Source organism: Oncorhynchus masou, chromosome 24, assembly GCF_036934945.1.
Source record: "Oncorhynchus masou masou isolate Uvic2021 chromosome 24, UVic_Omas_1.1, whole genome shotgun sequence".
NCBI lineage: Eukaryota > Metazoa > Chordata > Actinopteri > Salmoniformes > Salmonidae > Oncorhynchus > Oncorhynchus masou.
In genome coordinates this window covers 64,727,781-65,016,138 of record NC_088235.1, presented here as the reverse complement: position 1 = coordinate 65,016,138, position 288,358 = coordinate 64,727,781, and the positions used below count along the sequence as shown (strand labels likewise).

The 288,358-nt window shown below is 40.8% G+C and overlaps 9 protein-coding genes and 1 long non-coding RNA gene across 21 annotated transcripts; 6 read left to right on the top strand and 4 right to left on the bottom strand.

Annotated features, from left to right (window-relative positions):
• Positions 1-4,438: 4,438 nt before the first annotated feature.
• LOC135512489 (NAD-dependent protein deacetylase sirtuin-1-like) lies at positions 4,439-12,238 on the top strand. Of its 3 annotated transcripts, none has more exons than XM_064934568.1 (9): positions 4,439-4,857; positions 5,655-5,726; positions 8,487-8,725; positions 8,817-8,969; positions 9,085-9,232; positions 9,325-9,404; positions 9,572-9,755; positions 9,883-10,536; positions 10,719-12,238. In XM_064934568.1, the coding sequence occupies exons 1-9, from the start codon at positions 4,533-4,535 to the stop codon at positions 10,997-10,999; spliced, it is 2,136 nt and encodes a 711-aa protein (XP_064790640.1). In that variant the 5' UTR covers positions 4,439-4,532; the 3' UTR covers positions 11,000-12,238. The 3 variants fall into 3 exon arrangements, with proteins under 3 accessions (XP_064790640.1, XP_064790639.1, XP_064790641.1); XM_064934567.1 differs by having other exon boundaries at positions 5,604-5,726; XM_064934569.1 differs by lacking the exon at positions 5,655-5,726.
• A 27,732-nt stretch (positions 12,239-39,970) lies between these two features.
• LOC135512488 (CDK2-associated and cullin domain-containing protein 1-like) lies at positions 39,971-57,378 on the top strand. The gene is made up of 9 exons (XM_064934566.1): positions 39,971-40,438; positions 48,676-48,802; positions 50,677-50,779; positions 50,942-51,037; positions 54,712-54,814; positions 54,934-55,023; positions 55,281-55,419; positions 55,616-55,659; positions 55,791-57,378. The coding sequence occupies exons 1-8, from the start codon at positions 40,117-40,119 to the stop codon at positions 55,656-55,658; spliced, it is 1,023 nt and encodes a 340-aa protein (XP_064790638.1). The 5' UTR covers positions 39,971-40,116; the 3' UTR covers position 55,659; positions 55,791-57,378.
• A 2,441-nt stretch (positions 57,379-59,819) lies between these two features.
• Positions 59,820-103,047, top strand: LOC135512487 (myopalladin-like). The gene is made up of 22 exons (XM_064934564.1): positions 59,820-60,349; positions 60,488-61,126; positions 73,438-73,613; positions 73,832-73,880; positions 75,309-75,474; positions 75,553-75,771; positions 80,089-80,181; positions 80,380-80,521; positions 80,784-80,807; positions 85,308-85,424; positions 86,883-87,660; positions 88,739-89,995; positions 90,184-90,331; positions 90,961-91,041; positions 100,051-100,272; positions 100,602-100,751; positions 100,846-100,928; positions 101,271-101,400; positions 101,557-101,764; positions 102,047-102,212; positions 102,458-102,591; positions 102,756-103,047. The coding sequence occupies exons 1-22, from the start codon at positions 59,820-59,822 to the stop codon at positions 102,803-102,805; spliced, it is 5,562 nt and encodes a 1,853-aa protein (XP_064790636.1). The 3' UTR covers positions 102,806-103,047.
• Positions 103,048-122,175: 19,128 nt separating this feature from the next.
• On the bottom strand, positions 122,176-144,809 carry LOC135512486 (nucleolysin TIAR-like). 3 transcript variants are annotated; one of them, XM_064934561.1, is made up of 13 exons: positions 144,630-144,809; positions 139,015-139,111; positions 136,516-136,665; positions 129,961-130,015; positions 129,370-129,457; positions 125,832-125,907; positions 125,389-125,497; positions 125,193-125,288; positions 124,962-125,046; positions 124,331-124,454; positions 124,046-124,203; positions 123,603-123,641; positions 122,176-123,505 (listed from the first exon to the last, which is right to left on the bottom strand). In XM_064934561.1, the coding sequence occupies exons 1-13, from the start codon at positions 144,656-144,658 to the stop codon at positions 123,385-123,387; spliced, it is 1,227 nt and encodes a 408-aa protein (XP_064790633.1). In that variant the 5' UTR covers positions 144,659-144,809; the 3' UTR covers positions 122,176-123,384. The 3 variants fall into 3 exon arrangements, with proteins under 3 accessions (XP_064790633.1, XP_064790634.1, XP_064790635.1); XM_064934562.1 differs by lacking the exon at positions 123,603-123,641; XM_064934563.1 differs by lacking the exons at positions 122,176-123,505; positions 123,603-123,641; positions 124,046-124,203; ... (1 more) ...; positions 124,962-125,046; positions 125,193-125,288 and having other exon boundaries at positions 125,409-125,497; positions 125,800-125,907.
• Positions 144,810-151,290: 6,481 nt separating this feature from the next.
• LOC135512484 (BAG family molecular chaperone regulator 3-like) lies at positions 151,291-157,790 on the top strand. The gene is made up of 4 exons (XM_064934560.1): positions 151,291-151,541; positions 154,395-154,733; positions 154,953-155,303; positions 155,703-157,790. The coding sequence occupies exons 1-4, from the start codon at positions 151,347-151,349 to the stop codon at positions 156,549-156,551; spliced, it is 1,734 nt and encodes a 577-aa protein (XP_064790632.1). The 5' UTR covers positions 151,291-151,346; the 3' UTR covers positions 156,552-157,790.
• Positions 157,791-160,222: 2,432 nt separating this feature from the next.
• Positions 160,223-196,089, top strand: LOC135512483 (phosphatidylinositide phosphatase SAC2-like). Of its 3 annotated transcripts, none has more exons than XM_064934557.1 (20): positions 160,223-161,487; positions 164,082-164,162; positions 179,056-179,192; positions 180,659-180,787; positions 180,978-181,163; positions 181,382-181,438; positions 184,521-184,719; positions 184,853-185,032; positions 186,256-186,323; positions 186,464-186,588; positions 187,534-187,611; positions 187,778-187,898; positions 188,112-188,240; positions 189,992-190,109; positions 191,041-191,239; positions 191,777-191,848; positions 191,939-192,012; positions 192,258-192,386; positions 192,516-192,603; positions 192,820-196,089. In XM_064934557.1, the coding sequence occupies exons 1-20, from the start codon at positions 161,391-161,393 to the stop codon at positions 193,928-193,930; spliced, it is 3,378 nt and encodes a 1,125-aa protein (XP_064790629.1). In that variant the 5' UTR covers positions 160,223-161,390; the 3' UTR covers positions 193,931-196,089. The 3 variants fall into 3 exon arrangements, with proteins under 3 accessions (XP_064790629.1, XP_064790630.1, XP_064790631.1); XM_064934558.1 differs by having other exon boundaries at positions 160,224-161,487; positions 180,996-181,163; XM_064934559.1 differs by lacking the exon at positions 160,223-161,487 and adding an exon at positions 178,527-178,589 and having other exon boundaries at positions 164,081-164,162.
• A 5,509-nt stretch (positions 196,090-201,598) lies between these two features.
• On the bottom strand, positions 201,599-208,234 carry LOC135511678 (uncharacterized). 2 transcript variants are annotated; one of them, XR_010451293.1, is made up of 3 exons: positions 208,103-208,234; positions 203,473-203,636; positions 201,599-202,141 (listed from the first exon to the last, which is right to left on the bottom strand). It is a non-coding gene; the product is annotated as an uncharacterized LOC135511678 (long non-coding RNA). The 2 variants fall into 2 exon arrangements; XR_010451294.1 differs by lacking the exon at positions 208,103-208,234 and adding an exon at positions 204,704-204,928.
• A 279-nt stretch (positions 208,235-208,513) lies between these two features.
• LOC135512481 (SEC23-interacting protein-like) lies at positions 208,514-223,532 on the top strand. 3 transcript variants are annotated; one of them, XM_064934552.1, is made up of 17 exons: positions 208,515-208,859; positions 214,480-214,997; positions 215,104-215,314; positions 215,703-215,896; positions 216,170-216,259; positions 216,528-216,738; positions 216,972-217,113; positions 217,435-217,643; positions 218,107-218,207; positions 218,317-218,475; positions 218,949-219,044; positions 219,277-219,444; positions 221,362-221,517; positions 221,812-221,914; positions 222,057-222,245; positions 222,350-222,518; positions 222,913-223,532. In XM_064934552.1, the coding sequence occupies exons 1-17, from the start codon at positions 208,727-208,729 to the stop codon at positions 222,992-222,994; spliced, it is 2,931 nt and encodes a 976-aa protein (XP_064790624.1). In that variant the 5' UTR covers positions 208,515-208,726; the 3' UTR covers positions 222,995-223,532. The 3 variants fall into 3 exon arrangements, with proteins under 3 accessions (XP_064790625.1, XP_064790624.1, XP_064790622.1); XM_064934550.1 differs by having other exon boundaries at positions 208,516-208,859; positions 218,314-218,475; XM_064934553.1 differs by lacking the exon at positions 222,913-223,532 and having other exon boundaries at positions 208,514-208,859; positions 218,314-218,475; positions 222,057-222,275; positions 222,350-222,435.
• A 2,552-nt stretch (positions 223,533-226,084) lies between these two features.
• On the bottom strand, positions 226,085-242,575 carry LOC135512482 (chondroitin sulfate N-acetylgalactosaminyltransferase 2-like). Of its 3 annotated transcripts, none has more exons than XM_064934555.1 (9): positions 242,456-242,575; positions 236,930-237,008; positions 236,049-236,762; positions 235,122-235,338; positions 234,930-235,031; positions 234,520-234,698; positions 234,244-234,338; positions 228,371-228,452; positions 226,085-228,277 (listed from the first exon to the last, which is right to left on the bottom strand). In XM_064934555.1, exons 3-9 carry the CDS (start codon positions 236,698-236,700, stop codon positions 227,985-227,987), a joined length of 1,620 nt encoding a protein of 539 aa, XP_064790627.1. In that variant the 5' UTR covers positions 236,701-236,762; positions 236,930-237,008; positions 242,456-242,575; the 3' UTR covers positions 226,085-227,984. The 3 variants fall into 3 exon arrangements, with proteins under 3 accessions (XP_064790627.1, XP_064790628.1, XP_064790626.1); XM_064934556.1 differs by having other exon boundaries at positions 236,049-236,759; XM_064934554.1 differs by having other exon boundaries at positions 236,049-237,008.
• A 1,994-nt stretch (positions 242,576-244,569) lies between these two features.
• On the bottom strand, positions 244,570-273,328 carry LOC135512480 (proto-oncogene tyrosine-protein kinase receptor Ret-like). Its single transcript, XM_064934549.1, has 20 exons — positions 273,029-273,328; positions 254,288-254,533; positions 253,614-253,895; positions 253,114-253,352; positions 252,819-253,014; positions 252,430-252,629; positions 251,997-252,288; positions 251,482-251,613; positions 251,239-251,349; positions 250,954-251,067; positions 250,509-250,765; positions 250,261-250,408; positions 249,968-250,075; positions 249,298-249,515; positions 248,928-249,050; positions 248,126-248,196; positions 247,793-247,930; positions 247,424-247,523; positions 246,697-246,844; positions 244,570-245,533 (listed from the first exon to the last, which is right to left on the bottom strand). Exons 1-20 carry the CDS (start codon positions 273,090-273,092, stop codon positions 245,376-245,378), a joined length of 3,345 nt encoding a protein of 1,114 aa, XP_064790621.1. The 5' UTR covers positions 273,093-273,328; the 3' UTR covers positions 244,570-245,375.
• Positions 273,329-288,358: the final 15,030 nt, after the last annotated feature.

Genomic DNA, 288,358 nt, shown 5'->3' with positions numbered 1-288,358 from the left:
TGAGTTCCCGATTTACAATTCCGAGTTGGATGACCGCTCAAAGCGTATTTTCCCAGTCGGAGTTCCCAGTCGTCTTGAACTCACTGAAGTCAGATTTCCTAGTTCTGAGTTAACAGTTGTTTTGAGCGTGACATAAATCACGCTGGATTGACAGCATGGCTTATGTTGACTGTTTATAATTTTAAACTTGGAAAAAATAACCTTAAACTGAGAAATGGGACCACACACCCACCCCACTGAATAGCAGGCTAGTGGATGCTTTGTAATGCTTGCAGTTAGCCATTGATTCCTTCCAAACCACTCATTGTTGAATTTGCGATTTCCAACTTTTTGTGTAATGTTCAAGTCCAATTGCCGATGAGCACCGATATGTTTAATCTATAATCTTTAATCTATTTATCTTCATTATTTATCTTCTTATGACAAGGATTGAACAAGATTTGCCAGTAGATTGTTGACTTAATTCATGATGATGACTGCTAGCTAAGTTTTTGAAAGTATGATGTTGACATGATCAATCCAATCAAAGCTACTGTAGATATAACTTCATTTGACATTCTATCTATGGCCAATAACCTTGAGCCTTCTTGGATGGGCACTTCTAATGTAACTCTATGGTAGCACCCAAGGGGCTTGAATTTTCGAGTGCTACCCTTAGATTTGGCAGTGATGTAGTGTCCCCATGAGTGACAGAACACTGATCCAATCACGGCGCAACTAGAGAACATTACCGACCCCTTTGCTCTGTATTTTCCGCTGGCTGCCCCACCATAGAAAGCACTGAGCTAGGCTGAAACCCCTTCATTTTGGAGCTGCCTTACTTAAGAAAGCAAAAAAGAGACCATGTTTGTATGGAGGCTTTATTAACTCAATTATTATATATATATTTTTTATTGGATCTTCTTATCCAAGATGGCGTAGCAGTCAGGCGTCTTTGTCTTCATCTTGTCGTGTCCCTTGGATATATCTTTTTTCTTCACATTTTCTTCGCATATATTTCGTATATATTTTTTAAATATTTTTTAAACCTCAACTCCAACATACTCTTTTCCTTGCAACAGATTTGTACCTTGTCAGCTCTGGGATTAGATCTTGCAACCTTTCAGTCACAAGTCCAACGCTCTAACCACTAGGCTACTGTTATGGGATTTTTATGAATAATGATTAAATTATGTATACATTTAACTTAGACCTATAACTAAACAGAATACTACTATGTTACTGTATGAATGTATGAATATTATTATGATCATAATACTGAATATAATGTGTGTAGTTTTAGTCAAGAATTAGAACAAGGACTTTCTGTTCCTTGTTAGAAACTAATGGAGCTATCGTCAGACCGGCTGGAATACTGTGTTCCTTACAGGACATTCTGTCCCTACCCAGGGAGGGGAGAGACCTTGGGCTTGAAGTAGATTTTTTAACAGGTGGCAGACAATGTGGGAAGGCTTGTGAACTATATTGCCATTGTATCTGAGAGGAGGAGAGACATTTATGATGAAATGTGAGGTATATAAACCAATGTACATTGTATTATGACCAGCGCACTCGAGAATAAATGCTATTGGCTAATTTTGGTAGACTGGTCTCTGTCTATTTTATGGAAATAAGGATCTTACAAATTTTTAGAAACAGACATAGAGTGATTTAAATTGAATTGGTTAATGAACACATATAGGAACTGTTCAATTCCTTTAACAGCTACGCTGCCGCCCCACGCTCTAACCACTATGCTACGCTGCCGCCCCACAAGTTCTTCAAAGCCAAGTTAACAAACACATCACCGACCATTTCGAATCCCACCGTACCTTCTCTGCTATGAAATCTAGTTTCCGAGCTGGTCATGGGTGCACCTCAGCCACGCTCAAGGTCCTAAACGATATCATAACCGCCATCGATAAAAGACAATACTGTGCAGCTGTATTCATCGACCTGGCCACGACTCTGTCAATCACCACATTCTTATTGGCAGGTTCAACAGCCTTGGTTTCTCAAATGACTGCCTCGGCTGGTTCACCAACTACTTCTCAGTGAGTTTAGTGTGTCACATCGGAGGGCCTGTTGTCCGGACCTCTGGCAGTCTCTATGGGGGTGCCACAGGGTTTAATTCTCAGGCCGACACTTTTCTCTGTATACATCAATGATGTTGCTCTTGCTGCTGGTGATTTTCTGATCCACCTCTACGCAGATGACACCATTCTGTATAGTTCTGGCCTTTCTTTGGACACTGTGTTAACTAACCTCCAGATGAGCTTCAATGCCATACAACTCTCCTTCCGTGGCCTCCAACTGCTCTTAAATGCATTTAAAACTAAATGCATGCTCTTCAACCGATTGCTGCCCGCACCTTCCCGCCGGTCTAGCATCACTACTCTGGACGGTTCTGACTTAGAATATGTGGACAACTACAAATACCTAGGTGTCTGGTTAGATTGTCAACTCTCCTTCCAGACTCACATAAGCATCTCCAATCCAAAATTACATCTTGAACCGGCTTCCTATTTCTTAACCAAGTATCCTTCACTCATGCTGCCAAACATACCCTCGTAAAACTGACTATCCTACCGATCCTTGACTTCCGCGATGTCATTTACAAAATAGCCTCCAACACTCTACTCAGCAAATTGGATGCAGTCTATCACAGTGCCACCCATTTGTCACCAAAGCCCCATATACTACCCACCACTGCGACCTATATGCTCTCGTTGGCTGGCCCTCGCTTCATATTCGTCGCCAAACCCACTGGCTCCAGGTCATCTATAAGTCTTTGCTAGGTAAAGCCCCACCTTACCTCAGCTCACTGGTCACCATAGCAGCACCCAACCGTAGCACGCGCTCCAGCAGTTATATTTAACTTGTCACCCCCAATGCCAATTCCTCCTTTGGCCGCCTTCTCTTCCAGTTTTCTGCTACCAATGACTGGAACGAATTGCAAAAATCGCTGAAGCTGGAGACTCATATCTTCCTCTCTAACTTTAAGCACCAACTGTCAGAGCAGCTCATAGATCACTGCAAATAGACTATCAAACTACCTCATCCCCATACTGTTATTTATTTTTTGCTCCTTTGCACCCCAGTATATTTACTTGCACATTCATCTTCTGCACATCTATCACTCCAGTGTTTAATTGCTAAATTGTAATTATTTCGCCACTATGGCCTATTTATTGCCTTACCTCCCTTATCTAACCTAATTTGCACACACTGTATATAGACGTTTCTATCGTGTGAATGGCTGTATGTTTGTTAATTCCATGTGTAACTCTGTGTTGCTGTTTGTGTCGCACTGCTTTGCTTTATCTTGGCCAGGTTGCAGTTGTAAATGAGAACTTGTTCTCAACTGGCCTACCTGGTTAAATAAAGGTAAAATAAAAAAATATATAAAAAAATTTTTGCAAACTGATATGTGAAACGTATTAATGCCAAAATAACATTCAAAACAGGCAACCCAATTTTGTTAGTTGTTTTATTTTTTGCTAAAAATGTGGCACTGCCCTACCTGCCCGAGTGATATGTCGCCATTTTAGTAGACAATGTTCAACAACAGTATGGGCACCGTTGGCACATCAAGGTCTCCGTAGGACCTTTAATCTGAGCCTATGCTCAAAACAATTGAGTGACCCCCAGTCTTAATGTGTTAAATTACTAGTTGAACTTCAGTGTAGTTTAAACGTTACATGGCCCTGTAATAAGTCTACACCAGGCAGTCACAGTTGTATGGTTGCAGGATGCAAATGGTTTTAGTTGTTTGTTTTTAAGTCACACTTGCAATGCAATACTTCATAAATGTTTTGTCATACACGTGGTATTCGGTCTGAAGTTTAAATCTGAGTTTAAATTATAAACTCAGTGGTTAGAGACCTGAATGCTGATTGGCTGAGAGCCGTGATATCAGACCGTATACAGGGTATAACAAAACACTTGTTTTTACAGCTCTAATTACGTTGATAGCATTTATAATAGCAATAAGGCAACTCTGGGATTTGTGGTATATGGCCAAAATATCACGGCTAAGCGCTGTGTCCAGGCGCTCCGAGATGCGTCGTGCATAAGAACAGCCCTTAGCCGTGGTATATTGGTCATATACCACACCCTTTCGTTCCTTATTGCTTAAGTATAATCCATTCTGATCAATATTATGCAAGCTTTGAAAATAATTGATTTAGCTCGCCTGGCTCCTCTGAAGGCTTCAGTGGTGTTGCGCGTTCCACGTCGACTTTATTTTAGGTCGCTCTGTGCAACTGGCAGTCTCAAGAACCAGAATGACAATGTGCCATTGAATATTGCAATATTATCCAGCTAACGCTAGTAGCTTTAGTTGATTTGAAATGTGACATTTGCTCAAATAATATCAATCAATGTTCATAGCTAAACATGAATCATGATACGTGTTCTTATGGTTGACGTCATTGACGTGGCGCTCGGGTCGCAACTACTGGTGGAGTGGAGAGCGAGTCACATGCGCCATTTAAATACCCAGCTGTCGACAGAGAAATATTTTTTCACCACAGCGGCTTTTTCTGCTGAAGATGGCGGACGGGGAGAATATCCTTGTTAGAGCCACTTCCAGCGCTTCAAGTATGGAAGAACCCGTTTCAAAAAAGTCCAAAATGAGCATGGCCATAGAATGTGGGCTCAAAATTGTTCAGACTGAGCAAGCTACATACGGGCTAGAGGCTTGTGAGAGTTGGGCTGCGGCGATTTCTGCGCGGCCAGATGAGGAGATTGAGCCGGTGATGGCGTTAGGACAGGCCCCAGCAGCAGCACTAGGCGGAGACAATGGGCTGCTGGTGTTGGAGCCTCAGGAAAGCATAACAAACTTAAACGCGTCTGGACCCGCTGCGGAGCTTGCAGGTAGGCTAATTTAGCTAGCTGCTATAGCTAGTATGCAAAGTTTTTTTTTTTTTTTTTTTTGTGTGGACTCGAGCGTTGCATGTCTGGTTCGATTACTCCACCTTGGATAGCCAATTCAATTGGGCTCGCTAGCGTTGTAGCTAACTTGCTGCACGCTAGTTCAACAGTAAGTCAGCCTGAAGGTTGAAACTAGCAAACTTTAGCCGACTCATTTAAAAAAAGGTAGCCGATATCAACATTAGCTTTTTGGCTAGTAACGTTATACAATTCAGGTTTTTGGGTTGCATGTTTTGTACATTTCAGGGAATGCAAAAACACAGTAACATTTAAGTCCTTTGCAGAATAGTTAGTTATGTAAATTACTGTTCAACACATTGCCTGAGTGATCTGTTATGAAGAGACAGCTAGTCCACATTAAAGATGCAGAAATCCCTCCGCCATTTCTTGGTTGCTAAAATTCTAAAAGTTAGCTTAATTTCAAGTAGATAATAATGTACCATTTAAACCGCTATGAAATATATTTTTACATAACCAAAAATATTGTATTTTCAGCTGTTTGAGACGCGAAACTTAAGAACGAGAAGAAAAGAAAAAACACACAGAACAGATATACTGCTTGCTTTCAATGAGTGACAGCCATCTACCACATTTCTATATGAATTTGTTCGGGTACATATTGCAGCTTTAAATGAATTGACAAAACTGTATCAATTCCCACAATCATGTCCTCTTTATTGCTTGTCCAGAGTGTCGTGGCACTGATGAGGAGTTTTACCAAAATGGCTTTGCCTTCCCAGATGGTATCAATGAGGATGATGACAGATCCTCACATGCAAGTTCCAGTGACTGGACCCCTCAACCACAGATAGGTACAAGATGTCTGATAATCAATGTTATTTTTACCAGGTGTATTGAAAATGAATTTTTCAAACCATGCAAAGGACAACGTGCACAACAAAGCACTACCATCAATGACATCACACCTGTCCAGAGACATATATCCAGTGCCGGTTAAGAGAATGCCAAGAGTGTGCAAAGCTGTCATCAAGGGAAAGGGTGGCTACTTTGAACAAACTCAAATATAAAATATATTTTGATTTAACAATATTTTGGGTTACAACATGGTTCCCTATATGTTATGTCATAGTTGTCTTCACTATTCTTCTACAATGTAGAACATAGTGAAAATATAGAAAAACCCTTGAATGAGTAGGTGTCCAAACTTTTGATTGGTACTGTACATTTTTCAAGATAATTGACGAGAAGCGTATCGTCCAGTCCATCGGGTATCTCACTGCACTCTCATGATGATTCTTGGAATATGCAGACAAACAAATTTACATTGCAACACTTCTGACAACCAACTTTCTATCTCCATTCATAACATTTTGACTTTATAGCATTTCCAGGGGGCATGGATTATTTAGTCATTATTAGGTTTACACTTTAGACATTACTCTGTTCTGTAAATTGTCTCTTGTATTATACATTATGCTTAATCCAGTATAAACTAAAGGTTCATTAAGAATTTATTCGTTATGTTCAAACATTCCCTCCATCTTGTGCCAATATCAGTTTTTATGTCTTGGTACCAATAGTTTATAAACTCAGCAAAAAAAGAAACGTCCCTTTTTCAGGACCCTAGTTTTCCAAAGATAATTAGTAAAAATCCAAATAACTTCACAGATCTTAATTGTAAAGGGTTTTAACACTGTTTCCCATGCTCGTTCAATGTACCATAAACAATTAATGAACATGCACATGTGACTAACCACTTACAGATGGTAGGCAATTAAGGTCGCAGTTATGAAAACTTAGGACACTAAAGAGGCCTTTCTACTGACTCTAAATTGCAATGTCTGTATTGTGAGATGCCTAAGACAGCGCTACAGGGAGACAGAACGGACAGCTGATCGTCCTCGCAGTGGCAGACCACGTGTAACCACACAGGATAGCTAAATCGGAACATCACACCTGCGGGACAGGAACAGGATGGCAACAAATGCCCGAGTTACACCAGGAACGTACAATCCCTCCATCAGTGCTCAGACTGTCCGCAATAGGTTGAGAGAGGCTGGACTGAGGGCTTGTAGGCCTGTTGTAAGGCAGGTCTTCATCAGACATCACCGGCAACAACTTTGCCTATGGGCACAAACCCACCATCGCTGGACCAGACAGGACTGGCAAAATGTGCTCTTCACTGACGAGTTGCGTTTTTGTCTCACCAGGGGTGATGGTTGGTTTTGCGTTTTATCGTCGAAGGAATGAGCATTACACCGAGGCCTGTACTTTGAAGTGGGATCGAGGTGGAGGGTCTGTCATGGTCTGGGGCGGTGTGTCACAGCATCATCAGACTGAGCTTGTTGTCATTGCAGGCAATCTCCACGCTGTGCCTTACAGGGAAGACATCCTCCTCCCTCATGTGGTACCTTTCCAGCAGGCTCATCCTGACATGACCCTCCAGCATGAAAATGCCACCAGCAATAGTGCTTGTTCTGTGCGTGATTTCCTGCAAGACAGGAATGTCAGTGTTCTGCCATGGCCAGCGAAGAGCCCAGATCTCAATCCCATTGCACGTCTGGGACCTGTTGGATCGGAAGGTGAAGGCTCGGGCCATTCCCCCCCCCCCACAGAAATGTCCGTTGCCTTGGTGGAAGTGTGGGGTAACCTCTCACAGCAATAACTGGCAAATCTGGTGCAGTCCAAGAGGAGGAGATGCACTGCAGTACTTAATGCATCTGGTGGCCACACCAGATACTGACTGTTACTTTTGATTTTGACCCCCCCCCCCCTGCAAGGTTTTGAATGTCATACCTAACATATGAAGATCCTTTTCTAACTCAAATAGAATTACCTTAAGATTGCTCTAATGTCCCAAAAGATTTCAAATCAACATTGTGTGATATTAAACTTAAATTGCATGTATTTGAAAATATCGACATTGGTCAATCCAAAATTGCTATATATTTCTGTCATGGAAATAAATATTTCCTATTACCAAGTAATTTGTTTTTTTTACGCCTTTGTTTCCATGTGAACCAATTTATCAGTGCATTCTGAATAGCTATCCAAGGATTTTTACCTAGGCTTGTGTTTTTAGAGAAAAATATTATTTTTTTGTTGAATCTGTTTTAATTTTCTTCCATATTGTTAGTGTTAACTATGAAGTTGTTAATGTTCTTAGTTTATTGTTTGAAAATAGCCAAGTGAAACGATTGAGGGTGAATGCGCATCTTCTATAATTACACATTGCTCCTCTTTAGTGCATTTAACGATATGTCTCAAGTAAAAGCCTTGGGTGGCGAGTTGATGCAATTCCAATCAGAGGTTAAAAAGATTAGGGAGCTGTAACTTTCCTTTTTGTGTTTTATTTGCCCGTATAAAGTCTAATGGCTGAGGTATACTTTTTTAAATAATGTCTTTGGTGGGATTTTTGGTATTACTGAGAATAAATATAAGAACTTTGGGAACCATGCCGTTCTGAAGAGGTTTATTCTACCTTAACGATTTATGGGAAGATTGTTGCGTTTAATACATCTGCACAATTGCATGCTACCCAGGTAATGTTCAAGATACAATAACATGTTTTTAAAGCAATTTGAATGTGCAGTATATATTTTTTTTAATAGGTTCCTACAGTTTTATTCAGCAACACATTATGAGAGAGACCAATCCGAGAACAATACTAAAAGACTTGCTTCCTGAGACTGTGCTTCCGCCCGACTTGGATGACATGACACTGTGGCAGATCATCATCAACATCTCGGAGCCTCCTAAAAGAAAGAAGCGCAAAGACATAAACACCCTGGAGGATGTGGTTCGGCTACTCCAGGAAAGCAAAAAGATCCTTGTGCTGACCGGCGCTGGGGTATGTATTGCAGGGAACAATTAAGTTTTGCTGTGTCTTTGTATAGCTTTCACAGTTGCCTTATTAGGACTGATGGTTTATTTTTCCGCAGGTGTCTGTTTCTTGTGGAATACCAGACTTTCGATCCAGAGATGGCATTTATGCAAGGCTGGCAATAGATTTCCCAGATCTTCCAGACCCTCAGGCAATGTTTGATATCGAGTACTTCAGAAGAGACCCAAGGCCATTTTTCAAGTTTGCTAAGGTTTGTGGACTGAAAGCATATCTATATAGTATTTGTTTTAAGCGATGATGATTATCTGTAAATGACCACTTGTTGTATATGTGAGACGGTTTTGATTTGCTCTGATCTCTTGCAGGAGATCTATCCAGGACAGTTCCAACCTTCGCCTTGTCACAAATTCATATCTATGCTGGACAAGCAGGGGAAGCTACTACGCAACTACACCCAGAATATTGACACTCTTGAACAAGTGGCTGGGGTTAAGAGGATCATCCAATGTCACGGTACATACTGTAATACATGTTAACTTTAATCAAGTGTTTGTGGTCCCGGGTCTAATATTCGTTCTTATGACCAACACTCTTCTGTATTTCAGGGTCTTTTGCAACAGCTTCCTGTCTCGTCTGTAAACACAAGGTTGATTGTGAGGCCGTAAGGGAAGACATTTTTTATCAGGTATTGGCAAGAATGGTTCCTATTAATATTCACCAGTGTCAAATCTGTGAATTGATGTGTACTCCTGGACAGACTTGTGGCTTTTTTCAGTCATTCACGGCATATCTTGTACAGTAGCGTCCATTGTCTGATTTTGTTTCCATAATGAATTCAAATCTCTGTTCAAGGTTGTCCCTCACTGTCCACGGTGTACAGATATCCCCCTGGCAATCATGAAGCCAGATATTGTTTTCTTTGGAGAGAATCTTCCAGAAATATTCCACAGAGCAATGAGGCAGGATAAGGATGAAGTGGACCTCCTTATTGTCATTGGGTCCTCACTGAAAGTGCGACCGGTGGCTCTCATCCCAAGTATGTTGAAAATGTTTTTGTTTTTTTAGATGCCCAAGATAAGCAATGCTATTACCAGTGTTATTACCAGTATTATGCTCTATCTCGAGCCATGCATATATAACAGGTGACGTATTTTTCCATCCAGCCTCTATTCCTCATGACGTACCTCAAGTCTTGATAAATCGGGAGCAGCTGCCTCACCTCAACTTTGATGTGGAGCTACTTGGGGACTGTGATGTCATTGTTAACGAGCTCTGCCATCGGTTGGGCGGAGACTTTGAGCAACTGTGCTACAACTCCTTAAGACTCAATGAGATCACAGAAAACCCCCCGCGGCTAGCGACTTCCGCAGAGCAGCCATCTTGCAAGGCCTTGTCTACTCACAGTAAGCCAACAGAAAAAGAACAGAAGCACCGTCACACAGATTCATCAGTCAGTGCTTCAGAGGAAACAAACACTCATATGGTCTCAGACACTCCAGAACGCGACAGAGTACCAACAGAACCTTGTCCGACGGCTCAGAATGTCACCGACACACCTAAAGTTGATGGAGTACCACCGGAGCCCTGTCCAAAAGGGCAGATTGTCCAAGACACTCCAGAAGTAGTAGCACAACTAGAGCCCTGTCCAAAGGCTCCAAGCCCCAATGAGGAGAGAATGGAGTATTCCGTCTCTCCATCAGCAGACACGCGGAGTGAAGAAGGCTCTGGATTAAATGATCAACACATCAACCTTGAGGTTCGCAGACTATGCTGGATGAGTCGAATCTGTCGAAGTCCTATCAGCAAGCGCCTTGAGAGTAAGATTTCAAGTGTTCGTTTACTTCCGATTTTGTGCAAAATGTCTTTACATTTTTTTTTTATGCAATACCTTCTGCTGGTAATAACTTTTCCATGTCGTTTCATTAAATCATGTCCTGTAATTTCCATGTTATGACAACTTGTTGTGAAATTCACCCAAAATGTGATATCTTTTACCCAGCTTCTCAATACCTTTTCCGAGCACCAAATCACTACATCTTTCATGGGGCAGAAGTGTACTCCAACTCGGAGGGTGAGACGTCCAGCTCCTGCGAGAGCGATGACTCAAGCCTGGAGATGGAGGAAGACACTGACGCAGAGGACGAGCAGAGCACACCAACAGAGGTGGTCGAGGGCTGCCCCATAGACACAGTGACACACAAGAAAGCCTGCGAGGGCACGTTGAGTGTGAAGCAGACAGACAATACAGACACAAATGTTCAGAACACCACAGACCTGTAAAAAAGACAGAATTACCCTGTCTTGACAAGGCACTTTTCTTTTTTGTTTTTATTATCATGTTTAGTATTTTTATTTACTAGATTGCGTTGACACTTGCGTGCTTGTGCAGAAAATTAATTCTGTCTTTCTGCGTCCGACCACATTACTGAGCTGCAGGGTAGTTGAGTACATGTTTTGTGTACTACCATTAGCAGCTTAACCAAGAAAGGAGCAGCAAACTTAGACCAAAGAACCCCCCCCCCCCCAATACTCCAAATGTTTTTCAAGTATTCCATAAAGTCCTAAAAGGTTTGTTTTTGACTTACCCACCACTGAAGTGTAAAGATTATATTTAATGGTGGCATTGTTTTCCTTACGATATTTGGCAGCTACTTTTTACTGTCACGGTCAAGCTTTTATTATTTTTGTATTTTGTAAGACATACTCAACGAGTAGGTGACGGTTTTCTAAAACATATTGAAGTTATACATTGTGCAAACATAAAGCCTTATAACCATGTTCAATATGCTTTCTTTTGAGCAAATGGCACTTTTTTTCGTCTTCCATTTTGAGCAGTTTGATGCATTTGTACTTATGTCCTTGGTTGCATGAGCTATTTGGAGGATGTGACTGGTTGTGGAAGTGCGAATCTATAGAGCTCGTACATTTCTGGAGAAATGTCCAGCCGTAACACAGACTTCGTGTTCTCTGATCAGTTTAACATGAGCCGAATTTAGTGTTTTAAGAACCTTATTTGTATGTTTAAATTGTTTTTGTTTTGATATTGATCTTGGTAGTAAAATAGCAAGCATTTTCAACATTTTGTGGTAGGCATTTTTTTTGTTTTCATGACACAACATAAATAGCCTTTATTAATCACAAGGTGTAACAACACATTTGTGTAAGAAATGGATAGCGATATGAGAGTTGCATGCTATTTGATGGCCAACTTTAGTTTGAGAAAGACCACTTTACAGGTAAGTGCATGCAATTCAGATCCTGCAGCAGTGCCATGGGGGTGTTTTACACATGAAGGGACAACATTTACATGAATGAAATGGAGATGATTAAAATTAAATTTGAGTTTAGAAATAGTATGTCATCCCTTGTGATGTTGGTGTGTCAGCTTTTATGCTCTGCATTATTTTTTACATCATTAAAAACGTACTAACCGTTTTCTTTAAAAACATTACATTTTATTTGCTGGATTTATTTTAGGCTTAATGACACCATGCACCAATAAAAAGCCCATACATAGCAGATCTCATTTGAGGTTACCATTTATGTAAATATGGCATTATTTACCCATATTTATACTGTATAGTATAGCACTATACCTATGTTTTTAAAGTTCTTATGCCTGCAAAAGTCACAAAGAGCTCTTTTTGTCTAAAATTGTACTAAGATTATTTTCAACGAACGTAATTCCAATCCAGCATCAGTGATAAAAACGAACCTGTAGTCATTGCATGATACCCCAGTCGCAGTTCTTTTCACGCCATTTCGTGCGATAGGTCATGTGGATGTACATTTCAGTGCGTATATAGGTGCACACAGTGTCGAGAACGAGCCAACCACTCTCAAATCCAGTGTGGTGATACTGATTTGTTGCTACAGATGGTTTGTTTACATAGTAGGTTAGGATAATTAACGTACATTATGAAGTTAATGTTAGGCAAAGGATTCATGTTTAGCTATAACGCAAATTGTCAACAACTGTTGTTCCAGACGCAACCACTAGATTAACCTGTAACTTCATCCAGCCACAATGGTAGAAGCTTAAACAAACCAACTGTGGCAGAACAATAATCAGTATCATAACACCGGATCGTGGAATCTATTCAACACATCGCTAAGCCATTATAGAGTACAGGTTGGCTAAGCCTAACTACAGTAATGGTGTTGCTGTTTCATCAGGGAGCCACAAAAATGAAGTAAACAAATGTAATCGCTGAATTCCCGTCATGTTTAAATTTCATGAAGCCACAAAATGGAAAGAAGCAAAACAAATTATTTTATATTTGAATTTCGCATTGTTTAAAATTGAGAGATATCATTCAGCAAAGTAATGAGACTGGGTGTGTAAGTATGCCTCCAGGGTAATATGGTAAAGTTGGCCTCAAGTAAAGGCCTTTGAACAAAAAAGACAGGAGAGAGCGAGCACTTCATCAGCTTTTAAATTGCTTAGAATACGAGAAAAATTAAATATGCTAAGAGTGAAACACTTGCAATATAATCAGCAGAGATTAACTAGAGATGGGGCTTTAACCGACCATTACATGTACCTGCCATGGTAGAGAAAGAGAGAGAGAGAATGAGATAGTCCCCTTGTCCAGTAGAAGTCAATAATCAAACAACACACCAAAAACTTGATCAGTCATAACATGTTGCATCATCATCATGTGTTATGATCCTATAGGCAGCAAGGACTGTAACATTATATTAAATAAGACTACAATGCTGGATTGTTAGTAAACATTTGGGGGAGAGAGGCTAATCTTCACAGTATCAGCCAAAAGATACCTGCCAAACTTGAGAGACAGTGTGTGTGAGACGCTTACCTGGCTTTTTGTAGAGCACAACTTTTTGTGGAAGGTACTACAGACCTTCTCGTGTACATAATGTCGTTGAGATACACCACATGACCAACATTTTTTGTGGACACCTGCTCGTCGAACATCTCATTCCAAAATCATGGGCATTCATATGAAGTTGGTCCCCCCTTTTTCTGCTCCAATCTTCTGGGAAGGCTTTCCACCAGATGTTGGAACATTGCTGTGGGGACTTGCTTCTATTCAGCCATAGAGCATTAGTGAGGCCGGCGCTGATATTGGGTGATTAGGCCTAGCTCGCAGTCGGCGTTCCCAAATCATCCCAAAGGTGTTCGATGAGGTTGAGGTCAGGGCTCTGTGCAGGCCAGTCAAGTTCTTCCACACCTATCTCAACAAACCATAATTATTTATTTTTTACCCCTTTTTCTCCCCAATTTCATGGCATCCAATATGTAGTAGTTACTGTCTTGTCTCATCGCTGCAACTCCCATACGGACTCAGGAGAGGCGAAGGTCAAGAGCCAACCAAGCCGCGCTGCTTCTTGACACAATGCACATCCAACCCGGAAGCCAGCCACACCAATGTGTCGGAGGAAACACCGTACACCCGGCAACCTGGTCAGCGTGCACTGCGCCCGGCCCGCCACAGGAGTCGCTAGTGCGCAATGAGACAAGGATATCCCTGCCGACCAAACCTTCCCTAACCCGGACAACGCTGGGCCAATTGTGCGCCGCCCCATGGGCCTCCCGGTCGCGGCCGGCTGCGACAGCCTGGGCGCAAAACCAGGATCTCTGGTGGCACAGCTAGCACTGCGAAGCCTTAGACCACTGCACCATTTCTGTATGGACCTCGCTTTGTGCACGATGGGATTGTCATGCTGAAACAGGAAAGGGCCTTCCCCAAACTGTTGCCACAAAGTTGGAAGCACAGAATTGTCTATAATGTCATTGTATGCTGTAGCGTTAAGATTTCCCTTCACTGGAACTAAAGGGCCTAGCCCGAACCATGAAAACCAGCCCCAGACCATTATTCCTCCTCCACCAAACTTTACAGTTGTCAGTATGCATTGGGGCAGGTAGAGTTCTCCTGGCAACCTCCAAACACAGAATTGTTTGTCGGAATGCCAGATGTTGAAGCGTGATGCATCACTCCAAAGAACGCATTTCCACTGCTCCAGAGGCCAATGTTGGCGAGTTTTACATCACTCCAGCCGACGCATTGCATATGGTGATCTTAGGCTTGTGCTCTGCCATGGAAACCTATTTCATTAATGAATAGTTCTCGTGCTGATGTTGCTTCCAGAGGCAGTCTGTAACTCGGTAGTGAGTGTTGCAACCCAGACGATTTTTTACGGTACTAGGCGCTTCAGGACCACCACTTGGTGGTTCCGTTCTGTGAGGCCTACCACTTCACAGGCTATAAGAATATGTTGAAGGCTAGCTGTATTGGGTGTAGATGACTGAACTGCTCACTTTTTTGTCTGTGTCTGCAGTTACACATAGGAGGAGGTATACAAAGGTATGTCAATTGGTATTGGTATGTTATTATGCAGATCACATTTACCATCCTCCTCCCTTCCCTCTTCAATGAATATCCCATAGACCTCTACATTATGGACAAGGTATGTCAATGAAATATTTACCACAAAAACCAAGGTATGAATACTGTTGTGTGCATGTTTTGTTAACCATCGGTATAATTATTATTTTACTATATTTTGGATTCACAGACTTCAGCCTCCCTACACCTCTGATGAATACAACAGGGAACGTGTTTGATCATCATGCACTGCAAAATCATTCTGGCTAAGGAGATGGAGAACGTTAACACATTAACATCAACAGACCAGAGGATATATCCATTTGACTTGGAGCTCTGCTGGGAGTTTACCTCATATTTAGATATTTTTATTCTGCTTTGCCACTAAAATCATAATAAACACTGACAACTAAAATATAGTGTTTCTGTTGTTATTGTTATGCTTGTTATTATTAATAATAAATAATAATAGGGGAGGGGGGGTAGTTAAAAAATGAACCCCAAAAGGTTATTCAAATAACCCCTTTATAGGGTTCTTCGAAGAACTTATAGGGCTTCCTCCACAGTTTCAATTTGAAGAACTCCTGAAGGATACTCCAGGAACCATTTATTTTTAGAATGTAGACGAATCCCCTAATTTGAAGTGGCGTACACATACTTTTGTATATATGGTGTTTGTCGAGTTTCCTTGTAGGCCTATTTGGCGAGGAAACTGTGAAGCCAGCTCTATAGCCTATTGCCTGTTTCTGTGTCTTTTATTAAAGAATATGAAACAATGTGTATTTTTGCTGCTTTTAATCAAATCATGCAGAGCTGTTCTTTATATGGCCTAAAATAAATGGGTTCATATAGGGAGAATATTATATATAGGCAGTAGCATAGCGAATTTTGAGTCAGTTATAAAAATGGTACATGCAATGAATGTTGTAATTGTTTCATGTGGTAGGCCTAAAAGGCAAACATTTGGAAGTTTCAATAAAAAAATACTTTGTAACATGACTATAGAAATGCAACATTGTGATTTTAGAGACACATTTACAGTAGCCTATGATTAAAGGGTTAGGCTATATTGGGCTCTCACCATCATCATCCTTAGCATTATTCACATAATTCCAATTCAACCCATCACAATTATCGGCTTGGGTATTGACATCAATGAGCAGGCTTTCCAAGTGGGCTCCCTAGTGGCACAGCGGTCTAAGGCACTGCATCTCAGTGCAAGAGGTGTCACTTCAGTCCCTGGTCTGAATCCAGGCTGTATCATATCTGGCTGTGATTGGGAGTCACATAAGGTGGTGCACAATTGGCCCAGCGCTGTCCAGGTTTGGCCAGAGTAGGCCGTCATTGTAAACAAGAATTAGTTCTTAACTGACTTGTCGAGTTAAATAAAGGTTAAATAAAACAACATTAAAAGTGAGGAGAGACACATTGGTAGGCATACCAAAAGAAAAAGTCTTAAAATGATTATGACATTTGGACCACAAAAATCCAATGTTTATATAAAATGTATGCCTTTTCCCCTACATTGTAACAGTCTAATAAGTCAATGTAAAATAGAACAACATCACAAAATCCATTTGGCCTGTCGTTTAATTTAGTCTCAATATGATACAAAAAAATGTTGGCTATTTCAAAAGATCAGAATACCATATTTTGAGTTGACTGTATAAGGTATTATATTAAAGATCTATTCGAGGTTCAACTTAAGGCAAGGACATATTTTAAAACTATTTTCATACTCACCTCCTCTCTTGATAATATGAATGAGAATGTAGTCCATTTCATTTTGAAATCAGTATCAGTCCATCTCTCCCATAGATCCCAGTTGTCGGCATGAGAGATTCACAAGACTAAGTAAAATATTATCAGAATATTAAAATTGTACATTCCCAAGACGCCTAATGGTTCTAGTTTTAGGAGGTCATACTTAAATGTAAAATAATAACATGCAAACAAACTAAAGAATACTATTTTATTCATTTAAGATTATCACCAAGACAGGCAGACAGTCCAGACAGACAAACAGTACATTAGGCTATACATTGCACAAGAAGAGTATAGTCTATTTTATGAGATTTAAGAGAATGAATGCAAATATATCCTGCTAATGAACAATCCATTTGATTACTTTTAAAACTATCGTCTGAACTGCCGGCTCTGAACAAATGGCTGGATGGATGGCTTCAATAGTCCAGCAATCGAATTGCAAGTCGTTCATATACTTATAATCCAAATATTCTGCTTAAAAAGTTCCTGTATTGCTACCCTCAGCATTCATTATTCTTAGAAAAAAATTCCAGGCGCATGAATGCTACATCTACAGACGGGAACGACCGACCGCAAATAAGACCTTCAGGAAGTGCCCCGAATATGATGCTTTCGAATGCCAATGTCGCATAACCCTCAGCGCCCGGAACATCAACTGGAGGAGCTCCTGACACTTTCAGGCAACATGGGTTGCAGAAAAGGTTGGACGCCTTGGAGAAAGCCAATGTTTTCCATAGGTAGGCCATTGTGTTGTTTAACATTATCATGGATTTATTATTTGCATTCTTATTGTTGATGACAGCATGCTCAATGCCAATAACATGGATGCTAATCTGCTTCTATCTCCTTTTTTTATGTTCAGAATGGAACTGCCACTATGCTGTCCTGCAAGACTTGTCGAAGACTGACAACAGGGGCGGAGGGATGTCATTGACTTTTTTCCGCGAATCTTGGCGCTACCCATCCCACCATTTGGAAGATCATCGAGGCATTGCAATGATAGCAGCAAAGAAGTGAAATGAGAATGGAGCAGCAACTTCTGGGGTACCACCGCCATGGCAAAGACCCCATTACCACAAGAAACAGAAGGATCTGAAGTCACTGGCATGTAAATACTCCAACATCCATCTATTCAAGTCAACTAAATGTGCAAAATGTGTTAATTTGACAAATAATGTTGAGTTAAGTTGACTTCAACTCAATAAAAGCTGTAAACATAAGACATCAAGTTCAGTTAGCAAAGAGCAATTTGCTCAGTCAACTTTAAAATCAGAACTAATAAGTAAAATAAACTTAAACAAGATCCCAGTTGTGTTGACAAAAAAAATCAGCTATAAATGATGTGTTCCCTCAACTTCCAAATTAGATCCAATAAGTCAAATGAACTAAATGAATACAACAGTTGTCTTGACTTTAAAAGTCAAGTCAGGATAACTACAAATCTGTACATTAACTTAACTTACAAAATTAAGTTAAATCGGCTAAGACCTTTATGTTCATTTAACTTTTAAGTCAGAACCAAGATGTCAAATCAGTGCAACTGCCTCCGGTGCACATGTACTGTTGTGTGAGTTTGAGTCTGGGTTTGAACTTCTTAATTATTGACCTAATAGTGCACCTATTGTTTAATAGTGGAAACCATTTTTTTATTTTGGAATTTGTGAGTGTTTTTGCCTTTCCACATTGTGATAGATGAAAAATGCATATTCTATGCGTGTTAGCTTATTTTTATATCCCAGTTAAAGGGAGCCATGTAAGGCCACAATACAGCTCATTTTTCCATAAGTAAGAATCCATATGGGGTACCAACAATTGTCACAATTGTAATTTTGTTGATTTGTTTGTTTTAAAAGGAATTTGATTGGTGCAACTTTTCTGCAGTGACTTCCCCATATTCCTTGCAGCCAATAAATTCAGGTTTTGTCTGTGAGGGCAAAGGTCACGTGCAATATCTCATGTTCTCATTTCTGACACCAATGGAGCAAATGTTAATGAATATGGGGCCACATAGCAGAGCAAGGGGAACAACTACTTTAGGTCTCAAAGCGAGTAACATCACCTGATTGAAACGCGTTTAACTCGGTTACACATGCACATGTATTAGTGATCCTAATATTGGGCCTAAGCTTTCATGGCTAACCATCTAACAATTCGTGTTTGGTGAGGCCAATGTAGTGAAAGTAATATGTGTAACGTTACCATTGGTTATAAAAGAGATTAACTACAAAAAAACACTCGGAATGCATCAGATCACCTATCCCGTTGTTTGATATTTGTGTAGAGTTTGCTCCTTGTTTGCACATTGATAGGGGACATAAGTCAAACTTAATTTGGTTTAGCACTTACAAGCACTCCTTGTAATTATAGTAATCAATTAACTATTAAACAAAAGTGTACAATGTTTAGAATCAAACATGTTTTTGATTTACTTAAGCCTTGTTGTACTAGCACAATGTATTTTAGAACACAAGTGTTAATTTATAGGCGGCGGCATCATTTCAGGAAGTGGTTTGATCAAGACTGTGCTTCGGAAACTACTTCATTCAAGCTGGAGTGAGTAGCTTGGCAAAATGTGAGTATCTCCTTAAAAAATACAACCACTAGCATATTATTTACCTACTTTTCAGCACATGAATAGCAAGGACATTAGCCACTATTGTGGGCTATACTCAGCTTTGTCTCAGGATGGTAAATTGGTGGTTGAAGATATCCCTCTAGTGGTGTGGGGGCTGTGCTTTGGCAAAGTGGGTGGGGTTATATCCTTCCTGTTCGGCCCTGTCCGGGGGATGTCCTCGGATGGGGCCACAGTGTCTCCTGACCCCTCCTGTCTCAGCCTCCAGTATTTATGCTGCAGTAGTTTATGTGTCGGGGGGCTGGGGTCAGTTTGTTATATCTGGAGTACTTCTCCTGTCCAATTCGGTGTCCTGTGTGAATCTAAGTGTGCGTTCTCTAATTCTCTCCTTTCTCTCTCTCGGAGGACCTGAGCCTTAGGACCATGCCCCAGGACTACTTGACATGATGACTCCTTGCTGTCCACAGTCCACCTGGCCGTGCTGCTGCTCCAGTTTCAACTGTTCTGCCTTATTATTATTCAACCATGCTGGTCATTTATGAACATTTGAACATCTTGGCCATGTTCTGTTATAATCTCCACCTGGCACAGCCGGAAGAGGACTGGCCACCCCACATATGCTCTCTCTAATTCTCTTTCTTTCTCTCTCTCGGAGGACCTGAGCCCTAGGACCATGCCCCAGGACTACCTGACATGATGACTCCTTGCTGTCCCCAGTCCACCTGGCCGTGATGCTGCTCCAGTTTCAACTGTTCTGCCTTATTATTATTCGACCATGCTGGTCATTTATGAACATTTGAACATCTTGGCCATGTTCTGTTATAATCTCTACCCGGCACAGCCAGAAGAGGACTGGCCACCCCACATAGCCTGGTTCCTCTCTAGGTTTCTTCCTAGGTTTTGGCCTTTCTAGGGAGTTTTTCCTAACCACCGTGCTTCTACACCTGCATTGCTTGCTGTTTGGGGTTTTAGGCTGGGTTTCTGTACAGCACTTTGAGATATCAGCTGATGTACGAAGGGCTATATAAATAAATTTGATTTGATTTGATTTTGATTTAACTATGTTACATGCTAACTGGTTAGCACCACACACACTCCATGTTAAAATGGTCATTTGGTTAAATTAAGCAAGAAAAAACATATTTGGCTACGTTTAGCAAATATTATTTTACTATATCAATTTGAATGGGATTACTTCTGCTATGTGTACTGTATAATTGTAACTAAGCTTGCTGTTATCATGCTTTTAAATAGTACCGCTCGAGCTAGCAGCACACATGGCTCCAAATTGCAGACATGCTGACTAACTTTGTTTGATAACCTCTATAACAGTAGCTAGCAACAAAAGGCAACTGTAGCTATGCTTGTAGTTTATAATTACTATTATAATGGGTGGTAATGAGCAGTTATCAGTTTATTTTACTATTTGTGGTTGTATTCAGTGACTTGCTAGCCAAACATCAGATATAGGCATGTGTAGCTAAGTAAATTCTCCAGGGTATGTTGTGGCATTTAGCTAGGATGCTGTTAGCTAGCATCGCACTATCTAGCATGGTGTTAGCTAGCATAGTGTTAGTTAGGACTGTTAAGACATGTGCGTGATAAGAGTTGCTTGTTGGCTAGCTTGGAAATAGTTTGATAACCTGCATAATGGTACAAAGGAAAGCTGTTTGCTAGCCATGCTTCTCGTTAGTATTGGGTTTTAAACCCTAATTTTTTCCAAAAATATATTATTTAAAACCTAAGAATATTCCAATGATTTAAATGATTTAGCCTAATCTTGCAAGTATTAATGTTGGCATATTTTGTTAGTTTACAATTGTTAGTTTGGGTGTATTTACAGGATTTGTCCAGGATATTATAGTTTACACAGGGTCATCAAACATTATGAGGGGATTGGGGTGTCAGGGTCCGTGGTCATGACCATGCTGGCTCTTCATCTCGGCAAGGGACACACTTTGTACGTGGACAATTGGTACAGCAGTCCCACACTCTTCCAGCATCTGCTCTCCAACAGCACAGGGGTCTGTGGCACAGTCGGGTCGAACAGGAAGGGGATGCCGGCATTCGGATACAGGAAGATACAGAGAGGGGAGGTGGAGTTCAAGAAGAACGGTCAACAGCTGGCAGTAAAGTGGCATGACAAACGAGACGTCCATGTCCTCTCCACTGTCCATACAGCAACCATGTCAGCCACAGGGAAGATGGACCACCTGACGGGAGAGAGAAAGATCAAACCAGATTGTGTGCTTGATTATAACCTCAAAATGGGGGCCATGGATAAGCGGGACATGATAAACAGCTTTGGAATGCACTCGGAAAACGACCAAGTGGTATACAAAGATATTTTTCCATCTGATCGACACTGCTGTCCTCAACGGCAGCATAGTTCACCGCCAACTAACAGGTGAGATGATTACTGAACAAGGTATTTTTGTAATTGGATGTACAGTTCACATACATCCATTATGCAATTATAGTGACTATCTCACCCACCTACCCACTGCCTCATCATCCTCTAACTTTCCTCATCCTCCCCACTCCCTCATAGGTAAAGTAATTACCTACCAAAAATACAGAGAGAACCTCATGAGAGCTGCTGGAGGAACACCACACCCCTCGGCGCCCATCCACTGGGGGTCGTCCTGCTGTAGACAATCCCCTACGCCTCACTGCACGGCATTTTCCCTGCAAAGTCCCTCAAACTGATTCTCAAGGTAGTCGCACACGGAGGCATTGCAAAGTCTGCCTGTCTGGCGCCAGGAGAAGTAAGCAGAGGAAGATGACAAAATACATGTGTTTAGCTTGTGATACATCTCTATGTATTTCACCATGCTTTGAGGAATATCACATTCTCAAGCATTATTGAGCACATCTGCAGCATTAAGTGACTGACTGACCTGACAGGTGACTTGACAGGTGACCAGCCATGGTACTATGCCTTTAGAGATGGGGGTGGAAATGCAGTTGTTGTTCAGTCACTGCATGGATATTAAATATGGGTTATGCATATTCAGTTTTTTGTCCTCTCGTAAAACAAGTTGTTGAACCAACTACCAATACTGCAATAAAATATGACTATTACATATTGGCATATGTGTTTTCATCCAGTAAAACTGTTAAGGAGTGTACGCTAGCATACAAAAGCTGTCCTCATTCTTCAGCTCCAAAGTTGTCCAGCTCCAGTTATGATATTGGCAAATAATGTTTGTGGTTTCTGAAAGTACAGAATAAAGAGGAATTACTAATTAGAATACAATATAAGGATATAGCAATAAAACAATACTACAAAGTAACATAATAAACACTGCTATAAAAAATAGTTTATTGCATTGACAAAATAACAGATTTGAGTTGTAACAGTAAGAAACTAACTTTTGAGCTCCACAGGGGGGCGGGGCAGGGCAGAACAGAGCTATGCTGAATAGACCAAATAAATAAACCATGGTCACAAATTTTTATTTTAACTAGGCAAGTAATTTAAGAACAAATTATTTACAATGATGGCCTACACCGGCCAAACTCGGACAACGCTGGGCCAATTGTGCGCTGCACTATGGGACTCCCAATCACAGCCAGTTGTGATACAGCCTGGATTTGAACCAGGGTGTCTGTAGTGACGCCTCTAGCACTGAGATGCAGTACCAGAGACTGCTGCGCCACTTGGGAGTCATAAAGCCAGGGTAGCTTCAAAATACAACACAAGCTAATAGTTCTCTGACGCAACTAGCATTGTTTTACAGAGCTAATAGAATAACGTAGCTACGTAAGAATGATTGACTATAACACCATAAAGGTTATAAAATGTGTAACATTGCCTCGTGTCCGCACAGCCCTCCATGTGCTCGCCAGAGGTAGCCTGACTGCCATTAGGTACCGAGATGAGATCCTCAGACCCCTTGTGAGACCATATGCTGGTGCGGTTGGCCCTGGGTTCCTCCTAATGCAAGACAATGCTAGACCTCATGTGGTTGGAGTGTGTCAGCAGTTCCTGCAAGAGGAAGGCATTGATGCTATGGACTGGCCCGCCCGTTCCCCAGACATGAATCCAATTGAGCACATCTGGGACATCATGTCTCGCTCCATCCAGCAACGCCACGTTGCACCACAAACTGTCCAGGAGTTGGTGGATGCTTTAGTCCAGGTCTGGGAGGAGATCCCTCAGGAGACCATCCGCCACCTCATCAGGAGCATGCCCAGGCGTTGCCTCATTTTGACTTGTTTTAAGGACATTACATCAAAGTTGGATCAGCCTGTAGTGTGGTTTTCCACTTTAATTTTGAGTGTGACTCCAAATCCAGACCTCCATGGGTTGATACATTTGATTTCCATTGATCATTTTTGTGTGACTTTGTTGTCAGCACATTCAACTATGTAAAGAAAAAAGTTTTAAAAAATAATATTTCATTCATTCAGATCTAGGATGTGTTATTTTAGTGTTCTCTTTATTTTTTTGAGCAGTGTATAATGAATGTTGTAGAAAGAGCTGATTGCCAAAACAGCACTGAATGATAGATGAGGCTTTACATTGTTTCCCCCCTTATTTTCAGTGTTGGATGACCATGGGCCTTTGTGGAGCTATAGCGGACAATCAATAGTTTTTTGCAAATAGGAAAAGTACAGACCATGTTATATCTCAACTAAGAACGCATTCTATCTAGACCTGGGAGCAATCATGGTTGACTGATGTGCTTAAGGACCATGCTTGTTTCCTGATGCAACGCTCTTGCTCACTAGGCTACCTGCCACCCCACCTGCCTGCATCAATATGCAACAGTACATTTGCAGACAGTGTCACAGAAAAATTGTTTTTGAGGATGGTTTGTAGGGCAATGCCTTTAATCTTTGCCTATTTTTGTTCTGTTTCAGAAGACAACTGATTCTGAGGAAGGCACCCGCGGAGTGAAAATCGGTGTCATTGTGGATGGAGCTGAAGCAGGTGACCCAATGCCAGCTTACAATGTGGATATTGCCCTTGTGATGGAAGAGCAGGTGATCGTACATGAGCTTCACAATGTCCCAAATGCCTTTGCCACTTTGATTGGACTTCTTTATTGTCTGAATATGGATTACTCAAAATGTTTGAGGTCCACTTTTGAGGTAGTTCAGAAAATATTCTTGAAGATTGGTGCAGAAAACTACAGCAAAGGTCCATAGGCTGAACCGTCTTCTTCGTTAAGACAACTAATTAGTGTGTTTTTGTTTTACTTGCAGTAGTTGAGTTCATTCCTCGGACAACGATGCTGTTATTTGCCTAAATCTTACAAATCTCAGTTTTGGGAAGACTTAAGTTACCCTATTTTCATGTGTGACCGTCAGTCTACAAACTGAAGGTCAAAAAAGTGCATTCTGAAAATGTTTGCAGCATGTTACAATTTTTCACACTCAACACCAACTTGTCATATATACCGTTCTGAAGGTTGTCATTTCTCAGAGTTTTAATTTTTATTTACCGTGCCATAACCATGTTTCAATGGTTCCATTTACAAGTGTATGGGTTTCTTGGACAGTGAAAAAAAAAGTTTGACAAAACATTTATCTTTATTTAAAAAAAAATCTTAACTGATATTGGTTAAGACCAATTAGTGACAGCAGAATTTGGATTCCTGTTTAAATGCACCCAAAGGCATGCACCTAAAAACATGCATTATTTGATTTTTTTTCTCATGACAATCAAAATGCCTTCTAGGGAACAATACATTGTTGCAAATGTATTTGTTTGTTAATACATAGTGTAATAAATGTTCTGAAATACACGATAGGACTATTTTGTCATTACAAGCTAGATGGAATTCATTGATTTCGATGTAAGTTGTTGAATCGGTCAAACTCTTGATAGTAAATCAATCATTGTAAATATAAAGCCATTTTAAAATGGAGATCAGCTTTACTAAATCTAATCTTTGTTCAACTGTACATACTGGGTTATTTTAAGTTTACATATTTTATTAAAGCAATTTTGTTGAGTTAGAACAGTGGTTCTCTACTTGCAGCCTGTGGCAAGCTTGTCTGTTATGTCATTAATAGTATAGTTATTTATTTGCGGCCTGCTTGACTTGCTCGTAGTTACAGTGTAGCACCACCAGCCAAACAGGTTGAGAACTGTTATAATAACTCAATTAAGTAGGCTTGACTTGAATTGTTAAGTGCTCTGAGCTTGATAAAGGCCACGCAACTAGAAATAACAAGCTGAAACATTAAAAGTATGAGTTATCTGATCTAAAGGCACATTTAAAAGACTTAATATGTCACATGTCTAGCTCAGACAATTTTATGTCAACTTTAAATCTAGTTATCATAACTGTTACTAGTTATGATAACTTTATTAAAAGTTGACATAACAAAATTGAAAAAAGTTTCAACTCAGAATAGTAACTCAGAATAGAATAGTTATAATGGCAAATGGTTAACTATTTTATAAATTAAAGTAAATGGCTTTAGTTCAGATAACTAGCTTTAAGGTTGTTTCAACTTGTTATTTCCAGTCATCTAGTTGCGTGGCCTTTTTCATTAAATGTAGTTATGAAAACTGTATTACTAGTTACAATAACTTAATTGAAAGTTGACTTTAAAAAATGTGAAATTAATTCAACTAAAAATGGTCGGTTATACTGACATGATGATGTGGACTTAAATGTTTTTTATTTGTCAACAGTAATGTAGCTTTAGTTATTAGAACTCCACATTTGTTAACATAAAGGTTTGTTTTTCAAATAATGTTAAATTTAACAATTAACAAATGTCAAATTAACCGTCTATTATTAGTCAAAATAAATGTAATAAAAGCTAGGGTAACGTGAAATGTGAAGTACTCTGAGCTTGAAAAGGGCAATGCAACCAGATCACTGGAAATAATAAGTTGAAACAACAAATCATTTTTATAGTCTACTTGGTCCCTTCGTGACAATTTCAACCCTTTCACTGACTCCAACATCCTTAAGAAGCTAGAACACTAAGCACATTCTGGACGATTTGTTCCTGAACTTGTTTTTGTGTAGCCTACTCTTGTATTTTTTGGGTTATTTGAAAATGTTTTAGGCATTTACTTATTTTTGCCCTCTTTCTATTTGGTTAAGTTTTTTTTGTTGACAAATGTTTTATAGTGATTGGTTAGTGTAAAATTTAAATACAAGGCAAATACATTCGTTAAAACAAATAGATAGTAGAAATGACAGGTCTAGGTATAGTATAGGCTGTTTTTCATCCTTCATCCTTTATGACCATATGAACAAAATTATATACAATATTCTCCCCATATTAACAAATTTATGTAGGCCTAGGCTACAATATTTTGCACATATAAACACGTTTATTTTAGGCCATAACTGAACCAATTCTTGTAGGCTCTATATACAATATTCTGCCCATATGAACAATATAATATTTGTAGCTAAATACTTTTTAATGAAAAGCAGACTCATGAACACAATCATGCAATAGTAAACATACAACATTTCACATTCTTTAATATCAGACTCATAAACACAATCACGCAATAGGCCACAGCTTGCTTCACAGCATCCCCAGGAAACTCGACATATTGTACCCTCATGTGGATGAAAGGGTAGCGGAGGAGGGAGTTCACTTCTGCTGCAGTGTTTGCTTCGTTGTGAGAGAGAGATCGTCAAGGACTCCAGTCACCCGAGCCACAGACTTAACTCCGTTACCATCTGGCAAGCGGTATCGGAGTATCGGGTCTCGTACCAACAGGATCCGAGAGAGATTCCACCACCAGGCCATCATTCAGACCGCTTATAAGCTAAACCTAGTTGTCTCCCTGCACAGACCTGCACCTTAGAGACTATTTGTGCCTTAGAAATTAATTCCACAAAGAGGCAGGCACATGCGCATACCGCAGTGGGAGTGAGTAGCACAGTTTTGTACCGACAACGTTCATTAACGTGTTCACGCTACACGTTCCCCAAGGGCACCCCCCCCTGCTCAACTCAAAAGGTGGCGCACAGAATGCAAAAATATTCTTAGAAATATTTAACCTCCACACATTAACAAGTCCAATAGCTCAAATGAAAGATAAACACCTTGTTCATCTACCCAGCGAGTCAGATTTCTAAAATGTTTTACGGCGAAAACATAGCACATATGTTTTAAACCACCACAAAGACACAGACGATATGTAGCCATTTTGTCGAACAAAAGATGCAATCACAAACGCAGGATTAAAATTGAAATAATTCACTAACCTTTTGAAAATCTTCATCAGATGACAGTAATAGGACATGTTACACAGTACATTTATGTTTTTTTTTCAATAATATGCAATTTATATCCATTAATCTCCGTTTACATTGACACCATGTTCAGAAAATCCTCAAATGTCCGGAGAAATTATAGATAGCTCCGCCAGATAACAGCAATACACATCATAAACCTTGACTAAATATACATGTTCTACATATAGTTAGAAAGATACACTAGCAACCGCTTTGTCACATTTCTTTTTAACGTTACAGAAATCGTTCACTATTCAATAATCTGAGGCGGCGCTCAGATGTAAGCAATATTTCTCCGCTATGTTGGAGTCAACAGAAATACAAAATTCCAACATAAATATTCCCTTACCTTTGATGGTCTTCGATCAGAATGTAGTGGAAAGAGTCATACTTACCCAATACATAGTTTTGTTTCAGTTTGTGTGTAGTTATAGTAGCGTAGGCTACCCGTGTCAGCTGAAATGCATCCAAAATGACCTCTGGTCCCGAACAGTTGCACATTAAAACTTCAAAATTACATATTATATGTCGACTAAACTGGTCAAACTAAGTGCAGAATCAAGCTTTAGGATGTTATAAACGTACAAAACAATTGGCGATTCAACCAGACAAAAGGAATTCTTCTAAGACCTTCTGGAACAGAGGGATGACTGTGTACAATTCGCGCTCGAACGCGCATGTATTTTCTCGCGACACCCACTATTTTGCTTGCAGGGTCAAAGCTCGTGGGATTTGCGCAATTAAACGCTCTACTGATAGAGGACATCTCGCGGAAGACATAGAAAGTGTTTCCAGATCCATAGCTGGTTGGGAAGGGTGGGGGCGATGACGTCAAAGTTGCCCCAACTTTCTGGATGCCAAAACTAGTTTGGGAGATTGCCTGCCCTGTGAGTTCTGCTATGCTTACAGAAATATTTCAAACGGTTTTAGAAGCTTTAGAGTGTTTTCTATCCAATAATAATTATTATGTGCATATATTAGCAATTTTGGACTGATTTCTTTTCAGTTTACTATGCAATTCATCCAAAGGGGGCAGTATTGTCCCGAGCCTTAACAGGATTTATTAAGCCTCTAAAATGGATAGATCAATAAATCCATGGGCACAATTTTCACTGGGACGGGGACCCCCACCATTCCAAAATGGCAACTGTAATCCCCAGTTTTATCATTGCAGTGTGATATAGGGTTGTGCGATATTACGATCTAATCGGAAATCCACAATGTTTCAAATCAAATTTTATTGGTCGCATATACGTTTAGCAGATGTTATTGCGGGTGTAATGTATAACGCTCGAAGAGTGATGAGGGTGGAGTCAGGCGCAGAGAGCAGAAGATTCGAGGGAAAAACGCTTTAATGTCCAAAAACAGGAACACGTACAATGGGTGACGCCGAACACAGGCGTAAAACACAACCCGAGTACCACTGGTATATACCGGACAGCGAAAACCCAACAATAATCAAATGCACCTCTGACATAAACAGCAACAAGCACGCACAAACAAAGGCGGGCTCATCGAACTTAAATGACCCCAACAAGGAACAGGTGAAAACAATTAGACAAAACCAAAGGGAAAAAGAGATCGGTGGAAGCTAGTAGACCGGTGACGACGACCGCCCGGCAGATTTTTTATGGAATATCTACATAGGCATACAGAGGCCCATTATCAGCAACCATCACTCCTGTGTTCCAATGGCACGTTGTGTTAGCTAATCCAAGTTTACCATTCTAAAGGGCTAATTGATCATTAGAAAACCCTTTTGCAATTATGTTAGCACAGCTAAATACTGTTGTTCTGATTTAAAGAAGCAATACGACTGGCCTTCTTTAGACGAGTTGAGTATCTGGGGCATCAGCATTTGTGGGTTCAATTACAGGCTCAAAATGGCCAGAAAAAAATTACTTTCTTCTGAAACTTATCAGTCTATTCTTGTTCTGAGAAATGAAGGCTATTCCATGTGAGAAATTACCAAGAAACTGAAGATTTCATACAACGCTGTGTACTACTCGCTTCACAGAACAGCGCAAACAGGCTCTAACCAGAATAGAAAGAGTGGGAGGCCCCAGTGCACAACTGAGCAAGAGGAAAAATACATTAGTGTGTCTTGTTTGAGAAACAGACACCTCCACAAGTCCTCAACTGGCAGCTTCATTAAATCATTCCACAAAAACACCAGTCTCAACGTCAACAGTGAAGAGGTGAATGTCAACGGTGGGTGTAGCTGGAAGTCAGGCACAGGAGAGCAGAGATGAGTGAACACAAAGTACTTTCCTGAGGCAAATAGTAAGACCAGAACGCAACAGCGTCACCAACACCAAATGCCCAAAACAAGTAAGGCAGCACAAAGTACCACAAGCAAAGTACAAAGTACCGGCTGCCACAAAACACAGGTACATACATAAAACCTGGCGCTAACCAGCCGGAAGCGTGCCAACCTCGACAATAAACAATACCCGACACAGACATGGAGGGAACAGAAGGCTAAATACACATAGTAATTATGAGGAGATGCAAACCAGGTGTGCAGGAAAACGAGACAAAACCAATGGAAAATGAAAGGTGGAGCGGCGATGGCTAGAAGACCAGTGACGTTGACCGCCGAATGCCGCCCGAACAAGGAGAGGGACCGACTTCGGTGGAAGTGGTGACAGCGACTCTTGGATGCTGGCCTTCTGGGCAGAGTTGCAAAGAAAAAGCCATATCTGTCCAGTGTCTGTGTTCTTAATGTTTTATTTTTATTTTACCAGTCTGAGATATGGCTTTTTCTTTGCAACTCTGCCTTAGAAGGCCAGTATCCCAGGGGTTGCCTGTTCTCTATTGATGTTGAGACTGGTGTCAAGAAGACTGCCAAGTGATGGAGAACATGCGCACTCGATCTCAGTTGAAATTGTCTGAAATCACCATTGAAAGGGTCTCATATCAAATCAAATCAAATTTGATTTGTCACATGCACCGAATACAACAGGTGTAGTAGACCTTAAAATCAAATGCTTACTTACAGTGCCTTAACCAATAATGCAGTTTTAAGAAAACATTTAAAATATTATAAATAATTAAGGAGCAGCAATAAAATGGGGAGGGAGGCTATATAAAGGGGGTTCCGGGACAAAGTCAATGTGCCGGGGCAACAGTTAGTCAAGGTAATTGAGGTAATATGTACATGTAGGTAGAGGTAAAGTGACTATGCATGGATAATAAACAGAGTAGCAAGCTGCGGGGGTGGAGTGGGGACAATGCAAATAGTCCGGGTGGTCATTTGATGAACTGTTCAAGAGTTTTATGGCTTGAGGGTAGAAGCTGATAAGAAGCCTTTTGCGGAGGCAAGTTATTGGATAAGAAATGACCAATTAGGTATTTTCTTGATTTCGGCCCACATAATTCTATTTTAATCAGTTATCTGTATTACTTTATCATATTGTATAATGGAAGTGATTTCTTTTGCTCTGGCCAACATTGTTGTTGTATACTAACATTAACCTTAGCTTGTTGGTTCCTGTGAGAGTGTAGGCCTTTTAGCGAGCTGTTTAAAAATATACTCGCTGTTGTCATCATTTATGTAAAAAGACAATTCATAATATCAATTGTGTAAGCACATGGAAATACTTTTCAGCAATTTATTGCTTTATTTAAGATTCATAACTTAAATGGCAGGCTGTGAATGATGGACTGTTAAATTCAATCTCCCATGATTCCGTAGTACCGGAACTGACCTTGTTGTCATTTGTAATTAATCAACTTAATTATGTTGAATTCTGCACCAACCTTAAGAAAAACAATTACTACTACTCTGCATATAATGTATAATAATATAAGAAACAATTGTATTTTGCATTTGAATTAGATCTGTAATAGTGTAGCTAGTTTATTTATTGGCCTGTCTGTGTCCAATAGAAAAATTACTGTCTGCACAACATTTTCAAATTATCAGAAAGAAAAAATTAGTAGTAGTTGCTCAGTGAAACATTGTTGACAGTATATTGAGATGATATTCACAGTGCACTCAGAAAAAAAAGTTATTTGGGGCACCATTTGTGCCTGTAGGGGAACCCTCTAAAAACAAAAGGTTCTACATCGAACCATTTTAAATCAGATAAAGCTCTTCCTTTCTGAGAATGTAGATTATTCATTGTCCCACAGCTCACTGTCTTTATTGATGATCAGGTAAAACACAGAGAGACTGATGTAGCCTAAGTTTGTGCGCTGGGACAGCATCAGGGGACTAGACTGGGAAGGCTTCGTGTCCAAGGCAACAGGGATGTGACCCGGCAATAGTGCAACCAATAACACTATATAACTTTGGCAAGACTGCCCTATAAAAGCAAAACCATTAACTGAATTTTGTAAAACATATTTGATCTGTTGTAATGGTTTCCTGACACAAGAACAAGCCAGTTGATCAGAATATATCATGGATTATCAGAAATTGCTGTCTGTCTAGACAGAAAAACAACGTGAAGTCAGATTTTGCAGTAAAAAAAAGGCATAGTTCCTGCATTTTGCCATTGTAAGGCAGAAGTGAGCCTAATATTAATATCTTACTATCAATATATAGCAACTATACAATAAAATATAGGTCTACAACATTTTACAATCATGGAGGTACCCAGTAGGCTACCCCTCATGTATGGTCATACATTTAATGTTTTTAAACTATTGCATCAGTTGAGTACTTTAGCATTACAAGCCAGTTGCTAAAAGTACTCCTAGGGTCATTGGGAGTACTATACAGATATCCAGTTTCTGTCTGGTTCTCTGCTCTGTCATGACCACTAGAGAGTCTGGAGTCAGGCCATAAACTAACTCCAATAATTGAATCTGCTTTCTTAATCCGTTTATTGATCTTGTTCCTGATGTGGACAATTTAATATCCAAAGTAACCATCTACTTCATTCTGGAATTATAATTCACATAATATGACATAATGGTATGAATATGATATTAAACAATTAACCTAGGTTTGTATTCATATTGAAAGATTATATAGATGCACATTGTCCTCAATTTCAGAAATACTGGGATCAACAAAACAAGTGTCCAAGCTGTACCCAAACCCTTGAGAGGGGCCCCATGGCCTTACAAAGAATGAAAAAAATGGAGGCTTGAAAAAAATCAAACAAGGGGGACCAGGACTGATGCTGAATTAGTCAGACTAGATAATGTTGCGGGGCAGTAGGTAGCCTAGTGGTTAGAGTCAGTTTACCTACTGTTCCTAGGCTGTCATTGAAAACAAGAAATTGTTCTTAACTGACTTTCCTAGTTAAATAAATAAATGTAAAAATAATGCATACCTCCATCTGAGTGAAAATATCATAGTCACAAGCATATCTGTTAATATTTTGTTTGTTGAGGCAGTCTGGAAAAACCTTTTATATCACCTTTTATATCCATGAGCAAGGAGACTTGAGTGACTTTCCTTGGAAATTGTACAGAAATATGACAATAATATTTAGTGGTTTTTAGCTTCTTAGTCTAAAAGGCAGCAGGGTCCCCATCCTGCTTCTTGGGGAAAAAGGAGGGTGTATTTAAAGCCCAGGTCCTCACTACCCCTAGGAACCTGTCAGAGGAGGAGACGGGGGCTCACACTGCCCTTTTATTTGTGTTTGAGAAGTTACACTACTTTTAAGTATACTTGATTGATATACACTGAGTGTACCAAAACATTATGAACACCTGCTCTTTCCATGACATAGACTGATCAGGTGAATGCTATGATCCCTTATTGATGTATTTGTAACGGTTCCGTAACTGCAGACCCCAGGGAGACGTGAAGCAAGTACCGGGTGAGGATTTAATAATAAATAGACATGAAACTGGACAAGAACAGCGTATGGACAAGAGAAACAAAACATGAATGCAGAGACAGGAATGAAACTGAGGAAGTGACATATATAGGAGAGGCAATCAAATGACGTGATGAATTCCAGGTAAGTCCGATGAAGTGCATAATGATGGTGACAGGTGCGTGTAATAATGAGCAGCCTGGCAACCTCAGAAGGGGAAGCGGGAGCAGACGTGACAGTACCCCCTGCTCTAAGGGCGCCACCTGGCGGCCTACCTGGGCAAGTCTGACGAGGTGCGGGAGCCCGACGAGCCGGCCGAGGCGCGGGAGCCCAACGGGCCGGCTGAGGCATGGTGTGGGAGCCAACCGAGGCTTGTGAGCCAGCTGAGGCGGTTGAGGTGCGGGAGCCTGACAAGCCGGCCAAGGGAAGCCGACGTGCCCGGCCGAGGCGCGGGAACTCGACGGGCCAGCTGAGACATGGCGTGGGAGCCTGCCGAGCCAACCGAGGCTTGTGAGCCTCTTGAGCCAGCTGAGGCATGGGAGATTGACGAGCTCGCTGAGGCATGCCCGGTTGCGTCGGCAGCGGCCGACGTCACCAACAAGAACAAAGAACACTCACAAAAAAACACTCCTTGATGCTTTCAATTGTGGTGTCTGCATTCTGTAACGGTTCCATAACCACAGACGCCACAGAAGCAAGTACTGGGTAAGGATTTAATAATTAATAGACATGAAACAATACAATGCAGACACGGGAATGAAACTGAGGAAGTGACGTGATGAAGTCCAGGTTAGTCCGATGAAGCGCTGGTGCTCGTAACGATGGTGACAGGTGTGCGTAATGATGAGCAGCCTGGTGACCTCGAGCACCAGAGAGGGTGAGCAGGAGTTACAGTATTTGTTATGGATCCCCATTAGTTCCTACCAAGGCAGCATCTCCTCTTCGTGGGGTCCAGCAAAAATTAAGGCAGTAATATACATTTGAATAAACATTTTTATAATTAAAATACATTTTACAACAGATTTCACAATACATTTAGTATGTGCCCCCTGGCCACTATACTACAACACAATCCAGGTGTACATATGTATAGTGTGTATGCTGTGTGTTTGTATGTCCAAGACCAAATTAGTCAAATTATTCTCTCTCTCCCTTTACCCCCCCCCCCCCCCCCCCCACACACACACACACACTTATCTCCATGTTATAAATCCTCTTAATTTTCAAATGTATGGTTTGCGCTTTATGAAGACATTGTGAAGAATGATTAGGATCTAATATAATCTTATATGATTGTTTAATGACATTAACATAAACATCTACATGCAGTAGGACAGATCTACAATTTGTACAATGAATCAGGAAAGCAGCAGATACGGCAGTCGGCAGAGCCAGGAGGACACAATGGTATATTATATTTTGTAGTTCATTTTTCTAACCCTAATCAGATTCTTATCACCAATATCATTCTAATATGCATGTAAATTCAAATGTACCTCCTGTGGTATCCCAGGAGGTCTACCCCGGGGGATGGTAATAGAGGGTATGTACGTGAGGCGACGTTGGCTCCCTCTGCTGGGAATACGGGAGCTGGGCACCCCGACACGGACAGCTCTCAGTGGAGGTAATTAGAGGAAAGTGCCAAACAGCTGTGGAGGCCAAATAAAAGGAGCACGGTGGCACACAGCGAGAGAGAACGGGGGGAGACCGACACCAAGCAAAAGTAGAGAAGGACCGAGCCAAACCTAAGTGATTTTCTTTGTTATATTTATTTTCTGTCTTAGTAAAGTTGTTTTTGCCGAATAAAGCCTCCATGTCCTTGTGTCAATCTCAGCACACCCCGCGGTTTACCACACTCCATTAAAACCGACATAGCATGTGCTGATGCAGCACAAAGTTAACTCAATGTTTGTTCAGTCTTTAATATTTAAGCTTGAAATTGTGGGAGCATCATTATTTAATTTAGGTCCCTTAGTAAATCTTCATGTTAAATAATTTTTGGCTATGTATGTTCTTGACTTTACAAATCATTCAAGTTTGGAGACATTGTACCTTTGGGGTGCGCTATTGAGCACCCCCATGGCTAGCAGGAGTATAGGGTTGAACAAATATGTCTGATTCATCCAAGATATATTTTGTGCCAATCCACAAATCTGAGCTTTAAAAAAAATATATATTATTTGGATTCAATGACCAGACATGGCTTGTTAAAATATATGGTTTCCTAGGGGTGTATAGAGTTTCATGGCAGAACACATTGTATTGGTCACATACACATATTCAGCAGATGTTATTGCGGGTGTAGCAACTTGCTTGTGTTCCTAGATCCAACAGTGCAGTAGTACCTAACATTTCACAACAATACACACATCTGTTGCGCCTTCTTCACCACATTGCCAGTGTAGGTGGATATTTTCAGATTGTCAGAGATGTGTATGCAGAGGAACTTGAAGCATTTCACCTTCTCCACTGCAGTCCCATCGATATGGACAGGGGCATGCTCCCACTGCTGTGTCCTGAAGTCCATGATCAGCTCCTTTGTTTTGTTGACTTAAGGGAGAAGTTATTTTCCTGGTACCACTCCGCCAGCGTCCTCACCTCCCTGGAGGCTGTCTCATCATTGTTGGTAATCAGGCCGACTACTGTTATGCCTGTCAGGAAGTCCAGGACCCAGTTGCAGAGGAAGGGATTCAGACCAAGTGCCCCAAACTTAATGATGAGCTTGGAGTGACTATAGTGTTGAAAGCTGAATATAGTCAATGAACACCATTCTTACATAGGTATTCCTCTTGTCCAGATGGGATAGGGCAGTGTGCAGTGTGATGACGATTGCATCGTTTGTGCCTCTATTGGGGCAGTAAGCAAATTGAGGTGGGTCTAGGGTGTTTGGTAAGGGAAAGGTGATCCTTAATGGCAGGGTAGCCTAGTGGTTAGAGCGTTGGACCAGTAACTAGAAGGTTGCAAGTACAAACCCCCGAACTATGGATTTATGCCATAGGCTGAAAATAAGACTTTTGTGCCTAGGCTGAAAATAAGAATTTGTTCTGACTGACTTGCCTCGTTAAAGAAAGGTAAAATATATATTTCTTTAAACTCGCCTCTCAAAGCATTTCATGATGACAGAAGAGAGTGCTATGGGGCGATAGGCATTTGGTTCAGTTACCTTTGCTTTCTTGGGTACAGAACCAATCGTGGACATCTTGAAGCAATTGGGGACAGCAGACTGGAATGAGTAGAGATTGATTATGTCCATAAACACTCCAGACGGCTAGTCTGCACATGCTCTGAAAATGCAGCTCGGGATGCTGTCTGGGCCGGCAGCCTTAAGAGGGTTAACATGCTTAAACGTCTTACGTTGGCCACGGAGAACGAGAGCCCACAGTTCTTGGGAGCGGGCCGTGTAAGTGGAACTGTATTATCCTCAAAGCTGATGAAGAAGGTGTTTAGCTTGTCCGGGAATAAGACATTGGTGTCCGCGACGTGATTGGTTTTCTCTTTGTGATCTGTGATTGTCTGTTGACCCTGCCACATACGTCTCGTGTCTGAGCTGTTGAATTGCGATTCCACTCTGTACTGACGTATTGCCTGTTTGATTGCCTTACGGTGGGAATATCTACACTGTTTGTATTCAATCATATTCCCAGTCATCTTCCAATGCTGAAATGCAATGGTTCGCCCTTTCAGTTTTGTGCGAATGCTGCCATCTATCCACGGTTTTAATAGGCACAGTGGGAACAACATCCCCTATACACTTCCTGATGAACTCAGTCACTGTGTCTGTGTTTAAATCAATGTTATTCTCAGAGTCTACGTGGAACATATCCCAGTCTGCGTAATCGAAACAATCTTGAAGCATGGATTCTGATTTGTCAGACCAGTGTTGAATAGACCTTAGCATGGGTACTTCCTGTTTGAGTTTCTGCCTATAGGAAGGGAGGAGCAAAATGGCCTTGTAGGCATCCTAGAAGGGGGAGTAGCGGTGGTTGAGTGTTTGTTTGTATGTAAATGCTTGTAAATTGTGACGTATGTACAGCAGTCCCTAACGCTTATACAAACAGTGTTATATCAATATTGGAGCCTTGGGAACCTCGAAAATATACTATTTAAACATTCTACACCCTTTATATGTCCATTCCACTCCTGTACCCATTATGGCCATAATGACCATAACCGCCCCTCTATTGTCATGGTCTTCGGCACAGCATATTCCTGACAAGAAAGGCAATTAGGCAATGAATTCTCACCGCCTATCCAAATAGAGCAGATGTGCCATGATTTGGCTTTCACCTTCAGAAAATACATCCCTCTGTTCCAGTGGTGACATTATAGCATGTAAATCTTGGTGGTGAAAACTAAAACATCTTTTTTTTAGATGCATGCCAGCAAAGCCACTATACAACACAATACTAAACAATATATTCATTGCACTATAATGGTGACAAACAGTGCCCGCAAACTGTTCGGGCCTACATAAAGCTGTCCCAACAGCAGAGTCCCAACACTTTACCACTGCTACACCTGGCTCAGTGGAGACTTGTCTGGAAGCAAAACATACAAATAAATAAATATAAACCAATCATATGGTGATATTTCGTACCACTAACTTTGAATGGTGATTTGGAACCAAACTTTGTAGGCCTACAGTGTGATAGGAGCAGTGGTGACCCGTCATTCAGGGAAGGTGAGCCCCACTTGCATGTTATTTTGGCATTATTACACATATTAGTTTGCAAACAATATAAAATAAAGAATACAAATCACTTGGTCTCTTTTTTTATTTCTTGAGTAAGGCAGCTCCAAAATGCAGATGTTTCACCCTAGCTCAGTGCTTTCTGTGGTTCACAATATCCCTCGGCACCAGCCACGGAGACGGTAGCTTCCCATCTAGCTTCTGCAAACCGACCTGCTGCTAAGCCTCTCTGCACTGTCACTTTGACTTGTGAGCCCTCACTGGGGTCCCTTCCCCGTCTATCTCACTCACTATCACTGTAAGAAAATTCATCCCACCACTGCCACCAAATGTCACAGACAGGCCGTTGCCTGGACTGTAATTGAATGAAACTCAGGACCACGTGGTATCATGCGAAAAGTAAAGGGTTGAAAATAGGCTGAAAATAATAAACTAATTATGGTACTGATGGCAATACAGAAGTGCTCCTCACGGAGACACCCTTACACATATTTTCCCAGGCCCAGAACCCAGGAGACTTCAAGGCCCACCCCATAGTACCCAACTAAATACACTTCCCCTCTGGCACGGGTGCAACTCAGGCACAAAAAGAGAACAAAATGATAATACAACAAAATGACATCACATACTGTCATTCACACAACTACTTAAGAATAACGATCATGTATGCATATAACTGTAAATTGATGAAATATGGATTATGATACTGGCCAGTATATCATAGGATAAATACAAACACATCAATACTTCCACTCTCTCATACTTAGCTCTCCAATCTAGGCAGTGATGGCAGGCACCCATTGACGGCCTCTCTTCACAGATATTGGAGTAAACCTATTTTGGGTAACTTTGAGTAAGGGCAAATATATATATATATAAATATTTCATTGAACCTTTATTCAACTAGACAACTCAGTTAAGAACAAATTCTTATTTATGCCCTACCCCAGCCAAACCCTAATGACGCTGGGCCAATTGTGCGCTGCCTTATGGGACTCCCAATCACGGCCGGTTGTGATACAGCCAAGAAACCAGAGTCTGTAGTGACACCTCTAGCACTGAGATGCAGTACCTGAGACCGCTGCGCCACTTTGGAGCCCAACATCATGGCAAGCTGTTTGAATAAGACATCTGATTAACACTTTGCATTTATAACGGTTGGTTTAACCTTATCTAACAAATAACCAAATAATTGATGGATCAATAAATAATATAAAAGCATGTTTCTCATCCACCCAAAGACAGTACAGTTTCTAAACTCTGTGACTAGGCCCTTGCAAGTCAGTCGGCATAGGAGTTGTGGTTCATACACATCATTGGTTGTTTCTTTTTTTTATTTAGAAAAACCAGTATACATACAATAAGTATACAGATAGACAATGATAACATATGCTAGGGGGTGCAACAAATTATATATTATACAAAGACCTTTAAAAGAAACACACATATTGATGGTTTTCACAGCTTTCTTATTGGAAGAATGTTGAATGGTCTTAATGGTGTCGAATTCCTTATAGAAAACACGGAAGAGTGTTTTTTTCTTAGTGAATTTACATTTATGAATATGAAAGTTTACCATTAGTACAGTTAGATTTATGAGGTAAAATATTTTTTCTTTACCCTTATTATGGTTAAGGAAACCGAGCAGCACATTCTCCCACAAAAAAAAAAAAAAAAGTCATCAAGAATGATAACAATTATAAAACTGTGTCATTGGTCGTTTCCAACGAACCGGAAACCGGCCTACGCGTCACCACATTCGCTCATCTGATTGGTTTATGTAGGTGAGCCTTCTGACTTTGTGGCTGTGGTAACTAGTGACGATCGCCAGTTAAGGCTCTGCCTAAAAGCAAATGCTGCAAAGTGTCGTAAAACATTTAATTTACTTCCCCATACAGCAGCTAGCGTATACAAGGTGCAAAAGCGATGGTGCTCTAAAAACATAATTCTTCTTACCAAACTTCAAATTCATGAAGATTTTCATTAGACAACTTGAAAGGCTAAAGCATGGAGGACATGGAAGAAGAAAGTTCTGGTCTAAATGACGACCACAACCATAACTACTGTGAAAACCGTGCCAGTGGACAAGTTCACTATCTCAGGACCGAACTGTCAAATGAATCCCAGACCCTACCAATTTTTCCGGTTCTGGGCACGCGAGATGTAGCGGCGCAGGAGAACCACGCAAAGATTTGTTCCAGTTCCAACAGTGGTTCAAAGTTCGTGGATTCAGACTCTAACAGCGTGAACAGTGACACCAGCGAGACTGACAGTGCATCGCCAGCTTCCATCGCAGGGAAACTGACCCTGAACTCCGCCTCAAAGTTTCGTAAGTTGAACGCATCGTGTTTAATGTTTATCATGTTTTTGACTTACTGATATGGGATGGGAATGTAGTTGGTCATGCAAATATTCCATGGCATTGCCTTTGGCCTAAACGTCAGTGGAGTAAGTTGGCTACTTACTATATGACCTTTTTAGCTGAGGAATGCTCAACTACGTTCTCTTATATCGAGGCGAAGTTTTGATATTAGGTGAAGAGATTTGTTAGCAACAACACTAGGTATGTTTCCATTAACTTATCGAGTGATTATTATTTGTTTATTTGGCGACATTTTGAAAACAGATGGGCCAATTGCTTGCTACGGTGCGTTTCTATTGAACTACATTGTCGATAAAAACAGCTAGACGTAATGACGTCACACCAAAAACAACCCCCCCCGCAAAAATCAGGTATTAAATATAAATGTAGTGTTTGAAGTGTTTCCATTATCCGTTTAGTCAAATTGTGCACTAATAAATTGGCGACCTCCTGTATGTCCTGTCTCGGGTATCCCGCGAAAGCGAGCATGGATAGAATGCATTAATTGACTAATATTTCCCATGTTCTAAATTCTCATACGCTAACATATCGGCACGGTTCGTGCCATGGTGAAACTTGCACTCCTGTAGATTTTAAATAATTGGATGTTGAAACTTGCCAACCAACCATAAAAGCAATTTAGGCCTCAGGATAATCGTTGTACAACAAAGAAACATTATTTGTATAGTTGAAAAAGTAGATTTTGCATGTAGTAGGCATTTAGAATTCAACTTGCAATATGTAATGTTTTGGGGATTTGACAAAAATTCTCAGAAATGTGTGTTATAGATCTGTTAATCTCATTGAAAGCATGTCTAAGAAGCAGTAGATATATTCTATGTTGGATATTAATATGCTTCCCCTTAAGTTTAGTTTTTGTTCTTTTATTTTCAGTTTTGTACACTAGCTGAAGGTACAATATCATTGGTTAGGGGAAAATATTTCAGTGGTTTAGATGGTGCAATGATTATCTACACTGTACTTGCTTGTTTTGTCACAAACTGAAAATAGGGGAACTTTTAGCAACCAGGAAATGACGGAGCGATTTCTTCATAGTGAATCTTTTTATTTTAATTTTTATTAACAACAAATCAATACAGAGAGTACATGAGGGAACACAAGTATATATATATAGATTATAAACAATGGACCATTTGAGCTTGAGAGTACAATATCACAAGGACCTTAAGGGACATACATACACTTATAATTCTAACAGCTTTTTTGTTAGAGTTTAATTGTCTTTTAAAATACAGTTCAATTTCTTTTTGTAGGGTAAGAATTTTTTTGTTGTTGTAAATTTACATTTGTGAATATGAAATTTGGCCAAAAGAATAATAAAATTAAGTACATAATGTTTCAGCTTATTCCTATCGTAGGTAAAGAATCCAAGCAGTACATCTCTCCACAATAGTGTAAGACCTTCATAAAAGTGTTCATTTATAAATCTATGGATTTCTTGCCACGGTTTTCATACATGAATACAATGCCAAAAAATATGCAAACTGTTTCTGGGTGGTCATTACAAAAGGAGCCATTTGAGTTGTTTTCCTTAAACTTCTTCATATAATGGTTGGCAGGATAACATTTATTAATTTTGTTAACAAGTAGGTATATGTGTGGCAACATTGAAACTTTTTTCCAACAGATAATAAACAGTCAATAAATCCATTCCAATAAGGCATGACATAAGGTATAGATACAACATCCTGCTGAACCAAGGTTCGTATCGCTCTGTTGTTGAATGGACCAAAAGAGAAACAAATCTTTCCTACTGATGAGTCAGCAGGGTCAATAGAAGGTAGGCTCTGAGAGTCAGGTCTTGACATGTTCCTGAATAATAGAGCAACACCTGAGGGAATGGCATCTAAAACAATTGCAAAATCTTTAGGTGTTACAGGGACCTTGTAAAGTGATAAGAATTCCTTAAAACTGAGTAAAAGACCCTCTGCATTTAACCGGTTGGCTCACCAATAGGATATTATTTCGGAACCAATATTCTTAAAACAAAGAAGTATTTTTATACAATATATCCTGATTATTCCATATATAATATCTGTGTGGAGAAATAATTGTGTTTATAAATTAATGACCATGACAAGAAAACCTGCCGATGAAAAGTAGAAAGTTTCACTGGAACTCTGCCAATATTATAATTGCAAAACAAGTTCAGGCCACCAAAAGTAAAGACATGATGAGGAATAAAATTCCAGATAGAAGTGGGTCTTCTTAGAAATGGTTTTATCCAATTGACCTTAAAAGTATTATTTAAGGTAGTAAAGTCCAGAAACTTCAGCCCACCATTCTCATAAGTGTTCATTACAACAGTTTTCCTAATGTAATGGGTACGGTTTCTCCACAGAAAGTTGAAAAGCATCTCCTTGCTTATTTTACTGTCAAGATATAAAGATACCTTCAGCCTTTGTTATTAGGACTCTACCTTTTAAAGATAAGTACCTCTATAGCCATTGATTTAGCTTCTTCTGTTTTTTTAATAAGAGGGTTAAAATTTAGTAAGCCTCTCGACTTCTGATCCTTTGTAATGGTTATGCCTAAATATGGAAGTTCTTCTTTTACTGGAATACCATAATATGAAGGTGTCACAATTTTTGACAGCCATGAGTACACATTTATTAATGTTAAGATATAGACCAGACGCTTTGGAAAAGGATTGTATCACGTTGATCGATTAGCGTCTTACTTTTTTGGGGGTTAGCGTCTTTCAGAAAAAGTGTAGTATCGTCAGCCAGCTGGCTTATAATAATTTCTTTACCAGCTATGGAAATACCTTGTACAGGACTGTTATTTAAAGAATTTGAAGAAGAAGTTGGGTGATTAATAAAAATAGGTACGGAGAGAGAGGACAACCTTGCCTAATTCCTCTCTTTAACTCAAATCTAGGTGAAATCATATTTCAATTTGATAGAGCTGTTAATATTTGCATAAAGAGCCTTTGCATAAATAGTGTTACAGAAAAAAATCCCCAAAGCCAAGTCTCTCAAGGGAGTGGAAGAGGAACTGATGCTCTACTGTGTCAAATGCTTTATATAAAAATCTAAAAATAATATGAAGCTATCCTCGGTTATTAGGTCTGAGTAGTCAAGTATGTCTAATACTAGTCTGACATTGTTAGAAATAGGTCTGTTCCTCATGAAGCCAGACTGTGTTTCATGAATGATTGCATCCAAGACTTCTTTAATTATTTTTGCAAGTAATAAGGCTAATATCTTATAGTCATTATTAAGAAGACAAATTGGATGCCAGTTATCGATGAGCAGCACTTCTTTTTTAGGCTTAGGTATCAGTGTTATTAACCCCTGACTCATTGTAGGAGGGAGAACATTGTTTTTAATACTCTCTAAAAAGACTTCAAATAGGAAGGGAGCTACTTGTTCAGAAAATAATTAGTAAAATTCTGATGTAATTCCATCAACACCTGGTGATTAATTGTTCTTTAGATGTTTGATAGACTCTATAATCTCTTCAACTTTGATGGGTTCATCACACTGTTTAGATTCTATATCACTGATAGAGTGAATATTATTCAGTGAGTTAAAAAACACATCTGTGGATTCCTGAAAGTATGTAGAGCTATACAATTTTATGTAAAAATTGCTACAGTATTTAGCGATTCATTTTTGGTCATCTGTAATAACACCATCAATGTTTAACTCATGGATAGTGTTATTTTTTGAGTGAAATTTCTCACGTCTAAAGAAATAGGATGAATTATATTGTCCCTCCTCAATCCATTTTTTCCTAGATCTAATAAAGGCTCATTCTGCTTTTAATCTATATATATTATCCAGTTTATTTTGTAACTCAATTAGTTCTATCTTCTCCTCCCCTGAGAGGCTGGCTGGAGACCTCTGAGAAAGGGGTTCTTAATGATCACTGTTTCCTCCTCAGCTCTTCTGGTCTTAACAAGATTACTACTATATTTTCTAAGGTATTTGGACACCTCAAATTTAAAGAGCTCCCAGTTCTTGCAATAAGATTTTTCTTCACAAGCCCTTTCCCAAAATTGTGAGAGCAGATCTTTAACCTCAAATTGAACCATATCATTATTTAATAATGAGCTATTTAGCTTCCAGTAGGATGCTCTACCAAGGTTAGTATCAGGGGTAAATATTTTATCAATGTAAATGGCCCTATGGTCTGTGAGGGGAGTAGTACAAATATTTGTAGTAACACACTCACGATCAATACATTTGGATATAAGCCAAAAATCAATTCTGGATTGTCTGGAACCTGCTTTGTTACTCCAAGTGAATGATCTGTCGGCCGGAAACCTCTCTCTCCATATATCAGAAAGATCAAACTTTCCCATAAAAAGTATTAAACCCAAATTCTGATTGGTTGGCCTACCTGGGGGCCATCTATGAGTTGAATTATCTATAGTAATGTTAAAGTCCCCTCCTATCAATAATAAGGAATTGGGAAATGTAGATACCCAATGAAGTATATCTATAGATTCAAGCAATTCATCATTCTCATGTTTGGTGTTGTACCAGTAGAAGTTTACAGTAATGAGCGTAATGTCATTGTAACCGATCACAAGACAAATAAAGTGACCAAAGGGGTCACATTCCGAGTGTAGAATATTACCACCAAAGGTATTTTTCATTGTAGTGACACCAGCGGAACGTTCAGATCCATGGGAAAGCCAAATATTGTTGCCCACTGCGACCTTCAGAAGTTGGCATCAGCCGAAATTGAGTGAGAATCTTGAAAAAAGCAAAAATCTGTTCGATATTGTTTAGCAAATAAAAATAAGGCCTTGCGCTTCACATTGTTTCGTAACCCCTAGCATTAAGAGAAACTATAGACCAAGACAAAACAACAAAGATTATATAAAAGTATAAACTGTAGTAGGATGAATCAAAGACATAGGAGCAGTAAACGATAAGGAACCGAGATCTGCACCATTTAAGTCAACTTAAAGTGAAAATAGCTTAAACCATAAACTTTGAGCTCGATGTTGTCCGGCTTTGAAATTCAACTCAACTGAAAATTATGTTCAAGACCAAACCAAGGGTTCTTGTAGTAAGAGATACTAAAAACCCTCTTTAGTGTAATCAGAAACTATTCTGAGAAATAAAACACAAAATAATAATTTAAATTAAAGGGTGCATATAAAAACGGATCATAAAACATTTGAATAAAAAATGTTTTACATATACATGTTCCTAAGACATTTTTCACTTGGAATTAAGTATTAATAACTCAATAGAACAATAACCGTGTAAAGTCAGAGTAGACCTGTATGCCCTTTAAAACAGTATCCTAGTTAAAAAATAAATACAGCTTTCAGTCTTCTTTATAAAGTTTGTAAACAAAATAGGTCTTGTGGTCATACAAGAACATACTAATAAATTGAAGTACCTGAGTATTCCGAAAAATAGTCACCTGATGCTTGTTAGGTAAGCAATATAAAGAAAATGAGAATACCATGGATGAAACCATCAATCTGTACCATCTGGTGAGATTTTAGAGAGGAATATGGATTTCTGAACCATTGATGAAGCCTCGTTCTCTGACGAAGTAAGCAGCCTTTCCCTCACTTTGTGCTATGTTGATCGTTGGCCACAACTTGTTCCTTCTTTCTATGTCCTCCGGGCTGAGATGCTCGGCGAAACGCACACCATGGCTCTGAAGGAAGGCGTTCTTCCTAGCAGCTTTCCAGACAACATCCCTGTATAATCTGTCTGTGAAGAGGATGATGATGATACCCCTTGGTCTTGAATCATTTTGCTGTTGCTTCTTGCCGAGGCGATGCACGACGTCGATGGTATCACCAACTTTGTTCTTCTCTGCAGGCATAACTTCTTGGCAGATGCAGATAGCCTCTCCACACACATCTTCATTCTCCACCTCTTGCAAGCCGTAGAGTCTCAGGTTCCATCTTCTTGTGTATTGTTCCAGATCATTGAGACGTCTATGGTAGACATTGTTATTCTTTTCCACCTTTTCCACACTTTTTTCAACTTTTGCCACTTTCATTTTCACATCCTTGATGTGAAACTCCAGTCTTTTTCAAGCCTTCGATAACCATGCTGTTCTCGCCTACCATTTTTCTCAATGGCGTCAGACCTGGAGTTGATGAGTAAAGGAGAGGGTAGCCACGATGTCAGAGTGCATGTTGGGTTTTTTGGAGGGTGGAGGTTTGCACGGAGTAACCGGTAAAGAGGGGAATTCGTAATCTTCAACAGCATTCGAAAGCATGATATTATCCATAGGCCAAGTGTAGTTATGGCAGTTGTCTATAAGCACGTTTCTCTCTTGTTGATTAGCAATAGAACGGCTAACTTCTTCCTTTCTTTTTTTGTCACAACTTTGCTTGGACATGCTGAAATAAATGATCAAATTATTTTTCCAGTCACAGGAAAGGTCTTATATCTTGAACAAATAAAAACAGTAATAGTAATGACTGTAAACATGTTTTTTTCACAATCTTTCTGAAGTTTGGTATGGAGCTCGGTAAAAAAGCGCCTGTTCAAGCTGCCATCTTGGCACCTCTTCATAGTGCATCTTTAAATGTGGAGTAGAGCTTGTAGTTACGTCATGTGCCCCGTGTACCTTGAAAAGTATTCGGCAATCATCATTTATTAGAAAAACAGTTTCCATCATTTTTTCACAATAAAGTAAGTTAGACAAAATAAAAAACACCCCTGTCCCATGGATAAAATGTTGTTTGTCTTTAGAAAATGTCTCCTATATCTGCCGTTTCAATTACACATGTTGCATATACATTTTTTGCCACATTGCTTTTGTTGAATAAACCTGGGGCAATAGAAACCTTCAGTCAGTACTTGTAAATTCTGATAATGCTTACCTATGATTGACCTGAAGAACTGTGGTCGTACTGGGAGCTGAAAATCATACTTTAATAAACTTTTGTTGAATACAACCATTGACTTTTTCCTAATTTGTGTTGCTCGTTCTACGTACGATGAGATTCAATTGGCACTAGCTGAGGAACCACTCAGTGGACAATGGACCTGATCGGACAACTCAGAGCTTCTGCTCTTTTCTGTCCATAAGAAACAATTGGATTGGTGGAAGAGGCAGGCCAGGAGCAAGGAAGGAGGGTGTTTTCAAGCAAGGCATCCCCCGAGGCTAGATGCCCTAAGGTTTTTATCAGAACGGGCGTAGATTAGTTTCGCCTTTTTCTTTTCCCGACATGAGTTTGTGGTATTTACTTTAAAAAATAGGAACCCTCAACTCCGTTCTCTTATATAGAGGCTTAGTTGAGTTTCAATAACTGGTCGTAGGATTTGCTAGCAACAACATTGAGTCACCATCAGTAAATTCTTACCTTACCTTACCTATATTTGACCTGTACAACTGTGGTCCTTCCTCATGGTGCAGAAATCCCAAGTTTTAATAAAAACGTTTAGCAAATACAACCACCAACTTTTTCCTTGTTGAGATTCAATTGGGTCTGTGCTATCCGGGATCCTTGATGTCCCTACCCCATTGAAGTTTAAATGTTTAAGTGGTTACGGTAAGGGTTATGGTTAAGGTACGGGTTAAAGTTAGGTTTTGGGTAGAGACGTCCCAAGGATACCGGATTGCACAGACCCAATTGAATCTCGGCTTACGTAGTACGAGCAACGAGGAAACATTGTATTCGATAAAAGTTTATTAGAAGTTTGAATTTCACCACACTGTGGAAGCACTGCAGTTATACAGGACAAAGATAGGTACAGCGAAGTGTGTTCAGAATTGACATTTTTACAAGAATCAACTGATGACTCAAAGTTGTTGCGAGCAAAATCCTGTGACCAGTAATTAAAACTCATCTCCGCCTAAATATAAGACAAAGGAGTTAAGGATTCCTTAGCTAAATTGGCACATGCGCTGAGCAACACAAATGAAGAAACATTTGGTGGTTGTATTAAATATGTTTTTATTAGAAGTATGAATTTCAGCACCTGCTGAAGCGTTTTCAGATTTAACATTTTTAGAGGAATTGGCTGAATTTGACTAAATGTTGTTGCTATCAAATCCCACAACCAGTTATTAAAGCTCAACTCCGCCTCGATATATGGAGAGCAGAGTTGAGCATTCCTTAGCTAATGACCCTTGTACTGTTCAGTCGGACAGTCCTTGTTTGGAATTCATTTTATTGTCATGTCAGGGCAGAGCTCGGGCCCGTGTTGTCATGAAAATAACCTAATATTTATCGTTTTGTGGTTCAGTAATGAATGCAATGACCGAAGAGGACTATAGAACCACATACTGGCCGAACCTGGAGAAAGCCATTGACCACCTGCTGATACAAAACCCCATGGACCACATCTCCATTTCATATGAGCAGATATACAGGTGAGACACAAACTGTCTGACTGTATTGATATCTTATGTAGCTTTGAAAGAAATTAAGACATGGAACTGCTGTACTACTTATGTGTGAGCATTCTGAGGGGAGATATTGCCATTTGTGACTCATTTCAGGAAACTAGGCATATGTCGCGCATCACTACTTCACAGGAAAGTAATTTGAATGTAAATGTACTTTAAAAAAAATCTAAATACATTTTTGGGCAGAAATGCCTTGTAGAACATGTGAACTTTCATGTGCCTTAATAACAAACATGTATGCCATCTGTAAATACAAATACAATTGTTAAATTACAGGCCTAGTTAGATTAGCCACAGAAAAAGACGGAAACCCTCCCACTAGCCATGACTGGCTGAGATAATGAGTGGGCTGGACATGCCGAGAGATGAGTTTTGGACTGTTCTGCCATGTAGCATGCTTCTGTCTATAACATGAGCTGGTCAGTATATGTAGGTAATTCTTTCTAACGCAGCTTTAAAATAAAATAAAATATCACGTAGCAGAACTGCATAAGTGTTGCTTTCTACTTTCTGGAGGACCATGTTTTGGAATTAGAGTGATAGCTAAGAAGATGGAGAAAATTCTGGCATTTGATTTCAAATATGCAGATATATAAAATGTCTGTCCCCGGATTCAAACTAAGGGCAACCATAGCATCCGTGACAGAGAGGGAGAAGCGTCCATCCATGTATGCCGGTAAAATAGTCTTGCTAGCTACATTTTCAGATATGACACATTTCTAATTTTGTCAAAGTCTTTTAATTTCAAGTTTGTGTACTGTTAGCTAGCTAGCTAATGTTAGCTGGCTGGCTCACTACCTAATATTGTGTATGTTCTGTGTAGTTATTGTTATTATTTGTATCGCAGAGCCATTTACATTGCTAGTTATAGCCTAATGTTAGCTAGCTAACATTGAACCTGGTTGGTTAGCTACATGCAGATTCATACAGGGTAGTGACATTAGGAGTTGGGATTATGGTTCATTGTTTAGCTAGCAAGCTAAATGTCTAAACAAAAGACTCCACTATGCAAGTAACCATTTCAATAGAATGTTAATGATGTCACTGCGTCAACTGTCGATAGACACAGCTGGTAAATTCGCTCTGTCTATCTACTCCGATTTCAGAGCACTCTCGTCTGAGTGTGCCAGAGCGCAGAATAACTGACAGATTTACGTACACTCAACACCCGTTGAATATGTCCGGTGTCATTAAACATTGGCAAAAAAAAGCCTGATTTTTAAATTGTCAGCAGTACAGTTGCAGTAATCAATGCTCTGGATAACATAAAAACAGGCTAACCAGCTCTGCTATGGTGAGTAAAATGGTCAGAGTAGCTGTTCTCTCATTTGTGTTTGGAAGTAGCTAGCCAACGTTAGCCAATTAGCTTGGGTGCTTGAATGCTGCTGTTAGGTCAGAACGCTCAGATCAACCCTACTCCTCGGCCAGAACATCCAGTGTGCTCTCTGAACGCTCTGAATTTACGAACTGACAATCTGACAACGCTCTGCGTTTACGACTGTCTTGAAATATTTGTTTGTTTAGAGATGGGTGGAGCTAAGGCTTTAGAGGGTGTGAATGATGCTTGAATGGGTGTAGACAAAAAAGAGCTCTCCAGTAGGTGTACCAAAACATTCAAGACAATTTTCTCAAAAGTGAGGTTACAAGTTTATCAACTTTGAAAGCAGAATTACTTTCCCATTGTTCCTCAACTGTATTGTATGATATACCAATTTCTAGCTCTGAGTTGCTACTTTTATCCAATGTAAAAAACACCATTTCAAATTTTGCTCATAAGATCGAGCCGGCCGGTCACATTTGTTAAAGTTTTAATTCTAATTTTCTTTTCCCTTTTTCAGTTATGTGTACAAGTGTGTTTGTCAACAGCACTCAGAGCTATTGTACAAAGACTTGATGCTGAAGATTACTACCCATCTTCAACAAGTCTCATCTGATTTACAAGTAAGTGAAAACAGAACCTGTGTCTTGTTCAAAGATTTACAATGGAAAACAAAAACGAGTGTTTCTTACTGTACAGATAGTATGCCCCTTTCACTGCATTTTTTTGTTGTGTAAATACCTGAAAAGTACATTAACACGGATCATTTATTCTTTTTTTTTCAGATTGTTCCACCAGGGAATTTCATTGAGCATTTTAACATTGCTCAGACTCAGTACACAGATGCTCTTCAATGCATAGTTCCTGTATTCATCTACATGGTATGTATCCTGATGAAGTGCTCATCCTTTGAATATTCCTTCCATTAAATCTTTTTGGGCCTGTTTCCCAGATACAGATAAAGCCTACTCCGTCAATACTCAGGGCAGACCTTAATCATATACTCCTTTCAAACAAGTAGGGTTGCAAAGGGTCAGAAACTTTCCAGGTAAATTTGCTGAAGTTTTCTGGACATTTTCCATGAAGTTAAGCCCGGGAATTTAGCTTAAATTCATCAAAAAAGTTAGCTTATAACAGTGAAACTTTTTTTGTGGGATACACAAGGCAATTCTAGGTCTTGTGGCATATTTTGATTAAACTATCCCCAATTCAATGGAATTGCAACCCTCTTCCATCACATCACATGGATCTTGATTGTCAAGATCTTGCACACTAATTAAATTATATTGAGCCCACACTACTACACTGTCTGAGCCAAGGACTACATGCTTTCTGGTAAGTTTTGATTACAATACTGGGTGGGGTGATTATATTTTATATGACATGATTTCTTTGTTAACTTGTAAATAGTAGCCTACTGCAAAGTGTGTATAAATCATTTCTAACTTAACAATTTCTGCTAGTTAGTTTTTGCTGCCATGTGGGTTTTTAGCTTGCTTCAGCCTGCTAACTGGGGAGTGTTAATTCACCTGTTTCCAAACGTTTCATTTTAAAATGGGTATCTTACAAAGGAGTTGTTTAGTCTAACTGCTTAACTATTTACCTGTACATGGAATTGTAGTCGTTTTTTAAATGTATTTTTACTCAATTTTTTTCTAATATTTACAGGAAAATGCCACGGGCACTATCTGATGTGTAGAGACATTTCACTGCAGCTAATGTAGAAGGAAAGCTATGTACATTTGCAAATACTGTGCCAAATCAAATGTGAAGAATGCAACAAAGGTGCAGAATCATCTGGCCAAGTGCATAAAGTTCCCTCATGGCTCACAACAAGCAACCTCTGACAAAAGTCCCTCTACTTCTATTCAAGGTGAAAATGATGAATCTGACACCTTATCGATAGCAACAGCTCATGGTCCTCCTGGAATCAGAAGTTTTTTTGACTCAATGGAGGAACGTAGTCAGATAAAGAGAGCTGTGTATGCAACTGGTTCACCTATGATGCTCACAGGCAATGTCTATTGGAAAAGATTTATGAATGTTCTTTGCCCAGCATACACCCCTCCAACCAGACATGCTTTATCTACACATTTGCTGGATGCAGAGTTCAACAGAGTTCAAGTGAAGGTCAAGCAAATCATAGAGAAAGCAGACTGTGTTGCAATCATCTCTGATGGGTGGTCGATTGTTTGTGGGCAAGGAATAATTAACTACATAATCTCGTCCCCTCAACCAGTATTCTACAAGAGCACAGACACAAGGGAAACAGACACATCGGCCCCTACATTGCAGATGAGCTGAAGGCAGTCATCAATGACCTTGGACTACAGAAGGTATTTGCACTAGTGACAGACAATGCTGCGAACATGAAGGCTGCTTGGTCTAAAATGGAGGAGTCCTACCCTCACATCACACCCATTGGCTGTGCTGCTCATGCATTGAATCTGCTCCTCCAGGATACCATGGCACTGAAAACAATGGATACACTCTACGAGAGAGCCAAGGAAAGGGTTAGGTATATGAAGGGTTATCAAGTTATAGCAGCAATCTACCTCACCAAGCAAAGTGAGATGAATAAGAGCACCACATTGAAGCTGCCCAGCATCACCCATTGGGGTGGTGTTGTCATCATGTTTGAAAGTCTCCTGGAGGAGAAGGAGTCTCTCCAAGAAATGGCCATATCAGTCTGCCGAGGATCCTCCTGGATTATGTATTTTGGGAGGGAGTGGTAAGTAGCTTGAAACCTATAGCACTAGCCATTGCACGGATTGAGGGAGACAATGCCATCCTGTCTGATGTTCAGACTCTGCTTGCAGATGTAAGAGAAGAAAACCGTACTGCCCTGCCCACTTCACTGTTGCTCCAAGCAGAGGAAACTGCAATTCTGAAATACATTTAAAAATGCGTGAAGACTTCTACCTGAAGCCCATACACGCCGCGGTGTACATGTTGGACCCCAAGTATGCTTGCAAGAACATCCTGTCTGGTGCTGAGATCAACCAGGCCTATGGTGTCCTCACTACCGTGTCTCGCCACCTTGGCCTGGATAAGGGCATGGTTCTTGGCAGTCTGGCGAAGTACAGTACACTTCCAAGCAAGGGCATTGGGATGGAGATGCAATATGGCAGTCATGCCAACATATCTCATCAGCCACCTGGTGGAAGGGACTTTGTGGATCTGAGGCTCTTTCCCCTGTTGCCGAAATCAACCTCCAAATTCTACCAACATCAGCCGCAATCAGAGCGCAATTGGTCCCTGTTAGGGAACACACACACCAAAGCATGCAACAGGCTGACCAATAAAAGGGTTGAAACATTGGTGGCCATCCGGGCAAATATGAGGCTTTTTGAGCTTGACAATGAGCTGTCCTTAACAAGGTTGGAAAGTGACAGAGTAGATGAGCCCTCAGTCTGATTTTCAAGAGGTGGACATTGAGGAGGTCCAGGGAGAAGACATGGAAGCCTGAGAGGAAGACAACCAATGCTTTAGTTTCTGGACTATCATTTTACAGATGTATGTTATTATTATTTTTATGTAACCTTTATTTAACCAGGTAGGCTAGTTGAGAACAAGTTCTCATTTGCAACTGCGACCTGGCCAAGATAAAGCATAGCAGTGTGAACAGACAACAACACAGAATTACACATGGAGTAAACAATTAACAAGTCAATAACACAGTAGAAAAAAAGTCTATATACATTGTGTGCAAAAGGCATGAGGAGGTAGGCGAATAATTACAATTTTGCAGATTAACACTGGAGTGATAAATGATCAGATGGTCATGTACAGGTAGAGATATTGGTGTGCAAAAGAGCAGAAAAGTAAATAAATAAAAACAGTATGGGGATGAGGTAGGTAAAATTGGGTGGGCTATTTACCGATACACTATGTACAGCTGCAGCGATCGGTTAGCTGCTCAGATAGCAGATGTTTGAAATTGGTGAGGGAGATAAAAGTCTCCAACTTCAGCGATTTTTGCAATTCGTTCCAGTCACAGGCAGCAGAGAACTGGAACGAAGGTGGCCAAATTTGGTGTTGGCTTTAGGGATGATCAGTGAGATACACCTGCTGGAGCGCGTGCTACGGGTGGGTGTTGCCATCGTGAACTGAGATAAGGCGGAGCTTTACCTAGCATGGACTTGTAGATGACCTGAAGCCAGTGGGTCTGAGAATGTTTTTGGGAGATGCAGTGGATCATTCAGTATTCTCTTTCTTTTGTTGTTCAGTGAAATCATCCCATGTGAAGAGTCAACTCATTTAATTAAAGTTCAATTCGTAACTAAGTTTTTTTTTTTTCTATTGGAATGATTGAATCATTTGCCATTGTCTACTTATGATAAAGGTAAAAGGTTTATGTTTGTCTCCCATATGATATGGTAAATATATCCAATGCAAAAAACATCTACATTTAAACGGCATTAATTTTCATTCCCATATTTTCCCGTTAATTCCCATTTATTTCTGTTAATTCCCACGGAAAGTTTCTACCTCCACTTCCCCAAAATGTGCAACCCTACCTACATACGAGCATTTTTTCTTCTTTATTTCTAAGAATAAGTTCTACATTGAAACGAAGCTAAACCGACACCTGCGAGAAGATCTCATGAAGCTTTTTACTGATCATGTTGCAGAAAAACACGTGAACACGCTGATACGTGAGTACAGTGGACTGGTCAACTGTGCAGGCCAAACCCAAAATATCTAGCTTATTACTCATCTTGTAAAATTGTGTTGATGCTTAATTATTATTTTATTTTCTTCTGTTTTCCTTTAGCTCTTCTCCTCGAAGCCCATTCCATGCCTTTTCAAGTCAGACCTTCAACAATGGCCAGTGTCGTGAAAGGCCTGTATACTCTTCGGCCAGGTGCCCTTTCCTTTCTGTCAATTTTTTTAAATTCCACAAGACATGCTGCTACCTAAATAGTTACATCCACTAGTGAAATGTTTAACTAATGTAACTGTCAAACACGAGTGTAGCACTAATCAAAACTGTGAGAAATATAGGTTACTCTGATTTGCACTACTTCGACTTGAAGTTGGAGAGGTAAACATTCACTATAAAACACCTGCCCTGTATGTGTTATGACATCCATTATAATGACTATTAGCTACCTGTTTCAGATTGGGCACATTTAGCCCCAGCTCTCTTCTCTGGATTCATTCCTCAAATCAACCCGCCGACAGTGGAATCCCAGCTCTCTGACTATGCTGCTCATGACCAGAAACTACAAATGGAGCTCTCTCTGAATGGCTTTCCCAGGTTAGTGTTATAAGGCAGAGTTTAGCAAAAATAATAATAATACTTCTCCCAGGGTAGTGTCCTTTAGGAAAACGTTAGTGAGCGTTTCTTATTAGACAAGTTCAGATTGTACATCCCCGTTTTGGACCGTTTTCTTGTGTTTTGTGCCTAATGAACACAACCCTGTTTTTTGACGATGCTTCCTTTTATTTTGCAGAGGTGACCAGTCTCGCAAGAGAGCTAGCGAGGAGTCTGCATAGAGTAAGGATGATGCATACATACATTGCTTGCTTTTGAATAGCAAAATGTCACTTCATTTGCATATGACTTATAATTGGACAATTGAAAAATATGTACAAAAATGTGAATAACTGTTTTGTTGTTTTTTGTAGGTGCTCAGACAGTCATCGACCTGGTTCAACCCAAATTCACAAAACACTGAACGATTAAGATTCTCTGATGCTGAGTGCAGTGGGTGAGCATAAGCATGGGCTCGTTTTTGACCCGCAAGAGTCGTAGTGGACACTGCTTTCTTTGCCTCTTTTTTGAAAAGCACAGTGAATTCATAATGGTGCATAATGATTCTGTCAGCTTTTGGTGATGAATCCATCTTCTTTATTGTTAAGGTATTATGTAGTTTAATGTATTTGTTCTTATTTTCTCCATTAAAGTGTGCCTTCTGCTCTGCTTTGTTGGGATATTCAAGTTGCCATTAACCAGGTGGATGGGGCATGATTCCCAGTTTGACCACATACTGTGTCAATTATGGGTCATGTTCATTAGGGTATGCCGTGGAAAACATGAATTACAGTGGAAAACAAAAGGAGTGTTTCTGATTGGACAAATACAGGTGGTTCCTCTGTTTGTCTGTTTTCTTCCACTTTGTGCCTAATGAACATAACTCTAACCTGGACCTCCCTGATCTGTTATTGGTCTGATTGATCTGATTCATTAACTATGACAGTCTGCTGCTATTCCTCATCTGTTGTTGTGTAGAACACTTGATTTTTGTCTGTCTGGTCTGTGTAATTAATATTGACAGTTGTTTGGATAGGAACAAATTGTGTCACTTTATCAGTCAGATATGTTAACGTCTGTAATGAAAGACTAGGGTCTGGGAAGAGGGAACATTTCCTCTTGAATTTAAGAAAGTTCTACAGTGGCACATACCCAATTAGGTATGCATTTCATTCTATTTTTGATGTTTAGGCAACTTTAAGCAATGGTTTATCTGGAACTTACAGGATAAAATATGTCCTGTATAACAATTTCTTTCTCAATGGGAATGAAACGGCAACAAAGCTTGTTAGCATACAAAATAGGAGTATTTTTAATTTAATTTAACTAGGCAAGTCAGTTAACACATTCTTATTTACAATGACGGCCTAAAGTTTTGGTTATAACTGAATAGGTTATGTCGGTAATTGTTTAAAGGTCTATTTTCCACAACATTTATATTTTATTTCCTTTGTTTTTGAACCAGATCGTATTTACCAAGCATGCCAAAGATGATTCACAATGTTCTTATTCCCTGTTCTAAAAAAATAAAATAAATAATTGCATTGTGACTCCAGAAATGGTGTCAGTCTCCCCATGTTGCTGCTGTATCTGCATTAGCTTACCCATTGTACCAAGTCACTGAACCAATTGATTAGGATACATTTTTGAAACTGTTGTGAATTTGGTTACAATAATTATGTCAAATGATGTAGGTGGAGTTAATTGAAATCATCCCTGTGTTCTCTCCAGTTCTTGATGATGTAAACCGATCCAGTCTCATTGTGGAAATGATCAATGTACAATAGTTACTGTCACAGATTTACCTTTGTTACATGTGGTTTATGCTAAAATGGAAGTATTTGATACAGCTCTTTGCACTGTTTTAAGTGTAATGTGATGCTCATCTTTGAAGATGTTGGAGATGGCACACTCATTGTCTTATGTACAATTTTACTTTCAATAAACAAATCTTGAAAAGGATGTATATTATCACCTGTGGAATCACTGGGGGTTGATGGCAGCAGTAGGATCTTGTGGGCAGAGTAGAGTTTCTCTTCGAAAGTGAATTAGTACTGTGAATAAAGGCTTTTCACTGACAAGCTTAAACAATGCATTGAAAAGGAGAAAATCAACACAAGACACTCAGGTGCAGGTAATTGTTGCATTCATTAAGTAGTATTTACTGTGTTAGTATCAAAGAAGAGGTCCAGCAGCATGCCTTTATTTCAGTGCTCCCTTGAACAATGCTTGATCTTTGTTTGGTTTATTAATGCTGATAAATTTGTGCTTGCATGTCTTAGTTGAATGACGCAGTATGTGTATATAATCATTAGTCAATATATTTGACAGGGCTCTATGATAATTCCCCTTCAGCTAGTTCACAGAGAGCACTTACAGTGCTGTTAATCAACACCAGTAATCTGCTGTGTTAACCCTAGTGTGTCGGAGGCTCAACAAGGGGCTTCTAATTCAGTGGAGTGGTCGTGCTTTGACCGGTGCTTCTCTTCCGGAGGAGGAATCCCTTTCCAGAACGCCCCCACTGGCCAATGAACTGGGATGCCACTCAGGCACATGGTCCTGGTCACCCCAAAATAACTTGCAACTAGTGTGCTGACAAATGTCACTACTTTTACTGGTGGCAGGTTGCCCTAGCTTCTTGCCTCCATATTTTCCAGTAAACTCCAAGGCTAACTCTGCAATAAATTGGGAATCCATCTGGGCCAGTTGCCCCGTGTCCACATTTTCCCAGGTGGCCACCACTGGAAGACTGGAATCCCCTCTCTTTGAGCACAGGTGCGCTCCGAGGATTACCGCCAGCTCCAGCCGGGGCCCGCTGGGGTGTATTTGAAGGTAAAACACCCAACCCCAATTACCTCTTGTTCATTGACCCTCATTTGGGTTCATACATCAAACTGCATATTTTTATAAAAATAATATTTTTAAATCTTTATTTAACTAGGCAAGTCAGTTAAAAACAAAATCTTATTTACAATGACAGCCTAGCAGGGGACAGTGGGTTTACTGCCTTGTTCAGGGGCAGAATTATTGTCTTGTCAGCTCGGGGATTTGATCCAGCAGCCTTTCGGTTACTGGCCCAATTCTCCAATCACGAGGCTACATGCTGCCCCACATATTAATTGGTGTGTACAGTAAACTCAGCAAGTCTGACATAAACCTACTTCATTGGTCAAGCATGGGTTTATATCATTGAATTTGAAGTGACTTATGTGTCTTATTAATTCTACCATGAACCTGGGCAAGTAGTGCTGCTGATTTAAGCCAGGGTCTGTATTTCCAGGCTGTGAGGGGGGTGACGTAGTGTTTTTCTAAGTGTTCAGTATCACCCTCATAAACTCACACAAAATGATTTGTATGTGTCATTTGAGTTTTGGTAGGTGATCAAATCCTTGTTGAGTGCACAGAAGACCAGGAGGACTTTTTTTCTTGTAAACTGAGCCCTTAATATAATTAGATATGACTTGGGGGGCTTGGAGGCTGTTTGCAAAGGATTTGTGTATACAGCAGCTGCAGGTCTATTAGAAGGGCATTGCTGCCTCTCTTATTTGCACAGATTTGAGTGTCAGTAGCATCTGTGTACCATATCCCATTTCCCAATAACTACTCAGAGCCAAAAAGCTGTTTAAAGGCTGGACATGATGAAAGAAACATATCTTAAATGCACTGAAAAGTTGGGCACAATCCAATGTTCATGCATGAAACTAATCTCTGTCTGGGGCCACGGAGTTTAAGATGTTTTGAAATTAAAATGGAGTACTATTTTTAAGTCGTATTGAATGCATTGTGGTTTTGAACTGGGTTCACACATTTTTCTGCATTGGCAGGCTTTTATTATTATTCAAATGGAAATGATGCTCTAGTCTTTTTTTTCTTCTTTTTTTTTTGGGGGGGGCAATGAATATGGAAACAAGATATTTTGTATGTCATTGAAACAATTAGTCATATTGAGTAGTTGCACTCACTAGTCAGGTTTGTTACTGTGCCCTTATTCCAAGCCATGTGGCTGCTTGCTGATTTTGTGGGAGAATTATGATCCAACGAATGTTGAGCCCAACAAACCGATTCCAAAGAAAGTTTTTGGGGGAGTGGTATTTGTGCATGGTATACTGTGCATTTTCATTGCAATTGAAAGACAGAAGATTGGGAAAAGCAAGGTAATAATGAATGCTAAAATAGGAATTTATTGTGAGCCACAAGTGGAACATAGATTGCATTATTTCTGTCAAATATTCAATGAATGTAGAAACATTGATTTATTATAAGTTTCTAAATGATTCATGTCTGAACAAATTTAAATGGAAGTGTAATTATGAATTTTCACAGGGGGGAATACATTATGCACTGACACACTAAAATGAGTCATAATCAAGTTCAAGTTTGAAACCCTCTTATTTCCCAACAGCATGCAAGAGAACAATGTGAACCAGCCTACATCATTGTCTCAGCTCTTGAGAGAGAACTACTTGGCCGAAGCGAGGGCGCACCAGAGACACAGCGGCATGAGCCGTTCCGACTCCTCGCGGCACCTGGTCTACGTGCCCCTCAAAGGCAAGGCGGAGGACTCAGCGGGGCAGGACAAGCCTCAACCCCAGTTCCCAGACCTCTCAGCCTTCCTGAGCCAGGAAGAACTGGATAAGAGTGTCAACCTGGCCTGTCAGGCTATCGGGCACGAGGCCTGCGAGGAGAGGACAGAGTTCAAAGCCCCGGTCACCCCTTCTGTCACCTCCACTGCATCCAACACTCCCGACACCCAGCCTGACCTGGAATTAAAAGAACCCCTACCAACACATGCAACATTCTTCCCAGAGAGACAGTCATTCTCACCTCTGTCCATACCGGACAATGTGATAAGGATAGACAAACAGATATATCAGCCATCCCAACTGTCCATTCAGGACAACGCAATAAGGACCGACAGACAGAAATATCCACTGTCCCAATCATCCATCCAGGACAACGACGCAGGGACAGACAGAGAGTTATACCCACTATCCATCCAGGACAACAACACGAGGACAGACAGAGAGTTGTACCCACCGTCCATCCAGGACAACGGAATGAGGACAGACAGACAGACGTTCCCACCGTCCATCATCCAGGACATTACAATGAAGAACAACTGGGTGGCCAGGGAGGCCTTTGAGGACTTTAAGAGGCCAGGGCCTAGGGGGATGAACACTCCAGAGTACGGCCTGGGGACCCAGTCCAAGAAGGAGTTCCTCAACAAGGCAGCAGACTTCATCGAGGAGCTCTCCTCTCTGTTCAAGGCGAACAGCTCCAAAAGGATACGGCCCAGATCATGCAAAACTCATAGGAGCAGAGCCAACAAGGGTGAAGTGGATGGGAGCGTTTACTCCCTGAATGCAGACAACAGGGAACGAACCATTCTTCTCCAAGACTTTGAAACGGAAATGGAGATGGAGAGGCCTACTAATCCTTTCAGCATTCAGCCATCAGAAGTCCAGGGTTTGGGCATGGATCCAAGGTTTGGGCATGCTTACTTCCCCATGCAGGACTGGAGGACTACTGAGGAGCAGTATGATGAGGCTGAAAGCCCTGCCCTGGTGGAGATCACCCCCGGGGTGTGCACAGCCGACCCCATCTGTGAGCCCCCTCACTTCATCCAAAAACTGAAAAGCAGGGAGGTGCTGGAGGGCAGCAAGGTACAGCTGGACTGCATTGTTCGAGGACTCCCCATGCCCGAAGTCCGGTAAGGCTAACCAAACAGTCAACCTCACTGAATGTTAGAAAGTTTCATATCTTCTGAATTTAAAGGATAATCTTCCCTTTTTTTTAACACATACCTCGACTTTTACACTTCGTTTGAAAGAAGTTTATGGGGCAAAGAGAAACTGTCATCCGTAGTTAGAATGTATTTAAATAGCCACTGCTAACTTTAGCTAATCCTATCTAAAAAAAACAACGTGAGTTACAGTGGCTAAAGTCAGCTTAAAGGCCCAGTGCAGTAAAATTTCAAAGTTTTGTATCATATTATACAACAGCTGATGAAACTAACACTGTAAAAGTGTGACAACATTTGATCAGTGTTAATTCCTGATAGTTGCTTGTTGAAAATTCAATCTACAGAGGACCTTATAATCAGCAGGTGTGCAAAGGCAAGGGTTTCGGCTTTCCATAATGACATCACCATGCAGTCAATTGGTTAATAGACCAATAATAAAGAGAGTTCCAAACCTGTCTGCCAATAACAGTCAGTTCTCAGTTTTCGCCTCCCCACTCAGACCACTCGGACAGTCCTAGCAAAATTCTTGCTTGAGAAATAGTTGTTTTTGCTAAAAAGTTACTTTTGCCCATTTTAATGGAAGTCTATTACAGTAAGGTACTTAATTGCTACCCAGAAATAATATTGATATAACAATGGCTGCATTGGGCTTTTAAAGGGCCCCCACAGAGGAAGTTGCCACCACTATTTTGATGTAATTTCCTGTCCTATAGTGGAAACACGTTTAGGTTTCACCTACGAAGAATGACGAAGGTTACTTGTACATACTCACGAATTGGGTATGGGAATTTCCACTTGGAGTTGATAAATATTTAAAACAATAGGGACTGTCAGCTGTGAGTGTAGCTACTGTAGCGAGTAGCGCTGGGAATTGCCAGGGACTTCACAATACGATATTATCACGATACTTAGGTGCAGATTTTGTTGTGCTATAGCCTGCATTTAAAATTTATAAAATTTTGTTTTTGTGTGCTACAGATATGCACACAATACCCCATAATGTCAAAGTGAAATTATGTTTTTAGAAATGTTTACTAATTAATAAAAAATGAAAAGGAGAAATGTCTTGAGTCACTAAGTATCCAACCCCTTTGCACACCTAAATAACTTCAGGAGTAAAAATGTGCTTAACAAGTCAGATAATAAGTTGCATGGCCTAACTCTGTGTGCAATAATGGTGTTTAACATGCTTTTTGAATGACTACCCCATCTCTGTACTCCACACATACAATTATATGTAAGGTCCCTCAGTCAAGCAGTGAATTTCAAGCACAGATTCAACGACAAAGAACAGGGAGGTTATTAATTGCCTCGCAAAGTAGGGCACCTATTGGTAGATGGGTGAACATTTTAATATCCTTTTGAGCATGGTGAAGTATGCACACAGTCACTACAAAGATATAGGCGTCCTTCATAACTCAGTTGACAGAGAGGAAGTAAACCGCTCAGGGATTTCAACATGAGGCCAATGGTGATTTTAAACCAGTTAGAGTTGAATGGCTGTGATGGGAGAAACCTGAGGATGGATCAAAAACATTGTAGTTACTCTACAATGGTAACCTAAATGACACAGTGAAAAGAAGGAAGCCTGTACATAATACAAATATTCCAAAACATACATCCTGTTTTAAATAAAGCACTAAAGTAATACTGCAACAAATGCGGCAAAGAAATTAATACAAAGCATCATGTTTGGGGTAATTTCAACACAACGCATCATTGTGTACCAGTCTTCTATTTTCAAGCATGGTGGTGGCTGCATCATGTTATGGGTATGCTTGTCATCGACAAGGACTAGGGAGTATTTTGTGATAAAAAGAAAAGGAACAGAGCGAAGCACAGGCAAAGTCCTAGAGGAAAACCTGGTTCAGTCTGCTTTCCAACAGACACTGGGATACAAATCCACATTTCAGCAACGCCATGACCTAAAACTCAAGGCCAAATATACACTGGAGTTACTTACCAAGATGACATTAAATGTTCCTGAGTGGCCTAGTTACAGTTTTGATTTAATTTGGCTTGAAAATCTATGTCAAGACTTGAAAATGGCTTTCAAGCAAAGATCTCTGGTGGAAAAAGTACCATTGTCATACTTGAGTAAAAGTAAAGATACCTTAATCGAAAGGTTAAGATAGCCAGGGGCACACTCCAATACTCAGGCATAATTTACAACAAAACATTTGTGTTTAGTGAGTCCGCCAGATCAGAGGCAATAGGGATGACCAGGGATGTTATCTTGATACGTGAGTGAATTGGACCATTTTCCTCTCCTGCTAAGTGTTCAAAATGTAACGAGTACTTTTGGACGTCATGGAAAATGTAATGAGTAAAAAGTACAGTTTTTCTTTAGGAATGTAGCAAAGTAAAAGTAGTCAAACATATGAATAGTAAAGTACAGATACCCCCCAAAAAATGACTTAAATGGTACTTTAAAGTATTTTTTACTTAAATACTTTAAACCATTGGCAATGATCAACAGCCAACTTGACAAAGCTAGAAGAAGTTTAAAAAGAATAATGGGCAAATATTTTACAATCCAGGTTTGCAAAGCTCTTAGAAACTTAACCAGAAAGACTCACATCTGTAATTACTGCCAAAGGTAATTCTAACATGTATTGACTCAGAGCGTTGAGTACTTTAATGAAATGTATTTGTTTTATTTTCCATTCATAAAAAAAATATAAAAAAGTAGAATTTTTCTTCCACTTTGATATTAGAGTGCTTGGTGTATATCGTTGAGAGAAAATGGCAATTAAATCGCACTTTGTAACGCAACAAAATGTGGAAAAAATCAAGAGGGTGTGAGTACTTTCTCAAGGCACTGTATTGCGATTCTCCCGATTCTATATGTATTGCGATTCGATACTGTGATTTTATTGCGATTCAATGTTCCAAACTTATTGCTCACCCCATATGTCTGCTGCAGAGGGACAAGAGGGAGCCATGAGAAAACGAGTTTCGATCAGTCATGGAAATAAAAGTGCTGAAAACAAATTGACTCCATATTTAAAAAGAAGTTGGAGGACAAGCTATGAAGGAAATATACTGGAGCTTTGGTGCAGGTACAGCTAACTAGCGCAAAAATAATATTGAGATATTGTCAAGACGATACGATATATCGTAAAAAATAATATCCTGATATGTAACTATCAATTTTTTTTTACCCCATCACTACTAGCTACGAGTGGTGTAAATAATTAAGTAAAAATTCTTGAAAATACTACCTAGTAGTTTTTGGAGGTATATGTACTTTAATTTTACGATTTATATTTTTGCCAACTTTCACTTCATTCCTAAAGAAAATTATGTACTTTTTACTCCATACATTTTCCCTGACACCCAAAAGTACTCGTTACATTTTGAATGCTTAGCAGGACAGGAAAATATACACAGATAAAATATACACGGATAAAATATACACGGATAACAAGGGGCACGCTCCAACACCCAGACATAATTTACAAACTAAGCATGTGTGTGCTTAGTTTGACACTGGGTACCTAAGGTACTAAGTCCCGCGGTGTAAGCTTGCAACTTTTAAAGGAGGATCCACTGTGTGTGTGTGTGTGTGTGTATATATATATATATATAAGCTTACACCGCTGGACTTAGAGGTACCCAGTGTCATGGCTTCATTGCTCCAGACCACCACAAGTGGTAGTTAGAGCACTCATTATGCATTTGGGTCCAAAGGTTTTGATATGACCAATCATATCGAGTGGTTCCAATGACGAATTTGACACCCGTCCCTGGGTGAAGATGGCTGACAAAACATTACGGTGGAATCAAATGTAAGTAGTTATAACGTCATAACGAGTCAAGCAAAACATTTACATTTGAGAGGAGTATGTTCGTTAATATAGAGACAAACATTTGTGCATATTTTTTTGTCATAAAGTTAATTTACGAAAATCGCTATTTAGCAAGTTAGCTGACTAGTTAACATTAACCAGCTAGCGAGCTCGTGTTTTGACAGGAGAATGAATTCATAATTCGTGTTGTTTAATGTTTTAGGGACTCCTGAGAAAACCAGCAAACCAGGCTGTCGTATTGTGAAACAGTGGATGAATAGAATCTAGCAAGCTAAAGCATTTACTGAAAATTGAATGTACAGTAGTGTACGCTTGCCTTGCAATGCAGCTGAAGTAACATAGCTAGCTAACTATTTACTTGCTTATTGTGTAGTGGAGGATAAAATAACTGTATGACTATGGATGTGTAGCTAGCTACAGTATGTAGCCGATCTATGAACCTCAGCTATCATAGTTGTTGTATCAACTTCAAGTCTGAATGGCATTAATGAAGCCTATGGATAGAGTAGAAATAATAACTTTATTGTGCCTAGGATGCAAGTCCTATATACATGTACTGTAGTTATTATCATTATTTGAATGATGCTGTGTCTGCATGTATAATTACAATTATACACTTCAACACTCCTGCTCCTGGGACATCAATGATTACACATTGTAACTATGCAATAGACTAGAAACAAGATTTAAGTAAAGGCTGATTTGTAATTCATATATACAGAAAGGAACCTATGCATATCTAACTCCCTTCATCTGCATTAATCTGAGGACACTGGATGGGTGTAGTATTTCAATGAGATACTTAATTTCAACCAGTGGAGAATGTGAAACGCTTTATTGAAAGAAGTTCATTATCCAGGTGTTATAAATACATAATACATGCATTATAATTATGATAATTGCAATATTATATTATAAATACACATTCAATCTGTACTTCAATGAACATATGGTGTGCATTATAAAATGAGGAAGAAAGACGAGGTGGGGAGAGAGTTGTAGAAGACAGAAAGGGAAAGAGGTAAGAACAGCGGTATTTCAATGTAAAGCATCTCTTTAATAATACTTCCTGTTGACACGAAAACATGGTGCCTTCTCGTTTGCTTAGTATTAGACATTTTAAATTATTCATACTTTTCCTTTTTATACTTAAGTATATTTTAGAAATTACATTTACTATTGATACTTAAGTATATTTAAACCCAAATACTTTTTACCTTTACTCAAGTAGTATTTTACTGGGTGACTAACTTTTACTAACTTTTGTTTTGGTAGGTAGGCTTGCTGGCATGTTTTGGTTGTGGTACAGCAAAGCCAAATCAGCCCATACTCATGGTTCTCACAGGGGAAGTGAAATGATTGGCTACAATGACTGCTCATGCAGGTGCAAATTACATGCAACTATAAGTTCCTTGTATTTTCGTTTGCGGGTGCCTTTTTATTATCTGTATAGACACTTGTGGTTTCTAGCTAACGTTACACCAATCAAAGCAGTGGAGTATACAGTGCATTCGGAAAGTATTCAGACCCCTATACTTTATCCACATTTGGTTACGTTACAGCCTTATTCTGAAATTGTTTAAAACGTTTTTTCCCCTCATCAATCTACATACAATACCCCATAATGACAAGGCAAAAAAAAAGCAGTACTTTGTTGAAACACCTGTAGGGAGCAATTACAGTCTTGAGTTTTGGGTATGATGCTTCAAGCTTGGCACACCTTTATTTGGGGAGTTTCTCCCATTCTTCTCTGCAGATCCTCTCAAGCTCTGCCAGGTTGGATAAGGAGTGTTGCTGCACAGCTATTTTCAGGTCTCTCCAGAGATGTTCAATCGGGTTCAAGTCTGGGCTGTGGCTGGGCCACTCAAGGACATTCAGAGACTTGTCCCGAAGGCCCTCCTGCATTGTCTTGGCTGTGTGCTTAGTGTCATTGTCCTGTTGGAAGGTTAACCTTCGGCCCCAGTCTGAGGTCCTGAGTGTTCTGGAGCAGGTTTTCATCAAGGATCTCTGTGAACTTTGCTCCGTTCATCCTTCCCTCGATTCTGACTAGTTTCCCAGTCCCTGCCGCTAAAAAACATCCCCACAGCATGATGCTGACACTACTATGCTTCACCGTAGGGATGGTGCCAGGTCAACTGTGGGACCTAATATAGACAGGTGTGTGTCTTTCCAAATCATGTCCAATCAATTGAATTAACCACAGGTGGACTCCAATCAAGTTGTAGAAACTCAGGGATGATCAATGGAAACAGGATGCACCTAAGCTCAATTTCAAGTCTCATAGCAAAGGGGCTGAATACTTACGTAAATAAGGTAATTTTTTTTTTTTTCTTTGCAAAAATTCTAAAAACCTGTTTTCACTTTGTCATTATGGGGTACTGTGAGTAAATTGCTGAGGTTTTTTTAAGACTGTAAGGGGTCTGAATACTTTCCAAAGGCAATATATGAGCCACAGGAGATTACCCATCACATAGCATGATCAGAGTACAATTTGATTATTTTACTTTTGAAGACATTATTTAAAAAAAATAATAATAATAATTTAACTCGGCAAGTCAGGTTAAAAACAAATTCTTATTTACAATGACGGCCAAACCCGGACGACGCTGCGCCAATTGTGTGCCGCCCTATGGGACTCCCAATCACGGCCAGATGTGATGCAGCCTGGATGCGAACCAGGTACTGCAGTGACGCCTCTTGTACTGGGATGCAGTGTCTTGGGATGCAGTGTCTTGGACCACTGCGCCACTCGGGAGCCCAATCTAAATGGACATATGAAAGAAGTGCAGGAATCAAGGGTGAGTGAGCAATAAGATGCAAAGTGAGACAAATAAGATATTCAGAATGTTGTTGACATTGTCGAATATGAACACCAGTTACACACATTTTGAAATGTATAGCTTTCTTTTGTTTCAAAGAAAAGAAGGCCAGTAAGAACATCTGTTTTTACAGGTATTTTGTAAATGATCTCAGGGTAATATTTGCTTGTTTGGGCTTGAATTTGCAAATATTCAGATATGTCTCGGGGTATTCATGATACTGAGCTGGTATTTACATACTGATACCCATGGACTCCAGTACTTTTAGTGAGAGGGTACAGTAAACTCAGAGAAGTGTCACAATTCCTAAGTATAGATCAGCTATTAGTTAGACAATACAACTGTCACTGTGTTTGTCATAAGATATGTCGATTGTGACAATCGTGTGGGATAGTCAAGACAAAGTTTCCCGTTTTCTAAGACGTCAAGGGAGATCTGCATGTTTGACGGGTGATTTTAGCAAACAGCTGACAAAGTGCTGTGTGTTCTGTTTTATGTCTGTAACATTAGATCATTGCAGTGTTTGTGTGCAGCACTCTAAATGCCAGTGGGTTTTTATCAGCTCATAATAATGTTCTTAAATATCTGGACACAGATTGTGGCCTATTTGCCAAGAAATAACAGTAACAGAATGTGGTGTACTAGTTTGAACCGTTGTTCAAAGATTCCTGCTTGAATTGATAGACAGAGAGAGGTCACTTGAGCGGTCAGAATAAGCGGGGGCCAGCTGAAGGTCTCACTAGACGATGCTAACCTACTGACACGCTCCAGTCACTGATGTTTCTCTCCACCATTTTGGGACTGGCAGTGGCACTGGGCACATTAGTGTCTTGTGGTGGAATGGAATTGGCTGAGTTGTTAGAAACGTTAAAGTAGGATTTGGTAAAACAGTTGATATGATAGGTGTGTATTTGAAATGTTATATTGTGTTTTATGTCAGTTCTTAGTGCTGTTACGTTGTCTGATTTATTTGTATTGTGTCAATGTATGAAGGCTCTATAGATTGTCAGTGTATTGTGCTTGTGTATGAGTTCATGTTTTGCTCACTCTCCACGCTAGATGTTTTGTCATTATCAATATATTAAGGAGCATTTGCCTCTTCGCTTAGTATTTCATATGATGTGTCATGTAATTTTGTTAGAGCTTGGCACTGTACACAGTTGCTATCTGTCAGTTGGTGTGTTAACTTGGGTTTGTTCTTGATGTCGTGGTTATGTTCTCTCAGTATTAAAACTAGAATCCTTAGTTGCTACATCCATTTTTGACTTATAAATGAATTATATATATATATACCCACTGATATATCTTATAAATGCCTCATGAGCTCAGTTCAACTGTCGTACCCCATCAGAACCCAAAATACAAGCTTTTTTTATTATAATTTTTTTGAACAATGTAAATGTAAACAAACACTGTATAGCCTCAAAACATGGTTACAACTATGATTTTGATATCATGGATGGTCAGTCCTTGCATCCATATATGTCTATTCATTTGAAAGTGGTTACATTTCTCCAGGCCCCTGCCTCCACTTTTTTACCAAAACACAGGCAGGGTGACTGCTTTGTTATTGTTTCAATTAAGGATTGTAGCTTTTTCTAGCTCAGTTTCACCTCCTAGGATTTAGTAGCTCTGGTGTGTCAGGGAATGTTATTGTGCGTATTCTCAGTCTGTTTAATATTGTGTGTATGCAATTGGGACATCCAGTCATAGCCTTCCTAGGCTTTGGGATGTTCTGTTGGGGGGGCTTTCCTCTCTGGGGCGGGAGTCTGGAGGGAAAATAGCCTTGACAGGTGCAGCAGCTAGGCAGTCTTCGTAGAGATTAGCCAGCTACTCTACTACTCATACTTTCAAATTAGACCCTTACTCATTAGAACTGAAATGCTTTGCCAGATGGACCTTTGGCAGTATATTCCAGTGATGTCTCCTATATGTACATTGCGACCAAGTATCAGCCACACATCAGGAGTAAAGTGGGTGATTGCATCAGGGATATTTTGGACACTGGATCCTCTTTCTTGATAAGAATCTCAATTGTGATGTTCCATCTTCTCTGGGGGGCACACCAAAGAGGACCACCTCCCCTTGGAAAATACTCAAACCTTTGCTGAACTATCCAGCAAATCCTTTTGATAGGCTCGCTGGTTTGTTAGAGATTGGGTAGCAGACTTGCAATCCTAGAAAAGGATTCAGAACATCCTCCGCTTATACTGTGTATTGCATTCTGATTTGTTTGATTTTAAACTTTGTCCAATAGTGAGTGAGAGTGAGCAACCCGTCTCTAAGTATATTACTGGTTTGTGACTCACTGACTCCGGCCCTGGTTAAAGGGGAATAAAGCAGCCCAAGAGTTAACACACACAGGAGAAGATAAACATGGACATGTACATGGCGATGGTTTTTGTAGTCACGCATCCCATGCACATAAACTCAGCAAGAAAAGAAACGTCCCTTTTTCAGGACCCTGTCATTCAAATATAATTCATAAAAATCCAATTAACTTATATCTTCATTGTAAAAAATGTAAACACTGTTTACCATGCTTGTTCAATGAACCATAAACAATTAATGAACATGCACCTGTGGAACGGTCGTTAAGACACAAACAGCTTACAGACGGTAGGCAATTAAGGTCACAGTTATGAAAACTTAGGTCACGAAAGAGGCCTTTCTACTGACTCTGAAAAACACCAAAAGAAAGATGCTCAGGGTCCCTGCTCATCTGTGTGAATGTGCTTTAGGCATGCTGCAAGGAGGCATGAGGACTGCAGATGTGACCAGGGCAATAAATTGCAATGTCCGTACTGTGAGACGCCTAAGACAGCGCTACAGGGAAACAGGACGGACAGCTGATCGTCCTCGCAGTAAGGCAGGTCCTCACCAGACATCACCGGTAACAATGGGGGCACAAACCCACCATCGCTGGACCAGACAGGACTGGCAGAAGTGCTCGTCACTGACGAGTTGCGGTTTTGTCTCACCAGGGGTGATGTACGGATTCACGTTTATCGTCGAAGGAATGAGCATTACACCGAGGCCTGTACTCTGAAGCGGCGTTGATTTGGAGGTGGAGGGTCTGTCATGGTCTCGGGCAGTGTGTCACAGCATCATCGGACTGAGCTTGTTGTCATTGCAGGCAATCTCCACGCTGTGCCTTACAGGGAAGACATCCTCCTCCCTCATGTGGTACGCTTCCTGCAGGCTCATCCTGACATGACCCCCCAGCATAACAATGCCATCAGCAATACTGCTCGTTCTGTGCGTGATTTCCTGCAAGACAGGAATGTCAGTGTTCTGCCATCGCAGGCGAACAGCCCGGATCTCAATCCCATTGAGCACGTCTGGGACCTGTTGGATCGTAGGGTGAGAGCAGGTGCCATTCCCCCCCAGAAATGTCTGGGAACTGGCAGGTGCCTTGGTGGAAGAGTGGGGTAACCTCTCACAGGAAGAACTGGCACATCTGGTGCAGTCCATGCGGAGGAGATGCACTGCAGTACTTAATGCAGCTGGTGGCCACACCAGATTCTGACTGTTACTGTTACCACATGTCTGTGGTACTTGTTCAGTTTATGTCTCAGTTGTTGAATCTTGTTATGTTCATACAAATATTTACACATGTTAAGTTTGCTGAAAATAAAAGCAGTTGACAGTGAGAGGACGTTTCTTTTTTTTTGCTGAGTTTATGTCTTCCCACACTCACAGACCGGAATAACACCGTTCAGGTAATATTTACTCCCTTGGAGAGACTGCATAGCTAGAGCATGCACAGTGTTGAGACACATGGCTATTGTCTGATTTGGCTGAAGGCATGTGCTGGAGGAGATGTCGATCTCTCACCGGAGGGGGAGAAAGGGTAAGGATGGGTGAGAGTCAGACCGCACAAACAATAACACAAACGCTAGAAATTAGTCCCACAGCGCTCTCGGCAGGGGGACTCTGTAACACTGAGTATTTATATTTGACTGCATAGTCTCAACTTAATTTTTAATTTTTCTGTGTATGCAGAACATTCATTCATGCTGGATCGTTTAGGCCTATAGCTGTCTGAAGGCTTTGTAGCTGACTTATACATATGTCTGGTGAACTCTGCTAAAAGATCGCATAGACATTCTTGTCTACATGTCTATCTGATATATTTTACACTGCATCATTGCCTCATTTGGGGCGGCAGGGTAGTCTAGTGGTTAGAGCGTTGGACTAGTAACCAGAAGGTTGCAAGTTCAAACCCCCGAGCTGACAAGGTACCAATCTGTCGTTCTGCCCCTGAACAGGCAGTTAACCCACTGTTCCTAGGCCGTCATTGAAAATAAGAATTTGTTCTTAACTGACTTGCCTGGTTAAATAAAGGTAAAATAAAATTTAAAAAAATAAAATCCTCCCAAAATAGATCTACAGTACAGAGACATGGTGGCTGGTCGGCTTTTTAGTACACAGGGTATGAGAGGATGCCAGTTAGTACAATAATAAGGTTTAGTATTTGGCCGTTAAATCATCTCTGATTTAACAAGTGTCTTTATGGAGTTGCCATTCTAGTAGATCAAGGACTCCATTGATGTCATACTGGAAATACTAGCCATTTTTTTACACAAAGCCTGAAAGACAACTTCATGTAAATTCATGCTTGAACATCTTTAACTGAAAATTGTAGTAGAGAATACAAAACTAGAAATACTTTTGCTCTATCAAATCTGTAAACTTTTGGGGGTATTTATAGAAAATTGTTAAGTTAGTTGAGGTGGTTTTAAACTGGTCACAGTCAGGTATATAACAGTAGTGTATATTTTTCATCTTCAGAACATTATTCATTTAGATTTTACATCGATCACTATTGGCATATAGCAAGTGGTAACTAAGGGCTCATTTGGCATGGTGTGGTGGTTGTGGCTTGTTTTACAGTGTAAGAGTGCTCACCAGAACTTCTTCCCCTGACCTGATTGTAGCTACACTTACTTGTCGTTGACCAAACATACGTAATGGGAGGGAGCTGGGTCAAGACATTCACCACATACGCTAATGAGTTATGACTGGAAGAGAGTTGCCAATACAGAATATATATATATATATATTTGTCAACTCAACTTGATCTTCATTTAACTTATACTGAGTGTACAAAACATTAGGAACACCTGCTCTTTTTCCTTGACAGACTGACCAGGTGAATCCAGCTAGGATCCCTTATTGATGTCACCTGTTAAATCCACTTGAATCACTGTAGATATTTTTTAGGAGACAGGTTAAAAAGAAGGATTTTTAAGCCTTGAGACATGGATTTTGTATTTGTGCCATTCAGAGGGAGAACGGGCAAGACCAAAGTTTTAAGTGCCTTTGAATTGGGTATGGTATTAGGTGCCAGGCGCACTAGTTTGAGTGTGTCAAGAACTGCAACGCTGCTGGGTTTTTCACGCTCAACAGTTTCCCGTGTGTATTGGGAATGATCCACAACCCTAGGACATCCAGCCAACTTGACACAACTCTGGGAAACATTGAAGTCGAAAGGGGGTGCGACTCTGTGTTCCTACTGTTTTGTACACTCTGTGTATATTTTGAAGTTGGAAGCAGTTAGATGTTATACAGCGATTACGCACAATGGGCTGAATAGCTAATGTAATGACACTAAAAGGAGCATATGTATTGTGTGGCTTTCCAGGTGGTTTTGTGAGGGGAAGGAGCTGGAGAACTGCCCTGACATTCAGATCATCAACAACGGCGAGTTGCACTCTCTGACCATTGCCGAGGCATTCGAGGAAGACACAGGGCGGTACTCTTGCTTTGCATCCAACTTCTACGGCACAGGCTCTACGTCGGCTGAAATCTACGTCGAAGGTGACCATTGAGTTTCGACCTTCAAGTCAAGTGACCGATCTAGAGTGCATCGTCACATAAATACTTACTATACAACCTAAAAAGTATTACTGCTATTTAATTGGTATCTCCTCTGGTGCAAATGTTTAATTTTAAGTTAAAACATTTAATATAGACAATCATACTAAGATCATCCCTACTAGTGTGCTGCATATCACCTTCTTTTATATTTTATACAGGTGCCTCCTCTACAGATTCGGAGGGGGAACAACATTCTGAACTTGCACAGTGAGTACTCTACTCTTCCTCTACTCAAAATATAATTGGAAAACATTTAATTGGGTAGTAAAAAGCAAGCTCAAAGGTTTTACATTCTGCAATGTAACAAGCCTCTCAGTGTAGCTCATACAGTGCCTTCAGAAAGTATTCACGCCCTTTGACTTTTTCTAAAAAAAAAAATGTTACAGCCTGCATTTAATATGGATTAAATTTATATTTTTTTGTCACTGGCCTACACATAATGTACCCCATAATGTCAAAGTGGAATTATGTTTTTAGATTTTTTTAAACAAATTAATATAAAATGAAAAGCTGACATGTCTTAAGTCACTAAGCATTCAACCCCTTTGTTTATGGCAAGCTAAATCAGTTCAGGAGTAAAAATATGCTTACCAAGTCACTTAATAAGTTGCATGGACTCACTCTGTGTGCAATAATAGTGTTTAACATGATTTTTGAATGACTACCTCATCTTTGTACCCCACACATAAACATTTTTGTAAGGCCACTCAGTCGAGCAATGAATTTCAAACAGATTCGACAACTAAGACCAGGGAGGTTTTCCAATGCCTCATAAAGAAGGGCACCTATTGGTAAAAAAAAGCAAACATTGAATATCCCTTTGAGCATGGTGAATTTATTAATTACACTTTGGAGGATGTATCAATTCACCCAGTCACTACAAAGATACAGGCATCCTTCCTAACTCAGTTGCCGTAGCGGAAGGAAACCCCTCAGGGATTTTACTATTAGGCCAATGGTGACTTCAAAACAGTTAGTGTTTAATGGCTGTGATAGGAGGACTGAGGATGGCTCAACAACATTGTATTTACTCCACAGTACTAACCTAATTGACAGAGTGAAAAGAAGGAAGCCTGTACAAATCCAATACAACACATTATAGAGGACCACTCTCCATATTGTCAAGCATAGTGGTGACTGAATCACGTTATGGGTATGCTTGTAATTGTTAAGGACTGGGGAGCTTTTCAGGATAAAAAAGAAATGGAGCTAAGCACAGGCAAAATCCTAGAGGAAAACCTGGTTCAGTCTGCTTTCCAGCAGACACTGGGAGATTAAATAACCTTTCAGCAGGACAATTACAAAAAACACAAGGCCAAATTCACACTGAAGTTTCTTACCAAGGATACAGTGATTGTTCCTGAGTGGCCAAGTTACAGTTTTGACTTAAATCTACTTGAAAATCTATGGCAAGACCTGAAAATGGTTCTCTAGCAATGATCAACAACAATCCAGATGTGGACAGGTCTCAGAGACTTACCCAGAAAGACTCACAGCTGTAATTGTGGAATAAGTCCTGGGGTATATGAATTCTTCCTGAAGGAACTGTATGTAACTTCAACACTTTAAAAATCATTTTAGCCCAGTGGGACCTGGTTAGTAACAATGTATCCTGTTTCTCTTGTAAACCTAAAGACTACAGAGGACCCGAGCTCAGCCGGGTGCCCAATCTTTACCTCCTGTGGTCAGTGTTGTGTCTCTGTGTGTGGATGACGCAACTATCTGCACTGAAGAACAGCCACAGGAGGCCACCTCACTGCCTTCTAGCCAGGTAGTCACTGCATCTGTACCTGTCCAGGTAGCTACTAATGTCCTTCCTGTTACGGAGGTGACAACAGCACCATCCACCCAGGTGGCGTTTACATTGGTCCCTGCCCAGGAGATGTCAGCACAGTTACCTGTCCAGGTAGTTTCTACTCTAGATCTACCACCTGTGAACACGGCGTCAGTTCTGACACTGCCAACACCGTCACGTGTCCCAGTGACGTCCACACCATTACAGACACAGACAGTCTCTACCACGGCACTACCGCTGACCCAGGTGGTCTCCTCTACACTGCCTGCCCAGGTTGCTGCCGTACAGACGACTCTAGCTGAGGTAATAATCTTATCAAAAATCTCTGGCTCCTGAATATACTGCAAACATTTAAATGTAAATTACTGATATCTGAAATACTGCATGTGTCAAAAACGTTCCTTTCTGCTCAGTAATCTTTATTCAAGACCCACACAGTACTTGACAATAATGTGTATTTGTGTTTGGTTACTTAAAGTGGAACTGACACCAATTTAGTAACATTAAATGGTATTAAGATCTGTTCATATACACCCTCAGGAAGAATATGATGCATTTATTTTGTGTGTGACAAGCTAGCACACGTAGATATGCTAATCTTCATGTTTTCATACATTCATAAAATGTTTGGAAATGACAGAGTCCGGTATTTGTGAAAATTCTACAGTAATATGAATGGGAAAGTGGGTGTAAGTTTGGGTAAATTCTATACACGGTTTACAAATGAGCCCTCTGGACTGGACAAGACTGACAGTGCAGTAAATAAATGAAACAAATAAAAACTTGTCAGTCTTGTCCAGTCCAGAGGGCTCATTTGTAAACCGTGCGTATGTATCTATTTATTTTATTTTCACAAACATTGCAGAGTAAATTCCTCATATTTTGTTGCCGTGATGGGTTCGTATTCCTGAAGTAGTCATACAACAAATTACCATGCACATCTCTCATTTAATTGGCCTAGTATAGATAGGCTACTGCATATTTCAAGTTTTGCAATCCCATAGGTAGCGCGGTTTATGCTATAATGTACAGTCGTATTTAACAGGTGAACAGTTGACGTTTCTACATTGAAATAGGCCTATATATATGCTACTGTAAATACTGCAATTGTTTCAGAATTCACGGACAGTCCATATTTAGGTTGGAGGAAAGGTTGATGCAAAACATTGTTGAATTCAAATGTTCTGCTGACAGGTCGACAACAATTGGCTATTGTTTTATCCTATAGAAATAGACACAATCCTTGCCAGCACAGCATAAATTACTGCAGAATAATTTTTTAATTGCCAACCCAGTAAAGCTAGCTTATGTAAAATAGTTGACAATAAGGGCAGGCTACGGTATTGCTACCAAGGCAGGATATAGAAACCCAATGTTGATAAACTAAATATTGAACAACAATTAGTCTTTCGCATAGAAGTGTGGGCTGTAGCATTTAGCCTACTAGCCTAAATTGTTTTGGAATATACAATCACTTGCAGAATGCACAGGCATTCGCTCTATAGGCAGCGTGCATTTTGTTTGTTTTGATATTTTGCAGTGACATTTTCATTCTGTGCACACCTCTATAGCAGGGGTCCCAAACCTTTTCACTCAGGCATCCCTGACACCATTCGGGTCTTCCGCATTTAATCCAACCCCTCTGAATCAGAGAGGTGCGTAGGGCTGCCTTAATCGACATCCACGTCTTCGGCGCCCGGGGAACAGTGGGTTAACTGCCTTGCTCAGGGACAGAACAACAGATACAGTGCCTTGCGAAAGTATTTGGCCCCCTTGAACTTTGCGACCTTTTGCCACATTTCAGGCTTCAAACATAAAGATATAAAACTGTATTTTTTTGTGAAGAATCAACAACAAGTGGGACACAATCATGAAGTGGAACGACATTTATTGGATATTTCAAACTTTTTTAACAAATCAAAAACTGAAAAATTGGGCGTGCAAAATTATTCAGCCCCCTTAAGTTAATACTTTGTAGCGCCAACTTTTGCTATGATTACAGCTGTAAGTCGCTTGGGGTATGTCTCTATCAGTTTTGCACATCGAGAGACTGAATTTTTTTCCCATTCCTCCTTGCAAAACAGCTCGAGCTCAGTGAGGTTGGATGGAGAGCATTTGTGAACAGCAGTTTTCAGTTTTTTCCACAGATTCTCGATTGGATTCAGGTCTGGACTTTGACTTGGCCATTCTAACACCTGGATATGTTTATTTTTTAACTATTCCATTGTAGATTTTGCTTTATGTTTTGGATCATTGTCTTGTTGGAAGACAAATCTCCGTCCCAGTCTCAGGTCTTTTGCAGACTCCATCAGGTTTTCTTCCAGAATGGTCCTGTATTTGGCTCCATCCATCTTCCCATCAATTTTAACCATCTTCCGTGTCCCTGCTGAAAAAAAACAGGCCCAAACCATGATGCTGCCACCACCATGTTTGACAGTGGGGATAGGGTGTTCAGAGTGATGAGCTGTGTTGCTTTTACGCCAAACATAACGTTTTGCATTGTTGCCAAAAAGTTCAATTTTGGTTTCATCTGACCAGAGCACCTTCTTCCACATGTTTGGTGTGTCTCCCAGGTGGCTTGTGGCAAACTTTAAACAACACTTTTTATGGATATCTTTAAGAAATGGCTTTCTTCTTGCCACTCTTCCATAAAGGCCAGATTTGTGCAATATACGACTGATTGTTGTCCTATGGACAGAGTCTCCCACCTCAGCTGTAGATCTCTGCAGTTCATCCAAAGTGATCATGGGCCTCTTGGCTGCATCTCTGATCAGTCTTCTCCTTGTATGAGCTGAAAGTTTAGAGGGACGGCCAGGTCTTGGTAGATTTGCAGTGGTCTGATACTCCTTTCATTTCAATATTATCGCTTGCACAGTGCTCCTTGGGATGTTTAAAGCTTGGGAAATATTTTTGTATCCAAATCCGGCTTTAAACTTCTTCACAACAGTATCTCGGACCTGCCTGGTGTGTTCCTTGTTCTTCATGATGCTCTCTGCGCTTTTAACGGACCTCTGAGACTATCACAGTGAAAGTAAAGGGGCTGAATCATTTTGCACGCCCAATTGTTCAGTTTTTGATTTGTTAAAAAAGTTTGAAATATCCAATAAATGTCGTTCCACTTCATGATTGTGTCCCACTTGTTGTTGATTCTTCACAAAAAATACGGTTTTATATCTTTATGTTGGAAGCCTGAAATGTGGCAAAAGGTCGCAAAGTTCAAGGGGGCCGAATACTTTCGCAAGGCACTCTATTTACCTTGTCAGCTCGGGGATTCAATCCAGCAACCTTCCGGTTATTGGCCCAACTCTCTAAAAAGGTGAATGGAGGGCGTTTTCCAGGCAGAGTTTTAATGCTCGTTCACATGCTCATAGTTTTATGGCAGGTCTGATTTATAAGGAGAACATAAGTGTGTATGGCGTGCGGCAAGTTTATTTATCTCAATATTTGTGCACATGCGCAGACATTTCAGAAATGGATCCCACAGATATTTTGTCTGTCAAATGGCCTAAAACTACAGCAAATGTCCCTGCAAAAGTTTAACATTCTGCCATCACCTCCAAAGACAGCAGTATTTCCAGATATGACGCACTCAAATATTAAGTGTGAAATACGTAACTGTTGTAAATGAGCCCCCTGAAAACACTGCATATGCACAAAAATATTGAGATTTATAAACTTGGCACTCGCCATACGTTTCCCTTTATAAATCAAGCCAGTTGTAAAACTGCGTATACTTTAGAAGTAATGAAATTAGACCAAGACAGTATCTAAATGAAATAGCAATTGCGAATTTGCGATCAAATGTCTTTGGAGGTTCTGGCAGAACCTTTCCTTTTGCAGTGACATTTGCTGTATTTGACTGTTTCTGACAAAAACAATTGCAAAATGTTATCAACCTGTAACAGATAGTTTGAATTCAAAAATGTTTGGCATTTAGCCGACTTTTTCCAAACCCATATATTGCACTGCACCCGAATTCTGAAACATTGTCTACTTAGATTTATTTTTGAACTACAGTAGTAGCCTACACACTTCAATGCAAAAGATCAACTGTCTGTTCACCTGTTTAATTCTACTGTATGTTATAAACTGCGCTCACTTTCAGATCAAAACAATGACATTAAAGTAGCCATCTAATAGAGCCAATGGAAACTGCATATCTAAAGTTTGCCGAAGGATAACTTCAGTTTTTATAAGTTCAGTTTTTATAAATGCCAACTGGCGCATGCGTGTTTTAGGGCATATTTTGTGCATACGGAATGCTTATGAGGCCCCTAGTGATAACTTGACATCCGTCCTGTTGCTAGATAGCTAACTAGCTACAATTTAAAAAAAAATGTCAAATATTACCTATTTGACAAAAAAGATAGCTACAATTAAATTTTTCTGTCAAATATTACCTATTTGACAAAATAGATAGCTACAATTACATTTTTTTGTCAAATATTACCTTTTTTTAAAACTCTTATAAAGTTGGTTTTGAAGCATAAAATGTGAATTTGATATTTTAGACCAATATTATGATTGTGTTTGTATGATTGTGTTTGTTTAATGTCATTTCTGCAAAGTAGTTAAAACGGTGCCAGTTCCACTTGAATTGATGAAATCCTTTGTTTTCAGAACCTAAATGGAGACAGCTATACTCTAAGTCCAGACATCTATCCTCAAGGTCTAGACGGGAGGCCTATTATGACTGCCCCTGTTTTCACAAAGGTACCCCGCTAATATTATATCCACACAATGAATAATTAGAAGACCTGTACAATGTCAACTTCATCATCAAACTTCGAACAAAATATGACATTGTCTTATATGGTACATTTTTAAAGCCCATGTACTTAATTAAGAAACTGCATGTTTTGTGTGTGATGATAAACATATGATGGCTGTGCACTCTACTTGGCCCCTCAGAGTCTGCAGGACCTGTTGGCATCGGAGAGCGAGCTGGTGGTGCTAGAGTGCCGTGTTAAAGGAGTCCCCTCCCCCAAGGTGGATTGGTACAGAGAAGGAACTGTCATCGAGGACTCCCCTGACTTCAGGATCCTGCAGAAGAGTAAGACCAAGACCTTCCCTCCTTTACTGTGTGTCGGAATAATGTACATTCATCTTATGGTATGTTCTGTGATTTACCTCAATTCTCTTGTATTAGTTTATTAGTACATTTTCACTTGAAGTTAATAAATGGAAGCATTTTGAAAACTGTTAAAGTATAAAAATAAAAAAACCGAGAGGAAGTTTTTTAGAAGGCTGCATGAAGAACAGAAAGCTCTGATTTCATACGATTAAATATATATTAGCATTTTCTTCATTTTTAGAGCCTCGATCCATGGTTGAATCAGGTACGTATTATGCAAAGGAGAGACTGTCATGGTACAATTAATACAATTGTAAAATCTTAAGATGCAGCATATTTCTGCCAGTATCAAAATATTTTGTGTTATGTGTTACTGATATGTACATTTTATTCACAATATACAAGCATTCGATACAATGGCCTCAGAAAGTCAAAGTCCTACTGTAGCTACGGTGATGTTTTCTATGAACCAGTGTACACCATTCCTCTTTCCAGATGTTTAGAGTATCTGGCTGGGGCTGTTGCTTCTGTAACTCCTCTGCATAAAAACCAGTTTACTTCTCCTCCTAAAACTCAACCTTATAAGGAACCTTAACAACCTGTGTCTGTTGAACTATCATGGTTACAGAGCCTTTCTGAGTGTCTGACACGCAGGGAAGCACTCGTGAATTGAAGCAAATGTAGCTGCTGTGCCATTGGGGAAAACAGCTCACTTACAGCATATGCATTTTATGAATGCATATTCGTTCTCTGTTCTTAGAAAATACAATCTATTGAGCAATAATTATACAATATATAGAAATGCAGACATATTTTACAATGCAGAGGCTTACTGTATTTATTTTTCACTATACATATACCGTACATACTACCATGCTGCTATACAGTGAACAAAAAGTAACAGGCAACAATTTCAAAGATTTTACTGCGTTTTGTATTTGTATTTATTATGGAACCCCATTAGCTGCTACCAAAGCAGCAGCTCATCTTCCTGGGGTCCAGCAAAATTAAGGCAGTTTATACAAATTTAAAACATTACGATACATTCACAGATTCCACAACACACTGTGTGCCCTCAGGCCCCTACTCCACCACTACCACATATCTACAGTACTAAATCCATGTGTATGTATAGTGTGTATGTTATCGTGTGTGTGTGTATGCATGTGTCTGTGCCAATGTTTGTGTTGCTTCACAGTCCCCGCTGTTTCATGAAGTGTTTTAATCTGTTTTTTAAATTTAATTTTACTGCTTGTGTCAGTAACTTGATGTGGAAAAGAGTTCCATGTAGTCATGGCTCTATGTAGTACTGTGTGCCTCCCATAGTATGTTCTGGACATGGGGACTGTGAAGAGACCTCTTGTGGCATGTTTTGTGGGGTATGCATGGGTGTCCGAGCTGTGTGCCAGTAGTTTTGACAGACAGCTCGGTTCATTCAACATGTCAATACCTCCACTTTCAGCCAGGAGAGATTGACATGCATATAATTAATATTAGTTCTCTGTGTACATCCAAGGGCCAGCTGTGCTAACCTGTTCTGAGCCAATTGCAATTTTCCTATGTCCTTTTTTGTGGCCCCTGACCACACGACTGAACATTAGTCAAGGTGCGACAAAACTAGGGCCTGCAGGACCTGCCTTGTTGATAGTGTTGTTAAGAAGGCAGAGCATCGCTTTATTGTAGACAGACTTCTCCCCATCTTAGCTACTACTATATCAATATGTTTTGACCATGACAGTTTACAATCTAGTGTTACTCCAAGCAGTTTAGTCATCTCAACTTGCTCAATTTACACATGATTTATTACAAGATTTATTTGAGGTTTAGGGTTTAGTGAGTGTTTACAAACTATAGTTTTGGCAAGTCGGTTAGGACATCTACTTTGTGCATGACACGAGTCATTTTTCCAACAATTGTTTACAAACAGATTATTTAACTTATAATTCACTGTATCACAATTCCAGTTGGTCAGTAGTTTACATACACTAAGTTGACTGTGCCTTTAAACAGCTTGGAAAATTTCAGAAAATGATGTCATGGCTTTAGAAGCTTCTGATAGGTTAATTGACATAATTTGAGTCAATAGGAGGTGTACCTGTGGGTGTATTTCAAGGCCTACCTTCAAACTCAGTGCCTCTTTGCTTGACATCATGGGAAAATCAAAAGAAATCAACCAAGACCCTAGACAAAAAATTGTAGACCTCCACAAGTCTGGTTCATCCTTGGGAGCAATTTCCAAACGCCTGAAGGTACCACGTTCATCTATACAAACAATAGTACACAAGTATAAACACCATGGGACCACAAAGCCATCATACCGCTCAAGAATGAGTCTCGTTATGTCTCCTGAGATTAACATACTTTGGTGCGAAAAGTGCAAATCAATCCCAGAACAACAGCAAAGTACCTTGTGAAGGTGCTGGAAGAAACAGGTACAAAAGTATCTATATCCACACTTAAACGAGTCCAATATTGATATAACCTGAAAGGCTGCTCAGAAAGGAAGAAGCCACTGCTCCAAAACCGCAATAAAAAAGCCAGACTACAGTTTGCAACTGCACATGGGGACAAAGATCTTACTTTTTGGAGAAATGTCCTCTGGTCTGATGAAACAAAAATAGAACTGTTTGGCCGTAATGACCATCGTTATGTTTGTAGGAAATAGGGGAAGGCTTGCAAGCCGGAGAACAATCTCCCAACCGTAAAGCACGGGGTTGACAGCAACATGTTGTGGGGGTGTTTAACTGCAGAAGGGACTGGTGCACTTCACAAAATAGATGGCATCATGAGGTAGGACAATTATGTGGATATATTGAAGGAACATCTCAAGACATCAGTCAGGAAGTTAAAGCTTGGTCACAAAGGGATCTTCCAAATGGACATGGACCCCAAGCAAACTTCCAATGTTGTGGCAAAATGGCTTAAGGACAACAAAGTCAAGGTATTGGAGTGGCCATCACAAAGCCCTGACCTCAATCTTATAGAAAATATGTGGGCAGAACTGAAAAAGCGCATGCGAGCAAGGCGGCCTACAAACCTGACTCAGTTACACCAGCTCTGTCAGGAGGAATGGGACAAAATTCACCCAGCTTATTGTGGGAAGCTTGTGGAAGGCTACCCACAACATTTCAGTTAAACAATTTAAAGGCAATGCTACCAAATACTAATTGAGTGTATGTAAACTTCTGACCCACTGGGAATGTGATGAAAGAAATAAAAGCTGAAATAAATAAATTCTCTCTACTATTATTCTGACCTAAAACAGGGAATTTTTACTAGGATTAAATGTCATGAAAAACTGAATTTAAATGTATTTGGCTCAGGTGTATGTAGACTTCCGACTTCAACAGTGCATATGTTAACCACAGATATGACCCTTAAAAAAAAGTATGGGCATGGATCAGAAAACCAGTCAGTATCTGGTGTGACCACCATTTGCCTCATGCAGCACGACATACTTCCTTAGCATAGAGTTAATCATGCTGTTGATTGTGGCCTGTGGAATGTTGTCCCACTCCTCTTCAATGGCTGTGCGAAGTTGCTGGATATTGGCGGGAATTGGAACACTCTGTCGTACACGTTGATCCAGAGCATCCCAAACATACTCAATGGGTGACATGTCTGATGAGTATGCAGGCCATTGAATACTTCCATGAATTGTGTACAGATCCTTGCAACATGGGACCGTGCTTAAACACGATGTGATGGTGCTGGATGAATGGCACGACAATGGGCCTCAGGATCTTGTTACGGTATCTCTGTGCATTCAAACTGCTATCGATAAAATGCAATTATGTTTGTTGTCTGTGACTTATGCCTGCCCATACATAACCCCACCGCTACCTTGGTTACTCTGTTCACAACATCAGCAAACCGCTCGCACACACAACGCCATACACGATGTCTGCCATCTGTCCGGTGCAGTTGACACCGGGATTCATCCGTGAAGAGCACACTTCTCCTGCTTGCCACTGGACGTCGAAGGTGAACATTTGCCCAATAAAGTTGGTTACAACACCAAACTGCAGTCAAGTCAAAACCCTGGTGAAGACGACGAGCACACAGAGGATTTTCCCTGAGACGGTTTCTGACAGTTTTTGCTGAAATTCTTCAGTTGTGCAAACCCACAGTTTCATCAGCTGTCCGGGTGACTTGATCAGACCATCCCGCAGGTGAAGAAGCTGGATGTGGAGGTCCTGGGCTGGGGTGGTTACACGTGGTCTGCGGTTGTGAGGCCATGTGGACGTACAGCCAAATACTCTAAAATAACGTTGGGGGCGGCTTATGGGAGAAAGATTTACATTCAATTCTCTGGTAACAGCTCTGGTGGATATTCCTGCAGTCAGAATGCAAATTGCATGATCCCTTAACTTGAGACATATGTGGCATTGCATAACAAAACTGCATGTTTTATATTGGCCTTTTATTGTCCCCAACTCAAGGTGCACCTGTGTAATGATTATGCTGTTTAATCAGCTTCTTGATATACCACACCTGTTATGTAGATGGATTATCTTGGCAAAGGATAAATGCTTACCAACAGGGATGTAAATACATTTGTGCACAACATTTGAGAAAAATAAGCTTTTTGTGCTTTTTCTGGGATCTTTAATTTCAGCTCATGAGAAATGGGACCAACATGTTGCATTTTATATTTTAGTTCAGTATAGTATTTAATTCTGCACTTTAACCTATATTATGTTGCCTGAACTTCAACAATGACATTCAGCTGGTGCTCATCTCCCTAATTGTGTATTCCCTTTAGAGGAAATATGCACTTTGGTCATTGCTGAAGTCTTCCCTGAAGATTCTGGAAAATTCACCTGCACTGCAAGCAACAAATATGGAACTGTATCCAGTATCGCTGCACTAAGGGTGAAAGGTAACGTCACTGGTTTACAAAGTTTAGACTTGGAAGTTCTATTCGTAAGATAATATTTGAAGACTGTTTAACAGTGCCTCGTGAAAGTCTACACACACTTGCAAAGTTTTCACATTTTTCTGCCAAAAATTCTAAAAAGTTTTTTTTTTATCCACAGTGAAAGAAAAATTATAATTTTTCTGAAATTAATAAAAATATAAAACAGTCCTGATTGCAATGGTCTTCAAACTCTTTTCTGTGGCACATCTAAATAAGTTCAAGAGCAAATATTTTCATACAACTTTACCTGTCTGGAAGGTCCCTCAAATTGATAGTGAATGTCAAACAATGATTCAACCTCAGAGCCACCAATGAGCTTTAAAAGCATGTCTGGGATTTTTGTTTCTCCACAGGCATAGATCAGGGGTCTCTAAGAAATAATTCCGAGACACTGAATATCCCTTTGAGTATGGTCAAGTATGGCAATTGGAAACTCCTCAACGACATCACTATGACTCTTAGGATTCATTGGCTGAGCTGAGAGAAAACTGTGCATTGATTAAGAACATTGCATTCACTCCACATTACTGGCTTTTATGAAAATGTTTTTTAAAAAGAAGCCTGTCTTACAAAATCCACTCCAAATCATCAATTATTTACATTAAGTAATACTGCAAGACAACATTGCAAATACATTTACTTCTTGGCCTAAATTAAAAACAAAAATGTTTGAGTCAAATACAACCCATCAGAGTGGAACTCTCTGCATTTTCAAGTATTGTGGTGGAAGCATCATGTTATGGGTATCCTTGTCACCAGCAGGGACTGAGGAGTTTGTCAGGAACAAAATAAATATGATAGGTTCAAAGCCCAGGTAAAAAAGTAAGAGGAAAACCTACTTCAGTCTTCTGAATACCTAACCCTGGAAATTAGTTTTCTTTTTCAGCGGGTCAATTTTACAAATTGTAATGCCAAAGACACAACATAAGGGCTTTCGAAAGAGATGTTAAGTGCTTCTGAGTGGTCCAGCCTCAGCCCTGACTTAAATCTGATTTTAAAAGCAGGTTTGAATATTGCTGTCCATCAATTTTTCTGAACTTGAGCAATAAAATGCAATAAAAGAAGACTATGGATAAATGTTGCCCTATTAGTTGTGCAAAGTTGGTAGAATCTTATTCAAAATCATTCACACAGCTGTAATTGCTGCCAAAGGTGCTTCCACCAAGTATTAACTCAGGGGTGTAAAGACGTACGCAATCATGCCATGTTTGTTTTACATTTTTGTATAAATTTAGAACATTTTCTATAATTGTTATTTCACTTTGAAAATGTGGAGTAGGTTGTGTAGATTAGAAGGGGAAAATCCAATGCAATCCCATTTTAGAGGTAATTTCAAGGCAGCAAAATGTGAAAACTGTGAGAGGGATGTTTCGACTTTCACTTTGCTTTGTACCTATCCTTCTCCCTGTACCTCATCAGGAAATGAAAACACCAACAACAACCACGTGAAAACTCTCGTAGGCACTTTAACAATGGAGTCCACACAAGTTCCAGAGCCTTCTTCATCAGATCTCACTCTGCCCAGACTAAAGCCTCAAGCTGAGGCTCTTGTCACCAACAGCATCAAGCTTCACTCCAGCACCATCCGCCTGGATCCCTTCAGCTCCAGCAATTTACGACTGGAACCTCTGAGCACCAGTACCCTCCGTCTAGACCCTCTGAGCTCCAGCATGCTGCGCCAGGTGCCTATCAGCCCCAGCATGCCCAGCCTGGATCCACTAAGCCTGGGCAGCAGCCTCCGTATAGGCACCCGTAGCTCCAACACATCTCATCTGGACCCACTCTACCTGAGCACCCCTCACCCAGACCTGCCTACTAGCTCCAGCGGGCTATGCCCGGAGCCCCAGAGCAGTGGTGAGATGCCCAAGACTGACCAGGGAGACTCCCGAGCCTATTCAGTGTTACCTGACCCTCCTGTTGGTCTTTGGCCTAAGGTGGAAGGGACTCCTATCCATAAACCTGAGCCCCCTCCCCATGTAAACCTCCCTGATCCCCCCAACTCCTCCTGCCTTAAGCCTGGGGTTCTGGTTAACCACAACGGGCCCAGGTCCAGCTCCAGGGCAGGCCTCCGTGTGCACTTTAAACTGCCTGAGGATGAAACAGAAAACCAGAGTGAAGCATCCAATAGCCATTCATATGAAGATATGTCGCAGTTGGCCAATAAGGAACCACCTCCAGTACTGGCCAAGCCCAAACTGTAAGTATTCTAATTCTCAAGTATTTTTCAACTTATTGATTGATGATTTAGGGCCAAATGAACAACCAATCAGACCACAAACTATTTGTTTTATCACCATTGTGTTTCCCAAATTTTGCACCTGCAGTTGATTTTGTTACTAGAAAATATGCTTAATTTTAAAAGTAATTCTATAAAATGTTTGGTCTCAGTCTTGTGGTGTATTTTTTCAATTGTGGTCCTTGTTTTGAAATGAAGAAAGCAGCTTGAGTTGTTTGGGCTGTATTTAAAACAGTAAACATTGAAGGTGGGAATGTCTCCTCTTGAGCTCCCTATCAGATCTGTTGCATTCCAGTTGTCATTTGTCTACTGAAAACATATCTGTGCTTAACTCTGTGGAGTTTAAAACTACAAAAAAACTGAGGTTGGTGATTTCTTAACATACTTAAGTGCAGTGCTATGCTTTTTGCATGCACATGCTATGAATTGTTGCACTCTGCTATTGTGTTTTTCATATTTCTGTTCGATTAAGGCACTAAGATGATATGTGTTCTGCATAGTGTTAATAATAATAATTGATTGAGGGACAATAAGTTATTGTCTTGTTTTCACTCTACATTATCAAAGTGACTGATATTGAATAAGAAGCTACAGAACATGCATCTCAGTAAGGGCATTAAAACTTCTTTTAAAAATGCTAGAATAATGCAATGAAAGGTCTTATACCACGCTTGATACAGAACATTACTGACATTTCCAATTGCAGATCTGAGTGTGTTTAGAGTCTGAATGCTCCATGGATATTCCTATACGTTAAAAGGGCAGACTATTTCTCAAACCTGCCCCTGAAAGACACATTGTGCTCATTACGTTTTACGGAACTGTCTCTCGAGTATTTGTAGTTATTCGGGTGAGGAACACATTAAGACAAACATATGGTTTAATTATAGCCTGGTCTCAGATCTGTTTCTACTGTCTTGCCAACTCCTATGGTTTGGCGTGACAAGGATTTATGAATTGGCAAGACCACATAAACAGATCTGGGACCAGGCTAGTTTTATTATATAAAGTTTTCAACATATTCCATCTGTTTTCTCAGAGACCCTGTCCAGCTGCAGCTTCTGCACAACCAGGTGCTTATGGAGCAGCAGCAGACTGAGACTGAGCCAACCGGAGCCACCAAGAGCCAACCGGAGGCATCTGCCTTTCCAGCCCAGACACACCACGAGTCCCAGGCACAGACCCAAGCCCAGCCTCAGTCAAACCTGCCCCGTTCATCTACCCCCATGCTCCTGCAGGCCACCCACGCCGCACCCATACTGACCACAGCCCCAACACCCTTTCTCAACTCCGCCCCTGTGACAAGCTTGAACACTACCCCTACACCCCAGCTAAACACTTGTCCCCCTGCCCACCTGCTAAACATTGCATCTGCACCACTACTGAGCCCATACACCACCCATTCCTATTCTACTTCTTCACCCCTGCTAAACACAAGCCCTGTACCACCAAAGAACACTACCTCTGCAATGCTACTGAACACAGCCCCTCCTGCACCAGTTATGGATACCCTGCCGTCCCTTCCTCAATTGAAGACAGCTCCTTCTTGCATGAGCTCCCCTCCATCTGCCTCTCTGCTGAGAACTGTTCCTGCACCACACCTGTACACCAGCCCTGCATCCCCACCCTATATGACCCAGCAAAACACCACCCATTCTTCCCAGCTAAATTTAACCCACTCATCCCTGCCTAAAGCCATTCACGTACCCAAGTTTAGCACACCTCTCACACCTCATCTGAATACAGCCCCCACAGTGTCTCTCAGCTCCATCCCTGCAGCTTTCAACAAGGCCCCCACAACCATGCAGAACAACTCTCCCACTCCCCTGCTCAGAACAACCCACGCCTCCCTCCTCAACCTGGCTCCTACGTCACAGAGCTTCGACTATTCTAGGCCAAAGGAGTTCATCACTGCCCAGACTCCCCTCTCTCCATTTAGGAGTCCCTCTCCTACAGAGTCCCCCGTTCCGTTGCTCCACAAGCTGGCTGCCGAGCTCAACTCCTCCAACCCCAACCAGTTCTCTCCGCAACCCAGAGTCTTACCCACCAGAGTCCTCAAGTCACCCACCAGCCCCCCTTCCTCCATGTCCTCCCCCACCTCCCTGACCATGTTGCCTGCTGCCTACCTAAACTCTGTGTTCGCCCTGCCACAGCAGTCGCCCCCGCAGGCAGCGTCCCCGACCTCCAGTACCTCCAGCCCCATCCAGAACCATGTGGCCTTCCTCAGCTCTGTCCTACCCTCTCTACACACCACACAAGCCACCAACTCTATGGGCCTGCCCAGGAGTGCTCATAGGTAAGACACTATGATTCCTGAATTCCAGAAAGTTCCCAGTTAAAAAAAAAAATCCTGATTGGAAGATTACTAGAGGGAATGGAATAAGCAGGGGCGGAATCCTCTTACTTCACTATTCAATTCATTGTGTTTCAGTTTTATATATTGTAAAAATACATTTTTGCTAATTAATTTGTTTTGATCCACAGGCCACCTCAAAGCATACTGAAGAAGTTGCCTACAAGCACTTGTCCAATTTTAGATGATGATATTCGTAGCAGCCAACAAACTCTCCTCCACGATATTGAGAAAAAGCTTAGGTTCAATGAAGATTTAATGCGTGGTCATGTACAACAGGTATAGGATATATCCCTTCAATTGTACTGTTATGCCGTGAGGCACATACCTTCCATTATAGATTGGGTGAATGACTGAATATGTAACTAAATGAATGAGTTTTGGAGTAATAATATGTCTTGGAGTGGAACCAACAAATGAACAGAGGGATCTCAAATAAATAAAGCATTCTTCTTCTACAAATTCTTTTCAACCCAATACCTGTTTGAATACCACGTTCTTCAAACATTTGAAAAGAATACAAAGTGGAGACTGCATGGTGCATTCTCACTTGCTTCCAATTTGCTATTCTGGAATTCTTATTACAAATTAATTTTGTTTTCCTTTAACATTGGAACTGGGGTAAAGTGACAATCTGGAAGCAGTGAGAACACGCATTCATCTAAACTGAGCGATCAGCAGAGCATCAGCGAGCAATCCTTTTCCAATCATTGATTTTCCATATTCATTCATCATGTACTGTATGTGTCCCATATAACACCATGCATATCATATTAATCACACATTACTCACACATTAGCGGTAGTGATGCCTGTGTGTTTCTGTGTGTGTCCATGGGTGTGTGTGTTTGTTCATTCGTGTGTGTGCATTTGTGTTGGTGTTCATTATTCATCCCTATCCTCTCATAGAAGCCGACTACTTATGAGGGGAAAACAGCGAGCAGACACCTCGGACCAAACATTCCCGCCACTGTCTTTAACTATGACGAGGTACAGCGAACATCTCTCTCCCAAGCAATGCTTTGCTCAGAACATTCGGTAACACTTTACATTAAGTTGCTCTTATACCTATGCAGAAACACTGTATTTACGCCAGTAACGACATTGGATAAACATGTTTATTCCTAGTACTTCAGTAATTGCAGAATGGGGTTGAATGTTTTTTGTAACCCTTACAAAAGAATATTGCAGTTTTGAAACTGCCTTAACTGCAATTGACTGGTATTTTGGATGCAATAATTCTAAAATAACTGCACACTAACTGCAGTTACACTGCAAAATTTCTGTAGTAAAAAAAACTTATGTTGGGCACAGTAATTGCAGCATACTGCAGTTATATTTCACTCTAACTGCAGTTATACTGCACTCTGACTGCAATCATTTTTCGTTAGAGAGGAATAGTTCCTTATTCTACTTGCATAATAACTAAAACCATTCAGGCCCATCATAATTGTTTATTTTTCAAATTTTTCAAATGACTGAATATTTAAAACAAACAATATACTTGCAGTGAAGCCGCTCAACAACTACAGTACATCACATTGGTGATCTAACAGCCTCCCATTCAGAGCGACACACAGAAGCAACCAGTGCTCAAGCACACGTCGACAGATCTCCCACCAGCCCTCCAAGATTCCCGCCACAGTTTCCCAAGACCCTCTCACAGAAAAAATAAAAATACAATAATTCCACCCCCCTCCCTCCCCCAAGACCCCCCCCCATAATTGTTTGTTTTTCAAATTTTTCAAATGACTGAATATTTAAAACAAACAATATACTTGCAGTGAAGCCGCTCAACAACTACAGTACATCATTATTATAAATATTACATATTGTGAGTGTAGTAATTACAGCATTACTACACTGGTATAAGAGCAACTTAATGTAAAGCGTTACAGTATGTTGAAAACAGGTTTTAAATAGTATGGATGCATACTCATATATCCAAACACTAACAAGGTTTCCGTCCAAACGTTTTATGCAAGTAAAGTACGTCGGATAAAAAATGTCCTGACAGGCCTGAAACAGAAAATGTTTCTGTAAACGGTCTAAATGTAGACAAAACAAAATACGCTAGACAAAGTGCAATCTTTTTGTATCGGTAAAATTAATTAAGCGAGAAATGACGGTAGAAACGCTTTTATGAGCAAATATTGATATATTAACCGTCATATCAAAGTAAACTTGGAGATACGTGATGACATGTTTTGTGGTCCTGCCACTACGATTTGTCAAGAAAGCATGCAGTTTATTAGGCTACAGATTAAATAAATTACGATGAACTTCACAGGGTGGTGAAAGTGCAAGGTGATGAGTTTTCAATAAATATCGAGCGTCTTATTCTGGTGACATGATCATTGATGCTTGACTGCCGTTTAACAAATAAAAATAATCTCGCTCTTTAGTAAATAATATTGTTATCATGTAGGCTATACACGATCACACATATACTGTGGCGCGCTGTTGGATGGAGCGCGCGTTCCAATACCAGAGCGGGCACTACGTCATTACACACAATTTTATCGGCAACAAGTCAATTTGACATAAACATATCTGGTGGGGAAATATGCATATTGTTTTTATGCGGAATCTGTCGCCAATTCATCATAAGTCATGCACTTCTAAAGTATTTGAAAACTAATATCCATTTCATGAATAATCTAAAGCAGTGGGCCACAACCCGTTGTGATGGACTGGTCAATCTCCAAACCATTTCTAGTTGATCACCAAACATGAAAAAATCTATGATAAAGCCTTTGCATTCCTATTTATTTTATCTGTTTCACACTGTTGGCAGTAGGTGCACTTCATTCAGCAGCCTAAGCACCAGGATGGCAAGGGTGTTCCCATTTGGAACCATTTCATGTTTCTGAAGGTAGACTTCCGCCTATCCGGCAGTTCCAGAGAGCAAATCAAGTGCACCTATAGGACTCTAATGCTGGCCAAGCAGATAGCTCAGATCAAGAGTCTGCAGTTTCCTTGTGCCATATAATGTAAAATGATGCCTGGAATGCACAGAAAGTTGATAATGTGAGATTTCAAAGCTTTTACAACCATGACAAGAGAGACTCAATGAATACAGCAAACAGCTGCTGTTTTTAATGAGTAAGTTCATGCTTAAGTTGTTATTCAGCACTTTTAATACTTTGTTCAAAACTTTAAAAGCCATAAAATGTGCATTCTCCCTACTTCCACTCACACTACAACCAACACTGCAGCTACAATTCATGAGTATAGCGAAGTGTTTCGATAAGCTTGCATTGTTATTATTTGCGGCTTGTGTCTTATTTAATATCGAGGAACATTTCACTTTCTTTAGTCATAGGAGTAACAACATGAATTGGTGCATGATGCAGTGCGACATACACTACATGACCAAAAGTATGTGGACAACTCGTCAAACGTCTCATTCCAAAATCATCGGTATTAATATGAAGTTGGTCCCCCCTCTGCTGCTATAACAGCCTCCACTCTTCTGGAAGGCTTTCCAATATAAGTTAGAACATTGCTGCGGTGACTTTCTTCCATTCAGCCACGAGCATTACTGAGGTCGGGCACTGATGTTGGGCGATTAGGAATGCCAGATGGTGAAGTGTTATGCAACCAAGGACAGGCGATTTTTATGTGCTTCAGCACTCGCCAATCCCGTTCTGTGAGTTTGTGTAGCTTACCACTTCTTGGCTGAGCTGTTGTGGCTCCTTGATGTTTCCACTTCACAAGAACAGCACTTACATTTGACCGGGGCAGCTCTAGCAGGGAAGACATTTGAGGAACTGACTTGTTAGAAAGGTGGCATTCCATGAAGGTGCCAGGTTGAAAGCTCTTCAGTAAGGCCATTCTACTGCCTATGTTTGTCTATGGAGATTGCATGGCTGTGTGCTCGATTCTGTACACTGGGTGTGGCTGAAGTAGCCGAATCCACTAATTTGAAGTGGTGTCCACATACTTTTGTATATATAGTGTATGTTTCGCGTCCGTTGGAAGACTGTGTCCCCTTTTCTCAGTGGAGGGAGGGAGAGAGGAGGGATGTTGAGTCGGGTGAGAGGCAGTCTCACCACTGCTCCCTCCCCACAGACTGACCATCAGATGCAGGTCATCAGTCCAGTAAAAAAAAACCTCATTATTATGCTCACTGAGCTGTGCCTCACAAGTAATAGAACAAATGATCTCTTACCAGTGTGATCATAGACTAACAATTTTGAAATATAATTTCTAAATGGTATGAGAAGAACAACATTAGCAGGGCAATTCAGGCGTAGCCAATGTGCAGCGATAATGTATTGGGCCGCCCTATAGCCTGGTTAATGTTGCATAGGCTTGTTTTAAAATGATCTGAGCGGTAGATCTTGGCTTGCATTTTGACTGAGTGATCTTGACTCAGCAAAGGTTGGTGACCACTGATTTAAACGATTTCTAAACTGAAATATCGACCAGACTCATGTTATGTCCTAAATAGGCTGAGGTACTCTATATGACATTCTAAGATGTGAGCAACCTTCTACCTTTCTTACGTATAAAAAAACATTTATTTAAAATACAAGATTTCAACTGAAGCCATGGATCCCATCTGTTATCCCTCTGAAAGTCATTATGTTGTAATGTTGTCATAATTTCTATACATCTCAGACAGCACTACCATTACCACTAACATTACCTGTTCAGTTCCATTACCAAAAATTGTGTGTTTGCAATTATTTAAAAAAATATATATCTAAGTATCAACTGAAGATCTGCCTAGAAGGCCAACATCCCGGAGTCGCCTCTTCACTGTTGATGTTGAACCTGGTGTTTTGCAGGTACTATTTAATGAAGCTGCCAGTTGAGGACTTGTGAGGCGTCTGTTTCTCAAACTAGACACTCTAATGTACTTGTCCTCCTGCTCAGTTGTGCACCGGGGCCTCCCACTCCTCTTTCTATTCTGGTTAGAGCCTGTTTGTGCTGTTCTGTGAAGAAAGTAGTACACAGCGTTGTACGAGATCTTCATTTTCATGGAATAGCCTTCATTTCTCAGAACAAGAACAGACTGACGAGTTTCAGAAGAAAGATCTTTGTTTCTGCCCATTTTGAGCCTGTAATTGAACCCACAATTACTGATGCTCCAGATACTCAACTAGTCTAAAGGCGGCCAATTGAATTGCTTCTTTAATCAGAACAACAGTTTTCAGCTGTACTAACATAATTGCGAAAGGGCTTTCTAATGATCAATTAGCCTTTTAAAATGATAAACTTGGATTGGCTAACACAACGTGCCATTGGAACACAGGAGTGATGGTTGCCGATAATGGGCCTCTGTACGCCTATGTAGATATTCCATAGAAAATCTGCCATTTCCAGCTAAAATAGTCATTTACAACATTAACAATGTCTAAACTGTATTTCTGATCAATTTGATATTATTTTAATGGACAAAAAATTGCTTTTCTTTCAAAAACAAGGTGACCCCAAACTTTTGAATGGTAGTGTACGTATACACTGAAATTCCACACTATACACTGACTCAGTGAATGGGTTCATCAGGAAGTGCATAGATTATGTTGTTCCCACTCTGGCGATTAGAATTGATCCAAACCAAAAAAACGTGGATAGATGGCAGCAAAACCTTCTTCACCCGCTTCGAGGAAAACAACATTGAGCCACGACGTGGTCCCCCTCTGCTCACGAGGACTGTGTGCTCTCGTTGTTCGTGGCTGAAGTGAGTAAGTAATTTAAGAGTGTTAACCCTCGCAAGACTGTCGGCCCAGACGGCATCACAAGCCGCGTCGTCAGAGCATGTGCAGACCAGCTGGCTGGAGTATTCATTGGCATATTCAATCTCTCCATATCCCAGTCTGTTGTCCCCACTTGCTTATATCCAACATTGTTCCTGTACCCAATAAAGCGAAGGTAACTGAACTAAATGACTATCACTCACTTCTGTCATCATGAAGTACTTTGAGAGGCTAGTTAAGGATTATATCACCTCCACCTTACCCGACAACCGAGACCCACTACAATTCGCATACTGCCCCAACAGATCAACAGACCATGGAATCTCCACTTCACTGCACACAGCCCTATCCCATCTGGACAAGAGAAATACTGTACCTAAGTAAGAATGCTGTTCATCGACTACAGCTCAGCCTTCAACACCATAATGCCCTCCAAGCTCATCACTGAACTCCGTGCCCTGGGTCTGAACCCCTCTCTGTGCAACTGGTTCCTGGACGGGCAGACCCCAAGTGGTGAAGGTAGGCAACAACTCCTCCGCCACGCTGATCCTTAACTCGGGGGCCCCGCAGGAGTGTGTGCTCAGCCCCCTCCTGTACTCTCTGTTCACCCATGACTGCGTGCACATCCCTGATGACCTGAAATAAATATACTGTGATGAAGGTGGCTGAAGAAATTCGGTTTGGCCCCTAAGACCCTCACAAACTTCTACACCATTAAGAGCATCCTGTCGGGCTGTATCACTGCCTGGTATAGCAATTGCACTGCCTACAACTGCAGGCCTCTCCAGAGGCTGGTGCGGGCAGCCCAACAACAGGGGCACACTGCCAGACCTCCAGGACATCTACAGCACCCGGTGTCACAGGAAGGCCAAGTAGATAATCAAATCAAATTTATTTATATAGCCCTTCGTACAACAGCTGATATCTCAAAGTGCTGTACAGAAACCCAGCCTAAAACCCCAAACAGCAAGCAATGCAGGTGTAGAAGCACGGTGGCTAGGAAAAACTCCCTAGAAAGGCCAAAACCTAGGAAGAAACCTAGAGAGGAACCAGGCTATGTGGGGTGGCCAGTCCTCTTCTGGCTGTGTCGGGTGGAGATTATAACAGAACATGGCCAAGGTGTTCAAATGTTCATAAATGACCAGCATGGTCCAATAATAATAAGGCAGAACAGTTGAAACTGGAGCAGCAGCACGGCCAGGTAGTCTGGGGACAGCAAGGAGTTATCATGTCAGGTAGTCCTGAGGCATGGTCCTAGGGCTCAGGTCCTCCGAGAGAGAGAAAGAAAGAGAGAATTAGAGAGAGCACATTTAAATTCACACAGGACACCGAATAGGACATGAGAAGTACTCCAGATATAATAAACTGACCCTAGCGCCCCGACACATAAACTACTGCAGCATAAATACTGGAGGCTGAGACAGGAGGGGTCAGGAGACACTGTGGCCCCATCCGAGGACACCCCCGGACAGGGCCAAACAGGAAGGATATAACCCCACCCACTTTGCCAAAGCACAGCCCCCACACCACTAGAGGGATATCTACAACCACCAACTTACCATCCTGAGACAAGGCCGAGTATAGCCCACAAAGATCTCCGCCACGGCACAACCCAAGGGGGGGGCGCCAACCCAGACAGGAAGATCACATCAGTGACTCAACCCACTCAAGTGACGCACCCCTCCCAGGGACGGTATGAGAGAGCCCCAGTAAGCCAGTGACTCAGCCCCTGTAATAGGGTTAGAGTCAGAGAATCCCAGTGGAAAGAGGGGAACGGGCCAGGCAGAGACAGCAAGGGCGGTTCATTGCTCCAGAGCCTTTCCGTTCACCTTCCCACTCCTGGGCCAGACTACACTCAATCATATGACCCACTGAAGAGATGAGCCTTCAGTAAAGACTTAAAGGTTGAGACCGAGTTTGCGTCTCTTACATGGGTAGGCAGATCATTCCATACAAATTGAGCTCTATAGGAGAAAGCCCTGCCTCCAGCTGTTTGCTTAGAAATTCTAGGGACAATTAGGAGGCCTGCGTCTTGTGACCGTAGCGTACGTGTAGGTATGTACGGCAGGACCAAATCAGAGAGATGGGTAGGAGCAAGCCCATGTAATGCTTTGTAGGTTAGCAGTAAAACCTTGAAATCAGCCCTTGCCTTGACAGGAAGCCAGTGTAGGGAGGCTAGCACTGGAGTAATATGATCAATTTTTTTGGTTCTAGTCAGGATTCTAGCAGCCGTATTTAGCACTAACTGAAGTTTATTTCGTGCTTCATCAAGGACTTTAGTGCTTCATCAAGGTCTTCAGCCACCCGAGTCACGGCCTGTTCACCACGCTACCATCTAGGAGGAGACAGTACAGGTGCATCAAAAGGGACAGAAAAGACTGATTAACAACTTCTATCTCCAGGCCATCAGACTGTTCAACAGTCACCACAGCTATTTCATGTCTCTCCAGAGATGTTCGATCTGGTACAAGTCCGGACTCTGGCTGGGCCACTCAAGGACATTCAGAGACTTGTCCCAAAACCACTCCTGTGTTGTCTTGACTGTGTGCTTAGGGTCATTGTCCTGTTGGGAGGTGAACCTTCACCCCAGTCTGAAGTCCTGAGCGCTCCGGATCAGGTTTTCATCAATGATCTCTCTGTACTTTGCTCCGTTAATATTTTCCTCGATCCTGACTATTCTCCCAGTCCCTGCTGCTGAAAAACATCCCCACAGCATGATGCTGCCACCACCATGCTTCACCGTAGGGATGGTGCCAGGTTTCCTCCAGATGTGTGATGCTTGGCATTCAGACCAAAAAGTTTTTGGTTTCATCAGAACAGAAAATCTTGTTTCTCATGGTCTGAGAGTCCTTTAGGTGGCTTTTGGCAAACTCCAAGCAGGCTGTCATGTACCTTATCCTGAGGAGTGGCTTCCGTCTGGCCACTCTATCATAAAGGCCTGATTGGTGGAGTGCTGCAGAGATGGTTGTCCTTCTGGAAGGTTCTCCCATCTCCACAGAGGAACTCTGGAGCTCTGTCAGTGACCATCGGATTCTTGGTCACCTCCCTGACAAAGGCCCTTCTCCCTCAATTGTTGAGTTTGGCTGGGCGGCCAGCTCTAGGAAAAGTCTAGGTGGTTCCATACTTCTTCCATTTAAGAATGGAGGCCACTGTGTTTTTGGGAACTTCAATGCTGCAGACATTTTTTGGTACCCTTCCCCAGATCTGTGCCTTGATACAATCCTGTCTTGGAGATCTATGGACAATTCCTTCAACCTCATGGCTTGGTTTTTGCTCAGACATGCGCTGTCAACTGTGGGACCTTATATAGACAGGTGTGTGCCTATCAAATCATGTCCAATCAATTGACTTTACCACAGGTGGACTCCAATCAAGTTGATCATTGGAAACAGGATGTACCCAAGCTCAATTTTGAGTCTCATAGCAAAGGGTTTGAATACTTGTAAGGTATTTCTGTTTTTTATTTGTAACACTTTTTGCTTTGTCATTATGGGGTATTGTGTGTAGATGGATGAGGGAAAACATATTGAATCAATTTTAGAATAAGGCTGTAACTAAACAAAAACATTTGGGGGAAGGGGTCTGAATTCTTTCCGACTGCACTGTATATTTATATTCCGGACTGACATTGCTCGTTCTGATATTTCTTAATTTATTTATTTAAACTTGTTTTGTGCATATTGTTGTGTATTGCTAGGTATTATTACTGCACTGTTGGAGCTAGAAACACAAGCATTTGCGATAACGTCTGCAAATCTTTGTACGTGACCAATACACATTGATTTGATTCCAATGTTCTTCATTGCATCTCAATTAGGAAAATTGGAATTGGATTGACTCCCACCATGCCTTTAACACAATATCACCATTGCTAAATGGTGAAATGGTGCTCTGGGTCTGACTCCTCTGTAAATCTACTCAAGTACTGTAAACACTCTCCAAAACTGTTTCTGAAATGTATCCCCATTCCATCTCGGTAAAGTATTTGATACAATATTTCAATTGGTAAATATGTTTCCTTCATTACATGCAGGAGTCTCTGCCATTATATCAGGTGTCATACTATTTTTATTCCTGCCATAGTATTATTATTTGCAGCATCTTGATCTTAATCTGTTTATTATGATTATTTATATTATATATTGATATGATACCTAGATATTTATTATAACAGTGATGCTCTTCTTAGTTTTGCTTAAATTTAACCTATGCAAGGAAAGCACTTTAATGACTTACACTATTGGCATGACTACTGCAATTATTTTTATAGAGTGGTCTTTCTTTATTTTAGGGGTACAAACTGTCCAACTTTGAGCAGAGGCTGATGAGTGAGATAGAGTTCCGTCTGGAGCGCACGCCAGTCGAGGAGTCAGATGACGAGGTACAACACGATGAGATCCCAACAGGGAAGTGCATCGCTCCCATGTTTGGCAAAAAACTGAAGAACTTCAGGGCCATGGAGGGTGTGCCTATGACGTTCTCCTGTAAAGTGGTGGGGATCCCTGTACCTAAGGTGAGACAGCACATTTATGTTTTTTAAAATATGTTATCATGTCACCCAGAATGTGTTTTTAGCAGAGATTTTCATCTAAATTGCCTTATAGTATAGTTTTAACAAAGATTTTTAGTATGTGTATGTGATCCTGTCAGGATTTTATCTGCCAATGCCAGGGAGGAAGGACAGAGTGCTCTGCTTGATTGGGTCTCTCTGTTGTATTATATTCGGGGGTCGTCGAGGATCTGGACTTCGGTATGGCAGTTCATCTGTATGTTCACCATACAGTGAGTGGACAAGTACTCAACATTTGTTAGAAATCTTCCTTGGTCTTCAACCCATTTCAGGTTTACTGGTTCAAGGATGGCAAGCAGATCTTGAGAAAAAATTATCATTATAAGAAGATACGAGAGGGGGACGGAACCTGTGCCCTACACATAGAGGTCACCAATAACGACGATGATGGCAACTACACTGTCCTGGCAGCTAACCCCCAGGTAACATAACCTCCTGTAATTGTTTCACTCTTATACAACTTTCTTACCCCTTTGCCAAATCTGATTTGCTAATGAATTAATTGATGATCACCAGGGACGAATCAGCTGCTCCGGTCATTTGATCATCCAAACAGGTCCTCTCCGAAACCGAATGACACCTATGATTCACTCTCAGAGGTGAGAAGGACTGACTGAGTGTGCATTGGGATTTGCAGAGGCAAGAGGAACCCTCAGCTTGGAGAGCCAGCATGATTTCAGCTCCTAATGTTGTTTGTAGAGGTTACGAACAGTAAGATCGCAGATGTAGATATTGCCCAGACTACTGTTGAACAGACACAAACCCTCATAGCAACCATAAACCCATATAGAGATAAACCAATCAGAGTTTTATCCCTATGATAGCAACACTAATCTCACACATCATTGTCTTAACGATTGCAGATGACAAGATATCTCAGCAATACCCGAGCCAATATATATGTACTGTAACATGTTCTGCACATCCCTACATACCTACAGGGTGCGGGCCCGCATACAGGAAGTGGAAGAGGGTGAACCAACCCAGGAACGCTTCTTCCAACCTCACTTCCTCCAGGCTCCAGGGGACATGGTGGCTCATGAGGGCAGAGTCTGTAGATTAGACTGCAAGGTATGTGACATAACCATGGACTGTAAAATAACTGAATAGAGTGATTTAAGCAATGGTCATTTAATACATTTTTAGATTTACTATAAAAAAACATTGTGCTAAATATCATTCAGGATAGCCTTTGAAGATAGATAGTACTGTTTCTCTGTTTTCCAGGTTAGTGGCCTTCCAAACCCAAAGGTGATGTGGCTGATCAACGGGAGGCCCATCTACCCAAACTTCTACCACCGGATGCTGGTGAGGGAGAATGGAATCCATTCCCTTGTCATAGACCCTCTAAAACAGGACGACGCTGGGACATACACTTGCATTGCCAGCAACAAAGCAGGACAGAGCTCCTTCGGTCTAGAGTTAAGAGTTGTGGGTAAGAGTTCTCAAAACAAGTATTTTCATGAAACCCAAATAGTGTACATCTTGGTAACAAATTAGTATTACATTATTAATAAATATTTAGAAGCATTTATGATGACTTATTATTGAAAGTTAGTATAAAATGTAACAATTATATAATGTAGGTAATCAATGATAGGTTTTGAATAAGTGATGACAAAAACATACATTTGTTTATATATTGAAGTATGCCATGACAATTAATAAGTATTATAGTAATTGTACATGACAGAAAATAACTTATTTTCCCATTCAGAAAAAGAGATGAAGCAGGTCCCCCAGTTTGTGGAGAAGCTCCAGAACACAGGCATCGCAGAGGGCACCCCCGTCCGACTGGAGTGCAGGGTGCTGGGCATGCCTCCACCTGTCATCTACTGGAAGAAAGACAATGACACCATTCCTCACACCAAGGCCAGAGTCAGGTTAATATTCCCGAACTAACCTCTCACCCTCCAACCAGAAAGTTGACTGCCCACTTATATTCAAACTCATGTAGACATGAGGTAACACACAAAACCCATGCATAGAGTACATTCCAATTCAGCCAGATTAGATTAGAAAATGAATGCTTGTTTATTCACCAAAAACATTTAATTAGAACACAGTTGATAAATACATTTAGTTTTGTGTGATCATTTAATTGAATATATGTTTTTTTTTATTCTAGCTTACACCAGGATGCCACTGGATATGTTTTCCTCCTGATTCAGCCAACCAGGAAAGAGGATGCTGGCTGGTACACTGTATCAGCAAAGAATGAGGCTGGAATTGTTTCATGCACAGCGAGACTAGACATCTATGGTAAATTAAATTCAATACAACTTTTAACAGCTTTCTCTTACCTGTCACAGTGTTTATTGTGATAGTTTTGAATGACTCAATAGTTGCTAATGATTGTGTTTTAAGTGTATCAAGATATCAAATGCATGGACTACAATGCCCAGAGCCTTCTCTGTTCTTTGCAGCCCAGTGGCATCAACATGTTCCTCTGCCTATGAAGAAGGCTCCGTGGTAAGGCAGTCGCTATGCAGCACTGACTGGCCAAGGCCTAGACATCAAGTCTGCCTTTCCCACGGCGGACAACAGCCCCATCCTGTTCTCCAGCTCACCTATGGAGGCACAGTTGGAGAGCGATGAGCTGTGAGGAGCTAGCTGTGTAAGAAGCAGACACACTCTGCCACAGGGTTGTAAAAGTCTGTAAACTTCCCCATAATGCACAGGTTTTTCAGAAATTCTAGTTGAGAGTTTTGGAAAATGTATGGAATTTTGCCAACCTACTTCACCAGCAACCTAATCACCACTGGCCCTTTGAACCTACAAACTACTCTTCTCTGGAGTCTCGTAGAGCCGGTTTCCCAGACACAGATTCAGCCAAGTACTGAATAGAGACTCTCCATTGAAATGGTCTAATCTACTAGTCAATTTAATCTGTGGTGGCTAGTAGTATTATGAGATGGTAGAGCAGGACTATAATCTGAGCAGTTTGTTTCATCTGGTTTATGTGATACATTTGAAGTGATACATTAAAGTTAGAATGACAAAAATGCTTTGATTTTAAACTGTCAACCTAATGCTGTTGTGTTTGCTTGTCCGCCATTCCTATTGAATTGTATCATTTGAAGCATCTGATTCACAAAAAAACAGACACACACGCCAAGTCTTAGTTCACGTGCCACCAAGTCAACTATAATCTTCCAATAGATCAGATGTATTATTTTATTTATTTTTGATTAGTTAGATTGATATGGCGGCAGATAGACTAACGGTTAGAGCGTTGAGCCAGTAGCTAAAATGTTGCTAGTTCGAATCCTCAAGCCAACAAGGTGAGACATCTGCAATGTGTCCTTGAGCAAGGCACTTAACCCTAATTGCTCCAGCAACAAGGTGATAATGGCAGACCCTGGCCGTGACCCCACTCTCTGAGGGTGTCTCAGGGAGAGTAGGGATGTACAAAAAACACTTTTCCAATTCACACATGCGTATTAGTACACACTTGTACATGTGTTAAATAGGATAAATATAATATAACTTCTGACCTACTGGAATTGTGATACAGTGTATTATAATTGAAATAATCTGTCTGTAAACAATTGTTGGAAAAATTACTTGTCATGCACAAAGTAAATGTCCTAACCGACTTGCCAAAACTATAGTTTGTTAACAAGAAATTTGTGGAGTGGTTGAAAAACGAGTTTTAATGCACTCAATGCATAACCTAAGTGTATGTAAACTTCCGACTTCAACTGTGTGTATATATATATAGTACCAGTCAAAACTTTGGACACCTACTCATTCAAGGGTTTTTCTTTATTTTTTACTATTTTCTAGAATAATAGTGAAGGCATCCAAACTATGAAATAACAGATATGGAATCATGTAGTCACCAAAAAAAGAGTTAAACAAATTCTTCAAAGTAGCCACCCTTTGCCTTGATGACATCTTTGCCCACTCTTGGCATTCTCTCAAACAGCTTCATGAGATAGTCACCTGGAATGCCTTTTAATTAACAGATGGCCCTGTTAAAAGTACATTTGTGGATTTTCTTTATTTCTAAATGTATTTGAGCCAATCAGTTGTGTTGTGACAAGGTAGGGGTGGTATACAGAAGATAGCCCTATTTGGTAAAATAGTCCATATTTTGGAAAGAACAGCTCAAATAAGCAAAGGCATGAAGGTCAGTCAATCTGGAAAATGTCAAGAACTTTGAAAGTTTCTTCAAGTGCAGTCAAAAAAAACGTCAAGTGCTATGATGAAACTGGCTCTCATGAGGACCGCCAAAGGAAAGGAAGACACAGAGTTACCTCTGCTTCAGAGGAAAAGTTCATTAGAGTTAACTACTCCGCAGATTGCAGCCCAAGTAAATGCTTCACAGAGTTAAAGCAACAGACATGTCTCCACATCAACTGTTCAGAGGAGACTGCATGAATCAGGCCCTCATAGTCGAATTGCTGCAAAGAAACCACTACTAAAGGTCACCAATAAGAAGAAGAGACTTGCTTGGGCCAAGAAACACGAGCAATGGACATTAGACCAGTGGAAATCTGTCCTGTGGTCTGATGAGTCCAAATTTGAGATTTTTGTTTCCAACCGCCGTGTCTTTGTGAGACAGAGTAGCGGAACTGATAATGTCCGCATGTGTGGTTCCCACCATGAAGCATGGAGGAGCAAGTGTGATGGTGTGGGGGTTCTTTGCTGTTGACACTGTCTGTGATTTATTTAGAATTCAAGGCACACTTGACCAGCATGGCTACCACAGCATTCAGCAGTGTTACGCCATCCCATCTGGTTTGTGCTTAGTGGGACTATCATTTGTTTTTCAACAACAACCTCCAGGCTATGTATGGGCCATTTGACCAAGAAGGAGAGTGCATCAGATGAACTGGCCTCCACAATTACCCGACCTCAACCTAATTGAGATAGTTTGGGATGAGTTGGACTGCAGAGTGAAGGAAAATCAGCCAACAAGAACTCCTTCAAGACTGTTGGAAAAGCATTCCTCATGATGCTGGTTGAGAGAATACCAAGAGTGTGCAAAGCTGTCATCAAGGCAAAGGGTGGCTACTTTGAAGAATCTAAAATATAATTTGATTTAACACTTTTTTAGTTATTACATGACTCCGTATGTGTTATTTCATAGTTTTGATGTCTTCACTATTATTCTACAATGTAGAAAATAGTAAAAATAAAGAAAAATCCTTGAATGAGTAGGTGTGTGCAAACTTATGATTGGTACAGTACTGTATATCTTTAAAATTTTATCAAGAATTGGTTCGACAATATGATTGAATTTCCCATGATATTCAGATAAAACAAAATATTTCACAAAGTGCAACAAAAGACACTAACAGTACAGATAGCAATAAAAACTGTACCATAGAGGCAGCTAAAAACACTTTTTTTTGTTCCTGTTTTGCATGTTATTTTGGCATTAATATGTCTGAGGAAAAAGGAAACTGCACACTGCTCTTGATAGTATCACTGACCTTTAATAAGCTTTAAGTATGGGCCTCATGTGCAGTTTCCTTTTTCCTCATCTTATCCAACTCTTACCATGCACCTGCACAAAAGATAGCCTAGATGTGCGAGTGCCTTTTGAATTTTGGCATTAATACGTCTCACATATCTGTTTGCAAACAATGTAATATAACAATAATAATAATTGAGTTAATAAATCCGAATACAAACTTGGTCTCTTTTTTGCTTTCTTGAGAAAGGTGGCTCCAAATCAAATGTTATGGGTCGCATACACATTTTTAGCAGATATTATTGCGGGTGTAGCGAAATGCTTGTAGGCAGAGTGCTTTCTGTGGTGGTGGGGCAGCCAGCGGGAAATACTGTGCATAGGGGTTGGTAATGTTCTCTAGTTGCGCCGTGATTGGCTCAGTGTTCTGTCACTCATGGTTACACTTCGTCACTGCAAAATCTAAGGTTGAGCTAAAAAATTCAAGCCCCTTAGGTACTGCCAACGAGTTACTTAAGGTCATTGGCCACAGATAAAATAACATCAAATCACGTTATATCTACAGTTGCTTTGATTGGACTGACATGTCAACATCATACTTTCAAGATCTTAGCTCGCAAGCTACTGTAGCAGTCATCATCATGAACCCCGTCAACAATCTGCTGGCAAATCCTTTTCAAACCTAGTCATATGAAGAGAAATTGTAGATAAAACGTATTGGTGCTTATTGGACATAAACATTTCACAAGTTGGAAATCACAAATTTAACAATGAGTGGTTTGGAAGGAGTCAGTGGCTAACTGCAACCATTGCAAAGCAATCACTAGCCTGCTAAAGTGTCTCTTTTTATCCCTTAAAAGGATAAACATTCAACATTGGCCATGCTGTCAATCCAGCATGATTTCTGCCACACTCAAAACAACTGGAAACTCTTAACTGGGAAATCTGACTTCAGTGAGTTCAAGACAACTGAACTCGGAAAAAAATTAGCTCTGACTGGGAAAATACGTTTTGAACGGTCATCCAACTTGGAATTGCAAGTCGGGAACTCTGGCCTCTTTCTAGAGCTCCGACCTGAAGATCCCTGATGTCATCATGATTCAACCTTGTTTTTTTCTGAGTTCCCAGTTGTCTTGAAAGCACCAAAATCCAGAGAATGCCAGACTTTGATGGCAAAATTTCCATGAAGGACCGACGCACCACCTTCCTGTTCAAGTGAGCACAACAAGGATAGTGCAAAAATGTAATGTATTGTATGGTGCTGCATAAATGTTGTAATATGCCAGGGAAATATGTATACTGTTTGTAGCTAAGAAAGTAATACTATGTGTATGTTGTGTAGTAAGCTGTTAGTAGCCCATGTGGCTCACACTAAAAATTTCACCTATTGTTCTGACTTGGTAGTTCACATGTGGCCTATATCCTGTTTTAGAGCAATGTAATCATCGAATATTGTAAGAGCTTTCATTGTCTGCTTACATGCCCCCTTTATTTATCCTACGTTTCTGACTTGGTGTACAGGGAGAACACTGTAAGAACGGCCCATGTTCTGAATTCTATTTCTGTTCTGTCACTAGTTATGACTACTTACATCCTAGATCGCTCATTAATGTCTTAATCGAAATTACGGATTGCCTCGTTGTCCCCTTATGCAATAGTTTGTCAGTAGAAACCACATTTGTTTAAATTGGTTAAAGACAATTGTGAAAAATAAAAGTATACCAGTTTAATTTAAGGAACAAAATTTGACAGCTGTGCCATACAGATTGCCAAATATTTGGTAAGAGATTTTCAATGTACCGATTTCATGGCACATAGTTTATCTACTTATACACAAAATTACGCCTGATTCAAAACTTAATGCAACCAATAGAATATTACATATACCATCCCAGCTCTGCAGATTTTGCTGCGAAGAGACAGAATCATTAGATCATTTGTTTTGGTACTGTCCATATGTAGCATGTTTTTGGTCGCAGGTTCAGGAATGGCTGAATAATTGCAACTTTTACTTGGAGTATCTCTACAAATAGCACTGCTGGGTGATCTGAAAAGTCATAGCCAATTGATCTATAATATAATAATACTCTCATTTTTATCTTTAATTTACAATCTGTAGAAACTATGAGAATAGAACAGTTCAGAACATTTGTGGAACATTACAGCACAATTGAACAATAGAAACTGGATGGTGTTCAGATATAGATGTGAGGGGTGGAGGGGAGCTGAAGGATGAGACTAAAAACAAAATAAAGATAACTAATATACTGTGTCTGTAAAATGTATATACTATGTATAAGCTGGGTGTAGAAGCCAAAGTGTTTTTGTCCATCAGTTTTCTCCAATTAGGGGAGGGGTGGTAGGATTAGGGGAAAATAATAGTCAGTCCTTGCATAAATAGCTTGGTCTATGAATTTGAGAGTAGTTACATTTCTCCACCCCCATCCCTCAGCTGTTTACCGAAACAACAGCAGCCGGGGGGTGACCACTTTGGTGTAGATTCAGTCCGGACCATGGAAGATCCACGCTGTATCGCATTTGAAATTTGAAGGCAATGTTCCCATGTTCGCAGAGATTGCATTCACGGTAAAAGTTGCATATGTCAGCTCAATCGGACATTACCTCTACATTTCAATCACCCTATAACGCGGATCTTCCTCGGTCCGGATTGAATCTAGCCCTTTGTTTGAATTGCAGATTGCCCCTTTAAAAGCCACAGTCTGTAAGACTTCCAGTAATTTCAACTAATGATATATAGCCTACCCTTAGAGATTGAGAGAAATACAAAAACAATTCTTACCATACACCAAAACATGGGAGCTATGACGGTTTATGTTTCTGTTGTTATGAGACTTGTATAGCTTACCATTATGTTTAGAAAATGTTGCATTCTCATGGAATGGCATTCATTGACTCCTACATATATATCATATAAATCAATAGATGTGCATGTGAAAATGTCATAGGATGCACGTGCTCCATTGTTAACATTTTTGTTGGTGGCCCACTCTTTGACGGTGCAGTATGCACATACGGTGGGGCAAAAAAGTATTTAGTCAGCCACCAATTGTGCAAGTTCTCCCACTTAAAAAGATGAGAGAGGCCTGTGATTTTCATCATAGGTACACATCAACTATGACAGACAAAATGAAAAAAAAGAAATCCAGAAAATCACATTGTAGGATTTTTAATTAATTTATTTACAAATTTTGGTGGAAAATAAGTATTTGGTCACCTACAAACAAGCAAGATTTCTGGCTCTCACAGACCTGTAACTTTTTCTTGAAGAGGCTCCTCTGTCCTCCACTCGTTATCTGTATTAATGGCACCTGTTTGAACTTGTTATCAGAATTAAAGACACCTGTCCACAACTTCAAACAGTCACACTCCAAACTCCACTATGGCCAAGACCAAAGAGCTGTCAAAGGACACCAGAAACAAAATTGTACACCTGAACCAGGCTGGGAAGACTGAATCTGCAATAGGTAAACAGCTTGGTTTGAAGAAATCAACTGTGGGAGCAATTATTAGGAACTGGAAGACATACAAGACCACTGATAATCTCCCTCGATCTGGGGCTCCACGCAAGATCTCACCCCGTGGGGTCAAAATGATCACAAGAATGGTGAGCAAAAATCCCAGAACCACACGGGGGGACCTAGTGAATGACCTGCAGAGAGCTGGGACCAAAGTAAAAAAAGCTACCATCAGCAGGGGCATTGAAGATGAAACGTGGCTGGGTCTATCAGCATGACAATGATCCCAAACACACTGCCCGTGCAATGAAGGAGTGGCTTCGTAAGAAGCATTTCAAGGTCCTGGAGTGGCCTCGCCAGTCTCCAGATCTCAACCCCATATAACATCTTTGGAGGGAGTTGAAAGTCCGTGTTGCCCAGTAACAGCCCCAAAACATCACTGCCCTAGAGGAGATCTGCATGGAGCAATGGGCCAAAATACCAGCAACAGTGTGTGAAAACCTTGTGAAGACATACAGAAAACATTTGACCTCTGTTATTACCAACAAAGGGTATATAACAAAGTATTGAGATAAACTTTTGTTATTGACCAAATACTTGTTTTCCACCATAATTTGCAAATAAATTCATTAAAAATCCTACAATGTGATTTTCTGGATTTTTTTCTTCCTGATGGACAAAAAATATCTCACATTTCAAAATAGGGCCACTTTTTTACTTTACACTTTTTCATGTAGATCATATTCTTTGTTTAATTAGTTAACCTGCATTTCCCCCGAGCAGGGATTTTTTTGCATGTTCAGTGCTTTTTGGGCCCTCACCAGTTTGTATCCCTGAGGATGATGAATTTAGGAATGCTCAACACCGGTTGAATATGACTGGTGTTAGTAAACGTCAGCAAAAAAAAAAGTAATTATGTTGTTGCCAGCAGCACAGTTACAGTCACCAATGCTCTAGATAACATGAAAACAGCCTAACCAGCTCTGCTAGGGTGTGTAAAATGGTCAGAGTGAGGTGTTCTCTGTCTCATTTCTGCCTGGAAGTAGCTAGCCAACGTTAGCCAGTTAGCTTGGGTGCTTGACTATGTTGAAGGCTCGGATCAACACTACTCTGAGCTCTGAAACGCTCAGAATTTATGAACGGACAATCTGACAATCAGTGGTGTAAAGTACTTCAGTAAAAATACTTAAGTAATACTTTTTTAATATTTATATTTTTCACTTTAATTTTCCCTTCACTACATTCCTCAATGAAATAATATACTTTTTACTACAAACATTTTCTCGGACACCTAAAAGTACTCTTACATTTTGAATGCTTAGCAGGAAAGGAAAATTGTCACATTCACGCACTTATTAAAGAGAACATCCCTGTTGCCTCTGATCTGGCGGACTAACTAAACACAAACACTTTACTTGTAAATTATGACTAAGTGTTGGAGAGTGCCCCTGGCTATCAGTAAATTAAAAAAAGACAAAAGATTTAAGTGCCTCTGAAAAGGGTGTTAGAAGTAGGTGCCAGGCGCGTCTGTGTGTCAAGAACGGCAACACTTCTGGGTTTTTCATGCTAAACAGATTCCCCTGTGTATCAAGAATTGTCCACCACTCAAAGGACATCCAGCCAACCTGACACAACTGTGGGAAGCATTGGGGTCAACATGGGTGTTGGGGAATAATCAGAATTAGTTGGTAACATAGGTAAGATGTTTTATATTCATCATATGTTTGTAAGTTACTTCTCATCTGAATGTGTTTGTATAATACTGTGGCGGGGTTGCAGTATCTGTTCTCTGACAAGACTAAGTTATTTGGGCCGGAGAGAGGGGAGAGGTCAAGCGTGTATCTCTTGGCTCCACAATGTCTGTGTGCCAGTCAATGTGTCTCTGTGATCTTGTCAAGATAGGATGGATTTAATATATGCCTGTTGATATGGAGGATTTGTTTAGGTTCTGAGTTTGAGAAAAGAACATAGTTTAGGAGACAAAGCTGAACGATAAATTATGCCGATGCTGTCTGGCTATGTGTGTCTTTGCTATAAAGGTTCTCAGTTGCAATGTGTAAGGGACTCTCAGATAATTCATTTATAGACACTGAATTGATCTGAGTCACAGGGTTGTGATGGAGCTCATATAATTAAAGATGGACTTTGTGATTACTAACTCTGACTTGTGTGTGGTTTGCTCTCATGATTTGGTAAATACAGGAAATTTTCTCGACATTGGTCAGGATCCCAGTGGAAAGCTTTCGACGCCTTCTAAAGTCCATGCCCTGACTAATTGAGGCTGTTCTGAGGTCAAAATTGGGTGCAATTAAATTTTAGGATGGTGTTTCTAATGTTTTGTACTCTGTGAAGGTGTGCTCTACCTCTAGCCAATAGCGCTGTTGGCTAGAGCTAGAGCACACATGCCAATACCAGAGTGGGCTCACTTGCTCAATAATTTTTTTGGGTGAGAAAATCAGTTGTTGAAAATGTATTTTTTATTCGGTACATGGACATTTACTGCAAAATCTATTTTTATGTGCACTTTATCATGACACATCATCACATATCTGCAGCAAGTCAATCTGATGGAAACAAGTCTCTGGTTTCCATCTCTGGAAATAATAAATATAAAATGGGATGCTTGCCAGCAAAGCCACTACACAACACTAAACAATACATTAATTGCACTATACCACTGTTACACCTGGTTATCAGCGGAGCCTTGTCTGACGGTGAAACAGTTCATTCAGCCTCATTTACTGACATTTATAAAAACATAGCTGATATGGCTGTCTTGCTTAATTAAACAAATGTGGTTTCTACTGACAATTGATATGCACAAACTATGGCGTAAGTGGATGACAAGCGCATAAGAGGCAATCCATAATTAAGACTAAGACAATGAGCGTATTTTCTGCTGCCTTGTCCCACCACCACAGAAAGCACTGAGCTAGGCTGAAACACCTGCATTTTGGAGCTACCTTACCTAAGAAAACATAAAAAGAGACTATGTTTATATGCTGCTTTATTAACTCAGTGATATATATATTTTTACATTGTTTGCAAACTGATATGTGACTGGTATTATTGCCAAAATAACATTCAAAACAGGCAAAGCCTCCAAAAATATATATATAATAATAATAGTTACTTTTTTTTGTGCTAAAAATGTGGGGCTCAAAACAGGTGTGGCTCTGCCCTGAATGACGGGTCGCCACTATTTACTACAAACAAAAAATGCGCAATAGACCACGTCTGGAATCAAACAATGAAAAAGCATATGCATAATAATGGACAAATCCACTGACGCAGACAGCCAATATGTTCTTCGTATTTTGTTTGTCTTGCAAAGGAGCGCAACTGAAAAAGTTGTTCTGGCTGATAGTGTATTTACAGCGAGTTAACTGGGTCGTTCCACGAAGTGAGTCCCCTTTGGTAGTGTAACTTGATGAGATTTTTCTTCACATGTTCAACTTAATAAAAAACATGTTTTCACGTCTCATGAGATTAAATAAAAAAAATATGAATGGGTTGCATGTTTCTTCACAATATGGTTTTGAACATTCGTTTTGGACTGATGCCATACCGAGCATTCTACGCAATGCATCGTCAATGAGAGCTGATGAAGATTTTCATCAAAAGTGCATTACAGTGGCTTGGAAATACAAGACAAATAACTAATAGGAAAACCTTTTGTCATAATTTTGATGTCCCCAGATTGCTAGCCATCTATAACTTTGGCTAGCTAAGACTGAGGGGAGGCCACCGGATTTTAGTTAGCTAACGTTAGCATTGATAGCTATTTTTCACTAAATTTGCTAGCTAATGTCAACATTGCCATCTATCTAAAGTAAATTTGACAACATGCTAATGCTGGCAAAGTGTAATCCTACTAAATATCTGAGTACTTTAGCAATGTCATCGTATTTCCATGCACTATAGTGAAATTAGACAAAACAGTAGTTAGCCTCCTTCCAGAATGACTGGGCTTATCACCACTTCACGGCCCCACTATGGCACCGCCGATAAAGGGCGGCATGAGAACGTTCATAACAATGGCATGACGCAACCCAGGGATGGAGGTGCAACCTATGAATAGCAAGTGCCTATAAAGTGTCAACTAAAGTAACATGGTTGACTGTAACTGGGTTGATGATTTCATCTCAAATCAGCTATAAATTCCCTTGTGACGGGGAATGGAAGCTTGTTGTGTGCAACCGGTGGAAGATCCTCAGAGGAGGAAGGGGAGGGCCATCCATAAATTTCATAAAAATGGTGAAATATTAAATTTGTTATTCTTTTTAGATAAAACTATACTAAATACATTCACATCACCAAATAGTTAGATTAAAACACACTGTTTAAAACACTGTTGTAGGTTAGCACCATGATGTAGCTGGAGGACAGCTAGTTTCTGTCCTCCTCTGGGTACATTGATTTCAATACAAAACCTAGGAGGCTCATGGTTCTCACCCCCTTCCATACACTTACACAGTAATTATGTCAATTTCCAGAGGACGTCCTCATCAGAGCTCTTGCAGCATGAACTGACATGCTGTCCACCCAATCAAAGGACCAGATAATGTATAAGTTACAGCTAGCTACCATTGGAGTGCATAAAATGTGGTAAAAGAGAGAGAAAGACAACCGTTTTGAACAAATTAATTTCTTCAAAAATGAAGGAGAAGCAAGGGAGGGAGCTAGCTATATTTTGTTGTATTCTTTTCACACTTTCATCTAGTTTAGCCTACTCAAACACCTGGCTCAAACAGAGAGGGATGCTATGTTAGCTAGCTGGCTATGGCTATCCAACACTGGAACTCTTCCAAGTCAAGGTAAGCTTTTGGTTTTATTCATTTATTTCCACTGGGGCACACCGGTGTAACTGCTAAACTGCTTGCTTGACTGTACACTGTATTGCATGATTGTAGGGGGTTTACTAACGCTTTAGTTCTAGTAGCTATGTTAACTATGACACCAGCTAATAATGGTGACAGCAATTGTAGGCTGTGTATAGTGGTTATGATATGAAGGTTATGGCTTGGAAAGGTTTTTCTCCTGAAAAACATTCTTAAACGGAAGCAAACGGAACGAAACAGGGGTAAACATACCTGAATTTGTCCCACAGCTGATCTTTTGTGCACTGAATTCCACAAGCGAAGGGAAAAGGTGACAGGAGGAGAGCATGTCGAGAAGGAATTATAGCTACAATGATCAAAATGATCATGCTGTTTGTATGTGGCTGTGGTGAATGTGAACTGTGTTTTAGTGTGATCAGGGGTGTATTCATTCTGCCGATTCTGTTGAAAAACATTCTTAAACGGAAGCAAACGGAACGAAACAGGGGTAAACATACCTGAATTTGTCCCATAGAAACCATTGTTTGCAACTGTCGGACTAATGATTACACCCTAGATCAGCTCGATGCAGACAAGAATGGGTAAGATGGTATTGAATGTATTACCATCTGTCACCTTGATTACTCAAATGTCTCTCAACATGTGCACCTACGTTGTAAACTTACATTCATAGGTTATGTTGTAGCAACCTCATGATGGGTATACGGAAAATTTGAGTGTCATGTAGTAGTTAACCTATGTTACATTGAGCTGCATGAATGGAATATGAATGACAGTCATCCAATATGCTGTAATAGAAATAAGGCATGTTCATAAAAATAAAAAATGCCATCTTAAACGGCACCGACCACAACCGGGAAGGGCGACTGAATGCAAGCTTCACACATCTACTTATCAGTAACAGGGTTGACGCGTTAGGCTCGCCCCACTCAAACACCAGAAAATGGTCAAAAAGAGTAGAACCAGCCCACCTTCAGTTACACTATGATTTGACTATTAGATGTTCAATGTTTCTTTCAAATAATTTTTGGGTGGAATAGTTTCACCATATTAAAACAATAATTTAGTTCATGTAACTGGGTTACCTTAAAATGTATCGCATTAAATTAATAAAAATATATATTCAGAAATGACTTTGTCAAAGCAACAAAATAACTAGGGCTTTACAATAATGGTGGAAACGTGGAGAAATGTTGGGGTTAAGTGGGGTAAAATTTTTCCTGGAAGTCAGATTTTAGAATTTTCCATGTGGTCTATATTGAAGGGCACTTTCTTCTTATATAACAGGATTTAAAAATTCTATATTCGCGCACAATTTCTAATTAAAATATCAAAGGGATGCAAAAGGCACTCATTTCAAGGAATGACCCAATTATTCAACAGTGTCTGAAAATAGGGTAATGTGGGGTATTCTCACAGAAACCTCTTTATGTCACCAATTATTTTCCAATACTTTCTCTGGCTGCCACTACTCTTGTCAAAAAAAAAACAATTCTGTCTCATCTAAAAATGTCACTAGCAAAATGATTCTCAGATAAGTCTATTATTTTGTAATGTAGATTAAATATATATACAATGCATTCGGGAAGTATACAGACCCCTTGACTTTTTCCAAATTTTGTTACTTTACAGCCTTATTCTAAAATGGATTAAATCATTTTTTTCCCCCTCATCAATCTAGACACAATACCCCTTATTGGCGAAGCAAAAACTTTTTTTTTTATTCTACCAAATGTATAATTTGTTTTTATTTTTATGAAATATATTTACATCAGTATTGAGACCCTTTACTCAGCACTTTGTTGAAGCAGCTTTGGAAGAGATTACAGCCTCGTCTTCTTGGGTATGACGCTACAAGCTTGGCACACCTGTATTTGGGGAGTTTCTCACATTCTTCTCTGCAGATCCTCTCAAGCTCTATCAGGTTGGATGGGGAGTGTCACTGCACAGCTATTTCAGGTCTCTCCAGAGATGTTCGATCGGGTACAAGTCCGGACTCTGGCCTGGCCACTCAAGGACATTCAGAGACTTGTCCCAAAGCTACTCCTGCGTTGTCTTAACTGTGTGCTTAGTGTCATAGTCCTGTTGGAAGGTGAACCTTCGCCCCAGTCTGAGGGCCTGAGCACTCTGGAGCAGGTTTTCATCAAGGATCCCTGTACTTTTCTCCGTTCATCTTTACCTCAATTCTGACTAGTCTCCCAGCCCTGCTGCTGAAAAACATCCCCACAGCATGATGCTCACACCACAATGCTTCACCGTAGGGATGGTGCTAGGTTTCCTCCAGATGTGAAGCTTGGCATTCAGGCCAAAGAGATACATCTTGGTTTCATTAGACTAGAGAATCTTGTTACTCAAATCAAGTCAAATCAAATTTGATTGGTCACATACACATATTTAGCAGATGTTATTGCGGGTGTCGTGAAATGCTTGTGCTCTTACCTCCTATCTAAAAATTCACAAATCTAAAAGTAAAATAATAAAATTAAGGAATATAGAAATATTAGGACGAGCAATGTAGGAGTGGAATTGACTAAAATAGAGTAGAATAGTATTAAGCAATAATGCTCGAGGGGGTGTGGTATATGGCCAATATACCATGACTAAAGCCTGTTCTTGAGCATGATGCAATGCGGAATGCCTGGACACAGGCCTTAGCCGTGGTATATTGGCCATATATCACAAACCCCCAAGGTGCCTTATTCCTATTATAAACTGATTACCAATGTAGCAGTAAAAATAAACGTTTTGTCATACCCGTGGTATATGGTCTGATATACCACGGCTGTCAGCCAATCAGCATTCAGGGCTCGTACCACCCAGTTTATATTCCAGTATATACATATGAGATGGGTAAAGAGGAATGTAAACATCATGGTCTGAGAGTCTTTAGGTGCCATTTGGCAAACTACAAGCGGGTTGTCATATGCCTTTTACTGAGGAGTGGCCTCCGTGTGGCCGCTGTACCATAAAGGCATGATTGGTGGAGTGCTGCAGAGGTTGGTTGGTTGTCCTTCTGGAAGTTTCTCCAATATTCACAGAGGAACTCTGGAGATCTGTCAGAGTGTATGTTCTGGACTTACAGCTTTCCTATAAATTCATTTTTATCAGGTTTTAACTTTGATGGACCTTTTTTGTTGTTGACATGTATCATTATACACTGAACAAAAATATAAATGCAACATGCAACAATTTCAAAGATTTTACTGAGTTACAGTTCATATAGGGAAATCAGTCAATTTAAATAAATTCATTAGGCCCTAATCTATGGATTTCACATGACTGGCAATACAGATATGCATCTGTTGGTCACAGAAACATTTTTTTTTAAGTAGGGGCATAGATCAGAAAACCAGTCAGTATCTGCTGTGACCACCATTTGCCTCATGCAGTGCGACAAATTTCCTTCGCATAGAGTTGATCCGGCTGTTGGTTGTGGCATGTGGAATGTTGTCCCACTCCGCTTCAATGGCTGTGCGAAGTTGCTCGATATTGGCTGGAATTGGAACAGGCTGTCGTACACGTCAATCCAGAGCAACCCAAACAGACTCATTGGGTGACATGTCTGGTGAGTATGCAGGCCATGGATTAACTGGAACATTTTCAGCTTCCAGAAATTGTGTACAGATCCTTGCGATATGGGGCCGTGCATTATCATGCTGAAACATGAGGTGATGTTGGCAGATGAATGGCATGACAATGGGCCTCAGGATCTCGTCACGGTATCTCTGTGCATTCAAATTGTCACAGATAAAATGCAATTGTGTTTGTTGTCCGTAGCTTATGCATGCCCATACCATAACCTCACAGCCACCATAGGGCACTCTTTTCACAACATTGACATCAGCAAAACGCTCGCACACTCAACGCCATAAGTACAGTTGAAACCGGGATTCATCCATAAAGACCACACTTCTCCAGCGTGCCAGTGGCCATTGAAGGTGAGCATTTGCCTAGTGAAGTCAGTTACAACGCCGAACTGCAGTCAGCATGCAGATGAGCTTCACTGAGGTTTCTAACCGTTTGTGTTATTCTTATTCATTCTTAATTTGTGCAAACCCACAGTTTCACCAGCTATCCAGGTGGCTGGTCTCGGGACGATCCCGCAGGTGAAGAAGCCGGATGTGGAGATCCTGGGCTGGTGTGCTTACACGTGGTCTATGGTTTTGAGGCTGGTTCTCTAAAACGGCGTTGGGGCAGTTTATGGTTGAGAAATTAACATAAATTCTCTGGCATGCCAATTGCATGCTCCCTCAAAACTTGAGACATCTGTGACATTGTGTTGTGTGACAAAACTGCACATTTTAGTGTGGCCTTTTATTGTCCCAAGCAGGAGAAGTGCAAATTTGTGCACAACATTTGAGAGAAATAAGATTTTTTTGTGTGCATTCAGAACATTTATTTATTTACATATTCACTATAATTTAAGCTTTAAAACAGCAGTTTTCTCCCTGCCTCATGAAAATAATAAGAATGCCTAGAGCGTGCAAAGCTGTCATCAAGGCAAAGGGTGGTTATTTGGAAAAACTAAAATATAACACTTTTTTTTGGTTACTACATCATTTCATATATGTTATTTCATAGTTTTAATGTCTTCACTATTATTCTACAATGTAGAATAGTAAAAATAAAGAAAAACCCCTGATTGAGTAGGTGTTCTAAAAATTTGGACCTGTAGTGTATATCACACTGTACCGCAGCTCTTCAGCACTACAGATTGAATTATAGAGCCCTAAGATTACTTTTCCTTCTTGAGCTCTAACCCCATGAGGGCTAATCATAACACTTTACAATCACTGTAAATTGACCCCTTTTTAGGTTGCACTATTATAATAATGTATAGTGTAAGCTATTATAAATGCTTAAAAAAGCTTTAAATTCATTCCTGAAACTTTACTTTATAACTTCCTTTTCATTTCTTCAACTCAATTTATCACTGTGTCCCAACAAAGTCTTTACAAAATATATAAATATGTTTATTTCTGTCAATTTCAAAATACTTAATAAAAACAATTCAGCTAAAGTAATCTAATTTTAACCGTCATGAAAGGTCCCACAGTCCAAATCATGTTTTTCATCAAATTAGATGATATTTGGATGAAACCAAATCAAAGTAGTATGACCAAAGTATGGAAAATGACTGTTGCTGGTATATTGATAAAGTTTGATTATAAAGTTACTGGATTCCTCCTCTGTGTCAACTTGAATTCAGGAGGCAAGATAATTTAGGCTTTGTGTGACATCACATATAGCCACTCATTTGAATACACCAATGGTAACGTCTTATTCTGTTACCTAATTTAAATAAGTACTATCTTGTAACCATCATCGTAGAGGTGTATTCACAGAAGGGTGTGGTTTACATAGCTAGCTGGCTAGTCAACTGGTGCCAGAATTTGACTGTGGGGTGTCAGCAAATACAATTACATGTTTCACCTATTCATCTAAGGCAAAGATACTTATACCCCTTTCATCTAAATGATTAATAATGGATTTATTTTATATAGAGCTTTTCATTACGAGAATAATTTGTCACTTTAAAAACAAAACAAAAACAAATTTTGTGATCTGGCAGTTCTTGGGAGATGGTCATCTTCAGATGATATGCAGTTCGGAATGGTAGTATCTTGAGTGGAGGGAGCATTGATGCCACTGTCTTTGGTGTTAACCTAGCTAGCCAGTAACTAGCTTTCAGTTCAGCCAGCATGGAACCAAATTGGGGAGGGTAGTTTCAAGTGCAACAGAAAAGACACGCCAAACAGAAGTTGTATAAAACATGTATAGTCATTGATCATTGGTAGTCATGGTTTATGGACATGGCCTCGGAGTTAATATACACTGAGTATACAATGCTCTTTCCATGACATAGACTGACCAGGTGAAAGCTATGATTCCTTATTAAATCCACTTCAATCAGTGTAGATGAAGGGGAGGAGACAAGTCAAAGAAGGATTTTTAAGCCTTGAGACATGGATTGTGTATGTGTGCCATTCAGAGGCACACATACACAATCTGGTGCGCCTGACACCTACTACCATACCCTGTTCAAATGCCTTTGAACAGGGTATGGTAGTAGGTGCCAGGAGCACCAGTTTGTGTCAAGAACTGTAACGCTGCTGGGTTTTTCGCGCTCAACAGTTTCCTGTGTGTATCAAGAATGGGCCAACCCCAAAGGACATCTAGCCAACTTAACAACTGTGGGAAGCATTGCAGTCAACATGGGCATCCCTGTGAAACACTTCCAACCCCTTGTAGAGTTCATGCCTCAAATTGAGTCTGTTCTGAAGTCAAAGGGGGGCAACTTAATATTAGATAGGTGTTCCTAATGTTTGGTATAGTCAAAAAAATTTTTTTAGGTGTACCCAAACATGTAATTTCACAGATCATGCGTTGTTAGCTATGATATCTGATATCAGTATATCTGTTTGGGTAGGTTACTCTCTCCACTCACATAAAGAGAACAATATGTCACTCACACTTGAGGGATACACAGTAAGGTTTATTAAAATGTATTAAATTCAAACTATTGGTGTTATTATTTCTAATGTTTAACAAACCAATTTTATGGTTATGATTTTAGTTACTCGTAACATTGATTGCATCAGTAGTGGACATGCAGGCACAGGCACTGATGCATGGGCATGCAAGCACACATGTTCTCTTTCACCTCCTCTCGTCCAGACACCCATGTCGCTCAGAGTTCCCTGGTACAAGTGTCGTCTGGCTAAATCAGGTCTGGGTGGGGGTGATGGGATTGTACTTTTTAATCCTTTCCAAACAACTTTTTTTTGGTCTGTTCCTACTGGCTATTATGATCATGTGCTTCTGCAGCGTGACTGTTCTGACAGCTCTGATTCGTCCAGGACTGGGGGCGGGACAGGGAGCGGAGGGACCAATCAAAGATGAGGGCATTCAGAATCATCATGGTCATCCTGGCAGTGCTGGTGGTCAGTATTGGTCGTGTCTATTGAATGAAGTGCTTTGTACAATGAGATGTGCATAGCTCGCTCAGTCACCTATGTCAGTGTCTGAATCCCAAATCACCCCACAAATGTCCCAAAGCTTAGGGAGTGAAAATTATCGAGAGTGAAGGGCTAATTAGACCCTCAGATAGCCACTTTGACCAAGCCAGCAAGGCTGCAGGCTTCAGAGCAGAGCAAAGTGCTATTCCAAGACGCACTGCAAAATATTTGGAGTTTGCGCAATTCCATACAAAAGAATTGGGAGACGTTCCTAATTATATGTAATATGCATCTGTTTGTGTCTAATTTCGAGACTTGGCACATGTAACAGAACAAACACCTCCCAAATGAAACGTTTAACTGTTACTGAGGTTTGTGTTTTGTAAAACGACAAAGGGGATTTGTTCATTTGAATTTGAAGCTCATTTTATTATTTAAAAATGAACATGAATTGCATCATTCAAGTCAGGAGTGTGTCCCGATGTTGATGAGTTTATCAATCCCATTGTCACACTCTGAAAGTCATCCTCTGAGTTTCTTCAGCAACACGTGACAACAGAGGGCCCTCCCAAGAGAGTTGGTAGGGGAGAGGGGGTGGTTTGGGATTCAACGTCTGTTTCCCAACTTCGGGAACTCAAGTACACCCAACATTATATTTTTCTTGTGGCACCAGACAAGCGCAACTGATTCTACTTGTCAACTAATCATCAAGCTCTTGACAAGTTGAATCAGGTGATTTTTGTCTGGGGCTACAACAAATTTGTTGTTGGGGCCTTGGGGTTACTCAAGGACCAGAGTGGGGAACGCGAGTTTGGGAAACTGCCTTGTCTTCAAAACCATAGGACGAGTGATTAATAATTAGGTTTTATTTTAAAAGGTGTCCAACCCTTTCTTTTCACTAGAAATGGTATTGTTTTAAAAGGAGCATTTGGCTATTTTAAGGATCACAGGTCATTTTATTTATTCATATACTAATTGTACAGTTTTTAGCGTCAAGTAATATGTAGTATTTTGAGTAGTGTAATTCATAAATTGTTATAAAACATTAGCTTTACAATATTTACTCCCCATTTAGGCAAACAGCTCAAGACTTGTAGTAGTTACAGTAAATGCACCGAACACAAACAAGACAGGGGATCAGCTTATTTTCTTCCAATAATCATTTTTATTGAGACCCTTTTACATTGAAAAGGGAATTTTGTCAATCGCTGAGCTTTATTCATCATTAAAACAATTCTGCCATTTACATTCAATACTTTGAGCAACCAAGATAATACATTTTCAAAAACGTGCAATACACCCTCAATGTTTCCAGGAAATGTTAACTCCTCGTCGCCTGCTATTATCTGAAAATGGCACACAATATCAGTTCTAAAATCTAGAGTTCATGTTTCTAACAGGGCTTCAGTGAGTAAAATAATGAATGGTGACGTAACTGACATTTAAATTAAGGCTTCTTTGTAAATTATATTGAATATATTCAATATGTCAGCCCTGCATTGCACACCCATCTACAGTATATACAGAATTAGGTTTTTGGAGGTCCTGTGTCACTAAAGAGTACATGCTTGGAAATCCTTATTTTAAAATCAGGTTGAGGGTAATATAAATGTTTGGCCTTCCTGACCCTTTTCCTTTATAAGTGACATTTACAGGTATAATCAAATAATAACATACAGATTTACACGCATTTTCAAGAAATTCGGCTAGTACAATGTCAAGAGATAAAGAGAGTGAAGCAAATAAAATGTAAATATACATAATGGCACGCAAATCCATACTCATTCGAAGATTTACAGCTAACATGTGAACCCTAAAAGTGCTTCTTAAAACAGGAGACTGAAAATGTGTTTACTCACATCTGTCAAAAGTTCAGAAAGTGATTTAAAATCAGCAAACGCACAATCAGAGTTGATGAGGAGAAACTAACCATTTAAAGAGCTTTATGTTCCTATGCAATGTCCTCTGACAAACTAGGGTATACAAATGACCTTTTAAGTCCATTTTAGGCTACATTAAGTAGTAAACAAAAACTCTTTTTTTTTTTAAAGATATCCCCTATATAAAAGCATGAAAATTCAGTCCAAGTTTTGTTTCAACCACCTGTTGACATTTCATTTGTACATAACTTCAGCCAATAAAAACACCCCCCCCCCCCCCACTGCTTGTCTTTATAAATAACATTTGCTTACTCATATATCTGAGAGTTAAGCTATTGTTCCTGATCTTCTCTGCTTTAACACAATCTCTCCAGATGATTAGATTACAATGCTAATTTCTTTATCTTCTCCTAATTGAAAGTCCACTAATTCTGAATTGGTGACATGCCTGTGTTATTGATATGAGTGAGAGCCTGCTCACTGTGTCTGGTAGCCAGCCATGTTGAAGTTTCCCTGGTTGGGCATCACAGGACCGGTCTGGGGCTGGGACGGTGCCGGGGATCCAAACCCTCCAACCCAGGCTGGGGACTGGGACTGTCTGCAAGAGAGAAGACAACCACAATATGGGTCAAGGAATGACACAGAGGCTGGTAAGTCAAAGCTTTGGGCTATAAAACACTGATTGCATTTGTCACCTTGAAAGGTTCTGTGCTGCTGCAGCCAGAATGGAGTCCCTGTGAACAAGATCTCATAGTTTAGTGTAGCTCTGGAGTCAAACCATTTCACCAGGTTTGCCAATGACACTGGATATAGGCCTATGCTTGCAAATGTCAACAAGAAACTGTGGTAAAGGAGAATATTGTTGACAGAAAAGTAGTAATGGTGTTGAAATGTTAAATAGATACTGTTGAGGAAAGCAAACAAGTCTTGATAAAAATGTTCTGAATGTAACCAGCAATGTGAGCCTCTTTTGTGCAATCACACCAGGAAGCCTACAGTATAGTCTGAAAAAAGAACAGAGCTCCCTAATGAACAAGTGCTGCAAACAACTGAACGAGTTTGGATACTATAAGGAAATAATTCTCCTTTCAGGAGCATTTCACAATATGCATGATCTGAGTAATTAGTTTATACTTACTCTACACCAAATCCTTGCTGATTCCAAGACTGTCCATAAGACACTCCATAAGAGGGCACTTGCCAACCATTTGCCATGTACTGTTGTCCATACTGCTGGGCCTGGGGGCTCCCATACATTTGGCTCCATTGTCCCCACTGACCCTGACCATACTCCATCTGTTTAAAGATACAATTGATCATAATCCAATACTTTTCTTGGTGAGTAAAGAAGAAAAAAATGTGCACTTGGAAATGTCAATATTTTAATTGAGCAGTGTCTCAATTAAATATACTTGTGTGCTACCTGTGGTACGCTTTTGGCAATGTCGGGGGATTCTTTTCCCCAGTAGCACTTCACTATGTGGCATTCGATGGATGTTCCATTTACAGAAACAATTGCATGGGCAGCACTTTCATGGGAGGAAAACCTGTCAGGAGAACACAAATGTTGACAAGAAACGGTGGTCAAGAAAAGTAATTCAGCACTGCAATCACAGTGTAAAATAAAAAAATGTGCAACATGAGAGGAATTTGTTTTTTTATGGTATGACAGTGTTAAGGAATAAGTACCGTTTCAAGAATACCAATCATAGGAAAACACACTGTAATAACATATGAATAAACAAACTATTTAATTCATGAACATTTATACCATTTAAACATGCTTAAAATAATTTATAAGGATATATAATAATAATAATAATATCCAAGTTATTATAAAGCATAACCAAAAAAGAATAAAACCATTTAACTACTTCCACAAATAAATCTGATTGGATTCTTCAGTAGACATTATTATTGGGGGCTTTTGGTGTAGTATTAGAAGATTTATTATTGAGTCATATACCGGTACTGCCATCTACAGGCAGAATGAGGCAATACATAGTGTTGTACATAAATAAAATAGGGAATCTTTGCTCAGAATAAAACGGTACCTGATGAAAGAGTAACCTTTCTCTGGGAAAACTCTTATTTCCATGATTTGTCCAAAGGGTGAAAAAGTCTGTCGCATGAGATGCTCTGCAAGGAAAAAGATTTCAATGAAACAATCATCCACCTTCATCTGCCAACCCAGTCTTTGTTTCCCCAAACTCTATTTGTTGGGAACATCTAACGATTGATTCTAAACAGTCTGAGTGTAACTTTTCATGTTTAAATTAACTTGCCTGATAGTCCGGACTGGATTCCTCCACAGTACACGGTGCAGTTCTGGGGACTGGATTGGTTCACTACATCTTCAAACCTCAGCTGCTTCGAGCCATCTGGTGTAAATATACAAAGGAGATAAATATGAACACTAGGCCTCATAACACCCTTTTCAACTCTATTAAATCAACACAGTCTTATCTCACTCATACTTACTGTCTTGCACATTCTTTGGGGCGGGTGGCTTGCGAGTTGCCCAGTTGGTCCTTATTTGGCGTCCCCCTAACCACTGTCCCCCCATGTGCACAATGGCATTCTCTGCATCCTGTTGTTTAAAACAAAAGACAACGTTTCCTCTCCAGATTCTACATTGTTCTATACACATTCTATAAACTATGTGCTATTATTATTATTATGTCATTTAAAACATGTTTTGCATACTAAACGATGGAGAAGAATATATATTCAACAGGAATTATCAAATAAACTACAACTTGTACTTAAGTTACAAAACAACCAACAGAGCACACAGAATGTGCATTTACAGTGTACTTATTTATAAAACTTAAATTATCTTAAGATCAAATCTACTGAAAATAGAAAATAGTAAACAGAAATAGAAATAACCTTCATCTTGTGTTCCTGCACCGGAGCCTTACCAGTTTGTTATAGAAGGACACAAATCCATACCCCTTAGATTTCGCTGTAGTCATGTCCTTCACAACACGAGCATCCCTGGAAGGACACAAGACAATAGCATCAGACCATTGCACCACTGTATAACATGCATAAATTAAAAGGAACCACACACACACACATACACTGAACTTCGAATCGACTACACTGTCCCCTAAAATCCCAATAAATATCTTAAAGGTGCTACACATAGGATTTGTTTAAATCTTTGCATTGTAATTTCAGAAAAGGTCCATAATATATCTGCCATAATATATCTGCATTAACAGTGTAATGATAGTGTTTTACAGTATTACTTACTGTACCTGCTAGTGTTGTGATTGGCTGTGATAGTTTACTGATTTCTCCCGCTGGAACAGCATCTGTCGTCAAAATGGGAAAGCTGTTCTGACTATGTGGCATTGTTATCTAGTGGAAATCGCTCTGTCCTTTCCTGGTTGCAAAAATTCTACACTGTTCACTTAAGTTAAGTGAGAAAGCAAGCACTGAATAGTGTAGGGAATCATTTTACAATCTAAATCGCTGTGAAATATAATTTTCAAAAACAATAAATACCGTTTTTACAGCTGTTTGAAGCTGTAACCGTTTCAGTTTTGGTCCACCAGCTTCAAACAGAAGAATAAAAAAAATAACATTTTGTTATTGAAAATATAAAAACACAGCAATTTAGATGGTACAATGATTCCCTACACTATTCAGTGCTAGTTTTCTCACTTAAACTGTAACTTTGCAAACAGTGTAGAATTTTTGCAACCAGGAAAGGACAGAGCGATTTCCACTAGATAACAATACCACATAGTCAGAACAGCTTTCCCATTTTGACGACAGATGCTGTTCCGGCGGGAGAAATCAACAGAATGATATCACAGCCAATCACAACACTGGCAGGTACAGTAAGTAATACTGTAAAACACTATTCAAGCACCTTTAACTACCTTAAAAACCCTCAACTGATTACTGATAAAAAGGCAGCATTTGAAAACAAAAACAAGTACAAACAAATGCAACCTACACTGATAGTTTAAACTGCTTCTTTCTCCAGATTCATTTTCAGTTAAGGGTTCCCTGTCAAACAGTGCACCCATTATAATCCACAACACTTCTTATGGACTACCATGCATTCCTAATATCTGCTGATGGTGCTCATCCTACCAATATAAATATATATAAATATCAAAGAGAAAAAAGGAATTAAAATGGCATACATGGCCTGTTAACAGATTTCTTTATTTTTCCTGGTAAATTCTTTACCACCATTATGGAGTTTGGTGAGCTGCAAATTTGAAAACATTTTCAGATTTTTAGGAAAGGAGCATAAAAACTATCAACATTAACAAACCAGAATCAGTTTTACACAAATCTTTAAGTATATGTATTGAATATTGGCGTTTGTTATACTAAACTAGGTCATGTTAATACAAAAACACAAAAAGAGAGGAATAGAATAAATAGATAGAGAAAAGTCTACATCTGAGTTTCCAGTGTGCACAGTTCCTTGCTGTTAGACTTCAAGCTCCTGTCCAATCCTATGAGCATTTCTGTAAAAATAACCAGAACGCTATTACTTAACTGAGACTCACAACTACTGAAAGGCTGAATGCTTTTCAGGGTTACACATACAAAGCTTGACCTGCAATCTTATATTTGACATACCAAACTACTTACCATTTCCTACATTTATCAAAAAAGCACGAGGGGAAAACAGAAAGCTGACATTCAATGTTGTCAGTGAAAATAGTTGAGTTGTGAAATTAGTGGGGTTTTAGTCAACGAATTACAATTGAAAATAATTTGTCACTTGTTCTGTCATCCTGCTTTTCACAAATGATCAAAACAGGGATAGAGATGTATGTATCAAGACTGGGTGTGATGTGCTTTAAAATGTTATTTCAACCCATAATCAAAGAAATTATATCTACAGTATACAACACATTCGGAAAGTATTCAGACCCCTTGACTTTTTCCAAATGTTGTTATGTTACAGCCTTATTCTATAATGGACTAAAGAAAAAAAATGTCCTCAACCTATACACAATACCCCATTATGACAAAGCAAAAACAAGATTAGAAACTTTTGCAAATGTATTACAAATAAAACACAGAAATATCTTATTTACATAAGTATTCAGACCCTTTGCTGTTTAGACTCTAAATTGAGCTCAGGTACATCCTGTTTCAATTGATCATCCTTAAGATGTTTCTTCAACTTGGAGTCCACCTGTGGTAAATTCTATTGATTGGACATGACTTGGAAAGGCACACACCTGTCTAAAATAAGGTCCAACAGCTTGACAGTGCATGTCAGAGCAAAAAAATAAATCACCCCAAGGGGTCGAAGGAATTGTCCATATAGCTCCGAGACAGGATTGTATTGTGGCACAGATCTGGGGAAGGGTACCAAAGAATTTCTGCAACATTGAAAGTCCAAGAACCCTGTGGCCTACATCATTCTTAAATGGAAGAAGTTTGAAACCACCAAGACTCTTCCTAGAGCTGGCCGCCACTCCTCGGTAAAAGGCACATGATAGCCCACTTGGAGTTCGCCAAAAGGCACCTAAAGGACTCTCAGACCATGAGAAACAAGATTCTCTGGTCTCATGAAACCAAGATTGAACTTTTTGTCCTGAATGCCAAGTGTCATGTCTGGAGGAAATCTGGCAAGATCCCTACAGTGAAACATGGTGGTGGCAGTATCATGATACGGGGATGTTTTTCAGCAGCAGGGACTGGGAGACTAGTCAGGATCGAGAGTACAGAGAGATCCTTGTTGAAAACCTGCTCCAGAGCATTCGGGACCTCAGACTGGGGCAAAGGTTCAACTTCCAACAGGATAACGATGCTAAGCACACAGCCAAGACAACGCAGGAGTGGCTTAGGGACAAAGTCTCTGAATGTCCTTGAGTGGCCCAGCCAGAGGACTTGAACTCTAGAGACCTGAAAATAGCTGTGCAGCAACTCTCCCCATCCTCCCAGAGCTTGAGAGGATCTGCAGAGAAGAATGGGAGAAACTCCCCAAATACAGTTGTGCCAAGCTTGTAGCGTCATACCCAAGAAGACTCGAGGCTGTAATCGCTGCTAAAAGTACTTCAACAGAGTACTAGGTAAAGGAATACTTAAGTAAATATTATATATTTCAGTTATTTTTATTTTTTTCCAAATTTATTAAATATAATAACTGTTTTTGCTTTGTCATTGTGGGGAATTGTGTGTAGATTGATGAGGGGAGGTGGGGGGGGGCGACTATTTAATACATTTTAAAATAAGGCTGTAACGTAACAAAACGTAGAACAAGTCAAGGGGTCTGAATACTTTCCGAATGCACGGTATATAGTTACACATCTATTCTGTTCATGGACCTCTTACAAACACATTTATTATGAGAAGATCTCTAAAGTTACTCGAATGATTTGAAAAAATAACAGAGAAAAACAATTTCCAGGGGATGTCAAGTCTGGATACAACATACTAAATCCGACAAGCTTAAAACACAAAGCAACTTACGAGATTTTCCCAAAAGGTGCAAATGCAGCTTTGATATCCTCAGTGGTGATCTCAGGGCTCAGGTCTCCAACAAATACATGGAAGTGATCTGAAATGATCAAGACAGAATAACTATTATTCTCTAATGTAGCTACTGGGTGGCAGGTAGCCTAGCAGTTAGAGCGGTGGGCCAGTAACTGAAAGGTCGCTGGTTCGAATACCCGAGCCAACAACGTCGAAAATCTGTCAATGTATCCTTGAACAAGGCATTTAAAGCGTTGCTTGTCCTTATATTCTTAATTCCATTCCTTTACTTAGATGTGTGTATTGGGTATATGTTATGTATTTGTTAGATATTACTTGTTAGATATTACTGCACTGTTGGAGCTAGAAGCACAAGCATTTCGCTACACCCACTAAACACTTATGTGACCGTACTACAAAATTTCACTGCACTTATCCTGTGTATGTGACAATAAATCTTATAGATTTTTTTACTGAGAAAAAATAAACAAAAGATCGCTCAGATGTGCGAGTGCATTTAGAATTGTTTTTATTATTTTATACTGCCTTTGTAGTAAAAGATTAAAAGGTTCAAATGTAAACACTTACTAGATGTGTCTTTCTTCTGGCTACTTGGAGTGGTTGCCCAATTTACTTTGACCTCCTGAAGAAAAAACAGTTCACAGAACAATGAAACGTAAGTGGAGCAAAGACATTCATTCCATGGCCCTTAAAGCAACTGTGAAAGGTTTTACAACTAGGGTTGAATATCATTCCGGTATTTCACAGATGTTCCATCCTGAGAATAAATCACTTTTCTCCCAGGTGACCGTGTTTCCAGCCAAAACCGGAAGTGTCATTCAAAAGCATTATAAGGCATATAAATATGTCTGGATTTGATTAGAGCTTTGATCAGCAAGAACATTCTAACCTGATGCTACCTGAGCCTGATGAGCCACATATTAAATACATTTTATGATCCCTACAGTAACGATATTGAATGAGCCCAAGCCCAAAAATGGCCAAATGATTGTGCAGTTTTCCAATATATACAGTTAAAGTCGGAAGTTTACATACAACTTGGCCAAATACATTTACACACAGTTTTTCACAATTCCTGACATTTAATCATAGTAAAAATTCCCTGTCTTAGGTCAGTTAGGATAACCACTTTATTTTAAGAATGTGAAAGTCAGAATAATAGTAGAGAGTAATTTATTTAAGCTTTTATTTCTTTCATCACATTCCCAGTGGGTCAGAAGTTTACATACACTCAATTAGTATTTGGTAGCATTGCCTTTAAATGGTTTAACTTGGGTCAAAAGTTTTGGGTAGCCTTCCACAAGCTTCCCACAATAAGTTGAGTGAATTTTGGCACATTCCTCCTGACAGAGCTGGTGTAACAGAGTCAGGTTTGTAGGCCTCCTTGCTCGCACACGCTTTTTCAGTTCTGCCCACAAGTTTTCTATAAGATTGAGGTCCGGGCTTAGTGATGGCCACTTCAATACCTGGACTTTGTTGTCCTTAAGCCATTTTGTAATTGTCCATTTGGAAGACCCATTTGCAACCAAGCTTTAATTTCCTGACTGACATCTTGGGATGTTGCAGGGTAGCCTAGTGGTTAGAGTGTTGGACTAGTAACCGGAAGGTCGCTACAAATCTGTCGTTCTGCCCCTGAACAGGCAGTTAACCCACTGTTCCCAGGCCGTCATTGAAAATAAGAATTTGTTCTTAACTGACTTGCCTGGTTAAATAAAGGTAAAAAAATATATATATCCACAATTTTCCTTCATGATTCTATTTATTTATGAAGCGCACCAGTCCCTGCTGCAGCAAAGCACCACCACAACATGATGCTGCAACCCCCGTGCTTCATGGTTGGGATGGTGTTCTTTGGCTTGCAAGCCTCCCCCTTTTCCTCCAAACATAACAATGGTCATTATGGCCAAACAGTTATATTTTTGTTTCATCAGACGAGAGGACATTTCTCCAAAAAGTACTATCTTTGTCCCCATGTGCAGTCGCAAACTGTAGTCTGGAATTTTTATGGCGGTTTTGGAGCAGTGGCTTCTTCCTTGCTGAGCGGCCATTCGGGTTATGTCAGAATAAGACTAATTTTACTGTGGATTTAGATACTTTTGTACCCGTTTCCTCCAGCATCTTCACAAGGTCCTTTGTTGTTGTTCTGGGATTGATTTGCATTTTTCGCACCAAAGTACATTCATCTCTAGGATACAGAACGCGTCTCCTTCCTGAGCGATGTGACGGCTGCGAGGTCCCATGGTATTTATACTTGCATACTATTGTTTGTACAGATGACCGTGGTACCTTCAGGCATTTGGAAATTGCTCCCAAGGATGAACCAGACGTGTGGAGGTCTACAAAAAAATTTTTTTTCTGGGGTCCTGGCTGATTTCCTTTGATTTTCCCATGATTTCAAGCAAAGAGGCACTGAGTTTGGCCTTGAAATACATCCAAAAGTACACCTCCAATTGATTCAAATGATGTCAATTAGCCGATCTAAAGCCATGACATAAACAGCTTGGACATTTCCAGAAAATTAAAGGCACAGTCAACTTAGCGTATGTAAACTTCTGACCCACTGGATTTTTCATACAGTGAATTATAAGTGAAATAATCTGTCTGTAAACAATTGTTGGAAAAATTACTTGTGTCATGCGCAAAGTAGATGTCCTAACCAACTTTCCAAAACTATAGTTTGTTAAACAAGAAATTTGTGGAGTGGTTGAAAAGTGAGTTAATGACTCCAACCTAAGTGTATGTCAACTTCCGACTTCAACTATACATGATACAGGCTACTACACATTACGCACGACAGAAAAACATAAAAGCTCATAGACGTTGTTAGCTATATGCTCTCGTGTAAATAAATTAAACGAGCTCCAGTAGGCTAAATCTTTTTGAGTGTGAACTTATTGTATTATATGGACTGAAATTACGCACCTCGTTCAAACCACGATAAAGCAGAACAAAACATATGATTCTGGTGCAGCATAGGTATAGGCTTCCTTATTTTTATATTTTTTATATTAGGGACCATTTGCATAGTTATTAGGCTGACGCATATACAGTGCATTCGGAAAGTATTCAGACCCCTAGACCTTTTCCAAATTTTCTTATGTTACAGCCTTATAACATTTATTAAATTGTTGTTTTACCTCAATCTACACACATTACCCCATAATGACAAAGCAAAAACAGGTTTTTAGAAATGTTTGCAAATGTGTATATACAGTGGGGCAAAAAAGTATTTAGTCAGCCACCAATTGTGCAAGTTCTCCCACTTAAAAAGATGAGGCCTGTAATTTCCATCATAGGTACACTTCAACTATGACAGACAAAATTAGAATTTTTCTTCAGAAAATGACATTGTAGGATTTTTAATTAATTAATTTGCAAATTATGGTGGAAAATAAGTATTTCGTCAATAACAAAAGTTTCTCAATACTTTGTCAAATACCCTTTGTTGGCAATGACAGAGGTCAAACGTTTTCTGTAAGTCTTCACACACTGTTGCTGGTATTTTGGCCCATTCCTCCATGCAGATCTCCTCTAGAGCAGTGATGTTTTGGGGCTGCTGCTGGGCAACACAGACTTTCAACTCCCTCCAAAGATTTTCGATGGGGTTGAGATCTGGAGACTAGCTCGGCCACTCCAGGACCTTGAAATGCTTCTTATGAAGCCACTCCTTCATTGCCCGGGCGGTGTGTTTGGGATCTTTGTCATGCTGAAAGACCCAGCCACGTTTCATCTTCAATGCCCTTGCTGATGGAAGGAGGTTTTCACTCAAAATCTCACGATACATGGCCCCATTCATTCTTTCCTTTACACGGATCAGTCGTCCTGGTCCCTTTGCAGAAAAACAGCCCCAAAGCATGACGTTTCCACCCCCATGCTTCACAGTAGGTATGGTGTTCTTTGGATGCAACTCAGCATTCTTTGTCCTCCAAACACGACGAGTTGAGTTTTTACCAAAAAGTTCTATTTTGGTTTAATCTGACCATATGACATTCTCCCAGTCTTCTTCTGGATCATCCAAATGCTTTCTAGCAAACTTCAGACGGGCCTGGACATGTACTGGCTTAAGCAGGGGGACACGTCTGGCACTGCAGGATTTGAGTCCCTGGCGGCGTAGTGTGTTACTGATGGTAGACTTTGTTACCTTGGTCTCAGCTCTCTACAGGTCATTCACTAGGTCCCCCTGTGTGGTTCTGGGATTTTTGCTCACCATTCTTGTGATCATTTTGACCCCACAGGTTGAGATCTTGCGTGGAGCCCCAGATCGAAGGAGATGATCAGTGGTCTTGTATGTATTCCATTTCCTAATAATTGCTCCCACAGTTGATTTCTTCAAACCAAGCTGCTTACCTATTGCAGATTCAGTCTTCCCAGCCTGGTGCAGGTGTACAATTTTGTTTCTGGTGTCCTTTGACAGCTCTTTGGTCTTGGCCATAGTGGAGTTTGGAGTGTGACTGAGGTTGTGGACAGGTGTCTTTTATACTGATAACAAGATAACAACAGGTGCCATTAATACAGGTAACGAGTGGAGGACAGAGGAGCCTCTTAAAGAAGAAGTTACAGGTCTGTGAGAGCCAGAAATCTTGCTTGTTTGTAGGTGACTAAATACTTATTTTCCACCATAATTTGCAAAAAAATTAATTAAAAATCGAACAATGTGATTTTCTGGATTTTCTTCTTCTCATTTTGTCTGTCATAGTTGAAGTGTACCTATGATGAAAATTACAGGCCTCATCTTTTTAAGTGGGAGAACTTGCACAATTGGTGGCTGACTAAATACTTTTTTGCCCCACTGTGTATGTATATAATATATATATGAAAAAAATGGTATCACATTAACATAAGTATTTAGACTTTGCTCATTACTTTGTTAAAGCACCCTTTGGCGGCAATTACGGTCTTGAGTCTTCATGAGTATGATGCTACAAGCTTGGCACACCTGTATTTGGAGAGTTTCTCCCATTCTTCTCCGCAGATCCTCTCAAGCTCTGTCAAGTTGGATGGGGAGAGTTGCTGCACAGTTATTTTCAAGTCTCTCCAGAGACGTTCGATCAGGTACAAGTCCTAGCTGGGCCACTCAAGGACATTCAGAGACGTGTCCCAAAGCTACTTCTGCATTGTCTTAACTGTGTGCTTAGTGTCATTGTCCTGTTGGAAGGTGAACCTTCGCCACAGTCTGAAGGCCTGAGCACTCTGGAGCAGGTTTTCATCAAGGATCCCTCTGTACTTGTCTCCATTCATCTTTGCCTGGATCCTGACAAGTCTCCTAGTCCCTGCCGCTGAAAAACATGCCCACAGCATGATGCAGCCAACACCATGCTTCACCGTAGGGATGGTGCCAGGTTTCCTCCAAACGTGACGCTTGGCATTCAGGCCAAAGAGTTCAATCTTGGTTTCATCAGACCAGAGAATGTTGTTTCTCATGGTCTGAGTCTTTAGGTGCCTTTTGGCAAACTCCAAGCAGGCTGTCAGGTGCCTTTTACTGAGGAGAGGCTTCGTCTGGCTTCACTCTACTATAATGGCCTGATTGGTGGATTGCTGCAGAGATGGTTGTCCTTCTGGAAGGTTCTCCCATCTCCACAGAGGAACTCTGGATCTCTGTCAGAGTGACCATCAGGTTCTTGGTCACCCCCTTGACCAAGGCCCTTCTCCCTCGATTGCTCAGTCTTCCTGGGCTGCCAGATCTAGGAAGAGTCTTGGTGGTTACATACTTGTGTTCTTGGTAGACCTTCAATGCTGCAGAAATGTTTTGGTACCCTTCCCCAGATCTGTGCCTCGACACAAACCTGTCTCGGAGCTCTACGGACAATTCGTTCAACCTCATGGCTTGGTTTTTGCTCTGACATGCACTATCAACTGTGGGACCTTATATAGACAGGCGTTTGCATTTCCAAATCTTGTCCAATAAATTGTATTTACCACAGGTGGACTCCAATCAAGTAGTAGAAACATCTCAAGGATGATCAATGGAAACAGGATGCACCAGAGCTCAACTTCGAGTCTCAAAGCAAAGGGTCTGAATACTTATGTTTTTATTTTAAACTCTAGCAAAAATGTCTAAAAATCTGCTTTCACTTCGTCATCATGGGGTATTGTGTGTAGATTGCTGAGGGAATTGTTTTATTTAATTCATTTTAGAATAAGGCTGGAACGTAACAAAATGTGGAAAATGCCAAGGAGTCTGAATACTATCCAAATGCACTCTATATACCTTTCATAATATTTCCCCTGTTATTAGCCTACCTCCTTAAACTCTCTATTGTTGCTTCATTCCTTCCTCACTTTCAAAAGTTAAATGAAATAAGTTGTTGTCCTTGTCTTCATCATTCTAATGACATCCTTGAATAATATAGGTCTAGAATTAGATGCAGAAGGCTTTCACTTCTCTTCAGGAATGGTCATGGGTATGAATAAATAACTGCTATAGCCTACCACCATTGCGCACTCGCAGCTTATTATGCACAACCCATCATTAACTAGCTAAATATAAGGCTGATACTGCATTGAATGTATTACCTGAAAGAGGTAGGCTAGGACATCTATATATAAGGCTATATAGCAATCTAGAACAGGATGATCTATTTGGATGCAATTTGAATGGAGTTGATAGAGTGAGAGAAAGACTGAGAAGAGTGCTTGCACGTGCACTAATTTATGGCAATGACATTCGAGTGACAGGCTGTTTAAAAACTCTGCAGCTGAAAAAAACAAAAAACATTTTATCTTCACAATTAAAAAAACAAGGTGACCCACAAAAGCCAGATAGAGATGGGTAAATTAGACACACACTGTCTTTATATTACTGTAGCGTAGGCTATGCTGCAGAAAATGTAGGCCTACCTGTCACAAGAACAAAAGTTACCATGATGAGCTGATACGTCTACATGCAATCTCGATTTAGACATGGCACGTAATTTAACAGTTCCATTTCACACCATCCTTTATAAATAATCTACCGGTTTCTTGCAGTTATTTATCCGGGGGAAAAGGGAGTGGTGTTGTGCGGTAAATCCCGGTAAATCTCAGTAATTGGGTTCCTGCCATTCAACCCTAGTTATAACCAGCGCTTCTTAGCAAGAAAACTGCCTCCACACACAGAGTACTACATTTGAATGGAAAAATTACCTTTCCCAATATCTTTCTCCCGTTCATTGCTGCTAAGGCAGCAGCAGCATCTCTATGTTCAAAGAACTCCACAAAGCAATACGGGTCATTGCTTGATTGCTGCAAAACAGAAAATCCGACAGAAGAGTTCATCCTCCTGCTATCGGGTTGCTGAGGGGAAAAAAGTTGGGAGAGTATATTATTGCCAAACATATAACATTATTTGGAATACAACTGCAAGAACTGAGTAACCATGTTACTCTACTTGGGGGATTACCATGTATCATCAACATTGTCTTGCAATATGTAACATTGTTTAAAAGGCTGGGATTCAATAACCCTAGCTTTCTTCTTTGGGACAGATATGCCAACGGCTAACCTAAAGGCTGTTCTGTACATTTAAAAAAAATAAGCAATTTGATCTGATTGCATTCATTGCACATATCTAGATATAACCCACTATAATAGTAGAGGCCTTGAAAAAGGCCTAATTATACATTTACTAAAGGGGAGAGAAAAGTATCAGAAACAGAAAACACCCCATTTAGACTAGTAAATATCCCCTGAAATATCTGACGAAACAAGACATTCAGGACAAAAAGAAAAAAAAGAGATCAAACCAAAGACTGTCATCTCGTTCATATGGATGGTAGCCTATACCGTCTCAGCCAGCTATGCTGGAGAAGTTGAGAAACGAGGACAGGTCCGCTAGAGGCCATTACATCAGCATCCCATGGTAGGCCATATTAAAATAGCATTAAAAAAAAACAAATGGATAGAGTATGATCATAGATACAATTTGATCTGAAGCCATTCATGTGATTTTGCTATTGTAAATGTTTTGTAGGCTTATGTAGCCAAATTGTATCTATGATTGTATGTTATCCATTTATGTTTTTTGTATTAAATTTTAATATATGAGAATTAACCAATGATATCAGGCCACACCCGGCCATGATTACAGACACCTGTGTGTGTCTTTTGACACTATATAAATGAGTCATCCCGCAGTGTTTGTCATTATACCCTGATGAAGACAGCTTGTCTGTCGAAACGTTGGACATAAATATTTTTGCATCTGAGCTCCTAGAGTGTGTGGCTCTCCTTTATTTTTTTTAAGTGTTCCACTCCGCTAGCCAGCACCTCGCCTAAAAAGGTGTGCGTTTCTTTGCCTCTAGATCATGGTGTGTTTATCAACATGATGGAAATGTAATCAGTTTTAAGTGAAAAATAAGAACAAAGGCAACATTCAAATTTTATGGAAGATGGGATACAATTATGTGAAACTGGTATGTGCCATAACCACGTTTCCATCCACTGTATTTATGAGAGTAAAGTCATACCATTGAAATTGACGTAAATGCTGATGAGCTTGATGCTCCTTTCCAAGGGTCTTATTCTGGTGACATCATGATTGATGGTTGACTGCCATTTGACAAATAAAAATGATTCTCACTCTTACATGCTGACCACACCGTGCGCAAGGGTTGCAAAATAAATGTACACATACATTTTATTCAATCATTGCACCCTCACTGCTCGCTTACGCAAACAAGTGTCTGCGTAGCCAGGCGCTAAAATAGAACTTGGTTCTATTTGTGACGCTTGATGCGCTGCAAGTCCCGCCTCTCCCATATCCTCATTGGTTTTTAGGAGCATATACCCACGTGGGTGATTGAAAGATGAACTAAGGTCCACACCCCAGTCCAGTTGGCAGTGGTAATGCACCTTAAAGTTGGTTGCCAGGCTTCTTCTTTGGAAGAAGGATGAGAGATTACTAGAAACAAACTTTGACCCTTTAATCTGTGGATTAATTGTCAGAGTAGAGGGCCTTGTGCATTTCAGGGAAAATAAACAACCCAATGTTTATATCCCGGGACAAATTAGCTAGCAACAGCAAGCTAGCTAACTAAATGTTTAATGTTGGTTCAGAGTTTGTTTTGATATTTTAACCTGTGTGTCCTGAACGCTTCTGGACAAAATCAACATGCGGACGCACACACGCAAGTGGTCTAGTCAACATGTTATCCATAATAATCTCATGTAGACTAGCCTACCCGCACTGTATCTGCGAGCTGTTGGCTAAAGTGCATGTGCCAAGACCAGAGCAGGCACATTTGCTATTTAACAGAATTTTTCCCCCACAAAACTATTGGAAGTTGAAAATGCAATGGAAACACATTGAAATTGAGATTTTATTCAGTACATGAAAACTTAAGCAAAAAAGGATATTGTGTGCACTAGGTCATCACGCACTGATTTTTCTCCACAACAACTCTATTTGGTGGAAACACACCACTGGTGGGAAATGCATATATTTTCTTTATGCAGATTTTTGCATATTTGCATGAAAATCTGTCACCAATTGGATGGAAACCAAACTAATGACAGTTGTTACAGTCAAAGGTTAACCATAGTAGGTACCCTGTATACTGACTTGAATTCCTACACCTAGTACATAATCCATTAAAATAATTGTCTACATAAATCAAAAAGTTAATAGAGCAGAATACATCTTACCTCAGTTATCATTTTACAACTTTTGCAAGGTCCAATTTGGGTGAACAGCTGAAGAATCAAAATTTCTGTTACATCTCTGGACAGGTTACCAACATACCTAGGAAAAAGATGGGGTAAATTAGTGATCTTAGAAGGTTGGAAGCTGATGATTTAAGGATAGGCTACACTATGGAAGTTTAGTTGCTTAAAATGTTTCTTTGAATGTTATTTATGGAATAAGATCTCATTAATTTTTAGTTTTAGGCACACAAATCTGCCTTTGTTAATGGTTGTGGGAAGGTGTGGCCCTGTCTGTACAATGAGGACATATCTGGAAAAGAATTCTGTCCATTTAGGGGACTTTCGGCTCTAGGCCTAGGAGACCCCTTTTAGCAATAGAGCACCCCCAAAGGCTAAAGGTCTGAATATGCATTTTAAAGTTTAGCCTATAGGTCTGTATAGCCTCTAGATCTGAAAAAATGTAGACTGAAAGAGTTATTTAAAATGTTATCAGTCACATGCTATGTAAACAACAGATGTAGACTAAAAGTGAAATGCTTATGGACTCTTCCCAACAATGTAGAGACAAAAATGAGAAATAATAGAACAATAATAACACGAGGAATAAATACACAATGAGTAACGATAATGTTGGCTATCAACAACAAGGCAACTCCTATGACTAATTGGGAATGGGACGCAAGCGTAGGATTGATCACCCTGTCGCTGGCCGCCTTTGGGGAGGGTGTATAGTGTGAAAGGCCGAAACACCCTAGGAACCAAAGGTACACTACTGACGATGCGCTCCCCAAATTTCACCACGCTCACTGTTCATTAACTCTTGGAAGTGCTTGCACAAAGGATAGTAACATCTCATCCTGTGTTCTTGGAATCATATATACACAGGGTACCATTACCAAGTCGACGTGCAGAGGTACGAAGTAGTTGAGGTAGATTTGTACATTTAGGTAGTGAAAGTGACTAGGCAACTGAATAGATAATAATAGATAATAAACAGTAACAGCAGTGTATGTGATGGGTTAATGCAGGTAGTTAAATATTTAAATAGTTAAACAATAGCTACCCGGATTAATTACTTAGCAGTCTTATGGCTTGGGGGTAGAAGCAGTTTAGGGTCCTGTAAGGTCCCGACTTGGTGCATCGGTACCGCTTGCCGTGCAATAGCAGAGAGAACAGTCTATGACTTGGGTGGCTAGACTCTGAACATTTTTAGGGTCTTCCTCTGACACCGCCTGGTATAGAGGTCCTGGATGGCAGGGAGCTTGGCCTCAGTGATGTACTGTGCCATACGCACAACCGTTTGTAGCGCTTTGCGGTCAGATGGAAAGCAGTTGTCATACCAAGCGGTGATGCAGCCAGTCAAGATGCTCTCAATGGTGCAGCTGTAGAACTTTGAGGATCTGAGGGCCCATGCCAAATCTTTTCAGCCTCATGAGGAAGAGGACACGGCGTTGTCGTGCCCTCTTCACAACTCTGTTGGTGTGTGTGGACCATGATTATTCCTTAGTGATGTGGACACCGAGGAACTCTAACTGCTCCACTACTGCCCTGTCGATGTGGATGGGGGAGTGCTCTGCCCTCTGTAGTGCTCGATCAGTTCCTTTGTCTTGCTGACGTTGAGGGAGAGGTTTTTGGAACCACACTGACAGGTTTCTGACCTCATCCCTGTAAGCTATCTCATTGTTGTCGGTGATCAGGCCTACCACCGTTGTGTCGTCTGGTGTTGGAGTAGTGGCGGTCACACAGTCGTGGGTGAACAAGGAGTACAGGAGGGGACTAAGCACGGACCCCTGAGGGGCCCCCGTGTTCAGGGTCAGCGTGGCGGAGGTGTTGTTGCTTACCCTCACCTCCTGGTGGCAGCCCGTCAAGAAGTCCAGGAACCAGTTGCAGAGGGAGGTGTTCAATCCCAGGGTCCTTAGCCTAGTCATGAGCTTGGAGGGCACTATGGTATTGAATGCTGAGCTGTAGTCAATGAACAGCATTCTCACATGGGTGATCCTGTTGTCCAGGTGAATCTATTGAGGTGGTATGCGAATTGGAGTGGGTCCAGGGTGTCTGGGATGATGGTGTTGATGTGAGCCATGATCAGCCTTTCCAAGCATTTCATGGCTACAGGTGCTACGGGGCGATAGTCATTTAGACAGGTTACCTTGGCGTTCTTGGGCACAGGGACTATGCTGGTCTGCTTGAAACATGTAGGTATTACAGACTGGGTCAGGGAGAGGTAAAAAAAATGTCAGCGATGAAGATTGCCAGCTGGTCAGCACATGTTCTGAGTAGGTGCCCTGGTAATCAGCTGGTCCTGAAGCCTTGTGAATGAATGTTAATATTAGTGTTATGTAACAGTGTAAATGATAGGAATTAGTGGTTTTGGGTGGATTTTTCCTTTAACATCCACTTTATCAGACCACTTCCGGTATTGAGCACGTCATTGGTACTTCCTGTTTTAGTTTTTGCTTGTAAGTTGGAATCAGGAGGATGAAGTTATGGTCAGATTTACCAAATGCAGGGCGAGGGACTGAGGGTGAGCTTTGTATGCAGAATAAAGATGATCTCGAGTTTTTCCACCTGCACAGGTGACATGCTGGTAGAAATAAGGTCAAATGGATTTCAGTTTTCTTGCCTTAAAGCCACCGACCACTAGGAGCGCCGCCTCTAGGTGAACATTTTCTTGTATTCTTATGGTTATGGCCATACAGAGTCCCTCAGTGGAGGTGCCATAATACCCTTTAAAAACTTAGTGGTCAAAAAGGGAAATGGTTCCAATCATTTTCCCACCATACATTTTTCCCATAGGGGATTTTAGAAACACTTAAAATAAGGGCTGCGTTTCAAGTAGACTTACCCTGAAGTGACATGTTGATAACCATGTAAATCTCTTTTGGACAAGGTGAATTATCAATATATTCGGCTCTATTTACTCTCAGATTCGAAAATTCTAATAAGCATCAAAGTAGACATCATGCAAAACCTGCACGTCATCTCTAGCTGACACCCTTGCTAACAGGTATTGTGTCAATTGAAAACTTGCATAAGACAGTTCACAGAATTGTTTATTTAAATTAATGTAGCCAATTTATTAATTACTACATTTAGCTAACATTAGATTGTTCATCCAGAGATTCTTACCATTGCCTCAATTTGGCAGTCTCGTTCAGATCATCATGGCATTTGTAGTTCTTTATGATAGTCACATTAGCGGTTCCTTTTTTTTTTTTTGAAGGAGTGGGGGGGTAACTACAGGCGAATATATTGACTATATTATAGTCACCTTGTCCTAGATAGAGTTACATGGTTATCAAAACGTCACGCCAGGGTATGCCTACATGAAACACAGCCCTTATTTTAAATGTTTCTAAAAATCCCCTATGGGAAAAATTAATGGTGGAAAAATTCTTGGAACCATTTCCCATATTATGACTCATACTCTGGTACTCTATACAGCTCATTGAGTGCGGTCTTAGTGCCAACATTGGTTTGTGGTGGTAACATTTTGATGAAAACTCTCTTGGTAAATAGTATAGACCATACTATTTACCAAGAGAGTTTATCGAATTTTTTCTTAGCTGTCTATCATGAGGTATTCTAACTCATGCAAGCAGAACCTTGAGACTTACATAATTAGAGATTGCACACCAGCTGTTCACAATTAAGACCTAAATTGGTTAAACAAGAAGGACCAAGGTACTGTTTGCAATTAAAGCCTAATTATTTATTATAGCTAGCTCGACTAACCAAAGTAGCAGTTAGAGTTGTAGCTAGCTAACATATCCACTTGAGTTGATACTACCTAACAATAGATAATTAATTTCAAATAACACACTTTCACCTCACCACTTCAGTATGGAGACAAGGGGAAGGCATCACTTAACACCAATGTACGCATAGTTAGCTGACGCATTTTGTACATCGTGCGGTAACGTACAATTGACCTTATTTTAGTGCATAAAAAAAGTAATACTTCCAGGTCAACTGTAATATGAATACCATTGTAAAGCACAATTTCTACCCTTTTCATCAAAATTAATGACGAGACCTTCATGCTGCACGTCTCTGCATGATTGAAGAAGGCAATGAGCTCCGTATGGTCTTTTTTTAAATGACGGGAGGGGAAGCGAAACCTACTGTGTGAAAGGGGGAGAAGGTGAAAAAAGCAGTTTCCCACATGGCTTATCTGTCCAACTTATCACCTCTAAGCTCTAAATAAAACACTATAAAGAGTTTATATAAAATGTCATTACATACTTATTTGAAGATTTGTGTCGAATATGAATCGTTTTTAGGGCGGCGCTAAAGTTATCTTCAGAAGTAAACAGCGGCTATCGCAGCTTTTGAGAGTCATGTTGATTTACAGTGACAACGCAAAAAACGAATACATTCAGTTGTACAATTAACTAGGTGTTGGTACCCTTTCTTATTTGTAATTGAAGAGAGAAGAGCTACACCAGGTGGAGAGACTGTACGACACAGAATGATTTGCATTATGCATGTTATGAGACTTCACAATTTAATGTACAGCGTCAGAGGATTCAGTTTTTTCAACTTTTCTCCAATGCAATCGGGCAATTACCATGTCAATCAAAGCATGAATAGAAACATTTTTTAAATTGCTTTTTATTTTACTAGGCAAGTCAGTTAAGAACAAATTCTTATTTTCAATGACGGCTATGAACAGTGGGTTAACTGCCTGTTCAGGAGCAGAACGACAGATTTGTACCTTGTCAGCTCGGGGATTCGAACTTGCAACCTTTCGGTTACTAGTCCAACGCTCTAACCACTAGGCTAACCTGCTACCAACCCCAGATTTTGACGCAAACACAGCCCATTTCTTTTCATTGCTGCCTCGTTTGTATGGAATGGGGTTTGTCAACGGTAAATACACCTGCGTTGCTAAAAACAATTCGTTGGTGCGGGGAGATTTACATACATTAGCTTTGCTTTTAAATGTATTAGGTTGGACAAAACCAGTCCATGGGAAGCCAGAAGTTAAATACAATTCCATTAATATTCTGCGCTGGCGGGCAGGAAGGTTGATCATTATAACCGGGGAATTTGAGAAATATTTAAAGGATCGTAATTATTAAAACAGATTGAAACGTGAGTCTGTCGGAGACTCACTTCCTGTGTACCCCCATGTCAAAATAAAAGTCCACCACAAATGATTCACTTATTGTCCACATATGACGTACGTGCAGGACTTTTATTTTGAAATGTTTAAAAGCACCTCGCTGACAGCTAACGTTATCCAAAGCCAGCCAAGCTGAGGAACGTTCAACTCCGTTCTCGATATAAGAACGAAGTTGAGCGTGCCGAGCTCACCTTAGACCAGCCATGATTGGGACATTTCAACATGAAAATAGCTAGTTAAGAAGATGCCAATAGCTTGCTAGCTAAGTAGTTCTAACTTGCTGATGTGTCATGCAATATATTATTGCATAAGTTCATGTATATAGTTTGGTCAGCCTACTTGATAGCTCTGTAACCTTTGTTTCACTTGGAGAGAAACAGTATACTGAAGAGTGAGAGGTTGAAATGAGGAAGCTGTTGAGGTCGATAGCTAACTAACATTAGCAAGCTAACTTGGCAACGTCGTGACTGTTGTGTTGACTACTTACAGGGTTTTGGGGTGGCATTCGTCTTCCATGTTCAGAAATCGATTGGCATAAATGTCGACTAACGAACTGGGTGTGCTGAATTAAATAAGAAGAGGGCCTAAATCAATTTATTTCTACGTTAACTAAGCTAGCTAGCTAAGAGAAAGAAAATGGCGCAAACCGGAGAGCCAGGAAGCTGACTGATGCACATGCGCATGTCGCCTACAGAGGGACTGGGAGTGAAAAATAAAGTTGAGTCAGCACCAGAATAAAACAAGGCAACAGTAAACACTCACAAATGATGCAGCGCCCGAATGGGGCAGCGGCAACATAGTTAAAAATAGTAGCATACACTGCAAATTGACAGCAAGACTCCCAAACAGATATAGTACGTTAGGCTATTTGACAAAAACAACCGTTTCATACCTTACAGTGGGATACGATTACATAAACCTCTATGTATGGGAATAGATTTTCTAAATTAAAACTACTTTGAGCTCATTCCCTGCTGATTTTTACAGTATTTGATGTCCTATGTATACACACAGTGACAGTCAAACGTTAGGACTACTCATTCAACTCATTTTTTTATTTGAACTATTTTCAAAATTGTAGAATAATAGTGAAGACATCAAAACTATGAAATAACACATGGAATCTTAAACAAATAAACATATTTTATATTTGAGATTATTTTTTGCATTGATGACATCTTTGGAATTTTCTCAATCAGCTTTTTAACAATGTTTTTTTAAATTAAATGTAACTAGGCAAGTCAGTTAAGAACAAATTCTTATTTACAATGACAGCCCACACTCTGGCCAAACCCAGATGACACTGGACCAATTGTGCACCACCCTATGGGACTCCCAATCACAGCCAGTTGTGATACAACCTGGATTTGAGCAAGGGTGTCTGTAGCAACACATCGAGCACTGAGATGCAGTGCCTTAGACCACTGCACCACTCGATAGCCCCATGAGGTAGTCACCTGGAATGCAGTTCAATTAACAGGTGTGCCTTGTTAAAAGTTAATTTGTGGAATTTCTTTCTTAATGCTTTTGAGCCAATCACTTGTGTTGTGACAAGGTAGGGGTGGTATACAGAAGATAGCCCTTTTTGGTTAAAGACCAAGTCCAAGCAAGAACAGATCAAATAAGCAAAGAGAAACGACAGCCCATCAATGCTTTAAGACATGAAGGTCAGTCAATATGGATAATTTCAAGAACTTTGAAAGTTCCTTTAAGTGCTATCAAAAAAAACATTCAGCACTATGATGAAACTGGCTCTCATGAGGACCGCCACAAGAAAGGAAGACCAAGAGTTACCTCTGCTGCAGAGGATACGTTCATTAGAGTTACCAGCCTCAGAAATTGCAGCCCAAATAAATGCTTCACAGAGTTAAAGTAAGAGACACATCTCAATATCAACTGTTCAGAAGAGACCGTGTGAATCAGGAATTCATGGTCGAATTGCTGCAAAGAAACCACTAATAAAGGACACCAATAATAAGAAGAGACTTGCTGCGGTGGAAATCTGTCTTTTGGTCTGATGAGTCCAAATTTGAGATTTATGGTTCTAACCACTGTGTCTTTGTGAGACGCAGAGTAGGTGAACAGATGATCTCTGTATGTGTGGTTCCCACCGTAAAGCATGGAGGAGGAGGTGTGATGGTGCTTTGCTGGTGACACTGTCAGTGAATTATTTAGAATTCAATGCACACTTAACCAGCATGGCTACCACAGCATTCTGCAACGATTCACCATCCCATCTGGTTTGCACTTAGTCCCACTATCATTTGTTTTTCAACAGGACAATGATCCAACACACTTCCAGGCTATGTAAGGGCTATTTGACCAAGCAGGAGAGTGATGGAGTGCTGCATCAGATGACCTGGCCTCTAATCAAATGACCTCAAACCAATTGAGATGATTTGGGATGTCGCTCTAGCTGCTGGTGCTTCTCTGATCCACCTCTACTCAGACGACACCATTCTGTATATTTCTGTCCCTTCTTTGGACACTGTGTTAACTAACCTCTAGACGATCTTCAATGCCATACAACTCTTCTTCCGTGGCCTCCAACTGCTCTTAAATACAAGTAAAACTAAATGCATGCTCTCCAACCGATCGCTGTTCACACCTGCCCGCCCGTCCAGCATCACTACTCTGGATGGTTCTCACTTAGAATATGTGGACAACTACAAATACCTAGGTGTCTGGTTAGACTGTAAACTCTCATTCCAGACTCACGTTAAGCATCTCCAATCCAGAATTAAATCCAGAATCGGCTTCCTATTTTGCAACAAAGCATCCTTCACTCATGCTGCCAAACATACCCTTGTAAAACTGACTATCCTACCGATCCTTGACTTCGGTGCTGTCATTTACAAAATAGCCTGCAACACTCTACTCAGCAAATTGGATGCAGTCTATCACAGTGCCATCCGTTTTGTCACCAAAGCCCCATATACTACCCACCACTGCGACCTGTATGCTCTCGTTGGCTGGCCCTCACTTCATATTTGTCGCCAAACCCACTGGCTCCAGGTTGTCTATAAGTCTTTGCTAGGTAAAGCCCTGCCTTATCTCAGTTTACTGGTCACCATAGCAGCACCCACCCGTAGCACGCGCTCCAGCAGGTATATTTTACTGGCCACCCCCCGATTCCTCCTTTGGCTGCCTTCCCTTCCAGTTCTCTGCTGCCAATGACTAGAACGAACTGCAAAATCACTGAAGCTGGAGACTCATATCTCCCTCACTAACTTTAAGCACCAGCTGTCAGAGCAGCTCAAAGATCACTGCACCTGTACTTAGCCCATCTGTAAATAGCCCATCCAACTACGTCATCCCTATACTGTTATTTATCTTATTTATTTTGCTCCTTTGCACCCCAGTATCTCTCCTTGCACATTCATCTTCTGCACATCTACCACTCCATTGTTTGATTGCTATATTGTAATTATTTAGCCACTATGGCCTATTTATTGCCTTACCTCCCTTGTCCTACCTCATTTGCACACATTGTTTATAGACTTACATTATTGACTGTATGTATGTTTATTCCATGTGTAACTCTGTGTTGTTGTTTGTGATGCACTGCTTTGCTTTATCTTGGCCAGGTCGCAGTTGTAAATGAGAACATGTTCTCAATTAGCCTACCTGGTTAAATAGGTGAAATAAGGTGAAATAAAATAAAAAATGAGTTGGACCACAGAGTGAAGGAAAAGCAGCCAACAAGTGCTCAGCATATGTGACAACCCCTTAAAGACGTTTGGAAAAGCATTCTAGGTGAAGCTGGTTGAGACAATGCCAATAGTGTGCAAAACTGTCATCAATTCAAAGGGTGGCTACTTTGAAGAATCTAAAATATATTTTGATTTGTTTAACACGTTTTTGGTTACTACATGATCCATATGTGTTATTTCATAGTTTTGATGTCTTCACTATTATTCTATAAAAATAGTCCAAGTTGAGGAAAACCCTTGAATGAGTAGGTGTTCTAAAACGTTTGACCGGTAGTGTGTATGTGTGTGTATATATATATATATATATATATACTACCGGTCAAAAGTTTGGGGTCACTTCCTTGTTTTCCACCTCAAACTTAGATTTGTCTGTTCATAACACTTTTTTCCAATCTTCCTCTGTCCAGTGTCTATGTTCTTTTGCCCATATTAATCTTTTCTTTTTATTGGCCAGTCTGAGATATGGCTTTTTCTTTGCAACTCACCTCTTCATTGTTGACGTTGAGACTTGTGTTATGCAGGTACTATTTAATGAAGTTGACAGTTGAGGACTTGTGAGGCGTCTGTTTCTCAAACTAGACACTCTAATGTGCTTGTCTTCTTGCTCCGTTGTGCACCAGGGCGAGTTTCAGGAGAAAGTTATTTTGTTTCTGGCCACTTTGAGCCTGTAATCAAACCCACAAATGCTGATCCTGCTGATACTCAACTAGTCTAAAGAAGGCCAGTTTAATTGCTTCTTTAATCAGAACAACAGTTTTCAGCTGTACTAACATTGTTGCAAAAGGGTTTTCTAATGATCTATTTGCCTTTTAAAGTGATAAACTTGGATTAGCTAACACAACGTCCCATTGGAACACAGAAATGATGGTTGCTGACACCATAGTACCCTCCAAGTACCCTCCAAGCTCGTCATCAAGCTCGAGACCCTGGGTCTCGACCCCGCCCTGTGCAACTGGGTACTGGACTTCCTGACGGGCCGCCCCCAGGTGGTGAGGGTAGGCAACAACATCTCCACCCCGCTGATCCTCAAAACTGGGGCCCCACAAGGGTGCGTTCTGAGCCCTCTCCTGTACTCCCTGTTCACCCACGACTGCGCGGCAACCCACGCCTCCAACTCAATCATCAAGTTTGCGGACGACACAACAGTGGTAGGCTTGATTACCAGCAACGACCAGACGGCCTACAGGGAGGAGGTGAGGGCCCTCGGAGTGTGGTGTCAGGACAATAACCTCACACTCAACGTCAACAAAACTAAGAAGATGATTGTGGACTTCAGGAAACAGCAGAGGGAACACCCCCCTATCCACATCGATGGAACAGTAGTGGAGAGGGTAGTAAGTTTTAAGTTCCTCGGCATACACATCACAGACAAACTAAATTGGTCCACTCACACAGACAGCATCGTGAAGAAGGCGCAGCAGCGCCTCTTCAACCTCAGGAGGCTGAAGAAATTCGGCTTGTCACCAAAAACACTCACAAACTTCTACAGATGCACAATCGAGAGCATCCTGGCGGGCTGTATCACCGCCTGGTACGGCAACTGCTCCGCCCACAACCGTAAGGCTCTCCAGAGGGTAGTGAGGTCTGCACAACGTATCACCGGGGGCAAACTACCTGCCCTCCAGGACACCTACACCACCCGATGTTACAGGAAGGCCATAAAGATCATTAAGGACAACACCCAACCGAGCCACTGCCTGTTCACCCCGCTATCATCCAGAAGGCGAGGTCAGTACAGGTGCATCAAAGCTGGGACTGAGAGACTGAAAAACAGCTTCTATCTCAAGGCCATCAGACTGTTAAACAGCCACCACTAACATTGAGTGGCTGCTGCCAACACACTGACTCAACTCCAGCCACTTCAGTAATGGGAATTGATGGGAAAGGATGTAAAATATATCACTAGCCACTTTAAACAATGCTACCTAATATAATGTTTACATACCCTACATTATTCATCTTATACGTATACGTATATACTGTACTCTATCATCTACTGCATCCTTATGTAATACATGTATCACTAGCCACTTTAACTATGCCACTTTGTTTACATACTCATCTCATATGTATATACTGTACTCGATACCATCTACTGTATCTTGCCTATGCTGCTCTGCACCATCACTCATTCATATCTTTATGTACATATTCTTTATCCCCTTACATTGTGTATAAGATATTAGTTTTGGAATTGTTAGTTAGATTACTTGTTGGTTATTACTGCATTGTCGGAACTGGAAGCACAAGCATTTCGCTACACTCGCATTAACATCTGCTAACCATGTGTATGTGACAAATAAAATTTGATTTGATTTGATTTTATTTTATTTGTACGCCTATGAAGATATTCCATCAGAAATCAGCCGTTTCCAGCTACAATAGTCATTTACAACATTAACAATATATACACTGTATTTCTGATCAATTTTAGGTTATTTTAATGGGCATAAAAAATGTGCTTTTCATTCAAAAACAAGGACATTTGTAAGTGACCACAAATTGGCTCCAATTAAGCGCCGTCCACAGGGTATGACATAGCGTTGCAAAATGGAGTGATAGACTTCCTTCTTCAAGATCCTTTTTACCTTGCACAAATCTCCCACTTTACCACCACCAAAGCACCCCCAGACCATCACATTGCTTCAACCATGCTTGACAGATGGCGTCAAGCACTCCTCCAGCATCTTTTCATTTTTTCTGTGTCTCAAATATGCTATTCTTTGTGATCCAGCACCTCAAACTTAGATTAATTGTCAATGACACTTTTTTTTCAATCTTCCTCTGTCCATTGTCTGTGTTATTTGGCCCATCTTAGTCTTTTCTTTTCATTGGCCAGTCTGAGATATGGCCTTTTCTTTCTTTGCCTTAGTCCACTGCGCCACACGGGAGGTCCGCAAATGAACTTCTAACAAGGCACACTTGTTAATTGAAATATATTCAAGGTGACTACCTCTTGAAACTGGTTGAGAGAATGCCAAAAGTGTGCAAAGCTGTCATCAAGGCAGAGTGGCTACTTTGAAGAATCTCAAATCTTAAATATGTTTTTTTTTTGGTTACTACATGATTCCATATGTGTTATTTCAAAGTTTTGATGTCTTTACTATTATTCTACAATGTAGAAAATAGTAAGAGTAAAGAAAAACCCTTGAATGAATAGGTGTTCTAAAACGTTTGACCGGTAGTGTATATATAATGTCAATTATAACGTTACTTAATCAACATTGACCGACGATACATTTGTAACTGTAGCCACCATCTGAGCTGCATACATTATAGCCACCACGTGTGAAGGATACATACAAACAGAACTTTGAGTTTCCTGACTGAAATGCCAGTCGCCTTACTGTCAGGCTGGAACCCCTTGAATCTCGAGACACACTTGCAACTTTTACGCAACATTGACCGTGCTATTTATTTCGAGAAACTTCCAGCCCCATCTCCCACACGTCACCGTGCGGAATCTTTAAAGGGTCCGTTGACTGAATAAAATGGCACGGTATAAAGGATCAAGGAGTTTGAGCAGCATGAACACACAGTCACCAATGGTAGATATGGTCAATAATAACGATCCTCTACCGCCAGGATGGGAAATAAAAATTGACCCACAGACAGGATGGCATTTTTTTGTGGATCACATTAATCGCAAAACAAGCTGGAATGACCCAAGACACGATTCCAAAAAGGTAGGATCATGGATGTGTAGTAACATGATGTGTACCGTGGGAGGGCTCGTGTGATATATATTCAAAGTTGGAGTGAAATGTCATGTCTGCTTGACAGCATGGCAGATACAACACATAATCTCTCTAATATATGGCACGGTCCTCGATTAAGCGCTTCAGTGGTTAATAATGATGGTCACCGCTTCTGATACGCACTGGCTTATATTATAGGGGAGACAGAGTGGGCATATTCTATTTATAGTAGGCTATGCTTCTATACATTTTTATTTACTTTAAAAACATGGGCTACAAATTGTCTCTGCTAAGACTTAATATACGCCAACGCAATGGAATGTTGTCTATTGTTAGCTCCAGCGTTCTCCCACATGCATTATAACGGGTTAACTAACAATAGCAATAGCTGTTATAAACGGCTATGTTCTTGTGTTATGATCTAAGCTGAGCAAGGGCTGTTGTAAAAGGCTATGATATTGTGTTATGATCTAAGCTGGCAGGTTTGTTGATGACGCACAGTCATATGTAAAGCCATGCCTTTGAGTGTTTGAACATTTCCATTAAGGACTATTAGGCCAAGCAGAGTCCAGACTGCATTTGTTCATATTTCTTACACTCTTAGAAAATAGGGGTTCCAAAAGGGTTATTTGGCTGTCCCCACATAGGATAACCCTATTTGGTTCCAGGTAGAATTATTTTGGGTTCCATGTAGAAAAGGGTTATGTGTAGGGTTCAACATTGAACTCAAATGGGATCTACCTGGGATCAAAAGGGGTTCTTCAAAGGGTTCTTCTACCAGGACAGCCAAAGAACCCATTTAGGTTTTTAGATGTGTCAACTTTAAATGTTGAAGGGTTGGAGGAGCAGACCCTAGGATGCCAGTTGGCGTCTTGCATTAGGAAGATCAACACTTTCTGCTGTCCGAAGTTAGTGTCACTAAGAATCTGCTGGAAAGACACAGCTGTCAGGGGATAAAATTGGTGCAATGCTGGCAGTGCACAGGGACCATGCCAAAATGGCAGAGGGCAAAGGGTCGTTCAGAGCTATTGGCTGTGTTATAACTACTTTTGTTGTATAAAAAAAGTCAAGGAACGATGTAAAGAAAAGGTAGAATATACCCCACACATCACTCTTATGTCATATTTAATTGTAATTCTTATTACCATGCAATATACAGCAATTTTGTTATTACATAGTCATGGCAGCTTGAGACTGTTCCAATACAGTGAGTCCAATGGGCCGACAGTCTTGTGGACAAACTTTTGTCTTTGTCGTATCAAACTGTGTGGACTTATACTGAACAAATATAGAAACTGAAGATGCAGTGTTGGTCCCATGTTTCATGAGCTGAATTAAAAGATCCCAGAAGTGTTCCACATGCACAAAAAGCTTATTTCTCTCAAATTTTATGGACACATTTTTTTTACATGCCTGTTAGTGAGAATTTCTCCTTTGCCAAGATAATCCATCCACATGACAGCAGTGGCATATCAAGAAGCGGATTAAACAGCATGATCATTACAAAGGTGCACCTTGTGCTGGGGACAATAAAAGACCACACTAAAATGTGCCGTTTTGTCACACAACACAATGCCACAGATATCTCCAAATTTTGAGGGAGCGTGTAATTGGTATGCCTCCAATGTCGTTTTTGAGAATTTGGCAGTACGTCCAACCGGCCTCACAACTGCAGACCACGTGTAACCACACCAGCCCAGGACCTACACCTCTGGCTTCTTCACCTGCGGGATCGTCTGAGACTAGCCATGAAACTGTGGGTTTGCACAACTGAAGAATTTCTGCACAAACTGTCAGAAACCATCTTAGGGAAGCTCATCTGCGTGCTCGTCGTCCTCACCAGGGTGTTGACCTGACTGCAGTTCAGAATCGTAACCGACGTCAGTGGGCAAATGCTCATCTTCGATGGCCACTGGCACGCTTCTAGGATTAATCCCAAAACTGATCATGTAGTGATATCACAGAGATACTGCTCCCTGCTGTCACAGTCAGGTGTCTCACTCTGAGAGTTGACTGCTTAATTGGTTGTCCTGGTGATCACCAAGACAGCATCATGGAGTTTTTTTGTCTCCACTGTGAATTATGATCAACATGCATGTGAGGACATGAGACAACTATGATTTGTTATGTTTTATGATAGTAAACACTGCCGAGCAAACCAACAAATGCAGAGCCTACATACCCACATGTAGTGATGGCTTGCTTCTTGTGACAGGCACATACTTGCAATTGGATAAGAACTACACTCTTAGAAAAACGGTTCCAAAAGGGTTCTTTGGCAGTCCCCATAGCAGAATCCTTTTTGGTTCCAGGTAGAACCCTTTTGGGTTTCATTTTCCACCCTCTGTGGAAAGGGTTCTACATGGAATCCAAAATGGTTCTTCCTCGTACCAACAAGGGTTATTCAAAAGGTTCTCTTATGGGCACAGCTGAAGAACCCTTTTTGGTTCTAAATAGCACCCTTTTCCCCCTAAGAGTGTAGTTTCCTCTTCCAAGTGGTCAGAGAAGTGATACTTTTCCTTTTATCTCCCAGGGATATTTCACAATGTACCGAATGCTTTTTGCTTATAGATACCAGAGCAGATTCCAGAGCAGACATATTTGTTTCAGCCTCGAGCAAATGGCTCTTTTCAATCAATCTCAATTTAATTTTAATAGCCCAATGGTCTTAGTTTGGAAAAAATAGCAAATCTTTCTGGGATGTTGGACATCATTCCCTCATAGAAAACACATTTTATGATGGATTGGCAGTAATTGCTTGCCTCTGGGGCTAGGGTTTCACTCACATATTTATTTGTATGTCTTAGATATGTATTCATTCAGACTTTTTTTCTTCTTCAGGTCAGCCAGCTGTCTCAAAATGGCCCCAGTGTGCCCCCAGAGCCGAGTCCTCAGGAGATGCAGAAGGCCTTCGTGAGAGACATGAAGCACCCCACCCTCCGTCAGGGTTACATCCCAATCCCAGTCTGCCATGAAGGCGGAGACATCCGTCAGCAACAGCAACACCAATGTTTCCCGTACATTCAGCCGACTGCTCTGCAAAATGTACGAGCAGACGGGCGGACACCCTCCCCCACCTCGATGCTCCACTGCAGGCCTAGATCTCCTTTGCAGGGTCCCTCCGAGAGCACTACCCCTGAGCCCTACATGTCCTGTTCGCCTAGTTCACAAGGATCTGAGGTGAGATTGATTTAGCTAATGAGATTACTACGCATTAACTCTTACCATTTGCTTTAATCATAGATTGATGTCATTGGAGGATTTGCAGAGAAAGTTGTAGTTAAATGCAGGTGTTTGATGTCGAAATCAAACTAAACCTCCAGCTACTTCTAGAGCTACTTGTAATATTGAATATACAATTGTACTTCCTCTGATTCATGCTAGACTTTCATTCCTTAGGGCCACCCCCTCCACCAGCCCCCACGACCCAGCAGCACAGGCCTCCAGGCAGGTTACATGCCCATCCCAGTGATCCACGAGAGGGCCGGAGGTCACCCACAACAAGCCCCTGTCAACTCCACTCTCTACACCCAGCGCTTTCCGGCTTACTCAGAGCTCCAGCCCTCCTTCCACCACCTACAACCAGAGGACTGGAGCGGTCATCATGGGCCCACGCCTTCTTCCCGGGACCGTGCCTCCCCCTCCCCGAGCGTGCTTCCCCAGCACCGTGAGACTGCCGCCATCCATATCCCTCCACATATGAGGAGCCAGTCTCCCCTCAGTGCACAGGTCATTACAGAGAGACCACAGGTACCTTTTTTCCATCATTGCTTCACCTATTGCCAGTCCAATATCATTAGGATTCATCTATATAAAAAGTATAATATATGTACATAGCTATAAATGCCAGAATAGCAAATTTGACATTATTCCTGATGAATAATTAGCAGGTTGACATTTATTGTCATGAATCTTGCCCAAGAGGTAGAACTGAGTGATTTCCGCTAGATAGGCAAGCTGCAATGTCAAAATTGTCTATATCGTAAACATTGAAGTTTAGGGTTAGCAATGTGGTAAAGGTTAGGTATAAAATCAGATGATATAACTTTATAGCTGTGCTAGTTAGTGACCATTCTGCAGAGCTGCCTCCAGGTCAAGATTCATGACAATAAATGGCAACATGCAAATAATTCCTTCTTTCTTCCCCAGGTCCAGGTCCACCACCACCATGTCCCACAGAGAGAATCACCCCACAGAATGGAGCAGGAGATCTCTCAGTATCCCCAAACAGTGCAGAGAGAGGCTGACACACAGCAGCTTCAACAGCCACAGATGTCACAACGACCACAACAACAGCCAAAGCAGCCACAACAATACCAACAACCACAACAATACCAACAACCACAACCACAGCAGCCACAACAGTACCAACAGCCACAACAACCACAACAATACCAACAATCTGAACAGTACCAACAACCACAACAGCCACAACAGTATCAAAAGCCAGAAAAATACCAACAACCTGAACAGTACCAACAACAACCACAACCTCCACAGCCACAACCGCAGCCGAAACAGACAGCAAACATCACAGTACAGATGCCCCCAAAACCAGAAGCCCAGGAGCCAGTGGATGCTCCTGCTCCACAGGAGGTCCCGTCCACAACAGCAGAAAACGAGTCTTCCACTCAGTGTCACCCAGGCTTGGCTAAAGTACAAAAGATAGTGGAGAGAGTGGCGAAACTGGAGCAAGAGGTGAAATGCTTTGATGGAAAGAAGAACGATAAGAGGTACTTGCTGCTGGAGGAGCTGTTGACCAAAGAGCTTTTGGCATTGGACTCAGTGGACCCAGAGGGGCGTGTGGATGTGCGACAGGCACGACGTGACGGAGTCCGGAGGGTCCAGACCATACTGGATGCACTGGAGATGCTGGATGAGCGGCCATCGGAGCCAGTCAGTGCGTCCTCGATGGAGGGCGAGAGCCCGCCACAGAGTGGAGAGCAGCCTAGTACGATCAGACAAGCGAATGTGGAGATGGCCAGGGAGATCTCATAATGACTGCTTTATTATGGCGAAGAGTGAAGAGAAACGTCATCAAATATGACGTGGAAATAGGCGGCTCCCAATGTTCCCTATACCCCCCTTTCTACGGCAGATATCACATATGAACTATAAGATGCATGTTTGCTTAATTTCCAGTGTTGGTATTTTCTGGTATTCACCACATGTGATGGTGGTATCTGAGTGCGATTATGTTTAGCCACTGTTGTTGCCTTTTGCCGTGCCAATGTCTTTTTGCAAGAACATTGTCATGTTCAGTGTGTTAAAGACACATGCAGAATGGAGATGATCTAAGAGGCCTTTATCCATCCATATAGGAAAATACTATGAAAATAGCTTATTTAAATTTTAAAAAGTACATCTATGTTGTTGCCTTTGGACCATGTGACGTGGTTATTGTAAAGTTGTTCAGTACATATTCAATAAGAGAACACTGGTTGGTATGTATAGAGAAGGCTACATCTCTCTATCTAAGAAAGGGCTTCAGTTGCTATTGTTAGAGATGCCTAATATTTCCCTCTTAGTTCTAATCCACTACTTCGAGAAACAATATTTACCTCAGATTCCATATGAAGAAATGGGAGAAATGTTAGTAAATGTTAATGATTCAGTCAGAGAAAAGTATTTATTTTTGGGCCTCAGTGGACAAAGAGCCACTTAAAGGAAAGAATCTTCCTTTTCTTCCTCTCAGAGATTCCTCTCAGAAGCTTCCTCTTCCTCTCAGTTCCTCTGGGTTATTTAACATACACCCAACAAATTATATGGTTGATAGATTTACTTCGGGTTTCATTAGTTTCAGCCTGTAGGTGCATTGCCTATTTTGGGTTCTTGGCACTTATTTCACCATTATAATATGTTTATATTTCATTTGTAATGATTAGGGAACTTGATATGTTACATTCAACAATTACATCTAGTCACCTTTGATTCAAGTAAGATTTAAAATTGGTAGAATGTTTTACAACATTTTTACATTTGTAGTTTCACTTGTAATGTTATTTAAAGAAAGGAATTATTGATGAATTTAAGAATGCATTTAGAAATGTTGGATGTGAGCTGAATAACCTCATGAGATGTGAGACTACTAGCATCAGCTGCTAATCAAGAATAACAATTCAAAGGGTCAATGTAAAAGTAGGCATTGTTTATCACAGCTTGTGCATTGCAGGTTGTTGCAGTGTTGACAGCTTGGAGTCACGTTGGCAAGGTTGCAAATAAAATGATTTATTTTGACGTTGTCTATAATTGAGTGATTTTATAGTAGGTTACAGTATTGTGATATGTTGCCATCCTTGCTATCAAGTGGTTCTATATGGTTTACACAAATCTAAACCTCACCTTGTATCCTCTCCATCACTTAACACCTTGTGTGAGACAAGCAACACATGGTAGACACATTTTAGGAGAATGCACAGTATTGAATAAGCACTCTATTAACTTGGCATGGGGTGTTTATTTTATTAGGTTTAATATATTCCATTCAATAATACATTCCATTCACCACCAAACATGCTTTTTTTTCACTAAGAGAGCATATAACCCTGCTGTAAGTGCCACCTGAAATAAATATCATAATGAACTACTACAATTTCAACATACAAACATAAGGGGAAAGTGAAAGTTTGATATAATCGACCTTCAACATTCATAACCAACCTATCAACGTTGATAATAACTGGTAGCCTAAATGTGTAATCACCCAAATACCAGTATATCAATAAAACATTATTTGAATTGAATGTCAAATTTTGATGAGAGACGTGTCACTAATTCAGACTCAATCAGCTCAAACAGCTGAGCATTTGAATACCTTAAACTTGCTGTACGTTGGATTTTGCTCAAGCCTAGGCGGAGCTCCTATTGAACAGTCCCAGAAAAGAGACATCCACCAATCGGTGCACTGGGCAAGGTAAATCGAGTGCACCTGGTGGAGCTCGATATAGAATGAAGAGTAAGGTCACGTGTGATTGTTTTGTTTTGGAGTGTGAAATCCTGTGGAGGCGGTTGAGCAACACTGACTTGGCTGTGACTGGGGCAGAGATGGATGGAAAGGCAGGGGGTGAGGTGTTGAGGAGGACGGGATGGAGTGTAGTTAGTGGTGGAGTGGAAAAATGTGTAGGTAGAATAGTGAGATTAAAGGTTAAGAAAAAGAGGAAGCCTGAGGCACCTTTGCAGGTCTTGTGAAGGGAGGGTCTCTTATTGAGGCACAGCGCCTCCAGATGGGAAGAAGGTGAATAGCCTGTCAGTGCTACTAAACTTTTAGGATCTGGTACTGACAGAAACAGTTACGATTGGGTATATGAGTTACTATGTTTGAGCTTACGTTCCTAAACCATTGTGTTGCTATAACTGTCAAAGGTTTGGGCATGTGGCGGCGGTGCGTAAAGGCAAAAGGAGGTGTGCGAAGTGTGGGGGAGAACATGCATATGGGGAATGTGGAGACGGGGTCCAGTTAAGGTGCTGTAACTCTGGGGGTGCCTATAGTGTGCCATATGGGGGTTGTGCATTGATGAAAAGACAGGTGGAAGTGCAGCAGGTGTGGAGTGAGCGTAAAATCTCGTATGCAGAAGCAGTGAAGGTAGTTCACGCAAAAACTAATGGGGCACCCAGTAGAGCAAGTATTCCAGGGCAGGTCGGGATGCAGGTTGGACAGGATTGAAAACAGGTATGTGGGAAGACAAGACAAAACCAATGGAAAATGAAAAATTGATCAATGATGGCTAGAAGGCCGGTGACGTCGACAGCCGAGCACCGCCTGAACAAGGAGAGGCAACGACTTCGGCAGAAGTCGTGACACTGGTAGTAGATATGAGGAAGGTTGTTACATTTGTGACCGCAGCAATCAATTGCACAGAAGAATTACAATCTAAGACTAAGAAGATACTGATCATAGTGGATCAGGCAGTGAAGTGTCTTGGGATCGCAGGACTGACATGGGAAAATGTACAGGATGACCACAATAAGATTGAGAATCAGTCCAGCCAAGAATCAAGTATTGGTTCATTTTCATAATGGTGTTAATCATTCAATGGAATGACAGAAGTTTGATGGCTTAATGGGCAAGAGTTCAAACAGTTTCTTGAGGAGTTACCGGTCAAACCTATTGTGATATGTCTCCAGGAGATATGGCATAAACCAGTCTGTAGAGATAGGGTGGCAGGGGAAGGTTGCAGGTGTGCTACCTTTATAATGCCGGGGATCCCATATAGGTGTGTGAGAGATGGAGTTGAACAGGAGTATGTAGTGGTAGAGGTGTGGTTGGGAAGGGGAATATGGTAATAGTGAACTTTTACAACATGTGTAAGAGACTAGAGTTGATGGCCTTTGGGAATGTAGAAGGTCAAGATAGGAGACAGCTAATGTGGTGTGGGGTTTTTAATGTTCATAATACGCTCTGTGGGGGGTTACGGACTGATGTAAATGGACATGTGTTAGAGGAACTACTTGATGAGAAAAGTCTTGTGAGACTTCATGATATCCGGGGAACCGGAGGGTGGAAGATTCAGTAGGAAATGGATTGAGGAGATATTTGAGAAAGCAGAGAGGGGTCAGTTTCAGGAGTTGAGTGAACAAGAGCTGTCTCAGGTTGATCTCAATTCAGATATAGAAACAGTCAATAATGAAGTAAGAGGAGCAATACTAGGGGCCGCAGGGCAGGATATTCCTATGGGTACAGGGGGGACAAAGAGCAAGGCAGGTGAGTCCTATGGGTACAGGGAGGACAAAGAGTAACGCAGTCCTCTGGTTGAGTGTGGAGAAGCTGTGAAGAGCAGGAACAGGGCATTCAGAATGTTGAAAAGGTCCCATAATTACCAGCACCTGAATTAGTATAAACAAGCACAATCAGTAGTAAGGAGGATCATTAGGACAGCTAAGAGTGCCGGTTGGTGCCGGTTCTGTGAAAACATAAAAAGGACCACTCCTGTGGGAGAGGTATGGTAGGTGATAAAGAGGATGAGTGGGGTCAGACGAGATTGGGATCTCCCTGTGCTGGATCATATGATCCCCCTGGGCTAAAAAAATTCTAAATGTTATCTATGCCCAAGCCCTAAGAATATGTTGTGAAGCAATCAGGAGCTCCCCGGTGGCAGCGATGCAGGTAGAGTTGGTAGAGATTCTCTTAGAATTAAGAAGACAACAGCTAACCATGATATAATGGGTCAATCTAAAAGGACATAAGGTTGCACATCCTACAAAAAAGGTACTCCTAGAGGGCTGGAAACTCGAACGAAGTCTGAATACAAGTTTGGGATAGATAGGCAATGGCATGGCGAGAGAGATGGGGTTGTTTGGGAGGAAGTTTCGACCCTCTGTTGTTCTTCCTGCTATCCCACCTTGGTTGTTCCCTCAGCCAGTGGTAGATATAGGGTTGCCTGAGCAGGTAAGTGCTGTTGAGGAAGGAGTAGTTGTATTCACAAATAGATCAGGGGAGGACAGGTGGAGAGGACAAGTGCAGTTTGACCTTATGTCTTTGGTCCACACTCCAATCCAGTTCGTGGCGGTAATGCACATTAAAGTTGGTTGCCAACCGCGATCAAACATCCATAGAAGAAGTCACGTGTGATTGTTTCTGCAGGAAATCGACAGTCAGTCGGTCTTTCGACTGGAAATGAATAACCAGCTACATTTTCACACATTGAATAAGTGTCTCATTATGTCTACTTTTTGAACTAAGAAAGAATATTCAAAATAAGCAAAGCAAACGTTAGCCAACTTGCCAGGGCAACGCCCTGTCAGTAACGTTAACGTTAGATAGGCGTGCTAGCTATAGCTAGCTAACCGGTTTGGACCACAGAAATATTTACATGGTCTGACATACTGTACACCGATAAAATGGAGCTGTTTCAAGCCAAAGACCATTATATTCTCCAGAGTGGCGACCATGCTCTTTGGTGTAGCCGAATAGATGGGACCATGAACGCCAGACCTGGTAGGCAAAATACATTTGTCATTTTTAAAATTCAGTTTCTCGTTGCCATCAATTAGCTAGCGAACGTAACATCAATAAGCTCGGACATCAAACCCATAACTAAATGGCTAGTTATAATGACGTCAAGCCCATAGCATGAGCATTTCCTCTTGCCTTAGCTATGTCTTCATTATCCAAGCAAATATTGATTTACACGTTGACAATGACAACTATATAGGACGCTGTGGATCCAACAACAGCGCATCTTACTAAAATTCGAGTGCCATTACATTTTTGGTTGCAATAATTTAGCTATCTAAACAAACATCCTCATGTTAACTGCCAGTCCATTAAATGTGTATTATTACCATACTTTCGTGTCCAGTGTGGCACTGCCCAGTTGACCTGATTGTGATATTTGGAATAAACAGACTGCGATGCTCGAGGGGCACAGTACAAATTATGTAGCAGGGTTCCATTCAAACAATGAGCCAGAAAACAGACGGTGACATTGCTCCATATGTTTCCATGTTTAATTGTCTTTAAATTGTTTTGTATTGAACAAAACAGTTATTAGGGTTCATAATTCCTGTATCCTATTTTTCTTCTTACATGAGCTTGCTTTATTGGATTCCTATGGCTACATGGTTAACTGTTCATTTCCTGAAATGCCACTCAAGCATCTGTTGTGGTTCCTTATTTCCTTACACTGAATTCCACATATTTACAGACTAGTTACGGGCTCTCTGCTACACAACACACTACCTTACGTGACTTGTTCTGCTTCTTGGGAGACGAGCATACTTAGGCCAGATTAATTGAGACAGATGGGTCCACCCCAAAGTACCAAATGTCATAATGACACCTGTCTCGAACAATGAGAAGATTTTAAATAGACAAGATAGCAGTGTACACATTGTTGGATTACTTAATGGAGAACAAATAATTATTTTAATAACAGAGCATTTTCTAAATTCAAACGCACCGCACCTTGTAAGTCCCAGTAATGGATACCAAAAATCTTTGGTTAAATCAAATGATCTGGTGTAACAATCTGTAGCTACCTTAGGCTAGATCGTTAGCTCTTGTGCTCCTGTCTGACCTGCCAAAACACCTCCCCCTTCTCTGTGACAGAGTGGCGAGCTAAGCCGGGACAATTCACAGCAAAGCCAGTAGCTGAGCCGATGAACCTTGCCTTTCTGTTGTAACCAAAAAGCTGTTGAGAGGGAGCAGCCACTGTATGGATGTAAATGACTACCCTGTGGGCTAGCTGAGGTCACATGGGGGTGTGCAGCCAGCCTGAACAGGTTTGGGTTGCACTGCTCTTCCATTATTTAATTGGAAAAGGGTTTCCATTCCTCATTGGACTTGTTAACACTAGCACCGACACAAATTTCCACAATATTTCACATTTCTGAACAAATCTATGGTTGAGTTTGTATCATGGACAAACAGAGAGATGTCTGTGTGTGTGTGTATATAGGGGCAGCCCCTATTTTCCACCTCCCTGCCCGGGCTCCAGCGCTGAGGTCGGTACAGAGTTTTCTGGCTCCATGGAACAGGAAGAGTTATTGTCTCAGCTACCGAGATGTTCTCCAATCTCCACCCTCTTTGTTGCCCATTCATGACTCAACTCTTCAACTGCTTGACATAACCTTCACGTCTAGTTTTCTGTTATACCAAAGTTGTTTTAGTTATCAGCATCAGTTAGCTAGTTGTGATGTAGTAATTTGGCAGTGATGTAGTCATGCCTCAGTGCATCATGTTACTACACAATTTTTTAAGAAAAACTGACATTACCTAGGTTTCCATCCACTTGTTGAATAAAAAAAGTGTAATGATGTCACATCCTGAAAGTTCCATGTGTTTTTTTTCTCATTCTAAACTTTATCGATGATGGGTTTGCCATATAAAGTGTTGCCAGAAACATGGCTACTGTCTGTGACCCTCTGACCTGGTTTTTGTACCTCTGCTTCAGTCAAAGAAATTGTCATCATGTATTCTTTACATCCCTCAAACTCAACTCTGGACCACAAACCAGTTACACTGTGTTTTTTCATTATTCCCCTCTAATCGGGGACTGAATGGGACTCCAGGTGGGTGCAATTAATTATCAAGTAGAAAAGAAACCCTACGAGGTCCGGAGCCTGCTGGTTAAGAGTTGAATACTCCACCTCTACATGTATTCTTCCCAAGTGATAACACTTGTCTATTTGAACTGTGAGAAGAATCTCTTGATGTTTTAAGCACTGGATGCATTAAATACTTCTGAACTTGGCTGCTTGGTATCTAGATACTACTGTAATGTAATGCTTCATGATGATCCCTAACAGTATAATCAGAAACCCTCAGTCCAAACCTTGCATGGAAAGTGCAGCAAATGGTCCACAATGTAAATATTATTGGGATGGCATAAGACTGGCACAACCAGGGATAGCCTACAATCCATCAACTTGGTGCTCTGTTTGGAAAATAGGCTTATATGCATGTGCTGTTTATCATTAAATAACTTAATTGCTCTTAGTTTGGGGCGATTTTCTTAAATGTTTTTACTTTGTGTCCACTCCATAAGTCTTTATTTTCTCTGATTTGTCTCTTCTCTCTTTTTATTTCAGCAACAGACCTTCTGTTAGCTTGGAACCCTGTGTGCTTGGGCCTGGTTGAGGGTCTCATCGGGAAAATACAACTTCATACAGGTAAGTGAAATGGTGTAGGCCTTGTGCTACAAGTACTGGCTTATTGGCTGACTGGAGAGGTACCATCGATCTTCAAAACAGCTGCAGTCTTCCTTACTGAGAAACACAACCTTGACCAGGACATCCTATCCAACTACAGGCCCCATCTCCAACCTCCCCTTCCTATCAAATGTACTGGAAAAAGTGTTTGCAACCAGCCTCAATCCCATCTATCACCAAATCAGTTGTAAAAGGGTTTCCAGTCTGGTTTCTGGCCTTTGCACATCACCAAATAGGGATGGGCATGAGTACTCAAACAGACGTCAAAGCTCGATCTTTAACCAGAGATAAAAAAAAAAAAATCTGTATTCGGTGGAATGTGCTTTGTGGGTGCCCAAATGGGAAAGTAAAACTTTCTCTTGTCAACAACATTAATTTGCTTTGACTCTAGTGTTCCATTTGTACATATGATTTGCGGGGCACCACAAAAAAGAAGCCAAGCATCACAATGTTTATCTCCCTAAATTCCTTTTCCCCTCCTTGTCTCATTCACTCAATTGTGTTCTGACCGCTCCCTCCACACACGCAGTGTGCAAACAAAGTCCTATTAAAAAGGTATCTAAATGATTGGATACACAAGCTAAATGACGACAGTTTATCACAAATTCAAAATGGACTGGTTGATTGAAGTAGGAAAATAAGTGTTCTAACAACCATCTGCAGTTTCAGAATAATTGCATCCCATCTATTTTCTGCTTAAGGTACTGTGAACTGATAGTGCCATTTAGAATTGGTTACCCTAGGTCGCTGGTCATTTTAACTCTGGATTCTGCATTTCTCACACTGAAAAGGAAATAACTATCTTGCTGCGTTTTGTAAACGCAGATCTAAAATGCTTCTTATTGTAAATACCGCTCAGCTTCAGTCAGTGTTTGCTCCAAATCATGACTGTAAAATATTTGTTTCAGTTGCACTTTTCCACTCGGATGAAATATATTTGGTCAGGTCATTGAATCACCAGATAGCGCTCTGACTTATGCGGAGGCTACTTTTCCCCCGGTACTTTCCTCCGGTAGCAAGTTAAAAGGCAAGATTAACTTAAAACAAAACATTAAGAAATGTAGCTAGCTACATTCTTTTTATGATCTACGTATGACACAATATGATGGCAATGCTTAATTTTTGCAAAACATACCTTGCTTTTTCATTGTAAGCTAATGTAGTTGTGTGGCTGCTAGCCAAATAGCTTTGCAAGTCTGTTAAACTATTTTCTGCCGGATGTATTGCACTTATGTACACTACAAGGTCAAAAGTATGTGGACACCTACCTGCTCGTTGAACATCCCATTCCAAAATCATGGGCATTAATATGGAGTTGGTCCCACCTTTGCTGCTATAACAGCCTCCACTCTTCTGGGAAGGCTTTCCACCTAGATTGCTGCGGGGACTTTCTTCCATTTAGCCACAGGAGCATTATTGAGGTCAGGCACTGCCTCGCAGTCATTGTTCCATTTCATCCCAAAGGTTTTCAATGGGTTTGAGGTCAGGCCTCTGAAGGCCAGTCAATTTCTTCCACACTGATCTCGACAAACCATTTCTTTATGGACCTCACTTTGTGCACAGGGGTATTGTCTTGTTGAAACAGGAAAGGGCCTTCCCCAAACTGTTGCTACAAATTTGGAAGCACAGAATTGTCTAGAACGTCAGTATATGCTGTAGTGTTAAGATTTTCCTTCACTGTGTTAGGTTCTGAACGGAGTAAAAACTCTCTAACGGACGACTAGAAAAAGCTCAAACCAAGTTTTTATTCACCCCCTGGGTCATACAGCTGCAAAGACAAGGTATGATTACACAAGGATATATATTTATAACCTCCTACTAAGCGGGGTTAACTCCTTACACATCTAGACAGCCAATACATCTGTTGTTAGGCAGGAACTACATTGGTTTCTCTCACTGATGTAGTCATGGCCCTGCCTGATGCTAGACCCTTCATAGGCGTGGAAGTGTATGCATTTGACATAAGACGAGTAGGATGGTCGTTGGGGTGGGTCCCTCTGGCACCACCACGGAGGTTTCTTCTCACTACATCTGACTTGACCTCGAGCCAAAATCCTCCCTAGTTCCGCAGCTCGCCTGCCTTATCAGGAACTGAAACTGGACTGTTGCCCTTTGCCTCCCTCCTTAGGAACATTGATATTCAACAATACCATGTTTGAACAGAATATGAACTTTCTGCACTTCACCTCGTCTCACTTAGTAACTTTCCATACATCAAGTTCATATCCACCCTTCATTGACCCCAACATACTTTCCTTATACATGTAAAGTAATCAATAACTTCTAGTATGGTAACATGAACAAGTATATTTCAAGCTAGAATTCAACTGAAACTAAGGGGCCAGCCCGAACCTATGAAAAACCGCTCCAGACCATTATTCCTTCTCCAACAAACTTTACAGTTTCCACTGCTCCAGAGTCCAATGGCAGTGAGCTTTAAACCACACCAGCCGATGCTTAGCATTGTGCATGGGTATCTTAGGCTTGTGTGCAGCTGCTCGGCCATGGAAACCCATTTCAGGAAACTCCTGACGAACAGTTCTTGTGCTGATGTTGCTTCCAGAGGCAGTTTTGAACTTGGTAGCAAGTGTTGCAACCAACGACAGAAGATTTTTATGCACTTCAGCACTCAGCGTTCCTGTTCTATGAGCTTGTGTGGCCTACCACTTCGCGGCTGAGCTGTTGTTGCCAGTGTTTGGAGGATACATTGGCACGGATGTTGTTAGGCCTGAGACGGACCGTGCCAATATATCCTCCAAACACCGGCTTCAAGGGCATTATCACTTTTATATAGAGGATTACCAACATATTCAAATAATGATTTACATATTTTCCACAATATTTACATCCTTCCACAAGATATAGTCCATACAAATCTAGGGTTGCTACCCAAGCTGGCTGGTCGTTCATTCTATCGGTTCGGTTGCCAGAGACGTGACCCAGACGTTCAGTCTTTTTGTTCTGTATCTATGGACCCAGTTGTTCATTCTAAATGTTCCATTGCCATACTGGCTGGCAACGTTCTTATCCTTGGCTTGCTAGCTATCCAACTACGGCTAGCTTACAGTCACGTCAAAAAGTGCAGCCAGAATAACCGCAAAGTTCTAGCTGCATTTGCGTTTAAGCTATTTTCTAGTTACATTTAATTTGGATACATCCATAACAATAAGCTAATGATGCACGATTCCTCCTGGTATAGAATATGTGCTCTTGTCAGGACACTGTTGTTCAGAGCAGCTAGCCAACAACACAACTAACACAATCACTTCAAGCTGAAGCTGGAAAGACGGTAGACTAGCTGCAATTCGTTTAATTTGACCTGTTTTTCTATTGATAATTTTTAAGGATATATACAAAACTATGCTGATTCAGGATTTTGACTGGCTGAGAAAAGCTGCCGCCTGCCTGTCTGTCTCGTCCCAACTCCTGACATGTTCATTACTATGGGACAGCTGGAGATCGAATTTGAATGTTGAAACAATGTTGCAAATGTTAGACAGACGGCAAGGTTTATACAAATCTCTACTGTTAAACTAAATGTTAGTCTAAAAGAAATGTGAGAATGCCTCGATGTGTTTTATAGTGGAGATCAAGTTTATAAATTGCCTGGCTGGGCTGATGAGACAGTGGATTGCGCAGTCAGATGGAACAGAGTAAATAGGCATTTTTAACGTCGTAGATTTAGCCGGTGGTAACTTGTGGAATTCACGCCAGCTGGAATGCACTTTTAACCAATCAGCATTCAGGATTAGACCCAACCGTTTTATAATTCACAATAACAGCACTTGCAGTTCTAGCAGAGCAGACATTTTACGAAGTGACATGTTGCAAAGGTGGCATCCTTTGACTGTGCCACGTTGAAAGTCACTTCTTCAGTAAGGCCATTCTACTGCCAATGCTTGTCTATGGAGATTGCATGGCTGTGTGCTCGATTTATACACCTGGCAGCAACGAATGTGCCTGAAAAAGCCGAATCCACAAATTTGAAGGGGTGTCCACATACTTGCGTGTGTATATATTGGCCATATACCACAAACCTCCTAGGTGCCTTATTGCTATTATAGACTGGTTACCAACATAAAAATACATGCCTGTGGTATACTGTCTGATATTTTAAGGGCTCGAACCACAGAGTTTTATAAATATATTTATAATCTGGACTCCTACACTTCTGAACCTAATATTTCTTAATTCCATTCTTTTACTTTTTAGATGTGTCTATTGTTAGATATTCCTGCACTGTTGGATCTAGGAACACGCGCATTTCCCTATACCGCAACAACATTGCTAAATATGTGTATGCGACCAATAAAATGTTATTTCATTTTGATTTGACCTACGGGACATCAGAGGGCCAACCAACTTTTTGGTAGAGAATGCCGTGATGAGTATTAAAACTGTCACCCGTAATAAAGCACAGTGCATTGATCATGAACTGCATCGAACGTCTTTAATGAAGTGGCAGCTGCATTCAAATCTCCATAGTCTAGGAACGATAGGAACCTCGACTGAATAATCTGCTTTCTGCTATTTAGTGAGAGGCAGGACCTATTTCTATAGAAGAAGCCAGTTTTTATTTTTATATTCTCAGCTTCTTAACCTCTAGCGTCGAGCAATCCCGTATCCGGGAGCGTAATCATAGCCTCAAGCTCATTAGCATAATGCAATGTTAACTATTCATGAAAATCGCAAATGAAATTAAATAAATATATTCACTCACAAGCTTAGCCTTTTGTTAACAACACTGTCATCTCAGATTTTCAAAATATGCTTTTCAACCATAGCTACACAAGCATTTGTGTAAGAGGTATTGATAACTAGCATAGCATTAGCCTAGCATTCAGCAGGCAACATTTTCACAAAAACAAGAAAAGCATTCAAATAAAATAATTTACCTTTGAAGAACTTCGGATGTTTTCAATGAGGAGACTCTCAGTTAGATAGCAAATGTTCAGTTTTTCCAAAAAGATTATTTGTGTAGGAGAAATCGCTCGGTTTTGTTCATCACGTTTGGCTAAGAAAAAACCCCGAAAATTCAGTCATTACAACGCCAAACTTTTTTCCAAATTAACTCCATAATATCGACAGAAACATGGCAAACTTTGTTTAGAATAAATCCTCAAGGTGTTTTTCACATATCTATTCGATGATAAATCATTCGTGGCAGTTGTTTCTCCTCTGAAGAAAATGGAAACATGCACGCAGCTGGAGATTACGCAATAATTTCGACGGAGGACACCAAGCTGGCACCTGGTAAATGTAGTCTCTTATGGTCAATCTTCCAATGATATGCCTACAAATACGTCACAATGCTGCAGACACCTTGGGGAAACGACAGAAAGTGTAGGCTCATTCCTGGCGCATTCACAGCCATATAAGGAGACACTGAAACACAGCGCCTTCAGAATCTGGGCCATTTCCTGTTTGAAATTTCATCTTGGTTTCGCCTGTAGCATCAGTTCTGTGGCACTCACAGATAATATCTTTGCAGTTTTGGAAACGTCAGTGTTTTCTTTCCAAAGCTGTCAATTATATGCATCGTCGAGCATCTTTTCGTGACAAAATGTATTTTTTAAAACGGGAAAGTTTTTTTTAAATCCAAAAATTAAAAGAGCGCCCCCTATATTGAAGAAGTTAACTAACTCATTAATATGCTTTTTAAAAGATGCCCAGGTATTTGTAAGCAGGGACACTATCAATATTGACACCATCCAAAGTACGTACAGTGGGGGCAAAAAGGGAGGGACTCAAATCCTGCAGTGCCAGACGTGTCCCCCTGCTTAAGCCAGTTCATGTCCAGGCCCGTCTGAAGTTGGCTAGAGAGCATTTGGATGATCCAGAAGAAGATTGGGAGAATGTCATATGGTCAAATGAAACCAAAACAGAACTTTTTGGTAAAAACTCAACTCGCCGTGTTTGGAGGACAAAGAATGCTGAGTTGCATCCAAAGAACACCATACCTACTGTGAAGCATGGGGGTGGAAACATCATTGTTTGGGGCTGTTTTTCTGCAAAGGGACCAGGACGACTGATCCGTGTACAGGAAAGAATGAATGGGGCCATGTATCGTGAGATTTTGAGTGAAAACCTCCTTCCATCAGCAAAGGCATTGACGATGAAACGTGGCTGGGTCTTTCAGCATGACAGTGATACCAAACACACCGCCCAGGCAACGAAGGAGTGGCTTCGTAAGAAGCATTTCAAGGTCCTGGAGTGGCCTAGCCAGTCTCCAGATCTCAACCCCATAGAAAATCTTTGGAGGGAGTTGAAAGTCCGTATTGCCCAGCAACAGCCCCTAAACATCACTGCTCTCGAGGAGATCTGCATGGAGGAATGGGCCAAAATACCAGCAACAGTGTGTGAAAACCTTGTGAAGACTTACAGAAAACGTTTGACCTCTGTCATTGCCAACTAAGGGTATATAACAAAGTATTGAGATAAACTTTTGTTATTGACCAAATACTTATTTTCCACCATAATTTGCAAATAAATTCATGAAAAAACCTACCAAATTTTCTGGATTTTTTTTCTTATTTTGTCTGTCATAGTTGAAGTGTACCTATGATGGAAATTACAGGCCTCTCTCATCTTTTTAAGTTGGAGAACTTGCACAATTGGTGGTTGACTAAATACTTTTTTGCCCCACTGTATGTTTAAATCATCAGAGGTATGTTGGACTCGCATAAACATAAAAGGTTTTACCTGCATACGAATTTGAGGTCAATAAAGTTTTTCTGCAATACAATGAAGGCAGATTGAAGTTAAGATAGAGCCTGGTCAACCGTGGGTTCAATAGCATACACTACAGTATCATCGGCATACAAGTGCAGGACATTTTTTTTGACAGTCAGTATTGTTAATGTAAAAAGTACAGGACCTAGAATTGACCCCTGCAGAACCTGATTTGACACCATCTGTAGATACACATTGAATTATGTCAAGTCAATGTTTAAACCAGTTACATGCAGCCTTTAAGGACAGCCTCTGAATTAGCAGTGAGTGATCAACAGTATTAAAGGTCTTTGAAAGATGGTGTTATGTATTTCCAAAACTTTGATTTACTTTAATGTAGCTGTAAGCTCGTTGTTGATAGCAACTGGCTAACTCATGTAGCGCTAATGTAACGTTAACAGGCTAGTTGGCTAGCAACCTTGCAAGTTACTTTATGAATTGATTGTTATAAATAATTTACTTGTTAGTTGGCTGAAAATACTATTGAGACCAGTAGTCATGAGTGCAAATAATTTGAAGTTATACATTTTAAGTTATTTCTGGAAAAACATTTTCCAATTGACTTAAGTTTTATGTAATAACTCAAAAAATAGGTAAGATGGGTGTAACTTTGCATTGGGAATTTTAATGCGTATACTAAAGCAATTCCATATGTTACATGTGATTCAGTTTATGCCACCCACCCTTTTCAAATACAATACAGGTAAACACAATTAACCAATGAAATGTCTTGGGGGAGGTAATGAGCAATTAGTCACACTTGTGAGGTGTGGCCAGAGGTCTGATACGTTGGGCTGCACCACCACCTGTGCCTTTTGTTTCTGTTGTGTTATTTGGTATGTTTTATATTCACATGGTTTATTTGTGTTCTTGGGTCAAAACCATGACAGTACTGAAAATATGAACTGATGAAAACATGCCTTAATTGATTAAATGTTTTGAACCTGGTCCTTTGTTTTGGTCTCTAAAACTATGTTCACACTGCAGGCCTTAACACTCAAATCAGTTTTTGAATACTGACTGTCCAAACAGTAAGTTACAAGTGACCAAATTGGATTTGTGTGTGTGTGTGTGTTCAGAAAGCAGTCGTTTGCTGATATGGCTACGCTAGTTGTCATTGTAACGGCAGGTGTGTGCGCAGTAGTGTAGACTGATTTGTGGTGCTCATGCTTCCTATCACTCAAAGTTATGTAGCAAGCAATGGTGACCATGCCTGCCATTGAAATTTCCAAGTTGCTTTGAATGTTCATAGTGTAAGAACACTTTTTTGAAACCCTCAAAGGATAACATGATCCAACTTTCAAAACAAGTCCTTTTTGGCTAGCTACAGCATTCATCGAGTTAGCTAGGTTGCTGTTTAGCTTTCTAGCACGTTCACTAATTTGTTTGTAAACAATTCACAAGATAGTTACCTACCACGTCTTGTCCAACTGTCTTTACACATCTATATGCACATAGTCTGGGTAGCCATTTGATTAAATGTTCAGGAGTCTTATGGCTTGGGGGTAGAAGCTGTTTAGAACCTTCTTGGACCTAGACTTGGCGCTCCGGTACAGCTTGCTGTCCGCGTAGCAGAGAACAGTCTGACTAGGGTGGCTGGAGTCTTGGACAATTGTAGGACCTTCCTCTGAAACCGCATGGTTTTTAGGTCCTGGATGGCAGGAAGCTTGGCTCCAGTGATGTACTGGGCTATACCGAAGTTTTCATAACAATCGGTAATTTTGGAAGCCGATTTTGCCGATTTAAAATAAATAAATAAATAAATATTTATTGTTTTTTATTATTTATTTGATATACACTGCTCAAAAAAATAAAGGGTAGACTTAAACAACACAATGTAACTCCAAGTCAATCACATTTCTGTGAAATCAAACTGTCCACTCAGGAAGCAAAACTGACAATAAATTTCACATGCTGTTGTGCAAATGGTATAGACAACAGGTGAAAATTATAGGCAATTAGCAAGACACCCACAATAAAGGAGTGGATCTGCAGGTGATAACCACAGACCACTTCTCAGTTCCTATGCTTCCTGGCTGATGTTTTGGACACTTTTGAATGCTGGCGGTGCTTTAACTCTAGTGGTAGCATGAGACGGAGTCTACAACCCACACAAGTGGCTCAGGTAGTGCAGCTCATCCAGGATGGAACATCAATGCGAGCTGTGGCAAGAAGGTTTGCTGTGGCAAGAAGGTTTGCTGTGTCTGTCAGCGTAGTGTCCAGAGCATGGAGGTGCTACCAGGAGACAGGCCAGTACATCAGGAGACGTGGAAGAGGCTGTAGGAGGGCAACAACCCAGCAGCAGGACCGCTACCTCCGCCTTTGTGCAAGGAGGAGCACTGCCAGAGCCCTGCAAAATGACCTCCTGCAGGCCACAAATGTGCATGTGTCTGCTCAAACGGTCAGAAACACTCCATGAGGGAGGTATGAGGGCCTGACGTCCACAGGTGGGGGTTGTGCTTTACAGCCCAACACCGTGCAGGACGTTTGGCATTTGACAGAGAACACCAAGATTGGCAAATTCGCCACTGGCGCCCTGTGTTCTTCACAGATGAAAGCAGGTTCACACTGAGCACGTGACAGTCTGGAGACGCCGTGGAGAACGGTTTGGATCAGTCATGGTGTGGGGTGGCATTTCTTTGGGGGGCCGCACAGCCCTCCATGTGCTCGCCAGAGGTAGCCTGACTGTCATTATTAGGTACCGAGATGAGATCCTCAGACCCTTGTGAGACCATATGCTGGTGCGGTTGGCCCTGGGTTACTCCTAATGCAAGACAATGCTAGACCTCATGTGGCTGGAGTGTGTCAGCAGTTCCTGCAAGAGGAAGGCATTGATGCTATGGACTGGCCCGCCGTTCCCCAGACCTGAATCCAATTGAGCACATCTGGGACAGATGGCGGATGCTTTAGTCTAGGTCTGGGAGGAGATCCCTCAGGAGTCCATCCGCCACCTCATCAGGAGCATGCCCAGGCGTTGTAGGGAGGTCATACAGGCACGTGGAGGCCACCCACACTACTGAGCCGCATTTTGACTTGTTTTTAAGGACATTACATCAAAGTTGGATCAGCCTGTAGTGTGGTTTTCCACTTTAATTTTGAGTGTGACTCTAAATCCAGACCTCCATGGGTTGATAAATTTGATTTCCATTGATAATTTTTGTGTGTTTTTGTCAGCACATTCAACTATGTAAAGAAAAAAGTATTTAATAAGAATATTTCATTCTTTCAGATACTGGCTGTGTTATTTTAGTGTTCCCTTAATTTCTTTGAGCAATATATTATATATATTTTTTTCACACCTTTTTATTTAATCTTTATTTATCTAGGCAAGTCAGTTAAGAGCACATTCTTATTTTCAATGAAGGCGTAGGAACGGTGGGTTAACTGCCTTGTTAAGGGGCAGAACGACAGATTTTTACCTTGTCAGCTCAGGGACTCAAACTTGCAACCTTACGGTTAACTAGTCCAAAGCTCTAACCACCTGCCTCACGAGGAGCCCGCCTGTTACGCGAATGCAGTAAGAAGCCAAGGTAAGTTGCTAGCTAGCATTAAACGTAATCAATCATAATCACTAGTTATAGCTACACATGGTTGATGATATTACTAGTTTATCTAGCGTTCCCTGCGTTGCATATAATCGATGCAGTGCGCATTCGCATGAAAGGACTGTCGTCTCTCCAAGATGTACCTAACCATAAACACCAATGCCTTTCTAAAAATCAATACACAGAAGTATATATTTCGTTACTAGAAATCCAGGTTAGCAGGTAATATTAACCAGGTGAAATTCTGTCACTTTTTAAAAACCTTTATTTAACTAGGCAAGTCAGTTTAGAACAAATTCTTATTTTCAATGACAGCCGTGCAGTCATGAGTGAACGGGGAGTACAGGATGGGACTGAGCACTGTCGTGGACATTTCCTCTATTTACCAAATCATGGGAGCAAACCACATACACAAGTCAGAGTTAGTTATCAAAGTCCATCTTTAATTATATGAGCTCTATCACAATCCTGTGACTCTCAGGTAATTCAGTGTCTCTCAGTGAATTCTCTGAGAGCCCCATTCTGCATTGCAACTGCGATCCTTTAATAGCAAAGAACACACATAGTCAGACAGCATAGACATAATAAATCGTTCAGCTTTGTCTCCTTACTCAAACCCCAGAACCATAAACCAATCCTCCATATCAACAGGCATATATCAAATTGTCATTTAGATACAACCAATTCTAAATACAACCAATCCTGGGCAAACTCACAGAGAGGAGAATGATTGCTATAGGTTAAGATAGGGACAACATTCGAGGGAGCATAGAATGATTCCAGACACTGCCACCCTCCTTTCCCCGCTGGGAAAAGTAGGGAGTGACTCCACACAGACACAGTGGAGCAAAAGATATGTTTACACATGATGACACTTTGACCTCTCCCCTCTCTGCGGCCCACGCAACTTAGTCTTGACATAGGACAGATAACTGCAACCTCGCCACAGTATTATACAAAAATACCATTCTGATGAGAAGTAACTTACAAACATATGATGAATATAAAACATCTTACCTATGTTACCAACAAATTCGGATTATTTCCACAACAGCACGCACCCCTGAGGGGCCCCCGTGTTGAGGATCAGCGTGCCGGATGTGTTGTTACCTACCCTTACCACCTGGGGGCAGCCCGTCAGGAAGTCCTCGATCCAGTTGCAGAGGGAGGTGTTTAGTCCCAGGGTTCTTAGCTTAGTGATGAGCTTTGAGGTCACTGTGGTGTTGAAAGCAGAGCTGTAGTCCATGAATAATACATTGGATTTTACCAGAGAAGAGCATGTATATACCTCTGATTCTAACGAATCAATTGAATTTGAATGCTCGAAATTTCAGTTCGCTTAGCCAGATGCTGTGTTTCACCACAGACAGACAGTGAGAGAGAGAAAAGGTGAATGTCACTAGGCTTGGGTGGTTTATGTACCATATACGGCCATTTGGAAATGGCCCTGGGAGGGTTTTTCCAATACCATGTTAATATTAGCTACATTAAGTAAATACCTTCACTCAACTTGTGCAATATGTTAGGCGATCCGCTTCATTTCACCTGTTCCATTATTTTACATTGTGAAAGCTTACCGTAGTTCCCCAGAACATTTTTGCCAGTCACATGTTTGTTTGTTTGTTTGTAAATAGCACAACAGGAGAAAGCGAGAGCAGGTTGAGTTCGCTGTGTATTGACTGAGGTCACGTTTTATATTGAAGTGTATTCAAGTGTTTTTCTCCAATAGAGTGATCAGGGACGGGCACGTGCAAAAACACTCAATTAGTATTTGGTAGCATTGCCTTTTAAATTGTTTAACTTTAACTCAAATGTTTCGGGTAACCTTCCACAAGCTTCCTACAATAAGTTGGGTGAGTTTTGACCCATTCCACCTGACAGAGCTGGTGTAACTGAGTCAGGTTTAAAGGCCTCCTTGCTCGCACATGCTTTTTCAGTTCTGCGCACACATTTTCTATAGGATTGAGGTCAGGGCTTTGTGATGGCCACTCAATACCTTGACTTTGTTGTCCTTAAGCCATTTTGCCACAACTTTGGAAGTATGCTTGGGGTCATTGTCCATTTGGAAGACCCATTTGCGACCAAGCTTTAACTTCCTGACTGATGTCTTGAGATCTATCCACATAATTGTCCTACCTCATGATGCCATCTATCTTGTGAAGTGCACCAGTCCTTCCTGCAGCAAAGCACCCCCACACGATGATGCTGCCACCCCCGTGCTTCACGGTTGGGATGGGTTCTTTGGCTTGCAAGTCTTTCCCTTTTCCCTCCAAAAATAACAATGGTCATTATGACCAAACAGTTCTATTTTTGTTTCATCAGACCAGAGGACATTTCTCCAAAAAGTACGATCTTTGTCCCCATGTGCAGTTGTAAACTGTAGTCTGGCTTTTTTATGGCAGTTTTGGAGCAGTTGTTTCTTCCTTACTGAGCAGCCTTTCAGGTTATGTTGATAAAGGACTCGTTTTACTTTTGAGATAGATATTTTTGTACCTGTTTCCTCCAGCATCTTCACAAAGTCCTTTTCTATTGTTCTGGGATTGATTTGCACTTTTTGCACCAAAGTACGTTCATCTCTAGGAGACAGAACGCATCTTCTTCCTGAGCGGTATGATGGCTGCGTGGTTCCATGGTGTTTATAGTTGCATACTATTGTTTGTACAGATGAATGTGGTACCTTCAGTCATTTGGAAATTGCTCCCAAGGATGAACCAGACTTGTGATAAAAAAAACTAAAAAAACTGCAGTCTTAGCTGATTTCTTTTGATTTTCCCATGACATCAAGCAAAGAGGCAAATGAGTTTGAAGGTAGGCCTTGAAATACATCCTCAGGTACACCTCCAATTGATTCAAATGATGTCAATTAGCTTATCAGAAGCTTCTAAAGCCATGACATAATTTTCTGGAATTTTACAAGCTGTTTAAAGGCACAGTGAACTTAGTGTATGTAAACTTCTGACCCACTTGAATTGTGATACAGTAAATTATAAGTGAAATAATCTGTCTGGAAACAATTGTTGGAAATCTTAGATGTGTCATGCACAAAGTAGATGTCCTAACCAACTTTTCAAAACTATAGTTTGTTAACAAGAAATTTGTGGAGTGGTTGAAAAATGAGCTTTAATGACTCAAACCTATGTGTATGTAAACTTCCAACTTCATCTGTATGTATTAATTTGTAGATGGCCATCACCCATTTCGTATGATATGAATTACGATTCGTATTGTATGTTGTGAATTTGCAACAATTACAATGTTACGAATTTGCATAACGTATAATATGTTTAATTCGAGCTTGGTGACTAACGTTAGCTAGCTCGTTAAATGTTAACTCCTTGCCTAGCTATGTTAAAGGTTTAAGGTTATGTTTAGCGGAATGGTTAGCTAACATACTAAGTAGTTGCAAAGTAGCTAAAAAGTAGTTCAAAAGTTGCTAAAGTTGTCCGTGATGAGATTCAAACTCGCAACCTTTGGGTTGCTAGACGTTCACGTTATACGCCCATCCATCCATCCCGACTTTAGTTTTTGCCTTAACTAACCACCTGTCTTATGAAACCATACGAGTGTCTTGGATTTACATGCAGAATAATATGAAATGCTCTGAGACCAGGTTGAAACGATGCATGGCCATCATATTTCTAATGTTTATCATAGAAAGAATGTAGCTCCATTTCCTAATTTTTTTGCTTAAAGTTAATCTTTCATTTTACCCGGAGAGAAGTAGGCTGGCTACACTGAGAAAAGCACAGGAGAAGTAGCTACACATTAGTCAGAGCACTGTCTGCTGATAACGCAAATATTTTTATTTATTTTTTTGCTTGAAAAACACTGAATTCTGCGTTAATGCGACCCCCAAGTTTAACTTGCTCGATATCTAAGTGGCTCAGTTAATGACGGGGCATCATATTGTTAGCTTTCTGCCATGTTTGAAAAGTCAACTCATCCAATGGGCTTTATCTGTACAGTTGCCACTGCTAACTTGATTTTCTTGTTTTTTTCTCCTCTCCATACTCTGCCTGTTTGCTACTCCCCCATGTTCTCTGAGCAGGCCTGTTGCCCTAGCGACTTCACACAGACACAGCCTGTACATACACATGCTGCTACAGAGCCAGTACTGTTTTTCCATCAGATAAGCATGCCTCAACTTAATTATTTTGCACACTGTCTCTCGTTCACATTCGCTTGTAAATGTCCAAACTCACCAAAATTGATATTAGGTAGCTCCTAGCTATATATGTGTAACTTTCTGATTTGGATTGCCTGTCATTGCAATTTGTTTATGTTAGTTTACGCTCGTTAACATATTTAGCTAGCAACCTCCATGGAATTTCACCATAACTATGCTATAATAATGGTAATAAACGCCAAGTGGGCTGTGGGCTGTTTTCTTTTTTTTTGGGGGGGGTGTTTGGCGCACCCTTGGGTACTAAACCGGTAATACTGTAAATTCCTGTGAGAGAAGGATGATATGACAATATGAAAGTCTGGATACCGCCCAACCCTAGAAGTCAAACCTTATGGAATGTGTGGAATTCTGTGCCTGTGATGATGTCCCCCTTACCCCTTCTTGTTGGCAGATCTTCCTCTGGGTCTCATACTGATCCGCCAAAAAGCGCTGGTTGGCCAGATGCCAGGTGACCACAAAGTCTACAAGATCACCAAGATAGCTGTCATTCCTCTGTCTGAGGAAGAGCCACTGGATCTGGAGCTGGAGGTGAGAGATTGTCTGTGAGGCACGTTTTATCTTTGAGGTTAATGGAGCTCTGCGCATTCAAGCAGTACTGTGACTTTAAGTGTGAAAATGCAACGGTAATCACATTAAAGTAGCCACTAATGTGCTATTGTCTCCTTTTTTAAAGCTGCAATATGTAGCCTTTTTGGCGACCCGACCAAATTCATATCGAAATGTCTTATAGAGCTGTCATTCTCATTGAAAGAAACGGTAGATATGTTCTATGTGCTCTATTTCTATGCTTCCTGTTCTTAAGTTGAGTTTTTATGGCTTTTACCTTTGGTTATGTACACCAGCTTCAAACAGCTGAAAATACAATAGATGGTACAATGCTTCTCTACACTATACTAACTAAAATTAGTCAAACTATTGGAATTTTAGCAACCAGGAAATGGCGTAGAGATTTCTGCATAGTGCATCTTTCTTTAATCTAGGATGCAGCCATGATGAGATGAAAACCATAGCTTGCCGCTATAATCTAGGCTACCCTTAGTGTTTTTAAATTTTATGATTTCATTTCAATGTTTCTTGTAAGTATCTCAATTGCCCTGTTTTGATTGACACCTTGAAGAGTCCAGTTAATCACCTTGTAAGATGAACATCTAAGCTACACTACATTAGTGTTATTATTCTGCATTGCCAATGTTAATCAGAATTGTTTAATTAGAAACCAAAGTAATGTGATTTTGCTAAATGATCTCAGAGAAATCGGGATTTTGCTTAGATGCCAGTCTTACAGGTGAGCCATGATGATGATACAGATGATACTGATCATGAGAAAGTAAGTGAAACATTTCCAGTGAACGGGATGTTGGATAATCATGTCTCTGGTATGTTTCTAAAACCTAGCCCTGCATACTGTCCATACCACAGAATTATTATTCCATCCCGCTTAGGAATTCATTAGCCCTGTGAAGTTGTTTTAGAGTTTTCTGAACCACTTGTTTTGGATGTTTTTGACTGTTGGTAGCGAGTAGCTTTGAATTGATGTAATTAGCTAGCAATCACATTGAGACTGAACCAATTAACTCAGACACCATAGTTGTTAGCTGTCAATCAACCTCGCAGACATGTCCACCAGTATGATCCCAATTGTCTATCATTCCCTGTAAATATATTTGGAAAACTTTAATCATTAACTAAATTATGAGGAAGTCTTATAGAGTTGAGGTCAATTCAGAATGCTTTGGTATACTCAATTAGCCTAAGCTGATCTGAATGAAGGGTCATTTTAGTTTTTAATTGAACCTTTATTTAACTAGGCAAGTCAGTTAAGAACAATTTTATTCAAATTCTGCCTTCAGATGGGTTGGAAAAGTGAGCGTATTTCTCAGAGTTCATGTTTTAATTCTAGTTACACATCACTACAGGGGATGATGACGCTGGTATGTTAGCAATGTACAATTTTGATAGAAAGTGGAAAAGAAAGTCTGTCCTTTTTCTTTTAGCTTTGTAAGAAGCATCACTTTGGGATCGACAAGCCAGAGAAGCTTGCACCGTCTCCAGATGAGTCGAAGTACCTGATGAAAACTCTGAGTCAGATCAAGTCCAATGTTGGGGCTCCCACTAAGAAAAAGGTTATAGAATTTGTAGTTCTGTGCTCAGATATCCCATGTATTATCATCTTACTTGCCTCTTGTACATTTTTTAAATTGGTACATTTGCTTTTATTTATATATTTTTTTTTCATTTCTAGTTTATTTGTTAGTTATTTTTCTATATTATTTTGACAATTTAATACCATCCCTGTCCATGTCCACCACCCAGTATTCCCCTGCCTTTCAGGTCAAGGAAAACAAAGAGAAGGAACGTCTCGAGAGGCGGCTGCTCGACGAGCTGTACAAGATATTCATGGACTCCGATTCCTTCTACTACAGCATGACTTATGACCTCACCAACACTGTGCAGCGGCAGGGAGACACAGAAAAGTCCAATTTACCCCAATGGAAACAGGTAAGTGGTTATTACTACACTCAAAGCACACAGGTCGCATTTACTAAATCAGATCGCTGGTCACGTTTGGCCTGGGGTTCGCCTGTTTGAGATGCCTGATTTAAGTACAGTAGTATTGTACCACACATTTCCTGTCTTTTAAGATACGTTTAACCAAGCTTAAATAATTAAAATAAAGTAATTGTGTTTGACTTATAATAGTTATTTTCCTCTTCAAGGTGGATGACAGATTCTTCTGGAACAAACACATGGTCCAGGAGCTAATTGATCTGCAGGTAACTGATGCATTTCAAGGCTGGTTTGACAGGAATGGATAGACTAGATATTAATTTGTCAATTGTCAGATACAGTGCATTCGGAAAATATTCATACCCCTTATCTTTTTCCACATTTTGTTACATTACAACCTTACTAAAAAAAAAAATCCTTAAAGCAGGACTAGCTTTGGGATAATAACCCATAATGACAAAGCGAAAACAGGTTTTTAAAAATGTTGGCATTGATTGGACATGATTTGGAATGGCACATACCTGTCCATATAAGGTCCCACAGTTGACTGTGCACGTCAGAGCAAAAACCAAACCATGAGGTCAAAGGAATTGTCCATAGAGCTCCGAGACAGGATAGTTTCGAGGTACAGATCTGAAGGGTACCAAATAATGTCTGCAGCATTGAAGGTCCCCAAGAACACAGTGGCCTCCACCATTCTTAAATGGAAGACGTTTGACTCTTAGAGCAGTCCGCCCGGCCAAACTGAGCAACCGGGGGAGAAGGGCCTTGGTAAGGGAGATGACCAAGAACCCGATGGCCAATGTGACAGAGACCCTGGGGAGACCCTACCATCTTTGCAGCTCCACAAATCAGGCCTTTATAGTAGAGTGGCCCAACGGAAACAACTCCTCAGTAAAAGGCACATGAAAACCCGCTTGGGGTTTGCCAAAAGGCAACTAAAGGACACTCGGACCATAAGAAACAAGATGTTCTGGTCTGATGAAACCAAGATTGAACTCTTTGGCCTGAATGCCAAGAGGCACGTCTGGAGGAAACCAGGCGCCGCTCATCACCTGGCCAATACCATCCCTACTGTGAAACGTGGTGGCAGCATCATGCTGTGGGCATGTTTTTCAGCGGCAGGGACTTTGATACTAGTCAGGATCAAGGGAAAGATGAACGGAGCAAAGTAAAGAGAGATCCTTGATGAAAACCTGCTCCAGGGTGCTCAGGACCTCAGACAAAGGTTCACGTTCCAACAGGACAACGACCCTAAGCACACAGCCAAGGCAATGAAGGAGTGGCTTCGGGACAAGTCTCTGAATGTCCTTGACTGGCCCAGCCAGAGCCCGGACTTGAACCCGATCGATCGAACATCTCTAGCGAGACCTGAAAATAGCTGTGCAGCGACGCTTCACATCCAATCTGACCGAGCTTGAGAGGATCTGCAGAGAAGAATGGGAGAAACTCCCGAAATATAGGTGTGCCAAGCTTGTAGTGTCATACCCAAGACTCGAGTCTGTAATCGCTGCTTAAGGTGCTTCAACAAAGTACTGAGTAAACGGTCTGAATACTTATGTAAATGTAATATTTCTGTATTTTTATTTTTAATAAAATATCAAAACATTTTTTACCTATTTTTTTGCTTTGTTATGAGTTATTGTGTGTAGATTGGTGAGGGGAATAAAATAAATCAGTTTCAGAGTAAGGCTGTAACGTAAAAAAATTCGGAAAAAGTCAAGGGATCTGAATACTTTCCGAAGGATCTGTATAAGAGTACAGACGGTTATGGGGCACTTGTGTGACACTGAACGCTTTTGCAGAACCCTATCTGAACAATAGGGAAATGTTCTAGCAAGGAAACACTTAGTGGCAGGTATTATTGGAGTGATTTGAACGGATAGCAATCATACTCCTTTTAATCGATGTTAAATATACAGTACCAGCCAAAGGTTTGGACACACCTACTTATTTAAGGTTTTTCTTTATTTTTCCTTTATTTTTATTTGTTTCTTCTACTATTTTCTAGAATAATACTGAAGACATCAAAACTATGAAATAACACATGGAATCATGTTGTAACCCAAAAAGTGTTAAACAAATCAAAATATATTTTAGATTCTTCAAAGTAGCCACCTTTCGCCTTGATTACAGCTTTGCACACTCTTGGCATGCTCTCAACCAGCTTCATGAGGAATGATTTTCCAACAGTCTTGAATGAGTTTCCACATATGCTGAGCATGTGGCTGCTTTTCCTTCACTCTGCGGTCCAACTCAACCCAAACCATCTTTTGGGTTGACGTCGGGTGATTGTGGAGGCCAGGTCATCTGATGCAGCACTCATCACTATCCTTGGTCAAATAGCCCTTACACAGCCTGGAGGTGTGTTTTGGGTCATTGTCCTGTTGAAAAACAAATGCTAGTCCCACGAAGCGCAAATGAGATGGGATGGTGTATAGCTGCAGAATGCTGTGGTATCCATGCTGGTTAAGTGTGCCTTGAATTCTAAATAAATCCCAGACCAGCAAAGCACCCCCACACCATCACTCCTTCTCCACATGTCACGGTGTGAACCACACATGCGGAGATCCTCTGTTCACCTACTCTGCGTATCACAAAGACACAATGGTTGAAACCAAAAGTCTCAAATTTGGAATCAGACCAAAGGACAGAATTCTTGGCCCAAGCAAGTCTCTTCTTATTATTATTGGTGTCCTTTAGTAGTGGTTTCTTTGCAGCAATTTGACCATGAAAGCCTGATTCATGCAGTGTCCTCTGAACAGTTGATGTTGAGATGTGTCTATTACTTGAACTCTGAAGCATTTATTTGGGCTGCAATCTGAGGTGCAGTTAACTCTAATGAACTTGATGGACTGTCATTTCTCTTTGCTTATTTGAGCTGATCTTGCCATTATATGGACTTCGTCTTTTACCAAATAGGGCTATCTTCTGTAAACCACCCCTACCTTGTCACAACACAACTGATTGGCTCAAACACATTAAGGAAAGAAATTCCACAAATTAACTTTTAACAAGGCACACCTGTTAATTGAAATGCATTCCATACCTCATGAAACTGGTTGAGATAATTACAAGTGTTCAAAGCTGTCATCAAGGCAACGGGTGACTACTTTGAAGAATATAAAATATATTTACTACATGATTCCATATGTGTTATTTCATAGTTTTGATGTCTCCACTATTATTCTACAATGTAGAAAATAGTAAAAAATAAAGAAAAACCCTTGAATGAGTAGGTGTGTCAACTTTTGACTGGTACTATATACTGAACTACTGCATTCCATCTTTATACATCTCAAGTTAGCATCACTGTACAGAGTTGTAACTTTTCTTGTTGTGTTGCAGGTTCCAGAGGTGGACTTCTGGGTGACACCCATCATTCAGGGCTTTGTGCAGGTGCAGGAGCTGGTAGTGAATTACAACGAGAGCCCAGAGGAGGAGAAGAGCAGCCCCGATACGCCACTCCAGGAGCTCACCTGCGTGGACGACATCCACCCGCGCTTCACCGTGGCCCTCATCTCCCGCCGCAGTCGCCACCGTGCAGGTACAGTTCAGAGGTCATGGACACCCAGGCCAAATTGCTAGGGTCTATTTGCAACACTTTGATTAAGTCATAGTTAAATTCTGATCATTATTGGAGGGTGAATTTAATGATCATAGTTTTCTTCTCCCCAAAGGGATGCGGTACAAACGCAGAGGGGTAGACACAGATGGACACGTGGCTAACTTTGTGGAGACAGAGCAGCTGATACACGTGCACAACCACTCACTGTCCTTTGTGCAGAGCCGCGGTTCGGTGCCTGTCTTCTGGAGCCAAGCAGGCTACCGCTACAACCCCAGGCCTCGGCTGGAGAAAGGTCAGTGGGATATTTACAATCCAAAATACTGCCTTGGGAATAATGGGTGCATTCATCCAGTGCCCCGGGTGGGCCGAATGTATTTTTATGACTAATGCAATGGGCTTAACTTCTTGCGTCGAGCAATCCCGTATCCGGGAGCGTAATCATAGCCTCAAGCTCATTACCATAACACAACGTTAACTATTCATGAAAATCGCAAATGAAATGAAATAAATATATTGGCTCACAAGCTTAGCCTTTTGTTAACAACACTGTCATCTCAGATTTTCAAAATATGCTTTTCAACCATAGCTACACAAGCATTTGTGTAAGAGTATTGATAGCTAGCATAGCATTAAGCCTAGCATTCAGCAGGCAACATTTTCACAAAAACAAGAAAAGCATTCAAATAAAATAATTTACCTTTGAAGAACTTCGGATGTTTTCAATGAGGAGACTCTCAGTTAGATAGCAAATGTTCAGTTTTTCCAAAAAGATTATTTGTGTAGGAGAAATCGCTCCGTTTTGTTCATCACGTTTGGCTAAGAAAAACCCCGAAAATTCAGTCATTACAACGCCAAACTTTTTTCCAAATTAACTCCATAATATCGACAGAAACATGGCAAACGTTGTTTAGAATAAATCCTCAAGGTGTTTTTCACATATCTATTCGATGATAAATCTTTCGTGGCAGTTGCCTTTCTCCTCTGAACCAAATGGAAAAGTGCACGCAGCTGGAGATTGCGCAATAATTTTGACGGAGGACACCAAACGGACACCTGGTAAATGTCGTCTCTTATGGTCAATCTTCCAATGATATGCCTACAAATACGTCACAATGCTGCAGACACCTTGGGGAAACGACAGAAAGTGTAGGCTCATTCCTGGCGCATTCACAGCCATATAAGGAGACATTGGAACACAGCGCATTCCAAATCTGGGGCACTTCCTGTATGAAATTTCATCTTGGTTTCGCCTGTCGCATTAGTTCTGTGGCACTCACAGACAATATCAATGTTTTCTTTCCAAAGCTGTCAATTATATGCATAGTCGAGCATCTTTTCGTGACAAAATATCTTGTTTAAAACGGGAACGTTTTTTTTTTATCCAAAAATTAAGAGCGCCCCCTATATCGAAGAAGTTAAATATGCATACTCCACCCACCCAGGGCACTGGGCAAGCTAAAATGAATACGACCCCATCATATACTTTTTCCCGTTATGTTATAATCATCTTTTCAGGAGAAAAGGAGACCATTCCTTACTTTGCAGCTCACTTTGACGAGCAGCTCAACCTTTACAAGAAGCAGGTGAGAATCGTATGCCAGACAGCATTGGCATTCCTTTGATATCACTACCAAAACTTGAGTTTTCGTTTAACTTAGACTTATCTACGTAAAGACTTATCATTATAGTAAAGTTGATGCAATTTGCAACTATGTTTTGACAGGTCATCATAAACTTAGTGGACCAAAGTGGGCGTGAGAAGATTATTGGCGACGCATATCTCAAACAAGTCCTTCTGTACAACAATCCTAACCTTACATATGTCTCTTTTGACTTCCATGAGCACTGGTAAGAAAATTGATACACAGAAACAATCAGCTCTTGGCTGCACAGGTCATTTAATACTGAACAAAAATATAAACACAACATGTAAAGTGTTGATCCCATTTTTCATGAGCTGAAATAAAAGATCCCAGACATTTTTCCACTTGCACAAAAAGCTTATTTCTCTGAAATTTTGTGCACAAGTTTGTTTACATCCGTGTTTGTGAGCTTTTCTTCTTTGCCAAGATAATCCATCCAACTGACAGGTTTGGCATATCAAGAAGATGATTAAACATCCTGGTCATTACACAGGTGCACCACAGGTGCTGGGGACAAAAAGGCCACTCTCTAAAATGTGCAGTTTTATCACACAACACAATGGCACTGATGTCTCAAGTTTTGAGGGAGAGTGCAATATGCATGCGGGCGGCAGGAATGTTGCACCAGAGCTCTTGCCAGAATGGAATGTTCATTTCTCTCTGATAAGCCACCTCCAACGCCATTTTAGAGAATTTGGCAGTACGTCCAACCAGTCTCACAACCGCGTGTAACCTCCACTTTCGGCTTATTCACCCGCGGGATCATCTGAGACCAGCCACCTGGACAGCTGATGAAACTGAGTATTTCTGTCTGTAATAAAGCTCTTTTATGGGGAAAAACTAATTCTGACTGGCTGGGCCTGCCCCCCCAGTGGGTGGGCCTATGTCCTCCCAGGTCCACCCATTGCTGTGCCCCTGCCCATTCATGTAAAATTCATAGAGACTTATTCATTTATTTCAATTGTCTAATTTCCTTGTTTGAACTGTTAACTCACAATTTTTGGGGAAATTGTTGCATTTTATGTTTTTGTTCAGTATAATAAGTAACTCTAATAAGCAAAGAATAACCTAAACTACAATTATTGTATTTTTTTTATTTTATTATAGTATGCACTTCCCCTGTATTTTAATTGGTCTTTTGTCTTCTCAGTCGAGGTATGAAGTTTGAGAATGTGCAAACGCTGACAGATGCCATCTCTGATATTATCGCAGACATGAGATGGGGCTGGTAAGTGTGTGTGTGGTGCGTGTGGGAGTGTGTTATTGCCAACCTCAACAGACTTTTTTTTTAGGGCAAGTAAAAATCTTGAATGAATCAGTAATTGATTGCACATGTTGATCAGAAGCTCCATATCTAGATGCAGTGCATCACACAGTGAATGTTCCTCTGTCAGGGTGGACCAGGCAGGAGTCATCTGCCATCAGGAGGGCATTTTCCGGGTCAACTGCATGGACTGTCTGGACAGGACCAATGTAGTCCAGGCTGCCATAGCTCGTGCAGTAATGGAGGCACAGGTGAGATTCCCCCTACTTCGAACATGTCAACTTAAAGCTGATGATGTAATGGTAGACATAGTAATGTGGTAATGGATGGCATATTACATATGAAAAGGTAAAGAATAAAACATAAAATTTCAACTTTTTCAGCGGAATTCTCCTGTAAGTGTAGTTTTCTGGCAAACATTTGATGGTGACTGATGCCTAGCTTTATGTCTCTGCGTCACTCAGCTGAAGAAACTAGGTGTGATGCCCCCTGAGCAGCCTCTGCCGCTCAAGTGCTACAGGATCTACCAGGTCATGTGGGCCAACAACGGCGACACCATCAGCAGACAGTACGCCGGCACAGCCGCCCTCAAGGTAAAATCATTAGCGTGTGTAAAGTTTTAAGCTAATATTAGTTTTGCTATATTCGGTTTGCATCTGCCAATAGGATACTATCCTGTTACCCCTCAGTTAGTAGGCCTCCACTGCAAACTGATCAAGTAATTAAACTAGAAATGAGGGAGGCAGACAGCCTAGTGGTTAAGAGCATTGGGCCAGTAGCCAACAGTTGGAAGTTTACATACACCTTAGCCAAATACATTTAAACTCAATTTTTCACAATTCCTGACATCTAATCCCAGTAAAAATTCCTTGTCTTAGGTCAGTTAGGACCACCACTTTATTTTAAGAATGTGAAATGTCAGAATAATAGTAGAATGATTTATTTAATCTTTTATGTCTTTCATCACATTCCCTATGGGTCAGAAGTTTACATACACTTAAGTAGTATTTGGTAGCATTGCCTTTAAATTGTTTAACTTGGGTCAAACGTTTCGGGTAGCCTTCCACAAGCTTCCCACAATAAGTTGGGTGAATTTTGGCCCATTCCTCCTGACAGAGCTGGTGTAACAGAGTCAGTTTTGTAGACCTCCTTGCTCACACACACTTTTTCAGTTTTGCCCACAAATTTTCTATAGGCTTGAGGTCAGGGCTTAGTGATGGCCACTCTAATATCTTGACATGGTTGTCTTCAAGCCATTTTGTCACAACTTTGGAAGTATGCTTGGGGTCAATTGTCCATTTGGAAGACCCAATTGCGACCAAGCTTTAACTTCCTGACTGATGTCTTGAGACTTTGCTTCAATATATCCACATAATTGTCCTACTCCATGATGCCATCTATTTCTCAGAACAAAAATAGACTGACAAGTTTCAGAAAGTTCTTTGTTTCTGGCCATTTTGAGCCTGAAATTGAACCCATAAATGCTGATGCTCCAGATACTCAACTATTCTAAAGAGGGCCAGTTTTATTGCTTCTCTAATCAGAACAACAATTTTCAGCTGTGCTAACATATTTGCAAAAGGGTTTTCTAATGATCAATTAAATTAGCCTTTTAAAATGATACACTTGGATTAGCTAACACAATGTGCCATTGGAACACAGGAGTGATGATTGCTGACAATGGGCTTCTGTACGCCTATGTAGATTGTCCATATAAAAATCAGCCGTTTCCAGCTATAATAGTCATTTAAAACATTAACAATGTCTACACTGTATTTCTGACGAATTTGATGCTATTTTAATGGACAAAAAAATGTGCTTTTCTTTCAAAAACAAATATCTAAGTAACCCCAAAGTTTTGAACGGTAATGTATATTTTAGGATGTTGTTCCTAATGTTTTGTACACTCGGTGTATGTCGACTTGGAAATATCCAGGAAGAAAAGTACACCAGGAGGATGGAGAAAGTAAAGAAGAGTCCTACAACTTTTCCCCCCCACTTTATTTTAGATTAGTGCAGGCTTTATCACAACCTGCCGTGATTGAAAGTCCCATAGGGCGGCGCACAATTGGTCCAGGTTTGACTGGTGTAGGCTGTCATCGTAAATAAGAGTTTGTTCTTAACTGACTTGCCTTGTTAAATAAAGGTTAGATAAATTTAAAAAATATGCCTCAACTTTTCCTCAATAAAGCCAATAACAGCCAAGTGTTTACACTACATAGTCCTAAGTCATGAAGAGTATAAAATCTTTTTCCAGCCTACTACTTTTGTGGAACGGATCAGACATTGACTGTGCAATATCTTGCTTGTTTTTGACATCCTCTGTCTGTAATCCCATATACAGGGAGACTTCACCAGAACGGGGGAGAGAAAACTGGCCGGGGTGATGAAAGATGGCGTGAACTCAGCCAACCGCTACTATCTGAACCGCTTCAGGGACGCATACAGACAAGCAGTCATTGGTAAGAAGTGACCTGTAATACTTAAAGCCTGCAGGTATGATGCAGTTCTAATTCATTCTAAGACCTGTAATAATCATGCATGATCCCCTTATGTGTTATTAATCATATCATATCATTGTGTGTCAGGAAAACAAAATATATACACTACCGTTCAAAAGTTTGGGGTCACTTAGAAATGTCCTTGTCCAAATGTTTTGTCCATTAAAATAACATCAAATTGATCAGAAATACAGTGTAGACATTGTTAATGTTGTAAATGACTATTGTAGCTGGAAATGGCTGATTTCTAATGGAATATCTAGAGGTCAATTATCAGCAACCATCGCTCCTGTGTTCCAATGGCACGTTGTGTTAGCTAATCCAAGTTTATAATTTTAAAAGGCTAAATGATCATTAGAAAGCACAGCTGAAAACTGTTGTGCTGATTAAAGAATCAGCATCCTGGATGCTGATGCTCCAGATACTCAACTAGTCTAAAAAGGCCAATTTTCAGCTGTGCTAACATAATTGCAAAAGGGTTTTCTAATGATCAATTAGCCCTTTAAAATGATACACTTGGATTAGCGAACACAACGTGCCATTGGAACACAGGAGTGATGGTTGCTGATAATGGACCTCTGTAGATATTCCGTAACAAAATCTGCTGTTTCCAGCTACAAGTCATTTACAACATTAACAATGTCTACACTGTATTTCTGATCAATTTGATGTTATTTTAAATGGACCAAAAAATATATATTTTCTTTCAAAAACAAGGACATTTCTAAGTGACCCCAAACTTTTAAATGGTAGTGTGTGTATGCTTATAACAAGTTAAATAGCATTGTACCTGCAGGCTCTAAGTAAAGTGTTATAAAAATGGGTTCCATCCTCATTTGTTTAGTCTTAAAACCGTGACTCAATCGTTCTTCCCTCCCACCTCTCTCTCTAGACCTGATGATGGGCCATCCTGTGACAGAGGACCTGTACTCCATTTTCAGTAAGGAGAAGGAGCATGAGGAGAAGGAGCAGGAGAGCCAGAGAGTAACCCAGGAGCAGGTCAGCCTCCTGCTACAGACTTACATGCAGCTACTGCTGCCCGACGATGAGAAGTTCCATGGTGGCTGGGCCCTCATCGACTGTGACATGAGGTTGGTGCTGGAAACATCCACAAATCACAACTCTAAACTTAAAGGGGCAGTGCAGTCAAAAACATGATTTGCCTGTGTTTTTTAAAATATATTTCCACATCATGATACACTTTTTGTGTAAGAGCTATTTGAAAAGATCGCCTGTAATTTCAGCTTATTTGGTTGGGTGGGGTTTTTAAGTGAATAGACATATAACATAGAGAGTTTGCACTCCTCTCTTTCAATAACAGCTAATTTTCAGGTTACATATCCCTCCCATTAGGCTCCTCCAATTAGGTTCCACTCCCAGACAGTCCGAGCAAAATTCTTGCTTGAGAAATTGCATTTAGCTATTTTTTTTCATTGACTGAATCCTTTCATGAGTTGGCTCTCATAGTGTTTGTTCTCCCAACACTGTTAGTGTGCATCAATTAAATGCAGCTTTATTTCCCCAGGGGAAATTAAGATGCACTTCAAAATCAACACCTTGAAAGTGTTTGTTCCTCAACAAATTGTTCATGTAGAAAGCTCATTGTCACATTTTTTTCTACTCATCAGTCTTATTGACGCAACCAGCAAAGACGTGGATGTTCTCCTGCTGTTATCCAACAGTGCATATTACATTGCATAGTAAGTGCCTGCATTTATTACAGAAGAGTCAATTACATGTTTTAGCTGTTCATTATATCATCAGTTTTTTTTTTGCTTTTGTTTTTACAGCTATGATGAGGAAACTGACAAAGTCAATCAGTACCAGCGCCTCAACTTGGAGGGTTTGGAAAAGATTGAAATAGGTGAGTGTTTCCCCTTAAGAGGAATATAACTCTACAAAGTGAAAATTCCAAAGTGTAGACAGGGTCGAAATCAGTCACAGCGTCAAGATTTTATTTTACACTGAAAATCTACTAAGCACACACTTTGGGCATGATTTTCATTCATTGTACACAAATTCTGAATGATGCAACTACTGTTTTTGATTTACCACAAACATCTAAGTAATGCATCAATAAAGCTCACAACATGTCCTGTTCTTTTTTAGGCCCAGAACCTACTCTGTTCGGGAAGCCCAAATTCTGCTGTATGCGTCTACATTACAAGAATGAGGAGACAAGTGGGTATTTTCACACAATGAGGGCTGTCACAAGGAATCCTGAGGATGACGGTAAAGGTATGGGAAGATTACCAGATTTTATTTTATGAAATAAATAGACTGGAAGCACACTGCCCGTATAGCCACAAAATGACTTGAATTCCTTGTCCTGACCTCCCATTGTGGGAATGATTCATTATATTTCAGACACGTTACAGTGCATAGCTGAGATGCTTTGCATAACAAAGCAAGCCATGGGACTTGACATGCAGGTGATTGAAAAGAAACTGGAGAGGTGAGTTGGAATTCATTATCACTCTTTCTAGATCTTCAGAATATTCTTCTCTCATAGTTACTGTATTTTACACTTGTACTGTATTTTACACTTGTGCAGTATGCCTATACTAGCCCTTTTACAGTTCTAGAACAAAATCTCATTGACATGGATATGCACTATGAATAGAAGCCCTGGATAAAATACTAGACTATATTGTCAATCCATTTGTTTTAGAAGGCACAGTAAACCTCACGAGGACATCATGGGCAGACACCCTGACCAGGTCCTTGGCAGCTCTGGTCTGGCTCAGGGAAAGAGCTTCCTCCTCAACAAGTTCTCCTCTCTCAACCAGAGGGTGAAGAAGTCCAATGTCAACATGGGCTCCTTCAAGGGGAGGCTGGGCAACACCTTCTCCACTAAGCCCGACGTGAACTTCCTGAAGCCCACCATTGGGATCACCCTCTGGAAGTCTGACAGCAGCTTGGAGACCTCCGAGGGGGCAAACACCGGCCCGGCTCTGAAGGACCTCTGTGACAACCACTCAGAGATGTCGTCCGACTCAGATTCGTACAACTCGGATGAACACATGCGCTCCGGCTCCTTGGAAAATGTGGACTATGTGCTGCCCAGCTGCGGCATCGTGGCATCAGCTCCTCGACTAGGCAGCGTGGAGCTTAACATCAGAGTCACTGGCTGTGACAGTAAACAGGGGGCTCCGGCTCTAGCCGGTCCTGAAGACCAGTCTCCCGACGCTACCTCAGAGGGTGAGGAGGCCATCCTGATAGACTTTGGAACGCCCATTGATGCCTATTGCCACCAATTCATCCAAGATGCGCAGATCAAACCTGTGGAGGTATTCGGGGAGCAGATGACTGGTGGCGTCCCAACACAGAACCCACATGTCCCTTCACATGCTAAAGGTCCCCTGGCCCCAGATGAGCACCCAGGTTCAGATCAGAAGATGCAGGCAAAGGAGCTCCAGCTCCCTTCCAGGCCATCCCAGCTAGATGTTACCTCCAGACCCAATCTCCTGACTGCCCAGAAGCTCAGCTCGGCAGCTTCTGGCAGCTCCCAGAGGAGCCTGGGCTCTCACATGGAGGGCAGCCTGGGCCCCTTGCCCGCCGACGGCAACAACAGCCGAGTGGTCTCCCCCTTTGCCAAGATCAAGAGCTCAATGGTGCAGGTGGCCAGCCTGACCCAGGCCGGACTTACCCAAGGCATCAACTTTGCCGTGGCAAAGGTGCAGAAAAGCCCAGAGCCAGAAGTGGGCGGTCTCAATGAGACACAAGAGAACGAGCTGAAGGCAATGTTTACACAGTGCCAGACGAGGATCATACAGATCTAGCACTTCTTAAAGTTGTACCCTCTAAGCAGGTTTTTGTACAGTTAGTAGTATGTGACTTCCAGTACAGTAGCTAGCAGTAGCATAAGCTTGCACAAGAAGGGACCCACACTGACTTGAATAAGAACCCTGCTCTTCAATTCCCCTTGTAGTTGACCTGACCATGTTTACAGCCAGTGTTGTGTAGTATATAATACCCCAGCTCAATACACGGCGTACTTAATCCTAATGCAATTCCTTTCCGACTACCGCAAAGCATTATATTCTGCCAATATGAACTAATTGAACTAACCATAGCCTAAAGACAATTATTTAATGAAAAGCAGCAAACAGACAACAGTCTTTCACATTCTTTAATAAGACTCAAACAGAAAAAGGCAATAGCTACACCTCGTTTCAATTTCCCACCCAAATACAGGGAAACTCTACATATTTCAATGTGTTGAGTGCGCAAGTGGGTCTGTACTCTGTACGCAGCGTAGTACCTTCGTTGACGTGTTTTGCTCGACAAAGACTGAAGCATACCTTTCAATTGATTTTCCAGCTACATTTGCATGTCAGGCTATTTATTGTTGATAACTGAATTAGATAAGGTAGGCAATATCCAGTGCATGTTGAGAGATGAGCTCTGAATTGATTACTTTTGTGATTCCATAGGTGCAGTGCACCTATTGGCGTTTGTGATATAGGCCTAGTTCATAGCTCTGTTTCAAAAACATTAGTAGAAGTGTCCGACCAAATGTCCCTATTGATTTTCAAAGGGCAGCTCAATGTTAGATATTAGACCAACCCTAGGCTAGTAAGAAAACAAACATACAACTCCTAGATAAATGGGGATCGGTAGCTCGGTTTCCATCAAATTGGTGACAGATTTTCATGTGAATATTCAAAAATCTGCATTCAAAACATTATTCTCACCAGAGATGTTTCCATCAAATTGACTTGTTGTGGATAAAAATCTGTACATGATAATGTAGTGCACATAAAAAATTACTTTTGCGGTTACATTCCTGTTCCGAAAAAAAAAAAAAAAACTAAATTGGTTTCCATCGCATTTAACTCTGTTTTGTCACAAAACAAATTGTTATACAGTGGGGTCAAAAATGACAACTTTAATAAAGATGACTGAAATAATTAAAATACTGAGCTATATTGTATGCTCAAAATTTTGGGGAAAATTATATTAATACAATTACTCAGAAAATAGATGTTTAAACAAGTAATATAAAAATATCTAAAGAAGGTGGGGTTCAAAATTGACTCCACTAAAGATTCTTGTAAATAAAGTAGTCAAGTTTAGTATTTGGTCCCATATTATTAATGGTAAATAATGTATTGTGTTATTTTGGAGTCACTTGTAAATAAGAATAGAATATGTTTCTAAACACCACTTGATACCATGATTACAGCTAATCCTGAAATGAATCTTGAGTGAGAAAGTTTGACCTAAAATCATACCCCCCCCCAACAAGTTTGAGTCACACGCTTAATGTTGTCATTGCGTGCTAGGAATATGGGACCAAATACAACACTTTTGACTACTTTATCGTTACAGATGACAATTTTGACCCCTAACTTTGAGATTTTTTTAATGACTTGTTAAACAAAATCTCGTTCCCTGAGAAATTGTATGAGTATAAAATAATAATTGCATTCATTATTGCTCATATTTATCAAGGGTGTCAATAATTTTGGACCCCACTGTAACCTATGTGCCCACACTGGTCTTTGCACGTGCTCTCTAGCCAAAAGCTTGCAGGTAGGCTACCGACATGATGAATTTCCTATTATGGACAAAAGAGCAAGATTATTTTTACTTGTCAAACGGCAGCCAAGCATCGATCGTCATGTCACCATAATAAGACTCGATATTTATTGGAAAACAGCATTAAACCTATCACCGTGCACTTTCTCCACCCTCATAACTTATTTCATCTGTAGCATAATACACTCCATGCTTTTCCGAGTCGTAGTGGGTGGACCACACATGTCATTGTGTGACTCCAAGTTCGATATGATGGTTATTATATCAATATTTGCGTATAATTAATTTTACTGACACAAAAAGATCCCACCTTGTCTAGCAGATTCTGTCGTCAATTATTTTATTTTTCTATCCCACATGTACTTTACTCTCATAAAAAAATGAGTTGGAAACCTGGTTACTGTTGTCGAGTTTATTCCTCATCAATATAGGACATTTTAGCAACGTACAAGAATTCCGGTAAGAGTATACTGTTTGATATGTAAGTATTGTACTGTATGTATATCTGTTCCCTAAGTTATAACCTTTTCATTGACCAACATGTATTTATGGACATATAACTATATCTCCGTACACTTTGGCTTTTGATCATGTTGATGCTAGAGTTAGATGCACTGCTGCTGAACATTTCCGAAGGGGTTTGATCATTTTTCTTTGAGAATACCCAAAAGTCACTTAACTGACAGCTTACCAAAATCATTTGAGATTTCGTAAGCATTGGTGGATTGATAGGATTTAATTGAATTTTCATACAAATGGTTGTACCTAATGTCTGCATTAGGTCTATGAGCCCTAAGTCGGTCACATATTTGACAAATACTGTACAGTAGCATATAGAATATATGCAATGTGGTCCGTCCAAAGCTTATTAAAAACACTCTTTGATGCTTTATGCACTCCTGAATCTAAAGTGTAAGCCTTAAAATGACATGAAAGTGGTAGATTGTATCAGGTATTTATGGCAAATCTACCTTTAGAGTTAAGTTTATTCCATCATGATGTTGCAATATTTGTTTGATCTTGGTACTGTATATTAGATTATGTTCAGGGTAATGTCAGCTTTATCTTGGGATATTCCATCCTCTGGCCTATGTTTTTAAATGGTGTTCAATGCTCAGGACATGAGCTCCATTGGTGTGTTTTCAACTTTGTGGCAACAGTTTGGGGAAGGTCAATACAGAAATGGTTTGTTGAGATTGGTGTGGAAGAACTTGACTCCATATTAATGCCCATGATTTTGGAATGAGATGTTCAATGAGCAGGTGTCCACATTGGCCATGTCGTGTATAAACTCAACATGCAATAATTTCAAAGATTTTAATGAGTTACAGTTGTTATAAGGAAATCAGTCCAATTGAAATATATTCATTAGGCCCTAATCTATGGATTTCAAATGGGAATACAGATATGGATCAGAAAACCAAGAAACTGTCCTCGGAATTGTGGGTGCCGAATGATTTCCTAGTAGCCTGCTGATATTGTTTGGCACTGCCAAAGCTTTATGACAGCTGCAATGCAATAGGAATTATAAGGCTTTAAGCAGGGCTAAGGGTTGTATTTCATATTGTATTTATGAATGCATGCACTACACTGGAGCACATAAATCGGAGCAGAAACCGTTCTTACCTGAATTAGGTACCGATTTGTAAAACATGATTATTTTATAGTGTAAACACTCCTTTCATATGGAGTTTTAATGTTAGGAGCGGGTATAGTCCTTACATTTGCCAGATGGGAGTGGGATGGGAGTTTTTTTTTTTTTTTACACCAAGTGCTTTTGAAACAACCTTTTATTTGTCATCAATGGTTGATGTCACTTGCCAGATATGTACCAGTAAGGATTCTGCCCATAGACAAAGTACAGTTCTATTTCAAATATATTGTTTCGATATCTCACAATGGCTGTTGTCTTAGATGGATTCTCTATTGGAAGAACCAATCAAAGCAGAGCTATTGAGCCTGCTGCTGCTGCTACGCAAAACCCCCAGCTACGCAGCAGGCTGTCAACCCACATTTCTGCCTTTCCCAGAAGCCGAAAGTGGGGGAAGTGGTCCGTCACTGCGACCGCATCGAGGTCCCGCCCACCTGGAGGGAAGGAGGGGCGTCTGACCAAGGGGTACGTGCCCGGCGGTAGAGGCAGCCAACAGATCACTATGGGGCAGAGGCACATCTCTTCTCCTAAAACCCTACCACTTGTGCAGCGGTGCACTTCTACGCATCTGCTCACAGGGTCCACCACTGGTGAGCAAGAGTCATCTGACTTGTGAGCAACTCGCTGCAGGAAACTGGCGAGCATGTGCAGTCAATGCCCGCCCTATTCTGGATCTACGGATCCTCAACAGATTTCTGAGAAAGTCCATATTCTGTATGCTTACGCTCATCGTGCTGTCTAGCTCTGTTGAGGCGACTGGTTCATTTCAGAAGAGACCGTAAGAGAAAGACCGATTGGAGAGCTGTTTGTACCGGATTCGAACCCACGCCAGCGGCCCGAACTGCTAGGCTGTCACAGGACGCTTATTTTCACATAAGTATTCTGCCGACACACAGGAAGTTTCTCAGGTTCGCCTTTCAAGGCAAAGCTTCCGAATACCTCGCTGTTCTCTTCGGGCTAGCGTTGGCTCCCTGAACGTTCAAGTGTGTAGAGGCGGCGCTAGCACCCCAGAGGGGTTAAAAGTATCCTCTTACATAGACCATTACCTACTTTGCTCCCCTACACAGAAGCAAGTGGTACTAGACATGGCTTCTCTTGTATAGCACTTCACTGAGCTAGGGTTCAAGGCCAACCAGAAAAAGAGCTGTTTGGTGCCCACTCAGAGAATAGAATACCTTGGCGTAAAGCTGGATTCTCTCTTATCGGGCTACACTATTGGACAGCCACGCTCAAAACATGTCTCAGAGTTCTTGGGTTGATGGCGTCCACCTCAGTAGTACCACTAGGACTACTGAGAATGACACTTCCAGAGTTGGGTAAAAACTGTCAACGTTGGCACCTCAATCGAAAGATGAAGGTTTCCACTGACTGTCTCTCAGCTCTCCGTCACTGGAAGATCCCCTCAATCTTCTTTTCAGGCACCCCCTTAGGGGTAGTGTCATCGAGGAAGGAGGTGACGACAGATGCATCAGTCAAAGGATGGGGCGCAGTTCACGAGGCAAGAGCAATAAACAGACTGTGATCCCCACAGCACCACCACGCTCGTATAAATGACCTCAAACTGCTGAGTGTTTCATTTGAAATTGTCACATCCTGGTCAGAACAGACAATATTACTGGAGGCATACTTCAACCACCCGGATGGCACTTTCTCGCTGCGCTTACACAGACTGCCAAGAGTATTCTGTGGAGCAGTGCACATCTCTCATTATGCGTGAATTCATGTCCCGCGTGTACTGAATGTGGGAGCGGACTTGTTGTCCAGGGGGAATCACAGATCTGGGGGAGAGTTACTGTAGATCGCTTCACAGAAAGACATGTTGTCCCTTGGCCAAGAGTGTTGCTCTATGCTTTCTCTTCTATGTTTGATCCTCCCCTCTCTGAACAGAGTGAGGGAACAAGGCTTATCCCTGATCTTGATAGCCCCTCGATGGCCAGGAAAGCTCTCGGTAGCAAAGCTCGCTTTACGACAAGCCCTGGCAGCTACCATTACGCAAGGGATCTACTGACCCAAGCGAACAGAGAGATTTTCCACCCTTACCCGGAAACCATGACCCTCACTGTATGGGAACAAGTGGTGCGTATTTGAGAGGTGGTGTGACCAGAAACAGAATTCCTTACCAATGCTCTGTATCCAAGGTTTTATGCTTCTTGCAGGATTTTAGACTGAGGGGAGGCATTCTCCACTGTTAAGGTTTATTTAGCCGTCATATCTGCCTGTTGTATAGACTTCAACAATCACACAGTAGGGAAACGCCCTCTTATGTTTTATGAAGAGAGTGCGTCGTTTACTCCGTCGCCAAGCCTTGAACTCAGTCTTGGTACTTTGCTTGAGGCAATTTCCCAGCAGTTGCTGGAAAGTGTGGAGATGAAATATCTCTGCCCAAAACGAGTGAGTGAGTTGCATGCACTGTCAGTTCAACATTCATGCCTACAGTTTGCCCCAGGGTTATCCAAGGTAACACTGTAACTCAACCCTGCTGTCTTGGAGTTTATGGCTTTCCACCCGCCGCCTTTCACTTCTATGGACGAAGAGCATCTCCACCGTTTGTGTCCAGTACGAGCTTTGAACATCTATTCTGAACAGAAATATAAAGCGCAACATGCTAAAAATGTTGAGTTAAAGTTCATAAGGAAATCAGTCCATTTAAATAAATTAACTAGGCCCTAATCTATGGATTTTACATGACTGGGCAGGGGCGCAGCCATTGGTGGGCCTGGGAGGGCATAGACCTCATGCTGTTTAATCAGCTTCTTGATATGCCACAACTGTCAGGTGGATGGATTATCTTGGCTAAGGAGAAATGGTCACTAACTGGGATGTAAACAAATGTGTACAATTTTAAATGAAGAAGCTTTTTGTGCGTATTGAATGTTTATGGGATCTTTTATTTCAGCTCATGAAACCAACACTTTGTTGCATTAATATTTTTGTTGGATAGAACGAGAGCATGGTAAGAGTGACCAACTCTCCATCTCCTCGGTGCCCCCCCTGCTAGAGTGCCCCTCTCTTGTCAACGACTATCCCATAGTGGAGGCTATTATAATAGCAAGGGTTTGCAGCCCCCTGGGGGCTTGAAGGCTCATTCCACTAGCTCTTGGGCATTTGTTTGCAATACTGCACGTTGGGCCAACCCTCATACATTTGAGGTTTTAACAGCTGGATGTTTCTGCTCCTTCGTTGGTGCATACTGTCCTCCGTGTTGGTGCCTCAAGGGTGATATTGTTGGGACTAGTCTGGCTTCGGAGAGCAAGTGGGCAATCTATATCCCCATTGTGAGAAAGTGAAGCGATATATTTGAAATAGAACTTGGGGTTACTTACGTAACCGAGATTACGAAGTTACATTTATGTCATTGTGAGTGACTAAACACGCTTGCACTGCATTTAAACATATTTTCCAGCGATAATCCCATGTCTGTGGTTGTACTTCACCTCTCAAACAACTGACTTGTCATTTTTTTATGTTGTACTCAAATTTGATTGAATATTAAAATATTTCTTATTTCTACCGTATAAGTTCTTTGTCCTGGGTCTATGAAAAATACTGTATCTACACACAGAATTTCAGTAAATTAAAGATATGACAATTATTTTACATGTTCATCTGTTTAATGAGTTGAAGCATGAACATTTTCACCCAGCTCTTTTAAATTATTGGTTATACATTTGGGACCAAATCCATAGTGGCCCTTATCTCACCCCACCTTTAGTTATTGTCATCATGCCTCTCTTCCTTGGAATTATACCCTGAACAAAAATATAAATGCTACATGCAACAAATTAAGTCATTTAGTTCAGTTACCTTTGCTATCGCCCCGTAGCAAAGGTAGCACTTGTGTCATCATGAATGCTTTGAGAGGCAAGTTAAGGATCACCTCTAGCTTACCTGACACCCTAGACTCACTTCAATTTGCTTACCCCCCTAATAGATCCACAGACGATGCGATCTGAAATGGTCTACACAGACAGCGTGGTGAAGAAGTCAGGAGGCTGAAGAAATTTGGCTTGTCCCCTAAAACCCTCAAACTGTTAGATGCTCAATTGAGAGCATCCTGTCGGGCTGTATCATCGCCTGGTACGGCAACAGCACCGTCCGCAAGGTTCTCTAGAGGGTGGTGTGGTCTGCCCAACCCATCACCGGGGGCAAACTACCTGCCCTCCAGGACCCGATATCATAGGAAGGCCAAAAAGATCAAGGACAACCACCCTCTCCACAGCCTGTTCACCCCACTATCATCCAGAAGACGAGGTCAGTACAGGTGCATCAAAGCTGGGACCGAGACTGAAAAACAGCTTCTATCTCAAGGCCATCAGACTTAAATCGACATCACTAGCCATCTTCCATCCGGTTACTCCTCCTGCACCTTAGAGGCTGCTACCCTATATACATAGACTTGGAATCACTGGTCACTTTGATAATGTTTAAATACTGCTTTAGTCATCTCATAAGTATATACTATATTTTAGTCAATGCCACTCCGACATTGCTCAATCTGATATTTATATATTTCTTAATTCCATTATTTTAGTGTGTATTGTGAATTGTTAGATACTACTGCACTGTTGGAGCTAGGAACACAAGCATTTCACTACACACACATACTTATCAGAAGGTATTGCGGATGTGGCCAATAAAATTTTATTTGACGCCTTTGTCCTCACCGGTAGCAGGGATCTGCCCTCTGAAGTTATGAGCATATTAATATTGCAGGGGAATTCCACCTTGTGGTAGTTGAAGTCATAATCAACCTTCTGCCAGGAAATCAGGTTCCCCAGAGCCGGGATGTTCCAGACACCTACAACAGGACACATTTCTATGAACATATTATCACAACACAAGGCTATTCAATGGATTAAATGACATTGCACTACAGCAATTGGTATACTAAATGAATTAATATACCATGGCTGTTACCCACAGAAGTGCCTCTAGCTTTTTGTGCATCTTAAACTAGTTCCCAGTCCCTGCAGTACAGTACATATTTCAGCATGCCCAGAAACAACCCCCCCCCACTTGGAGATATGAGTGAATAAGACAGGTATAAGCAATGTCTAAAATTCTACCCAGCCTATCATACATAGAGCAAGGTGGAGCAACTACCCCAATGTGTACACCTATCAAATACTCTCTGATCTACACAAGTGTCTTAGGTTAATAGGCCAGTAGGATCTCGCTAGCTCGTGCTCGGCTCTGCCCACATCATTCCTTGTTCTGTCCACTATGACTCACTTGTTCCCATTGGAAAAGACAGACCACAGGCTATCTTGGGTTAGTTATCGAAATCTTTGGCTGCAGTGTAGCCATCTGATCATTAGCATGTGCTATTTGTATGTTAATTGCTTTGGTAGTTTCTGTCACGCCAAACTTGATTCCTCACCATCATTGGGTGTGGTGAGACCTTCTCCAAGTGAATTACTTCATTATCACAATCTGTTTGGATTTATTCCATGAATCTAAATCTTACACAGTTTACAGTGTGTTTTGGTCTAAAAAGAGCCTAAAATGTCCACTTTCATCTTCTCAAAAATTGAGATAGAAATGTAAAAAGCATGTCAAACATCCTTCCTCCCGATGACATTTCTATGTGAGAATTACCAGAACAATGTGAGATACTAAAAATATTTGAGTTTAAATGTATTTGGCTAAGGTGTATGTAAACTTCCGACTTCAACTGTAGCCGCAAAACATGGTTAAAACTATAACTTTGATATCATGGATGGTTAGTCATTGCATCCATAGCTCTGTCTATGAGTGAGTGGTACATTTCTCCAGCAGCATCCCTCAGCTTTTTACTGAAACAAGTGTTTCTACTTATGATTGTTGCTTAAAATAAGACAGGATTTCTAATAAAGACAAAGGCAAAGTAATAGTAACTTGTATTTTCTCACAAATGACAATTGGGAGACATGGGCTGTATGATCCATGAGTTTAGGCATTTCTTAGTGAGCACATATTTTATGAGGAGGCAAATAAAATGTTCACACAATCGCCAAAAAAACAACACAGATTCCTGTGACTTTCAATCCAGAACCTAAGCCCTAGGGGTTGTTTCTGGGCAGGGCCTCCTCTCTGGGCCCTTGTTGCTCCTCAGTGTGCCCTGTGGTTCCCAGAGCCCCCTCCTCTTACCTGAGGTGTCCAGTTGACCCTGCTCCAGCTGCATCTCATCCAGGAAGCGGGCGGTGTCCCTGGCCAGCTGCAAGGCTCCACTCACCAGCTGGTTAGCCACAGTCCTTTTTGGTCACCAGATGCAGGCTGTTCATGGTGTGGAGGCTCATACTGAGATGGTAAGACTACCGGAGAGAAGAAAAGAACAGTAACCACAGTTACGTTAGCATACTTTGATAACCTGTCTGTACAATTAAGTCTTGTGATGTATGTTTTGCAACACAATTAAACTGTCAATCTTCAAAGCCACTCCACTCAGATTTGTAACACCCAATGTTACTCTCAAACCCATGATTCTCTAATCCATAAGCACAAAAATCTTATTTCTCAAAGTTTTTGCACAAATTTGTTTACATCCCTGTTAGTGAGCATTTCAAGTTGATTAAACACATCATTACACAGGTGCTCCTTGTGCTGGAGACAATAAAAGGTCACTTTAAAATGTGTTGTGTGACAAAACTACACAATGCAACAGATGTATCGAGTTTTGAGGGAGTGTGTAATTTGCATGCTAACTGCAGGAATGTTTACCATAAACTGCCTCCTTTTAGAGAATTTGGCAGTACATCCAACCGGCCTCAACCACAGACCACAGACGTGTAACCGCACCAGCCCAGGACATCCATATCCAGCTTCTTCAACAGCGGGCTTGTTTGAGGGGTGTGCTGGGGAGTATTTCTGTCTATAATAAAAGCCCCTTTTTGGGGAAAAACAAATTGACTGCATCCCTGCCCAATCACGTGAAATCCATAGATTAGGGCCTAATGAACTAATTTCCTTACATGAACTCAGTAAAATCTTTCAAATTGTTGTTTATATTTTTTGTTCAGTATAGATATCTACAAAGTATGCATTATGTCAGTATTGTCAGAAACAAATCTAATACTGACCTTAAGTGGAGGGCAAAATTAATTGTCATGACAATGAAGAAACTGTACTGCAGGCCAGAGTTGCATATTAATGTTCTATTCAATTTTCATCTCAATTACTAAAGTGGCACCCACATGCTGTTAACCCTCAATTCAAATCTCAAATAAGTCAACTCAATTTTGATTTGATATGGAGCATGATACAATATATTAAACACACAAGGCACCAGCAGTTGGATGATCTGACACGAGTCACTCTGTGTATGAGTTGAGCAGACAGCCACTGAATTTACCCAGAGGCAGGACATCTGATGTATGTATACCTGTGATGAGAGACCCACACAATCACTATCAGGAACCACTTGTATTTGTATTTATTTTTTAGTTCCAAATGGGGACTCTTTCGTTCGACCCCGGAGAGATCAGGTGCGCTGCACTCTTCCTTTTAAATTGTTTTTATGGAGAGGAGCAGGAGCAGTGTGGCACGAAGTGAGAAAGTAGCTAAACAGACTAGTGTTGCCAACTAGTTTTCAGGGTAAGTTGCTCGAGGCAGGTTGATTTGTTGCAAAAAGACGTGGTTTCATTGCGTAATAGCGTAAAACTGCGTCATTACGTAAAATATACAATAACGCTACTCAATTTGACTGGCCATCTCGGCAAAAAATATGATTTGACATTTGTTCAGGTACAGACTCCCACTCTTTTCTGTACAGTTTTGATTGATGTAAGTTCTGTTCAAGATCAAACATTCGTGACCAACTATGTTCATTGGGTTTGGCTCGTCGAACCCGTACTACTACTGCTGCAGTCAGCCAACAATGATCTGAAATTGCGGCTGACGTCACTCACAATGCACTTTTGCAGCCAGGCACGTGTGTTGTGACAGTGTGTGACAGAGAACATCGTTTTTGTGTCATTTAGAGGGAAATTGTGTGCATTTTAGTGTTTGAGTCACTTTTCAAAAGTAGCTACATCTGTTGCTAGGTGCTGTTTGAAAATAAAGTTGCCAGGGTAGTCCTGAAAAGTTGCTAAATCTAGCAGCAAGATTGCTAAATTGGCATCACTGAAACCGACTCGCGCAAGACAAACTTTTTGCTACCATCGGTCATCTTGTGAGGATTTAAAATATGCTTGGCCTATCATGAGGGTGTCTGTGTATGTTAGAAGTAACATTTTGCAACATATGGTGTGACTAGCGGCAAGGCTGTGTCTGTCCTTGGGTGTAGGCAGTTATGAGTTGTTGGGGGCACATACAGAACATGTTGGGAGAACAAACGGTCTTTTGTTAGATAACAGGAGCCAGATGTGTGATAACTGTATCGAGAGTATGAGCGCATAGATATTCTACACAGCAACATCTATCAACTGGAGCGCCTAGGGGCTGGGACAAGCTCGTGCGCCAACAATCAACGATAGGTTGAGTAAATTTAAACCACACTTGGCCTCTACTCTGACAGGCCAGCTCGGAAGCAGGAACTACTTCTGTCAGAGTATATTAGAATAACTTTGTCAGGAACAAGTCAGTTCTCTGTTCTGCGTGGGATTACAGCGAACCCGTATATACGAAAATTGCATTTACCATTTATTGCTAATAAAAGTACATAGTATACAATCAGTGACTCAGTGTCCTAACTTGTTCTGATACCAGATTCGAATTGACGCAACCCTAACAATCTAGAACCATGTTTCCATCCAGTTTTTATGCAAGTAAAGTCTGCTTGATGCTCCTTTCTAATATCGAGGGTTTTATTCTGGTGACATGATTGATGCTTGACAAATAAATATATTATCCATAATAATCTCAAGTAGACTAGTCTACCTGCAGTTTACCAATAGCTGTTGGCTAGAGCACATTTTCCCTTTAAATTAACCGTTTTAGTGACAAAACTAGTAGAGTTGAAAATGTGATGGAAACACTTTACTTTTATTCCTTACATGAAAACTTACACGAAAAAGTTAGCCAGCTAGCTGGAGTTGCCAGGCTAATTTGCTGCGCTCCCCGTCCTTGACTACAACAACCCTATTCATATGAAACACCCTACCTGATGGTTGATCATTGTAGCCTACTACAAGTACTAGGCTACGGGTATGGATTTCTATGGGGTGAACTCATAACTGTCTAATGTAATGGTTTATCCTTGTCGGCTTTGTAGCAATGTTACATATTGTTTTTAAAATATTTTATTTTCTCAAAAATGAACACTCTTGCAAGTAATTGAATACTAACTTCCATTCACATATTCAAATAACCGTGCCCATCCCTAGTGGGGGTACTCACTATACGCTACAGATATGGAGTAATACAGTGCATTCAGAAAGTTGCGAGCTCTCTGTTCCTCTGGAGTCGCCTTACTCTGTGGAGTCTTTGAAGTATTCAAACACTTTTGCTTCCCATTCTGGGTTAGAGTTGCTCTGGGCTGCAGGACAGAGGGTCAGGTCAGACAAACCACATTCTCATTATGCATGCTGATCAGGATAAATTCACATGGCTGTTATGGTTGTAAAGACGAGATGTAAACAATGTGTATTGACTAATCATGAGAAACAACAGCAACTATCACAATACAAAGACAATTCCCCACTAAATATAAATTAACTCCCAATTAACCAGTGTTTATTGAAACAAGACTAAAGCAGTTCCATGTAAGCAAGCTGAGTAACTCATTCCAGTCTGATACGTTTGTTTACTCTGATAAGCCTTATTGGTCTGTTTACCTAGAAAAATCAGTTTTTTTTTCAAACGCCTAGCTAGCTTACTGTGGTTTGCACTCGCTAGCTAGCCTCTGCTGGATCATTGTCCCTAAACCTGGACGGTTGTTGCTAACGTGTGCTCTTGTTTCTCTAACTGCAATTAACAGTAGCTTGTATCTCTAACTGCAATTAACAGTAGCTATTACAGTGACAAAATAGCAAGCTATTGTTTGAGGAGAGTGCACAACAACAAACAACTGGTTTGATACATTCACCTCTGAAGGTAAATAATGTACTAATCTTGCTCTGATTTGTCATCCAGAGATAAAAATGTAGCATAATTTTGTTTGATAAAATCCATTTGTATGTTCAAATGTAGGAACTGGGGTCTACCGTTTGACCCCACTGCGGTCTCTGGCTTCACACCCACCCCGCCATCTAGATGTGTGACAGTGAGTGTATAAGCTAATGATCCATCATGTATGTCATTCCTGGGAGTGTGTAAACTTTTTTATTACCATAGCATTTTTGTATGTTCTCAATCTCTATAGTTATGTACTTAAATGTATCAAATGACCAATTCGGCATATTTGGGCAAACTCCTGACAGACTTGATACAAAATATTGTGCAGGAATGTAATTCTAAATTACACCTAGACTCATATCTTAAAGTATGGCCTTTCTCTTACATTTCAAAGATGGAACAACATTTTTTATAGAAAATGCATGTTTTTTTAGTTTGTATGATCTTTTACCAGATCTAATGTGTTATATTCTCCTACATTAATTTCACATTCCCAAACATCCAAGTGTTTCCTTTCAAATGGTATCAAGAATATGCATATCCTTGCTTCAGGTCCAGAACTACAGGTAGTTAGAGTTGGCTTTGTCATTTTAGGTGAAAATTGAAAAAGTGTCCAACTAGCTAGCTAGCTAACATTAGTTAGCTATTGAGGTGGCTAGCTAACTAGCTAAATTCCCGAACAAACATATTCTCGTTAGCACCACCTCCACAGGATTTGTTTGCTTACCAAACATCCCTTTGACAACGCTCAAGGGGTTGTTTATCCAATCATGAGATGAAGTCAATGTTTACCAGTACATCCGTTGGAGGGCTGATGAAACAAAGTACAGAAAATAAAAATAATTATGCCTCAATAACTTTAGCACTCGAGCATTATACCTCACTGGTTCACAGTGGCGGGAAAACTGCGTCACTAGATATTAGACTCTTTTTGGGATATTTGAGAATATATTTATTATTGCATTTTAAATAAGTATTCTGTTAATAATGTTGGCTGTCGACTAGAGAGTAAAGTCAATCAGAAACATTGTTAACCTTTTTTATTTTATTTTTAAAATAAATTTACAGTACCTCAGCCACAGCAGTAGATGGCAGCACTGAATCTTACTCATATTTATTCCCGTACCCCGTCCATCAAGACGGCAAAGAGCTTGCGGAGATTCAGCGCCTACTTAACGAGGAACACTTGACCGCGTAGTTGTATTGTTTTTGGCTTGAGTTTATCACTTGTATAACAGATCAGTGAATTTGTGCAAACGCCAGCACAGAGAACTACGTCTGACATCCGGGTTGTGAAATGATGCTGCTCCGGCAGTAAAATAAGCTTTGCTACGTGTAATTTGGGGTGAAAATGGCTGATAGGAAAACCATTAATGTGCCGAATTCCAGCGCAAATCTACTGTTTTCTGCGGCACCGGAGTTCAACTTCAATTTACCTGTCATTCCTGTCAGCCAGGCCAGTGGTCCAGCGGTGTTATCAGGAGGTAAGATAACGCTAAGCCAGGCACAGCAGGGCCCCTAGGAATTCAATGACTAACATGACAGCTAGCTAGCCAACTAACTACTGGTTAGTTAGCTGTCAACTAGCCCTTGATCATGCGTAACTCTCCGTTACATTACTCAAGAGTCATTGGACAAAGGTGTCTTTTGCAGGAATGGTTTGATCCCCGACGCTTGCTCTGAACATACATTGCTGGCGGTATAGTTTTGGAACTTTATCGTTCAAATAAGCTATATATATATATTTCTTTTTTTAACTTGATACACACATTGATAGGGTTAGGGGTAGTGTTCCCACACGGCCATATCTCCATGTTACAACGCTTGTTTACGAAAAAAGAGAACACCTGTGCTAATTAGCTATCAAGCATGTTCTGAACACCTGTGTGTAACCGTAACCCTGGTGTAGCGTAAGTGTCGTTTCGTTGGTTGGAGGCACCCATAACTGTATTGATCTGTGCAAAACTGGTACAGTAAGTGTATATTTTTTTATTTAAAGGATTATTTCTCGCTGATTATTGACGTTTCGAAACGTTCAAACACAGCGTGGGGATTGTAGTTCACATGACGTGAGACAAAGAAATCTGTAGCATTGGGCAAAGCAGTAGTTGATTGTAGGGGTGCCCATGGGGTTGGGGATCAGACATGGCCCGGGCAGGTTTCAAGGGTTAGAGTAGTGCAGAAGTTGTTATATGCTGAGGCAGTGAAGAAAGTAGGTGGGTCAAGGGGCGGCAGGGTAGCCTAGTGGTTAGAGCGTTGGACTAGTAACCGGAAGGTTGCAAGTTCAAATCCCCGAGCTGACAAGGTACACATCTGTCGTTCTTTCCCTGAACAGGCAGTTAACCAACTGTTCCTAGGCCGCCATTTAAAATAAGAATTTGTAAGTAAGATTGGGTTTTTTGTATTTATAGAAATGGTTATCAACTGTACTGCAGAGATGGAACCTAAGTTGTAGAAAACTGAGGCAGCTGCAGAGAGTTATTTGGGTGTGTTAAGTGGTGTTCCATCCTTTCAGGTTGACCTGAGGTAGGACTAAATAGATGTAAATAGTGGTTACTTTTTATTATTATAAAAATAAATGAGTGTAGTGTTAGATAGTAGGGTATTTGCTTGAAAAATAAAGTATAAGGGAGTTGTACTCCAGTCTAGTAGGTGGCGGTAATGCAACATTTATTGGATGCCAACTGCGGTTAAACCTCATAGAAGAAGTAGTAGTTCACATGTGGCAGTAGTCGGCTGCGAAGCTGGCAGAGAACTGTTGGTAGAATGCCGTCTAGAGTTTGAGAGCTAGCTGTCCACAAGCCCATTACACATTTTAAACTTGTAGATAAATCTCTGCAATGTATTAGATATCAGGACATTTCTTTGGGAATTGTTTTAATAGCTTGGTAAATAAGTAGAATAACAGTTGCTACAGCTTAGCTGAGGGATGCTTAGCTCTCAAAGGAGAGATTGTATTTGTATTACGTATTGACATTTTGGATAATAATTTATTACATTTCTATAGCACTTTTTGTAGAATCTCAAAGTGCTTCAAAAGCACACAAAAAAAAAAGCAATATGTCATGACGGGTCAACCAGTAGTGGCCAAATCTTTGAAAGCTGCATCCTCCGAAGATGGAGAGGGTCTGTTCATGGCTTGAACTGAGGCATAGAGAGGCAGCCTTTAGGTACTATGCACCCAGCATCTGGAATAGCCTACCAGAAACCAATGGTGAGCTGAAACTGTGGACTTATCTTAAAACACACCTTTTTAGCTTTCTTTCCGTAGGTTGCTTTTTAGTCATTCAGGTTTTATTGTTATTCTTTAGTTTTGTATCCTCTAATGCTTGTTGTGTAGTAAATATTCATTTGTTTTAATTTTTACTGTGAAGCACATTGCACGGCATTCGATGTCTGAAATGTGCTGTAGAAATAAAGCTTGATTTGAGCTGAGAGCTGGACAGAGGATGGTAGATGATTGAGTCTGCTGATGATCTTGTAGAGGGCAAGTTTGGGAACCAGCCTAAGTTTTACAGTTACTGGACTTCTCCTCCACTCTGTGTAGCACCACTTGGGTGACGCCTCAGCAGCTCTGGGCGTCAGAAAGGTCACCACATAAAGTTTAGAATAGTAGTCAGTCGTCCTCTCTACAAGTCCTCTCACTCAGCAATGCTGTATTCCTCTATCTCCCATTCATCTCACGCTTTATGCCACTACTCAAATTATGTTCACAAAAGATCAGGTAAAACAAAAAAGATGGTACTGTGTCCAGATGCATTTTTCAAACAAAAGCTAGCTAGCCAAGCCAAAAAGTATTAACCTGTCAGTCAATCTGCAGATCCGTGGCTCAAAAACAACAGATATATGCAATAAAAACGAAATGTTATCAAAAACAAAAAATATATACACATTTACAGGAGCTCTGTGCACCGAGCTGTTTGTTTAAACTACTAGCACACAGCTCAGACACTCATGCATACCCCACAAGACTTGCAACCAGTGGTCTCTTCACAGTCCCCAAGTCCAGAAAAGACAATGGGAGGCGCACAGTACTAAATGAAACTCTATTCCACATCAAATAACTAACTCATGCAAGTCGCAAAATCAGATTTAAAAAAACATAAAGATACACCTTATGGAACAGTGGTGACCCTTACATGGTGTCACTACCATGGCAGGAAAATACCATGGTATTTAGCTGCTAAAAAATCAGGCTTTTTTTTGTACTAGCTACCATGGTACCCAAATTAACCATGGTAGTACAAAGAAGAAAATACCATGGTTTTGTATTAGCTGCATGTAGTAAAACATGTAAGCATGGTAGTTGTTTACATTGTATGGTGAAATGTCCTGATATCTAATACATTGTATGGTTTACATTGTTTACATTGTATGGCCTGTGTCCCATTGTTTTTTGGGTAAAGTGACCAAAAGCATAGTAATTTATGGTACTCATAATGCAACGTTGACTACTTGCTCTGCAATGTTAAAGTATAGGCCTAGTACCCTCTTAAACCCCTTTTAGTTCAAACTGAAAAACCCCAACACACATGATGTAGTGCACCCTCTTAAACCTTGGGACCTGGGTAGGGTGAGAAGAATGGAGTCTGAAACCTTGAAGATTTAAAATGAGTTAGTTTATCTGGTGCATCTTCAATACAGTTTTCAGTTGTCTCTCTCCCTCTCTCATTCAACTGGCTTGGCTAATCTTATACAATTCTAAATAGCCAACATACAAAAAAAATGTGTAAATGATCCTCCACCAAATTTCATAGTGGGTGCGAGACACTGTGGCTTGTAGGCCTCTCCAGGTCTCGCACCCACTGTGAAATTTGGTAGAGGATCAGTGATGATCTGGGGGTGCTTCAGCAAGTGGGAATCCAGGCAGATTTGTCTTTGTGAAGGACTCATGAATCAAGCCACGTACAAGGTTGTCCTGGAAGAAATCTTGCTTCCTTCTGCTCTGGCAATGTTCCCCAACTCTGAGGATTGTTTTTTCCAGCAGCGCAATGCTCCATGCCACACAGCCAGGTCAATCAAGGTGTGGATGGAGGACCACCAGATCAAGACCCTGTCATGGCCAGCCCAGTCTCCAGATCTGAACTAGAGGTCGACCGATCATGATTTTTCAACGCCGATACTGATTATTGAAGGACCAAAAAAGCCGATACCGATTAATCGGCCAACATTTTTTTCTTTGTAATAATGACAATTACAACAATACTGAATGAACACTTATTTTGCTTAATATAATACATCAATAAAATCAATTTAGCCTCATATAAATAATGAAACATGTTCAATTTGGTTTAAATAATGCAAAAGCAAAGTGTTGGAGAAGAAAGTAAAAGTGCAATATGTGCCATGTAAGAAAGCTAACGTTTCAGTTCCTTGCTCAGAACATGAGAACATATGAAAGCTGGTGGTTCCTTTTAACATGAGTCTTCAATATTCCCAGGTTAGAAGTTTTAGGTTGTAGTTAATATAGGACTATTTCCCTCTATACCATTTGTATTTCATTAACTTTTGACTATTGGATGTTCATATAGGCACTTTAGTATTGCCAGTGTAACAGTATAGCTTCCGTCCCTCTTCTCGCCCCTACCTGGGCTCGAACCAGGAACACAACTACAGCAACCATGCAGAGCAAGGAAACGACTACTCCAAGGCTCAGAGCGAGTGATGTTTGAAACGCTATTAGCGCGCACTAACAAGCTAGAAATTTCACTTCGGTTACACTAGCCTCATCTCGGGAGTTGATAGGCTTGAAGTCATAAACAGCACAATGCTTGACGCACAACGAAGAGCTGCTGGCAAAACGCAAAGAAAGTGCTGTTTGAATGAATGTTTACTCGCCTGCTTCTGCCTACCACCGCTCAGTCAGATACTTTGTATGCTCAGTCAGATTATATGCAACGCAGGACACGCTAGATAATATCAGAAACCATGTGTAGTTAACTAGTGATTATGATTGATTTGTTTTTTACAAGATAAGTTTAATGCTAGCTAGCAACTTACCTTGGCTTACTGCATTCGCGTAACAGGCAGTCTCCTTGTGGAGTGCACAAGGACTAGTTAACTGTAAGGTTTCAAGATTGGATCACCCGAGCTGGCAAAGAGAAAATCTGTCGTTCTGTCCATGAACATGCAGTTAACCCACCGTTCCTAGGCCGTCATTGAAAATAAGAACATATTCTTAACTGATTTGCCTAGTTAAATAAAGGTGTAGTAAAAAATAACAATAATAATCGGCAAAATTGGTGTCCAAAAATACTGATTTCCGATTAATCGGAATGGCCGAACAATCGGTCAACCTCTGATCTGAACCCCATTGAAAACCTCTGGAGGGGGATCAAGAGGAAGATGGATGGTTACAAGCCATCAAACAAAGCCAAGCTGCTTGAATTTCTGCTCCAGGAGTGGCGTAAAGTCACACAACATCAATGGAAAAGACTGGTATGCCAAGACGCATGAACTGTGATTGAAATCAGGGTTATTCCACCAAATATTGATTTCTGAACATTTCCTAAGTTAAAACATCAGTATTGTGTTGTTTAAAAATGAATATGAACTTATTTTCTTTGCATTTTTTGAGGTCTTGACAACACTATTTCTTTTGTTATTTTGACCAGTTGTCATTTTCTGCAAATAAATGCTCTAAATGACAATATTTTTATTTGGAATTTGGGAGAAATGTTGTCAGTTTTATAGTATAAAACAGAAATGTTCATTTTACCCAAACACATAACCTTTCAATAGTAAAACCAGAGAAACTGATCATTTTGCAGTGGTCTATTAATTTTTCCAGAGCTGTGTGTATTGTATGTATGTATTGAGTTATGGTGACTCAGTGTTGGTGCTAGCAAATTGTGAGACCAGTTATCAAAACGCCTCGATATAACAGAATTTAGTTTAGCGTTCCTCAGCTATCTATAGCAGTGTCAGGTCAACAGAACTGTCGTATCAACAGAACCCTTGTTGGTATGTAGTTAGTTAGTCAGTTGAGTTTCTCAAAGGGTGGATTCACATTGGATTGTTGACATTGCGCACATTTAGAATGAATGTACTGTTCAAATCTACTGCAGTAACTCAGTTGCTCAAATGTTCTGTTGTTTTTCCAAGATACTGCAGATGTCGGAGAAGAAGACAGCTTTCTTGGCCAGGCCTCTGGAAATGCCCCAGCACCATCCACGTTTAGCTACTTCTCCAGTCCTGTGAACAGTAGTGACCCATTTGCCTCCATCGGTCATCAGCCGGCATGTCCACCACCAGCGTCACTCTCAGTATCCCTCGCGACATCGGGACCAACCTCTGTTCCCAGTGTTGCCAGCATGGCCCCAACACCCCCTATCCCACTAATAAACTCCAACCCTGCTCTGCCACAGCCATTTGGCACTGGCGTTCATCAGAACCCCATGGGAAGCTACACTCCTCCCCCGAGCACAGTGACCCCACCCCCTCCACAAGCCCCCGATCAGAGTTATAATCCGTACCGTCACACACCCCTCAGCAGCAGAGCCAAACCCTATGTGCCAGCTTCAGAGGTCCAGTCGCTATTCCATCCACCGCCGCAGCAAAATCCATACACTATGGGCTCTCCAGCTCCAACATTCCAATCGGCACCCTCCACATTCACAAAGGTAAACAACAACTCCACTCTGATAGGGTGTTAGCATTCACTGGTTTCTCTTGCTATTTATTGCTTGACAATCAGGCTAATATATTATGTCTTTACTCTCTCTTCAGCCCTCCCCCACCCAGATTCAAGGGCCTCCCCCTATGGCCCAACATGCCGCCATGGCTGGAGCACTGGTCCCAGCCAATCAAATGATGCAATACAACGTGTACGAGGCTGTTCAGCCTCACTGGTTCTTCTGCAAACAAGTGGAGTCCAAGAGCGCCTGGCTTCCCTTCAGTATCCTGGACTCCATTCAGCTGGAGGAGATCTATAATTCAGGTGAGATGAAGGATCTGATTTCTACTACATTGGAGCCATTCATTGTATCGTTATCCAAGTTGACTTTTCATCGCTCTCGTTTATTTAGGCCTCGCAATTTGTTAAAGCTGTAAGTGCAGCGACCATTTCAAAATGTTTTGAAACATTATCCGTTGCATGCCCTAATAAACACAACCCTAATTTATGCACACTCGGAGACCTGATCATCTCACGAGTCTGTCATTTTGTTTTGCTTTTCATAAAATTGTATGTTGTCAAGCATATGCCATGTCTCTCTTTTTGTCGTGAATCTTTTCTTGTCGCACTGCATTTTCAGGTACGTAAAGCAAATATCTGTGAGAAACAGACAATAAAGAATAAAGACTACTTTAAAAAAATTCTCCTCTAGTGCAACCGGACCCTGAGAACGTGATTGTGTGCACAGACGGTGGGCGCTACGACGTGCAGCTCTATGACCGCATACGAACAGCTGTATTCTGGGAGGAGGAACCTACAGAGGTGCGGCGCTGCACTTGGTTCTACAAGGGAGACTCAGACAGCCGCTTCATCCCCTACTCAGAGGAGTTCAGCGAGAAGCTAGAGGTTTGCATCGTAAAAAAAACAGGACCTTGTATTGACCAGGGTCTTGTTCATTAGGCCACGCAATGAAGGAAAATAGTCATAAAAGGGATGTACTTCTGATAACGCCTGTTTTACTACAGTGTGCCCTAATGAACAATACCCAGGTTTTTTCTCACTGTTACGTAAATTATAATACAACTGACCATGTGGTGTGTTGGGTTTTAGCCCTGAGAGTGGACTGATAGGTGAATGTTATGTCTGAGCTTTGTTTGATTGGCTGTCTTCTCTATGTAGGGAGAATATAAGAAAGCTGTGTCAACCAATCAATGGCACCGTCGGCTGGAGTTCCCATCGGGGGAAACCATTGTCATGCACAATCCAAAGGTATGTTGGTAGGCCTTAATTTTACAGTGCAGAATTACCAAGTGTTTACTAAAATTACATGGTAATCACAAAGTAGTAACTTATCCATAACTTGTTTTTTTGGAATTCATTACAACAAGCACCATTAGGTACCAGTTAGTTACCAATTGTGAACACTGATCAAGACTGTAAGGAAAAATAACATGGTTTTGAGTGGACTTTGTTTGCAGACCCAGACATGACTGTGTTTCTAGTTTGTGAAAAGGCCTTTTTTTATGTCTTTCAACAGGTGATAGTACAATTCCAGCCCTCTGACATGCCAGATGAGTGGGGTACGACCCAGGATGGACAGACCAGACCCAGGGTGGTCAAGAGGGGCATCGATGATGACCATGACGAAGTTCCCGATGGGGAGCTCCCTCAGGTGGATCACTTGGTGTTCATGGTGCATGGCATCGGTCCAGTCTGTGATCTGAGGTTCAGGAGCATGGTGGAGTGTGGTATGTGTGATTTCTCCATATAGCCTCTATTTCCCAGAGCTATAATAATATTGTAAAATGGATGTGCTTGTTTATGTCCTGAATAGTATATGGTATGTTCTTCCTGTTATGTTGTTTACTATGCCCAGCAATAATGAATAGCGTTTATTGAATGTCATTGCGTTGAATATCCATTTAGTACTCCATACCAACCCAGATAGAGTATTAAAAATGTGTGTTCCTTGTGTTCACAGTGGATGACTTCCGGAGTGTATCACTGAAGCTGCTGCAGAGTCACTTTAAGAAGGTGCAGGACGAACGTGTCATCAGCCGAGTGGAGTTCCTTCCTGTTCAGTGGCACACGGCCCTGCATGGGGATGCCACAGGGGTGGACAAGTGAGGAGACACTAATAGAATTTGAGGACGTTCCTACACTTGGGAATAGGGCCTGTTCTTTGTGGGATAGGGAAATTATATTGTAACTGACCTGAGTGGCAAGCTTGTACAAATGGCTGTGTCACAGAATGTTACTAGCTGTCAAAAACTTGCTAATGCATCCTTTATCCTCAGTTCCTCAATTTCTCTCAAAGTTCATTGGAGGAAGAGGTCCAAGGGAGGGACCTTAGATCCTCTCCTCCAATGTGCCTTGAGAGGAATTGAGGAAACAAGTATGGAGGAAGCAAGGATTTGGTGTCAATCAATTTCCTACTGTTTTAGGAGGATAAAGAAGATCACCCTGCCCAGCACAGGTCGTCTGCGTCACTTCACTAACGAGACCCTCCTAGATGTGCTGTTCTACAACAGCCCCACCTACTGCCAGACCATCATGGACACAGTTGCCCTGGAGATTAACAGGATCTATGCCCTGTTCTTGCAGCGGAACCCAGACTTCAAAGGAGGCATTTCAGTATCCGGACATAGTTTAGGTACAAACACCCAAACACCAAGGGACATTTCCAGACCCAGATAAAGCCTAGTCCTGGATTAAAATCCTTTTGTGCTTTTTAGGTCAGGACTAGGTTTATGCTGTGTTTAGGGGGACGCAAAAAACGTCATACCAGTCGACATAGCAGGACAAGAAAGAGGGTGACTGCAAAAGCAAGCTAGCGCAATTGTATGCATTACAATGGGGATTTCAGTAAGCAATCAGTGCAAATCAACATCCGGTAGAAAACAAAGCCGAGGCAGACAACAAAAGTTGAAAGATACCGTGTCAGCTGATGGAATTTACCATTGTGCCCTCATTGAAAACAATGACATCTGGTTTGCTGTCTGCCTCGTACCATCTAAACACAGCATTAAGAAAAGCATCCCCAAGTGTTCATACTTTTAGCTTAGTCATGTGAGAAAGATTTGGACAAACCGGTCTCTCTGAATGTTTGTTTGCAGGATCTCTCATACTTTTTGACTTGCTGTCAAACCAGAAGAATGGCTTACCTTTGCAAACCATGCCAACTGCTAATGGGGCACACCCTGCAGACACCAAACAGGTAGTGGGTCCATAACTATCCAAACATTGTTTATTTCATTATTTAGGTGACACCAGAGAGTCTAACAATAGTAATATAACCTGGAGTTTCCCACTTCTCCTTAAAGCAGGTGGCATCCCCCGCTGTTGCTACTTCACCTGCTACTGTAGAGGAGGAGCCTAAAGAGGAAGGGAAGGAGTTTGTCGATCTTTCTTCTGCTTTGGAACATCTGGGCCTGTCTGAGTACCAGAGCACTTTAGAACAGGAGAAGATTGACCTTGAATCTTTCGTAAGAACCCTCCTTACTTGTCATGAACCCATACAGTTATTGATATTTACTTTCAATACTTATCACACTATTAAAGAGACATTACACTCCAAAATAAAACGTTTGACAGATGTTTTCAGATCTCGAAAGTCTAGGTGAGTCTCGCCATTGGTTGTGTAGATCCAGCTTTATGCCTAAATCAATCATGATTCCGACCCCACAAAATAATGGAAAATATAATTTACTATGCTTATCTTTTCATTTTTGATTGCGGCTATAAGGATATAGCTATATAGATATAGCTGGATCTACAAAACGAATTGGTATGGCCTTATCTGAACAGAACCACATATGAGGTCTGAAAATAACTGACTTTTGAGTGAAATGTCCCAGGAACCGAAATTAAAGGATTCAATTATATTGCAATGACTCCCTAGACCATATCATAGAGTCAGTGGTTGCAATCTAATTTCCTCTCTCCTATATTCTGTTAGCTTATGTGCACAGTTGAGGACCTGAAAGAGATGAGCATTCCATTGGGGCCAAGGAAGAAAATAGCCAAGTTTGTCAAAGAAAGAGCAATTAAGCAGGTGATCATTTAATTGTCTTTTTCGCTCAGACTCCAGTGTTTTGTTCAATAGGAAGAAATATTTTTGAAACGGGGCGGTGCTACCTGAACTTAGAATACAAAGTTCTGTTTTCTATTGCTAAACGTTTCGCTACAGTGTGCCCTACTGAACACAATCCAGTAATGGTTAAAACAGTGACAACTTAACATAATCGTGTGTTCATGTGCCTTCAACTTCGGACTCCTTTTGTCAGGTAGCACAAGAGAAGAAGGCAGCAGAAGTTAAAGTGGCCAGTCAAGAGGTTGTCCCTGCCCAATCAATCGAGCACCTCCCAGGGCCAGGCACCACGAAGCTTCCTGTTGGTGGGGCTTACTCCTCTGTCCATGTGGATTACAACTACTTTGATGTTGGCACTGGGCAGGTAAACCTAAACCTCTGTCAGGATTCAATCAGATCAGCGGTGTCGAAGGTGTAACTGTGTTAGAGCTGTCAAATCCTCAAGCGGCTCCTGGTGTTACGTATTGCAGACATTGCCATGGATGCACCAAGATGCATTAATAGAAATCCCATGCAGCCGCGTTGCACGTTCGAACACTGGAATGTGTAATGTAATCTACACCTCGATTAGGCTAATATAAATCGCTTTCATTTAATGATCAGTGTTATTATTTCTATATAGCCTACACTTTCTCGTTCTGAACTTCTAACGCGGGTGGGATATAAGGACAGATGTGGTTTCGTAACAGTGACCACAAGAGAAGCTGCTCACCGATTTGACAGCTCTAATGAGGTTACACCTCCGTTGATCAGAATCCTGACCTAATGATGTTAGTCTACAGCCTTTCTGTAATGTCATGCATAAGCATACATTTTCATTTGGACACCTTTTTCCCTCAAAGCATAACATTTTTTATTTAACCCTTATTTATCCAGGAAGTCCCATTGAGGTCAGAAGACCTCTTTCCCAAGGGATACCTTGCCATGAAAAAAATTGTGGTGTGTGGCTCTAAAGTACACTGAACAAAAATATGAATGCAACATGATAAGAGTTTCATTCACTAAAATAAAAGATCCCAGAAAGGTTCCATACCCACAAAAATAGAATTCTCAAATTTTGTGCATACATTTGTTTACATCCCTGTTAATGAGCATTTCTCCTTTGCCAAGATAATCCATCCACCTGACCCATGTGGCATATCAAGAAGCTGATTAAACAGCATTGAGGGGGCGTGCAATTGGCATGCTAACTGCAGGAATGTCCACCAGAGCTGTTGCCAGATAATTGAATGTTAATTTCTCTACCATAAGCTGCCTCCAACGTTGTTTTAGAGAGATTTGGCAGTACGACCAATCGGCCTCACAACCTCAGACCACGTGTAACCACAGCAGCCCAGGACCTCCGGCTTCTTTCCCGGCAGGATCGTCTGAGACCAGCCACCCGGACAGCTGATGAAACTGAGGATGTCATGTGGGCGAGCAGTTTGTTGATGTCAACATTGTGGCGGTGGGGTTATGGAATGGGCATAAGCTACGGACAACGAACACAATTGCATTTTATCGATGGCAATTTAAATGCACAGCGATACCATGACGGGATCCTAAGTCCATTGTCGTGCCATTCATCTGCTGCCATCACCTCATGTTTCAGCATGATAATGGAAAGGGGGGGATACATAGTCAGTTGTACAACTGAATGCCTTCAACTGAAATGTCTTCTGCATTTAACTCTGAATCAGAGGGGTGCGGGGGCGCCCAGGGAACAGTGGGTTAACTGCCTTGATCAGGGGCAGAAAGACAGATTTTTACCTTGTTAGCTCGGGGATTCGATCCAACAACCTGGAAGCTGAAAATGTCCCAGTTCTTCCATGGTCAGCATGCCCACCAGACATGTCACCCATTGAGTATATTTGGGATGCTCTTGATCAACATGTACGACAGCGTGTTCCAGTTCCCGCCAATATCCTGCAACTTCGCACAGCCATTGATGAAGAGTGGGACAACATTGCAGAGGCCACAATCAACAGCCTGATCAACTCTATGCAAAGGAGATGTTGCGCTGCATGAGGCAAATGGTTGTCACCAGATACAGACTGGTTTTCTGATCCACGCCCCAACTTTTTTTTTTTAAGGTATCTGTGACCAAGAAATGCATATCTGTATTCATAGTCATGTAAAATCCATAGATTAGGGCCTAATTCATTTATTTACATTTATTGATTTCCTAATATGAACTAATTCAGTAGAATCTTTGAAATTGTTGGATGTCGGTTTTATATTTTTGTTCCGTGTAGTTATCTAAAAGCACTGTCTTGTCTGGTGTTGGTGTTCTGCTCCATAGGTGTCTGTTGTGTACCACACTCTGGACTTTGAACCGGTGAATTTCTTTGCCCTGGGATCTCCCATAGGGATGTTCCTCACAGTGCGAGGGCTGAAGAAGATCGAGGAGAACTACCAGCTACCCACCTGCAAGAGATTCTTCAACATTTACCATCCGGTTAGCCAGTCTTTCTCAGACATATCTTTCCTGGAGTATGGGTGTGCATGCAGATGACATACTGTATGTGATAGGATTGTCACTGTCAGCTATAAAGCACTTTGTGACAACTGTTTACATAAATGACTTCATAAATACATTTGAGCTGTGACATGGTTAATGCCAATGTGTTTAATTAAAGTACATCATGGTAGCAAATACTGTACATTCATTCATATGCAAGGGTGTAATCAAATAGTTTTATTTTTAGTTCTAAATGTTAAAATATCTGATTGTTCTTTCTGTTTGTTTTAGCTGGACCCAGTTGCTTACAGGATTGAGCCCATGATCTTGCCAGACCTGGACTTGAAACCTGTTCTGATTCCACATCACAAAGGGAGGAAGAGGCTGCATCTTGGTATGGAACTACTGGCAATTTTATCCTCATATTTATTTTCTATTTTTTAGCCTACCATTGTCAACCATTGGTTCCCACGTGTAATTTGTTTTAGAATAACCACTGTGAGGGGTTTACATGATGGATTGTTTGTGTATGGCAGAGCTGAAGGAGAGTCTGTCCCGCATGGGTTCAGACCTCAAGCATGGCTTCATCAGCTCCCTGAGGAGTGCCTGGCAGACCCTCAACGACTTTGCCCGCGCTCACACCACCAACGCCCAGCTGACGGCCGAGCTCGCCATGGTGGCCAATCAGATCAAGGAGGAGGAGGAGAAGCATGCACGCAGCGATGGTGAACATAAGGGCACAGTGATTTAAATAAGTAATGAAATATTGATATTTTGGTTTATTTGTATAGTGGGGGTAAAAATGTTAACTTGTAAAAAATGTGGTTAGTTGCAGAACACAGGACAGTGGAGAGTCCTGAGCTGCTGAGAGAAGAGGAGGCCCAGATGACAATAGGAATGCTGAACGGGGGAAACCGCATCGACTACGTCTTACAGGAGAAGCCCATCGAGAGCTTCAACGAGTACCTTTTCGCCCTGCAGAGTCACTTGTGCTACTGGTATGAAAATCGGTTCTGGCACTTTTACATCAAGGTGGAAATGGTGACTAATGTGCACTGTTGAATACTTTTAATGTGGGCCTTGGCTGGATCAGCCACTCGTATCATTCTGCCTCTTGGGCGCTCCACATGAGGTTATACGTGTGTGTGTGTGGTTGTTTGTAGCTTCTGTATTAAAAGTTAGCCAAGATTTAGCCATATAATGTTTTATTCTAAATAGCCACTAATACCGATTTTGAGTCTACTGCTGAAGAGTTTTGAATCTGTGGCTGAAACCCACTCCATGGCTTGGATTGTTTGTCTTCTCTACACAGCTGATCTATTTTAAGTTGATGTATTCTGTTTGACAAATAATTCAGTCTGTAGTGATTTACTTGTGCCTTTCTTTTTGCAGGGAGTCTGAAGACACAGCCCTACTACTCCTAAAAGAGATTTACATGACCATGGGGATATACCCAGAACAGATTCTACACTGATGCAATAGATTGGTAGCCTGGTGGAACCAGCCTGGTTGCTACGTTTACCATTCTCTTTCACTGCACGTAAGTTAAATGGAATGGTGAACACAGCTATCAGGCTGGTTCCACCAGGTTGATTAGAGTGAATAATACACCTTTCTAAAACCCTCATACTGTTTATCTCCCCATCAGGTTTGGCCATGTAAATGCTTTTTAATTTTATACATGCTTCTATGCTTCTTGTTAATATTAATTTTCCTTTTGTATATTCTCATAGTCTATTGTATGAAGATGAATACGCTTGTAATATACCATTTGTCTTAAATTAACTAGATCAAATTAGTGGATTCCAAAACCACTTGTTTGAAATTACATTTTTATAGCCTAAATTCTAGAACTGGTGAGGTTTGCATGGAGTTTGCTTGCTGAACAATATGGAATCACCAAATGGAACATATACAAGAGAAATCACATAAACTGCAAATGAAATATTTACCTCACGTTTTTTATTTTGTTTAAAAATAGTTGTGCAATAAACCATTTTACTTTCACATTACTTGACTTATTTTCAGTCTTCAGTGCTTTTATGTTGTATTTTTATCGCTGATTGTTAAAAACCGTATTAAATTGCACAAGTAGACTTCCACATATCCTCCTTAAATCTGGGTCGAAATAGAAGACTGCTTTTACTTTCTGCTTCAAAAACCAGGGTTCCTCCATTACCTTAGTGTGCTTAAATATACAAAGGTTTGTGTAACTACTTTGGTGATGAGCGATTTAACCGGTTATTAAACAACTAATTGACAGACGTCATTTCAAGTATTTGAATCTATATTTTTTTTTGGTGAGCCCAACTCGCTGTTTCTGTAAATCATTCACGAGAGAAGTTAAGTGGAGAACTATATGGGACACTGGGCTGAAGGGAGTTGTAGTTTTCATTAAGCAAATATTCAACATAGTTCAGGGTACAAACGTGATAATTAATAGCAACGACCATAATCCACTGTGCCGGTTCTTTTCCGGCTCGTAGAGATGGATACACTTATGACTGCTATGTTCAGTTTGATACACACCGACCGCATAAGCCACCGGGTGAGAGAAATGTACACAACACGATGGGAACGAGGCATATAGACGGTTCGTGAAAGTATGCGTTAACTACTTTGAAAAACTAGCAAAAAAAATTTTGTTTTTTTTTTTTTTACTAGCAAAATTATTGCCCGACAGCGCTGCTGCATACTTGGGCAGGCTAGCTTAGCTAAATACGATAACTAAAGACAGCAACGTTACAGTATGGGGAGAATAGAGAACTCTATTTTAGGCTTTGTAATTTGCATTCAAATTAAATAATCATTTTTGTCTATTGAAATCGAAAAACGTGAAATTTTTTTAAACGAACTAAAACCGAACCGACCTCCAAAAAGCACAAATCGGGCAGCACTACTACTTGAATGGATTGGAGTGAAAAGAGGGTCAGTTAAGCTTTTCAATCATTTCCTGAGTTCCGAGGCTTTCAAGAACCAAAAGACTGGAAACCAATTTTTTTATATATGGAGAGAGAGCAATGTTTTAATGAGGAAATACGCTTTTTTTAATTCAAAGGCTGTCATGAGGACTCGTGTGATACAAAAAAAGTTACTGTGTAACCTGGATTGCAATTCAGTTCGCTTCAACATTGCGTGACGGTTTGTACTGAATGACACGATTCCTCAGCCTTTGACAGACGTTTGCTCCCGATTAGTGGATGTGACCTGATCAATGTGTGTGACAATCTAAAATTGCAAACCATAATCCATATACAACTCTCCTTCAGTGGCCTCCAACTGCTCTAAAATACATGTAAAACGAAATGCATGCTCTTCAACCGATTGCTGCTTGTACCTGCCCGCCCGTCCAGCATCACTCTTCTGGACGGTTCTGACTTAGAATATGTTGACAACTACAAATACCTAGGTGTCTGGTTAGACTAAACTATCCTTCCAGACTCGCATAAAACATCTCTAATCCAAAATTAAATCTAGATTTGCCTTCCTATTTCGCAACAAAGCATCCTTCACTCATGCTGCCAGACATACCCTCGTAAAACTGACCATCATACAGATCCTTGGCTTCGGCGGTGTCATTTACAAAATAGCCTGCAACACTCTACTCAGCAAATTGGATGCAGTCTATCACAGTGCCATCCGTTTTGTCACCAAAGCCCCATATACTACCCACCACTGCGACCTGTACACTCTCGTTGGCTGACCCTCGCTTCATACTTGTCGCCAAACCCACTGGTTCCAGGTCATATACAAGACCCTGCTAGGTAAAGTTCAGTTTTCTCTGCTCACTGGTCACCATAGCTGCACCCACTAGAAGCACGCGTTCCAGCAGGTATATCTCACTTGTCACCCCCAAAGCCAATTCCTCCTTTAGCCACCTCTCCTTCCAGTTCTCTGCTGTCAATGACTGGAACGAACTACAAAAATCTCAAACTGGAAACACTTATCTCCCTCACTAGCTTTAAGCACCAGCTGTCAGATCAGCTCATAGATCACTGCACCTGTACATAGCCCATCTATAAATAGCCCAAACAACTACCTCTTCCCCTACAGTATTTATTTATTTTGCTCCTTTGCACCCCAGTATTTCTACTTTGCACACTCATCTACTGTCAAATTTACCATTCCAGTGTTATAATTGCTATATTGTATTTACATCGCCACCATGGCCTATTTATTGCCTTTACCTCCCTTATCTCACCTCATTTGCTCACATTGTATATAGACTTATTTTTCTACTGTATTATTGACTGTATGTTTGTTTTACTCCATGTATAATAACTCTTGTGTCGAACTGCTTTGCTTTATCTTGCCCAGGTCGCAGTTGTAAATGAGAACTTGTTCACAACTTGCCTACCTGGTTAAATAAAGGTGAAATTAAAAATATATAACTGCCCTTTGGGCCAGCATAATCACAATGGGATCCAATCGGTCGTTCAATAAAGTACGTTTGCAACCCTGTTACCTGCTATCCATTTGAAATCACAAAAATAAGTCAAACATTTTGCTTGCACCTACATATAAAAGCCTAAGCTACCATTTATTTATTTTTTACACTGGAATGGGTAGTTCATGTTTTTCTTTTTATTAATAAAGATTAGACCATTTCAAAACATACAAGTATGGCAATGATAACGATATGAATGGCTGCAAACATTGTCTCATAACTGTATCAATAGCCTCAGGAGGAATATTTAGTATTCTACATTACCAAAACTATGTGGACACCTGCTTGTCAAACATCTCATTCCAAAGTCATGGATATTAATATGGAGTTGGTCCACCCTTTGCTATAACAGCCACCACTCTTCTGGCAAGGATTTCCATTAGATGTTGGAACATTGCAGAGACTTTCTTCCATTCAGCCACGAGCATTAGTGAGGCCTTGCGCCTGGGGGCATTGTCATGCTAAAACAGGAAAGGGCCTTCCCCAAACTGTTGCTATGAAGTTGGAAGCACAGAATAGTCTAATGAAACCAATGAAATACAGCACCAAATCTCTATTCCTCCTCCATGAATGGTGCAAGTAGCGTTCTCCTTGCATCCACTAGACCCAGATTTGTCTACTCCAGAGTCCAATGGTGGCAAGCTTTACACCACGCCAGCCGACGCTTGGCATTGCGAACGGTGATCTTAGGCTTGTGTATGGCTGCTCGGCCATGGAAACCCATTTCATAAAGCTCCCAACGAACAGTTCTTGTGCTGACGTTTGCTTCCAAAGGCAGTTTGGAACTCGGTAGAGTGGATTTCTTTTTTTACATGCCACTCGGCGGTCCCGTTCTGTGAGTTTGTGTGGCCTACCACTTTGCGGCTGAGGCGTTGTTGATCCTAGACTTTGCCACTTCACAATAACATCACTTACAGTTGACCGGGGCAGCTCTAGCAGGGTAGAAATTTGACAAACCGACTCTCTGGAAAGGTGGCATCCTATGACGGTGCCACTTTGAAAGTCCTTGAGCTCTTCTTTAAGGCCATTCTACTGCCAATGTTTGTCTATGGAGATTGCATGGCGGTGTGCTCGATTTTATACACCTGTCAGCAATGAAATAGCCAAATCCACTAATTTGAAGAGGTGTCCATATACACTATATATATAAAAGTATCTTTAATATCCTCATCTCCAGTTAATAGGCACATATTCAGACAAGTATGACATCCCTGGCTGCAAAAAATAACTATTTATACATTATTCCATTCAAGATTTAACGGGCATTGATTGGCTGCAAGGCTCAATTTAATGAAATAATACTGTGAATCATCCTCAGAGAATAAATCAAGAAATGTACGAAGAATGACACTTGTGCAAATTATGAATGTGCTGCATGCTTTTTTGAAAAGCATTGTTTCAATTGCTTCTTCAATCCAGTCCGATCTGTAGATTTTGGTACATTTCCAAATAAACGCTGATAGGATAAACCTTTTTCGATGCTGATGAACACTGCCTCTGACTGATGGTTCCTTTGAACAAATCATATTCTAACATAGAAAGGTCCCTTTTTTTAAGTCACTGTACAACTTAACCAAGCTTGATATTTTTACACAAATTAAACAATATGGCTATAGAGTGAACAGGTTATAGTAGCGATTTAAAAAAAAAACACCACTTGTCCATTGATTGCTTGACCTCACAGGCAAGAACATTGCCTTGACTTGCTAATGATAGGTTATGCAAGTTTCCCCAGCTTCAAAGATGTTTCATTAGCCTTTTTGTGTTGACACAGGTAGTGCCATTCTCAGTCTCTTGAAATGTTTAAGTTGACACTTCACATTTACTAACATCCATTTTTGTACATTCATAGGTGTCTTTAGCTGAGCTGTGAAATGTAACAAGATTTTGTGTAAACTGGTTTTAATCATATTAGTAACGACATGTGTACCGCAGTTCTTGTATTTATATTTAAAATAAAAAAATGCGAGGAGTTCTGATTTAGAGTACCCAAGATGGCCGCCTAACGAAAAGCCATTCAGTTTTCAGTATTGCTCTGGGTCTTGTAGGCCTGCTTGCGGAGGTGATTCTCGATCTCCTCGCGGAACACCAGCATGCCCAGGTGGGAATGGGAAGCCTCGTTCATGGCTTTGGACTGGATGCACATGCGATACTGTTCTGGAGTCAGCTCGTCTGCACACTGCTTCTCGTGCCACAGGTGGAAGAGGCCAGATACCGGTGTACGTGTCACAATCAGGTCGCTCCGCAGGTACTTCCTGTACAAGTGGACATCTTCCACACCCCAACCTTTCACTTCCAGGTCAAAACCTCCTAGAAAATACAATTGAGGGGTAGAATATAATTGCCACAGTAAAAATATGTAGCAAGCACACATAACAATACTTATCAGTCAACACTGCTTACCTATATTGAGGAAGTCCGAACGGTACTGACATGTCATTCCAAAGCCAAAATCTCTCCAGAATCCAGCATCTTTCTTGTGAATCTATACAGAAAGTACACTTGTCATTGGCGAGTTGAATAATGTCAACATTAAGTTACAATTAAATCAAATATATATATAGACAGTACCAGTCAAAGTTTTGAACACACCTACTCATTCCAGAGTTTTTCTTTATTTGTACTATTTTCTACATTATTGAATACTAGTGAAGACATAAAAACTATGAAATATCATGTAGTAACTAAATGTGTTAAACAAATGACAGCTTTGCATACTCTTGGCATTCTCTCAACCAGCTTCATGAGGTAGTCACCTGGAATGCTTTTCCAACAGTCTTAAAGGAGCTCCCACATATGCTTAACACTTGTTGGCTGCTTTTCCTTCACTCTGTGGTCCAACTCATCCCAATCCATCTCAATTGGGTTGAGGTCGGGTGATTGTGGAGGCCAGGTCATCTGATGCAGCACTCCATCACTCTCCTTCTTGGTCAAATAGCCCTTACACAGCTTGGAGGTGTGTTTTGGGTCATAGTCCTGTTGAAACACAAATGCTAGTCCCACTAAGCGCAAATCAGATGGGATGGTGTATCGCTGCAAAATGCTGTGGTAGCCATGTTGGTTAAGTGTGCCTTGAATTCTAAATAAATCCCAGACAGTGTCACCAGCAAAGCACCATCACACCAGCTCCTGCATGCTTCACGTTGGGAACTACACAGAGATCATCCGTTCACCTACTCTGTGTCTCACAAAGACACGGTGGTTGGAACCAAAAATCTAAAATTTGGACTCATCACACCAAAGGACAGATATCCACCGGTCTAATGTCCATTGGTGTGTTTCTTGGCCCAAGCAAGTATCTTCTTATTGGAATCCTTTAGTAGTGCTTTCTTTGCAGCAATTCAACCATGAAGGCTTGATACAGTCTCCTGTGAACAGTTGATGTTGAGATGTGTCTGTTACTTGAACTCCGTGAGGCATTTATTTAGGCTGCAATCTGAGGTGCAGTTCATTTCAGATTTCTGAGGCTGGTAACTCTAATGAACTTATCCTCTACTGCAGAGGTAACTCTGGGTCTTCCTTTCCTGTGGCGGTCCTCATGAGAGCCAGTTTCATCATAGCGCTGGATGGTTTTTGTAACTGCACTTGAAGAACCTTTCAAAGTTCTTGAAATGTTCCTAATTGACTGACCTTCATGTCTTAAAGTAATTATGGACTGTTGTTTCTCTTTGCTTATTTGAGCTGTTCTTGCCATAATATGGACTTGGTCTTTTACCAAATAGGGCTACTTCTGTAAACCACCCCTACCTTGTCACAACACAACTGATTGGCTCAAACGCATTAAGGAAATAAATTCCACATACAAACTTTTAACAAGGTACACCTGTCAATTGAAAAACATTTCAGGTGACTACCTCATGAATCTGGTTGAGAGAATGCAAACTGTGAAAAGCTGTCATCAATGCAAAGTGTGGCGACTTTGAGGATAGTGAGGGGGGGGAAAGTATTTGATCCCCTGCTGATTTTGTACATTTGCCCACTGACAAAGAAATGATCAGTCTATAATTTTAATGGTAGGTTTATTTGAACAGTGAGAGACAATAACAACAAAACAATCCAGAAAAACATGTCAAAAATTTTATAAATTGATTTGCAATTTTAATGAGGGAAATAAGTACCCTGCTCAAAAAAATAAAGGGAACACTTAAACAACACAATGTAACTCCAAGTCAATCACTGTGAAATCAAACTGTCCACGTTGGAAGCAACAATGTTTGACAATAAATTTCACATGCTGTTGTGCAAGTGGAATAGACAACAGGTTGAAATTATAGGCAATTAGCTAAAGGAGTGGTTTTGCAGGTGGTGACCACAGACCCCTTCTCAGTTCCTATGCTTCCAGATTGGCAAATTCGCCACTGGCACCCTGTGCTCTTCACAGATGAAAGCAGGTTCACACTGAGCACGTGACAGAGTCTGGAGATGCCGTGGAGAACGTTCTGCTGCCTGCAACATCCTCCAGCATGACCGGTTTGGCGGTGGGTCAGTCATGGTGTGGGGTGGCATTTCTTTGGGGGGCCGCACAGCCCTCTATGTGTTCGCTAGAGGTAGCCTGACTGCCATTAGGTACCGAGATGAGATCCTCAGACCCCTTGTGAGACCATAGGCTGGTGCGGTTGGCCCTGGGTTCCTCCTAATGCAAGACAATACTAGACCTCATGTGGCTGGAATGTGTCAGCAGTTCCTGCAAGAGGAAGGAATTGATGCTATGGACTGGTCCACCCGTTCCCCAGACCTGAATCCAATTGAGCACATCTGGGACATCATGTCTCGCTCCATGGAAGCTTTAGTCCAGGTCTAGGAGGAGATCCCTCAGGAGACCATCCGCCACCTCATCAGGAGCATGCCCAGGCGTTGTAGGAAGGTCATACAGGCACGTGGAGGCCACACACACTACTGAGCCTCATTTTGACTTGTTTTAAGGACATTACATCAAAGTTGGATCAGCCTGTAGTGTGGTTTTCCATTTTAATTTTGAGTGTGACTCTAAATCCAGACCTCCATGGGTTGATAAATTTGATTTCCATTGATAATTTGTGAGTGATTTTGTTGTCAGCACATTCAACTATGTAAAGAAAAAAGTATTTAATAAGAATATATCATTCATTCAGATCTAGGATGTGTTATTTTAGTGTTCCCTTTATTTTTTTGAGCAGTGTATTTGACCCCTCTGCAAAACATGACTTAGTACTTGGTGGAAAAACCCTTGTTGGCGATCACAGAGGTTAGACGTTTCTTGTAGTTGGCCACCAGGTTTGCACACATCTCAGGAGGGATTTAGTCCCGCTCCTCTTTGCAGATCTTCTCCAAGTCATTAAGGTTTCGAGACTGACGTTTGGCAACTCAAATCTTCAGCTCCCTCCACAGATTTTCTATGGGATTAAGGTCTGGAGACTGGCCAGGCCACTCCAGGACCTTAATGTGCTTCTTCTTGAGCCACTTTGTTGCCTTGGCTGTGTGTTTGGGGTCATTGTCATGCTGGAATACCGATCCACGACCCATTTTCAATGCCTTGGCGGAGGGAAGGAGGTTCTCACCCAAGATTTGATGGTACATGGCCCCGTCCATTGTCCCTTTGATGCAGCAAAGTTGTCCTGTCCCACCCCCAAAAACACCCTCAAGGCATAATGTTTCCACCTCCATGTTTGACGGTGGGTATGGTGTTCTTGGGGTCATAGGCAGCATTCATCCTCCTCCAAACACGGCGAGTTGAGTTGATGCCAAAGAGCTCCATTTTGGTCTCATCCGACCACAACACTTTCACCCAGTTGTCCTCTGAATCATTCAGATGTTCATTGGCAAACTTCAGAAGGGCATGTATATGTGCTTTCTTGAGCAGGGAGACCTTGCGGGCGCTGCAGGATTTCCGTCCTTCACAGCGTAGTGTGTTACCAATTGTTTTCTTGGTGACTATGGTCCCAGCTGCCTTGATCATTGACAAGATCCTCCCGTGTAGTTCTGGGCTGATTCCTCACTGTTCTCATGATCATAGCAACTCCACGAGGTGAGATCTTGCATGGAGCCCCAGGCCGAGGGAGATTGACAGTTCTTTTGCGTTTCTTCCATTTGCGAATAATCGCACCAACTGTTGTCACCTTCTCACCAAGCTGCTTGGCGATGGTCTTGTAGCCCATTCCAACCTTGTGTAGGTCTATAATCTTGTCCCTGACATCCTTGGAGAGCTCTTTGATCTTGGCCATGGTGGAGAGTTTGGAATCTGATTGATTGCATAAAAGACACCTGTCCACAGAAGCAAACTGAGATTAGGAGCACTCCTTTTAAGAGTGTGCTCCTAATCTCAGCTCGTTACCTGTATAAAAGACACCTGGGAGCCAGAAATCTTTCTGATTGAGAGGGGGTCAAATACTTATTTCCCTCATTAAAATGCAAATCAATATATAACATTTTTGACATGTGCTTTTCTGGATTTCTTTGTTATTCTGTCTCTCCCTGTTCAAATAAACCTACCATTAAAATTATAGACTGATCATTTCTTTGTCAGTGGGCAAACGTACAAAATCAGCAGGGGATCAAATACTTTTTTTCCCTCACTGTAAACAAATCAAAACATATTTTATATGAGTAACACTTTTTTGGTTACTACATGATTCCATATGTGTTATTTAATAGTTTTGATGTCTTCACTATTATTCTACAATGTAGAAAATAATAAAAATAAGTAGGTGTCCAAACTTTTGACTGGTATTGTGTGTGTGTGTGTGTGTAAGTTTGGGGCCACTTAGAAATGTCTTGTTTTGAAAGAAAAGCACATTTTCTCTCCATTTAAATAACATAAATTGATCAGAAATACAGTGTAGATGTTGCTAATGTTGTAAATGACTTTTGTAGCTGGAAACAGCTGATTTTTTATGGAATATCTACATAGGCATACAGAGGCCCATTATCAGCAACCATCACTCCTGTGTTCCAATGGCACGTTGTGTTAGCTAATCCAAGTTTATCATTTTAAAAGGCTAATTGATCATTAGAAAACCCTTTTGCAATTATGTTAGCACAGCTGAAAACTGTTGCACTGATTAAAGAAGCAATAAAACTGTCCTTTAGACTAGTTGAGTATGTGGAGCGTAAGCATCTGTGCTTTTGATTACAGCTCAAAATGGTTAGAAACAAAGACTTTCTTCTGAAAGTCTATTCTTGTTCTGAGAAACGAATGCTATTCCATGAATGCTATTCCAAAAGCCAATACTTTGCAGAGCCACCTTTTGCAGCAATTACTCAAAAACTCTGCTGGAAGCAATTGCCAAACGCCTGAGGGTACCACGTTCGTCTGTACAAACAATAGTGTGCCATTATAAACACCATGGGACCACGCAGCTGTCATACCACTCAGAAAGGAGACGTGTCTCCTAGAGATGAACGTACTTTGGTGCGAAAATTGAAAATCAATCCCAGAACAGCAAAGGACCTTGTTAAAATGCTGGACGAAACAGGTACAAAAGTATCTATATCCACAGTAAAACTAGTCCTATATCGACATAAACTGAAAGGCCGCTCAGCAAGGAAGAAGCCACTGCTCCAAAACGGCCATAGAAAAAGCCAGACTACGGTTTGCAACTGCACATGGGGACAAAGATCGTACTTTTTGGAGAAATGTCCTCTGGTCTGATGAAACAAAAATAGAACTGTTTGGCCATAATGACCATCGTTATGTTTGGAGCAAAAAGGGGGAGGCTGAAGAACACCATCCCAACTGTATGTTGTGGGGGTGCTTTGCTGCAGGAGGGACTGGTGCATTTCACAAAATAGATGGCTCCATGAGGAAGGGAAATGATGTGGCTTAAGGACAACATAGTCAAGGTATTGGAGAGGCCATCACAAAGCCCTGACCTCAATCCTATAGAAAAATTGTGGGTAGAACTGAAAAAGCATGTGTGAGCAAGGAGGCCTACAAACCTGACTCAATTACATCAGCTCTGTCAGGAGGAATGGGACAAAATTCACCCAATTTATTGTGGGAGGCTACCCGACACATTTGACCCAAGTTAAACAATTTAAAGGCAACGCTACCAAATACTAATTGAGTATGTAAACTTCTGACCCGCTGGGAATGTGATGAAATAAATAAAATCTGAAATAAATCACTCTCTACTATTATTCTGACATTTAACATTTTAAAATAAAGTGGTGATCCTAACTGACCACTCAGAATAAATGTCAGGAATTGAGAAAAACTGAGTTTAAATGTATTTGACTAAAGTGTATGTAAACCTCCGACTTCAACTGTACATACATACACTATTTTTTCAGGTACTTACAAGTTGACTTTCAATGGGGGGAGCCAGCTCCAGATTTCCATAGACTATGGCAGGATTATACAAACTGAAAACCACCGGATAAAAGACTCTCTTGTCTACAAGAAAAAAAACACAAAAAGGGATGGGTTTTACATATAGTATATTTTGGTATAAATTACATCCAAAATGTATATAGTACATGTTTAGAAAAAAGTCACACCACCTGCATTAAGTACTCATAATTAGAGATTAGGAAACATGGATGTGTAGGCTAATGTTTTGGTAGAAGGCACCTACTTGGAGCGGTGTGAAGACGGCAGGTGTTGAGATAGTCCAGTGTGAAGTAGATATCCACATCACAGAAGAACATCAATACGTCACCCTTCTTCCAGGTATGGGCACCGATGTCAAGACCCCTGCCTCTGGAAAACTCCTCGTCCACTGGGATAAGTGTGTAGTTGGAAAAGCTTGCCTCCCTAAAAACCAGCAATGCCATTTAAATAGAGGTGTTGTTTGAGCCCGAAACTCCCTTTTCTATAGAGCCAGGGGTAACATCAGTCAGTCACACTCAACCAAGCAACTCAAAACATTGGGTAGATTCCTTCCTTGATGTCTTGACTAGAAAATAACATAACATATGGACAAGTAAGAAATGTACAGCAGTAAAATCACATAAATCCTTTCTTTCATATTAAAAGACAACCAACCTGGACATTTTTTCCAAGTAAGACTTCACCTCTTGTAAGCCCTCTTGTCCAAAGTAGACCACTGTAAGATGCACTCGCCTATCGTGTTCTATACACACTTCCCTGCAAACAAAAAAAACTGTTACCGCAATCTTCACAAATACTAGGCATAGGCTGCATATTGCCCTTTTCACGTGACTCACCACCACTAACCTGAAGTTGTGTAGGAACTGTGAGAATGCCTCTGTTCTGCCTGCCAACGGCACAATGATATTGATGATGACTCCAGTTGTTTCTACAGACGTGCTTCTGACTTTCATTAAAGGACCAAAAGGACGGAAAAGAGTGACATGGCTGAAGTTGTCGGAGTCCTCTTTTGCAAAGAAGAGCTCGTAGAGTGTGCCCTTGTCCCGTTCTGTTCTGTACAGCCCTGCCCACATAAAGGGGAAACATCAGTTTTGTCAAACATAGGGAACAAATATTGTTCAACTTTACAGGCTAGATTACACTTTTGCTTGCATGAAACAAGCAGATAGTAATCTGCATCAGGGGTTCCAATGCTGGCCCTCAGCCGCTCCACATCCCCAGAGTGTACAAAACACTAGGAACACCTTCCTAATTTTGAGTTGCATCCCCCTTTGCCCTCAGAACAGCCTCAATTTGTTGGGGGCATGGACACTACAAGATGTCAAAAGTGTTCCATGGGGAAGCTGGCCCATGTTGACTCCAATGCTTCCCACAGTGTGAAGTTGGTTGGATGTCCTTTGGTTGGTGGATCATTCTTGATACAAACGGGAAACAGTTGAGCTTGAAAATCCCAGCAGCGTTGAAGTTCTTGACACTCAAACTGGTGTGCCTGGCACCTACTACCATACCTTGTTCAAAGGCACTTCCATTTTTTGTCACCTGGATTCACCTGGTCAGTCTATCATAGAAAGAGCAGGTGTTCCTAATATTTTGTACACTCAGTGTATGTGGCAGCACTAGCACATCTGATTTAATTAGTCATCTATCATCAGACCCATAATTAAATCAGCCATGCTGGTAGTGGAATAAATAATATGTGGAGTGGCTGGGGGGGGGGCCCGAGGATCAGGTTGAGAACCACTGTTATACATTACCCCAGTATAGCGCTCTTACCCTCAGTAAAGTGGCTCTCGGTGTAGGTCTGCCTCTGCATGGGCACATCATCCTCCTGGCCATCCTCCTCATCTGGGTTGTTTATGACGTCCAGGGCTGCCTCAATGACCTCCACCAGCTCATCCCTGCGGTCCTTCCGCACAGGCTTCTCCTCTGGGTGCCTGGTCAGCCCCATCTCCAGCTGATACACCTTACTAGAGGTGAAGCTCTCAAAGGGGACCAGGGCGTACTCGCTGGGCAGTCGTGCTCCCGTGTTCACCTCGGCTTTGTCGATCTGGGTGTGGAGGAATTCGAGAAGATCCCCAGGCTCCTGGTCCTTGGTTTCAACAAGCCCCTGGACCCCGGGACCTTCCTTTCTGTCCTGCAGGGCCTTGAGTTTCTCACTCATCTCCTGGAGCTCCTGCTTGAGTTGGGCGATCTGCCGCTTGAGGCTGGCGGAGCGGCTGAGGTAGCGCTCCTCCTGCTCTTGCAGCAGTGCCTGGTAGTACTCCTTTCCATGGGACTCCCCTCCCAGGCCAGGCAGGACCAGGCTAACATCAGCTGGGGGAGTGCACTCCAGCAGGTAAGCAAAGAGGAGGAGGACCAGCAACAGGAAGAGCCCCAGGAGCATCCAGCGCATCCGGCCCTGCAGCGGCAAGCTTCGCCTGGGCATCACACTCGCATGCAGTCTATGGGCGACAAGTCTGCATTCCCCTTCAACGTCAGGGAAATCTACTTTAAGATGTACAGAATTAGGCCCAATGCATATTCTAGGATTGTTCAAAAGTTCCCTTTAATTAACAAGTTATATTAGCAACTCAAGTTGGATGTTTGTTCGAGTGCAGCTATAAAAAGCTATTTTGTTCATTCATGTCACATCATTCAGATAAAGTCAGGAACACCTTGTGTGTCTTGTTTGATGGGGAGTTACATTGTGAGTGGTATCCATTTTCATTCCTTCCATCAGTGTGTATTTAGAACCTTTAGAAGAAAATGCAAATCAGTAATCAATATGCTGACAACAAATTATGCAAGAAAATAAATGCTGGTGAAATAAATGCAATGTTGACCTAGGTATGATTTCAAGAGGAACTTGAATTTCATGATATTTTACTAGGTTATACGAGGTAACTAGAATAGACTGTCCTCTGAACCATTTTCCCTCAATGTGATTTTTATTTAAGACTCGATCTCAGGGCTGTGTCATACAAAGCAGCAATGTCTACTACTATTCTGCTAGCAGGACTAACGACGACTTTCCTGTGGTAAAAATAAAAGCCTGCATTTCAAAACATTGCAAGGTGGAAAACTAATTCAAAAGATATTACATTTTAATCAATGACGATTTCTCGTGCTATTTAGCAAATGCACCTATTTTTTTTTTAGATGTCTATTTAAGACAACCATCTAAAAATACAGATTGCTATTTATTTTCTTATTTAACTAGGCAAGTCAGTTAAGAACAAATTCTTATTTACAATGACGGCCTACACAGGCCAAACCCGGACGACGCTGGGCCAATTGTGCACTGCCCTATGGGACTCCCAATCACGGCCAGTTGTGATACAGCCTGGATTCGAACCAGGGTGTCTGTAGTAGAGGTCGACCGATTAATTAGGGCCGATTTCAAGTTTTCATAACAATCGGAAATCGGTATTTTTGGGCGCCAATTTTTTTTTTACACCTTTATTTAATTTTTATTTAACTAGGCAAGTCCGTTAAGAACACATTCTTATTTTCAATGATGGCCTAGGAACGGTGGGTTAACTGCCTTGTTCAGGGGCAGAACGACAGATTTTCACCTTGTCAGCTCGGGGGATCCAGTCTTGCAACCTTACAGTTAACTTGTCCAACGCAATATAACGACCTGCCTCTCTCTCGTTGCACTCCACAAAGATTACGCCTGTTACGCGAATGCAGTAAATTGCAAGCTAGCATTAAATGTATCTTATAAAAAACAATCAATCATAATCACTAGTTAACTACACATGGTTGTTGATATTACTAGATATTATCTGGCGTGTCCTGCGTTGCATATAATCTATAATCATATAATCATATAAGTATCTAAGTATCTGACTGAGCGGTGGTAGGCAGAAGCAGGCGAGTAAACATTCATTCAAACAGCACTTTCTTTGCGTTTTTCCAGCAGCTCTTCGTTGTGCGTCAAGCATTGCGCTGTTTATGACTTCAAGCCCATCAACTCCCGAGAAGAGGCTGGTGTAACCGAAGTGAAATGGCTAGCTAGTTAGCGCTCGCTAATAGCATTTCAAACATCACTCGCTCTGAGCCTTCTAGTAGTTGTTCCCCTTGCTCTGCATGGGTAATGCTTCTTCGATGGTGACTGTTGTGTTGCTGGTTCAAGCCCAGGGAGGAGCGAGGAGAGGGACGGAAGCTATACTGTTACACTGGCAATACTAAAGTGCCTATAAGAACATCCAATAGTCAAAGGTTAATGAAATACAAACGGTATAGAGGGAAATAGTCCTATAATTCCTATAATAACTACAACCTAAAACTTCTTACCTGGGAATATTGAAGACTCATGTTAAAAGGAACCACCAGCTTTCATATGTTCTCATGTTCTGAGCAAGGAACTGAAACATTAGCTTTCTTACATAGCACATATTGCACTTTTACTTTCTTCTCCAACACTGTTTTTGCATTATTTAAACCAAATTGAACATGTTTCATTATTTACTTGAGGCTAAATAGATTGTATTGATGCATTATATTAAGTTAAAATAAGTGTTCATTCAGTATTGTTGTAATTGATGTTTGGCCGATTAATCGGTGTCGGCTTTTTTGGTCCTCCAATAATCGGTATCGGCGTTGAAAAATCATAATCGGTCGACCTCTAGTCTGTAGTGATGCCTCTAGCACCGAGATGCAGTGCCTTAGACCGCTGCGCCACTTGGGAGCCCAATTGTAATCGTTAATAAGGACTGGGGAGTTTTTCAGGATAAAAAAGAAACGGGATGGGGTTAAGCACAGGCAAAATCTTTGAGGAAAACCTGGTTCAGTCTGCTTTCCACTAGACACTGGGAGATCAATTCACCTTTCAGCAGGACGATAACCTAAAACAAGGCCAAATCTACACTGGAGTTGTTTACCAAGAAGACACCGTGTGAATGTTGTGTGGCCGAGTTACAGTTTTGTCTTAAATCTGCTTGAAAATATATGGCAAGACCTGAAAATGGTTGTCTAGCAATGATCAACAACCAGCTTGAAGAATTTTGAAAGGAATGGAAAAATGTTACACAATCCAGGTGTGGAAAGCTCTTAAGAGACTTACCCAGAAAGACTCAAAACTGTAATCGCTGCCAAAGTTGATTCTAACATGTATTGACTCTGGGTTGAATACCTATCTAATCAAGATATATTAGTGTTTTATTTTTCATGATTTTGTTTTACAAGTGTTAGAATTTTTCCACTTTGACATTACAAAGTATTTTGTGTAGATCGCTGACAGAAAATTACAATTAATACAATTTTGTAACAACAAAATGTGGAAAAAGTCAAGGGGTGTGAATACTTTAGTGTCATTTCATGAGGGCACTAAATAATACAGAGTATTGCAGACCTTTTACCACACTCATTCCATAGGCCACAACACAAATCACTGTATATTAAATACATATTGGCTTATAGTGAAAAATCTATTATTTGTGCCGATGTAAAAGAGGGGTTGGGTACTCAGTAGGGTCTGTACAATCTATATAAGGTGTAATTTCATGGGGCAGTGAATAATACGGAGTGTTGCTGGCCTTTTACTACACCCATTTGATAGACAAAGCAAATCACTGTATTTGAACTATATATTGGCTTATATAAAAATACAAATAAATATATATTATTTGCGCTGATGTAAATGTGGTGTTGGGAGTACTGTTTTAGCTTACCCTGTTCACTTCCAGTGTGTAATAAAATGCCATTTCATGCTACTGACTTCCATGCACACTTGCCATGGCCTAACTGAGGTGCCAAGTACTGATTATAGGTAGGTGACTTGTTGAGAAGCCAACTGCTTCAAAGACACAATGAAAACAATGATGGACTGGCATACCTCTTAACAACCTAGATTAACCTAATGCTGATGAGCCGGCTGCATCTTGGCTTTATACATTTAAATCAACCCAACGTCAGCCTTAACATGTGCCAAAAAATTGCACCAGGACAATTGCTTGGCCTGACAAATAAATAGTTTGCCGCTAGGGCTTAGGTTCTGGATTGAAAGTCACAGGAATCTGTGTTGTTTTTTTGGCGATTGTGTGAACATTTTATTTGCCTCCTCATAAAATATGTGCTCACTAAGAAATGCCTAAACTCATGGATCATACAGTCAATGTCTCCCAATTGTCATTTGTGAGAAAATACAAGTTACTATTACTTTGCCTTTGTCTTATTAGAAATCCTGTCTTATTTTAAGCAACAATCATAAGTAGAAACACTTGTTTCAGTAAAAAGCTGAGGGATGCTGCTGGAGAAATGTACCACTCACTCATAGACAGAGCTATGGATGCAATGACTAACCATCCATGATATCAAAGTTATAGTTTTAACCATGTTTTGCGGCTACAGTTGAAGTCGGAAGTTTACATACACCTTAGCCAAATACATTTAAACTCAAATATTTTTAGTATCTCACATTGTTCTGGTAATTCTCACATAGAAATGTCATCGGGAGGAAGGATGTTTGACATGCTTTTTACATTTCTATCTCAATTTTTGAGAAGATGAAAGTGGACATTTTAGGCTCTTTTTAGACCAAAACACACCTCCTGAAAGACCCTATCTGTGAACTGTGTAAGATTTAGATTCATGGAATAAATCCAAACAGATTGTGATAATGAAGTAATTCACTTGGAGAAGGTCTCACCACACCCAATGATGGTGAGGAATCAAGTTTGGCGTGACAGAAACTACCAAAGCAATTAACATACAAATAGCACATGCTAATGATCAGATAGCTACACTGCAGCCAAAGATTTCGATAACTAACCCAAGATAGCCTGTGGTCTGTCTTTTCCAATGGGAACAAGTGAGTCATAGTGGACAGAACAAGGAATGATGTGGGCAGAGCCAAGCACGAGCTAGCGAGATCCTACTGGCCCGTTCGAACAGACATTTGCATATTTCCGTTAGGGAATGCCTACTCTGTGAAGTGCGCTTGTGCAGTAACTCAATTCGCCTTTGCGCTCCTTCTGAACAATGCCATTTTTTTTTAACTTTACTTACTTAGTAAAGTCTACAAAACATTGTCCACTCTGTTCGTAACATATTCTAGTTTTGGGAAAAGAGAACTTTGAGATCAAATGTTTAATTGATGAGAAAATGTGTATAATGTTGGCCATAATCCATCTGGTCCATCTTTCCCCACTGCCGGCCACTGGGCTTCCTCTCACTACTGTATTTGGTAGTGAGTGGAACCCCGACGCTTCACCTTTATACATCCGGGGAAATAACTGTCTCATTGTTCTGTTCTGCTGTAGCAGCACTCCGTATTATTCAGTGCCCCATGAAATGACATCATATAACTCTACAGACCCTACTGAGTACTCCCAACCCACATTTACATCGGCACAAATAATAGTTTTTTCACTATAAGCCAATATGTATTTATTATACAGTGAATGGAGTGGGTGGAGTAAGGAGTCACCAGCACTCTGTATTAAACCAGTTGTCCTGCACAATAGACCAATTTCAAATTTGTATACTATTGAGTAATTCCAATTACATATTGTAACGACCCTGGGTTTATACGCGCGGAAATCCACCCTGCCGCGCGAGCATGCTTTTGCGGCACAGTAGATAGCGCGCCAGACCTCGGGCTCGAGACCTGCTCCCTGCCTGTTTCATTACAAATATTTGTATTTGATTAAAAGTGTATTTCTTTACATATAGCCTACTACACAATAGCTTTCAACACATCAGTATTGGTGTAAACTGTCTAAAGAAATATTTTTATGAATATTAAAAGTACGTCAAATTATCCATTTATTTTTCCAAAGGTGGTTGCAATGCTATGAAAAACAGTTCTACCGCACCGGAGTGACAAAAAAGATCTACCTTCCCAAAGTGTAGGATGTCTTTGTAGTGGGCCTATTATTTTGAAAGATAATTCCGCGATCCTGCTGCCAGGAGAACGTTAATGCAATGTCTGCTTATGTAACTGCTACCCCTAGGAAAATAGCTAGCTAACAAGCTACACTACAACGTTAGCCGAGCCTATATGAGCTTGTGGCTAGATAGATAACAACCAAACTACAAAGGGAACCAGAGTTGGCTAGCTGGGAAGCTAGCTAACACCTAGATACGTGTAAACAACGGCTTGATTGGAGCTGGTAGTGTTGTTTAGCTAGTTAGCTAGCTATATATCAACAAATATTTGCGTCGAACAGTAAATAATATTTTTAGCAAATACTTACTCATATAGTCAGACCTCCTTTCAAGGAATAAAACGCAATAACATCAAAAGGGATGCTAAACAACGCCACAGAGGAAAGTGGACTGATCGAAAAAAAACTATACTTCCGGGCGGCCAAAGCGTTTCTGTAGCTACTTCAAAATAAAAGTTAATATATTTGCAGATAGCAATAGGCGAAATCTTCATAAAAAAATTAATGACATTTTAAACAAGTGAAAGACGTATGACACAGCCAGCAATTAATAAAAGACAACTCAAGTTAATCAATCAATTATTAAAGTTAATTAAAAGTATAATAAATGCAAGTGCATTTAAAGGGGCGGCAGGTAGCCTAGTGCGGACAAGGTACAAATCTGTTGTTCTGCCCCTGAACAAGGCAGTTCACCCACTGTTCTTATGCCGTCATTGTAAATAAGAATTTGTTCTTAACTAAAGGGGCGGCAGGTAGCCTTGTGGTTAGAGCGTTGGGCCAGTACCCTGAACAAACCCACTGTTCCTAGGCCATTGTAAATAATAATCTGTTCTTAAACTGGCTTGCCTAGTTAAATAAAGGATAAATACAAATAAAATGGTGCCTTATTTCCCATCCAGGCCGCTTTTAACATCTGAAAAGACATTGACAAACTTTGATTTGAGTGATAACTTATTAAGAATAAATAAGGAAAAATATTTTTCACTCAGCTGGCAGTAGCACATGATGCCTTTATGTACAGTTGAAGTTGGAAGTTTACATACACTTAGGATGGAGTCATTAAAACTAATTTTTCATGTATTTTTTTTGGATGACACAGGTCATTTTTCCAACAATTGTTGACAGACAGATTCTTTTTATTTATATGTCACTGTATCACAATTCCAGTGGGTCAGAAGTTTCAATATTAGGCACTGAGTTTGAAGGTAGGCCTTGAAATACATCCACAGGTACACCTCCAATTGACTCAAATGATGTCAATTAGCCTATCAGAAGCTTCTAAAGCCATGACATAATTTTCTGGAATTTCCTAAGCTGTTTTAAAGGCACAGTCAACTTACTGTATGTAAACGTCTGACCCACTGGAATTGTGATACAGGGAATTATAAGTGAAATAATCTGTCTGTAAACAATTGTTGGAAAAATGACTTGTGTCAACGCACAAAGTAGATGTCCGAACCAACTTGCCGAAACTATAGTTTGTTAACAAGAAATTTGTGGAGTGGTTGAAAAAAAAGTTTTAATGACTCCATCCTAAGTGTATGTGAACTTCCGACTTCAACTGTATCTACCTCAAATACCTCAAACCCCTGCACAGTGACCTTGTACTGGCATTGGTACTCCCTTTATATAGCTTAATTCTTGTGTATTGTCTTCTTCTTGGGTTACTATTTTTAATTTTCAAATGTGTAAATCTGTGTAGTTGAAGTAATTATTTGACAGTAACGTCTACACCTGTTGTATTCAGTGCCTGTGACAAATACAATAATTTCTTGGAAGGCATGAAAGGTGTACATTTATTTACTGCAAACAAATATAGCTTTTGCATGACGGGATGGCTATAACCTCTAACACTGGGCAGTAAGTTCCGTATGTTAGGTCACGTATATTCTATTTAGACAATGGCTGAATGACAGTGGTAAATATCTTTAATTAAATGCTTGGATAGGACTTTGTCATTAAAAGCACACTCTCATTCTGTCAGGGCAAATCAAGGAGTTCATTATGGCACAGAAGCCATTTTCCATCCCCTAAAATAATGTTATATTGTGCAATTCTTGAGTTACCATCATGATAATACAGTTCTGCTGCACACATGTTCTGGTTAATAATTATTTGGTCTCACAACAATAGTCTGTCAAGGAAGTAGACATTGAAAGTTGAGGTTCAGGTTAGACTTCCCTCCCTGCCCTCCTCCAATGACAACTACATTAAACCGAACTTAAAGAGTAACATACACACACAAATTTTTTTTATTAAATAACAAGGTAATCTAATTCTGCCAAGCATGTGTTACTGAAAAAGGTCATGATCTACCTGTTAGAAATAAAGAAGGTTAATTCACAGTGTTTCCATTATTTATAACATTATTACAGCTGATTTGAGAAGGAGAGGCTGTCAAATATAAATAGACTGCACATATTTGAACTTTTTATTGATTGCAACATAATTATGTAATAACAACATAACAATTAATAACATTAATTTGTTTTCAAAATCATAGATAACTGTTGCACAAAGATTGCCATTACGAGGAATCAAATGGCAAGCTGCAGTTTTGACATTCCCACATTTTATATTTTATAGTCTCACGTCCTAACGACACAGTAGCACTCACTTTTGATACTTTTGGTGTAAAAGAAAGACGTCTTCAACTAAACGTGGTTCTTTTATTTTTCTTTGGCAAGTATACTTGGAAACGTTAAAGGGGAAAGACAAAAGCAGCTTTTACATTTCAAAGAACATGATTCTATCAAGTAGAAACTTTGCAGCTTTTCTGGATGAACTCAGTGTCCACACTTTGTCCACCTTAACCTCACAGGTCTACGATATAGGACAGGTGATGGTACAGAACTCCCCTTTAATTCATTGGCTGGAAACAAGATCTTCACAGTCGCATATGACTAATTAGAGGCTATCGTAGAAGCGGCACAGGCACTTGAAAGACATTAACATTGACATACAACCTGGTATACGGTCATGCAATGATACTTGACCAACATGACCTTGAGGTAATGATTAACATACCGAAGAGCTGCTTGAAGCATGGTTTATGAAATTCCAGCCATTTTGCAGCAAATATACCTTTTAAATCCCCCAGTTTTAACTTGGAATACTCGTGCAACAGAAATAAAAGGGAACCAACTTTAGATTGTATATGTACAGTTTTTATATAAATATACACATCTACCCAATTAGGAATCTTTATTTTCTACAATAGTTTTTGCTTTTAACTATCAAGGTTGTCCACAATTTTTGCGGGTGAAGGCAAAGCCATCCAGTTTGCATAAACACTATCATTGGCATATCTTGTAAAGACTGGGTTAGTGGCATCAAGTCTGTTGAGCAGTACCGGGCTCTTCTCAGGCCAGTTCGGGTATGACATGCCTAAAAATGAGAACATATCATTTTTCTGCACTGAGTAAAGAAAAAGTAGAATGCAGACAGTAAGGCTCTCAAAAAGAAACTCGTTTTTTCCCCCTTTACATTTTTGACAGAAGTGAATTATAGACTGATGTTTGACTATGACATAAGAACATGATAAGGCTATCAATTTAGAATTCTACAAAGAAATCACTTCACAGACAATAATGATGTCCATAGTTCCTGTACAGTTTAACTGAGAAAATGTACTGGATTGATTAAATACGATTTCAAAGAAAAAGAACACAACAATTATTGGTACATTATTGATAATGTATGTCATGATCTCTAAATGTTTTCCTTGGCTCATGCACCATTGATAATTGTTTTCTCAATATAAAGCAGATACAATAATTGCATCACTGTAACAGGATACATGGACACCAAGTTAGTCATGGTAACTATGTCACTGGCAGCTATCTTATTGCTAAATACTTTTATGAACTATCAACTGGAAGTGCCTAGGATCAGTGGGATTTGTTTGGGAATTTGTTATGAAATACTTTTAGAAAGTATTGTTTATCTATGTTATCCAAGAGTTTATTTCAAAAGCCTTACTGTTTCTCTATTCAGCATTGTAGAAACAATCTATATGCTTAATAGGTAGCCTATATACACACAAACAATTCAGATAACTTAAAACAGTTTGGAATCCAAGCTAAATAGATAATGATTGATTCAGCAAGGACCTGTTTCAAATGTCAAACTGTTTTTGAATAGTATTTTCCAAATTAATACAGACAATGTGGAATGTTGGAATGTGTTTTGAATGTTTATGTCATCCAAAATGTATGAGTGTCCTAACAATCATATACATATGTGGGTATGAATGTGGATTACAATATGTCATATAAGGGAATGTTATTATAGAAATGTTTACTATTTACAGATGTGTCATTACTTTGGTCAGGTTTCATGTACATCAGAAGCAGGTCCAAATAGTAATCATCAGACACAAGATGATCTTTTTCCACTGACTCTCATTTTCTAAGAAATGGGAGACTTTTACAGGAAGCATGCCTAGATCACAGTCACACACGGTCTACAGGAAGCCAATCACAACATGTCAAAAAAAAGAGTTTGTGTATCCTGTCTCTAAAATCGAGTAAATGCATGGGAAATTCTACCATAAAGCTTGTTTTCAATCCATGTGGAGGGAATGGTTCGTGGGAGAGGGGCGTTATTACAATCCACTAGGGGTGTGTCCTCTTCGGAGAGGGCGTCGTCGTACAGCAGGGCGTCGGCTGGCGTGGATGCCGCCAGGTCCAGGTAATCCTGACAACAGGAGAGGAACACCTAATATGGCTAATCACTAACATCAGGAATGTGGATCATAATGCTAATACTTTCACATCCTACCATGCAGCTAAGACCTAACATAACCTCATAGTTAGGATCGTAGGTCCAATGACAGACACTTGATAGGAAACAGAAAATATTTCAGAAATATATTTCCTACTTGTGTGTGAGATAAAAAGTACTAAAAGTACTCTGTTCCAAATCCTAAACACATCCTTCACATGTTTGCACTGTATTTGGCATCCTCAACATTACAGTATATTTGGCCTCTTTACCTCCAACACAAGACTAACTGCTATCTATTGTAATTATAACTTGTGCACATGTTGCCCGGGGCCATATTTTGGGGGTGTTCACCAGATATTGGTTAAAGTTATTGTTGGACATAAAACTACTCTTGTTCTGTTTACTCATTCATTTACTCATTCTGTAAAACTACTCTTGTTCTGTTTACTCATACTCATTTATAACAGTGTGTGTACTGTAACTACCAGTGAACAGTGTAATGACCACTTTAGACAGAGAAAGAGTGTTGGTTGTTTTGCTTGATCCTACCCGGTTTTTCACCATCATCTTCTCCAGTTCTTTACTGATGTCTGCGAATATGGGCCTTTTGTCTGACTCCTGTTTCCAGCATCGAAGCATCAGATTATACCTGCAGAAACACATTCATACACCCCGTATGGTCAGAGGTAAAACAACTAAAGGGGTGGTTTACCTACAATTTAGAATATATAATTATAATAAACTAATAGGATGGCTTGCTTACAATTTACAATAGATCCCTACAACATCAGAATGAATAGGGGTTGATTTTCTGCTGGTAGGTCAAGTCATGGATGTCATTATCAGTGTGTAATAGAGTAGCAGTGAGTTTTACTGTGGGTACAATGACGCTGGGGTAAAGTAAAGTGGCAATCGTACATTTCTTCCGTGCAGTTCTCTGGTTTCTCCATCCTGTAGCCAGTCTTGAGGAGGTTAAAGAGGCGTTCAGGGGCGATGCCTGGGTACGGGTTTCCACCCAGTGTCACAATCTCCCACAACAGCACACCAAAGGACCAGCTGTCAGGAGACAGAGTAGAACACCACATTAATTGCACCACCTAATGCATGGATGAAATAGTGACTCTGATGTTTGCTGTGTGTTTTATCCAAGTGAAATTGAGTAGGTAGGTTTTTGATCATGCAAGCATTGTTGGTTCTGGATATGGACATATGTATGACAGATGTTTTAAGTTGATTGTGAAAGGTACTCACACGTCACTTTGTGTTGTGTAAATGTGATCAAACAAGGACTCTATTGCCATCCATTTAACTGGGATTCGACCCTGAAAAGAGGAGACAAAAAAGAAGAGAATTGAAATTGTGATGTCAGTCCTGTTGAAAAAAATGTATGGCCACACTTTATCTGGATAGCCTGGATTATCCATCTGTAGATGTTCATACTATCAACAAACTATCTGTTGATAAGCAACTGCTTTCTAATGTTACGGTTTCGGGTTAGGGTTAGGTTTAGAATAAGGGTTAGTGTAAGGGTTAAGTTTAGGGTTAGGATAAGGGTTAAGGTAAGGGTTGGCGATAGGGTTAGGGTTAGTAGATAGTTAGTTGAAATGTCACTGATAGTCTGTAGAGCAGGGGTTCCCAAAATATTTTGGTCCTTGACCCCATTTTGATATCCAACAATGGTTGCGACCCCATCATGTAAAACAAAGTGAGCAACAGACAATGTTTAACAGAAATCACTCAGTTTATTACAACCACATCTAGTGGCTACGGGAGGTTACTGACGTAACCCCGGTTCTATGAACCAACCGCGATTTTTTTAAATGTATTTAAAAAGTTTCTTTTCACATTTATTTAAAATGTGTTTCTCTCGCGACCCCATTTTCAAATTTTGTGACCCCTAGATTGGGAAACACTGCTGTTGAGCATCTACAGATCGATTATCCAAATAAAGTGTTACCAAAATTATAATAATTGAGACAATTTCGAAAACAATATAATTGAGAGAATTTTTTTTATTTTTTATAATTGTGTATTTGACATTTGGGACCCCTACCTTGCTCCTCTTCACATAAGAGTCTTCCTCATACACGTCCCGGGACAAACCAAAGTCTGAAATCTTCATCTTACGCCCCTCTGCAACTAGGACATTTCTTGCAGCGAGGTCCCTGTGAACAAGCTATTGGAATACATTAGTCAATACAAGCCACTCTTACAGCCACTCAAGCTCAGCTCCTTTCTTTACAAAACACTGAGTCACATTGAAATTGAGATAAGTGTAGCATGGAATTCTAACTTCCAGTTCAGTCACATTTTCAATGAGTCATGCATTGATGTCAACTGGAGACTAATTGAACATTTGACTTAAGTGGAAGTGAGGATACGCCCAATAGCGAATATTTTGAAGGTAATTGCTATACAGTCACCTTCATTTCAGCCAGGTACTGCATACCCCTGGAGATCTGCCAGGCGAAGGAGATCAGGTCGCCCATGGTGAGTGCCCTCTCATCTGGGTTCTCCAGGTAGCTCGAGTTGCGGTTGGCATCGTTGCCCGACATGTAGCTGGGTCCTACCTTTCGGCTCTCACGCAGGAAGTTGCGCAGTGACCCAAATTTGGCATATTCTACAATCAGGTACATTGGACCTACATGGAGAGACACACCACTTTAGGACACACACTTGGGCCTACAGTGTCTGGTGGTTTTGAATGAAAGATGCATCAGAAGTATACCAGGTATAACACCGTAAGGTTAAGCATTGCAATGACATCATGTTTTCATTAATAACTGGGTCCACAATTAATTGTACAACAACTTCATGATGACTTTGAGTATAATTTCATCAGACTGGGCCTCCGGGGCATTGCTACCATAAAGGACGTGATCTGAAGGCAATATTCTCATGTCACACACTTCTCCATTGGTGAAGGTACCGTTACTCAGCAACATTGATACCCTCCTATGGTGGGTTAGGGTTAGTAGATAGTTAGTTGAAATGTTACTGATATTCTTTAGATAGTCTGTAGAGCAGGGGTTCCCAAACTTTTTTAGTCCGTGACCCCAGAGTGGCTCAGAGTGGATGGTTAAAAAGCCTTACCATCCTGGCTGCAAGCTCCGAACATCTTGATGACGTGTGGATGGTTGACTTGCTTCAGTAAGGTGAATTCGGACAGGAGGTCACGCAGTTCACTATGTGAGGCATGGTCTGTTGCAAAATAAAAGAGGGAATTATGAAATACTTTCATAAAATACTTCACCTTATATTGATCATGGTCTGGCCAAAAGTCACATCATAAAAATAGCTCTTCTACTGTATATTCAGTATGCACACACCTAGGGACTGACTCACTGCATGACAATAATTTTTCCTATTGTTTGCTCTAGTCTTACCTTTAAGCATTTTCACAGCTACTGTGGTGTAGCCAGCCTTTCCTTTCAGCCGGAATGCAGTTGCCTTGACAACCTTCCCAAATTCCCCTTCCCCTAAGGTTTTACCAAGCACCAGGTTTTTGCGTGGAAATTCCCATTTGGGATCCTCCTGTTAAAGCAATTAAGTAAACACTTAACACATAAAGTTGCTGGGAATTTGGGGAAAGTTTCAGGAATTTGGCAAACGTCGTATTAGCTAAGGCCTTTACAGGTATTTTGAAGGTGTCAATGGCCACTTGGTTCTCCATAGAGTCCAACGAGCCACGGCGCACATTGTTAGCAGAGTAGCTGATGGGGTAGGACTGTGCAGGCCGTCGGAAGGTCATTTCAGCGGAGGCGATGGGGGGCTTGGGGGAGTTCTTGTGGTAACGATGGATGAAGTAGGAGGACAGGAGGATGGAGACGATGAAGGAGAGCAGCACCGCGGTGGCAATGATGGTTTTGCAGACGTCGTCACACATGGCCTCTGGATCAGACAGGGTAGAAGGGGTCAGGGGTCAAAAAGAGACCATGTAAACCATCCTTAGACAACAAAGGGCAAACTGTAATTTCACCTTTGATTGACATATCATATCTTGAAATATCTCTTGGAATGCTGTTCCATTACCTATGTATATGGGTGGTATTATGGGTCAATACATGGAAACAACTCACCCTCTATATCATCCTTCTCACAGAAGCATTTTTCAGAGTAGCAGTAGCAGGTTCCATAGCCAGCTCTAATGCCAGACATGATGCCCTTCTCATGACCTCCGATAATGGGTTCAACTGAGAGAGACAAACACATGCAAATTTCTTGAATTCAACAATACAAAAGTTTGACAATGAAAAAAACAAACACTTGAAATACTGTCAGAAAAATTAGGAAAGTATTAAAACACACGTTTTCAAGAAATTAGACAAATATAAATGGCTGCAAAGGATTGAGACATTTCTTACTTGTGCAATCCTGAGGACATATTGATGCGTCTTTGCTTTCGACTGCATCACAAAAGCCATCAGGGCACGTGCGGAGGTCAGGGGAGCAGGTGGAATAGCTTTCTGATATTCCTGAAAGATAGAGGAGAAATATTACAGTCAGTTAAAATAAAAATAGTTAATTTATAGAAGAAACCAACAATATATGGATAGCATTATTTCCTGTGCCCATCAAATACCCCTAAGTATGTACAGCGTGGATACCTTTTTCAGAGCCCTGTCTCCATTGGCACCTCCCTGTGGTAGCCCCTAGGCCTCTGATGTTCTCACAGTCCCCACGCTGTCGCCCCTCTGCACAGGAGAGGAACCAATGGTTCTCTGTATCCTGTTTATCAACTACACAACATAAACACAAAGTTCATGAAGACAACACACATGTTCACTGTATCCTTCACTATGATGCAATTGTCAAGCAAGGTCATACCAGTCTCAGACTTGAAAAAAAGCTATGGATAAGGCTAACATAATTTGACATGTCTTCACTACACTGCTACTTTTTCATAATTCTAGAGAAGTATACAACAACATGTCTCATATTATGAGGAATGAGTCTTGAAAAAGGGGCAACACTACAACATCCATATCAGGAGGTCAGACAGAACTGACGACTTCCAAACATGGATGCCATATTACTCATTCATTGGTAATCTCTGTGGCCAAATCAGCATCAGTCTTGAGTATTGCTGGGAAAGTACTTACTATCTCAGGAGTGTACTTACTATTGCTATCGAGCACAATGAGGATCTGAGTGCTAGCCTGCAGCTGATTCTGCTGCTCTTGAGCAATGACCACGTACTGCAGGTCCTGGCACTCTGACCTGCGGAGAGCCTCTGTGTCGTTCACATACAGCACCCCCGCCATATCCTTGAGGCTCTGTGCGATGCTAATCGCCGTGAAGCATGACTGTATGTCGCCGGACACATTTTTGTCTGTCTTGTCTGTTACCGCCAGCCGGTATATGACATTGATGCCCCGGAACTTCAGGCAGTTGTCCACACAGATTCTACCAACCTAAAATGAGAAGGAACATTGATCATACGGGTGGGGGGGGGGGGGGGGGTTGTCTGCATCATAAGCATTGTCTGCATCATAAGCATTTTATTAGCAGTATCCCTGTTCTCATGTAAAGAGGGCTATGTCAACAATAGGTACCTGGGCAAAGACGTTAGCTCTACGTGTTGTGGTGAAGAGATATGTCACATTGGTGAAGCGGATGGGGACAGGTAAGATGGTGATATTGTAGTGCAGCATCACAGTTCCCTCTGGACCGGGGTATGTGGTGTCATTGACCAGGTAATCCAGCTGGAGGGTCCTATTCTCGGTTACAGACAAATGCTTCTTTAGTGCAAGCCCTAGATACCACACAAAGGGGGGGGGTTGTTTATTTAATGAATCGATCAAAAGATTTTGCGAAAGTTTGTCAAATTAAGGGCTAGTTTCCTGGACACTTGTTAAACATGGTCGCAGACTGAAAACCGACTAGGCTTAATCTGTGTTCAGAAAACCAGCCCTAAGAATGATTGTGTAACTGGACAACTCACAGAACTCATGAACAGTGCCTCGGACGTTGCCAAAAATGGCCTTCTCTTCTTTGAAAGAGTGTTCTATGGTGAACATTTCATTTATCCATGAGTCATTGGTCATCATATATCCGACAAATCTGTTCTGACTCTGGTTTTTGGGATACCTGGGTGTTGTGTCTCTATCATAGACAAATAAATTGCCAAAATAACTTCCCTGAAAAACAACAACAACAGTGGTATCAATTATACATTTTATAGTAATTTATTGATATACAGTATGGTAGTAAAGCAAAGTAAAGTTAAATAAAGTCACCTCCATGCGATCAAACTCAAGCACCACATCCTCTGTGTCTGTTTCATTGACATAAGGTGCATTGTCGTCTTCGTCGTAGATGTTGATATGTAGTGTAACAAAGAACTTGTCTATCATTGTGTCAGTCTGCACTGTGCAGACCAGCACGGGACTGTACGTCTCTCTCTCCTCGCGGTCCAAAGGAGCGGTCACTATCAACTCAGTGGTGTTGTCATTTATAGCAAATGGGGCTGGAACATCTAGAGCCAAAAGGAACACAAAGAGGGGATGTAAACAACATACCGTGTTAATCTCATGTTGCCAGACTTTATAGTCTCATATTCACTTAGCTACTGGAGCAGCAAGGAAAAAGGTAATTGAAAATAGAAACATTTCTGTAAGAGTAAGAACATGGGGTAACCTCTCCATACAAGATTAGTAGGGACCTGCCAAGAGTCTGATGTTTCTCATAATATCAAGCACAGACACAGTGTGGGTGGATGGAGTGTAGCATGACTAACCTGATTCCACACTGTAGGAGATGGTGTAGTTGGGGCAGACATTTAACCTGGTGAGCTGTCTGAGCTGGCGGATGGGCCCGGGGAACCTGTTCTCCTTAATGTGGGAGTTCAGGTCCTTGTCAGGGAAACACAGATTCTCCAGCTCTGGTCTGGTCTGGCCACACGGTGGCACTGTGTCGTTGATGAAGGTCAGGCTGACCCGTACGGTAGGGAGGCCATGGAGGAAACTCTTCACGGGTCTGGTCGCCGCCTTGACAGTCAGTGGCAGTATCCAAAGCTTATCTGATCAGCAAGAGAACCAAAGCAGAAACAAAGGCCCCCATTTTAATCTCCCACAGTGCATTTTGTTCTTGATGACTGGGCACTTTCTGGGATATTATGCAATTACATTACTGTCCTGATTCTGAAAGCAGATCCCTGAACATGAGGTATCACTGTGAAGCTCAACATTATTGGTATGCACAAAGCGTGCAAGCTGAGCAACTTAAATAATTTCCCCACACACATTTTATAATATTAAATATACCTGTATATTGGAAACATGTTGGAGTGTTGTGTTCAATGGACAATTGACAATTGGTATATGCAAAGTAAATAGACTGCACAGTCAACTTCATTAAATATCCCATAAACAATGTGGAAAGAATACATATTTCTGTCTCTATTTAACTCACATCGAGAGTCAAAGTCACTCCACTCCAGGGTCTTATTCATGGAGAGTATCCCTGTGGTCTCATCCAGGTGGAACCACGGGGCATAGGTTGGAGGCTTCAGGGGGGTGTTCCACCACAGGTAGAAGTGGGGTTGTTGAGAGTCGTTCTCCACCATGGCGTGAACCTGGAGCACGGGTGTGCCTGCATACTGCCCAACGTACACAGTCTCCTTGTAGTGATTCTGGGGGAAGTAGAGCCCAACTGACCCTGCGAAAAGAAATAAATACCATGTGTTAGGAATAGAGGTAGCTCGAGCTTAGGCGCACAGGCAGACAGCATACTTCCACATCTCATCTCTAGAGGGCAGCAGCAACTGGGGCAGATGCTGAGAGTGCATGTAATGCTCGATGAGGTCATCCTGCGTTTGTTTGAATATCTTTTTGTTTTGGCATGACCTTTTGTTCATTTTTGTTTTTGTCACTAACAATTTAACATTTATAAACTGGTGTATCGATTGCAGAAAAAAACAAACAGGGATATTTTTTAAATGGTTTGTATCTTGTTTAGAGGGTATATGAGCTTTAGTATTGCAGATAGATTGTGGTTTCTATCAATGTAATTGTCAGGATCATTTCCAATCCCCTATATTTTTTGGGGGGTAAATATACAGTACGAGCCAAAAATTTGACACACCTACTCATTCAAGGGTTTTTCTTAATTTTTTACTATTATCTACATTGAAGAATAATAGTGAAGACATGAAAACTATGAAATAACACATATGGGATCATGTTGTAACCAAAAATATTCTTGAAAGTAACCACCCTTGGCCTTGTTGATAGCTTTGCACACTCTTGGCATTCTCTCAACCAGCTTCACGAGGAATGAGTTTCCAACAGTCTTGAAGGAGTTCCCACATATGCTGAGCACTTGTTGGCTGCTTTTTCTTCACTCTGAGGTCCAACTCATCCAAAACCATCTCAATTGGGTTGAGGTTGGGTGATTGTGGAGGCGAGGTCATTTAATGCAGCACTCCATCACTCTCCTTCTTGGTCAAATAGCCCTTACACAGCCTGGGGATGTGTTTTGGGTCATTGTCCTGTTGAAAAAGGAATTATAGTCCCACTAAGCACAAACCAGATAGGATGGCGTATCGCTGCAGAATGCTGTGGTATCCATGCTGGTTAAGTGTGCTTTGAATTCTAAATAAATCACAGACAGTGTCACCAGCAATGCACCCCCACACCATCACACCTCCTCCTCCTATCTTCACGTTAGGAACCACACATGCGGAGATCATCCATTCACCTACTCTGCGTCTCACAAAGACACAGAGGTTGGAACCAAAATTCTCAAATGTAATGTCCATTGCTCGTGTTTCTTGGCCCAAGCAAGTCTCTTATTTTTATTGGTGTCCTTTAGTAGTGGTTTCTTTGCAGCAATTTGACCATAAAGGCCTGATTTACACAGTCTCCTCTGACCAGTTGATGTTGAGATGTGTCTATTACTTGAACTCTGTGAAGCATTTATTTGGACTGCATTCTGAGGCTGGTAACTCTCTAATGAACTTATCCTCTGCAGACTCTGGGTCTTCCTTTCCTGTGGTGGTCCTCATGAGAGCCAGTTTCATCATAGCACTTGATGGGTTTTGCGACTGCACTTGAAGAAGCTTTCAAAGTTCTTGAAATTTTCCAGATTGACTGACATTCATGTCTTAAAGTAGTGATGTTCTGTCATTTCTCTTTGCTTATTTGAGCTGTTCTTGGCTCAGACGCATTAAGCAGGAAAGAAATTCCACAATTAACAAGGCACACATGTTCATTGAAATGCATTCCAGGTGACTACCTCATGAAGCTGGTTGAAAGAATGCCAAGAGAATCTCAAATATAAAATACATTTACATTTGTTTAACATTTGTTTTTAGTTACATGATTCCATTTCTGTTATTTAATAGTTTTGATGTCTTCGCTGTTATTCTTCAAGGTAGAAAATAGTAAAAACAAAGAAAAACCCTTGAATTAGTAGGCGTGTCCAAACTTTTGACTGGTACTATACATATATATATTATTTTAAACAAATGGATAACAACACTTAGGCGTCTACTTCCAGTTTATACATACTATATACATTTTACGGAAACAGTATATTTTACATTAGTTATGTTTAGTTTGTTTTTAGTGCCATCCTTCAGCTACCCTTAAACCCATCTCATCTATCTCTGAAGAGCATCCAGTTTTGATTTCTATTTGCCATATATTTTTCAACTGTGCTGTGATGTTTCACAAAAGTTCTGAATCTTTTTTAATTCTCATTGTTTCTAAAGATTGTAAATGAAAGATACATTTTATTTCTATGAGTATTATTGATTGATTGACTAAGACTTTTCAAATCATCCGCAAGTGCTATTTGCAGAGTTAGCTCCAGGTAAATGTTGCAATTTTTCAGCCATTCCTGAACCTGCAACCAAAAACATGCTACATATGGACCGTACCAAAACAAATGATCTAATGATTCTGTCTCTTTGCAGCAAAATCTGCAGAGCTGGGATGGTTGTATCCCCCATATACTGTATGTAACATTCTACTGGTTGCAAGAATTTTGTATAATAATTTACATAGACAAATTATATGTTTTGTATCCGGTGTCGTTTCGTGTAAACCATGTGCCATGGAATCGGTACATTGAAAATCTCTTCCCAATTATTTTGCAATCTGTATTGCACGGCAGTCAATTTTTTGGTCCTTAAATTAAACTGGTATACGTTTTTATTGATCATGATTTTCTTTTACCAATTCTGGTCTTTAATGCAGGGCCAACAGACAAGATCCTTACTTTCTCTCACTTCCACTTGCCTCTTCCATTTTTGCAGTTATGCTGCAATTAGTTGGTTGTAATTTGGATAGAGCATACATTTGCATGTATTTTTGTAAACTGCATGTGTGACATAATTCCACCAGTCCTATTTATGATATGATTTACAAAGATTTTAACATTTTTCTTTTCTAACAATGTTTTTTTTAAATGATAGTATATTTATATTTTAAAATGATCTCGATCCTCTATGAGGCTGTGGAGGGATCCAAGTTGTGGATTTAAAAGAAAGCATGAATCATCAGCATATAATGACACCTTTGTTTTTAAGCCCTGGATTTCTATCAACCTTGATATTATTGTTGGATCTGATTTTAATAGCTAGCATTTCGATGGCCATAATAAATAGATATGACGATAGTGGACAACCTTGTTTTCCTCCTCTTGACAGTTTAATACTTTGTGAGAAATGATTTACTATTTTACACCTAGGGTTATTTTATATAACTTTAACCCATTGTATAAGAGATTCTCCATTATAAAATATATAAATTGCAGTCGTACTTTATCAAAAGGCTTCAGTCAGCTGTGAATACCAGGCCTGGTTTCCCAGATTTTTCAGTGTTCTAGGAATATTCTTTGTCAGTGGCAGCCAAGACCTGTGTAAAAAAATGTTTTACCCCCTTTTCTCCCCAATTTCGTGGTATCCATTGTTAGTAGTTACTATCTTGTCTCATCGCTACAACCCCGTACGGGCTCAGAGGAGATGAAGGTCGAAAGCCATGCGTCCTCCGAAACACAACCCAACCAAGCCGCACTGCTTCTTAACACAGCGCTCATCCAACCCGGAAGCCAGCCGCACCAATGTGTCGGAGGAAACCGTGCACCTGGCGACCTGGTTAGCGTGTACTGCGCCCAGCCCGCCACAGGAGTCACTAGTGCGCGATGAGACAAGGATATCCCTACCGGCCAAACCCTCCCTAACCCGGACAACGCTAGGCCAATTGTGTGTCGCCCCAAGACCTGTAACTTAACAGTTGTTGTACAATCCAAGAGCCAATAGATATATTTATCAGGACAGTGTTTCGCTTTGGTTGGGTTGAAGTATACCGTGACCCCTGATGTCATATGCTCAATGTAATAGGCTATTTCTCACTTTCCTGATACTAACATACCATGATAAATATATTCTGGATGTAGCCTTTAAACCTACCATGTCAGTGAATTTTGCAATGCTGTGACATTTTCTTTAACTGCCCAATTTGAGGGTGTGCCTGCACATAAAGCATTATCAACTATCAGACATCTCCTCCCTGATAGGCCTATTTAAATTATGTCACTATACATGTCAAATGAAAATAACATCCATGTATTTAAGCTACCTAATGAGACTGTATCCATACAATACATATATTCTATATATTTTATTCCTACTTCAATAGAAATTGAAAGGAATGTCTCAAATGTCACCCACGCAGCTTGTCTAATGAATTTCTCACATGGTTAATAAGGATGTGGTTTCCGTTTCTCCTTGGTTTCACCTTGGGAAGGTTAATTACAGGGACTAACATGATACCGTGAAGAAATGAATCATAAATCATTACCTGCCAGCCAAGATGGGGGGGTTGGGGCCAATGTTGGCTAATCTATAAAGCACAATAGCAGGCTATGCATATTTTACAGGAAAATAGAGATGTGAGTGTTCGGCCTGTAATTATATCTCCTGTTGCGTTCCTGTCCCACGTTGGTGGGGGTGGCCATTTAGGGAACGCACTAATGTCATTAGCAGACAGCGAAACTAGATTTTTCTATTTCTGTTGGTGCAGTTGAGGCCTTGGTTCTGGTTTCAGACATTAATTTAATTTCACTGTTTTGGATGACAGGAGGTCAGATTGATAGATAAAATGTTGCCAGTCTTCCTGAAGGATGGAGATACAGTCAGCCAAGCTACAACCCTCTTTATTAAAAGTCTTGTTGAAACAAAAACAAACAGCAGTGCTAAGTGGTCCACTTGTCTGAAAAATCCTGGCCAAATTCTGCCCAAAAGCATTTTCATATTGCATTTGAATATTGGCCTGGATATCCCTTCATACAATTCTGCTATAGGGCTAGATTTCACTCCACATCTCAAAGTTTTGTGGGGAACGTTATCCAACACAAAGATCAATTCAAATAAAAGCCAGTCATAACATTTGATGTGCTTGAAAAAGGTAGAACCCACAATATTTGGACATGAATTCGGTCATGGATTAAGAAAGTGAAGAGGTTCCAGTTTTTGCAAAGCAACATAATCATAAAGTATATTCTTCAAATATCAAGTAGTAAGAAAACAAGTACCACTGATCATATCATTCAGGTGGACAGCATAGTAAGAAATGTGACATGTCATCCTGCAGCATCCAGCATCCAAATCCAAGCATTATCCAATGACCATCAGAGGGAGATATTTCCCTTTTCAGATCCAACAACTAAATCAGTTACCCTGCCCTGAAATCCAAGGCAATAAGGAACACGATAACGGTGTAGATAACACTGCAAAATAAAGTGTTAGAACATCCTTTAAAAAAATTCTGATCCTTAATGCTTGAGTGATGTTTACACAAAGGAACAACATCATCATGAAACCAGAATTCAGTAGTGAGGGCTGACTGTGGCCCGAGACTGGCCATGGTGGGTGAACAATATGCTGGCTACTCAATTGGTTTATATCAGTCAAAATTCGATTTATTTCCAGGATGGAGGCCAACAGAAAAGTAAGCAGTTTATATCTAAGCTAATTAATTGAATGCATCAAGCACACTTCGGAGCAAATAGGTTTCTTTGTTCAGTGATACCATGACAGTTTTCTACTGGAGTGACTCGGGACCCCTAAATGCTACACTGTGATGATCAAAAACCCAGAGAAATTCAATGTTAGCCACAGTCACTCCAGCAGATGTGCTCACTGCTTTGACCTCTCATAACCACGACAAGGATTATGACTGCAAACGCAGAGATGCAATAGGGACATATTGATTCCAGCTCAAAGGCATAGCTAGGACTTACGGCCAGAAGGTCTGACTTTTAGAAAACAACACTTTGGTCTCATAACCCCCAGAATCGGGTGGGTGCTATACATTTGTGGATGGGGTGAGTTACCCCATGTAAATGCACAGAACTTAACACCTTATAAAATACACCATAAATGTAATGCATAAAAGCATTATGCATTATCAATTAGAAATTCCTCAGAATTGTTTTTTTTCTCATTTCCAGCCATTCCTTAAAGGTTTTTAAGAACACTACAATTGCACTATCATTACGGTAAACTTTTCTTTATATTGACTTCATAACCATGACATGCTATGGGTACGAATGAATTGGTTCTCTTGTCTTCTCCTTTCATCGAAGCCTAGACAAAGACAATAATCCATTGCAGGACATAAACAAAAAACTGTAAACATGTCTGCATGCTCAGATCACCAGTGACAGATAAGAAAGATGCTTAGGATTGGACCAGTCTGACATACAGACAGACTGGGGACGTCCAGGACAAAGACAGAAACTCAATTATCTAACGACGCACATCTCCAGAGAGATTTACCATCTATGAGCTCATTTGCTAAACTAGAGAAAGAGCCCCAGCCCCAACAGTTCTCTGTTTACTAATCTGCCTGAGGAGTGAGGACAAAACTGAACAGGAGGCAAGCACAGGGAGGCTTGGGGGGGGGGCATCTATCTACCACCCAGAGCTTCACGCTGAAAATTCTACACAAACTCTGTGCAGATGATGAGATCTGACCTTGGGGATAGCCTCTACAATAGAAGCAGACCAGGGTTCAAACAGTATTTTAAGCATTTGCTTGAGCCAGCCTGGAATTCCAGATTGGAGGGGTTGGCAGTTTTTAGACTATTCTATTGGTTCCATTGTGCCATGCAAGCTCAATTAAGCACAGCTAAAGTATTTGAAAGATTTAAAATACTATTTGAATCCAGGTCTGAAGATATGTGGGTCTAGCAGGGGTCTTGATTCTGTGCAATACGTTTGTTGTATGACTGTGACAAGAGCAAAGCCCATGCCCTTTCTACCAAGGTCAACATTAATTCATAAATCTGTACCCGAGAAATGACCCATTGGAAAGTCAAGCATCTGGCAGCGGGCCAATCAATAGCAATACTAATCAAAATGCTCATTGCTTTAACTAATGAGCTACAGAAAAGCTTAGCATTTGCATGTGTAACAGATGTCCCACGAAGACAAGAAGACAGATCTCGGCACCAGTGTAACAGATGTGATCGTACTTCGTGACTATCTTATGTTGTGTTTTTAAAGAAAGGAATGCCCAGCCAGCGATCCCAGTTGATTGTTGTTTATTCTGACGACAGACACAAGAAAGCACATTAGAGGTACAGGACAAGTGGCACAGCGGTCTAAGGCACTGCATCTCAGTGCTAGAAGCATCACTACAGACCCTGATTCGCCTCCAGGCTGTATCCCAACCAGCCATAATTTTGAGTCCCGTAGGGCGCCACATAATTGGCCCAGTGTTGTCCGGGTTAGGGTTTGTTAAATAAAATAAAACAGTACATTGATGGCTGTAGATTTGTCATTTGCATAGAATTATCAGACTGATAATTAGGGTTTGGCCAGGGTTTAGGGTTTGGCCAGGGTAAATAAGAATATGTTCTTAACGGACATGCCTAGTTAAATAAAATAAAAACAGTACATTGATGGCTGTAGATTTGTCGTTTGCATAGAATTATCAGACTGAGCATTTTGTAGTCAAACATAACACTGACAAAAATAGTACAAAATACAATAAATATACTGTATGTACCTAATGATTGACAGAAGGAAGCACATTCGATGTGCAGGACAACAGTATGTTGGCTGTAGATTCATCATTAGCCTGTTAGAATGGAAATAACTAACCAAGTTTGGCAGTGGGCTCCTGAGTGGCGCAGCGGTCTAAGGCACTGCATCTCAGTACAAATGGTCTCACTACAGTACTTGGTTCAAATCCAGGCTGTATCACATCTGGCTGTGATTGGAAGTACCATAGGGCAGCGCACAATTGGCCCTGCGTTGTCTGGGTTTGGCTGGGGTAGGCTGTCATTGCAAAAAAGAATTTGTTCTTAACTCACTGCTTACACAGTAGGAATATGGTGCGATATGGACAAAACTTGGATTCAGATGTTAATTTGATAGCGAGGGACACATTTCACATTATGTCTGGTAAGTACAGTTCCTAGAGATTATACATATGACGGGAAACCTTTTTTGGGGTGTTATAGCTTTTTTTCTCCATCACAACCCACCAGAACGATGCACAACTCAGGGTGTCCAACCAATACACAGACTCCCGAATCGATGTTGTGTCCCAAAGCTAACAGGTACCGTACACATAGCCTACTATATGTACACATCAAATATACATATTGAACTCGTACACATTGCAAATATGAAAGTAGAAAATAGTATTTCAGAACGTGACCTACCGCTTGCATAGAAATATCAGACTGGCAAAAATGGACGTTTGCGATCTCCCCCTATCTGCAAGCATCACCAATGGCATAACATATGTAAATTCAACCAACCAATAGGAATACATAAGCATTGAATACATGTAGTTGCAAGTGGAAACATAATCAACCCATTTCCAACGACATAAAATAGGGCTCTTTGCCTCATACTATATACAATACACTGTATATTTTTGTCCAAACCAAAACTACAACTGTGGAATCTGAAAGTCTGTTATAATAGACTCATATGGATCATAATCATCATGCTCAAAGTTCAAATGAATCTGTCATAAAGACTCTGAAAGCTGTCGTGATCACTCTGTTTCCAAATATAAAACAGTAATGAGAATAATTACTAAGGACTATGCAAGATCCAATTAGGTAAAAGGCAAAAAAATCATGCAATAACTTAATTGATTAATGTTATAATTGATTATAATGTTTTTGGTTTGCATTTTCAATATACAGAATTGTTTCATCATACTGTGGAGTCCAGCTTGTTGTGTGCGGAAATAACCATTCATCAAAACAGTTTTAATTTCAGATGAAGTACAGTACTTCTTTTTGGGACCCCAAAAATGTTTGAGTGTAATTCAAAAGTAATAAACAATGATAATATTTTACTTTATATGATTTGAGACAGCAATGCCACTGAACATTAAAAAAAACATTAATAAGCTAAATCTCACTATGAAGCAACATAAGGATAAGGATAGGCCTGCCTCAAACTGAGAAACAATTCAAGAACCATAACAATGTAAAGTGATAATTTCATACACATGAGAACGAGCATGACACAGACACAGTGATGTTTTTGGTTCCATGAGTGTTTTGGGTTCAAGTTACTGCATATTGGATTGAATTTGAGACCGAATTTGTTTTGTCCATGGAGCTAATTAATTAATTAATATTCATCCAATACAAGCAGTATAACCACATTATGAGGCAGTACTGGACAGTAAGCACAGATACATGATTTCTGTAGACCAAATATGCAAAAATGCGATTGTGTTCTGGAACTGCTTTCTGTGGCCTCTCTCTATGATGGCTTTGCAATTTAATAAGAAATTGAGTTAGTAAGGGGTAAGGGGATATTTGACTATTTTAGCCAATTTCTTTGCTTGACGCACATAGATAAACTACATGCAGGTAGATTAACTTGTATCGTAATATAATAACCAATTATCCTCATAACGTAGCCCAATTAGCCTCAAAGATTACAAGAACCGAAATGCAATGTTCCATGTTCATAAGTCATCAATAAATCTAATATAACGTCTCCTTAGGGATTAGCTAGCCTCGCTGCAACTACAAATTCAGTTGAAGGATTCCTCTGGGAATGACTAGGACATTAGAAGGTAAACAGAGGACACATCATGCAGCAGAACATCTATTGTTATGTCTTCATTATCATCAGGCCACTTACGTGAAATGTCCAGATACAGTATCACCACAGTTGCTGTTGAAAAGCCAGTTTCAAAAATATACTGTTATGCTATTATGCTGTTTTTACATATAATAACCTTATGTTACAGTAACCTCCAGGTTTGTTCCTTCTGTGGAGTTTTTCCAGGCCAATGTGCCTCTGCTTCTGCTTTCTCTTTGGGGTCTAGGTCGGGTTACTGTATAAGCACTTTGTGACAACAGCTGACGTAAAATAGGGCTTTATAAATACATTTTATTGACTGAGTACGAAAAAAGTATGAAAATGTATTCACTCACTACTGTAAGTCGTTCTGGATAAGAGTGTCTGCTGAATGACTAAAATAAATAAAAATATTAATGTTTTATTGATTATTGATTGTTTTATTGATATCTGCATAGTAGCCTTCACATTGTCTGTGTCAACATCATAAGCAATGCTCTGCCTCCGCTTGGCATTTTCTCACAATTTACCACCTCTCAAGATTCATGCTTGCTTGGTCACAGCAACAGCAACTTCCTTATCGATGGGTTACTGATTTTGACAACCAGGCTATTAAATACCTGTTAATATGTAATATTAAGTGGTATGTTGTATTTTAAAATAACAGTCAGTTGAAATTCTATGGGGCAATTATATTGCTAAATATTTACATGTCAAAATATATGTCAATGTGTTCCATACTATTGTTTAAAAAATGCCTTACATGCAGGCTTGCCTTGCATATTCAATCGAGTTGGCATGCTATCTATGTCATTTATGTAATCATAATTCCCCTGAACATAAAGAGAGGATCCATAATTTCATCAAACAAATACAAAATCTTATTAGTCCAAAGGGTCAAAATGCCACTGCCAAAGACGTCGCAACGCTGAGCCACTCCTACACCCATCTCTACCCTGGCTTGTCAAAGAGATAGTGAGAAAGAGGCTTAACACGAACCCAGCTTTAGTCTTTGTGGTGTTCATTGTTGTAAATGATTGGTTAAACACAGCACGCATCACTGACCAGAGGAAAATAACTTGTCAAGACTCATGTGAAAAAAAAGAGCACTAAATGCCCCGAGGACACAATTTCAATCAATGTCTTCTTGTCCTTCCACCAAAGCAAATTAGATTGTGACCGTGCAATGGGTTGGAAATGTGACCCGTAAATCTCTGAAGGATCAGGGACAGTGCCAGAGCAGGGAAAGGTAGTTGTAGCAGTAGACTACCTTAAACAGACATAGACACTGGGCTTGGTCTCTCATAATGTAGACATATGGCAATAAAACAATTAAGTATAATCCAATGAGTACCTCTGTCTTCGAGAGAGAAGCACATTTAAATCATTATGGTGTTTTTTGGGTGACCAATTGTATGACTTTACCCATGATAAAAACAGTTCACTTACACAATATTAATACAGTAAATATGATGAGCATGATCACATCTTAAAGCTGGAGTCTATAGAAAAACAAAGGCTGCGGTTCCGAAAGTAATACCATTTTTGAAACAAGCGCCATTCTCCATTCATCATTGAAAGTCGCCGGAGTAGCCTGTTCTCTGGGCAGCCGAACAAGTAGAGCGGAGACTGTGCTTAAAGTAGAAAATCCTGCACATGTGCAGAAGCTTCAGATTTTCTGCTATCGGGAAGAGACTTCCAGAGAATTCGGAAAAACACCGCCACCCCTTAAAAATGATGTATGCTTATAAACAATTCCTATGGCCAAACCAAAAATGTCAATAGAACATCACATTTAGGTCATCTCTAAATTGTGTGTTGCCGCCATGTGCAAATATGATGAAATAACAGTGTTACACTGTCCTCAATCTCAGTGTTATCAACTCCTATGACACATGCGACCTACTGCCTATGGGCAAAGTCGTTACTGACCCAAGAGTAGGCCACAGCTGAGCTTTCGTCTCAAACTCGTTTGTTGATGTGGCAAACTGACATTGAACATTTTGTGTTTTTCTCCTAGTGTACATACAGTACTGTAGATTTTCACCAAAGAAAATTAGACATAAACCAAGCTATGACTGGAATAAAAAGAAAGAAATGGGGTAACACTCCAGCAAATAACTTCATGTTTTTCCAATTATACTAAAAGAAAACAGCAAGAGTGAAACATTTAGAACATTTATGTCTGCATAAGGAACCCAAGACACAAGCTTAACTAAATCATATAATGTAATAAGGGCCTAAATCAAATAGTGTCATGTATCAAATTAGATTTATTGGTCTGGTCCTTCTCAAAAGTGGTGGATGCTGATGAAAATACTGGCGCTAAATGCAAGGAGGAGAGGCTGGTTAACCAGCTGCTAACAAAATGTCCTGTGGGAGGTGGAGGGGGCTGATCACTACCACTTGGGTTAGGGTTACAAGGGTCAGAGGTTATCCCAGGGCGACAAATAGGGTAATACCTTCAGAAGAGCAGATCCACAGATCGATGCTTTTCTACCTTAGTCGTCCATGCTGCTGATGTGTTCATGTATTGCTTTCACATGTGCTCACATGTGACTGGATCCTGGACTTCCAGATGGTCAGACCACAGGCTGTGAGGATTGGCAACAAAACCTACTCCACACTGGCTCTTAACACAGGGCCCCCCCAGGGGTATGTTCTCAGCGCTCTGATGTACTCCCTGTTCACCCAAGACAGCGTGGCTTTGCACTACACCAGCTCCATCATCAAGTTGGAGCAACAACCTCTCCCGCAACGTCAGCAAAACAAATGAGTTGATTGTTGACTTCAGGAAGCAGACGAGGGAACATGCCTCGATCCACATCAATGGGACTTCAGTTGAGAGAGTCGGCAGTTTAAGTTCCTCGGGTCCACATCACCGAGGACTTGACATGGACCAACAACACCACCACTCTTTTCATGAGGGCGCAACAGTGTCTCTACTATCTAAGGCGGCTGAAGAAATTCGGCATGCCACCCCGGGTCCTCTCCAAATACTACCGCTGCACAATCAAGAGTGTCCTGACTGGTTGCATCATGGCTTGGTATGGGAATTGCACTGTCCACAAACGCAAGACCCTCCAGCGGGTGGTGAAGACGGCCCAGTACATCACTGGGACCGTGCTCCCACCCATCCAGGACATCTACTCAAAACGGTGCCTGAGGAAGGCCCGCAGCATCATCAAGGATCCCACACACCCCAGCCACGAGCTGTTGACTCCCTTACCGTCAGGCAGACAGTGTTGTCCTGTGTGGCTCAGTTGGTAGAGCATGGCACTTGCAATGCTAGTGTTGTGGGTTTGAATCCCATGGGCAACTAGTACAAACACAATATTAAAATGTATGCACTCACTACTGTAAGCCACTCTGTATAAGAGCATCTGTAAATGACAAAAATGTTATGAGGTCTGATACAAACAGTGTCAGTTGTTAAGCAACTTTGCCATAACAAATACTTATTGACTCAACTACTTTTTGACTTTTAATTAATTTGTAGAAATGTTGAAGAACATAATTCCACTTTGACATTATGGGGTATTATATATAAATATATAAGAGAGAGAGAGAGAGAAGAGAGAGACACCCAGAGACACCCAGAGACACCCACCCACCCTTTGGTCATAACAGGCTACCTTCAGTTCCCAGAGAATTGTTGTCAAATTATCCTCCTGAGACACTTTACATAATTGTTTGGGGTGAAAATAAAACATGTTATAAAAAAATATAGAAAATACATATTAATCTTTTATTGTAAGTGCATAATTGTCGTTTGTAGTGGTCATTCGGACGTTAATAGGAAAACAATTACATTACAGTCAATGAGTACAGTAAGACATTTCTTGATAAGTTCTTATTTAATGTAAAAAAAAGATTATTGACTTACTAGAAACCATATGAATATTAAACTCACAAAAATTATAATTAACAATTACACACACTTCTTTTCAAATTACCCTAAAATTTGCATCCATTGTTTTAATAACCAGGAAGATAAAGTTGTCAAGGTTACACCCCCACATGTGATATCATTGAAAAGGCCAGAATGTCATCTCAAAGGGACAACAGGATTTAATACACTGGCTTGCATGGCCTCATAGATATGGACCACTAGAGAGGACAAAAATTAATATCTGGGTCTCAGGACGATATGGAAAGTGTTTGGCCATTCTCCAGATCACTTTACACTTCCTGGCTTTCATTAAAGATGAAGCTCCAACATTCTCAATTTTGCTGATCTTGGTAACATGAACTTGAAAATATTTGAAATTATATCTGGGTATATCATATTTCCCATAGTATAGGAGCTGTTTGTTCAGGAAATACAGTACATTTTTAAATTGAGAAGAATAACACATTTAATAGGCTTTCTGGAAGCTAAGTGTACACAAGAGAGAGAACACAGTAATGCTAGCAAACATGGTGTCACCCCCTGACCATAGAGAGCCCTTGGTTCTCTATGGTGTAGTAGGTCAGGGCGTGACTAGGGGGTGATCTAATATATCTATTTCTATGTTGGTGCTAATCTGGTTCCCAATAATAGGCAGCTGTTTATCGTTGCCTCTGATTGGGGGTCATATTTAGGTAGCTATTTCCCCACCTGTGTTTTTTGGGATATTGATTGTTTGTTAGTGTGTTTGGGCGCTACGTCCTCACGGTTTTTGTAAGTTTTGTTTGTTAGTTTCACTAAAATAAATATGTGGAACTATACTCACGCTGCACTTTGGTCCGCTCATTTCAAAGACTGTGACAGAATATCCCACCAACAAAGGACCAAGCAGTGTGAAAATGAGGTAAGGGAGTTTTGGACTTGAGAGGACACGAGACCCTTCCTTGGCGGGAGTCAAAGATTCCGGAGAGAGGTGGTAGCGATGAGAATGCTGCAGCACAGGAGTGCAGAAGAGCGTGTCACCAGTCCGGTGCAACCTGTGCCGGCCCCATGCATCAAGCCTCCAGTGCACCTCCCCAATCCAATACGTCCTGTGCCAGCTCTCCGCACTTGCCCTGAAGAGCGTGTCACCAGTCCGGTGCAACCTGTGCCGGCCCCACGCATCAGGCCTCCAGTGCACCTCCCCAATCCAGTACGTCCTGTGCCAGCTCACCGCACTCACCCACAGTGCGTGTCACCAGTCCGGTGCCTGCCCAACGCATCAGGCCTCCAGTGCTCCTCCCCAGTCCGGTACGTCCTATGCCTGCTCCTCGCACTCGCCCTGAAGTGTGTGTAACCAGTTCGGTGCCACCTGTACCGGGTCCATGCACTAGTCCTCCACTGCGCATCCACGGTCCGGAGCTTCCGGCGACGGTTCACGGTCCGGAGCTTCCGGCGACGGTTCACGGTCCGGAGCTTCCGGCGACGGTTCACGGTCCGGAGCTTCCGGCGAGGGTTCACGGTCCGGAGCTTCCGGCGACGGTTCACGGTCCAGCTCCAGGGCAGGAACCTTCCTCTGCGCCGATGCCCAGTCCAGGCACGGCGTCCAGTCCAGCTCCAGGGAAGGAGCCTTCCTCTGCGCCGGTGGCCAGTCCAGGCACGGCGTCCAGTCCAGCTCCAGGGAAGGAGCCTTCCTCTGCGCCGGTGCCCAGTCCAGGCACGGCGTCCAGTCCCGCTCCATGGCTGGAGTCTTCCTCTGCGCCGGTGCCCAGTCCAGGCACGGCGTCCAGTCCCGCTCCAAGGCTGGAGTCTTCCTCTACGCCGGTGGCCAGTCCAGGCACGGCGTCCAGTCCCGCTCCATGGCTGGAGCCTTCCTCTGCGCCGGTGCCCAGTCCAGTCCTACCCTCCCCATTTGGTTTCAGGTTTTGCGGCCGGAGTCCACACCTTTGCGGAGGGGTACTGTCACGTCCTGACCATAGAGAGCCATTGGTTCTCTATGGTGTAGTAGGTCAGGGCGTGACTAGGGGGTGATCTAGTATATCTATTTCTATGTTGGTGCTAATATGGTTCCCAATTAGAGGCAGCTGTTTATCGTTGCCTCTGATTGGGGATCATATTTAGGTAGCTATTTCCCCACCTGGGTTTCGTGGGATATTGATTGTTAGTGTTTGGGCACTACGTCCTCACGGTCTTTGTAAGTTTTGTTATTTTGTTTGTTCGTTTCACTTAAATAAATATGTGGAACTATACTCACGCTGCGCCTTGGTCCGCTCATTTCCAAGATCGTGACACATGGAAATGAGTCAGTTGATCTGAATTATATATTATATGACCACAACCATGTCAGAACTGGGCTGCCTGATAAATCAAATAGTGTTGATCTTTCGGCAACCTGTACATTGACTGCTTTCCTAACGCACATGGAAATATACATATGAACAAAGATTTTTTTTTTCTGCCAGTGACTGAATAGAAATACTATTTTAACCTTCTTCAAACCACGTAACTTGTGTTAAAAAAATATTTATTTCGAACAGGCTTCTCCTGCACACCTCCTGTGTACATGTGTGCACAAACTCTCCAACCAGCCACCATTTCAACACACTGATAGCCATTACAGCAGCACTGATCGCCAGTTTCCTTTGTTTGATTTAATAAGCTGAAAACATGCATGTGGATTAGCAGTAACTGGTTACTTGGGGCGGCCATATTGTCCAAGTTATCATTACACTGACCAAATTCACGTAGAAATGTGAGTTATAGCTCTGTCATTCTCATTGGAAGCATGTCTAAGAAGCATTAGGTCGATTCTATGTCCACTTTTCTCTGCTTCCTGTTCCTAAGTTGAGTTTTTTCATCTTTTTATTTTCAATTTTGTACAACAGCTTCAAACAGCTGAAAATACAATATTTTTGGTTATTGAAAAGATATTTCAGTGGTTTCGAAGGTACAATGATTTTCTATACATTGCTTGTTTTGTCATAATCTAAAATTAGGCAAACTATTAGAAATGTAGCTAACAGGAAATGGCAGAGCGATTTCTACATATTGCACCTTTAAAGCAGAGTCCCTGTACAGATGTATTGATCAAAAGAAGTTATATAAATATTCATTTTCAATTAAAGCTATTATTGCTGTGGCTAGTTAATTGTTGAATTTTCTTTATTTCATTATGATCTGAAATAGTTGCTATCTGCATTTGAAAGATAACATTTTATACCTGTATAAAATTATCTAATTTACAAGTTGGATAAAGGCCTATTTCAGGGGTTACATTACAAATAAATACAGTCAAACTCAGTCAAAAGACATTGTAGTTCCATCTCTCCACTGTTTGCCAAGTTAGTCATGCTCTCTTAATTAAGGGCCTCACCTCACCTTGTGACCACCAGAGAGAGGCATATCCTCGCCATTGACCAACCATACATTTTAAAGAAAAACCCCATGAAAAAATATATTTTGCTGCCCTGTCTTCAGTTTGGGTTTTAGGCATAATTTGCTATGAGAATCGTGGGATTCAGTTGTTTAACTGGCTATATTCTCTATTCGGAAAACAAACATGTACTGTTTACCCAGAGACGGGAGCACTTGCCGCACACCTGCCGTTAGACCGGCACCGGCCTTTGTTCTGACAGCCTGGCAATGTCTAGAATCCAACCAATGCGCGCGTAGCATTGGATGGTGTTTTCAGCGCCTCTGTAATTAGGACTAGGGCCTACAAAATAACTGATAAATGACTCTCGAAATCTAGGTTAGGCCTACTCAACTTGATAAACAACACATTTCATTGGCCTAAAAAACTTGGGGACGTTGGTTCAAAACAATGGAGTCTATAGGGCCATTTCTGTTACAATCTGCACATTTTATGACACTCCAATCGGTCATATACGCCACTTATCGTTACTCCAGGCCCTCAAAACCATTTGGGCGTGGCTTATTGCGAGTTTACTTCACAGATATCCCCTGCGGACTGAAAACAACATAAAGGCAGAGTGGTAAATTACGTAAAGAGCGTTACTAGATGCCTACTGCTGCCACCATGAAAAATAACCAAACATCATTTACACAACTATGACAACTTAAAGTATTTAATTAATTATCGTACTCAACTCTCCAAAGGGAGATATCGTAGCACATGTATTAATTTCTCTCAAAAGTAAATTAAATTGAGCTAAAACTGGTTATCCTGTCTCATATTGCTGATATCCTACCGCCCCTTCCATTTTATATGCTCTAAATTATTAGAAATATATTTTTCATTCAATCAAAAGGCCTACTTCTACACAATGGTCTTCCTTTGAACTACTATTCCGTTTAGAGACCTGGCCACACACTGCGATTTACAAAACCTTGAGCCATAGACTATAAATATAGTCTGGTTGGGGAGAGTGTTAGTACAGTTGGGCAATGGGATTGTGAATGGGATTATACTATTATGATATATAGCTGTATGCATTATACTCACAGAGACCATGTACCATGCCATGCATATCACGATCTAAAGGACAATGTATGTATACTGTATGCCAGCAGCATTTCTATAGCATCTTATAACAATTTACTGTTATAAATAGGCTACTTACTGACTGAATTCCATTCAAATCCCCAAACTAACCAAATTGAATATTCGTTTTAGTCCATAAATATGCTATCTGAATTTGCTTTGAGTATTAAGTCATAGGACCTCACAACTTTGTAATGTTTTAGGAACTAGCGTCCTGTATTTGAATTAGCAGAAAGAGATTTTGAATTTTGTGCACATTTAGTCGAATTGCCATTCGTCACATACATTTCAGTAGGACAAATATCATCTGGACCATTAACTCAAAAAGATGCCATGAGATTGATGCTGAGGAGAGGGCAAACAATGATAGGCTACACCCCACCTAGAACAGGTTTGTTTGCGTCCCTATAGTTAAACTTTCAGCCTCAAAACGCATTTACGCACGTTTACGCACGATTATTCATAGAATACACCGCGACAATAACGTTTCGGTTGACTACGTACATTTCCATTTTATTTCATCTGGAAAAACAATAATCCACCTATTCTGTAAAGTGAAACTCATTTTAATAATAACAAAGGTGTAAACTACATGTTGCTACATGCAAACTAGGCTACGTTAATCATTCAGATATGATTATTTAGATTTCAACTTTATTTCCAGAAAACCATGAAATGCGATAGAGGCTAATTGAGGTTGACCCTTACCTTCACACAACAGCAGGAGGACCAGAACGACGTTTCCCAGAGAGAAACCACACGTTGGCCCCATAATCGCCAATCATAAGTGAAAGTTTCAGGATGAATAAGCAAAAATCACACGTAGAGACCTTATGGATAAACCAGATTAAAGAATCAGTTTTCCCGCACGCAGCTCCTCCGGGCAAACAATGAAGTCCTCACTCACTGACGGCGTCCCTGTCCCATTGATAGGCTGGTCTCTGCAGCTTTTGCTGCTTGCCGGCTGTAGCAGGGGGAGGTTCAAATCAAGCTAATATGCTGCGATGTATTTTCTTTCCAGCCAGAGCAGTATAAACCAATACCATCTCCGGCATAGGCGAAATTGCCACCGGGGTGGGGGGATATGTCTCCTCCCCAATATTCAGGAAAGGTCGACCCCCCCCCAAATATATATATATATATATATATATATATATATATATATATATATATATATATATATTATAAGTTATATGTGATATGTGCAGTACCAGTCAAAAGTTTGAACACACCTACTCATTCAAGGGTTTTTCTTTGTTTTTACTATTTTCTACATTGTAGAATAATAGTGAAGACATCAAAACTATGAAATAACACATAGGCTAATTGAGGTTGACCCTTACCTTCACACAACAGCAGGAGGACCAGAACGATGTTTCCCAGAGAGAAACCACACGTTGGCCCCATAATCGAAAATCATAAGTGAAAGTTTCAGGATGAATAAGCAAAAATCACAGTAGAGCCCCTCATGTAGTAACCAAAAAAGTATTAAACATTATATTTTAGATTCTTCAAATAGCCACCCTTTGCTTTGATGACAGCTTTGCACACAGTTGGCATTCTTTCAACCAGTTTCATGAGGTAGTCACCTGGAATGCATTTCAATTAACAAGTGTGCCTTGTGGGATTTGTTTCCTGCTTAATCTGTTTGAGCTAATCAGATGTGTTGTGACAAGGTAGAGGTGGTATACAGAAGATAGCCCTATTTGGGTAAGACCAAGTCCATATTATGGCAAGAACAGCTCAAATAAGCAAAGAGAAATGACAGTCCATCATTACTTTAAGACATGAAGGTCAGTCAATCCGGAACATTTCAAGAACTTTGAAAGTTTCTTCAAGTGTAGTTGCAAAAACCATCAAGCGCTATGATGAAACTGGCTCTCGTGAGGACCGCCACAGAGTTACCTCTGCTGCAGAGGATAAGATCATTAGAGTTACAATCCTCAGAAATTGCAGCTCAAATAAATGCTTCACAGAGTTCAAGTAACAGACAAATCTCAACATCAACTGTTCAGAGGAGACTGCGTGAATCAGGCCTCCATGGTCGTATTGCTGCAAAGAAACCACCACTAAAGGACACCATTAAGAAGAAGAGTTGCTTGGGCCAAGAAACACTAGCAATGGACATTAGACTGGTGGAAATCTGTCCTTTGGTCTGATGAGTCTAAATTTGAGATTTTTGGTTCCAACTGACTTGTCTTTGTGAGATGCAGCGTAGGTGAATCTCTGCATGTGTGGTTCCCACTGTGAAGCATGGAGGAGAAGGTGTGATGGTGTGAGGGTGCTTTCCTGGTGACACTGTCAGTGATATTTTTAGAACTTAAGGCACACTTAACCAACATGGCTACCACAGCATTCTACAGCGATATGCCATCCCATCTGGTTTGCACTTAGTGGGAGTATCATTTGCTTTTCAACAGGACAATAACTCAACTCACCTCCAGGCTGTGTTAGGGCTATTTGACCAAGACGGAGAGTGATGGAGTGCTGCATCAGATGACCTAGCTTCCACAATCACCTGACCTCAACCCAACTGAGATGGTTTTGTATCTGGACTGCAGAGTGAAGGAAAAGCAGCCAACAAGTGCTCAGCATATATGGGAACTCCTTCAAGACTGTTGGGAAAGCATTCCTCATGAAGCTGGTTGAGAGAATGCCAAGAGTGTGCAAAGGGTGGCTATTTTCAAGAATCTAAAATCTAAAATATATTTGTTTAGCACTTTTTGGTTACTCCATGATTCCATATGTGTTATTTTATAGTTTTGATGTCTTCACTATTATTCTACAATGTAGAAAATAGTCAAAATTAAGAAAAACCCTTGAATAAGTAGGTGTGTCCAAACTTTGACTCATACTGTATATAAAATGTAAAATTAATTTATTCTTGCTATGTAACTACTGTAAAAAAGTTAAAAAGTGACAAATAGTTTATTTTTATCCTCCGAAGAGGGGGTTGGTGGTTAGAACCCCCCAAAATGTAAATAAATAAAAGAAATGGCACTTCTGTAGCTAAATATCTTATTAATCCAGTCAGTTTTTAAGCGTTACATTACCCGGTAGGATGGTGCATTGATCGGTTATAAAGTTTAAAGCAATTGTTTTGCGTTTTGCCCAAAGTCGACCTTTGAAGTAACTGTCCAGTGTTTCCAGATTTCTGTGAAATATGCCCTATAATTAGTTACAATATGAGTGAAATAGTTTTCCTTCCAAATGTTCTGAATTAAGTATGTTTTAAAAGCAGATTTTCTGTGTTGGAATGGTGTGGGCGTTACCCCAACAACAGAATGGTGTGGGTGTATAACGGTCATAAAACATATGAATGTGAGTAGAACATTGATTGGCCAGCTCATCCTCCTCAGGAGGATGACATTAAAAACCGCATCTCAAACTTATATCTCAAACAGACCATTTAAACAGTGCTTGCTATTTCCTCATAGAGGATGAAGTGTTTTTCTCTCCAATTTATGCTTTGGCCACAAATGCGAGTATATGTGTATGAGTTACCAGAAGACGAACATTTAAAAGTTAGATTTTCACTGGACAGTACTTAAAAGCTGCATCATTTTCTCTGTCTCATGGCAAAATGTGTAGAGTAGTTGGAAATAAGTATTAAAACTGCAACCTTTTCTCTCATCCTCATAGGAAAATGTGAAGAATAGCATGAGAGGAGCTATAAAACAGGACATTTTTCTGCCTGCCCCATGGCAAAATGTGTAGAATTGTAGGAAATTAGCTTTAAAATGGCAACATTTTCTCTCAGACTTGTCACGTCTGCTCCTCCCCTCTGGCGTTCGACGTCGCTGGTTTACTAACCACTGGTCCTGGCAGCCCTTCATTACGCACACCTGTGCCTCGTTATCAGGCACACCTGGACCTTATCACTTCCTTGATTACTCCCCCTATATATAGCACTCAGTTGTTATTTCCCATCAGGTGGTATTGTCTCTGTTTCCATGTTCAGATGCTTTCCTTGGATTTGTATCGTTACGTGTTTTGTTTATATTGAACCATCCACCTGCTTCCTGACTCCCTGCATCAACATGTCAAGACTCATGACAAAATTAGTAGAATAACATTATAAAACTGCACTTTGTTCTCTCTGCCCCATGGCAGAATTCGTTGAGAAGATATAAGTAGGTCTGTTGAAAATTCTGTACTGCCATGCTATCTGTTCACCATAGATTGATAACCAGTCAGCTCTGTGAGTGTGCACACTTACTGAACTTCTGCCAACAAGTGGATGGCAGGGTTTAGCTGGATGCTGTGCCAAGGCGCCGAGTCCTCCGTTGATGTATCCATTCCACTGGGGGCCCAATAAAAAAAGACTCCCATTTGTTTCAAGGATATTTTATATGAGGTGTGCTAGGCAGTGATGGTGATGATTACCTTGATTTAATCTATTAGGACATTTCCCCTGGTGGCATTACAGAACAATTATAATTGTTTTAAACCAACAGGCATTTCTTACACAAAGCATCCAATCCTGTGAATGGGAGCTGTGCTCTGTCTTAGCTGTTCTCTGTGTAGCTCAGGCCCTAACCAAGGGTTATAGTGAGAGCTGGCCCTTGTTACCCGAAGAGTGGGGGGTGTTTCTGAATTTTAAAACTTTTTGTCTTTTTCTAGGATTACTCTCAGGCTGGCGGATTATCTTGTTTTCGGTTGGTTTCTGTGGAGTGATGCATTACTCTGCCCCAGGGCAGCACACCAGTCAATCACACAACAATCACTTCAATCAATGTCTGTACAGCCAAACACCAGAGAGAGAGAAAGGCAGAGAGACAAATGCACACACAGAGAGAATCACACATGCCCGCATGCCCAACCACACGCACAAACGCACACACTCACACATGCCCACACACACTACAAGAAGTGACTTCTGCAAGACTGCAACGCAACATGTTCAATATCACAGTCATTTAAATCACATTATTTGTGTATTGTTAATGTAGGCTCGGCATTCATTTATGTGCTCCCTGTCACCTGAAGCTGCATGGCAAATGATCCAGAAACACAAGGAAAGCACAAAGCATACTGCCCCAGGTCTAGTCAGCCATTCCTCATCTGAGGGGACAAAATGTATCTGTTAAAGTATCTAGAGGACTGACTATTGACTGGGTGGTGGAATAATACTACAGAATCCATGTCTGGTATCTATCTGAAACTTGTCTCCTAAAGAGGACTCTGAAGCTATATGTATGTACGTATGGATGTATGTATGATCTCTGTGGTGACTTGTATCTCAGTACAGGGTGTACTCTAAATTACTCTATTCAAAGGGGTTTTATGTTCCTCTCAGAATTCCTGTCTTATTTACATTGGTCTTATCCCCTACTCAAGCCTTTAGATGCTGTGACACCCCGTGGAGATTGGCCCTGGTGGTCAGGTTTCTGTAAACTTGGTATCGTTTGATTGGTCAGTGGTGGTTGGTTTTGGGTTGAAGGAGTTACACCTTCAAATATTCTAAATGGAATTAAATGGTTTTGTTCTCTCTCTTATCCTGTATCCAGTCTATGGCTGTGGGAAGATGTTTGTGGAGGGGGTGCTGTCGAGGCTATGATCCATGCCTAGAATTATGAAATGTTAATGTCAGTATTGCCTCGTGACTTAAGCTTTATGCCTTGAATGTGAATCCATTCATTAAATAATACTTGCTTTGATATTCACTCCTTATGACCATTCCTTGAGCTTAGTGAGCTAAACTCATAATACTTAATTGCACATGGTTTACATGGGGTCAGATAAACATTTGAACAGGCTAATTGACTAGTCTTATTATGAGTCACATGTATATAGTATGCATATAGATCAAATATTACCCACCACATGAACATAACAAATATACTTTGTGCTGCTCTCCAGTGCATATAATAGTTTGAAGCAAGTGCTTCAAATGGAAGGAGACCCTAACATGTGGTCCTCTTGACAGTACATGCACCCAATGTTGAAAATACATCTTCTAGAGAGTCAAGTTATACCTCAGAATACAATACAATCTAATACCATCAGACCAGCCTCAACGGCATGGTGCCGGAGAAGAAAGCAGACGTCCTCAGTGCCCCTTACCGATTGTGTTTTTTTGTTTGTTTGTTTGCGTAGTTTGTAACTTACTTTTTAAACAAATTTTGTACATAATGTTGCCGCTACCATCTCTTATGACTGAAAATAAGTTCTAGACATCAGAACTGCAATTACTCACCACAGACTAGCAGAATCCTTTTTTCCTTTCACGACTCTGACGAGCCCGATGCGAAGGATATACTGCTTTCTCGGGAACTGGCCCTGATCCTCATGATCTGCTGAAGAGGAGGTGGAGAAAGAGGGACCGAAGGGCGGGCTGCCTTCTGAGAATTCGTAGGTAATCGAATACACCCCCACTTCCCTCCATTCTGCTAGCAAACGTGCAGTCTTTGGAGAATAAAGTCGATGAGCTACATGGAACATTACCAACGGGACATTAAAAACTGTAACATCTTATGCTTCACGGAGTCGTGGCTGAACGACGACACCATCAACATACAGCTGGCGGGTTATACGCAGGATAGAACAGCGGCGTCTGGTAAGACAAGGGGCGGCAGACTATGTATTTTTGTAAATAACAGGTGGTGCACGATATCTAACGAGGTCTTGAGCTATTGCTCGACTAAGGTAGAATATCTCATGGTAAGCTGTAGACCACACTATCTACCGAGAGAGTTTTCATCTGTAGTAGCTGTTTACATACCACCACAGTCAGAGGCTGGAACTAAGACAGCATTGAATGAGCTGTATTCCGCCATAAGCGAACAAGAAAACGCTAACCCAGAGGCGGCACATCTAGTGGCCGGGGACTTTAATGCAGGGAAACTTAAATCCGTTTTTATCAAATTTCTATCAGCATGTTACATGTGCAACCAGAAGAAAAATACCTGGACCACCTTTTACTCCACACATAGAGACGCATATAAAGCTCTCCCTCGCCCTCCATTTGGCAAATCTGACCATAATTCTATACTTCTGATTCCTGCTTCCAAGTAAAAATTAAAGCAGGAAGCACCAGTGACTAGATCAATTTAAAAAATGGTCAGATGAAGCAGATGCTAAGCTACAGGACTGTTTTGCTAGCACAGACTGGAATATGTTCCGGGATTCCTCCGATGGCATTGAGGAATACACCACATTGGTAATTGGCTTCATCAATAAGTGCATCGATGACGTCTTCCCTACAGTGACTATACGTACATACGCCAACCAGAAGCAATGGATTACAGGCAGCATCCTCACTGAGCTAAAGGCTTGAGCTGGTAAACCAGGCAAGGCAAACCATTACAGACTACAAAGGGATGCACAGCCGAGAGCTGCCCAGTGACACAAGCCTACCAGACAAGATAAACTACTTCTATGCACACTTCGAGGCTAATAACACTGAAACATGCATGAGAGCACCAGCTGTTCTGGAAAACTGTGTGATCACGCTCTCCGCAGCCAATGTGAGTAAGACCTTTAAACAGGTCAACATTCACAAGGCTGCAGGGCCAGATGGATTGCCAGGACGTGTACTGCGAGCATGCGCTGACCAACTGGCAAGTGTCTTCACTGACATTTTCAACCTTTTCCTGTCCGAGACTGTAATACTAACCTGTTTAAGCAGACCACCATAGCGCCTGTGCCCAAGAACACTAAGGTAACCTACCTAAGTGACTACCGACCCGTAGTACTCACGTCAGTAGCCATGAAGTGCTTTGAAAGGCTGGTCATGGCTGACATCAACACCATTATCCCAGAAACCCTAGACCCACTCTAATTTGCATATCACCCCAAAAGATCCACAGATGATGCAATCTCTATTGCACTCCACACTGCCCTTTCCCACATGGACAAAAGGAACACCTATGTGAGAATGCTATTCCTTGACTACAGCTCAGCGTTCAACACCATAGTGACCTCAAAGCTCATCAATAAGCTAAGAACCCTGGGACTAAACACCTCCCTCTGCAACTATATCCTGGACTTCCTGACGGGTGCCCCCAGGTGGTAAGGGTAGGTAACAACACATCAGCCACGCTGATCCTCAACACAGGGGCCCCTTAGGGGTGCGTGCTCAGTCCCCTCCTGTACTTCACTCATGACTGCACGGCCAGGAACGACTCCAACACCATCATTACATTTGCTGATGACACAAAAGTGGTAGGCCTGATCACCGACAACGACGACGCCTATATATATATATATATATATATATCAAAAAATATGATTTTATGCAACAAGCTTTTTTAGCTGCAGGCCTATGTGTTTTTTAATTGACTGACTAGCTCACTCAGTTCAGGGAATAAAGTCCATGTCTTATGTATCATGTCGGTTGGTTCAGAGTGCCTGTTTGTTGAACCAGAGATGTGTCGGATGTGTTTTGGGATTTCTCTGACAGTGTATTTCTGTTAACTTTCCCATGCAATGTGTCACCCACCCTAATATTGCAGTAACCTCTGGTTTTCATCCAGACAACTGTTCACCATCCCTGTCCATATTGCCTGTACCGCAAATACTACTTTAAATACATCTAAGCAATGTTCTGTAAAAAAAAAGAATTCAAAGAAAGAAAGGGTAATATTACTATATCAGAGGACAATTATATAGAAGTGAATGTGGCTCATTGCCATTAGAACGTATTAACAAAGCTAAAGTTACCATATGTCAGACTATAGGTATCCAGAGACATATGGTCGATGTGAATCAATATGGAAACAAGGAACTGTGGCATCGATCTCATGACATGTGGAACCACAACGTTATCCGAGGTTTTACTTTCTGGAGAGTTAGTATAGCTTCAGATCTGTTTCATAGGCATGTGCCTTAGGAGATGTTGGCATTTGTACAATACTGTATAAGTACACTACCGTTCAAAAGTTTGGGTTCACTTAGAAAAGACCTTTCTTCTGAAACTCGTCACTATATTCTTGTCATGAGAAATGAAGGCTATTCCATGTGAGAAATTGCCAAGATATTGATGATCTCGTACAACGCATTGTACTACCCCCTTCACAGAACAGGCTCTAACCAGAATAGAAAGAGTAGTGGGAGGCCCCGGTGCTCAACTGAGCAAGAGGACAAGTACATTAGAGTGTCTAGTTTGACAAACAGACGCCTCACAAGTCCTCAATTGGCAGCATCATTAAATAGTACCTGCAAAACACCAGTCTCAATGTCAACAGTGAAGAGGTGACTCCGGGATGCTGGCTTTCTAGGCAGAGTTGCAAAGAAAAAGCCATATCTCAGACTGGCCAATAAAAATAAAAGATTAAAATGGGCAAAATAATACAGACACTGGACAGAGGAACTCTGCCTAGAAGGCCACTATCCCGGAGTCGCCTTTTCACTGTTGACGTTGAGACTGGTGTTTAGCGAGTACTACATTTCTACAGCTAGGCACCACCCACTGGGCAAAAACTGGTTGAATCAACATTGTTTCCATGTCATTTCAACAAATTAATTTAATGTGATGACGTTGAATCAGTGTGGAAAACTGATTATTATTATTTTTTATTATTTATTTTTTTACTCAACTTTCAGCCTAAATCAAATGATATGGTGAAATGTTTTGTCTATTTCACATTGAATTCACGTTAGTTGACAACTCAAAACTAGACGTTGAACTGACTTCTATGCCCAGTGGGTAGGTAGTGTACTTTACACGGAAATTACAGTGTTGTCCTTCGTTCAAGAAGGCAGGATGCTTCTCCTGGGATTTGAACCAACCACAAATGACCAAAACCACTACACCATGTTACATCATATCGTTACTGCTATTTAAGAACTTAGAGATGGAAAATATTGCATTATTTCATTACAAGAAGATAATATGCTTTAAACACTGAAATATGAAAAATACAGAATGAAAATTAACAGCTATTCAAGATGCAAATGATTACATTACGTTTATTAAATAATTGTAGTACTTTTTCATGTTAATTTACAGAAACTTACATCGTGAAATAATTGTTTTAGTGAGCAATTACCCAGAGATGATTGAGAATGGTCCTCCCAGGAAGGGAGATTAAATCTTATCATGACAGATTCCCTTTAGTATCTCAGTAATACAGAGATGGAACATAGGAATTCCACAAGACAACATCAATCAATCATTCAAGTTCTATTTAGCTAACCGACCCTTACAATACAGTTATTGCTGAGTGCTTGGAACAATGTAGGCCTAGTTCTAAAAGCTTAATTCTTGCTTGTGCTGGGCCAACTGATATAACTCCACAAACAACTTTGCAGAAATGTATTGAAATACGAATTGAAATTAGTTTTATTTCTGGGACATTTTGAGCAGCTTTGATATCAGTGGGAAAATTGAGTGGATGTGTTATTGCCCAGATTTTGCATTAATATGAGTGGCAAGAGGTGTTGGTCATAATGACACTCCTTAGTGAGCTGTCAATCTTGACCCCCATTAAAGTGTTGTCACTTGGAGAGCAGATGGTACACACACTCCACCTAAGAGAGGTGGAGTGGCCATGGCAACAGACTCATAATAGCTACCCTGGTGTTGGGGAATCGCTGGCTCTAATTTGTTAAGTACCACCTCAGTATATTTGATTTAATCACTGTATTCAGTGCCTAACACAACTGACACCAAATAAAACATCCCGGGGTGTCCATACAAGACAGTAAATCAAACATCTGCTTTCAATACAACTCCCGTTTTTGAGTAATTGAGCTGTAGCATAAGGCCAGATTTCATACCATTATCAAGACGAGACTATTGTGTGGTTATACACATAGGTATACTATATACAATATACCATTGAACACAATGTAATTCATTACACATATAAAATAATAATCCACATATACTGTCAAATCAAACTTTAATGTTAATTTAAAATCACAACACACTTTACAGTAAAACAAAAAAATCGAGCATTTGCAATAAATCCCACAACAATGGCTCAGAATGAAAGCAGACAGTGGATGAAAGGAGTGGGAATGTGGTGCTGTTAGATTTTGAGAAATAACTTCTTCCTCTAGAGCAGGAGTGTGACCCAGAGAAAGGTGGCCCACAGGCTCTGGAACAGCCCCTCACAGCGGCTGTCCGTAAAGCGCATCTCCCAGCCGAAGAGGATGTAGTACCACAGGAGAGAGTGGCCAACGGGGTATGATATTTATTCCTTTGTAACTTTCTCACTCATCATTATTCACAATTCATTCAGGATTATCCGTAGTCATGGTAGCATCCACATTAATGTAGAAGTGTCTAGAAACATTCTATTCTTATTTACAATAAAAGTAACTCCATAATGACAAAATACATTATCATTCATTTCTATTGGGCACAAAATAATCCGAAACACAACTGAAACAAACAGCAAATGCATCCAACAAAAAAGCTTGATGTAGTCATTGAGTGCTATGAATATGGATCAACATAACTTTTTACTACTTTAATACACTTTAATATTTTACTAGATTGGATGTATTTGGTTTTGTTGTGGAATTTGTTAGATATTAGGTTGTTGTGGAATTGTTCCATATTACCTGTTAGATACTGCTGCACTGTCTGATCTAGAAGCACAATCATTTCGCTACAATAACATCTGCTAACCACGTGTATGTGACCAATAAAATTTGATTTGATTTACACTAAGTGAATTTGTTCCAATACATTTGGACCCCTAAAACGGGGGGACTATGTACAAAAAGTGCTGTGACCTCTAAACAATTCACCCGACATGAATGAAAATACTCTCAAATTAAAGCTGACAAACTGCCCTTTAACCTCATCGAAAGTACTGGAGTACAGATCCAAAACAACAACAAAATTGTCACTGTCCCGATAATTTTGGAGCTCCCTATATATAAATGCACAACACAAATTCACTTTATTGTGCTACTTGTATTTATTTTTATTTATTAAGGAACCCCATTACTCTTCCGATATGAGGAGAAAAAGTCAGTCACTCACCCACTCCTCCAATGACATGACACGACGCCCTCCTAGAAGCAGGTGCTTCCACACAGGTGTGGTTCCTGAGTTAATTAAGCAATTAACATCCCATCATGCTTAGGATCATGTATAAAATGTCCAGTTGCCCATTATTTTGGGTGCCATGGCTAGAAGAGATCTCAGTGACTTTGAAAGAGGGGTCTCAAAGGAGCATATGGGGGTTTTAATTAAGGGTGTGTGTGTCTCAGTCACCAGATCTAAACCCAATTGAACACTTACCAAATCAAATTTTATTGGTCGCATACACATATTTTGAAGATGTTATTGTTGGTGTAGCGAAATGCTTATATAGGAGATTCTGGAGTGGTGCCTGAGACAGCGTTTCCCACCACCATCAACAAAACACCAAATTATGGAATTTCTTGTGGAAGAATGGTGTCACATCCCTCCAATAGAGTTCCATACATTTGTAGATTTTGTTAAAACAAGGGACAACAGGTGGCCTTTGCGGTTAAGAGTTTGGTCAATAACCAAAAGGTTGCTGGTTTGAATCTCTGAGCTGACTTGGTGACACAACTACCTGCTGTGCCTTAGAATCTATGCCAAGGTGCATTGCAGCTGTTCTGGCTCGTGGTCACTCTATTAAGACACTTCATGTTGGTGTTTCCTTTATTTAGGCAGTTACCTGTATACAGTGAACTCAGATTTTCCCTTTTTGTCACGTTACAGCCTTCTTCTAAAATGTATTAAATACATTTTTCCCCCTCATCAATCTACACACAATACCCCATAATGACAAAGCAAAAACAGGCTTTTAGATATTCTTGCAAATGTATAAAAAAAACAAAAAATAAAAAAAAACATTTACATAAGTATTCAAACCCTATACTCAGCACTTTGTTGAGTAGCAACTTTTGCAGCAACTACAGTCTCAAGTCTTCTGGGGTATGACGCTACAAGCTTGGCACACCTGTTCTTGGGGAGTTTCTCACATTCTTCGCTGCAGATCCTTTTGAGCTCTGTCAGGTTGGATGGGGACAGTCATTTTCAGGTCTCTACAAAGATGTTCGATCAGGTTCAAGTCCGGGCTCTGGCTGGTTCACTCAAGTACATTCAGAGACTTGTCCCGAAGCCACTCCTGCATTGTCTTGACTGTGTGCTTAGGGTTGTTGTCATGTTGGAAGGGGAACCTTCGGGCCCAGTCCGAGGTTCTGAGCACTCTGGAGCAGGTTTTCATCAAGGATCACTGTAAGGATGGTGCTAGGTTTCCTCCAGACATGACGCTTGGCGTTCAGGCCAGAGAGTTCAATCTTGGTTTCATCAGACCAGAGAATTTTGTTTCTCATGGTCTGAGTCCTTTAGGTTGCTTTTGGCAAACATCAAGCGAGCTGTCGTGTGCCTTTTACTGAGGAGTGGCTTCCATCTGGAAACTCTAACATAAAGGGCTGATTGGTGGAGTGCTGCAGAGATGGTTGTCCCCCTAGAAGGTTCTCCCATCTCCACAGAGGAATTCTGGATATCTGTCAAAGTGACTGTTGGGATGTTGGTCACCACCCTGGCCAAGGCCCTTCTCCCCCGATTGCTCAGTTTGGCCAGACGGCCAGCTCCAGGAAGAGTCTTGGTGGTTCCTAACTTCTTCCATTTAAGAATGATGGAGGCCACTGTGTTCTTGGGGATCTTCAATGCTGCAGACATTTTTTGGTACCTTTCCCCAGATCTGTGCCTCGACACACTGCTGTCTTGGACATCTACAGACAATTCCTTCAACCTCATGGCTTGGTTTTTGCTCTGACATGCACTGTCAACTGTGGGCCTTTATATAGACAGGTGTGTGTGTTTCCAAATCATGTCCAATCAATTGAATTTACCCCAGGTGAACTCCAATCAAGTTGTAGAAACATCTCAAGGATGATCAATGGAAACAGGGTGCACCTGAGCTCAATTTCAAGTCTCATTGCAAAGGGTTTGAATACAGTGCCTTGTAAAAGTATTCATCCCCCTTGGCGTTTTTCCTATTTTGTTGCATTGCAACCTGCAATTTAAAATTATTTTGTTTCATGTACTGGACATACACAAACTAGTCCAAATTGGTGAAGTGAAATGAAAAAAAAAAAGATATATATATATATATATATGTATTTTTTTTATATAAATCTAAAAAATTAAAAACGGAAAAGTGGTGTGTGCATATGTATTCACCGCCTTTGCTTTGAAGCCCATCAATAAGATCCGGTGCAACCAATTACCTTCAGAAGTCACATAATTAGTTAAATAAAGTCCAACTGTGTGCAATCTAAGTGTTACATGATCTGTCACATGATCTCAGTATATATACACCTGGCTGTTCTGAAAGGCCCATGAGTCTGCAACACCACTAAGCAAGGGGCACCACCAATCAAGTGACATCATGAAGACCAAGGAGCTCTCCAAAGAGGTCAGGGACAAAGTTGTGGAGAAGTAAAGATCAGGGTTGGGTTATAAAAAAAATATCAGAAACTTTAAACATCTTACGGAGCACCATGAAATGCATTATTAAAACATGGGGAGAATATGGCACAACAACCAACCTGCCAAGAGAGAGCCGCCAACCACAATTCACAGACCAGGCAAGGAGGGCATTAATCAGAGGGCAACAAAGAGACCAAAGATAATATTTTAATGTTGTCATTAGGTGTTATTGTGTGTAGATTGACGAGGAATGTTTTTTATTTAATCCATTTTAGAATGAGGCTGTAACGTAACAAAATGTGGGAATACTTTCCCGAATCCACTGTATGTATCAGGAGTGCACTACGTGTACACTTTTCCATGGGGAAGCTCGGCACTTGTGATTAACAGTTTGGATGACCAGTACAAAGTGCGAACAACAAAGCGTAAACAACACTGAGCAGCCATATAAATAAATAATAGATTTTGCTGCTGATGCCGAGCTACAGTATGGTAGGCTACTATGATGCATTAGTGTTAGTAGTGGATCCTTGGCACGCGCCCCATGGAGCCATGCCAGCGAGTCATGTCCCTGTCTGTTCCTAAGTGCAAGAATGTTTGATGTAATATCATCTAATGTAAAATGGCCACATCCCAGATCCTTGCAGCAGCAGTAGGCATCTTTTATCTCATCTGAAGGAGGGCCAAAAAAATACACTAAGGCTGGGAGTTAATTACTTTGAGATATTCCGGCAGGGACTCATACTCAAGAGCTCAATAACCTGCGCATGATGAACTGTCTATAAAACCAGGGTAGGTATAATGGCTAAGCATGAACATGGCTATAGAGAAGAAGATCCTGTGGGAGAATCATGGGAGATTTTGCTTACATATCAGAGGTTAATTTATACTCTGTCTGACATGACATATAAATGACTTATATTCATATTACATCTATTGTAAGTGTGGAAGTAATATAACGACTATAACATACAAAACATGACCAAAAGTATGTGGACACCTGCTCGTCCAACATCTCTTTCCAAAATCATGGGCATTAATATAGAATTGGTCCCTCCTTTGCTGCTATAACAGCCTCCATCCACTATTTTGGGAAGGCTTTCCACTAGATGTTGGAACATTGCTGCAGGGACTTGCTTCCAATCAGCCACAAGAGCATTAATAAGATTGGGCTTTCATGTTGGGCGATTAGGCCTGCGTCGTAGTCGGCGTTCCAATTCATCCAAAAGGTGTGTGATTGGTTTGAGGTCAGGGCTCTGTGTAGGCCAGTCAAGTTCTTCCACACTGATCTAGACAAACCATTTCTGTATGGATCTTGCTTTGTGCATGGGGACATTGTTATGCTGAAACAGGAAAGGGCCTTCCCCAAACTGTTGCCACAAAGTTGGAAGCACAGAATCGTCTAGAATGTCATTGTATGCTGTAGCGCTAAGATGTCCCTTCAATGGAACTAAGGGGCCTAGACCGAACAATGAAAATGAAAAAGCTCCCAGACCATTATGTCTCCTCCACCAAACTTTACAGTTGGCACTATGCATTCAGGCCGGTAGCGTTCTCCTGGCATCCTCTAAACCCAGATTTGTTCGTCAGATTGCCAGATGGTGAAATGTGATTCACTGCTCCAGAGTCCAATGGAAGTGAGCTTTACACCACTCCAGTCGCCTCTT

Bases quoted from the DNA above. Each gene is read 5' to 3' on its own strand.
- LOC135512489 (XM_064934567.1), top strand. From the start codon at position 4,533: ATGGCGGACGGGGAGAATATCCTTGTTAGAGCCACTTCCAGCGCTTCA. The intron at 8,726-8,816 runs GTATGTATTGCA...ATTTTTCCGCAG, and splicing joins TTGTGCTGACCGGCGCTGGG to GTGTCTGTTTCTTGTGGAAT. The intron at 9,405-9,571 runs GTATTGGCAAGA...TCTCTGTTCAAG, and splicing joins GGGAAGACATTTTTTATCAG to GTTGTCCCTCACTGTCCACG.
- LOC135512488 (XM_064934566.1), top strand. From the start codon at position 40,117: ATGGAGGACATGGAAGAAGAAAGTTCTGGTCTAAATGACGACCACAAC. The intron at 40,439-48,675 runs GTAAGTTGAACG...TTTGTGGTTCAG, and splicing joins GAACTCCGCCTCAAAGTTTC to TAATGAATGCAATGACCGAA. The intron at 51,038-54,711 runs GTATGTATCCTG...TTTATTTCTAAG, and splicing joins TTCCTGTATTCATCTACATG to AATAAGTTCTACATTGAAAC.
- LOC135512487 (XM_064934564.1), top strand. From the start codon at position 59,820: ATGCAAGAGAACAATGTGAACCAGCCTACATCATTGTCTCAGCTCTTG. The intron at 100,273-100,601 runs GTGAGACAGCAC...AACCCATTTCAG, and splicing joins TGGGGATCCCTGTACCTAAG to GTTTACTGGTTCAAGGATGG. The intron at 102,592-102,755 runs GTAAATTAAATT...TGTTCTTTGCAG, and splicing joins AGCGAGACTAGACATCTATG to CCCAGTGGCATCAACATGTT.
- LOC135512486 (XM_064934561.1), bottom strand. From the start codon at position 144,658: ATGGAAGACGAATGCCACCCCAAAACCCT. The intron at 130,016-136,515 runs GTAATTTTTCCA...TTTTTTCTTCAG, and splicing joins GGAGAAAGATATTGGGAAAG to GAGGTCAAAGTAAATTGGGC. The intron at 125,908-129,369 runs GTAAGTTGCTTT...GTGTCCTTCCAG, and splicing joins GCACCTTTTGGGAAAATCTC to GGATGCTCGTGTTGTGAAGG.
- LOC135512484 (XM_064934560.1), top strand. From the start codon at position 151,347: ATGGCACGGTATAAAGGATCAAGGAGTTTGAGCAGCATGAACACACAG. The intron at 151,542-154,394 runs GTAGGATCATGG...TTTCTTCTTCAG, and splicing joins CAAGACACGATTCCAAAAAG to GTCAGCCAGCTGTCTCAAAA. The intron at 155,304-155,702 runs GTACCTTTTTTC...TTTCTTCCCCAG, and splicing joins TCATTACAGAGAGACCACAG to GTCCAGGTCCACCACCACCA.
- LOC135512483 (XM_064934557.1), top strand. From the start codon at position 161,391: ATGGAGCTGTTTCAAGCCAAAGACCATTATATTCTCCAGAGTGGCGAC. The intron at 180,788-180,977 runs GTTATAGAATTT...TCCACCACCCAG, and splicing joins GGGCTCCCACTAAGAAAAAG to TATTCCCCTGCCTTTCAGGT. The intron at 192,387-192,515 runs GTATGGGAAGAT...ATTATATTTCAG, and splicing joins TCCTGAGGATGACGGTAAAG to ACACGTTACAGTGCATAGCT.
- LOC135512481 (XM_064934550.1), top strand. From the start codon at position 208,727: ATGGCTGATAGGAAAACCATTAATGTGCCGAATTCCAGCGCAAATCTA. The intron at 215,315-215,702 runs GTGAGATGAAGG...ATTCTCCTCTAG, and splicing joins GGAGGAGATCTATAATTCAG to TGCAACCGGACCCTGAGAAC. The intron at 219,445-221,361 runs GTAAACCTAAAC...TCTGCTCCATAG, and splicing joins TTGATGTTGGCACTGGGCAG to GTGTCTGTTGTGTACCACAC.
- LOC135512482 (XM_064934554.1), bottom strand. From the start codon at position 236,700: ATGCCCAGGCGAAGCTTGCCGCTGCAGGGCCGGATGCGCTGGATGCTC. The intron at 235,032-235,121 runs GTTAGTGGTGGT...TTTTGTTTGCAG, and splicing joins CAGTTCCTACACAACTTCAG to GGAAGTGTGTATAGAACACG. The intron at 228,278-228,370 runs GTAAGCAGTGTT...TGTATTTTCTAG, and splicing joins TTCGGACTTCCTCAATATAG to GAGGTTTTGACCTGGAAGTG.
- LOC135512480 (XM_064934549.1), bottom strand. From the start codon at position 273,092: ATGGGGCCAACGTGTGGTTTCTCTCTGGGAAACGTCGTTCTGGTCCTC. The intron at 253,015-253,113 runs GTGACTTTATTT...GTTGTTTTTCAG, and splicing joins TTGAGTTTGATCGCATGGAG to GGAAGTTATTTTGGCAATTT. The intron at 246,845-247,423 runs GTAGGATCAAGC...TCCTGTTGTCAG, and splicing joins AGATGATGGTGAAAAACCGG to GATTACCTGGACCTGGCGGC.